Below are 235103 nucleotides of genomic sequence, written 5' to 3' on the forward strand. Positions count from 1 at the left end.
CTTTAAATTGTGAATGTGGGAATTTCAGCATGTTATAGGTAATGCGGGATCTTAAAGGCTAAAGCAATGAATTGTGTTTCCATAGGAGGCGAAAAAAAATCTAGAAATGTTTTGCTCCTATAATTATTTTCTCTGGCTGTATATTTATCATCACATACATTGTGTGCACATGCTTTTTTACGGATATAGATTCCACCATATAAAACTTTGTTCTCCTGTTCCCCTGAATAATGTGACAACACCAAGAAAGGTATTATTTTGTGTGTCAAATTGCTTTTTCCAACAATTGTTTACTCTTGAATTGCCCATTATAACAGAATGCAACATATTCAAACTATGTGCACACTTCCAAATGGGTGAAAAAATTGTTGATCAATGTTAGTCACTAGTGTGCTAAGGTACAATATAATGGGGCATCAATAAACAACATAACTAAAACAATGTGAGAAGATATGCTTTGTAATTATTTATTTATGGGTTATTTTAGTTATTTTGTCAAATGGTTTCTCACTATAATATATCAAATACCCTTGAGGGATATGACTCATACAGCCATGATTTATTTTTTCCATTTAGTGAAATTTCTGCATTGTCTGGTTTGTAGATATGATGGGGGTGGTTCCGTGTCTTTGTTATTCAAAATGTATTCACAGTAATGTCACAATGAAGAAAGAATTCAAAAGGAAGCAAGAAGAGTTTAGATATTGTGATATTCTGGTGGACACAGACACTTAACAGTATGGAACAAAACTGGACAAAGACATGATGCAAAATAACAACAGCCAAAAAGAGAAGGCAAAAAACAGACACTTCATTTTATTTTTTCTGTTACATTTGAGGGAATGTTGGAGGAAGCAAAGGGAAGGCAAAAGCACAAATATGATGAACATTAGAGTGATCATAAACAGAAGATAGGCTCAGTTAGGAGAGCAAAGGCAGGTTGTTTGGATGGGAAACAGATTCAGATGTGCAGTGGGCATGAATCCTTTCAGTTTAAGGCATTTTTTTTGCTCATTCTAGTCACCAGGCACCACAGACTGCAATACATGGCTGGAACTGTCAAATTCAGCAAATTTTATCTGTGAAAAATGTTGTGCATATGCTGCGTCATGCTTTTTACTGTTCCGTCAGGCACTAATAATTGGTCCACATCCTCACTTACTCTCAAACTCACAATGTTAAATGCCCTCCCCAGTTTCTTTTCAGATATATTTTCAACCAAGCTTTCCAGGAGCCCTACTTTCAATGATTGTACTGTAACCGTCATTTCAATCTGGCATTAGTTACGTGTGCACTTATAAATGGGAAATATTATTATTTAGTGTTTAATATCTTTCCAGATGTGTTACTGCCAAAGAAAACGTCTTTTTAGTGTATTGTTTGACAGTAGCTGGAAGGAAGTTGAATGTTTGATTTGTGGCTCTAAGCATCAGAGATGCTGACACTTTTCACTCCTTTCAGTGGTACATGTGGAATTTTCCACATTTTGATGCAAAACGAATATATTAAACAGTTCCACATGTGGTTATTCATCAAACACAACAAGTCTAATTGGTCTTTTAAAGGGCAGTCACAGTAGGAACATGGAGATCAGGTCTTGATTGCTGCAATTTGGTAATTACACAAAGGCAAAACGCACACATTGTAGAGCACCCATTTAAATTGCATTAAAATGGAATTCAATCACACTCCACAATCAATGTGCACACCATTTCCATACAATCAAAAACAATTACAGCTGCGTACCTGTGATACCTTTGATTGATTGTGATTCTGCGCAGTGAGCTTAGTCTTAAATTCACAAGGCCCCAAATTATGTTCTTAAACAAAACGTAATTTCACAAGAAGGATAAAGAACATATTCCACCGTAGTCTGAAAACACACCTCAACACTGCACATCCTCTTCTCCCTTGAATCATATTTTCTCCCCTCTACTGATTCTAATTGCTCTCTCAAAATATCCCTTCTGTCTCTCTGTCCAGTACTTATTCTATTTCTTTTCCGATCATTTCAAGCCAACAGGATCATTTTATGCTCAGACAGTTATTGTAAGAACCATAAGGGCCTAACCTTTGCACTCCTTAAGTTTGTTTGCTTGGTTTTATTTATGTATCTGGGAATTGAAGCTATTATTTCACTCTAAATTACCCTGGATGAAAATATAATCTTAATAACAAACATATATACTGCAAATGTAAGGCTAAAAATCTCAAATCTCAAATAATGTCTTTGCATTACAATTTCCCTTGTAATAAACAGATATACAGTTACAAACAGGCGTTTATGTACAAAACCATATGAGGAGAACAGAGTAAATGGGTCTGCTTTTCACATTTCATGCTAGTATAGCAAAATAAATGTGTATACAGCTCAGACGATACTTGCTGTGTATACTTAAGGTTGTTTGGCGTCCAACACAAAAACATGAATCTAAAGCAGTTTTAGAAGACTACCTGTTTTTGGCTTGCTCCAGGGCACAAGTAGGTAAAAAAATGTTTGAAATCCTATAGATGTGCAATAATATCCACTACTCCCTCATAAAATAGAAAAAAAAGAAAAATGCACATAACAAGATTACAGAATGTTGGTCTCTTTTGGCCATTTCACCAGAACATGTTCAGCTGCCACCTGTTGGATTTCAGGCACAGATGATCTCTCTTCGCAAAATGTCCAAGTTTTAGATTCTATTTGCCTTATTTTACTTAAACATAATCTGCCAATATTTGTTCTCGTTTTTAAAAGGAAATACTTAGATAAACTCAACAAGCTTGTGTTGTGTGAGTACAGTACATTATATGTGTTATGTATCTGATGCTACATCAGGGAAAGTGATCCCTCTCCTCTAATCAAATCAATTATACATCTGCTCTGCAACATCTAAAAATCCCACTTGAGCAAACATTTGGTATCTTATAGCTCATTTCATTACAATGTTAATACCTTAAATAACATTAGATGAATAAAAGCGCTTCACACAGCAAATAGGCCCCTAATTAGTTGAAGAATCCATACTGTAGATAATACTAAAGTCTCATATGTGTCTAATTCCATTTAGATACATATTTATTATATCTTTACCCAGCATCTGACTGCACAAATAAAACGTTCTGACCTGGGTCTTGTACCTCATATTCTATTCTGTCAGAGATAAAGGAAATTCATTAAACCTGTGATCACATTAATATTTTTTAGATAGAAGTAGTGAGTCATGTAACCCACCAGCTCTACCTACCTATTTTCAGCTCTATTCAGTGCTTAGCTTCAGTTTCAAGCAAAGGACGAAATGGGCAAAAATCTTCAAAAGAAAAATTCATTGCCACTTTTTTTCCTTACACCACAATGAGTTTTTAGCAGCTAACAATACATGATAGGATGCTTTTCTGGCATTCTATTGCTCTTTTTTCTTGCCCACTTCTCAAACAGGAAAACTGAATACCAGATGAAGTTGTCCCTTTGAATAGGCAAAAAAGAAATTTGTGTGCAATAGCCCTGGGGTGAGTGGTCAAAATCATACAGTTCACTAGCAAAAAAGATAAAAAGAAAGAAAAAAGCCCTCCGTGTTCTCGCATAGATAATGAAAGTGGATGGATATTTTGTTCTTTGATAGCTTTATCAGAATAGTCATAACTTGCCCGACTACCATATTAACCTACTTTTTGACCACCTTACCTTCATTACATGATGCTTTTTTCTTTAAACGCTTTTTACACTTTCAATTTCATCTAATAAAAAGTCTAGTAAGCAATGATATCAATGATAATAAAATAAACTGATGCAGTATCACACCACATATCTTACTGAAGGCAAAGGAATATATTTTTATGGTGTCATTTAATTGAGCTATTGATTACTTTCTGTCACCCCTTCCTGAGAATGCACAGTAGCTGACTCACAATGAAGATCAGTAACAGCAGATAAGAAATGGCAAGCTCAGGCACAATATAGTGATTTGATGGCATGTAAGGGTGACGTGCCATCAGGATGTCTTTGAACTATCACTTGAAACAGGAAGTCCTTGAGCCTCAGGTACATCACTGACCTACAGGGAATGTAGCAAGCTGCTTTGACAGACATGTACGCTTCACCTTGGGAGTAACACAAAGTGTTGTAGGACTTGCTAAGCTTCTTAGCATGATACTTGTTGTGCCTCAGCCTTTCACCGTGCTCTGCAAAAAGTAATGCTAGCTCAAAAAACAGACATTGACATGAATCCACAGGCAGTATTTTAAGGGAATTCAAATGGACGAGTTTCACCTCAGCAGGGACGCTTTTTTGATGATATGGGTAACTTGGAACAAAAAAACAAAAAAGAACTCATCCTTACAACTAATGCATAAATTGCCCATCTTTATAGTCTGTGTAGTTCTGGCTTTAAGGTGCTATTTAAGCATAGCAACACTTTAGTCAGTGTAGGTAAATCTGGTATTTCACAGTGTGATTAGCCTCGGCTGTCATGAATACCAGATTATGATGTGGACTGTCAGAAAACCTCTCACTCAATAACCCCAGAACATTTTTAATACCACCAGCACATTTCTAAGTCTCTCCTACACACTTACAATCAAACACCATTTTTCCTCTCAAAAAAAGGTGTTCAACTCATTTTTTTTCTCCTCCGTGGAGTGAATCAAAAAGCTAGCGTTTGCTTATTCTCTCCTCCTCTCTCTCAATCAGCAATTTTTCCCTTTGATCTTTTATTCATATGATTAAGTCTGTGTATCACCAGACTGTTCATTCTACATTTCAATATATGATGAGACCATCTTTGAAGTTGGGTATGCTGCAGTGGAGACACTTTGGCGAACAACTAGATTTTTCTGTCAGTATTTTTTACCAATTATCGTTGGAATGGAAACACTTTCCATCATGTTAATTATCCCCTTTAAATGGTCTGACCTTGAGTGTAAACACAGACACAAACAGTCCCCTGTGTTCTTTGTGGAGCATCACTGAAATATTTTCAATCTTAGATGAACATACTGGCACACTTTAAAGCATTGTGGCACATATACTCTGAGGCTTGTGTCACCTAGTATATGTTATCTCTTTCATAAACACATTTGTTTGGTGTATCCACTTAGATTCACTATTCATTACATTTTCCTTGCTGCTCTGGCTCATGCGCTCCTCAAATCTATTTTTTCGCCTGCTTATTATAACGCTTTACCCTTGCATCCTCCATCTCCTCTCTCCCTATTTTTTTTCAGAGCCAACAACCTCAATTCATCCTCACTCTGCCCTCTTTTTTTCCCAGTTTGTCCTTCTCTGTCTTTCTCTCTCTCTCTTCAACTCACATCTGTTTTCTATCTCTTACCTTTATGTTTGCCACCAAGCCTCAATCAATACCTTTAACCCTTATTTTTCCTCACCTCCTTGTTCTCCCACCCCCTTTCCCTTTTTCTTTTCCCTGCTCTCCAGTATTTCATATTTACCCTCAGATGATCAAAGGTTTAAACATGTTTAGTTTCAGATATGTGAACAAAACGCACAGGCAAAGCTCAGTCAGAAGGGATCTAATTGAAATCTATATAGAATGAGAAAAAGACATCAGAATGTGGTAAACTCACATGTAGTAATCAAGTAACGGTGGTGAGATTAAAAAAGGGTGTGAGATGAAACAAAGTCTATTTATTCATGTTTAAACAATAGGTCATGTAGGGGAAAGACAAAATATTGTGTAATTCATTTTTTATGAAGCTTTTCTTCGACTAAAAATGGATCAAAAGTGGTTTTGATGTTTTTGATGTCACTTTTTATTCATATTTATTCTGACTGAACCATTTGCTGTGACTCATAGCTGAGAGTGTTGCCCTCAGCTAAAGTGCTAGCATCACGCTGACGTTGATCTTGCCAGGCATGTCAGTGAAACTGTCAATGCATGTTTTTGTCAATACGCCACTGTGTAACCTGCTACAGGAGAAGGCGTGAACATGTGCTTTTGCGCAATCGTAGGATCCACCTTACATTACACCCTGCACAATTTATTTTGCAGTCAGAGGCAAACCCACCTTTATATTTTTCTTTCTCTGTTTCAGGCATTATTCGGTGAGGGGTCATCAACCGTGAGCACTAAAATGGACCAAAGATTATCCACACTGGCATGGTGGCTGCAATTAGTAAAACATAAAATAGCATGCTTAATAGTGCTCACATGTATACACAAGCATGAAGAAAACCATACAGTAGTAAATATACATTTGATTCTGTATTTGAAACAACATCCTTAACATCCTTAACACCATTCATCACACACTGACTCCATTCCCAACCCCCTCTACCCTCTTACCCACGTACACAGATATCTACCCTCTAGCCCTTTCACCTGCACATACCTTCCCAGTGCCCCTTGGGGGCTGTAGGTAGCAGACCCAGAGCAATGGAGCAACACAACCCAGCAGTGGATTAGCAGAAGTATGTGAGAGGCCAGATCCAGACACATTTCTCTGGGGAAGTTAAGCCTCCTAAGCCGACCCCGGTGCTTACTCTATCAACCCCCTACCAGCTGCACTTTGCCCCATCACACAAACAGACATACCCACAAACAAAATACTACCCAGGCATGAAGATTTCAACTTATATGTATGCCAAATCGCATAGCGTCAAAGCACATGTACATGCAAACAGGCATGCATGCACACTTTAGAATACATCCCCATAGGGCACATGTGTAATGTACACAAAAATACTCTGACACTTTTATTCACACATGTGCAGGCACTTGTGTGTACCATACACATGTACAGTACACACACAGACACACAGATAAACACACACCTGTCTAAGCCCCCCACAAGGCCCCCTCTGGGAAGACAGGAGACCTTTGGCCCCCTGTGTGACACAGAAACCTTCCCATGCGTTAGTCATCATACTCGGCTGCTACTAATCAGAACATGCTGCCCATATTCACAAGTACAACAGCCTGAGTCCCCGAGGGGAAAACACAGTCAATGTAGCAGTTTGAGTGGCTGTTCAGTTGGCTTGCTGATTATCTGGCTGGTTGGCTGACTGGTCCTGTTCTTCCTGATGTAGTGGCCAACACATAAAAGTACATTCAACACATGACTTCCCTTTCAAGATGAACTTAAGCGCACAAATGTTTACACTAACATGCCTTGATACACATAGAACGTTCAACCGTGCTTGCATCTGTGAGAGAATATAGGTGCCATTTGGCATGTAGGAACTGTTGATACATAGACGTGGACACACACACACACGCACACACACACACACACACACACACACACACACACACTCACACACACACTCACACACACACACACACACACACACACACACACACACACACACACACTGAGATGCACACAAAAACAACAGGAGGATCAGGCAGGAGGCAGTCTGATTGCTCATCAAGAAGCAAGCGAGAACTGGCGAGAGGCATCAATATGACTGAAGCCTTCTCTCCTGGGCCCACCTGTCGATTACAGTGGTAAAGACAAGCTGCCTGGTGCCTCATTCCCAGCAGCCTCCACTGGGCCTGTAGACACCTGAAGAATTCTGATGCCAGGAGGGAGTAAGGGACCTTCCACTTCACACTGGCAGATACGCAGTAGTAGTTTTGCTACATAAACCATTGAGATAAACAACTCTACAGAGAAATGGAGCGAGGATACAAATCTATCGCTCATGGGGTAGTGATTCAGTCTGTATGGGTGGAACGAGATAGATTAATATCAAACTGTCTACACAAACATGTAAAATGAGATTTTCACAAAGCACAACAATGCATTCCAATGAATTGGCAAATACACAATAGATAGACAGTAACATGTAATTCACAGAACACAAAGCCCATAAAGCGCTGCGGCTATTTACAGCTCAAAAATTCCAAATAGCGTTACAATTAAACTGTGATATTTATCTCCATTTGCCCTCTAGAGTTGAATTATATTTTTTGGATATTTGGCCAAAGGACAACAATCCCATTGTACTGTGTTGCCTTATAATTAGACTAGATTAGAGCAAGATCAGGTAGTTTTTCAATTTATTCTCTGAAGGGTGGGAGGTTTACCCTGTCTGGCTAACTTTACCTTGGACGCAGTACATAAATACGCAAAAATCATGACGATATATGCACTGTTCTTTCTTTCTTTCTTCCTTCCTTCCTTTCTTTCTTTCTTTCTTTCTTTCTTTCTTTCTTTCTTTCTTTCTTTCTTTCTTTCTTTCTTTCCTTTTAACCCAACCAATCCCTCAACTCCAGAGTAAAATACCATATATTTATTAATATATTACACACTCTTATGTGCAGTTTTTTTTTAAAGCGATGAAAGATGAAAGCATAAAGCCCCGATCAGACAGAGCGCTTTTTGCAGTTTGCTAAACGCGGAGCGCTCACCAACAAAAAGTAGCGAGCAAAACGCTTCACTCTCATTGAAAACAACTACAAAAAGCCGCCTCAGGCTGCTAAAAAAGCGCTCTCTCTGATCGGGGCCTAAGCGCAAAAGTGGCCACACTTAAAAGTAGACGCGCTGCTTTAAAAGTTTCAGCACCATGGACAGCTCGCACTCTGAGTAGTGCTACTGAGCGCCTTTTTTGATTTTTCCTCAAACGGTCACTGAGTTAATTTTTAAGGTGTCCTCATGAACTCACCCTGCTGACTTCACGGGAATAAATCTCGACAGTACTCACAGGGCCACGGGATATTGATTTCTATGGAGGTCATTGCTCCTGCTACTATTAATTAGGCAATTTTTTCAAACCTCAAGCTATATGCACATAGGTGATTCAAACCTTGCCTGATATTCAAGCTCCACTAAAAGCTGCTGATCTCAGACCCGTGAAACTTTAATTTGGCCTATAATAATACAGAGACTGTGTTGGTGCGTAGGGTACACGGAGCCACACGCATTATAATCAATAGCTCATGAAGAAACCCCATCTCAATGTGTTATAGACCAAATGATGTCCATTCTATGTGCAATGACGGCCTCTCACTCCACTGCTGCCTTTGCTTCTCCGTTTGAAAGTAGAGGTCGGTGACTCTTCCGAAGCTAGATGGCAGAAGAGCCCCACTGCAGCTGAGCTGCGCTTTGCGCCGTCATCATCCCATCTTTGCATTGCAAATTGCCCAGCCCCATCACTCCCTATAACGGCCCTTCTCGATCTCCAAAATGAAAATCAGAGTTATGGTGGGATTGCCTACCAGGCGAATTTCTTTCATCAGCTTTCGGGACGGGATGCTGCCTGGCTGAGTCTCACCTAAAAGCCCCCTCCTTCCCTCACACGCACACACACACACACACACATAAACCACATGCTGTCATTAACAGAGTTCATTTCTTTCCCAGGATTTACATTCTTCCCATAAAGACATGCCTCCTCCTCCCTTGCCACCCACACCTCAGCGTTCCCACTTCATGATTTGTTACCCACACATCAGCCACATCATAGTTGCACAGGACTCTCTCTCTCTCTCTCTCTCTCTCTCTCTCTCTCTCTCTCTCTCTCTCTCTCTCTCTCTCTCTCTCTCTCTCTCTCTCTGTACATCCCCCTCCCCACCTTCGCCAACGCCACCCTCTCTCTCTCTCTCTCTCTCTCTCTCTCTCTCTCTCTCTCTCTCTCTCTCTCTCTCTCTCTCTCTCTCTCTCTCTCTCTCTCTCTCTCTCTCTCTGTGCTCTGTGCTTGGTTCAATTGCCGATCGATAAAGGCAGCATTCAAATTGTAGGTTAGACTCCTCTCAGTTCTCCGCCGGTTTACAGGGGTTAAAAAGGAAAGATGTTAAACAGCAAACGCAAGAGCGCACCGCCAGAGATCCTCACACTTGATGCCCCTCTCAGCAGAGATGGTTGAGCCCTCATCCAGGTTGCTGTGGTCCTATCCTAAAATCCAGTCTTGCTCACTTCTCTCCTATCAGCTGACACAGCGCGGCGGGCGGCTTTGCCTGTTTCTCCTCTGAGAAGGGAAAGGGGATCCACTTAAACCCGATAGAGAAATAAATAGTCCATAGGTTACATGTGTTAGTTGTGAACATGAAGGGAATTTACAGAGACGGATACTACGACGGATCTATTGAACTACGGGACGTTTTCAACAGGAGATGCGTTAAATGTGGCCGAGGGGACTTTGTTCAAGCCAAAACGATGAGGATTAGGACGGGAATTGTTTTTTGGAATCTCATCTTTTCACTGATGTTCACTTGTGTGAAAGGTACGAAGCACTGCAGCAATTTTCTGTTTTTTTCTGATGCGCTTGCTTGCCCCCGTGTGTGTGTGCGTGTGTGTGTGTGCGCGCATGTGTGTGCGTGCCAGAAATCAAAAGCTTTAACGGTACAGACGTGCGCAAAATAGGCTACCGCGGTTTACTGGATGGAGTTTTAAGGGACGCATTTCACTGGTGTAGCGCTCAATGCAGGCTTTGACTGAGCCGCTCAATAGATATTCTTGCAGTAGCCCACGCTTCTTCTAATAGCCTACGTGAGCTGCTTTTCTTAGTAGGCTAACTAGTGAATTGTTGAGGCGCAAGTGCATGCACTGCAGATTTCCTATAGGATGTTCACAGATTCTAATTTATGTAGGTTAAAGTCGTCCACATTTCCCTTTTTCCGGGCCGACTTTTCAAGTATTTCCGTGGGATTTGCGTCAGAAGGATTTCTTACTAGAAATGTTAACAGGAACCATTTATGGGGCCGAGGCAATTAATACTGTGGAACCAATTTGTCGACTGGGGTTTATCGAACTTACCAGTGCAGGCAGGTGTAAGGTGGGCTTGTTAGTATTCCAGTGGCTCCTTCTCAGTATCTGCCCATTTGAATTCTCGCTGTAGATGATGAGGCAACCTCTGGATCCATGTTTTTCCCCCTAAATTTATTCAGTCTAATGAAAATTTTAGCACGACTGAGCTGCCACTTTTTCTAATAGTTTTTTTTTCTTTAAAGAGCTAGTCCTATTACTTTTTGGAAATCTGAAGCAACAAATTCCTTGACTTTGCACTTAACTATCTGCCCCCGTTTTTATTCCTCATGTTTACCACAGTGATTTGATTCATTCTTCACATACTACTGTCCTGTAGAAATCAGTCAAAGCAATTGTTGCTCATTTGTCACATTGAAATTACCATGTGTTCATCCATTGTTCACTGACATTTAAATATTTACAGAGACAAACAAATCAAAAACAATTTCTTGCTTCCTTGTGAAGTCAGTTACATGTTGATTGTAACGTGTATCTGTATGTGCATGCTGTGTGTGTGTATGTGTGTGTGTGTGTGTGTGTGTGTGTGTGTGTGTGTGTGTGTGTGTGTGTGTGTGTGTGTGTGTGTGTGTGTGTGTGAACTATATATTAAATTTGGCACTTGGTCTGTGAAATTCTCATTTCCGACCAAAATCAAAGCCAAAGAAAAACAGCCTAATCAAATTCCAACCCTCAAAATGTTTTTCTTCTCAGTCTGTTTGTGTTTATTCGGGCATGTGTGTGTATGTGTGTTGATGCACATCCGGTGTGTGAGTGTGCGGCTGTTTATCTGTTGAATGCATGTATGTGTGCCTTAGTATGGGCACTCACAGATATCAATTTACATGCAGATTGTTCAGCCTGTGAGTAATTTTCATGTCTGTCTATTGGGGGTGGATGAAATGTGCAGAATGCATAGCAGCGCCCACCACGAATGAGGCAAGTCAAGTCAAGCAGAGTCGAGCACACTGCTGTTTCATCACCACCCACATTGTGGCAATGTCAGACCTTGAGGCCACTGCCAATCCTCGTAGTTCTGTTACTTATTAGCGAGCCAGCCAGTCAGGAATTGGGGAGGAAGGGGGGAAAGGAGGAGGAGGCCTAGGTCCTCTCTTGGAAAAGAGCAAAGGAAATTGTGACATAGAGCAAGGCAAAGAGGAAGAACCATGGAAAAGCTGTTGTTCCTTTGCTCTGACAGTTGATACAATGTTAGCAGAAGTAAAAAGATAGAGATCCGGCCCATGACTCACACCTCCTGCTAAGATAATGATGCTTAAAAAAGAGGGGGAAAAAACAACCTCTAGCAAAGTTTGTACAACACCAATTTGCTAGAGGTGCTTTTTTCACTGACTTCAAATTAGATTATATTTAGCCAGGTGTGTGGATGGTGTACAGTTATGAGTCTCTGTCCACTCTGAATCTTGGCACTCTAAATTCAATACACTGCCCAGTGGTATTTGAATGCAGAATAATGTTTCTTTATTACAGCAGTCCACTATCAAACAACTTAGGACAAACACTGCAACTATGTCACCTGATCCTGGGGGAATTTATAAAACTACTTGACACAGACACAAATTTAGGAAGCTAAATTTTTTTAAAAACGGCAAAAGACATGGGGCAAATACAAATTGAATTCCTCTACACTGACAGTGAACACATTAGTCTTTCTTATTTTCAGTGCTAGAGCTGCATCTGCCCCTTTGTCTTTTGACAGTCACACTGCATCCATCAGTGCAATGATGAACAATCAAGTTCACAATACAAGAAACCGTGACAGAGCTGAGAGCGTCCCATATTTATGAGATATCCCATGTATAAGCATTAGATAAGGTGATGTGAGAGAGTGGCAATATGCTCAAACTGTAAGCAAAGAGGATCCAGTGTGTAGTTAGGGGGTTTAGCTTCCTGGAACAACCCTTCATATTGCATATGGTTCATATGAAACTGATATAGTACTTAGATACTTTGCAGTTTACAATCTTCTGAAATATTCAGTGTCTGTCTGTTGGGACTTCCTCATTCTGGACAGTTGCAGCAATGACCTGGTATAGAAAAGCAGGAGTGGACATCAATGTGATGGGAAACCACAGGAGAGGACAAACAGAACCAACAGGCACTGGCCTGTTTACCGCACAGACATTAGCATATTGAATGACAGTGAACGATTAATGATAGCGAGCAGATTGTTGAAAATTGTCCATCTGTTGCATCCTGCCCCTTCGGCTTCTTTTAATTACACTGTTTTTTGTTAAATTTCCCTCTAGCCTACACATTTTGACAAAATGTAGTGTTTTTTAAACTCTGTACCTTAACTTTACTTACCTAAAGCCTGTGACCCCACTTGGGCATAGGTTGCCAACAAATGCTCTCCCGGCATCCCAGTCCTGGGTGAATTTTTCCAGGTGTCCAAATGTATGGTCAGTCAATCAAACTCTATACTAGGCAGTTACTAATTGCTGGTAATCAGGTGGGTTCTGCACAGACAGTAATCTGGCCACCGAGCCCTTGATGAAGACTTTCTCTCAATGTGATTATGTAAACAGGCTGGAAAGGGCTGCTGGGGCTAATCAGGATTACAATTTGTCTGTGTAATTATACACTATCTACAGGGAATGCAGGGCATTATCCCACTGCCCCTCAGGTTTTTGATCTGCACAACAGTAGATGAAGAAGAGAGGTACAAGAAAACGGTGGACACTTGTCAGAACTGGAAAGAACAATATACTGTTTTCCAGGACACAGGAAGTGGGAACAGTAAACATTTTACTCTCTAGAGTCGTGATGCCTCTGTTAGTTCTGACATCTCACTGGATAGTCCTGGTGGTGCACCAAAATACTGCTTTGCTCACCTACTGGCCCTCTCTCCTGGGCCAGGCTCTTAGATGTTGCTGACAAGTCCTGCAAAGGCTGGATATAGTTTGCTCGTTCTGATTAAGTCAGTTCTTCTCAAGTATCAGCTTTAATATAAGCAGTACTCTTGGGGGAGAGAGATTGGCAATATCTTGTCTTCAGGAAGAAAAGCTCACTATTTGTTGAGATTAAATGTAAAAGGTTGAGGTGAGGCTGTTTCTAGAGCCAAGGCTGCAGATTCAAGGTGGACTGTCTTCTATACTTCAGGTGCCATTTTCAGAGGGGATTAAACTCTGTCAACTGTCTACAGGCACATGGGCTGTATATATGCATTTATTTGGCTTTATCCATGCTGTGGTTAAAATCTAGAAACCTGACCTGACAAATTGTGATATTTGCTATCTACATTGAGGTTGGGATTTATTTATGCAGTGATGAGTTGACTAATGTCAGTAAAAGGGAGTGTAAATGCCACAAATCAATAATTTTAAGTGACATGTAACTTATGACCCACTAACAGTATTTCCTTTGTGTCATAAGAAGCAAAATATTATTCATACAATTGGATTTTTTAAAGCATGGTTAAGAAATGTATTCACATTATATCATACTCACAGTATTATTCTTTATAAGTACTATACTTCATAACCTTTGACCATGACATACCCACGTACCCTCACAAATCCTCCTCTGCAGTGAGCATTGCTGCTCTTGTTTGTGTCTGTGGCTGTCGACTGGATTTTTGATATGTGACAGGTGAGGAGGCAGGTACGAAACATGGTCTGGGAAACAGAGTGTGGTGATGTGAAGGTAACTGAAGAGGTAGACTGCTTAGTGGAAGTTGCTGTGATTCCACGGCATATTTTTAAAGAAATTAAAATGAAAGGTGAGGATACCATGAAAAATACTGTTCAGACTCTCAACTCGCTATCAGTTTTGAGGAGACAACACAAGGGACTGCATATTTTCCACAGCAGGGAAAATACAGCAGATCTAGACAGGTCAACCATGCAATGTAATTTCAATTGTCTATGAGATGCTTTCATATCAGGTATATTGGAAGTTAAAAAAGTGGAAAAAATGTAATCTCTCTCATACTGCAAAATATCATTGATTAACTAATCATCTTATTTTCGGGTCCCTTGCAGTGTACAATGGCCTTTCACTCTTCTCTGTGGAGCTGCATGTATTAAAGCAAGTATTCATTGATCTTTGTCTATTCTCAGTTAAAACCAGGTCTACTTTTGGTCAACAGCATTAACAAGGACACACATTGTCACTGAAAGAAAGAAGCTGAGCCTAGGCCCAGTCAATATCACTGAATTGCAGTGCCAGCAGTTCAGACCTTCAGTTCCAGTCCAACCTGTAGCATCTGAAGGCAATGAAAGTAACAGAAGCACGCAAGGTTAGATCAGCAGATACAGACATCTACAGGCATGGAAACATCTTACACTCCTATGCAAAAAGGCAATAAGTGTCCCAAATGTTTTGTTTGGGAGGTGTTTTTTTTTAAAGTAAAATTTCTAATACCTGCTCGGTGTGGGTTGGTGTGTACAGATGAAGTGACTTGTCTGATGGACAAAAACCTTATAAATCCTAATGTTAAGCCTGATCCACAAGTATGTAGAAAGGAAAATGAATGCAAAACAAAAACCATCAAATAAAAATGGAACACAACAAGCTGAGGGTCAAATGGTAAATGTTAAAAGTGTCAAATGGTAAATGTTAAAAACACTCCAAGATGCAAGGAAAACAAAAGGTTTTAAAAAACTGCAGCTGCACTACCTGCAGGTGGTGCAAATTTTCAAAATGCAGAAAACTGCTACTTTCTTTGCCTGTAGATAGCATATTCAACATGTCTAATCTGCAGGTCTAAACTCCTGCTGCCTTTACTTTTCTCTCCTACAGTGAAACAGGTTGTGACATGTAGGATGGCAAAAGAGCTAATGAAGTGGTGTATACATTTGTGACTACTTGTGAAATGAGTTTCCTTTGAGTTTCATGAGATGCTTTGCATTTAAAATCACTATGTGAATGGACTGTTAACGGGAAAATGTTTACTGGGAGTGTGAAAAACTCTGCTGTTGTCTTTAGAAGATTGATTTTTGTTGTCTGCTTCTCTCCTTTACCTTTTTTTGGTGGAAATGGAGTTTGAATTGTTTGTTTGGATGATCCATTATGATTTTGTTGTCCTGTTCAAGGCTGCATTCTGTAATTTGTGCTCTATTCTGTATGCACAGCATCTATTGCACGTCTGTCCATCCTGGGGGAGGGATCCCTCCTGTGTTCCTCTTTCTGAGGTTTCTTTCATTTTTTAGAGAGTTTTTCTTTATTCAAATTGAGGGTCTAAGGACAGATGATGTTGTATTGCTGTGCAGACTGTAAAGCCCCTGAAGCACATTTGTGATTTGTGATACTGGGCTATATAAAATATATATAGTACAAATAAATCTGACTTGAAATTGATAAGATCAGAGACTAGAGAGACAGCTGTCCTATATTAGATGTGTTGTTGGATCACGGTTTTGTGTTGTACAGCAGCTCTCACCATGGTGGCCTGGCATCAGGTGCAATATGGCTCAGTAGCACTTTGAGGAGGTATTGGTGTCTAGCCATAAAATACTGTATCTGCTGGGAAGTAGCTAAAGCACCAGCAGCACTCTGACATTAGGAGACTGTTATTATTCTTGGCCAAGCAGACACAAAACCTCTGTTATTTCCTTATGCCATTGTGGGCACATTTGTGCATGTGCCAGCTGTGTTTCAGTATGGCAGTGTATTTGATTTTAGTATTTTTCACCTCACTGGTTGGCAATTTAAAACCACCAAATGGAATATTCAGAGCCTTTTCCCAAATTGCAGTGACACACTCACGAGGTAATAGTAATTCTCTAGAAAACCTCTTTTCTGTTTCTGTTGTATGGAGCCCATTTCCCTTTCATCAAGCATGCAGACAAGCATGGTGAGGGACTGCGATAATGCACATCCTATCCTAGTATGAATTGTGAAGGTGCAGCACAGCCTTGCAGATAAAATCCTTCTCTATGGGGACATCAATTTAAGATTTCTGTCTACTAAGGTTGGTTTCTTGGTCCTAGCAGTCATCATTGTTGTGTTCCTGCTTGTGTTAATGATATATTATGTTTTCTTCCACCCACATATTATGTATTTGGCTCAGAGTACAGCTTGTCATATATCTGGGAGAAGAGTGAGATCAGATTTCCAAAAACAAAATTATCTCTAAATATAACTCTTAAGTGCTGCAGTAGCTCTGACTTGATATGGTGCAGACCCTGAAGATTCATGATCTAAAGGTATGACAACAGACCAGCAACAAAGGGGTTTTGTTTCTCTCCCTTCTGCTTTTCCATTAAGTTCAAAGGAAGCATAATTTAGACTTTTAATTCTCTTTTATTTTTTACTGTTCTGGAGGTTTCAGTCTTACACAGATCACTTTATTAACCATGACAGTGCATCTGAAAAGTATTTCCCACAGCAGCACTCATCTGTCTTCAGAAAACTGGACTTGATAAAACCAAAAAGGAGTATCTATGTATAACAGTACAGTTTCTCTTTGCAGTGTTTTACAGCAAGACAGGAAGTGTGCCGCAAATGAAGCCTGCCAGGATGTTTGTTGACCTTTGTTTTGCTTGGTAAGGGATCTTTCTGCTCCATGCTCTGTAGCCAAGCCTCGCTGATGGATATCTCTATATTGGCTGACTCACCTTTAAGGTCAGGTGCAAATCAATGCAGGTTTTTTTGTACTTTAACTTTGATTGCTAGGAGTGATGCAGTTGCCTCCCTCCTCTGTTTGTGATAGCCCATCGTTATGAACAATGAAGAAATACTATCCGGCGGAAGAGGTGTCCTTGGCTACACATACACTACAGTCAGTCGTGGGGAAACTGAGTATCAAGCAGGGAGAGAAAATAATAGCATGCCAAAAATAAGTCAAGTAGAGGAGCTTGAAAGCGCATAGCTCAGTAGGCTTGTGGATATTGGGCTTAGGATTTGTTTGAAGAAAGATACTGTGATGTATGAAGGGTGAAAGCAAAACACTATTCATGTATAGATCGACTGGTGACCCAAGTGGTGTTTAAAGCAAGACTCATTTCTTTTTAAAAAGCCTGCAATTTAGCATTTTAGTATTATTTAGTTTTTTGTCTAATCAAATATTAATTTTAACCACATGGCTGTGAGCATTTATGCACTGCATGCATGCAGAGTATTTGCAATTAGGTCATAAAGTCCATATTTTGAGATTTTATTTGTAATGATTGGTTAGGCATATGATGACACTTGACATTTATCACTAGTAGTTGGTCATACAGAATATTTATGTTAAAAATGGTGAGAGAATCTTACAAATCACTTATTACATGTCTGTTAACTTTCAATACTCTTAAGCTAAAGACACCACTTCACATATATATATATATATATATATATATAAAACACAACCATTTGTATTTGCTATTTAAACATCAGGCCCTGGTTAAACTGATAAAGAATGATAAATTGACTTAAACATTCATTCATTTTCTTTACTGCTTATCCTCTAGACTCTAGAGGGTCATGGGGGAGCTGGAGCCAATCTCAGCTGACATTGGGCAGGTCGCCAGTCAATCACAGGGCTGACATATATAGACAGACAACCATTCACACCTAAGGGCAATTTAGAGTCACCACTTAAGCTAACCTGAATTTTTGTCTGTGGGAGGAAGCCGGAGTGCCTGGAGAGAAACCCTGCAGGCAGGGGGAGAACATGCAAACTACATACAGAGAGGCACTAGCAAGCCTGTGGGTTTGAACCCAGAACCCTCTTTTTGTGAAGTAACAGTGCTAAACATTGCACCACCATACTGCCCGGAGCTTTAGCACAGCAGTGATAATACATAATATGGTATCTTAAAGAATTCTATCTCTGTGCAGTAGAAAAGCTCAGCTTTCTAAAGAGAGGAACTGTAATTGGACTTGAAACATTAAAGTCTCATGAGTACAGTCTCAGAGAAAGGAACTAGTTTGCTTTTACCTTTGTTGGTCCCTATAGGCTCAGTGCATGACACATGGATGACACTGGCTGCAATAAAGTCAGCAGTTGGGTGCCATTACACAGCTGTAGCTAAGGTGGTGAGGCAAGTTTGCTTTTATGATAGTTGGTGGTTCAGTCCCTGGCTCCTGTTTTCTACTTTTTTAAAATTTCTTGATACAAGAGAGACTAAATCCCCTTGTCAGGCATGTTTACCCAGTTTGCCTTACATGAACATCTGCTCCTACTGCCTCTGATTGCCTCCGACCCAGATATTTTTACCCTAACCCTAACGATCTCAGTACCCAAACCTAACCAATCGGCCCTTGGGTATCTTCATGGGATCACAAGGAAGCATGCCTGACAAGGGCATTTAGTCTTTGCCATCCTTATACACTTTGACATTGTTGATGCAGTATGTTTGTTTGGATGCTGTAGAAAGTGTAGTCCTTTCACAGGGTCCAAAGACAAATATCAAATCATCAAATATTCTTACACAGACGACTCACATCTCATGCTCTCCTGCTGTTTATTTGACCACTCATCAAAATGATCTTTAGACATGTAACTAATGAACAAACTCAAAACAAGCACTATTTTATATCTAATGAATCATCACTGTTGATTTCCAGATGGTCAATGCACACAAGTCTCTTTGAAATCTTTAGTTCACAACCGAAATGCTACTTTGAGGAAAATATGTGTTGTAGCTTCTTTAAGAGCAGTTACATGTTTACACTGACTGGTGCCAAATGGGGGTGCTACACTTTTCAATTGTCTGTAGACTGAATGTCTCAAATATACTGAATATCTTAAATACTCCACAAAGGGATTGTTATAAGCCACAGGATTTGGTTAGATTAGATAAACTTTATTATCCAATTGGAAAAAAATGCTTTGGACATGCAGGTTGCCTCATAAACTGAGAGAAAATAGACAGCTGATAAAAGACAAATACATTGCATTAGACAGCAGATAAATTCAATACCCTTAAAGGACAATATAACAAATGGAACACAATAAATTTGCCAAACTAAGTGCTGCAATCTTTCATCACAATTCAACAGTTTCACTGCTGGTGGAAGAGAAGAGTTTGTCTAGCTGTGAAATCTGCCCTGTGGGATCCTGAAGCAACTAAGTGAAGAGAACAGGTCAAACTGTGAATAGTTATTTTCTGAGCCTATTTAATGATGGTTTGTTCAGAAATAGTCGATTGGGATGAGCGATCCCTCATACCCACCAGCAATCATCCATTACCCAATGGTTTGTCACTTGTAATAATTTGGATGCCTGTAATCGACTCATCCTCCCCTATCTTTGCCGCGCATAATAATTTCTCTTTATTGCCCAACTACAAATCTACATCATTGGTGGAGGACAACAAATTTATTGGATATATAAGGGGCATCTGTGCCTTAGTCCATGCTGTAGAGAGTTCTCTGTTTATTGTCCAGTTTTATAAAGTCCAACTGAAATGCTGCCTCTCATTTTGTTCCATACTTAAAGTAAACAGCAAACTATTAAAATAACCTATTTAGCTGGCAACAAATTTGTTTAGGCCCTGAAAGTAATGGGATACCCTCTGTGATGCATTATGTATTTTGTTTACAAAATCAATGTTATTTTTCACCCATAAAAGGTACAGTACTGTGGTTCATTATCTGGTTCATTCTGCTCCCTAATCTCTATTCACTGGACATAGAAAATAGAATCACATTCTTGTCTTGCCCTTTTGCATTAGTGAGGAGCTCTACAAGGCCAAGGACTCATATAAATATGCATGTACACACACACACACACAAACACACACACACACACACACACACACAAACGTATAATTCCGACTGACAAACACTGTCTCATCTGGATGGGAGACAACTGCCATTTTCCCGTCTGAATTTCGCTCAGCAAATATAACAATCAGTTACGAGCATCAGAGGTATGGTGTGGTGGAAATGTGGTATCTGTGTGTATATCCAAAAGGCCAGAGGTAAATGTAACTATCTGAGGAACAGCTGGGACCGTTCGAGGGCTGTCTGTCAGCTGGCTTTTGCTGCCTGCTGAGGCCCCTGTTTCTACCACTTGTGCGTTATGATACTGATTCATATTTCTGAACCCCATTTTCCCCACTGTGCATTCACAACATGTTGTAAATTTAATTTCTCATCACAATTTATGGCCGATGTTGCAGTGTGGCGCTAACATGGGGTCGATGAAAACCCCAAGGAGTGTGTTTTACAATTGAAGTGATGATGGAGGTCAGAAAAGGTAGCTAAGCAGTGACAGTGTAAGAGACGCCATAGTGTAGGTCAAAGTGCTAAATGGATTTAATGCATGTCCCCTCTCCTGTACAAGCAAGCACATGTTGTTGCTGCATTTTTCTTTGAAGTAACAAGATTGATGTTTACATGTTCTTTTTATAGATACAGCTTTTATGGAGAGGACCGTGCTTAACATATTACAAGCTTGTATGATTCACAGCATTGAAAAGGAGGATTTTAATTCATAATAGATAGCTTATAGAAAAAAACAAGGAGGGCAATAGATAGAAAATGAGAGGAAGAGTTGCAGAGCAGGGAGGGAGAGGGGTATAAAGACGAGAGCCAGGGAACAATTGGCTCAAGAGGCAGGGGATGAAAAAGGTGAGTGAGACAGAGCGAAGGTGAGAAAGAAAGAGGTTGAGGGGGGATACTAAGAGGAAGAAAAACACAGATGGTGTGAGTGAGTTACGGGGATAATGAGGGATGAAAGGAATACACAGATCTGAGAAGCAGAATGAGGGAGAGAGAGGCAGAAAGTGAGAAAGAGATATCTTGGCAATGAGCATCTGTTCTGTCATCCCCAGGACATCAGAACAATCAGCCACACAAACACTGCTAAGCAGTTCACACAAACAGCATTACTCGGAATAGTTCACAACATTAGTCATCTAATGCTTGACAAACACAGAAATATATCAGGGACTAATAGAGGGTGCTATGTTTGCTGTAGTTATTAACTTTGGGTGAAAGAAGAGAGCCTCAAACAAAATTGACGTTGCTTGACTCTTGCCTTCTGAAATTGTAGTGGTCTAATTTGGTGTAAATCTGCTTCTGAGCCTGCTACTGTGCTCTGTTGGTTTTCCTCAAACAGGGTTGCTTCAGGTTTATTTTGTCCTAAAATGGCTCTCACACTGAAGAGGGCCTTCGTACTCAGCCATGTAATTTAATAAAAAAAAGACATTTCTGAGACATCTTTCAGAGTGTGAAACATTTTTCTGACTTTTGGTGCAGTTACAAACCTGTGTGATATCATTACCACATCTTATGTCTAGTTTACTTGACTTGCACTCATGGTAATGTAGCAGCAATCGAAACTGCATGTCTATGGCTTCATATATTTTTAATTTGGCTGTTTTAGCTGCTTCTCTCTAACACACTTCAATCAAGTATTACTAATGGTCATTGTGTTGCAAGATTGAAATCGAGTTCCCCAGCAATTTAGTGTTGCTCTTCAATATAGTTGGAGGACTCACAAGAGACTGAATTTTTTTTAAAAGAAAAAGAAAAAGAATAATGGTCAAAATTAAAGCCGCAGAAGCCAAGAGATCACCTGACATTTTAAACACTGGGTTCTACATTTCCCATAATGCAGCTGAATAGCATCTTTGACTAGTCCCCTCTATGTCCTTCATGTTCATCATACCACACCTCTAGTTTGTAACACAGGCTTTTATATTTCAGACTTCATAAAGCTCTCCAGGACCATAAAAGGTACAACAAAAAGACATGACATTTCACAGACTCAGTAGTGACAATTAAACTGAACTTTATGTGTAAAATCTGTGCCCCTTTGACAAAAACTGCTGAAATGTAAAATAAACAAATAATAAAGTTTGTACTTTGCCTCTAAATAATCATACATCTTAGACAAATTTAAGATAATGTTGTGTTGATATATAATATATTTGTTGCTCCTACCATTATTGTTGGATTTGTTGTGCAACTGAATTATCTTGGTGTCAGTATTCATATTGTGTAATGTTATGCATTGTGCATACACACTGTCAAATTAGTTAAAAACACAAGCAAATTATAGCCTCAAGAAAAATATTTTTGGGTAAAGCTTTGTAATGAGCAAAGAGGATATGGATCACACATTTAATAAGTAGGCCCAATGTCACTTCATGGATTTGTGACAACTTAAGGTAAATAATCAGAAACATGTAACAATATACTATGAAAAAAACATCAAGTAATAACAAACATCACATTTTTGCATGGCTGCTACATTGTAGTTTCTCATCTCTCAAAAATACCCACAATACTTTTTTTAGCCATTCTCAAGATGTGGTTGCATTGCTAAAGAGGGCTGTCCTGCTAATTACGATATTCCCAAGAGCGCTTGAAAGCAGCAATAATGCACCATGGCACAGGTTGGATCATGTTGACCCTGTAGGCAGTATATCAGTGCTGCAAATTCACCATGATTACCCTGTTTGCTCTATGGTAGCGGAAATAATTGCATCTTAGACATGCAACAAACCTTGGCGAGAATTTATACCCACAGCTTTTACAGCAGCAGCAGCCAGCAGCTGCTCATCACCAGACACAACATCATAAACCTGTATGCGTATGATATATATTGTATCTACAACTGTATCTATAAGGAGGTCAGGCCACTTGATCTCCAGATCCAGGAGGGGTGAATTGGTCAGGAGGGGGCGGTACAGTTATTAGGACAATATACTGCACAGTCAGGGACTCCTGTGGGTATGATATCCTGAGGATTATCATGTTTTTTGATAACAGTTATTTTTTGTGAAATAAGAGCTGCTGTCAGGCATTGTTCAAAAATAATACAATGAAAGAGCTTGATGAGGGGAAATTAATTGTCAGTTTGTCTCACAGTTTAACATTTTTGGCTGTTGCTTACATCAATTTATAAGGAGGTGTATAATAGGGAAAAATGTTGTCTTTCTATGGAGTTGCATAGCTGCCAAGTGATCCATGTGTTTTGCCTTTGTCCCATACTACAGTTTGTATGTATGGGCAACACTATGCAAAACATCCTTTACCTACAGAGTGTGAAACGTTAATTACACTAGGAGTAAATTGTGAGAGGTAAACCATGCATCTTAATTAAGTTTCCATTTCATTAGACAAAATGCAAGATAGCCTTAAATAAAGCGGTGCTCTTTTTTTTTCTTGGTGCTGTGACACAGTGTGTATGGGCGCATGTCCATGCATTGTGTGTGAAAGTGTGAAAGAATAGGTGTGATTGTGTGAAAAAAGGGGTACATATCTGTGCATGATTAAATATTATGTTTATATATTTGTTCTAGAGTCCCTTAACTGTGGCACATTTGCTCATTTACATAACACCAATCCAAACAATCAGATCACTGTAGTTCGACAATGATGGTACAATGCTTAACCTAATAAGTCAAGGGTATTGATTTTCAGCAAGCCTGTGGAATGAGGTGAAACGATATACAGCATCTTGTGTGGGCTGTGAAACTGAGTGTTAAGGTCTTGTGGCATCAAATTGGAAGCCCTTGCTTGGTGGTTGTCTCTAGGGCTTTCTGACCATCTGGAAAAATTGGGCAGTAATGATGTAACACAAGTGCTTTGTTCGATGTAATACTGAAACCCATCACTGTGGCCCTCAATTATGTATTTCTTTTCCATTATTACAGCAGTAGGTGTTGCAGTGTATTCTATTTTTAATTTGAAGGGGAACTGAAAACATAAACTCAAAACTTGGCTCTTAGTGTGGTTGCCAGATTTCCCTCAAACCTCCTGCCAGCTCAGAACAATGTGGATTTTCCAAACAATTTGTCCTCAGTTGAAGAATTATTGCACCTGGAGTTTACAGGATGCATGCAGTTGTTACAATAAAAATCTTACCTGCAATAGCATGTGTACGGCCTTATTTAAACATTTAAAGGCGTTCAGGTTATGTATTGCTGCTTGGATGCTTCCACCAAGCAAAATGAAGTGCATTTTCTGTATGGAGGCTTACAATTTATTCCATCTGTTACTTGCATTGAGGATTGAGGACGTTTGAGTGATTTTTGCATATCCACAAATGAGAAAGTCACACTTACTCACTGTATGCATTTGGTAATAGCTGGATGTTTTTGCTTTTCTCTCCTTCCAGGTTTTATCCATACTTGCGGAGGCACTTTAAAAGGGAGGAATGGGACGATAGAAAGCCCTGGGTTTCCATATGGATATCCCAATGGAGCGAACTGTACCTGGGTGATTGTTGCTGAGGAGGGAAACAGGATTCATATAGTTTTTCAATCTTTCGCTGTGGAGGAGGAATATGACTTTTTATCTTTGTATGATGGGCATCCACACCCGGCTAACTTCAGGACAAGGTAAGAAAGCTCCTTGTAGCCATACACTTTGAAAGCTCTGTTTGAAGGCCGGCAGGCAGGGACAGAGATATGTGAGGAGGGAAGCCTTCAATGATAACTCCTGACAGAAAGTTAATCTTTAATGTACACATGACAAAGGCTGCTTATACTTTTGATGGAGTTGTCCAGTCAGCAGTAGTATGTGAGGATTGTAGTGTGTCTCTGACTTGGGATTGTGCAGGACTGAACTGCACATATAAAAATGTAGAAAATTCTCATTTGAATTTGCTCTGTTTTCAAAATGAACCAACTTGCAAAGATGGTTCTTTAACATCAAGCGTAAATGGACTTTAAATTAAACATATCTACAAAAAAATCTCATGTCATGTGTAGATGCTAAAGAGAACAAACACATCAACGGAAAAGCACACACACACAAACACACACACACACACACACACACACACACACACACACACACACACACACACACACACACACACACACACACACACACACACACACACACACACACACACACACACACACACACACACACTAATGACTTTAATAGAATTATCTTAAGAGATTATTGTCCCACCTTGTGTTTTCTTTTACAATAGATTCACATACAGTCAAGCAATGTTCAATAATTGCATATATATAGAAAATGAATACTTATATTGAGATGACATTGTATGATTTTGAAATATTGTAGGCTAATGCTGGCATTTTCTCAGAGCACATCATTCTTGAGGGTGTTTGAGGGACTTACACCGTTTAAGATGTTTTTTAAACTTAACATACTATCACCAACATGAGATCAATCAAACATTACAAAATGGTTTAACTGTGAAGGCTCTAAGCCAATCATCACTGACTTTCTCTTGAAAGAAAAGCAAAAAATTCTAAATATTCTTTTATTTGGCCATAAAAAGAATATTAAGAGAGTACCCAAAAGTGCCTCATTCTTAGTGCTCTATTTCCTGCTTTCACAAATGAACCACGCTTTGAAATAACATAATGTGTTTGGATTTCAAAGGAAAAAGCCACAACGGTTTCACATTTTCCTTGTCAAACCAAATTGCTCAAAATAAACCCACTCTTTATAGATGAGTGTGCTGTGTATTATGAGAAGATTATCTCTCGTCTGAGCTGATAGAGGAGTGTGGATACACACATCAGCTTTTGGACCTGTCAAAAGCACTTTTAAAAAAAAAAGATATCTTAGTGTCTGATTATCCACTTGTATTCACAAGCATGCTCCATCAGAGGTGAAAGTGAGGTACAGCATTTCTCTGTGAAACACTCAAAAATACAGTGACAAAATGATTTCTCTTAGCCCATTTCTGTGACTCAGCTTCATTGAAAGAGGGTTGAGGTCACATGCCAATACAGTGGAGGATGTATACCAAAGAGTGGCAATGAAGGAGAATAATTCAAGAGCTGAATCATTGTTGATACTTTAGCTACTGAATCACTAGATATTTAAAAGCCTGTTGTTGCATAATGTTGTTTTCATGATTCTGCTTTTGAAAGGTCTGTCACTGGTTGAGACTGTCACATATTGATTTCACTGGTACCAGAACTCTTGCGCTTAAAAAAGCTTCAAAATAATTTAGCAGATTCAAGCTTGTGGCCAATTAAATAGCAAATTTATGACATTTTTATGACTTTGTACTTTCCAGACGCTTGAAGCCTTGGCAGTCTTATCTTTTTCTCTGTTGTTATACTAGTGAAATCACTCCTGGACAATTAAGGTGAAACAAGCCCAAACCCTCAGTTTATGCACAACATATGGGCTCACCCTGTGGTGGTATAAACAGAGGGCATTTTAATGCCAGTAATTTGAGTTTGAGTCAAACAAAATGGCACAACATCAGTAAGTTATCGCAGACATCACATGCTGTCAATCTTGCTCTATATGCTGAAATAGTTATTGGTTGTTAAATATAACAGTTTGTTGTTACAGTGCCAGACTTTTTACATCAGTGCCATGTAATAACTTTACAATTCAGTAACACTATCAAACTCAGTACAATTGAGATAAATCAGCTCATCTTTAATTTGTGAAACAGAATCTCATTTTACAGCCTAATTATTTTCAGCCTCAGAATTGATCTACAGTTTTACAAATGTTGGAAAATGATAGGCATGTGTGGTAAGACAACCCACCCTTTTAATAAACTATTTACCTCATTCACTCCCCCCATATAATGAAATATGAATGAATGAATAAAAGCCAAAATTCCTATTATATTGGAATCCACACTTGAACAAACATGCAAATTCTCATCAGTGAAAGAGCAATGACACATCCAAGATGACACCAGGTGTGAAAGAGTAGAGCTTAGTCCTCCAGTTTTACCTGTATGGATAACTTTAGTAAGTAAGCTTGTTTAATCATTTCCTACATGTTGCTCATGAGTCTTCAATTAGCATACACTATTTAAAAGTATTATGCTAATGTGCTCTTAGTAACAGGTCTGGTTGAATTTGAAAAGCTGAGTGCAATATTATATTATCCATAGCAACATGAATCACAGCATAGCAGCAATAAAGTGGAAACTTTGAGTTGGCCTTTAAATGTATTTTTAATGATGCTTGCACTCCATCAAGGTATCTAATTCAGCACCCGTCTTTATAAGTTCAGGGCCTCATGTGTTTTTCATGCTAAATGGTACAGAAACAACATTAATGTTATTGCGTAGACACCTGTGCTTTTCCTGCCGGATGAATCAAGATAATCTGCTGTGAAAAGTTTGGTTCCTGTTGAGACTTTGTCAAATAGGAGATGCATTGAGGATTACTTGTTTGATTTGTTTGACTCATTAATATAGTTTTATTATTCCATGTCTGTTGCCAGTCTTAATTGTGCAAACACATGAACACATATGCAGTTAATTGTACGATATACTCAGTATTCGTATTTGTGCATTAAACAGTGTCAACAAATGCTAGCCTCGTAGAGGTATTAATTGTACAGCTATTGTATCTGGATTGAAAAGACAGTAATTATGTTGTTTTGATGTTCCGTATTTGTTGGCAGAAATACAACAGTGTTGGTCATACTGTCAGTCGTGAAGTCAGAAGTGTGCTCTTCCTCTAATTATCTCAGTAAAGCAACCTCAATTCAGTCCTTGCAGTAAAGTGACAATTGGATGTTTAGTCTAAATTGCAGCTGTGGTAAAATATATAATTGATTCCATTATTTTAATCTCAGAATAAGTAGTAAAATGTAAAGTAATAATTAACTGCAGCTACAATGGTGTTTGGGCATTTTGAGATTTTCAGACGTATACCATCATTTTGTCTTTTAGTTAATTTAAGGAGCAATGCATATTGATGTATCCCTGGTCACCCCTTGTCAATGCCATCTATCAACTGCTCTTATGCCTCTAACCAACCCAAGTCTGTTTTATTTATTTAATTATTTTTTATCTCTAATTGGTGTTTGTCTATGGTTTCACATTTATTTTCAATGTTTTTGTTACTAAACTTTGATGTTCTACTTTGATTCTGCCCATTAGAACATTACACTTTGGAAATTAAAAGGTTTTTCTTGGGATCCATGTTCAGTTGTGATGGTATAAAAATGGAGAGAGCTTTCGGAGGCTTATATCAAATTCATACAGCGAGATTCGAATTGGATTTCCAAGTGTCAGATTTGCCCCTGATTCCATCTTTGTACTGTATTACAGAAAAGATGGATTAGTAAATGACTGTGTTAGACCTGCTAATTCTTGCTCTCTAGTATTATTGTGCCAGATGTTTGAGAATATGAGTGGCTGTTGTGTAATCACAGACACATCTCTCCCATAATCCTAGTAAGACACAAAAAAAGGCATTGCTTACCTTGATTTGGAGTGTTGGGGTTTGACATTCACCCAAACTGCAAGAAGCGCTTGCAGCTAAACATCTATCCTGTTCTTTATGCGAAACTGATCCACTGTCAAAGCATATGAGACATATGCAACTCAAAGGCTGAACTAGACTCTGCATGCCAAAACTTGACTCACATCTACATTAAATAACATGACTTCACCCCAAAGCAGCTTATTGAAACTAGAACATTAATTTAGACATTTTCTCTAAATGAAACAATATTTTATAAGATCCTGTTGGAATGTTTTACATAAACTTCGATTATTTCGTTTTGATATTTAAATTGATCACAGTTGGGTGATGTTCAAAGAGTCCATATCACAGTATTAATAGGAATATTTTTCTGATAAACCATGGCACGGAAAAAGTGTGAAAAATCACATATATAAAAAATCAATTCACTGAATTGTCTTCCACTGCTATGCATTAAAATAGTAAATGGACTGCATTTATATAGTGCCCAGGGGCGGACTGGCAATCTTGACATTCTGGAAAGATCCACCGAACGGCCAACGGCCTGCCTGGTTCATCAACCAAAAAGTCAGATAAAGCCACACTAACAGCCAACAGCAGGGGGCGCTAATACGACATTGGCCAAGTGTTAAAAAAAAAAACATACAAAGAAGAGTGAATCATTAGTTGCAGTAATAATGGCAAGCAGAAAACGTAAGGGGGAAGGTGGATGGGAAAAGTTAAAAGAAAAGAAAAGAAAGCTAAGTCTCACGAGACTGATGCATCAAAATGTAAAAAGCAAGTTTTAAAGTTTTTTGGCAGCAGCAGCAGTAATGTAGTCCTAGACGTCGGCCATAACACTGAATCGCCAAGCAAGTGGAAGTTGAACCTGATGAGCATCCACAGGTTGGTCATGATGAGGGACAGGCAACAGAGGTACTGCTAAGTAACAGGCACACAGGGACACAACACAGTAGACTACATTTATTCAGGTTGCCCCCTTTCTCAGGCAAAGACACAGTCAGCTTTTATCAACTGGGTTTGCATAATATGATGATGAAATATACCATGCCGTTTAGTGCTGTCAAAATTAAGCTGTTAAACCTAGCTGTCAAGCTAATATGAAAAAATAAATGAACGCGTTAAAAATGAATCGCAGGGTGTCTGCGCTTTCATCTCCTTGTTAAAGCCAGCTCACTTTCTGCAGGTAAATAGAAGACCGTGGTGTTGAATGAAACTGGAAAACCTAAAGCATATTGGTAGCCTGTTAATCTTGACATGCTAGCGAGTGGGGAAAGGGGCTAAATAAAGCTCCACGTTTAACCAAAAGTTTGGTGCGTTCAAATCTCACTGTCTTCCATCTGAGTGCTATTTGTTTCTCTGTCATTAGTCACTGGATAGTAATTAATCACAGCAGAATTGTACAAGTAATTAGTTAATTGTTTTATCATTTGACACATTTAATATGAAACAAAAGTGTAATATGGAATTAAATGATTAAATAAGATAAACCATGCTAATTCTTTTACACAAAGTAACACATATATTGTGGATAGGATCAATAATATAGCCTAATATAACTAATCTTTTCATTCATTTGTTTATTTTATAATATTGTGAGGAGATATCAGGACAACCCTGTAAGTGACTGTTAGTACAGGGCCATGTGGTGGGCCTAGGGAGAAAGTCCAGGGCCGTTTTTTAGTCCATGTCCATCCCTGATAGCGCCTTCCTAGTCTTACAACCACTCAAAGCGCTTTTACATGCCACAGCCACCCATTCACACACATTCATACGCTGATGGCAGGCTGCCATGCAAGGTGTCTGCTCATCAGAAGGAGCTAATCTTTCACACACCGATGGCACAGCCTTTGGGAGCAATTTAGAGTTCAGTATCTTGCGCAAGTCAACTTCGACTTATGGACTGGAGGAGGTGGGAATGAAACCCACTCTACCTCCTAAACCACAGTAGTAGTAGAGGGTGGAGCATTTCAACTTAGATACAAATACAATTATTAATTTGGACAATATAATTATGTGAAGTAATAATAGTTTGTTTGTATCATAACAATATGATTTCAGTGAATGGAAAGAAATAACAACGTTTAACCATATCTATATATTATTATGTGGTAAGGCGTTGGCATATCTTACTTTGGCCTAATGTGTATGGGTGTCATGTTTAGTAACCATGTAAAAGATTTTTTTTCTGCTGTCCCGGTTAAAATCAATAGTAGATGTGGTAAGCTACTGCCAGTGACCATCAATAAAAGCAATATAATGTATATAAAGTGTAACCTCAGACTAATAGCACATTTCATTTGTTTCAGCATCTTAGTATTGCCTAGTCTCCATGTTTTTTCCTTACCTGCCCTAAAGAAACTGATTGAGATGTGCAAAGAAAGCCCTGTGGTAGTACAGTGTGTAATACTGTGTTAACTATATATATATTTTTTTCTGTTAAATGTTTCTTTTATGTAAAGCACATTGAGTTGCCACTGTGTATGAAATGCGCTATATAAATAAAACTGCCTTGCCTTGCCTATATACAGTATATATTTCAGTCAGTAGGACTGTATGCAATGTGGGGCTTTGGCTAAAATAAAGTATACGTAAAGTATGCATTTTTTCTTATTCAATTCAGTAAGGATCAACAGAGACTGACTTTCCACTCACATCACATTGAGGTGGTTGTTTACAAAGATGTTGGTTCAAGCATCTGCGATAGTTCAAAGCTGCAGTATTATGTAATGAGAGAAAACACAACAAAGCTGATGTGAGGGAGGTGGCTCTGCAGAGTCAATGATTTGTAGTCTATGATCATTACATATTAACTAATTTTTTATAGTCAATGTAGGGAAATGCATGTAAACGTTCATGTTCATTCTCATAGGAACTGTTCAATGTAATAAAATCCTTGAAGCCACTTTCAATTTAAACACTGCATATGCAATAGGCAATTGCTTCACTGAATTAAAAGTAATGGAGCTGTTTAGTGTTCAGTCATCTTCACCAAATGTGCAAATTCATATGTATTAGTCCTAAGGTCTTTGACTATCCAGTCAGTAGCAGTAAAACTGACATGTTTCATGTATGTGGTAACTTGTGATTGTAAATTATATGTTTTAGTTGAAAAGTGTTGAAATATAATAGTTTATGTGGATGTAAATCTCTGAAATCATTACGTAGTTTCCCAGACATTTTACATCTTCTAAGGTTTTACATCTATTGTACATCTGTTGAATCAGGTTTAAATGTTCTCTGGTTTGTAGTTCTTGAGATTTATTGCTCTTATCAGTATTGGAGGGTGCTAGACCGCATAAATATTAGGGATTTGAGTCATATTTACTGTTTTTAAACAAATGTATAGGAGTTGTGAACACATTACCCTCTAATAGCTGCTGCAAATCAGCTTGTGTCAAATATAGTGTTAAAAATTTGCAGAGCAAGAAAGCAGAGATGATATTTTGCTTTTTGAATGCACATGGAAGTAATCCTGCCATTCAGAGAGAAGGAAGAAAAGCACCACTAATTCTGGCTACGAGACAAAAGAAAATGGCTCAAATGTTGATGGGTTTTTCCTGATCCAGCCCAAACCTCTAAATAGCAACATTGTTCTTTGTGTTTTTGTCACACTTTTGTTTTTCCAAGTGGTGGATTTCTTCACAATGTGGGACTATGTTGTGCGGTGCCAGAAAATAATAATTCCATGACAGATTCCTAACCTTGCCTCTAGGGCCCAAAAATGTACGGAAGTACATAGAGCGCCTGCTCTTACACAAGTAATTCTCTCCAAAACAAAAAAGTCACTAAGAAGAAGGTAAAAACAAGCCTTCGCACCTTGTGTTGTCTTTTAAACTTTTTGTTTAACTTTGTCAAGACAGATGCAGCACAAACTTTCCAACCCCTCTACCCAAGCAGCTTGTTCTGCTCATTTCCATATGGCAACACCTGTAGTTGTTTCATTTTCTGTTTTTCCCTGTTTTTCCTTCCTCCCTCTGAATATAGTTTCACTCGCTCAGGTGTAACTTCAGCAGGAATAAATATGAGGCTGAACATCATGACAGACAATCCTTTTCTCTGCTTTTCTTTCCCTCTTCCAGGGTAATTATAAATAGAAAACTTTGATAGAGATTAAAGAGGCCTTTCATTTATTAATGCTATTAATTAATTAAGACAGAAATTCAAAAGGGAACACGACAAAAGCGACAATGAATTTTTAACATGAAAAAGAATCGACATCCCCGTGATGGACCTGATTAGTGTGTCTCCCCATTGATCTATGTATTCTCTTTGCTCTGTGAAGTCAGTGCTGCACTTATATTACATTCAATCCCTCGTGCCTGAGAATGTCTGATTGGAGCACTCATTATTGTACTGAAATTATATGCTGAGGATAGTAGAAGAGAGGAGGAGAGTTAGGTTAATAAAGCCTTTTATTCCGGTATTGCCACGCACAAGTAATGACCTCATTTAGGTGATCTTTTTTCTGCTGTGATTAAACAATTACTATGACAAGCACATACTGAATGCTGCGTTGATAACAGCTTAGTTTTTGATTTGTTGCTTGGCCATAGAGTCACGTTTTCCTGCTGCAGCTTATGGATAAGCCCTTCCTCTCTTGAGACCCTCAACTAAAACTTCCACAGTCCTAAGACTAAAGTGACAGCTGTAACAGTACTTCTACAAAGTGTTTTCAACTGTAAAATAAATTATAATAAGTTATTGGTTACCTAACATTTGCAAGTACTTGAAGCGTGAAGTGTATTCTGAAATTTAATGTGCTAGGAATTAAAATGTTAGTTTTTGTAATTCTCATGTAAGTTCATCTGTGGTTGCTTTACTTTGCAACTATGGCCCTTAACACTTGCCAACTGGCCAACTAGATAGTGTGTGTCCTTGGTAAACATTAGCATAAAATAATATAATAGTTCCAGTGTGGCTTAGCTCTGTAGAGAAAGAAACTCTTTGTTTGAATGTAATACTTGTACTGTATAGTGTTGGTCACTTCCCATAATCAAAAGAGGCCAGAGTGTCAGGTAACCCGGAAATTGTAAAGGTCTCCCCACTATACATAACATTAAGTGTTAATGTCGGTAGAACTTTAAAAAAAAATGTGCCTGGAGGCAAAACTGTAATTTAAAATGTCTACGTGTGCAATTAAAATCTTAACATGACATGTTTGCCTTGCTGTTCTGAGCTGAATAGAATGAAACATATCTGTTCAGCTCAATCCAATTTTTTCTAATAGTTGTCTGTAATTAGTTGGTGGCTATAAAACTCATCATTCTTGGTCAAAGACTTCCCAAGTGTGAATAACAGAATCCTGTAGGGAGATTACCAAGAAACATAATGTCGAGGTCAGATGGAGGTGGGTGTATTGCAGAGGTCTACATCCAGTGGGTGGGATTTTGTTTATCTGGTTTCTTCTTGAAAGACTTCAGTTACGGAGGCCAACTTGTGATGAATATTGAAAGCTTGACAACAGCTGAAACAAAATGGTTGGGGAAACACAAAGCTGAATGCAGCAGCACTCTATTAAGAGTTGTATTGTCAGAACAAAGGTTTTACAGTCATGTAACATCTCATGTTGCCTCTTGTCTTTGTTTCTGTTTCAGTTGACAAAACCATTCTTATCCTATAGGTATATTGTAAGTTTGTTAATGGTGAGACTGGTGGAAATGTGCCAATTCCCACTTGCTTCCAGTCTTACATGTTCTGCATGAAGTTCACAATTCTGACAGTTTTTAGCTTTTATCCTCTTAACTATCAAAAATATGAAATTCTTTGTTCCTGTCTATTTGTGAGGCTGTTACTGTGTGATACACAGAGTTTCAGGTGGTAGAGCGTAAATCTGTGACTCCTAAAATCTGTGTTTTTGTGTATTGCCTCTCTCTTGTTCCTGGAACTTGAACAGTCCACGTCATACAACAAGTGGTGCCAGTGGTGTCGAGTAGCTGCAGTATGTCTACAATGTCTATTCTTTCACAGAGGACACAGTGCATAGGCCATCAAATCCCATATTACAGAAATATATTTGTTGCATAGAATTTGCCACAAGTAATCCAAGTAGAGTGGCTTCTTTTGTTAGAGGTGTAAAGGATAAGAATTACATAATACAGCATTTTGCATCTAATAGAATTAAAAATTGCAACCTGTCATTTTGTTACCACCAGTCTTCAGTCTATGTAGTTGTGAGGGAAGTCTTACATTTTGCTAACTATCAGACTCATTATGACTCATATATGTGATTTAAAAAAACTAAAATCACTTTCCAAAATAACAAAGTAGCACAAGATATTTGTTAAATAAAAACTGGATTCATGGGTGTGCAAGGCTTTGCCTGTCCTCTCCACTTCACCCAAATGTACCAGAACCACAATGCAGATGGCATAAATGGTGGAGAAGAGGAGGATTAATGACCCTTTTGTCTTCACATCTGTGAACAGATTAGTTTAGTCGAAATGATCCCAGTTTTGTTGTCTGCATTTGACACCCTGCCTATTATCAACTTGCAGAGGCATGATATTGCAGAAAACCACAATGTGATACTGTTTAAAGCTAAATATTAGTATAAGATATTACATTTCCATTTGCATTTCAAGAAATGACGTCTGTTTCATTCTTCACTCTTATTAGACTGAGAAGAACTAAGAATGAATTAATTGATCGGATGATTTGACCTTTATTACTGCAGTTATTAAAACGAAATGTCGGTGTCTGGGGCTGCTGTAATAAGTAAGGACACGTCAGTGCAAAATAAGTCTATTAATCATTCCTTGCTGTTTTTCCCTTTCTGTTGAGGAGAGGGCCCGCAGGAAGGCTGTTATTTGCCTCAGTAAGTAACAGGCTTTATTTTACTCTGCTTCAAACTGGAAACTAAAGGAAAGTGATTCACTAATTGTTGCTCACTAGGTAAGATCAGGATAACACTTAAATTCTATTCCCTCTCTCTGTCTGTTTTTGTTCTTCCTTCTTTTCTCCCAAGAGACACTAAGAGGTTAAGAGCAGTTCAGCAACAAGGAGAGGTGGGCAGAGACAAACAAAGAAATACAAAGAGGCAAAGCGAACGATGAACCAGCAAGACAGAAAAAGGAATAGTATGAATAACAGAAACCTTTTGCAATGAGAAAGAGAGAAAAATGAAACAGAGCTAGTGCGACACAGAGGGAAAGACAGATGGAGGCAGAGAGACAGTGAGTCAGACAAATAGAGGTACATCATCCCCGTCTCTCTCTCCTCTCCCTCTTCGGCACGCCGCTACTGTGACACACTAATCAGATGGTGGGAATGTCTGACAGCTACCTTCAGGGCTGATGTAGTGTGTTCAGGTGGAAGGAAAGGCTGCATCTGTCCAGGCAATCATCAGTACACTGTGCCTAGGCACGCGCAGTCATTTTGATCCATAAAGGGGGGGCACCATTGCTGTCCAGACACCCGGCATCTCTAGGCCCATTGTGACATTTTTGGTTGACCAGGTGAGGTCCAAAACAGATGCAAGACAACTGGTTTCTATTTGACTCACATTTCTGTAATTCCCATGCGCATGGCTGCACAAGTTTAATTTAGTGGAGTTTTTTTGTAAAGCACTGACCAAATCTACAAAAGTTCCCGTTTCACTCGTGACTTAAGGACATCATAATTACTGTTTGCTCTGGAATTAACTATGAATTAAATGCGAGTGTTTGTCAGATTGCCAGATGTTTTAATACTCAAGCATCTTTGAAAGGTTAAAAATGTGATATGTACATATCCTTATATTAAAGTTCTCTGTCCTGTTGCATGCTCATCTTGACTGTAATGCCTGAAATGCTGTACTTTTACTTTCCTCAGTTAAAATGAAAGTTCCCTAGTGAGCTTGGCCTACCTCCCAAAGATTAGGGGGTTAATCCGCTATTTAAAGTGGCTTCTTTGTGGAATTTCAAATGTATGTGTGATTTAGTTTGCAGACTTACAACTGGTAACTGAGTCACAGGCTTCTTGTGTCTAAGGAGATAGCAGCCCCATAGTGTTTATTTGTTAATGACATTTTCCAACCATTCACCTGATGCTCCCGTTGCCAAAGCAACAGGCAGCAGTGAACGCCAGATGATGAGGATCTTTTTGTCTGCTTTGTTAGAGACATACCTAGGACACAATATGCTTCATTTGTTTTAGATAAACACAAATAATTCCAATGCCATTAATGTCAATCTGCTCTTTTTTTGTATAAAAGATGAATGTCCTTATCTTTCCAAATGCCTTAGTCAACCTGAGAGAACATACAAGATTATTTCAGAATGAGTATTTCCCTGGCAGTCTCACATTTTCATGCCTATGTAAAACATGGTTCTTGTTCAGGATTTGTTTTCAGATGTAAAGTACTCCTACATAACCTTGACCATTTATGACCTGTCTGAATCAGAAAAGGGGCCTGGAGTAGAGAATTTTGACCAACTCTGCCTGGATCATCACCTCTTAATCCTTCTCACTGACAGCCTCAGAAAGGATGTCTTCTCCTTATGTACACTAACCCCATGACATCCTCATTCCCTTGCTGTTTTGTGCCATGATGACAACAACAGTGTAATCTAAGAAGGGATTTAGTCTGTTAGACTTGGAATGTGGTTCTGAGGTTCAGTTTGTCAGGGCTAAGCTTTTTCTACAGTATTTTATCCACCTTGCTTGTTGTCATGGGAAAATTGCCTTTTTATTCCGCATAACTAGATGGAAGAATGAGAATAAAGAAAATATAAAGGCTTTAGCTCATCAGGCCTATACAGTATCTTCATATTATGCTGTATATGCTGCCATAACACTGCTTCTGTTTTCTCTACTGTCCTTGTCTCCCTGTATCACATGTTGCCATAGCAGCACATCTCTTCCCCTTTTTCGTTTATTCTGTCATGATAGTCAATGCTGCAACATAATATAAAAAGATAGCCTAACTTTTTGGTTTAAAAGATCAAATAATTCAGTGTTCATTTGCCCCACTTCTTTAACCACTGTAAGACAGGGCTTTTTAGTTTCATTGTGTAATTGCATTGCACTCATCCTGGTGGGTGCTATCAACCTCTGTCCGAACATGTACTTTGCAGCCACTGATTGCTCTGTTCCTTTCTGTTCTGCTCAGCCAATGATTAGTTGCCCTATGGATCCCCAGATTTGGGGTAAGGAGGGCAATTCTAAAGACTGCTCAGCTTGATATCAAACTGTGATTCATTGAAAATGTATAACTCCCGCATAGACATAGCATTGCAGACCTCTAACCCTTTTTCTCCTGTCGGAATGGCGTTTTTCCTGTGATGAACAAGCCCGTTTCCACTTATTAATTTTACTAAAATAGCTTGCAAATTAAGTAGAATGCTTGTGCGTGATAAAACTTCTAACAAGGCCAAATTATAGGATCTTTCCTCATATATGTATCCAAAACTGCACCATGTGGTAATTGACTTTTAGCTGTTTCTTCGCATGCTGTGCACTACCTGCGACAAGGGGTAATTATTTACTGCAAGGACTCGCACAGTTCACAGTGCTGTAATTGGAAACTCTATTGAAGCTGTAAATACAGCATCCTTTTCTCTGCTGTCACAGGGGGAAGTTCTGTTTCTCTACATTTGGCCTACTACAGTCTACAGACATTATCCCCCTTATTGTCAAGCAGAGGTTCAGTCACACAAAGAGAGCACAAAAGTAGCAATAGAAAATAATAAGAGAAAACAAAATGGCAATAGAGAAGGAGACATTATGTTTCGTGCACAAGCTCTGTTTGATGCTACACAGCCTGGCTTACAGCAGTGGAAGGTCGATAGAACATCAGCAAATGCCGCAGAGGAATGGTCAGCAACACATCTTGTTTACGACGTCGTGAAAGTAAATGGATTTGTTTGGATCTACACCTAATTTGAAATGCTGTAATGAAGCAGTCTGTTACTATGCAGCTGCCAGCCCTCAAACACCATCCTACAATAGGGGAGGTTCTCACTTGGGTTTTGATTGTATTGTACCCAGTATATTATTGGTGGACAAATTGCATCACAATTCTCAGAGCAGTTCGGTTTTATTAGACACAAAATGCTACAGCGCACAATTCTACCGATGGGTTGAGGTCTTTGAACAGTCATTATTTAAAATGATAGTTCATGGGTGTACGATTCTAGTGCATTGTTGCATTTTAGTGCACACATCTTTCAACCAGAATTTGTAAATTTATGGTCAGCCACTTCGTCTGGTGGCCTATCTAATTTCAGTATTAAAAAAAAGACAGATGTTAAACAGACCCAGGTACAGTAGTGTTGTGCTTTCTGCCTCACAGGTTTGCTACAGTTTTGGGTAGAAAAACCTAAATGGTGGTAAAGGGAACAATGACATCTGATGCTTGAAGATGACTGCTTTTGAACTTCTGTCATGTGGAAGCTAAAGAGTACAAATGTAATAACCTAGTATTTATGACTGTCATGACATAGCTAATTTAAACATTTCCTTTCATGTAAGCTGACACTAGGACATCACAGTGTACTTTTTATTGTTTTTACTATATAAAATGTGAAGATATAAATGAAATCTTCCATTCTGTACTGAGGTCTTCTTTTCTTTTCTGCAGGTTAACAGGATTTACCATCCCTCCGCCTGTTACCAGTTCTGGCTCCATTTTTTCACTGAGGCTTACCAGTGACTTTGCAGTAAGCGCTCATGGATTTAAGGCAGCTTATGAAGGTAAGGAAAAACATTCATTTTTTTGCTCATTATCTTCTTTTGTTATTAGAAGTGGCCACTTGTATTACATATAAAACTAGGGTGGTATTCATGGCTATGGTGAGGACAGCTCTTTAGAAACTGGGTCAACATTTAGAAAAACAACATGTCAGCCAGGGGAAGTAGATTTGCTGTTGTTCTTAAGAGAGGAGTGTATGATCACGTTTACGCCACCTGATTTCCTGTAGGACCTCCACTGTTGAGTTATGGAAACGTTAGGTACCTCGATTAGGCAAATTAATCTCATATTTTCCAAATCAACATCCCTCCCCCCAAAGTCCTGAACCTTTTCTGCGACTCCAAAGGTGCATCTGAAATTGCATGGCAGATGGCGATGGGAATTAGTTTAACTAATGGATGTTCTGAGTTGTCAGTGTTGAAGCAGAGCTGAATGCAGCAGGGAGCTATCTAAACATGAACTATCCTTTTGTGACCATCTCACTCACCCCTCACCTCATCTGCTCCTTCATCTGAACCATATCACTCATTCATCTCTACCTCTCTTTCTTTTTCCAGTTATTTCAGTATATTGTCTGTGTTCTGTCTTAAGCCTTCCTTTCCTTTCCTATTAATTTAATTTCCCCTCCATTCTCCCTCCTACCCATGTGCTTCTTTGGCTTGTCTCCTCCTCTCCTCCTCTCTGCTCCCAATATCCTTCGGGTTATTTCTTCACTGTATGCTCTGTTCCCTGACCTTCTCCTGCACTAACAGGTTGACCCCATCTTCTTGCCTCACTCCTCCTCACTCCCAAGATGCCCTTTTCCATCCAGTTTTACCCCCTCCTCATCTCCCCACCTGCCCTAGACCCGGCCAGTCCAGGACCTCTCCCCTCTCCATCTGCCCATATCTCCATCTCTCTCTCTCTCTCTCTCTCTCTCTCTCTCTCTCTCTCTCTCTCTCTCTCTCTCTCTCTCTCGCTCTCTCTCTCGCTCTCTCTCTCTCTCTCTCTCTTTCTCGCTCTCTCTTTCTCTCGCTCCTGTCTCAGTCTACCTCTCCCTCACTCTTCAGTGGGTGGCTTGGTTGAATTAGATCCCGTTCTTCTGCCTCCATATTTTGCCTGCGTAATCTTCAACAGAATTTCATGCTGATTTGGTTGTTAATCACATTTGTTACATGAGGCACATATATTTTCCATTACTCAACACTGAAGGATAATAAGGACAGTTGAAAATATTTTGCCCAATGGGGACAATAGGGGATATTATATCAGGGAAATATGTAAAGAGGGAGAAAACTGAAAGTTTCCTTTTGGGGCCAATCAGTTAGGTTGTTGTCCTATAACTTTAAAAAGTGTGGGAGTTGTATATATTACGGAATGCAGCCAAATACTGTGTGTGGTAGTCTAATACTGAGACGTAGCATAACCCGCTGCTCGGTTTCTCATGACTATCATTCATTCTTTAATGGCCTAGTGTTACAGCACAGTAAACAGAACACATAAATATTTAAACATCTAATATTATCTAATAGTGTGATTACTTACTCAAACCTCTACAGGCAGCTCCCCTGAAATCCTTGTTATGATGGTGCTATCAATTTAAAAATGGTACTATGGTACTACCAACATATTTTTGTGTGTTGTAAACAATGTGAGTTTATCATTTATTTTTGGATAGTGCAATTCAATAAGAGAAGCTATGTGCTATACTGACCTTGATATCGGACCTACTGTGGTTTAACTGTAACACTGCAATCACCATAATCATAAACATCATCATTATCACAATCATCATGACCTGAATTTACAGTAAAGCTCAATGACATGACTGCCATCATACATTACCATTTTTTCCCACTGATTCAGAGGCCCTTGTGACTGATGCATATAAGACATAAACATTCAGTGTACTCATTCATAATGTATTTATTTACAAACCGTAGTAACTCACTGTCACTGCTGTACAACTTCCTTGTTGTGCTGATATGCTTAACATGAATATGTATGTGCTGCTCACTCTTATGACAAAAAATATGTGATGCTCGTAGACTGTCTGAGATGATTGAATCACGACTGCAATTAACTGGATTTGAATCTGTGTGCATACGGAGGACACAGTGAAGGACACAGCCAGAGGGAATCTAATTTCTTTACGGCCTGTCAATCTTTCATTGAATATGTTGCAATGCAAACCAGCCCAGTCTTTCTGTGAATTTGACCACTGATTGGTGCTTTCTTTCCTGTAGTCTAAGCATTCTGTCAGTGTAATACTGCAACTTAAACACTTATGCATGTCCAGAAAGGGTCAAGTTGTATTTATAAAAGAGGGTAGATATGGGAGCTTTTCCACAGCATAGCCAAACAATGTCCAGTACTGAAGCTTGAAGGGACAGAGATAGGCTGCAGTCATTCACTGCACATGTACCAAGCTGGGAATAATGCTATCTGCTTGCCCTTTGTTGAAGGTTGCATATTTTCAACTAAAACATTGCCGTGACTATCTAAAACCTGCCTCTATGCCATTTCAACCTGCCCTTTATGTGGAAAAGTATTTTAAAGACAGCTGACCCATAAAGCATATTTTCTCCCCAAATCATTTCATTTGTCCATCTGTGGCACTGCAAAGTGTCCACTGAGTTGGAAAAGTATGTGTGCATGCGTGCATGTATGAGCATGTTGTTTACCAGCTGATTTGCCTTGTGATCCTACATGGGTTGAGTCAATTCTCCTTGCATGAAAATCCAGCTCAGTAGCCAGCCAAGCAGCCAGCTAGGAAGCCAGACAGGCAGTCTGCACAGGCGGCTCCTGTGGGGAAAGTGTGCTGCTTGTATGCTCACAAACACTGCCACTCAAACCTCCATCTTCTTCAAAGGGATACACAGTCATTAGATATACAGGCGAAATAAATAGCTCAGCCCCTGAGAAATCTCGCACCCAACTACCTCATTTACTAGTTTACATAACGCACTCGTTACCAGTGCAATGAGGAGTAATGCAAGTCTGCCTGACATCCACTCTCTGTGAGTATGAACTGGAAGTAAAAATGGTAGGGGACTGGTTGTTATGATGACAAAATCCCATTACTATTTTCCTTTCACTTTTCACCTTCTTTATAATCAAATGTTGGATTACCAGGCCTTAGTTTATAGATTTTTGCTCTTTTAGTGTCTTTAACATATATTTGTCAAGTTATAAAACAGCATTAGAGAGATTTCATTGGCTTAAAAGAACTCTGCTGCATCATATTAATGTTGTAGTTTTTGGTTGTCTCTGGCATCACAAAAATCATCACTGTGCATTATGATGTTAAGCATCATATGCACTGTATGACTGGGTAATGCATTGTGAGGTTAAATTATTATTAGCATTGTTTGCATTCATTTTGCCACCTTAAAGTGAAGTGTATCCAGGTTTAACACCAGCATCAGCCCCTGGTATTTAGGAGCAGCTGTTTTCCCAAGGTTCAGTTACATCAACAGTTTATTTTGGGTCCTCCCAATAGTTACACTTGTTAGCTGAGGGCTAACGCTGTATCTAAAACACTTGATATCTTTAGTGGGTTCTTCAAACCCTTTAAAAGTCAAGCTCCTGATTCAATGGTAAGTGTGGGCTGTTATTTAAAGTAATTCTTTGTTTCACTGTTTCACATTCAGATATGCAGCTAGTCTGCAATTTAGGCTCATAGTTTTATACTGCCTGCAATGAGAGGCCTTATCCAAATCAACTCCTTCAAATATCTGCAACACATCCTGCAAATTAATTCAAGGGCCACGTCTGCCTGAGACATTAGTTATGACTTTCCATACACCAAAGGGCATTGAGTCAGTGCTGGTATAATTACAGTAGGGATGCATTACTTTTTAATTAGTGACCTGGGGTAAGTTTCTCAAAACATTTGCTTGCGAGAGCAAGTCTTTTGTTTCCCTATATGGTCCTCTCATGAACCATGATTATAGCAATAAATGGCTGATAGTTAGCGTGAGTCTTTTAAAATCTAATGGTGTGCTTTTTTCTCTCTTGGAGAAGATGGAGGTCACACCAGTGAATCTATTAATACATCATATATATGTGCATTCACTTAAAATCTGTACAATATGCTGCACAATTTGTATTGTGATGGGAAGGAAACTTTAGTTTTTGGAGCATGAGCCTTCAATGCATCTTACCTTTGCTTAAAAAATCTGTGGTATGGTGTCATCCTGGAAAATGATTTATGTCATCACATTTTTATTTGCCTGAGTACAATCTGTCCGATGTCCCAGCAACATCTGGCAGCTGATATTAGATCAGGGGCAAGCGAAGGTTCACAGAGTACAGGTTGCTTTTTTGGGTATGATGTGTAACACTTAACAGTCTAAAAAACTTCTATCTTTTGAATTTACCCCTTAGTCACATCTAAGTCACAGCAGGCTATCAAACACACTTGTGAGCAGAAGCATGTTTCGGGTAGAAAAAATGACAGAGAATGAATTGTGTATGGAAAAACAATTCAAAATGCATAAATTCAGTTATTCTTGCAAACATTAACTGAAGAGATGTTAACATTGGTTTTACAAACCACTTAATAGAAACAATGTTATCTATCTGTCAATTTTGTATTTTTAACAATTACACAGTGAAAAGTCTTGCACTACACTTCTGTGTCACATTTGTGCCACGGCAGCACAGGAAAAAGGCAGTAATCTTGGCAAATAAGAGTGTTCACTCATGTACACTTTGCAATCTTCTGCTGGGTTTTCAACTGCAAGGTCTCATATTCAACATACTGTTTATTTTCCTTTTTTGGTTCCCTGCAGCATTATAAACAAGAACTTATGGCCATTGGCCTCTGCAGTAACTGGATTTCAACAATAAGCTCATCTACACATTATTTTGGTTGCATGGCCCACAATTGACTATTTTTGTCCAGTTTGTCTTCATCAGCATGATTTTCTGCTGCAGCAGGCAGATGTAGCAAAAACGTTCTTATAAACCGACTGTACACTACCTGCACAGCACCAATCAGCACACATGGTTAGCAACTGGCTGATGAACACAGAGGAGACATTTTTTCCCAAAAGGTGTTGTAGTGCAAAACTAAACTAAAAAAACTATAACTAAAAGGAGAGTGAATACAAAAATGTGTACATTGACTAGGTGGCCAGAAATGTAACTGCAAACGTATGGTAATGTGAGGAAAACTACAAAAATATGACTTTAACGTTGGCTATCTTTCAGTTACTATCACAAGGAATGAGTACAGGATTGATGTTGGTGGTCAAACATGTAAATCTTCCAGATGTTCATTATAAATATCACAGAGTTTAAGTTATCAGCTTCTCTCAAGCTAGGCTAATGAACAGGTGTGTGAATCCAGTTTCTGAATGATCTACAGTGGAGAGGATACAGCTGCAGTTACCATAAGTGAAGCAAGAATGACAGAGAGTGAGTGCAGAGTTTGGGAATGACCACTGGATTTAATGAGAATGAGTCCAGTGTATGTGGCCTTTCCACTAACCCTGTGATAAATGAAAATTACACCTGTAACTGTGAGAGCTAAACTCAAAAAAGATGGTGACAGATGTGATTTTAAAATGCTCCATGAGACATGGAAATTAAAAATTCATGACAGAAATGAAACATTTAACTGATGAAAAGTGAAATTTCCTCAGTTAAAAAACGTTTTCATTAGACTAAGATAAAAATGAAATCAGAAACAGGTGCTAAAATGAACATTGGATAATGTAATGTGTGATAATGTGTGTTTCTGCTGCCCCCGAAGTGACCAAAAATGGAGATGTTCTAATCAATTTATTTCCTAAAATCAATTCATATTTTTATATTCCTATAATAGCTGAAATTGGACGGTTAGCTTTAAGTAGGCCAACAGAAACATTTTTAAACACTTGTAATTGTCCTTGTTTTGTAACCTAAGAGATTGATACATCAAATATATAAGAGATGAGTGGTACATTAGCTGCAATCTGTCCAAATGGCATGGGCAGTACAGTATGTTATGTATTAGTTCTGCAATACCTGACCTTTTCCATCACATCACTGGCATAGTCCTCTACCTACAAGTCATCCAAGAACTGCTTGGCAGCCTGGTTTAGCAGCTGATCAAGATTTTCCTTTTCCACTTAGCTGCTGAGTGTTAAATAGCTAAAGCACACTGTGCCTTTGGTATTTTCCAATTACCATCACCATCCTTGTATACTTAACATCCAATCAAAGACTGTTGGTGTGATGGAAGGATTTGGGAGACACAGTTTTTAGTCGTGGGGTGTTCTGAATCACATCTGTTTGCACACAGCACTGCCCCTGGACAGATGATTTTGGGTCTTCTACAGATATTTTTTGATGCAAATGTTTTTAACTCAGCAGTATGCTAAATTATAATCTAACGGTCTCTGCATCAAACTGTAGGGTTGTTGTGGCGAGTTTGTTGATATTTAGATTGCCTTTGATGTGCTTAGTCACACTTTGTTGAACTCCCCGAATTTGATTTTTCAAACAAATACATTTAAATTTCGCAGCCTCTCTTTAACTCCCATGGAGATACATTTGATGTTTTTTGCCAGGGATCATGCTGTGCCATGTAGAGATGCATACATTTGTTGCAGCCCGCAGTAGCTGTACTGTATAAGCACAGTGAAGCATGGCTTTAAAAAATATCATAAAACATTCATGGACCTTTGGTTATTTTTTCATGTATGTAAAGATATTTTTTTTTTAATTGTTTTTAACCAGAGATTTATAGGGACTAAAATGGTTGTGAATAGAATATTAAACCTTTCATTGGCTTCATAGAATAAAGTGATCTTAAACAATGTGGCATAGATAATTTGTCCATAAGCTCAGACATGTCACATAAATGTCTGCTATGGTTACACTTCACCACACATAAGTAATTGTTAACCCGTTTGCCAATGAAAAATTATATATTAATGCAATGTTAAGAAGACTGCTGCTCCATCTCATCCCTGACCACTGTATTGAACAGATGTAAATTGTGGCAGGCATCAGTAGGTGCCTGGCATTGTCTTCATCATCCCATCATTGGCACCTCTCTCACGAAACATCAGTCAAATAGGTTAGTCTTTTTTTTTTGGGGGGGGGGGCTTTGTTTTAATATAGTTTTATTATAGCAAAAAAGAACCTCAGCCACTATCATCCTAATCGTCATCATCCTAATCCTACCTGTAGGATTAGTGTGCAATCAAGTTTATATTGTTCTTTGTTATCTAATATTATATTTGTGGTTAGATTCAAATGTTAGGTTAATATGGTCACTATATGCAGTATTATGTTTGTTTAGGTTGTCTTAATTGCACCTGTGTTAGTCAACACTTTCTGTAATTGATTAAAAAAGAAATTGCACATGCTCTGAGGCCGCCTTTCCTCCCGCTTTATTCCCAAAGCAGTCTGTTGGCATTTAATTTTACTCATAAACATAAACAGCTGGCTGTTGATGCTGATTATTTATATTGCATTCATCAGAGATCATACATATGAGGAATTTGTATGTGAGCATCTGTAGTGTGAAGTGGATTAGTAATTGGATTTCAAAAAATGATTCCTAGAAATTAACATTTGAAAACACGACTTCAGAGATGTGTCTGTCAATTAAATCTCTCTCTCTCTCTCTCTCTCTCTCTCTCTCTCTCTCTCTCTCTCTCTCTCTCTCTCTCTCTCTCTCTCTTCGTATCTGTCAATCCGTTAATCCATAGATCCATCTAACACATCTAACACTCAGTTTATGTTAGTTGTAAAATAGCTTCTTGTTTCCTAGCTTGGAATAATTAGTCAAAAACAGATGGCACATATTAAAAACAATCATTTAACTTGACTGCATGATCAGTCACAAGCTGTAGGACGGAAGGAAGTTTTACATTTCCTATCAGCAGGACAAGTCTGGATATGATCAGACTAATTGGTTTCTATTGATCATTACCCACAAATCCAGTTATGCAGTATTTATTATTATAAAGCTTACTCAAGTGTGTCTTGAAAAATGTAAATATGTTTTTACTGCTGAAATTAAGAGAGTGTGTCTATCTGTGATGATTTATGTTGTTTTGAGTCAAGTGTGGATTTTTTGTTTTTACTGGAATTGACTGGATGACGGATCATGACGATGCACTATTTTAGGAGAATCGTTGGTGAAATGCTACCACTTTGTTTCTAAATTATGCATCATTAATACAACTTAAGACAAACATTTACTGTACATTTAAAAAAACTAAATATAATCTCTTTAGAAAGACTATTTGCTGGACAAATAAGAGGTTTTACAAGTCAAACTCCCTTGTTCAGGTTGCTTGCATGTTCTAAATCCTCAGGGCAATGATGGGAAAGGTCTGATTTGCTTAAGTGTTTTGATGTAGCTTCTATCGTAAATAGCCAAAGGACCTGAGACCATTAGTCTGCATTGTTACTTACATAGGTGTTTAGACCCGGTTTATGTTTAGTAACATAAACTGGGTCAGACTAAATTCTACCTTCAAGCTGAATAGTCAGCACTTACATTTAAGTGCAGATGCAAAAGAAATGGATGATGTATTATTGTCCTGTACTGTAGCTTGATATAAAAACCTTGCTGTTACATCTTGGGCAGGATCATTTTGATTGAAATTGAGTTATGATGGTGAAATGGAGGAAATAAATATACTGGAAGATGTGATGAATGTGTTCAGCCAAAATAATGCTGGATTGAACAGCCCTGCTGGCCTGTTTACTTCAATTTACAGTAGATCTTAATGAAAAACTCCTTCAATACTTTGCCAAGGAGTACATTGATCATAAGCGCTTAAAGGGAACCTATTATGCTTTTCCTTATTTTCCATCATATATATAATGTTACAATGTTGGATATTAATATTAAACATGGCCAAAGTTTCAAATAATGACATACATGTAAATGTATGTAGAAGTAATCCCTGTTACCAAGAAGCACCAGCTTCAAACTGCTCTGAACACTCAGTTTTTAACAGTTTTTTCTACTGTAATCTGCTCCTCACATTGCGCCGCAGTTCACTGCTCCGCTCCACTAACATTATGGCATTTTTCCATTGTTTTGGGGGTAGTCATGCTGAGCCCTGACTTGAGTTGAGCTGGCATACTGTGATTGTTTTTCCATTACACAGAATGGCAAAGTAAAATAAGTTCAATCAGGACAGACAAGTGAATGAAACAAAAAGAGTTATATATTATACAGATGATATTGTTGATTAGGTATTGTCAAAAGTCTTTGGTGCTTGGACTCTACAGGGAGATTTTGAATCAAGTGACTTGAGCAGTCCTGAGCAGCAGTAAGATAGACCACCCCCATGGAGTCCAGACACTAGTGATAATGGTGGCTGATGACTTCTGCTGAGACTGATTGGGCTGATGAAGTTGATGAAGAGATGCACTGATGAATCTGCAAAGAGTGGGCAGTGATGGGGAGGTGGTGGGTCGTTCAAAACAGCTTCAAGAAAGCACTAAAGCAGAGACGGGGAAAAAAATATTTAAGAAGACAGCTGCAATATGATAGGCTAACAATGAAGGTGTGTCACTGTGCTATTGTTTAGATGTGACCAGGTGATGTGAACAGCTGATGTCTTAATTAATGCCCCCAGAAATGACAGCAAGGAAATTAAGAGTGAGCTGTGTGATCAGAATGACAGAGGGTTGAGAAATACATCTACAGGCGAGAGGATGCAAAAAGATTAGTTTACCTGTTGGAGGTATGTTGGTCATTGGCAGCTCTCTCATCACTGTGGTTGTTACTGCTTATAATCTCCCATTAGTTCTAACTGATCTGCTGAACAGCTCTAAATATCCATATCTGGTTGTGTTGAACAGTTTTTAATTGAATAATATTGAAAATAAACAAGGCTACTTGGTTAACACAGTTCATTTCTTATAAATTCTTCACAATAAAAGTATCTCATTAAAATGATGATGAAATGATGGGTTTTCATCAGTAGTAACTTAACCTGACTTTGATACAGCTGCCCCTCATTATGCCCCTCCTGAAGCTAACCAGTCAGAACTGAGTGGGGTCACTGGGAAGGGGGCCTTAAAGATTCAGGAGCTAAAATGAATCTTGTTTTAGTGAGAAGCTGAACTGAGAGGCTGCATAGAGGACCACTATGAGATAAATAAGGATCTTGAAGACCCAGAATAAAAATATAAAGCTAGAAATGAGCATAATATGTCCATTTTCAATTAATCGATCTATCAATTTTTATTTATATAGCGCCAGATCACATCAAAAGTTATTTCAAGGCACTGTTTAAGCTCTGTCAGAGCATCAATGCAGTAGAATTGGTGCTAGTAATTTCATGGGGATTGCTTTCTTGTGAAATATCTACAATATGTATTCTCCAAAAATATGTCTGCCTAGGGATTTAGAATAATAATTTCTTGCAGTTCTGTTACTTTTTATTGTTACTGTAGTTCTCTCACAGTCCTTGACTCTTTCTAATATCTGCCTGAATGATCATCAGCAGTAAATGATAGATAGAGAACAGGCTCTGTGAGGCTGTACTTGGACAATAGTGGTGGTATGAACTGAATGGTAAGATCAGCATTCTAACATACAGTGATAAAACGTGCATGTTTATGTTAAACAGCTATAACATTAGCAAATTAGCGTTGAATAAAAAAGTACAGCTGATGTTAATGGATATGTAATTAGTTTTGCAGGTATGATGTCAGACATCAAAGTGTTGGACACATTGACATTTTAACCCAATGGATGGTGCTTGATGAAAAGTCAAGTGACAACCAAAGTTATTACCATTCATCCCAACACTATCATCCTATACATCCTATGACCATATATGCTTCTACCAAATTCCATGGCAGTACAACCAATAGTGGAGATATATTTCAATAACAACTAAAATTGTCAATCTTCTGAGTGGTCAACCTGCTAGGAGTAAAGGACATGAGACCAAAGTCATTAGAATTCATTGTCTGGGAACCAGTGGCTCTTTAAAATTTCATAGCAATCCATCCAGCAGTTGTTGAGGTATTTCAGTCTGGACCAACACTGCCATCTCTAGAGCCATGCTGCTAGAATGGCTTAAAATGTTCCTGTCATGCTGGTAACATACCTAATTACCAGCATGACTTAATCTCCCCATAATGTCACCTTTTTCCAAAGTAATATGGTGTGTCGCAAAAATGCTTGATTGGTAAATGTACAAAAATACAAAAAATGCAACAAAAAAAAATCAATAAGTAATATATGGAACACAAAAGATCCATATCAGCAGAGGTCTTTTCACAATGTCTCACTGATAATAAGTGGTCTTCAAAAGTCTAATGTACAATCAGTTCTATGATGTTTTTTGTAATGAGGATCTTTACACCCTTTATATGAGTTCTACTTTTGCTGTTAAGCAAAGCAGCCATTCAAGAACACACAGCAAAATGATTATAGTCTGCAGCGGTAGCTCCTTTCTCTTGTCTTCTATCATCTTTTTCTTCCTTGGTTTTTATTTTCTTGTACGCTGTGCTAATGTGCTTTTTTATGCCTCTCATTACGGATGCAACTTTAGATTTATGTTATTTAGTGGTCTTTTAATGTAAAGTATTACATTAATATAACACCCGTTCCTCACTTCAGCACAGCCAGTGCATTTTATCATCTTCCTATATCCATTTAAGGTCATAAGCATCTACTCAAGGTTGTAATGGCATAAAATTCAGACTTGCGCAGAGCTAGCAATGTAATCTTTATTTCTAACAATGGCAAACATAACAGAAATCTTTTATGTAGCCAGAATTAAACTTGAGTTGTAAAATTTGCTTTAATCATTTTTTATTCTTATGGATCTAAGTAACAGGACTGCAGCAGGCCAGCCCTATAAATGTGAAAGTCTGTCCCTGACTGACTGAGTCTAAATCTTGTAATGTAACATCATTGGTTGGCTGTATGTCACCACTTCCTGTATCCATCGTTTTAATTTAAAAACCCACTTGTGTTTAACACATAGTTCAGCCATATACAAGGTTTTGACCTAGTCTTGTTAACATTGGTGTATTTTCTTCCCATTTTTCAGAGCTCAGAAGCAGTTCATGTGGAAATCCAGGAGTTCCATCAAAAGGCATACTGAATGGAACTCAGTTCAACGTAGGTGACAAGATCCGTTATCGGTGCGTCACTGGTTATGTCCTGGACGGACATTCACTCCTCACCTGTGTCACCAATTCAGCTGGTGTGTCACTGTGGGACTTCCCTGTGCCAATCTGCAGAGGTGAGGAAGTTTTATCACTGAACATAATCATTATTAACTGTGATATCTGTTTTGAGCCAACTTGTCCTTATGGATGTACAATATCTGCCAGTAGGGTGTCATAGGGAGTACTTGATGTTATCTTCATACTTCTGGGTTACTCCAAGACATTTCAAATGAGGAGTTGATTGGTTTGCTTTGTCCTCTTGCCATTTGATTAGCATGAATTGCTTAGAGTTAATTGCTTTTTAATGACTGACAGTTTGATGGCTGGTGTGTAGATATATATATATATATATATATATATATATATATATATATATATACCCATCATATATATATATATATATATATATATATATATATATATATATATATATATATATATATATATGGTGGGTGTTGGAATCAATTTAATAATGCTGAAGAAGTTGATTTGAACCTCTGTGGCTTAGGTTGATTAAATATTTATTCCTGTAGAACAAGAATCTTATCTTAATGTTGTACAGTAAGCAGCAGTGGTACATGTACTACATTTTTGCAGTTTCATTGGAGCTGTACGTAGACTCCTATGGAATAGGAGATTTGGAATGTGTTTTTCTGATCCAGTTTTAACAAAGTATGATCTACTTTTTAATTTGATGACCTGATTTCTATTACTGGCGTACGGTCACCTCTCTTCTTCCACTTCATGGGTACCAACACCAGGTCACATGAGCAGGACTTAAGGCATTATTTTTTAATCTAAATATGCACACAGTAAATATTTAAATACAACATCAGTTTTTGGTAATTTGTGGTTTCTCACATACACCAAAATCATTGTCTGTGAGATAGAAAAGCAACAGCTTGAAAATAAGGTTACAATATTGTAACCTTAGCTCTATAAACGCAGGCGGTACCCTCTTCTGGACTCAATGTGTAATACCCTCCTCCAATCACACACATACAATTGCCCACTGAAATCTGCATGCTGGCCAATCAGGATGTGCCTACCGATTCCGTGTGTGTCACACAGTATAAAAGGCAACCAATTGCGCTACTTTATAATCCAAGCCGCTTAAGTGGAGCAGTAGATGGCCCAACACAGCCCACTTAACATCAACATTTACTGGGTGAAACCATTGCTTAACCTCTCAGCAGTCACAGGTCATACAACAGATACCCTACACACTCCAGTCCCGGGAGAATGCAGTGTTCATACAGTAATTCCCCCGGGGGGCAGTTAGTTTTGTCAAGGAATAGTTCGCTACCTAACGGAACTCCTTATAATCTTTGGAACAAAGGAGGGGTTTGGTCTGAGAGTAGCGCCACTGTGGTCACCAAGCAGCAAACAGCTTGGGTGAAACGACAGGGCACACAATTCACTCACTGTCTTAACTGAGATCAGTGCAAGAAGAAAAGCTCTTGAATGAAACACCTTCAGAGAGGAGCGCTATAGAAGCTCATAGGGATCACTTACCAGGACCTGGGCATTTCCCACTGGGGGGTATAGACATTCATCACCAGCCGTTATGTCCCCCTGTAAAAAATGTTTTACAAGAGGGTGGGCGAAGACAGGTCTGTTGCCAAAGCCCTCGTGACAGGAGGAAATCTGCTGCTGCATACACTTTGACAGTGGCATGGGACAGTTCCTCTTCCACCAGATACTGTAAAGAACTTCTCTCACTGCACATGAAAGGGGGTCTAATCTCCTTTCCCCACAACCACTCTGCTTTCAAGCAAGCAATGGTGGATCCTGCTCTGTCCCTCTCAGGATTGAAGCCTGGAGAGGGTAGTCCAATGTGGGTAATGTGCCTATTGAGCCCACTTTTTGGAACAGAGTCTACCACACTTGGGGAACGGACCATGGCTGGGTCGCCAACATCCACATCATCTCTGAGTACCACAGCACTTAATGGAAGTCCTGGGCTATCAGGATGACTAACATTTGCTCTTGTCCTAACCTTTCCAGCAGAGGAGGAATGAGATAAAGAGGAGGAAAGGTGTAAAGCACCATCCTACCTGTTGATGTGGGCAACCTGAACCAGAGTCAGGAAGTGTTGGAGAACTAAGAGCATGGCCTGAAATTTGAGGAGGTTGATGTATTTTCCCCTGAATGCCACACACCGCTTATCACTCTCCCCAGAGAGGTGCCCCCCCACCATGTCATGGACGCATCTGTGCTATGCAGGAGGTCACCCAACCCAGCGGTATTCCTGTGCCTTTTGGGATCCAAGTGTGGGCTGGCGAATCACCAATACTGGCCGTGCATGTGCAGGAGCCCTAGTGGAATGACTGGTTAGCACACTGCCATGAGCCCAGTTGACCTAGTAGTGCAAGACTGCAGATACTCCATCTGCTCTCTTAGGTAGGGGTGGGGGTACTCTTTTTCCAGTTGATGGAAAAACTGAAATGCATTAGATGCAGCACCAACCTAGCTGTGTGCAGACATTCTCTGGACTTGGTCATGACAATGAGGTTGTCTAAGTAAAAGATGGCCCCCACGCCCTGGTCATGTAGCAGCTGCAGTACCGCATCCACGCACTCCACAGGGAGCCAAGGGATAGCCTAATGGTAGCCTATAATTGTAGGCAGGTGGTCAGGTGGAGGGCAGCGGCCACGAAGCTGTGATGTTCCGATTTGGCCCTCTCCACCACCAAACCTTCCATAAACAGAAAATTGGCCCATGGCTGGTTGGTATCAAAATGGCTGAGCCAACGGAGTGGTCCCTGAACGCATAACTGTACATGCCAATTTCAGTGGATGATTGCATGCATGTGTTTGGAGGAGAGTATCACCCATAAAGTCCAGCAGAGGGCGGAGCCTGTGTGCGATAGAACTGTAACTATTTAATTTTCATCAACCACAGGACAATATCATGTAAATGTTGTGTACTCGTTGCAGTTCAGAGTACTAGTCTATTCACATACTGAAAAATATAATTACATAACATACTGTATATGAACCTAAAGCAAAAGCATTGCTTGAGGTGTAATACATTTAATTGTCTGACACTTTGATAGTGTCAGAATGGTTTATGCTCCATTCAAAAATACTGTGTTGTCCAGGACTTGAACCCTTAAAGATGCTGTATACAAGCAATTTGTCTCAGCAAGCTCTTTTGCTCAACCATAAAGATCACAGAGAGCAAAGAAGATGCTAAAATATAATAATGGTTTCTTTCTGACATCTGATTGATGAATGACAGACTACTATAGTGCTCTTCATACCATGCTGTTTATGCATGCCTTGCTGTGTTAAGATGAGAGCTGTCCTCACATTGATACGTACTGATATGTATGTGCACAGCAGGTATGGATTCAAAGAAAGCTGAATGTAGAACTAATTAATCAGTATTGTTCCAGTTACTTTACTCGAGGTTCAGAACTGAGTGTGAAAATGTGTCATGATGGATACACGATTAGAAATGTGTCTTCCAGATAAGTTCTCATGTAAAAATAACTGTCAAGGGAAAACCATGACAGTTACTTTTGTTATTTAGACTGTCACCACACACCGCATGGACAAATAAACATTATCATAATCATTAGCTAAAAGCTCTTAAGGAGAGGGATTGAAAGCCATACCTAGACAGACCATTTCCTTCCAGTCAAACAGAATAGACTTCTCTTACTGCTATATAATGAAATAGCCTTATCAAACTTGATGAACTGACCTAACAATGATTTATTAATCAAAATTTTTTTTTTTTTTTAGTACAGTATGAAAATCTTTGGAGTAGGTATTGATGCTGGTAGACTCCTTGTTCTACAACGTGCAAAGTCATCTAAACAGAAGCAAGGATATACTGAAGGGAGTCAAAGATCTCTCCTTCCCATTTTAATATACAATCCTAAGCAATCCCAAAGCAAGCAGAGCAAATTTGCTCATGCCAACTCATTCTACAGTGCAAACCACAGAAAAAAGAAAACGGTTCAGCATATGTTTGAGAAATGGAAAGCTTGGAGGAAACAAAAAGCTGCAGATGGAGGGTTGCTTTCCATTTAAGGATGGTGTTAGCCTCTATTGCCACGGGCCAGAAACATCACTCCTTTTCAGGCCTGGGCACTGCTTGAGCCACTCTCTCCCTCCTCTAAATCCGGCCCGGCTCCTGTATGTGGGCAGATGGTCCTTTGATCTCATTTCCTCAGAGATCCTGCCCTTTCTGCTCATCACCAATTGTTTCACAGTGAACACACAGCAACACAAAATCTCTCCACAATCCACCGTCAACCCCCACATCGTCTCCCAACACCTCAGTCCCTCAACCAGTCACCTCCTTTTGTTACTCCCTTACTCTCTTTCATCTTTGTCCCAATTCTCTTCACCATCCTCTTCCAACTTACAAAGTCCACTGTGTTTGTCAACTATTTGTGTGTGAGGGAGAGAGACAGTAAAAGAAAAATGTGCAGGGAGACAGACATTACCAATTTCCCATACAAACCATGTGTTCAGAGCAGGATAAAGAAGCACTTTTCAACCCGGTTTGAGCGGTATTATCAGATTTAATATAAGTATATTTTTCTGGACAGAGCTGTCAACTTTCATTTAATTAAAAAATGTCACTGCAGTATTTACCCTGGAGGGACAACATGGAAGAGCATAAAGTCAAAGTGTCAGTAGTTAATAATTATAGTCAATTGTATAGTATTTTTTTTCTTTAGCTGGTCTCTCATTATTTTAATATTGAGAAAAGGACGGTTTATGTCTGCTTTTATGTCTACTATATCAATGGTTCTAGTAATTCTACACAAAGTCTGTAATAAACCTATAGTTACTGTAAAGCCATATTAGTGTCAGCTTATCCCGCATTTATCCTGTGTCACTGCCTCTTCAAATGGTGACAATAAAACCTGAAAGGTTCAGATAGATAGACAGAGTCCAAGCAGAAAAGTCGTGAAATGGAGAATGAATGACTATTCTAATCAGGAGTTGTTATTGCCCCTCCCAGGAACCCAAGTCGATTCTTTCCATCTAAATAGTCTCTGGACATTCATTAAAGCAGGAAGCGAGACAGAAAACAGGGACAGTGTGGTAACATGAGAATTTGTTCTATTGATACACTGTCATTCTTGTTGCCAGCCACTATCCAACAGAATAAGAAAATTAGGGCACAGTAAAACGTTGCTCCTTTAAAACATTTCAATGTCAGTGACAGGAGTAAACACATAATTTCCTCTGCAGTGCCTTTTCAGCTCTCTACTACAGAAATAAAGAATTCAAATATGAAAATGTGACTTTCCTACTTGCCCTTTGAAAAGTTTTTTCTGTCCAAGTAAGTGCAAAGTTGTCCTCTCCAGTTGGAACAGATATGAAAATAGCTCTTCACCAAGCTACTGCCATACATCCTTACATTAAATTCATAAGTGTGAAAACAGGCACCATTTTAATAGCTTTTGGATGAAGAATTACATCTCCAATATGGGCCCCCGCTTTCATTATTCATTGATTTCAGAAGACTCATATGGTGATGTGAGGATTATTACATGTTATAAAAAACTAAAATGGCCAAATCCCTTACTCTTGTGTAGCATTATGATTGGTGCTCTGGTGCCATATTGCTCACTAAATCAACCTCTACTGATAATTCATTTAAAACCTGAAATTATGGAAAGATGGTCACTATAATGAAATGACCTCCAGAAATATGCATGATGCAATATGTATTGCATCTCTGCACCAATTTCAGATTGCATTACTATCCCTCCACCCTATCAATGTTTAACATGACTTGCAGCTGAGCAAATGAGGGACTTACTGTAGACATAGTCACTGCCTATGCATTAACATGAGGATTATTACAAAGGAAAAACCTGAGGTACTGTAGAAAATTATACATAAGTTCATTCTCTTCTATCCTTGGGGGTGAATATTTTTAAGTAGAAAGACAAGTGTTGTATATCTGATCAAAGTCAGGGGGAGAGAGGCTTAATCCCTCCTCAAGTAGCATTAGATTGCTGATGCTCGGGATGTAAATGAGCTCAGCTAAAGCAGTCCTAATCCTCACCACCATCTTTTTTTCTACGCTACCACCGTTTTTAAAGAGACAGATCCTTCGTCATCTTTAAATCCAGAGCATGCTCTAATGATTTTCTAAGGAACACATTGCCCAGCATTCAGTGCCTCTTTTATGTCACTAAACCTTGTTGGCAAACTGTGCCTCAAATGCTGCCATGCATCCTAGTGAAACATTGTGCAGCATTTGCTTGAATATATGGAACCTGTAAGGTATTATCCAGTTGAAGCCATTTAAAATTCCCAAGCTGTGAAACATTTTTTGAGCCTCACAAAGCAGTTTGCCAGTTCGTGATTTACAGTATCATGCATGGATGCTTCTAAAAGAAACTGTTAAGAAACCTGTTTCGCTATGTCTGTATGATAATGAATGACTCCCAAGCATCTACCTCCTTTTCTCATGTGATTTAATTGGCTACAACTCCAGACACATTAATGAGTAATAAGTGAGGTTACTATAATTAAATGTGGTTCTAGAATCCTCTCCTTTGCCTTCGAGGAAGCCCTCTGCTGAAATATTGGTGATTAATCCATAGCACAACCAGAGAGTCCCTTGCAGCTTTTTTACTTTACATTTTTACTTTCTACTACTCTTTAAAGTTGCTTGCAGACAGCAGGCAGTTACCACAGCTTCATCCACCATTTTCAGTCAGTATTTTTGTACCTGTCACTCACACATTTACACATGGTTTCTTGCTGCCACCACCTCAGTTTAATGATGTTCAACTATGATCAGACTATAAATGTTATCATGGAAACCACTTTAGAGAAAACCCTAAAGGAGATATATTTTTTTAATTTCTTCCTGAATTCTGTTCCGGTGTACAAAGATCGGAAGAACAAAAAAGAGCTTTCATTTTTGTTTACAGTTTGTTGGAGCCTGTGTGTCTGTATTTTGCTTTATTTTTCTATGATAATGTCAGTGGCATCATTTGCCACGGTGGCAACGGTATGTGCTCTGTGCCTTCCAGTTGAAGCCTAATGTAAACAGCACTGCATGACAGCCTGCGGTTTCTTTTCTCTATCTGCACGCACCTCAAGGCCTACCTTAATTTAGTCTTATCTACAGCGCTAAGTCTTACCGCTGTGTGTTGATTTATGATTGATGTAGGTATCAAGTTTCATTATATGATGCCCCTAGGCCCTAGCAGATGCCCTGCAGATTCCTGGATAATTATGCTAGATACATAACTTCCAATGTAACAATATGAAAATGTGGACAGTCTCAGTAAATATGCAGTTCAGATACCACTTCCAAAATGTCCAGTGCGCACTGAAAGAAAATGGGAAGAGGCACTTAGAGTTAAAAGGCAGATGCACTTTAACACTATATTTTTCTCCTCACTATTGCAAATTGAACTTGCATAATATGCTTATTTAGTTATAATGAATTTTCTAGTATTCACTGCCAGCTGTTGAAAACTCTGTTGCTTCAATTGTAATCCATTTGCTGTCCGCTTTTTCTGCCAGACCTTAAATTGAATTAAATGAATTTGCAAAATTTCAGGTTGTCTGTGTGTGTGTGTGTGTGTGTGTGTGTGTGTGTGTGTGTGTGTGTGTGTGTGTGTGTGTGTGTGTGTGTGTGTGTGAGTGTGAGTGTGAGTGTGAGAGTGAAAATGCCCAAAGTCCTTGCAGGGATCAATAAAGTTCAGTCACATCCTTAAGATGGAATACTCACGGTGATGACAATGTGTGACATAATGCATCATAAATACCTATAGTCAACTCTGCTGGGTTTCAAAATTAGTTATTTGCGGTGGCACTGTTTGAGAAATCAATTTCACAGTGTTTGTAATGAGTTTATAAAAATGCTGGCCACATATATTTAGGAGTGTGGGATTAAAACTGAGTTTAGTTTGTGGTTTTATGTTTATGTTCAGGTTAACATATCATTACATAACCTTCTCAGACTCTCACACTTTGTATGTGGCTGCTAATCATTTTCAGCCCACTAATTTATCATTACAGTTTCAGTCATCAGACAGATGTCAAAGCTGCTTCATTGGAATCTGTCCTGTGATACTTCTTTTGTATTCATTAAGTGTTTTGTTTTGTTGGTGCTGTGGTTACCGGTGGTCACATTGACTATGTTTTCATTATTCATTGTCTTTAACTTGTCTGAAATGATTCATTCATTCACTATTTCATGAAGGTGAAACTCTGCTAGAGTATTATGATTCTCACTAGAGATTTTGACAATACCTCATCATAGCCGACACACTATATAAAATACTTTTTAGTTCGTGAAGAAGCAGCTTAGATTTCCTTTTGAAACAAATCGTCAGGTTTAAAAATCAGTCTGAATTGTAGCAGCGTTCTTAACCAGTGTGGAAGTGTTTTACTGTGTTTAGATGATAATCCAGCTGTAGATTAAGTAATTAAGCTTTTGAAAAAGATCATGTTCTTTCTTCACTTCAGCTTCACTATCCCAAATACCTAGCTGGATTAAAGACAGGTGGATTCTTTAATAAAACATTTAATGCATTGCTGCTCAGTTTTTGTGTAAAATGAAAAACTTAAGATTTCATTTAAAAATGGAGCTGTAACATACAGTGCCATCCAAATCAGCAACTTTAAATTTACAAGTCTTGTTTTGTGCTGTGTATTGTTGCCAGGAAGCAAGGCAACCACAAAATTAGTAAATTCAGAAGTGCTTTGGGAAATTGTTTAAGAAAATGGCGCTGGTCACGAGCGGTCTCATACAGTATGTGTTTGAAAACACTTATTTCAAACATTTATATCTCACGGCATCAAATTACAGTTAACTAATACTGTGTAATGAGAAGTTTTATATAAACATGTTTGGTTAGTTTTTGTGTGTAATAAAGGAATTGAATCACAGCTAGTAAAAAGTAATTTTACTACCAAACAGGTACTGTAAGATGGTTACCAGTTTTTTAGATACACCTTACTAAAACAAACAACTCTAAATTAAATCCTACCTTCATTAAGCCTGTAATTTCAGTTTCATGTCTTAGGGTTTATTGTAGAGCTGTTGCATTAGACATTATTGGTTATTAGTGTATCTAATAAACTGGCAACAGTTGTTTTGAGTTTGTCAGTATGAATATTTAATAATCCTTTATGTCAGCCAAAATTCTCTTTAAACAACATGATCTCAGTTTTTTTAAATAATGTGAAAATCAGCTTCATTCTGATTTGTTGTGTGATGGTGACAAAGATGGTTGTTGTGTGTCACTGTGCTGCTTCTGACTATCAAATCCCAACTGATTAAGTAAACATTTTTACCAGCACCTTTGTAAAAAAAAAAAGAAAAAGAAAAAAAGATGTACCCAAAATATCTTTATTTTTAGGGCCAAATCCACTTTGACAGACATTTTTGATGCCTTTGTCAAAAAAACTACTACACTGATAACCAGTGGAAGGAGGGAAGTATGCTGTAACACTCACCAATATTTAATTACTCATTTATTTCTATTTTAAATCATTTCATTAAATAACAAATGCTTTAAAACACACACACACACACACACACACACACACACACACACACACACACACACACACACACACACACACACACCCACACACACACACGTAATTCATAGTTGTGACAATCAAAAAGGTTATCTGCGAGCTGTAATTCTGTTTCAGGATATGTATACTTTGTGCAGTTGTAAAAATATGAGTTATATTTTTGCTATTATGATGGTATCATGACTGACTATAGGAGAGGGATAACATGTGCCATTTTAGGAAAGCTGAAAATAAGGTAGATCATAGACTTTTGACTGAGTTGTATGATAGTGTCTACCTACCTATCTAACTGAGTTAGATAGGTAGGTAGACACTGGACTGGTGTTGATGTTGAGGCCCTCCTGCAGAATTTGACATTTGATTTGTTCTTTTCTACTCCCATCTCTTTTATCTCTCTTACATCTCTCTTTGTCTCATTCTCTTTGTACCCCTTTGTCTTTTTTTCCTCTCATTCTTGATTTGCTCACCACTCATGTCATTCCTTTCTACTTATCATTTTGTCTTTTCTTATCATCTCTTTTACACTTCCCGCTCTCATTGTCTAACAATTTTCCACCACTTCTTTCTATCTCCCTTTTCCTCGATGGCCCCGAGGACCCTTTACACTGCCCTCCTGTCTCTCGTCAAGGTTAAAAAAGTGATATGGCTCCTTTTGCTCCTTTTGACTCTTCAGCACTTTAATTTCAGTTAAAGTTTTATCCTGTCGCCAATTACTCTCACAAATCTGCTGGCCATCTTATGCATATTGAGAGGATACTATTTGTCACTCAGGATGAGATTTGTGAGATGGAGGAAATGATGATTTACACCAGAAACAAACCGTGACTCCACATATTTTTGTTGTGACAAAGCTGGGGGCATTCAACAAATGAAAGCTTGCCATCGATGTAGCCTTCAAGTGAGAGTATACCCTTGATATGAATCATATATGTGTGGGTATCATTGATGTCTCACACTGTATCAATTTGCCATCTCTGCCCTTCCTATAAAGACTTTGATCTGTTGCTATGCTTTCGCTAAATGTGTCAAAGGACATGGATCAGTCTAAATAGCAGCCTCTCCTCTCCCCTCTTCTCCCCTTTTTTCTTTATCTTCTTTTGAATTTCATACATCCACTTCCTTGTTCCTTGACCAATCGTGTAATGCAGCATACAGGAATGTTCCAAAGCTGGCAGCTCTGACAGCCTTGAGTGGAGCGCTGAGCCATCAAAGGTTTCAGCTGGCACAGCTGAGTGTCACATATTAGTCTTAAGTGATGTGAAAACTGTGAAAGCCCTGCCATCATTAGAATTCTTTAGGGAGAAAAAAACGGATACAAGGATAGAGAGGAGGGTGGCGAATAATAGTAGAAAGATCTGAGAGGGGTTCGGAGGAGAGGAATGGAGAGAGATGGAGAGATATGAGAAAGGGGGGAGGGGGGAAGAGAGAGAAGTGAAAAGGGATGTGGAGTGAAAGAGAGCAAGCCACTGTTATGGTAGAGTGCATTAACATTCAACTGACGTGCCGTGTTCCTCACATTGGGGAAAAAATATACAATTTCACAGCATTATAAGCCCTGTTTATCACCATTTGTTTGTTTTCTGAAACATGAGGGTGCTCCGTGAACACAATGATGAATTACTGGCTCTTGGATGGAGGGAAGAGAAAAGATGGAGGCGAGGCTGGGACACACACACACACACACACACACACACACACACACACACACACACACACACACACACACACACACACACACACACACACACACACACACACACACACACACACACACACACACACACACACACAAAAGAGAGAGTTAGGACATTTCCTCTGACATGAAAATCGACGGAAGGAAACTGTGACAGAATTAGCACACAATTAATTGGTAAATAGTTCTGGCCATTGTAACTTGTCTGAATGTGTCATGGTTTTCGCCCCTGTGAGGAAAACATAAGCAACCTTTTAATCATACTTTTATGATAGTTAGCAATTCTATAATTGCACTGGAATTAACTGTAGCTGGACTTGACAACCTGTGGCTGTGTGTGAAAAACAGATACAATTATGTGTTTAAATGGCCTGTGCAGCTCTAGCATCACGCCCCGCAACTACTGCATCAGTCTTTTTTCTGGTTTGCATTTATCTGAAGGGACAGGTACAGATGTTTTATGCCTGCAGTCACTTTTTTTCCCCCATGTTGAACTTTGTGTAACAGCTCTGAAATAACCCAGAGTGTGCTCTCACCTCACCCTTCCCCACCCTGCTTTTCTCTTTTGGTGACTGACAGCGGAGGACACATGCGGTGGCACTCTGAGGGGCTCGAGCGGGCTCATCTCCAGCTTTGATATCCCCAGCGGTGACTCCCCTGGCACCGGTGGAGGTGGAGGTGCTGGCGGCCTGGGCAGCAGCGGGGAGTGTAAATGGACCATCCTCGCTGATCCGGGGGACACCATCTCTCTGGTGTTCACCGAGTTCCAGATGGAGGAGAAGTCGGATTATCTGGAAGTAGAGGGATCTGAACCGCCAACCATCTGGTGAGTCTAGTTGTGAGGAAAAAATAGGCTGGGGGGGGGGGGTTGCTGGGTGTTTGTGATTGATGTTAGATGGGGTTGTAATAGCAAAGAAGAAGGTTTGGTTACCACAAGTGTTTGTGACTCATATATGATTTTACAGCATGGCCTATATTCTGTTAGAAAACAGTGCTGCCAAATCAGAATGTAGGCTGGAAAGTAAGTTGTGAAATCCCCAGACTTATCACAATTAAAGGGATTTGAAAGCATGAAATTAGTTTTAATTGACATGGAAAAGTGAGTTTGATGTTCACTACGCGAGTTTATGGAAGTAATCAAGTTATTTGTGTTGCTCAGTATCTACAGCTGCAACAGTTTTGAAACCCAGCCCAAGATCTCAAAGAATACTAGAAAAAAAACAACTTTACATACCATATCGTTTAAGAAAAAAATGGGGGACAAAAAAATGCAAATGGATGGGAGTGCAGTAGTAATTGTGGGTTAGAAAAGGGAAATTACCAAAGATGAATAAGGAAACTGAAATAGTTTGCAGAACAAAATACAACAATGTAAATTATAATCAAACGAGAAGACTAGATTATTTTCAATAATGTAACTAATCACAGAATTGTGTTATGGATACTCATAGCACAGAGAGAATAAATAAATTCTAGAGTCTAGATTTAGAGATCACAAGAGAGTCGGCTACTGTATCGGCAGTTGTGAGTTTTTTCTCCAAAGAAGAGGCTTGGGAAGACAAGGCTGTATTGCCTGAGGATTTTGTCTTAGTTCTTGGTATAACGAGAAAGCCTGCCTACTGAGATCTTAGAGCTTGCAAAGGAATAAAGGTTCGGGTACACAGGGTTGAACATGCCTGTGTAATATTTTATACATTGGGAGCTGCAAATTAGAATTAGCTGCATGTACTAGAAACTAAAGGAAAAGAGAAGCCAAAGATAGAATGTACTGACTGGCATGCAAATCTACCTCTAATTAATTTGTTCTTGGGCAAATGTGTGAAGAAAACAGTCTTTTAAATGTGCCTTGTGGTTATGGTTATTTCATTGAGAAGGCACATGATTCTCTTTTGCACAATTAAAATTGTTGTGCACATGGATTAGATAGCTTCAAAATGGTTTTGTTTAATACACGAACACACAAAGCCATTAGACACTTTGGTTTATGACTTTCTGCTTGATGTAGAAATCACTCCAGAAATGGATTTGACCCCCATCCTTGAGGCTATGGTTATCCATCTCCTCTGCGTCATGTGTGAATGGGAGCATCCGCCAGGTTTATGTGATCCTGCTGGGTATCAATTATAATTAGCTGAAAGAATCTCTAATCAATCACCGAGCTACAAGCTTTGTTGTCCCTTAGAGTTGTCATGTGGAGTCTGAGAGAGAGACAGAGAGAGACAGAGAGAGAGAGAGAGAGAGAGAGAGAGAGAGAGAGAGAGAGAGAGAGAGAGAGAGAGAGAGAGAGAGAGAGAGAGAGAGAGAGAGAGAGAGAGAGAGAGAGAGAGAGAGAGGCAGACAGTGTGTCAGTGAGAGAAGGAGGGATTCAAAACGAGAGGTGCTGAGTGTGGCCATGACTGCTAAGTACTGTATGTTGACGTAGCTAAAGAGAGTGTGACAGGGAGCTGATATGGGATGACACTGATGTGTTTTGACAGACCGTCAGGTAAGCTCTTTCTCTTAGCTTTAAAAACTCCATAATTAACTCCTTATTGACTGAAATGTCTCTCAATTTTAATGCCTCAGAGCCCCAGTGGCAAATGTTTAATGTCATCTTCTTATCATCTTATTTTTAAGATTAAAGAAAAATAATTCCTGTACATTTTGTTGCTATTTATTTTTATTTACTTGATCCTCTGATCATAAAACATTTAGATATACTATAGTGGAAGTTTTTTTAATAATTAATAATGACTACAGTGGATGTTGTACAAAGTAAACATTTTACTGGTTGATGTGTTGCAGTTTTACCAGAGAAGAAAGAAAACAAATGGACTTCTGCACCCAACATCTCACATTCACATATCATGAAAGCAAGGGATGAAAATCAAATGATACGAAGTTTTAAAATATTTATGATCATCTATAAATGTAACTCAAAAATGTTGTATTTCTTTTTAACACTGATCATTAGCTGATGTTTTACAAATTATTGTACGCATTAATAGTAAATATGTGACTAGTTTAAAAAACATTTTTTAAATCAAATGTTTTAAACAACTGTTGAATAACAGATAAAAATCAGAAATTATTTACATTCAATTAAAATAAGTCATTACTGTGAGGTAGGAAATGCAATAGAAACACAAATGTTGAGTCACTGGAGAATTATCTCTATCTTATATGCAATACATATTGTATCCATTCAGAGAATACTTTATAATATCCATCCCAAACAGATCCATGGCATTGTTTCTGTCCATTATCTTATCTAAACATCCCAGCCATCAGAAAACTATCAGGTGAATCTGAAAAATACCTTTGTATTCAATTTTCAACAGCATGGGGTATGTCAGTGTTCAGAATTGCCCATTAGTTTGTTTGTTATGAAGTTCATAGAGTCGAGTCCTGAACCGTGTGTTAAAAAGTGTTACAAATTTGAACTAAAAAACTTCAGCTAGATTTTCTTTCTTTGTGTGTCCGAGGAAATCTTGACTCCTGCTGTATTTATTCATCAGGTGAAAGCAGCACACGATGAGTTTGTGAGTTAAATTGTGTGGTAAGCTGTCATCAAGCATCACTTGGATGCGTTGAAACTCCAAGAAGATGCTATTGGATACCACAAAATGCCAGAAGCTGTCAGGCAGAGTTCTCATTTTAAGCACTACAATCCAGGTCGGACCCTGTAAGCATGAGTTCAGTAGGGGCCAGAATTTTTTGAGAGATGGATTCAACCCATCCAGGTAAACATACGGACAAGCAAACAAACACGATTCAGGGCAAGCTATTCTCCCACGTCTGTAACATTCATTGCTCTTGCTCCCTCTCTTTTTACGAGTTTCTCGGAATATGTACAAGGCCGTTGGACAGCTAAACTTTCCAGCATCCTAACATATAACACCAGCTGCAGGCAGAGACAAGCAAACTGTCAATTTACCCTTGAGGTTTAGAACTACTTAACGATGATTGACAGCCCAAGAACCTTAAAGTCAGTTAGATTTAACATCTCTTAGCATGAAGCTAAGATGAGTTTTTTTCAGGCACATAGACATAAAGTGTGATCCAATTTTACTTGTTATCCTTTCTCAAACTATGGTGTCAAAGATTGTTTTAAGTGATATATCAAATTGAAAATGCAAATGAAGAAACCTTGATCCCTAACAGAGCAATTAAATTCAGTGCTGCAAAACAAGAATTGCGGTGAGTAATTCCCAAGTCTGCACAGTTTAAAGCAATAGATCAGTAACATAACTGATATTGAGATCAACACATACATGTATTACTGAAGTTGTATAAATATTTAATTAAATCTGATTCATGTGATGCTTGTAAAATGGAACAATAAGTAATATGTTCGTCGCCAGCCAATTATCTGAATGTGGATGCTGATAGGATTTTTAATGATTGAAACAAATACCTGATAGTTTAACACGTAGGACTACAGGGCAAGAAATATGTTTTGCTGACACCTCTTAGCAGCTTTTGCCTTTTATCAATTGAAGATTTCTATCTGATCTCTGCAAATGAGTTTATTGATTCCATCATCGTCATGCTGGGGAAGGTTGATGTGAGGCTACACATCAATCATCGGTGAAAATAGACAAAAAATGAAATAAAAAAAAACTCAGTTTCCTTTGACAAAAGTAGCCTGGCTAGACCAAAGTAAGCAGTTCTTTGTTATTCTTCTGACCTTTAATATGACTGTACAGCCCTGTTCACAAAGGGCAAAAACAACACGCTGTAGATTACACGTCACTCATTATTTCAAATATGGACATAACATAAGGCCTGAATGGCCTCTCACATATTAGATACAGTTTCTTGCTTTTATTCCATGAAATTTGATCAAAAATCTATCCTGTCTTATTTTTTCACGCTTTCTCTATCTTTCCATCTCTATTATCTGGTTTGTAAATGTTTCTAATTATCTACTCTAAACACTTCTGGATGTAGTAAGCATTCTGAGAATGCTGTGAGTTTAGATTAGTCCTCCTTCACCATGCGATCTGGCATTATTTTGCTTGCTTGACTGAATATGAACAATCCTATTCCAACAGAGTGGCTAAACGGTTTTCAGAGGAAGATTACAATATTCAGAGCAGGTTGAGAACAAGAGATGCCCTGCAGATAGATTACCAATTTTGGTTAAATTACCATGTGTATTAGATTCAATTTGTTCTTTCTGGGATTTATTATTGATGTTCACCAGCAAAATATAACCTATAAATATAAAAATGTCTCCAAAAGCTATCATCAACTCTGGTTAGAGAAGTATGCAATGTTTCTTTGAAGGAATGTGAATTGACAATTGACCCAGGTATTCCACCAGGACAATTAATACAAGAAACTATTGGGTATACAGCAACTGGCTCACTGCTTCTCAGAAGCCCATTTACTGGCAGAAAGGCCCATCTGTATAAGTACTCCTCCAGGGAGTTACTTGAGGAGGGATCGAAATCAATAGAATAAAATATTCTTTAAGACAATTACTCTCTATTGTCAGATTTATAGAATATGTGAGGGTGGAAAATACCAAATCTGCTGTTGCTATCTTTTCTGACAAATTTGAATTGATCGCTCATTATCTGGGGGTGCACCTACTGTACATATAACCTGTCTCTCTGTAGTAGAGACGGCAGAGATTTCAACTTATCGCTCTGGCCTTGAGGCCACATTATGCCACAGTATCTGCGCACTGGGACTCATTACGTTGGTATTTTGATGAGATTGCCATGCTCCCTTCAACCCCTCATCCTATCAAATCAGGCACATTTTACTCAAAGAACTATATAGGAAATCTCTAATGTGCCTAGCAAACTCATGTCAGAATCTACCATTAGTCCATGAGACATCTCAAATGGATGATATGAATCAAGCGCATAAAAAACATTGCGTTCACGCCAAGAAGTAATCTCCGGAAAGCCATATTGCATATCTATGAGGGAACAAATAGAAAGCCTGAGTGACTCTGCAGAGACAGAAAAGCAGTGCATTATGTGAAGGATCTATTTTTCCAATTGGACTTTCTCATCTTTTATCACTCAATATGCACTGAAGGAGATACAATAAGAAACAGTAGACAGCACTCACTTGTTCTTATCTTTATTAAGGAGACTGGGCAGCCCACTTTCCACAAGTTATTTATTTATTTTCATGACAGTTACATTGACGAGAACAAGTAACACGCATAGAATTAGCCATGAATTATTTTGTGCATCCATTTGGCTGCTGCTCAAAATTTGATCACAATCTGCACATTCAAGGACAACTTGAGAAACAAAATGATACCAAAAAAAATTATATAACCCTGGTCATTTTCTGTTATCAGTAATAGTACATATTCCCTGATGTAACACGCCTTATCACCTTAGTGCTCAGACATTTAATATCACCAAACAAAGCATGAGAACATTTTGGCCCACGAGTCATCAATTCTTCAGGTCATATCAAATCATGTCCTTCTTCTCTCACCATCTTCCAGCTTGTGAGCAGATTTGTATTTATCTGTCCTCACTGGGAGCACAGCAGCTGAGAATCAAACCCTGACGTTGCAGTAGTTTCATAGTTCGTCACACTGTTCTTACATTGTGCTGTTACGCTTGTTGCTATATTGTTATGTGTACCGGGGAGGTATTTGCCGACTGTTATCATATAAATGAATAGAATGGGTTACTGCACATTGAAACAAATAAACCCATCACAGTATGTCCTCTGTAAGGTTCAATTAGACCTTTATTTACTATTGATGGCAGATCATGTTTCACCTCCTCTGCCATACTTCGCACTTGTGACAACACTATATTCCCCTCCGCTGGTCTTAAATTTGTAACATCACTCCTGCGCTGCCTAGAGGATCCGTGCAACTTCTGGATGAGTACAGTTTTATTGTCGCTATCCATTTTCTTTTAGACTCCTAGGAGAAATCTTTTGATAATTTTCAACTTGCACTACAAGAAACATTGAGGCAGTTTATTCTAAATAGTTCAGCTACCTGAAAGCTGCTCTTCTTCATTTTGATCGTATATTGGCTTCATTAGCATTTTATCAATGACACATTGGGGTTTTTTTTTAACCACTAAGCCAATTTGGGAGCACAGGGCTCAACTGCACCATACTCTTTTTTCAGCCTGTCCCAAGCCTCTGTTTAATAGCTAGAATGGCATTGTGCACTATTGACTGTGGACAGGGCGCGGTGCAGGAATTGCAAGGCAATAGAAAAAAAGCCAGAGCTGGTTAGCCAGACAAATGAGAAGGCCCCGGGCAGCTTTAAATCTCCACGATTATAGAGCGTCCCTGATGCTGCGGCCACACGCTGAATAAAATGCATGATCTAAAACACAGATACAGACAGAAAAGACAGATGTAGTCAGAACACAGAGACTTCGAGGCACACAAACACGACCACACATTTGAATGCACATCTGCACATTTTTACATATGCAAGCAGAAACACACACACACACACACACACACACACACACACACACACACACACACACACACACACACACACACACACACACACACACACACACACACTGTACTTGTGTGTGTGTATGATAGCTTTTTTTCTAGGGTTTGAGGGACATGATTGTTTTCATTTTAAGGGCCTCATTTTCTTTCCAGACATGGCACACCCTGTAGAAATGGAGGAATGCATTCTGTATCGAGTCTACCTCTCTAGCTGCTGTATTTGCTCCTCTATACCTCTTAGAATCTTGATATTTTTCCTCAAGGTTGTCTTTTATAGTTCAAGTTATTGGTTCTCAAACTTACAAAAAAAAGCATCTTTTCACATCAAGGATCCCTGAACTGACACAAATTAGACCATGACCCCCACTTGCTAAGATGTTGTCCTAGGTTCCCCCATATGATAAGATTTGTGCTTTTGGATGTTTTGTTACAGAAAGTGTATGAATTCAATGACCCAAAATAGTCACCAATTCTATCATTGTGTTGCTTATATTGAATTATGGTGAAAATAAATTATTCCCTTTCTTGGTGGGGACATCCTGAAACCCCCTCAAGCAACCCTGTGGGTCCCCGGACCCTACTGTGAGAACCACTGGTTTAATTAAAGTGAAAACAGATGACATGTGTTTTCTTTCGTGTGGCTCTTCACATTTAGGCTAACTGGAATGAATATTCCAGCACCCATCATCAGCAACAAAAACTGGCTACGGCTGCATTTTGTGACAGAGAGCAACCACCGCCACAAAGGCTTCAGGGCTCAGTATCAAGGTAAGGCATGATTCATTTGCACATTGTAATAAAGGGGCCCCTACTTGAATGAAAAGGGATCATCGTAGGAAAAACACACTGTAATTACAAAACATGTTTTTGATCTTTGTTAACTGAATATTAAACAGTTTGATTAATACCCCCTCTGTATAGGGCATGAAGGCTTTTTCTGCTCCAAACCATTGACTTCAAAGGGCTTTGTTAATCAAATATTTGAGCGATACATACTGTGTATACTTGCCCCTTATAAAACTCAGCTCAGGCAGCTCAATAATCCATTACCCTGACATTGTTCTCTGGTATGACTTTAAAGTCAGTGTATGAGCTGCATATACAGATGAAGCCACTAGAAATTTCCCCTGTTTCCGTGATGGCTCCTTGACCGCCCCTTGATAGGTCCTTGACTGGCCGATAATGGAAGCAGGGGGGAAATGCGATGACGTATCAATGAGGCCCCGACTGGAAACGCCCCTAAACTGCCTGAGTGAAAACCAGTTGCAATGCTTCATTTGTCCACGGGGAGGCGCAGGTATTAGTGCAGGAGACCCGAGTTAGTTTTACACACTAATATAACTTGTATTTACTTCTATTCTTCTTCATAAAGTAGCCTTATACTATATGTTGTTGTTATTGTCACTGTATCGTCACTATGTGTCTGTGTAATGCTGCTGCTACACTATAATTTCCCAGCTTGGGATCAATAACGTATATCTATCTATCTATCTATCTATCTATCTATCTATCTATCTATCTATCTATCTATCTATCTATCTATCTATCTATCTATCTATCTATCTATCTATCTATCTATCTATCTATCTATCTATCTATCTATCTAATGAAGGGTGCAATATAGTTCAATCCATTAGAAGGATGCAATTGAAGCTGCTGTGCGCCGGTAAAACACAACAAAGCCGATCAATTAACAAAACGCACTATGATTAAAAAGTGCAAGCTTGTTATTCTGAGTCATGCCTGTGTAGTATGCAGTACTAGATACTAGTGTAAAAAAGACTCTAGTAAAAGCAGACTTCCTGATTCAACTCTTTACTCCAGTAAAAGTAAGACTTAGTTTAATGACTTAGAAGTCGCCAAATGACTTACTTTAACGAATTTCGTTAGTTTATATAATGCAGATTTGTAAAATATTACTTTTATGAAGGTAGCAGTCACTGACAATAAACTTAGCATTTCATAATTGTGGTAGCAGCGGTGCAGCAGATGTAATGAAGTCCACGCAGCACGCTGGATGCAAACTAATATTAAGCCTTTAGCCTTTTCATTATAATGTCCATGGACATAAACTGAGTTAATTCATTAGAAGGATGCAATTGAAGATACCGTACATTTTACAGGACCTCTGACAAATCATTGTCACTGTCAAACCAAGAAATAGCCCATGTGACATACTGTACCCCGTCTAGTGATTCAAAACAGGACGCGCTATTTACTGTAATACATAGTATTTCAATGGACGGTGTAAATAATGTAAATAATGTCACGACTATTTTACTACATATTTCTTACTATTATTGTTCTTATAGTTTTTTGTTTGTTCGTTTGTTTTTTTGGATTTATTATTTATTGTTCTTTATTCTTTTCTTATTGCTGCTATTATATTCTGATACACTGATACTGGGTTTCCGTTATCCGGTAATTACAAAGTCAAAAGTCAAAATGAAATGAAATGAAATGAAATGAAATGAAATGAATGACGTTGGCGCACAACGGGTTATGAATGGAGGGGGATCTCCCACTCGAGGCACCCCCCAAAACGTCACTTTCTCGTAGCCAATCGTAAGCCCTGTTGAGACCGACTGGTTTACACAATCCTTCTCCTGTCGGATAACCTCCGAAATCATCATCCAGCGTGTCATTGTCAAAAGAAAGTAAAATAGATAAAACTTTGAACTCGCTTGAGAAAACACGTCTCTGTCCGTGCAGCTAACATTAACCTCAGCTCCAGTGAGTCTGTTCAGTACTTTTATTTTATTGGCAATATGTTATAAAACATAATTGTCAAAATAATTTGATCATAATGAGAGCAGGCGTAATAGAGCCGTGGGAGGAAAAATTCAAAGGATTCACAGTTTGCCAGGAGACATGCACAGGTGTGGGGGGAGGGGGCATTCGCTTTGAAAGACAATGGAACAGGCTCCCAACCATCCCCCCAAACCCATCATCACCCCGCCAAATCTGCACCCCTTCTCAGAAAGTACTGTAGTTGCAACGGCCATGAACACTCTTGCGTGATTTGTGTGGCAATGGAACCAAATAGCCCATTAAGCCCAAACAAAAAGTTAAGCAATGATAATGCTAATAAAGTGGATGGGCTTACCTGACTTACAGCATGCACTGAATAGACCGGGGTTGGCTTGCACATTTTTCAACAATTCTACAATTCACAAATTAGCAGACGCTGAACTACTCATTCTCAGTTTTAGCACTCTGGCATAATTTGTGTGAGAATATTCAAACCAGCATCAAATGAAAGGTTAATCATCCTGTAAATTCCTTGTTTTTACGTTTGTTTCTAATTTCTCACTGTCAAATGTTTATTTTCATATAAATAAAGCTGCGTTGCCTTGTCTTGCCCTGCCTAAAATCAAATACAGTCGTTTACGTTTTTCCATTTCGTATAATTGATCTGAGCCTAAAATTGAAATATGAAAAGCAATTTGTCTTTCTTTTTTGTGTTTGATTCAAAACAAATAACAAAATAATCAGTCAGTAGGCTATTTAATTTTTTGATTTGAAAATGTGTTCCGATTTTTTGCAGTATGAACTCTTGCCAAATCCTGTCACGCACACTTTGTTTCTCTTTCTAGCACAAACATCCCATTCATTTTCCTTTCTTCACTGCTAAACAATAAAAACACTCTTAAAATACTCTACAGGCAAACACACTTCCTGTTAACCAAAAGAACATCATTAAACACATATTAAACTCATGGCACATAGCAGAGAACCATAGTATTATCGGTCAAGATTTGATTTCCATCATTTAACAACCTGAAGGTTGTAAAGTCAGTTATTTTCGGGTTGTATGCATTTACTTAACAAAGTTATGAAAATGCAGCAGAGTTTTTCCGCTGAAAACATTGTCAATAAGTAACTGCTACTGCAAAGACTCGAACCCAGGACTCCCGCACTAAAGACGGACACGCTGCCCGTAACGCCACCGCTCCGGTCCTACGTTACAATGTGTCTAACTGAGAAACTTACGCTTGTATGCATTCACTGAGGAAAGATTATGAAAATATAATACAACTTTCCCGCCAGAAATGTCTTTAGAACAAACATAAGATATGAAACCTTTCTAAATTCGCCCTTTTCTGTTGGCGTGGAAGATGAATACCCGCCATGTTTTCACGTTGTTATAGGGTTACGTCTAGGGTGCAAATAGACACTCCGCATTTTTTATTCAAGATAGTCATGTATCTGTGTCTGCAAATTGTTTGCTCAGTCATGGTCTTCCTTGAAATTTAAAATATTTTTTCTAAGTTGTGGTGCGTGCATATAAAAAGTCAGTGGGTTACGTTAGGTAGTAAGTAAGTTTACTGGTTCGGATGACCAGTAAAAATTCATAGAATATGTGGGCTATTCTGTGACAGAAGCGCCATCACCTGGTCATACCCTGTGTTACAATGAATAGGTGGGTTTACAGGAAAAGATAGACACGCCCAGGAGAAGGAGGGGGTTGCTGAGTCGGCTGGCAGCCGGCTGGGAGTCAGCTGCCATTCAGCTGGCTTTCAGCTTGAACGGGAACTTTCAAGGGGCTTCATCTGTAGTCTATACCATAGAGCCTGGCCCCAAGCCAGATATGAAACCTGCAACTTCACCATAAATACCTCCATCAAAACTTTCAGTTACATGCATGTGGGGCAACTCATTGTAAAGAAGCCATATCAGTCACTGTTGCACCACATGGCTGTGCAGTGATCAAGCAATTGTTACATTTGTTTGTTATTTATTATGTAAAGGCAGATATTTGCTAAGCAAAGAAATGTACTGGAAGGTTTTTAATATTAAAATCCTCACCTGTTCACTTAAGGGATACACCTAATTGTGTTTGTAGCAGCTTGAATTAACAAGTTGACTCACCACATAGTTCAGAGACAGGCCCAGTGTTTTCAGACTCAGATGGCCCTATTTTGCTTGATACATCATTCGTCGCTTTTGGCTAGCCTGCTGATACTTCAAAATTATGACAGCCGCTTGCATCACCTGGCTTTTGTTTGAAATCCGGCCCCTGCTGTGTTTAGTCTCACCTAATTTAGCACTGCAGTCATTTTTGGCTCTTTGATTCTATGTGGTATTCCCCTCATATAAACTGCAACCATTAAATCTTTTTCTTCCAATCAATTTACATCCACTGTTTAATATGTCTGAGTAACACAGTACGAACTGACAAACATGAAAACCTAATTAAGATTTTATAGAATCGCTATTGCAACTCTTATGAATGCATCAGAGCCACTGGATTCATTTCCCTTTGAAAAAGGACGCACACCAGTAGCAATTACATTTTGATGTTCTTTATAAAACCAAGTATTATCCAGAGAAAGAAACACTTGTACTGTATCTTCTCACATCTAATACTGTAACTTCTTTTATCTAATGAACTCTTTCTATTGCTCTCGACCAGTGAAAAGCTCTGGAGAGCTTAAATCCAGAGGGGTAAAATTATTACCAGGAAAGGACAACACTAACAAACTGTCTTTGAGTAAGTCTTTTATTTTTTATTATGCAACTATTTTCATTGTTTGGGTTTTTTTGTTTATGTAGGGCTTGCGTTCTGGGTCTTTGTTTCTTTCTTGTCTCTTTTTTTGCTGCATCATTTGGTGAAGGAATTAAGCTACAGTACTAGATTTTGCAGAAGTGCAGTCTCTTTTTCTTTCTGATGACCTATTTACCCCGCTGTCCTTGGACTCCCTGTCCTGACAGAAATGAACTCAGCTAGATCAGACATACTCATGTATATTGCAGTAGAATGCTAAATTTGATCAGTTTCAGCCGGCCAGCACTTCTGCTGTCTCATTCTGTTTATTATTTAAGTAGCACATCAGACTGACTTATGTTCATGCACTGTGTGATCTACACACACAGCCGTAGTCAAGGTTGATTGACCACTCACTTGTCAGATGATTTGTGTACACTTCAGACTGAAGTGAATGCATTCTAATTGCTTGCGGAGCTCTGTCATTAACATCAATCTGGAACACAATTCCCTTTAACTCCACAGTGTGCTAAACACTTCAATGATAACTGGTTGTAATCTTTATTGCCTTATGTGTCATAGATTCAGCATTGCATGAAGACATGAATAATGCAGAGGGTTGTAATCTTAGCTACAAGACAATACTGTATATCATTTAAAATACTATGAAGAGATGTTTCATATGCCTTGTGATTTTGTTGCATATAATTGAACCCATAACTGTATTATAAACCCTAACAATTAACTTCAAAGCTAATGAATTTCCTGCAAAAAGCCAAGGAACAACACATGCCAGTAGAGCTCCTCATGTTCAAACAGAAGTGTCTTTGTGTGTGTGTGTGTGTGTGTGTGTGTGTGTGTGTGTGTGTGTGTGTGTGTGTGTGTGTGTGTGTGTGTGTGTGTGTGTGTGGGTGGGGGGGTGATGCCTTATTGCAAATTTTACAACAAACCTTAGAGATAATTATGATACTACATATTTCATGAATTTCATTTCCAGTGCATGCTGTTTTTGATTCACAGATCATAATATGAGGGGGAGATGAGCTTTTTGTAGTCAGAACACAAAAAACCGAACTATGTTACTGCTTCCAAGCCACCGCTTTACTTTTCTACCAAAGTAAAAACCCTATCGACAAAGCTTTATCTAATGTACTTAAACTATTATTATGTATGGAGAGTCCCACTGAGTGATTATTGTAGCACCTGCAGTTGATAGCTGAAGGTTGTTTAATCCTCTTAATCCCTGTTGGGCACAGATATGTTTCCCTCTATTTTGTCTAGCTCAGGTAAGAGAGTTGCTTTCACCCTTGGCACTCACTCTTATATCACAAAATATGAGTGTCACAGTTTAAAATATGTGATATTGAAAGATGGGGTCAATTTGTTTATGTGATTCCCAGAACCAAATTCAGTCACCAGACATAACGAGGATACTTTCAAACAGGCTGTGTAATCTACTTTTCAAGAGCTTTTCACTGCAGCAGGTTTTTTCTAGAAGTAAAAAGTTTGACAATTAAAGTGTCTCTCTCTTAGTCTTCTTGGTCCTTGTCTTTCTCACTTAGTGAATGAAGGAGGAATCAAACAGGTGTCTAATTACTGCCCTGATCCAGGAGAGCCGGAGAATGGCAAACGGGTCGGCTCAGACTTCAGGTGTGTTGGCGCCGCTGCAGCTGAAGTGAAGGAGAGCGTTAAGGAGTGGAACAACATCCTCTCCATGCATTTTTAGTATAATGACTTGCAGCATATTCCAAGTACCACTGTTCCATTCTACTAATTCAACAAGACTGAGAGCACATAATCCCACTTCTTACCTACTTCTGGCAACCTGCAGCTGTTTTTTAAACTTTGTTATATCACTTCATATATTGTTTTATCTATTTGCCAGAGTCAGTGAGAATTTTCTTGTTAATATTGTGCAGTGTACTCTACTGTATCTCATTTTTCATGAACAAAACTCATTCAGCAAACACAAACTATATCATTATTTCGGTAGAGGAAAATAAAAAATGTTCTCTTTCAGACAATATACTTTGACATATCAGACTTTTATTAGATTATTTTCTCATGCCCTGTACAGAATACTGCACAGTGAACTCGTACAGCTTTAGAAACCCTTTGTAGTTTAAAAAAAATGAGCCTGTCGGATGCAGAGATTTAGTTACTTTTCATAGTTAAGTCCACTCTCTGGTCTCTGCACAGCTGAGTGCATGTTCCTTTGTCGATGTATATGTATACTCTCTATGGCCTAGATAGCCCTCTGCTTTACTCTATTAGCTTTAATTTGCAAAACATTAATTTCAAGTATCAACATAGCCAAGATGCTTTCTCAGTCCATATGCAAAAAAAATGCTCCATGCATTAAAGGGAATTATTGTCTCTCATTTTTAACTGAGACATTTGTAAGTTGTGATGTATAGAGAATGATGACATTTAAGGAATAAATTGACTAATTTATCTACTGAATGTTATATATGGATGCACAATGCAATGTAAATGCATAATGAATGGTATGAAATAAATAATGAATGTGATATTTCATCAGGAGTCATTTTTGAGAAATTGATTGCTTTTCCAGGCGTTAATGGTGTTTGTTATCTTCTCAGCATCGGAGCAACTGCTCAATTTACCTGTGATGAAGACCATGTGCTGCAGGGTTCCAAAGTGATTACCTGCCAGCGTGTAGCCGAAGTCTTTGCCGCTTGGAGCGACCACAGACCCGTCTGCAAGGGTGAGCGAGGTTTCTGAAGAGCTAATAAAACAGTTTCATTAAGGCAGTGCCTCTGGATAGAGGATCTATGCAGATACAGGAAAGTTCATTTCTGTTAATTATGTATGAAAGCCTCTGCTGCAGCACTCTACTTTTCCATTCCAAAATGCTCTGCCTGTTTTTCTGTGTTTCATAATACCTGGAGCACCTTTTAGAATTTGATTAATGGAAATATGGCTAATAGACCCTCTCTCTACTTGTGCAAACAATATATTACCTTTCTGTCATATTACAATGCAGGAGTTATTACCCTGCCTTCTGAGCACCTTTTTCATCAATATTTATTGTGAATTTACCATTTCTTGGACTGACTTTTAGGTGTAGTTGTAGTGATGATTTATAATGTATATTATTATTATTATTTATTTTTTTAAGGGTTTGGGATATTTTAAAATCTGTCTTTTAAATGAATGTGTTTATCTTATGTGTCTTTATGTTTCTGCTGTGCTATTGCAGTGAAAACATGTGGGTCAAATCTACAGGGACCATCAGGCACTTTTACATCCCCTAACTTCCCCATACAGTATGAGAGTAACTCCCAGTGCGTGTGGATCATCACTGCCAGTGACCCAAACAAGGTAGTGGAATAGAATAAGCGTTTTCCAGCTATGGATGCATCTCTGAATATGTATTACTGTTACATTTTGATCAAATCTCATGAAAACACACAGCTACTTTTGTGATGTGATTTCTCACCAATAACAGTTCTTTGGACTCTAACACATTAGTATCATTATCACATGTATTTTACCTGGTTTACATGAGAGTGTTAATCATCATTACCTGATATCCTTTGAATGTAGTAATTTGCAGACCACTATCACCACTAGCAAAAATATACCTCAATATAGTCTCTAAGTCTCTCCACAGCATTGCAGATATGTTATTCTTAAAGATTAAGATCATTTCTTGAATAATTTACTTTAAAATATCATGAACAATTTGAGGAAGGCTATAAGTAATGCAGTGCATCTCTTTTTATAAACAAGTGTCACAGTCCCTCATTAGTTATAAAATAATCACAAATGAGCAATTGTTTCCTGTTCCCCAGTGAGTGAACCCTCACCTTTTAACACGAGAAAAACCCTCCTTCCCTGTAGTGTACAGCATCTGTCCAGGCTTCCCCTTGCTGGATAAATATTTATGCACGCATCTATTTTCCCCGGGTTTCCCGGGGTGAGAAAAGGTTACATGGAATATGCATATATTTTGACTTAAGTTCATTGCAACTGTCCCTCATTAATGTACATAGCTGCAGTGAGTGGATTGCATTACAGTTCTCACTGGACTCACAGTTTGACCATGGCAGTTGGCAGTTGAGCAATTCTCCTCATTTATCTGGAGCAACAGAAAATGAGAGAAATAATGATTGAATGGGACCAGTTTCTCCCCAAAGTGAAGAGGTCAAAGCTGTTTTTCTAATGGTCATTACTGCTCTCCTACTTAAATCGGGCTGTCTATTGGTATTCTGTCCAGTGAGTCATACACACAGGGGTGTCAGTTCAAATCTGTCATGCTAATAAACAATAACTAACCAACTAACTCTCATTCAGAGCTCACTAGGACTGGCAAGTGCTTTAGCTTTGTGCCACCGTGCATTCTCCAAGGCAAACAAGTCATTCACTTGGCACTGAAAGTTGGTCCATTAGTGTTATTATGGCGATTCCGCTTATGCGTGCATTGTAATGAGGCTGTTCTAAATGGATATTGTGAGGCATTGCCCTCCCCATAGCTAGAGAAATGGATGCTAAGGATGAGCAAGCGGCCATCATATTATTGTCATTAACGGATTTGATACTCATGTCACTACAGCATCCTTTCTTTCAGCACAAATCCATGTAGGCAAAGTGTAGGCTGAGATAATGTGGCTTTATTGTGTAATGCCTCTGAAGTACACTCAATTTTTCATGATTATTATATGCAGCTGTTGCTTGTTTGATCAGGATGTTATATATATTTATTAAAGGAAAAAGTTACACAAGTGACAGCTGGCAAAGCTATGTAGAAGGTAAATGTAGACAGGCAAATCATAATTTTGAGCACTTAAATCTGACTGACCATGATTGGTCTGTAATATCTGAGTTGTGCTCTAAAGTAATGTGAAAAGATACTGCTGTCAGCTTCTATATTGCTTTGTAGGATGTTTGTGCCGTCCTTTGTTCACGTGGGTGTGCAGCATGGAAACGCACTATTTGTCAAAGCCTTGTACAATACACAGTCAAGAATTTGATGTGACTTGAGTTTTGTGTTTGCCTTTAATTTTCTCTTGATGCTACTGCCACATGTTTCATAAAAGTACCAGAATATAGCTTATATCATGCAGCTGTCTGAATTGTGAGATAGGAGAAATTCTTAGGTTTTTACAGCATTGTTTGATCAAACATGTGGCTGTCTGCTTGCAAAAATGTGTAAGACATTACAATCGGTAGACTTTCTCTACTTCCACTTGTCTTTCTCACACTTAAGCTATCTCCAGAAACCCTCTTTCTAAAAGCAGTGTATGGAAATGAACAACGATGAGTTTCATATAAATGAGATGGTGGCTGATTAGATAATAAAACTTAAACATTTGGAATCACTGCTCATCTAACTTAGAAGGTTTGGCTTATATAAATGAATGTCATGAATAAGGTCAACCCTCATTAAAGCAGTATCAGCTGGTAGAGCTGCATGTTAACTCTTATAAAAAGGCAGACTCTATTTAAATTTCTACTTTATTACAGGTTATTCAGATCAACTTCGAGGAGTTTGACTTGGAGATCGGGTACGATTCACTTACGATTGGAGATGGAGGGGAAGTAGGTGATTCTAAAACAATAATACAAGTGTAAGTACTACATTAAATACTACATCAGATATATATATTGTAATGTGTACCATTTTACTACTCTTTGATGTTCAATTTTTAGCAGACAAATATGTATATAGCTGCAAAATGTACATACCCTAAATAAATATTAGGCAACAATATATACAGACATCATATAATACACATCATCATTTGGTTGAATGCATTTTTACTCTGTTTAATGACATGTTGTTTGAAAAGATGATTATGATACCACAGTGATGTTTTTGTTGCTCTGTCTGCAGACTGACTGGGAGCTTTGTCCCAGACCTGATTGTCAGCATGTCCCATCAGATGTGGCTTCATCTCCAGTCTGATGAGAGCGTAGGCTCGATTGGCTTCAAGATCAACTATAAAGGTACACATACTTAAGGGCTGATACCATTGCTCACTGTCTGTATTTGCGTCTGTGTCTGTAACTGTCTCCATCAGTAAAGCAGTGAGTCCTTTTTCCTGTCTGCCTTTCTGTCCTTCTGTCTGTCTGGCTAGCTGGCTATCTTTCACTGTCCTACTGAAAAACTGAAAAACTCTGAGTCCTCACCTGGCCCTTTACAGATAATGGTTAAGAAAGATAGCAAATGTACCTCACAGTACTGTACTTGGCTTGAATTAATCCTCTACTTTTCCCATTTCCCTCCTCTCCCATCTTCATCCCTGCCTCTTCTCCTCCTCTCCCCTCACCCACAGAAATTGACAAAGAGAGTTGTGGTGACCCCGGTACACCTCTGTACGGCTACCAAGAGGGTAGTGGCTTCTTAAACGGAAATGTCCTGCGATTTGAATGCCAGTTTGGATTCGAGCTCATCGGGGAGAGGATGATAACCTGCCAGAACAACAATCAGTGGTCTGCTAATATCCCCATCTGCATATGTGAGTCCAATACATTTTGTTTTATATGACAGCAAATGAAGCAATTACTTATGTGCTTGGAAAGTTCACAATGACACTAAGCTATTGGAGGATTAATTACAGTGTTGTTAAATGACCATACAGTGCATTGTGTGTAAACAATAACACACATAATGTAAAATGGGAAATTGATAGCTTATGGTTGCCTTGTTATGCTGGGGTTAATTTGAAAGAATAAAAAAGAAGGTAGGGTATATACAGATACACTATACATATACTCTGGAGAAGGGAAATCTGCATTATACTGTGCTCTGTCCTTTCTTAAGACAGCTCAAATCCCTGCTGTGAGTTTCACTATACTGTAAGTACAGCGCTAACAGGAAGCGTGGAGATAAGTCTGGCTATGTGAGACTATACTATGCATAACTCATATCCATAACAAAAATCCAGTCCTCTCTTTCTCAAAGTTAACTGTGTCCCTTGGGACAGTGTGCAGAAATCCTGTGTGCCCATATTGCTGAATGACTGTGTTTTTGTACACTAACTCCTTTGTTCCATCCTCCTTGCAATCTCGTGTTTCTCCAACTACTCAGCACCCATAGGAGCATTGCTGTCTCCTTAGTTAGATGGCTAGTTATACAGTGCTGACATTGGTCAATACTGATTTGATATTGTCATGACAGAATATACAATACACTGTAGATTGCCATGTAACCACAGAGAGTTGCTGTAAAGCAAATTGCCTCACTTGGGATATTTTGTTTTTTAATTAGTATTATTCTATGCCTCCCCTCTCTCACACAGTCCCCTGCTTTTCCAACTTCACTGCTCCCATGGGGACGGTGTTGTCCCCCGACTACCCAGAAGGCTATGGGAACAACCTCAACTGTGTATGGTTGATTATCTCAGAGCCTGGCTCCAGAATCCACCTGGCCTTCAATGACTTTGACCTGGAGCCGCCCTATGACTTCCTCACTATCAAAGATGGGGACCAGTCAGGAGCCACCATTCTAGGACGCTTCTCTGGGGCTGAAGTTCCTTCCCACCTGACGTCCAATAGTAACGTCCTGCAGCTGGAGTTTCAAGCTGATCACTCTATGTCTGGGCGAGGGTTCAACATCACCTATAGCAGTAAGACAGTTTGCTGACTGTTTTATTGATTTGATTCACTCATTCATATCATAGTTAAGCATATATTTGCCAGTAGATAAAGGTACACATAAAGGCCGCTTGGCAAATATCAAGAATGACTAAGCTCTTAAATGAATTCACTTTTTATATCTCATAAACAATTAACCAAAGATGTAGCTAGCATCTTTTGAGGTATCACTAAAAGTGCACATTCAGCAATATGCAGATGAATCAAGGGCTTCTAAGGTCAGGAGCAGCACATATCAGATGCAAAGAGACTGAAGCACACTGACTGATTTGCAGCCTTTCACTATGACATTGTAGTGTCTGTTTTCACTGCATATCAATCAGTGTGCTCCGCTCTTTTCTCGTGGAACTACATCTTATGTTTTATTAATAACAAAGGAGGCTATGAAGTTCAACAGCACATGTAATTGCGTGTGAATGTGCATGTTCTCAGTCACAAACCATACTTGTCTTTTTTGTTCTTTTTGAAAACGATTGCCCAAGCTTTTAGCTAAAAGCTGTTTCTTCTGCCTCATTGCCCAATACAATCCCACGTAATTCTTTTTTCTCCTGGCAAAGGCACAACAAGCTGTAAAGACACAGGCTATTGTCACCCTCAGGTGTACAGAGCAGACCTCTGTTAGTATTTTACACCTCCTGCAGACAGCTACATCTATTTCCCTTATCTCCCTACTCCTCAAAGACCCCATTTCTCATTCACACAAGAGGGTTTGTCACTAGATCTTGTTCTCTTTCTTCTCATTACAAGCTTTCGGGCATAATGAGTGCCCTGACCCTGGCATACCGTTGAATGCCAGGCGCTTTGGGGACAATTTCCAACTAGGAAGCTCCATGTCTGTGCTTTGTGAGGAGGGCTTCATCAAGACACAAGGGGCTAACACCATCACATGCCATCTGGAAGAAGGCAAGGTGATGTGGAGCGGACTCATTCCAAAATGTGAAGGTAAACTGAAATGAAATAGCAAATACATGTGTGGATATTGGGAGGGTAGATCAACTACTGAGTTAGGAAGTGAAAGAAAGAGAGAGAATTTTCATCTTTAAAAAATGGTTAGATTTTGTGGCGTGAAGTAGGTTGTTTGGAACACACAGTCCACCCAAACTGAGCTACATTTATCTGCAGTATCATTTCAAGGTTTTTGTGTAACTTTTGCGCTTTGGTGACTCATTTGGTTTTTCATGTCGGAACAAGAAGATTACTGAGCTGTATCACCTGTAAAACGACAACTTTACGTCTGTATCTATTTTCCTTCTCTCTTATCTCATCTCCCTATTTTTGCTCTTTCTACTATCCCCTACTCTTCAGTCCATTAATATCTTTAATGTATATATATTTATTCCACCCATCCCTCCCACTGTTCTCCCACCTCTCTGCTCGTCTAGCTCCTTGTGGGGGCCACTACTCAGGGCCGTCTGGTGTCATCCTCTCCCCGGGGTGGCCAGGCTACTACAAAGACTCCCTGAGTTGTGAGTGGGTCATTGAGGCCGAGCTGGGACGCTCCATCAAGATCAGCTTTGACAGGTCTGTATGACAGTGCTGCAACAACTCAGCCGTGGAAACAAAGACACACACACGCACACACACACGCACACACACACACAAAGACAAAAATGAAAACTGGGAGAGCACACAATCCCTTATGTATACATAACCACATACTGTATTGCATGTGAATATATATATATATATATATATACCACACATACACACACACACACACACACACACACACACACACACACGCACGCACAAAAACAGAAGGCTTACCCTTACCTTTAGCTCTCACATCCTCTCAGTTAGAAATAGACTGTCAGTGGAGGTGAAAGGCACACATGGACCTAGTTTCCAAAAATGTTGAAAGCGTCAAGTAATTCTTTGTTTCTCTTGCTAGCTCTTGCTCACTTCGCCAGAGAACTGCAATAAAAAAAGTCTTGCTTTAAGATTGCTTCTGTATTTCATAACATTAAAAAGTGAAACCGATGTTCATATTTTATAGTCGTTGCTTTCTTAGTGCTTTGACATACTCCTTTGTAAAGAAACAAAGACCTTCTTTCTTCATCCCTCTTTGTTAAATGAGCCCAAATCTTTTCCCTCTTCTTTTACTTTAAATGCGCAGGTATTCATATGCGTAATTTATGCAGTTTTCCGTGGTCTTACACCAGAGGTAATGTGCTCCATTTTTAAGCTCTTTGCATTTGTAACATTGAGATGCCTGAAATTTCTCTTGTTGAAAATGTTTGAAGGTACTTTTTTCCAACAGTACTTATAGTGATATTGGAAGTCTGTGCCAATGTGATTTGTCTAATGATGTAGAGACATGAGGGTGACCACAAATCCATACCATGTCAGATTTGAAAGAACCTCATTGATCTTATACTATTGCAATGATTGGAATTCTTCTATTTCTTCTCATTTATCTCCTCCTAAATTAGAACATTTTCTCTGTGGACAGAACAGACTAAATGGTTTCAAACTGTCTAATCTGTCACACTACTAGTATTGTTGTGAATACAAATAATTGTCGACTGTCATTCCCTCTTTCTTCTTTCTTTTTTTAAGGTTTCAAACTGAGCTGAGTTATGACTACCTGGAAGTGCATGATGGCCCCAATGTGCTCTCTCCTCTGATTGGCTCGTTCAATGGAACCCTAGTTCCTCAGTTCCTGTTTAGTAGCAGCAACACCCTATATTTGCTTTTCACCACCGATAACAGTAGATCGAACAGTGGCTTCAAGATCTTCTATGAAGGTGAGAGTACCTGTATGCTACTATTGCCTGCATGGACTGCAAAACATTAAAGTGGATGAATTATGAGTGTAAAATATTTTTTGAATGATACACAAACATTCACAAAAATAATTTACATGAATTTTACAAGAAAATACATTAATTCTGCCTACGTGCTTAGATTTATTTTAGAAGGAGACCAAGGTCAACAGTGCTGCTATGAATCTTCTGTTACCACTTATGTTAACTTTTAAGTATCTATTTCACTCAATTATTTAAGGTTAAGCAGTACTTTTAAAACCTCATTGTTTGCAAGGCCTTTTGTGTGAGAGGTTAGTGAATGACGCCTAGTAGAATATGAGTAAATCCTTGGGACAAAATCGGTTGTACGTTTTAATCAATGTTGCTTATTGAGTGTCTAAATATTTGTAGACAATGTAGACAAACACTGAAAGTAAAAGACAGAGCGTTCAGTGGGAATCTTTTGACTGGAGCTGTCATCCCAGATGCCATTGTGTTTAATGTTCTCTGTGCTTATTACTGAGATATGGACTCTCCCCAAATCCCAGTTCCCTGATTCATTGTTTGACTTGCCAAATGTGTTCTTGCACTTTAGTGCCCCTTGAGGTGCAACAGTTGCCCTGAGTTTAAAAAATGCAAGCTTGTGGACGGAGGCGTGCTTCGAGTGCACAGACTGCCTGAGAAAATCTTAGAAGTACATAATTGAATACCCTGAGTAACTACAGTCTGGGTAAAATCTTCCCGCTCTCAGGACCTTATGTTTGACACTCTTCTTTCCACATCATTATGCATGGAGTAGTAGTATTTGAAAAATCATATAGAAAAATACATTGGACATAGTGTGATCTATTTTCACCATTGTTTGCACTAGCACCATTACCCTTGTCACTCAGATCTGACTCATAAGACAGAGTGTGTTATTATGTCTGTATTATTGACTGAAAGCAGACCACAAGTGCCTTTGTCTTATTATGTTTCACTCTCAAGTGCATTTCTCTTTTGTTGATGAGGCTATCGAAAAGCAATAACAGTTATAACACATTATCTTCTTCATTGCAATTTTGGACATATTTTATTGCTGAAATGCTTTGGGGAAACCCAGCCTGGTTCATTTGTGAAATTTACGAAATGGGGCTGTAGTGAATTATACTGTGAATAAAGTGAGGCACAGAAACACATTATCCTCTTTGTACTTAATAGGTACATTTGATCTATTCAGTTGGAAGAAATAAATCAAAATGTTAGCAAATCATATGTTCAAGTATTTCTGGTTTAAAATTGGGATTGGCAAAGGATTGGGGATGGATTGAAATATTGTTTCTATATTACTCCTGCACCCTAGAGGGCAGCACCAAAAGTGATAAATAATATGTGTGAGCCTACAGAGGCTTAGTAGTACTAAGGAAGAACCCTGGTATCACACATGAATTATCCTTCATCCTGGACAGTGAAAGAGGTCAGATGTGGATGATAATAACTGGTATCATAGCTCACAAACCACATTGCAAAACTCAGGCTTTTACTGTCTTTTGCTGTTAAGTATATCCTTTCAAGTCAACTTTGGCACACCGAAAGTAACTTCTGCAGGCCCAGCAGTATTCCTACAATCCTGCTAATGTACTAGACTTTACGTACTTTTTCAAATCTGACTACTTTTGTTTGACTTGCTGAGAGTGCGTATCCGATTCTCTTCGTGCTGCGATGGGTGCTATTTTACAGAAATTTCACATGGTGCACTGTACGTTTTAAATGCACTTCATGCTGGATGAACAGTCACTGATGCCAGACAGACATCCCACAATGAACAGGATACTATATGCTGACATATCTTAATCCTTTGACTCAGTCAGTCACCTGAAACTACTGCAGCACCAGAAATTGGACTCTACCCAGGACATCTTAGAAAGAGAACAAACGGTGATGGCTAGTTGCACATACAGCCTGCTTAAACTGTGAATCAGCATTTATTTTTAAATGTATAAATACAAAAAATGTATATGGTGGTCATAGTGTGATTCAAGCAGTTCAAGAAATTCCTTGAGTGTGTTATTGATCAGGTGCACTTCTATTCAAAGATCTGTTTTTTATGATTCCTGTCTGACTATGTTTATGGATCCTCTGGGGGCGGCTGTGGCTCAGTAGGTAGAACGGGTCGTCCACTAACCGGAAGATCAGTTTGAACCTGAGCTTCTCCAGTGTGCATGCAGAAGTGTCCTTGGGCAAGATACTATACCCCAAATTGCTCCCTAAGGCTGTTGTGTGAATGGGTGAATGTGGCACCTAGAGTAAAGCGCTTTGAGTGGTCGGTGGACTAGAAAAAGGCGCTATATAAATGCCGTCCGTTTTCCATCCTTATATATCATTTTCCATTTTCTCTAACATGATGGAAGGATGAATGGATGGGTAAACTACAGACACACCCCAGTAATCCAAAAACTATTTCAAATGATTACAGTCATAAGATGAATTATCATATGTTGTGAAATGACACAATTAAGCGATTAAAATGCACAATCTGTATTATTAAGATTCTGCATTAGAGTAGCTCCCTCATCAATGACTGCTTACATAACTGTTGGCAGTCAATGCCTAAAATCAGCATATTTTTAGCACATCAAAAGCAAATCTACTTGGATGATATCCAAATAGCAGCCCTGGAAATCACCAGGAAAAACGGAGGAATCTGTTTCCAGCTTGTATCATTGAAGAATAAGAGTGAGTTGGCACCACTATACAAGCAGCTTATTCTACTAGCACAACAGGACACAAAATATGTTGTTTTAAAGAATAGTAGTGCAACACATGCACAGAAAAGAAGGAAGTACAGTTTCACTGTGGTCATATTCCCAATTCTCTCTCCCTGTGAAACTGCTCTGTCCTCCTCTCACCACCTAGAACATCTAGTGTTTGACCCTTTAGTGTGTGACTTGCTTAAATTTCACAAAAAATAGATAACATGAAGATGAACCCTTGTTTTCCTTACCATCAAACAAACCAACAACTTTATAAAGGTTACTAAGAAAGAAATTGTCAAATATCACAGCAGTCAAACTTTGAACTAAAAACTTCCTTTATGAGCAGTGCAACAGTGCACTTTACTTCAAAGCCACAACTGTATCACATTATAAAACAGCTTTTGCTACTGTCTGAAATGTGTCTTTGTGTCTTCTGTTCATCATGTAATATGTTTTTTTTCTTCCCATTTTTATGTAAGCAAGGGGAAGAATGTATTTTTAAAGATAAAAGGTAAAAGTAAATGTCTTACTTTTGAAAACTCTGCTTGTTTTCTCGGTTATGTACATAACCTTAGACTTACCTTTGTTGTGTTGATTGCAATAACTTCAAAGGTTCTGTCACAATGGTTTTTTGATGAGTGTGGCCTAGAAATCTTATTGATTGCAAAAAATAGAATTGCCATTTTATGTTACATGAGTGCTTTATGACTTTAATATACCTCTGCAGCTCATCAATCATGTTATATTTACATTCTTTAATGTAAAAATAGTTGAAGAGAATCTGAAATGCTGTGTGACAGAATAAGAAGACATATGTCACAATGCCATTTTACCCCCAAAAAAAAAATCCCTTATAGATCAAGCTTAGTCATCATTATAATACTCATTGTAATTGCAAACAGCATTAGCAATGAAGACTTTGCTATAAAAATCAAATCCAATATTTGATCAATTTAAATGTAAGTGCAAAAAAAGTACAGTGCACTCATATTCAACAAATATGCTTATAACATTTTGACATATTTTTCTAGTTGTCACATTGGATACATACTCCTGCATGGATCCTGGTATCCCAGTGAATGGTGGGCGGCTTAGCCACGACTTATCCATCGGATCTACGGTGACCTTCCAGTGTGATCCAGGATACAGGCTGAGCCACGAGGAACCACTACTTTGTGAGAAAAACCACTTCTGGAGCCACCCTCTGCCTACTTGTGATGGTACGTATACACAACTGTTGAATGATACATTGTGCACTTTAGGTACAGTAAAGAAAATACTGTTAACTTGTCCTCTACAATGTTGCTTACTTAACTGTGTGGTTGGGCTATCCAGTTCCAGTCATCGATTTGGGTCATTAGCTGTGCACTCAGCTTGGTGTTTCTGTTCATTCATGTTACCATGTGTACACAGAAACTAAAACCAAAACATTTCAGGGATGAGGGCTACTATTCATTGTCCATCATGGTCTCGATAAAACAATTGTGCGTATCTACCTTGCTTCCCTGGTATCTGGCGTCTTACAGGCTGATTTTAGATAAGTCCTGCCTTCTTGGAGTGTGGCAACCAGTGACCTATGACCGGGACAGTTAGCATAGTTTTGTAGTCACAAATACTAAAAGGATTATGCCACAAGTTACTGGCAAGAAGTGCCTAAATTTTGCTTGAGGAAACTGGGTTCTCAGGGCAGCTGCCTCCATTGCTGTATTCATTCTCAAACCTTAAAATTAACATGGCCTTGTTGGCAAGAGGTAGCGGCACAAGAATAAGTGGGTAGCCCATAGCAGGTCTGAGTGTGGAGCAGAGACTCATAATCAAACGGACGCTTATCATAATGCTTTTTATTCAACAAAATAGACCAATCCTTGTTCCCGGTAGTTTTGATATCCCACATAATCTCTCTCTTTGTGCTGTGTTTGTACAGTTTTGCTTTTTTGTTTGTAGGCACACTGAAGGACAACATGGTGTTTATTGTTGCAGTGTACAAACCGTAAATGATGTTCCTTAGTCACGGACCACTCAGTTGAAAGAATGTAACAAATAAGATACATGCAAGGATTGGCAGAAAGCACAATATCGTGCATATGATACAGTGCCTTGTAATACAGCATCATCTCAAAGGCTGTCCTGAAAATTCCTTTTATATCTTGGAGCGTTTGCCAGACTGGTGCCAAATGCCTTGGCTTGCTGCCTATTGAGCCTCTAAAGTAGATCCTTTGCCAAGCGTACTCATCAACTTTTAATGACTTTATGTAATTTTGGCTCATTAATAAAATATTTGATATAATTTTGTTGGTGGGTAAGGATTCAGGCCTTGATGTGTTGAGCTTGCTGGAGGGCCCAAGGGTGGAAGGAGTGAGGAAAAAGGGGAGGGGGGGATGGGGGTGGGGTACAGTTGTGAAGCCTCAGGCATCTCACTGATCTTCCGAAACATCATCTGACATTCACTACTTTGAAGATATGTACATGCATAAGAGTTCTACTTCTAATATTTGTCAGCGATCGCTTTTTTGAGGAATGTGTCCAGACATTTCGCGGTAATGCCACAGTAAGGAGTTAAAAAAACAAAGCTTGTCAAATTTCATGAATGCTACATTTAAAAAGGAGTGCCCTTTATGTGAAGTGACCTTTTAGTTGAAATACAATGACAGCATGAGAAAATGGTTGCAGGTTTTAACAACATCCAGTTAGACCAGTTAACCTTCACGTGGATCAAGCATTAACCCCCCCAGGTCCTCAGCAGCCAATGAGGATAGAGATTTATCTCATTAACTGCTTTTGATGAGATAAGGAGCTCCCTGGCAGTAAATTATATGTCAATAGTCAACATGCATGAGAGTCATATTACTGAGGTGACAATGAACGCTGCTCCTTTAGACAACAGTCCCTATCAGCTCATCTATAAACACTCTACACGGTGGGCTGCAACTGGATTATCCTCCCAACCTGGCTGAAAAGGGAGTAGGATGCTGCACTAGGATGATTGTTTCTATTTGGAAGAAATTGAGAATCATTTTAAAGTATTAATCGGACTAAACCCAAATGCTTTAATCTGCTAAATATGCTTGTGTCAGTTATTGTGTATTTTAAGTAAATTTAATGGATTATCATGTTTTCCGACAACGTCTTTTAATTTTAAGATACCATATGAGAGAATAATATTTGGATGGGTTTGTAAATAATTCATCGTCCTGGTATAGGCAGAAGGTTGGTTTGGAGAGAGGGGAGAAAAAAAAACATTGTGTTGGCAGAATTACAGGTACTCATAAAAATAGCAGGACAGGATGTGATATGACTCAAATGTATTATTCATTGAAACCGCTCCTCTGTCTTCAGGTGAAGGATTTATTGGTTCATTTACAGTTTTCTTATTTCTTTCTTTTTTTCTTTTTTTAAGCAACACTTATCATTCATTATCCTCTCTTTCTATTCAGCGTCATGCGGTGGGGATATCAGAGGACCTGGAGGGATCATCCTTTCACCTGGCTTCCCAGAGCTGTACCCCAACTCCCTGAACTGTACATGGACTGTAGAGGTCAGCCATGGAAAAGGTAGGAATTTTGGTAGAAAACCATGCACATAAAAGTACACATATAATGCATTATAAAATACATTTGTTGTTTTAGTCTTATGGCTGATATATTGTAGCTTGGAAACCCATTGAATTATAGATATATGTTGAAGAAACATGTTTTTTTTTAACTTGCATATATCTTTTAAATACTACCCATCACTTATGTCTAGTTTATTTTTATAGTCCTGTCCTCGGTGACATGCTCAATAGTCTTAACAATGGGCAAATTATGAAACTATAAATTAAAAGGACACCCTCTCCACAGGTTCCAAGAACATTAAAGGGATTTATTATTATAAAGCGAGAAGTGCATGAAGCATATATTTTACGTGGAGAAAGACAATTCTAATTCCCTGATCCTTTTATTTCCACCTTTAAGACCAGTGCAGAATATATATATAGGGATAATTATACACTCTTTGTTGTTCACTTATTGAAAATGAACTGTTACTCCTTTTTTGAAAGCATGCTCCAGTATCTGAGAATTTACTTTAATTTGTTGCTCCTCTTTATCAGCAGTTCTTCCAATTAATTCATTTATTTAAGCAAATGTTTAGCAATAGGTTGCTTTTATACATACCTCAACCAGATTGCATGTTATACTTTCTCATTCAGCTCATTTCATGAACAGCTGTGACATTTAGTTGTTCACCAGGTAAGGGAATCATGCTATCTCAGTTTTATTCATGTATTATTCCTTATTGTATTAGTTTAATTCCATTATTACAGCACTCACTGTCAGTTATATGATCAGTAACCAGTTCTCCAAGACGCTCTTATTCATTATCATTTGAAAAGCACACTGAGCTTATCTCACTGCTAGACCCTTAACTTTATTATCCCCATATTTTACCATCATTTTTCTTGTTGTCCTCTACCTTCTACTGCCCATTGAAATGGCATATTGTACTTTTTGTACATCACCAATTGAAATAGTTATCAAAATCTAGAACTTCCTCTTAGGAGTTATATGCACCTACACATGTTAGGTGTCCAATTTGTGTCTAATTAATAATACAGTGCAAAACCGGGAGGACTTCTACATGTGATGTATCATAAATGTGATAAATTATAAATAATAAAGGATAAAAGTGAGCTTTTAAATATTCATTTTTTTAATAATCCATGAACGTCTCCACAACTTGACATTAGCAGAGTCCACCTGTGACAAACTCAGTTGACTGGATATGATTTAGGATGTAGGGTCTCAAAATTCATAGAGTAAGTCCGAGCAGAAGCCAACTCATGAAATCCAGGGATTACTGTATACTTTGAGACAGAATTGTGTTTAGAGTTACATCTGAAATAGGGTTTAAAATGATTGCTAAAGCATCAATGTTCCAAGAAGCACAGCGGTGTCAATGACTGGAAAATGGAAAAAGTTTTTAACCACTAAGATTTCCTTCAGACATATCCTTCTCGCAATACTTATACAATTACTGATTAGAGAGGTAACCAAAATTATGCTATAGGCTACGTATGTACTATAGTTCGTGTCTGACATGGTGTATATTTTCCTTACATGGATCTCACCATATTGACTTCTTAAAATTTCTTTCAAAATGACCTGAAACACAGGTGAAGCTTCCTGTCAGGTTTCTCAGTCCTTACATGAACTAAGTTCTTGCTTTATGTCTTATTAATGTTTAATTTTGGCACTGATTTACGGGATTTATTTTTAACCTGTGGCTACTGACTGGAAGACAAATTCATCAGTAGGGATATTTGTTATGTAAGTATTCCACTCAGCAATTGCGAACATCCCATACCTACTGTATTAAAATATGGGTATGTCCCCTCAAGGTGATGGTTCTTGATTAATTGATCATTTGCCTTTGCTCTCTGTAATATAATTGCCATTTTACAGAGCACAATCCATCATTTCATTTTGTTATTTACTTTATAGCCATCGAGGACTTTCTTTATCAAGTGAGCCAAACATTGTGAAGGACATTAAAGAGTCATATTAGAGGAAATTCAACAGATGGCATTAAAATGACAGTGCTTATTGTACCAAAAAGCAGCCAATGAAGATGATATTGTGACTGGGCTAGAGTTACAGTGTGATTATAAAAGCACAGTTTGTAGAGTTAGATCTTGTTTTCCTGCTTAACCATTACTGCCATATCTTGTTGATTAAAACTTAATCATTTTAACCAACAAAGACCTAATTAATAGTCCTTTTACATTATCTTCTCTCTTTTAATGTGAATTTATATCATTACCTATCATTACATCAGGTGTGGATTTCAGAGTGAGTTTAAAGTATAGCGTTGTGTGTAGATGCTTCAGTGTGAGAAATACTGACTCTGCTCATGCACTGATGAAAAGACCATGCTCCTGCAATTACATAGTTTTAAGAGAGAAAATTAAAAAGCAATAGAACAAAAGGCAGCTGTCAATTTACACTTTCATATTCACTTTGCATTTTCCTTTTTCCATTGTGATTTTAGTATAATTTGCTTTAGTGTGATCATTCCAAGTGCTCAAAAGATTAAAGCCCTTACTAATTAATTAGTTAATTAATTAATTAATTAGAATTAATTAGAAATACACTACAGGGATAGATGTCTCAGAGAGCTAAACCTAAATTAATAAAAAGTGATTTTTAATTGTGATGTTGACATTTGAAATTGTAACTAAATTTTAATTCAATAATAGTCACATTCACTTTGAGGTCATTACATTTAGTTTCACTCTGTTCCCAAAAAGTAGTTAATAACCCATTTCATCAATATTATTTCCAAACCTCATGGGACATGGATGACAATGTTAAATTGATGCATTATATTCTATTTAAAGCTTTGTATATAGTGATTTATATATATACTGACATATACTGCTGGAAACCTCTAATCCTGAGCTTTCTTATTTTCTCCTCCAAGGTGTCCAATTCACTTTTCACTCCTTCCACCTGGAGGATCATCATGACTACCTTCTGATAACAGAAAACGGCAGTTTTGCCCAGCCACTGGCTCGGCTCACCGGCTCAGAGAAGCCTGCAGCAGTTAACGCCGGTCTGTATGGGAACTTCAAGGCCCAGCTACGCTTCATTTCTGACTTCTCCATATCGCTGCAGGGATTCAACATCTCCTTCTCTGGTATGAAGGCCTGTGAGGATTCTGTCAGTAGGAGGCAGGGAGGGGGTAGAGACAGTATGAGTGGAGAACGTTTTAAAAGAGGAATGAGGGAGGAATTGTGTGGGGGAGGCTGGAGGGAGGAGTGAGGACACTGAAAATGTGGTGGGTGGAGTAAAGTAGAAAGCAAAAGTGAAAGACAGTGACAGTCAGAGAGAGATAGACAGCTCATTCAATGATGAGATCAAAAGTGCTAAGCCTCTATCTAAAGCGTGCACAAAGTAACGTGAGGAGTGATTTGTCGGTCAGAATGGGAGCAGGATTAAGGAAGATCGTGCCTCAGGCTGCACCGATCAGAGCACTGATAATTAAGAGACAACGAGGTCATGCAGGTAGAGGGTGCCTGACCGTGATGGGAATGATCATCAAAGTAAGCCATGTGGGTCAGTATCCTCAGGTCTGAGGAGCCAGAGGAAGAGGAGGGGGAGTCTACAGAAATAATGGGCCTCCCATGCAGAAACCAAGGAGCGGAGAAACAGAGAGAGGTCGAGATGCGAGACTACCGTGTGGGGTATAGAGAGAGGAGATGAGACAGATGGTGATGCTGAGTGAGCAGGGTTGATGAAGAGGACGGGGGGAGGGAGAGAGAGAAAAAGTGAGAGACATAGAGAGATAGCAAAGTATAAAAAAGTGAGGGAGAGAAAGGGTCTGCTTCGTGAGAATTCTGACTAAATGTTTGCCTGCTGTTGGTTGAAGTGAAGCATAACTTATGCAGCTATGAATATTCATGAAATTGAGTTTGGGAGAGTGTGTGTATGTGTGTGTTTGTGTGTGTGTGTCCTTGCACGCTCTGTAATTAGCATCTATAGATTCCCTGATTAGAATTCATTTTTTTTAACATTTCATGACCTTTGTTGACAATTTGCCAATGTTGTCAGGCCATCATCCTACAGTAGGGTGGTGGTGTAACATTTTGCTGTGCTAAAATCAATATGCCTACATAGTTGCGCATGCTGCCAAATACCGATCGTGAGAAGAATGCTGCAGTGAATATGACCTTCCTGTTGCATCTACACCTTAAATGATAAGACCATCGACTTCACATGTATTATAATATTTGCACGCAGGGTGGCCCAGTTTTTAGAGAGCCCATCCTTCTTCCTGACATCCTAGGTTCAAGCTTTTGGCATGCATCCCAACCTGATGAAGTGTCCTTGAGCAAGACAGTTAAATCCTCATAAGCTACAGTATTTCTTTTCTATACGTTGTCTGTTCTGTTGCTCTCTTCCCATAATGGGAAGAGAGCAACAGAACAGACAACGTTTTCCTATGCGTAGTTTATTAATATCAAGCATAAGTAACAAATCATAACAAGAGATTTTTTTGGTTTCCAGAGTATGATCTGGAGCCCTGCCAGGACCCTGGAACGCCCCCTTTCGGCTGGCACACAGGCTCCAGGTTTGGAATCGGTGACTCGCTGTCGTTCTACTGCAATACCGGCTATCGTCTACAGGGGGCAAGGGAGATCGTATGCTTGGGAGGTGGCCGCCGCATGTGGAGTGCCCCTCTGCCAAGGTGTGTGGGTACGTTGTCAGCAGCTTTTTTCTTCTGTTTTCTCTCCTGCTTGTGTATTTATTATTATATATTATATTGCAAGATTACATGATTAGCCAGTGTCAGGCCAGAGAGAGGAGTTTGCAATGATTTCCCCCCCCCTAGAGAAGCTCAATTAAATTACATATACCAATTAGCTAACTCTAGAGATACTGTGCTGTCTTTTCATAGTAAAGGCATTGTGTCATTTAAACTGGTCTCATCACACCCTGTAATGAAGTGTTAAACATGTTGCAAAACCCTGTCTCTGGCTCACCAGTTTAGCTCTGAGTTAGAAAAGAACTGCTATGATGATATAAATGTTGCATGTTATAAGTGCTGGAAACAATAGCAACAATGTTTATGTAATGTGGAGCTTGTAGCGACTCATTTTTAATTGGTATTGACTTTTAAAGCGTGCATGCTCGTCTTTTAAAGGAGAACAAATAAAGATTTTATCATGCGTTGTTTGGTTTACAGATAGCATGCAAGGAACTGCCAGTATACATTATATTGCTATCCCTGCCATTTTCAAGTCTTTTATTTGTTTTTGACTTGTTGATTCAGAACAGTTTTGTTTGGAAAGCAATTGTCTACCCAGTTGTCTTGTCATGGTGCATGAATGCCAGTGTCATAAATCTTAGAAATGAAGACAGTAAAGTTTTTACACCGAACGTTTAATAGTGTGCTCAACGTGTTGGTGCCAGCTCATAATGATTATTATGATACTAAAGCAATAAGAGAGATGGACACTTGAATCGCTGATTATTATCATCCAAATCAGCTATTTCAATTGTCCCTTCATCTTGTTTGGTGGTAATGTAGCAGTTACATAAAATCTGTTCATTTTAGTGTATTTATTCAGTAGATGCAGTTTTCGCAGTGCCTGTTGTTGTGTAACTGATTATGTGTATTGTCTGTGTGTTTGTTTTCTCGCAGCTGAGTGTGGATCAACAGTCGCCAACAATGAAGGAGTTCTTTTGTCACCAAACTATCCGATGAACTATGACAACAGCCACGAGTGCGTGTACAGCATTCAGGTCCAAACAGGCAAAGGCATCAACATCACTGCCAGCAACTTTCAACTCACACCAGGTGACATCCTCAAGGTAAAGACGCAACACAAATGCTCCTCTTTGTTGAATAGATAACCGACAAATAAACAGAGGACTTGTGATAGGAACAAAATCAAATCAATTTGTGTCTTTTGAAGACAAAAGACATGTTTAAATATATTAGGCACCCGGGCCCCTGGGGCTTTTCATTGTGCACAACATAGAAAAACAGAAAAGGGATTTTGTGGAAAGCACCAGGCAGGATGCAGAATTGTTTTGGTTGAGAAGTCAGAGCAAAGGTCAAACAGCAGCAGCACCACAATCATTCCTTTGGGAAGGAAGGGATTCATTTCTTTGCTCAAGGGCATTTTAACAATTCTGGTAATCATCACAGATGTGATGCAAATGACTATGTAGTCCCCACTTCACAGCTGGAGCGCACTCTTTCTGGGATGCAGATGTCTTGTCGAATGCTCTAATTAGCATAGCATTGTACCCTACTATCTGTGCTTCTAGTAATGGCGTTATGTAGACAGTAATCTGTTATATTTAGTCGTTTTGTGAACATCTGAAATGTGGGAAGAAATGTTTAGAGATGTAAACTGACTGGAATAAAATGAAAAACAGAACAACACAGCAAGTGTCCAAGTAGTATTTCAAAGGAAGAGCTTGTTATTTCATACATGTCAATCAGGAAAGATTAGGAGCACTGCTGGAAATTCTTATTTGCAAATTTAAAAGGGTGCTGTTTCAACAAATATTTTCCATTAGGAGTGTGGAAAAAAAAAAAAAAAAAAAAAAAAACAACAAGTAAAGATTAAAAAATAGTTTATAATTTATGTGTTGCAAACATCAACAAAACAATGCGCAACTGCTTTTAAACTCTAATTGCACGTTAGTGCTGTAATACTGAAGAACATTAACTAATAAGTTAATAATTGCTGTTCGCTCTTAACATTTGATTAAATAAAAAGAATATCATAAATTAGGAAGAACATTAACCCTCCACATCTCCAAAACAGCCTTTATTATAAATCCCACCATCTGCCTTGTTAATTCACCACTACACATATACAGTATCCAATCAATGGGAAGAATTATAGTCATTCAATCCAATTTTCCTCTCATTCTCATTTAGGACATTGGTTTTTCAATAAAGGTACCACATAAAACAAATGATATATAGTATCAATGGCTTCTTTTTAATTATGTCTCTCATTGTTCAGTATTAATATTTAATTTTTAATATTATCATTCTGCTTTGATTGGGGTAGTTCATCCTCAATAAGCAGCAAAACTCCCCTCACAATGTTCTTTCTGTCTCTCTGATCAGGTGTATGATGGTAAAGATGGTACAGCCCCGCTCCTTAGCTCGTACACAGGCACATCAATGCAAGGTCTGTCCCTTACGAGCACGTCCAACTATCTGTGGCTTGAATTCTACTCTGACCAGGAGGGGACGGCAGCAGGGTTCCGGCTCATATACCATAGTAAGTCACATTTCATTTCTCTGAGGGAGGAGGGCCCTAAAGCTTTTCCAAATGAGTGAATTTAGCCTCATTTCAAGAGCCAGGCTTTTCAAGTAGCAGAATTTTAAAGACATTTTTAATTGACCCTCACCCTGCTTCACTGTCTTTCACTGTCAGGGTATCCATTAAGCACAGCATGGTGTTCCTGCTCCATTCCTGCAGGAAAATGAGCTTGGGTTTTTTTCTCTCTTTTTTTTCACCCTCTGCCTCTCTCTGTGTGAATTCCTTTTTCTTCTTTTCCTACTTTTACTTCGTGCTCCAATCCTGCAATTAGCATCCATGCCTGCCTAACTGTACCTTGTTAAAACAGGTGAATTACAGTTGGGATTGTTTGAAATTGCTGTGCGTTTGCAATGTGTTTGTGCACGTACTGTATATAGTGTGTGCCTCTACATACAGTATGTGTGCACATGTGTGTGTGTGTATTGAAAGTTTGGGTCATTGCTGTAAGTAGGCCAGTAATAGATGGGTTTTGTTTCTCCTCCTAATTGGCTTGCTGACTGTGTATTGTTGCTAACTGTTCCTAATGTATTATTGTGTATTTTTTCTAGGGTTGTGCACAGGGTAAATTGCAGAATGCAACCTAGCACCCTTTATCCATCTCAAAGTGTTGTCTTTACTTGGTATTTTCAACCAGAATGAATAGCCCTTTTCACCAGAGAGTATTGACTGATGTGTGAATAGCAAGAGGGCAAGAGGAAAGAGGGATATGGGCAACTTAAATCTTATCTGAACATGAAATCTGATCATGTTTTCATGACTCTTATAACAAAAGTGCTGAGGTAATTTTCTAAGTGTGAGCGGTAACTGCTGGAGATTTATGCTGGGCATGACACTTGTAATACTACCATAACATCTGGTGTGGGCATGGCCCTTGCTGTGAGAAGAGACTGTAAATCAGCACTGCTGGGTTTATGTGCGGCCACTGTTGTTGCACAGCAGAACACTTACATTTAGTACCTAAAAGAGAGGAATGTATATAAAGGCCATGGTCAAGTTCAGACATGGTAAGACTTATTGCAGCATTTTCTTGTTTGTGCCTTGTTTATTTTATTTACTTTGTAATACCCCAACATGTTACGAGTGGCTGGGCCATTTCTCAATCGTGGTAAATGTCCACACTCAATTGAACATTTAATTGTGAACATCTAATTGTGCTCTCTGTCCAAAAGGAATCTTTTACTGCCAAGTGATATAATGGGACTGTAAGCCTGGCCCTCATCTGTACTCAACCGGAAATTAATTCTCAAACCTCAATCAATACCACTTTAGAAATACAAATAAATGGGAATATGGTGCTGGTTTACAGAATGGCTGCTATCCAGTGGACTTAAATGCTGAGTTTCTGTGTGCTCATGGTCTCAATAATATGTTATTCTTCAATCCATATTCTTCATTTATACCCTCTCCGTCTTCTCCTGTGCCTCTCAATTTTACTCATCCAGGTTTTGAGCTGTCCCACTGTGATGATCCAGGTGTGCCGCAGTTTGGCTTCAAAGTCAGTGACCAGGGTCACTTTGCTGGGAGTGCCATCACGTACGACTGCGACCAAGGTTACACCCTGCACGGCAGTGGCATACTCAAGTGCATGACTGGGGAGAGAAGGGCTTGGGACAACCACCTCCCGTCATGTATAGGTAATTCTTTCTCCCTGTGTCTATCTACAGTCTCATTTTTTGGTCCTAGCAATTCTGTCTTCCAGTCTCTGTCTGTCTCTCTGTCCACCTCTCTATCTCCTTCTGTAGGAGCTTATATTATTATTCAGGCCAGGCACATTGTCAACATTGCTCAGCTAGGTGTTAATCCTAAGGATTTATCCCTACATGATTTCTGCTTAATTGAACTATGTTGAAAGAAAATACGCTGCTTGTTATTTTGTAAGAGAATACAAACAGCTCTGATGTTTTATTGTGAATCATCGATCTCTCAGTGTGTTCTTGATGTAAAATTAGCTGCATAGTGAAGCAATTTGAATCGCCGTTGAGCTTTCACTGTGTTGCTCTGATTCTGTTTCATTCATGGGCTGTGTAATTTAGATGCCTTAATCCTCAAGCCATTGATCAGCTTTTTTCAAGAAGTAAAGGCTTGATTATCCGAATATTCATATCAAATTAAGTCTTGGACATGATGTACAGTCTAAGCTGTACTTACATATTCAGAACATGCTGAGACAGAGAGACAGGGAAATGATAAAGCTATTACCTGCATACTGCTGGTGTCTGGAAAGTGTTGTGGAGCAGTGTCTGTTTCCTGACACCTAGCAGTGATGGATTAGGGTAAAAAATGATTTACAAATTCCAGACGTGTGCAGAATTGCACTTTAAATGTCACTGCCTTCTTCAATGAAACACGAATTTGTTCCTTTTTTCAGTTAAAGGGCTTTGGTCTGGCATTGTGGCATGTTTAACATGATCAGAAAAACAAAAAACAAAACAAAATCTAATCAGTCAGTCTATTGATTAACTTTTTATTGGTGTTGCATCACTGAATGGCTTGTATGAGCTTTGTATCTGTTAGTTGGCTCCTGTCAAGGACTTTTACGTTTGCCTGGTGTTATGATAATGATTATAGCATACCACTGTGGCAATCTAATGCAATTTTCTTATTAATTAAATGCCGTTTGTTCTGTAATATAGGTAGCAATATGATAACCAGGGGAGAGACAACATCGATGGGATGATATGATATTCCTTCAGTCATTAACATTTGTAGCAGTGTCCTCCCTGTAGTGCAAGGCTCAGCCTATACTGCGTATTCTCTGGACACAGTCTTTTTACAGTTAATTAATGGCATCATTAGCAGACATACAAAACACGTTTTGCATCCCTGAGTATCTCTGGCCAGGCAGGAAGTCTTTGTTGCAGTCCCATTACCTGTTAGCAGAAAAAGAAATATGTACATTTTCAGCAGTGCTTAAACTGTTGCTCATTAGTCCTCATTGTAGACTCTGAGCTCCGGTGAACTTGGACCCTGACAGCCTTTCTTCTGTATTTGCTTTCATGCAGATTTCATTGTATGGCATGTGTCCGCATTTCTTATTATTATTTTTGAGGTTTTCATGAATTTTTTGTTCATTTGTGTGTGTGTGTGTGTGTGTGTATGCAGCTGAGTGTGGTGGCAGTTTCAAGGGTGAATCTACAGGACGTATCCTTTCTCCTGGGTATCCCTTCCCCTACGACAACAACCTGAGGTGCACCTGGACAATTGAAGTCAACTCTGGCAACATAGTCAGGTAACTCCAGTTGACAATGCATGATCATACAATATATGCATATTTATGCAAATATGTTATATTCAGTATGAAAAATTGTACACTATTGTCTTTGTATATCTCTAAGCCATTTATACAATTTTAAAGTATCATTATAATTTTCAATATCATAATTAAAATGTGTAATCATTTATCAAAATATGCAAATTGTATTGAGTATCATTACTCATGAACTATGGTGTAGAGGAAAAAGCACAGTCTTTAAATTATTAACTCTATAAAGAAACTAATATAAAAGAAATAACTTAAAATGAACAAAGGCAAGTATGATACCCAATGGATAAGCATGATAATAGTAAAGGGAATTTGATTGACGTTATCTAGAGACTAGTTTATACACAAGGAAATTGCCCAGAACTGAACTTATAGGAGTTGATTTAAATGTATCTGAAATTCCTCATTACTTGACCTGACTTCAGAAGACTGAAAAATAAAAACATCCTAAAGATGTTCTTATGGCATGTTATAAAGTTCAGTTTCAATTCCAAGCATAAAAATTCCTCCTATCAAGAGAAACAGCCTGCAGCAGCTCCATTAACAATGATTGGGAGAAAGAACTTTGTAGACACTGTGACAGCACTCAGGGGAATTTTCTCGGGACATGGAAACATTTTCTTTTTGTTTGAGAGCTCCGAGTATTATTGTGAAATAAAACCCATTTGGGCTTAGCCGTCGAAGTAAACATGGAATGATTTTATAAAGTCAGCCACGCATTCTTTGTTAAAAGAGCTGCTCGAGGCCTTGATGAAATTGCAGATAAGTCCTTGCCCTTGCATTTATAACTTTGGTAGAAACTGATTAATGACACCAAATCTGAACTGAATTACCCAAAAGTACGGGGACACTGTTTCTAGATACATTTCTCAGGCCTTCTCAGGAACGTTTGTTTGAGTTGTATACGGGATGCAAAATTATGCAATTGAACAAAACCATTGTTGATTATCTCACTAAACATGAATGATTAAACTGCCATTGAAGCTGAATACATCTCACTCTCTTTGATCATATGTTAATGAATTGTTTTGACTTGAACTGACTGAACTGAACGAAAGCCAAAGTAACAGTCTTGCGTGCTTACCCCTCCCAGTCTCCAGTTTCTTGCATTCGACACAGAAGCGTCCCATGACATCCTGAAGGTGTGGGACGGGCCTCCTGAGAACGAAATGTCACTGAAGGAGGTTAGCGGCTCGCTGCTGCCTGAGGGAATCCACTCCACTCTCAACATAGTCACCATTCAGTTTGAGACTGACTTTTACATCACCAAGTCTGGCTTTGCCATCGACTTCTCCAGTGAGTATTTTCTGAACTATTCTTTCAATAAGAATTGTTAACAGATTGTTTACTGTCTGTTAATTGAATGTGTCGCAAAAAATATGGCAAACCATTCTTTTATTAATTAAATATCATATAAAGTTATCTAACTGCCTCTTAATGTGGTGTAGATTGTCAATCTTTGAACGTGTGTGTGTCTATAAGAAATATATAGATATATATAGCATATACCATTTTGACTTCAATTTCAGCATCTCTTCAGGTCATGTGGATCTCTCAGTATTTTCTGCAATCATTAACCATGTTTTGATGAGCAGTGAAAGTCGAAGGTATTTCACAGTCCACTGCTGACAGTTTCCTGTGCAACGTGTGCTGGAGACTGCAGTCTACATTGTTCTACTGATGAATAGTTTTAAAATGAAGCACCTGAGTACAGCAGTACCACATAACACATCATGGAATGCCATGTATGAGGACTTTGTAAACATTTCCATTCTCTTTAGTACAATGGCATGACACTCTAATGTAAAAATCAATTACATGGGATATTCCCTGGATGTGTTTGAAGTGGGAATCAATTTTGGAGTTGCATACTACTCTAAAAAATCATCTTTGCCTCAGGCTAGTGGTTTTCACAACCAAAATAATAATTCACATATTTTCTCTTCTCTATGTGATGGATGACGTATAATGGCAGAAGTCGTCTTGCAGGACTTCCCCATATCAATTAAATTAAAAAAACACCACTGAAAAATATAGTTATATTGGTAGTTTTGACTGGTTGTGATTGAGGAAGTGTCTTCCATAGATGCAAAATAGAAGAGCCAAATGTTGAATGTGGGCGTGTCAAGTGATACTTCTGCAGACCTTCTTCACTGATAATAAGTGTATGTTAAGTGTCTCTTTGTTACCATGTGGATTATTTTAATGGATTGTCAGAAATATGAAATCTTAATGACAGATTTTTTTTTTTTTTTTTTACCATACAAATGTTATCATATCACGTCATATGCAATATAATCAACATTCTTTATTGATGTATGTTTGCTGGATGGATTTTGATTTCGTAAAAGCAACAATAGCACAAAACTGCAATAAAAGTAACTGTGTTAAGTCTGTCAATAAAGTCTGGCAAGATGGGAATAATTCAAGAATCTGATTTTACCAGATCATTCTTGTAGCTTAGGGCTGCTGCACAGCTGTGGTTTAGGAAAACAGATTTCAGCTGATATCAGTAAACAATCTTGTCTGCTGTGTAACAGTTTGAGCTACAGTTTCTGCTTGACAGCTGTGTACCATATAATATGAAACTCTTGGTGTGTGTTTGTATGTTCTCTCCTGCCCTCATTTGATTTACCGCACATTTACTATGTATGTGTATTTTCGTGTGTGTGTGTGTGTGTGTGTGTGTGTGTGTGTGTGTGTGTGTGTGTGTGTGTGTGCCCTTCAGGTTCTCTTGCGACAGCCTGCAGAGATCCAGGTATTCCCATGAATGGCAGTCGTAACGGGGAAGGGCGGGAGCCTGGTGACTCTGTGACCTTCTCTTGTGATCCGGGATATGAATTGCAGGGGGAGAGCAGAATCACCTGCATCCAAGTGGAAAATAGATACTACTGGCAACCAAGCCCTCCAAGCTGCATTGGTGAGAGAGAGAGATAGATAGTGTGAATTAGAGAGAGAAGGTAGGATGTGTGGAAGAGATAAAGAGAGGTATATGGATTGAGGGAGAGAGGGAAAGAACGAGGGAAGTGTAGGGGATCAGAGTGAAAGAGAGATGGTGAGAGGAGGAGGGAGCAAGGGAGTTTTTCTATTAACTGGCTGCAGCAGAGACTATAATTCTCTCTCACTGATGTCTTAAAAATGTGTAGGATAAACAAGACTCTTCAGATATGTTTGAGTTGTTGCCAGCTCTTATGTGGACAAATCCACTTCTGTAGCTAGTCAAAGACTGAGCACTTTACAGCCTCCTAACACATTGTCTTATTAGAGCTTAACAGCTAATTACTTAACAATGCAATTAGAAATAATTACACTAAGTAGGTCCAAAGAAACGTAGATTTTCTTGAGTAGCTGCCAACTGGTCTAAGGTTTTTTTATTTTTTTCCTGGCCAGGAAAGAGCAAGGCATTAGTAGGTCTAACAATGACATTACAGGATCACACAACTCAGCATAATTTAATGTTACATGAAAACCTAATGAAAATGTCAGCTGTCCTTATACTCTTATAACACTTATAAGTGTTACCACACCAAGTACAGGCAATCAGCATGTTTCTAACACTTCTTCAAAGTGAAACCGCTGCTAGTTTATCAAACTCAGATGACAAGTAAAAACTTTTTGTGAGGCTATAGGATTTATGCAAAAAATGAGTCCCTTGACATGCTCAGTCACTAAGAAAATGTCATTAAAAAATCACAGAAATATAAGCTGCTTCATGTCTGCTTCATCTTTGTAGTCCCAATGAGATCTCTAGGAGTCAAGTAGCAATAATAGTGGAAAACATTATTAAGGTAATGTCATAACGGAGGGATGCATTTCACCAAGATTTCCACCAACTGTGGAATTTTGGGGTGTTTAAATAATAACTGGATAAACGGAAATCCATTTTGAGAAGCAGAGATTCATATTTTTGCTTGAATAATTTATAGTTGGAAAGTTTATTCTCAAATATTGAATTTTATGCCTACCTGAAATAACTGCACATGTATAACTACACATTATTATACATATTTGTGTGTGTGTGTGTGTGTGTGTGTGTGTGTGTGTGTGTGTGTGTGTGTGTGTGTGTGTGTGTTTAGCTGACCCAGTGAACACTTTAAAATACTTAAACACACTAACCACAGGCAAATGTCTGAAAAACAGCAGTTATTACAGTTGTAATGTTATAGTCCTTCTCATGTCCATGCTTTTAACCTGATGTCACTATTGTACCTCAGTACCTGATTGTTGCTGCTGATAGAGATTGACAAAGGTTATTGATTCTTTGCACATTTGTCTTTAAGGAAATTCAGCTCAGCTAAATGTTATGTTTAGGTAGGTCAGGGACATTGAAAGTCTTTCATTGTGCATCTTTCTCACCTATCTCTTTCTTTTTTCTATCTTTATTCTCAAGCTCCTTGTGGGGGGAATGTGACTGGATCTTCAGGATTCATCCTCTCTCCCAACTACCCACACCCTTACCCACACAGCAAAGACTGTGACTGGCTTATTGCTGTTCACTCTGACTATGTAATTTCCTTGGCTTTCATCAGGTAATGTGAGCTGCTGTAACATACGCTTTACTTAAAAAGCATAGATTTGGGTAGGAATGGGACATGTCCCTATCAATAGTTTTACCAACTAGAACCATCTTGCCAATTTAACTCCACATAATGTTAACACCAAGACCTCTGCAGAATTGCCAGGTTGGTGTGTTCTCTATAAAAAAGTGTATTCATGATAAAGAGTGAAAAGACAGATAAGGATACTCGATTACCTGGCAACCCTCAGTTTCAAACTGTGATACGCACTGTCAACTACAGTAGCTGCAGCCCAACAGCAGTAGCAGCAGTAGTGAAGACGGTGATCGAGGAGAATCTGATGCGACAGGTATTTACAGTTTCAACCTCACAGAATTGAAAATGATTTCATTGGACAAAAACCAACATCAGTCGGTTGATATTATATTTAAATTTCAGGCGTTTGGTGCCAATTTGTGATCGTCGCTCAGACATGTCATTTAATTAAACAACTCAATTACTGTGGGTGAAAATGCCGCTCAAAGCAAATTCAGTTCTTTCTTTAAAGAGGGAGTGCCACTGACAGCTGAGCTTAACTACTGACGCTCTATATTAAATCCAAACATTAATCTGGTTTTAAATTATTGGGAGGGATATTAACTATTTAATTTCTCCCTTTTCAAAGAGTGGATCAGTTATTATTGCAGAGTTATTATTGCAGATGTGTCATTAAGACATGAATATTATTCATAAGGTAAATTGGCCACCGTTTATACAATTGATTGTGACTGTCAGGCATCATTTTATTATGAAAATCCGATTAGCAGCAGCCTGAACAGCGCAGGGACACACAGACAGGTGAAGTTCTGCCTCTCAGGTGAGCTGTGGTGTCACAGAGACAGACAGACAGACAGACAGGCAAGTGCACATACCCAACTGTAAAAAAAAAGTCCTTTCCAAAGTTAAAACCATTTTCTATGCCTTTGCTTTGTTTTGTTGCTTTTGCTGAGTACATAAAGCAAAAATAAATTCATGAATGTGTGGTAACAGTAGATTTCCCATTTCTTTAATTTGGTTGGTGGCATACTTTGCATTTTAATTTGCAGGATTATAAAACACTCTTTATATGTGTGGATGAAAGTTATTAAAAAATAACTAATAGAAAAGAAAATCCATGAATTTAAGGTTTCTGAAGTTGGCTCAGAATTTCTTTTACAACAGGAGCCATTGAAAAAACAGTGCTGTCCCTTAAGTGCATGGTCCAGTAGCTTACAAGATGAAGCTTTTCCTCAACCTGCAGTATGTTTGTAACTTAGCTGCAACAGAATGGAGTCAGTTCTCATTGGATGCACTGTGGCTCAGGTTGTGTCATGGCATTGCTTGCTTTCTGTGGTGGAACCAGCTATAACATCATAGTATTGAGCAAAGTTGGCCATTTGTGTTAAGCATAGGACCAAAGTTTGAGTCCTGCTGTGTTGGGAGATAGTGAAAAAGCTGCAGTATTTCTACAAATGCCTTGCCACTTTGCTGAACTGTGGTGAAATAAGATTTCTGTATGAATACTGTACATTGCAGGAAGAGTTGATATGAGTGCAGCTCATTTCCTATGCTGAATGATATTCAGACTGTTAGCTTTACATTATTAATTGCAGTTCAAGCATGTAGCAGCATGACTGGCAAAGCAATAAGGGCCTGAGGGCAGTCTTGATTGTTGAGTGTTTTTCCAGCTGTTTCAAGAAGGGTTAAAGAAGGAGCACTTACTCTTTCTGCACTCCCACCCACTTTGTCGTTTCTCGAGGTGAAGGAGAGGAATTCACCATGTTTTTTTTTTTCAACTTTGTCCTTCAAAACAAACATCTAATAGAGTTAGCACAATGCCGCTTTCTCTCCTGGGATTGCCAAATGAAAGGATGGAGTTATGATTTTAAATTGGAGTTGCCTTGATCCAACTCAAATGCAATTATCTCCAAGCTATTTACATTTTTGTCATAAACCACGCTCATTATTTTGAAAACAAATGCTCTTCTCTCTCTCACTGCGGCATGTGATTTGATATACAGCGCTACGATATGAAACGATCTTTTCACACTGCATTGCCATTGCCGTCTGGGAAGATTTTGTGCCACCGCAGTGTCACAACAATTTAATCTCTTTTCACCTCTTGGGGGAGATATCTTTTTTTATCTTTTTGTCTGGAGATGCAAAACAAATCACTTGGCATGACTCACTTCTAGCACTGCGGTGCACACTCATTTTGAAACCCTAATGCATTCTAAATCTCTCATACAATCTGTAAAATCTGGTGGTTAAGACTTGGCAAAATAATAACTGTTTTATCCCTCATTTTTCTGTTTCTTTCACTTGCCACAGCTTCAGCATTGAGCCCAACTATGATTTCTTGTACATCTATGATGGGCCAGACAGCAGCACTCATCTGATTGGCAGTTTTCAAGACAGTAAACTTCCTGAGAAGATTGAGAGCACTTCCAACTTCATGTACTTGGCATTTCGAAGCGACGGCTCTGTAAGCTACACAGGCTTTCATTTGGAATACAAAGGTAATCTAAATGCCTGTGCATGTGGGATTCTTTTAACATTTTCACTGAATATGTTTATGTAATACAGCAAGGGATTTAGTTATATATACTGTATATATAAGTGAATTAAATTATAACCTCTTTGAAGTATGCTTGGTACACATCTACTCTTCTAAGTTGATGCTAGCTGTGAAAATAGCCTCCAATTCACCCTTGTCCATTTCTACCATGTTTTACTCTGCTGATAAGACTTTTTGATAACACAGTTTTGTTAAATAAAAAGACCCAAGCAGCCAGTCAATATTTACATCTCAATCTGTTCAATTTTGAAAACCCCTTATTTTGACAGTTGTCACAGTTCTAAAATCTTTGTTCTTTGATTGACAGCAAAACTGCGGGAGGCGTGTTTTGATCCTGGGAATGTGATGAACGGCACTAGAATGGGAGCTGACTACAAGCTGGGATCTATGGTGACATTTCATTGTGAGGCTGGATACCTGCTGCAGGGTTACTCCACTCTGACATGTGTCATGGGCAACAGCAAGAGACCAGAGTGGGACAGAGCTAAACCAAGCTGTCAAGGTAAGAGTCAACATTTCTGTAATAACAGAAGGCCTGAGTTGTAAAGAATAGCACTCCAGCTGTTGCATTCGATACGATGTGATACCAGGGCTGTGCTGTGTAAAAATTTGTTGAACTGTGTGAACTCTTGCAGAATGCAAGGAAGGCGAACTCAGAGGAGAGAATTCTGTGTTATCAATGCACAACACTTAAATCACTAAGTCATCCATTGTCAGTTTTCAGGTGTATTTACTGTGACTGCAAATAAAATGAAAAACCTGCGTAGCGAACAGTAGTTCAGCACAAATGAAACAGCTATGAGTTATGTCAGAAATGTCACTGTGTGATGTATTAGAACCATTTAATGTATCTAACTTGGTGGGGCCGTTATAAAAAAAAGAACAGAAAGTATGTCAGGATGAAATACCATCAAAACGACAGCTACACTATGTCTTGAATGGATGTCCATTTCCTCTTTGCTTTTTGACATCATGTTAATAACATAAGTTCATACACATTTGAGAAGCTTACCTTTTCTTCATGCATCTTTAAACCTCTAGATATATATTTTTTTTTACATGTGCTTTATTTTCCTGACCTTTGCCATTATTATGTCTTCATATCACTAGCCCACTGTTGGGTTTGTCTCAAGACGAGTAATCTGATAACGCCTTGTTGTAGTGTTACTAAGATGTGTCTAAATTACAACCTTCAGTTCCTTTTCATCTCAACAGTGTAATATTAACTGAAAACAAATGGTTGGAGAAGAAAACGATATGCAACCTTTATGGTAGGGCAAAATAAAATAACTTAATTAACTGAGATGTAAAGGCTTCAGTATTTGATTATATAGGCTCTACCTGGTAAATCAGTTTATTAATTGAGACAACCTGAAAAATTGTAATTTTCATACTTGTTAGTTGTTATTTTTACAGTTTTACAATTAAATAGAATATTTGCAAAGACAATAAGACCCCAATAATGAATTGTTTGTTATTCTACAGTGTAGGCATTTCACACAGCTTTGCAGTGTCACAGTGATCAAAGCGTCAAAGACAGAAGTGAGAAACAATGTGAGAAGATTCAAGATAACCAGGGCTCCTCCCTTCAGTAGCATGGGACCATTTTAAATGCTCCTCAAAGTATTTAATCTGTCATAGCTGAATTAAAATTCAGCTCTCCTTTTCAGCAGTGGGGAATAGGTGCACCCTCTCCCACTTCAGGGACCAGTTCATTACTTTTACAGTTGGCACCTGTCTTAACTTCACTGAACAGCCCTGAGGTTATATGCTTTACTAAAAGGCCCATCAGCAACTATCCATTTAGTATTTTCACTTTGAGACCAAATTTGAACTGATGCCTTAACAGTCTAAAGGCTAAATCTACCTGCTTAAGCTGCTCCAATATACAGCTTGCTTCTGGTCTTTTACATTATTATTTAGCAATTGATGATATATCCCAAACAAGCAAAATCACACTTCAACAAAAAAAAAGCAAAACTAATTATATGTGTAATAAATAAATATAATATTTAAAAAAAGAAAAGAAAAATATTAAATTAAATAAATATAATATACTGAATATACGAAAGAGGTGCATTTCAGAGTAAGGACAAATTACTGGAGTCAGAGCAATTTATTACAACAATACATCACATTACAAATTATCTTGTCAAAGAAATATCATAAAAAATATCATCAGATATATCTTTAATATTTGTTCTGTCTGATAGTGCATCAAGCTCAAAATCCCAGTAGTGGTGAGGCTTTAATCATAACTGTGATCAGTCAGTTTTTCTTTTTTTTCACCTTTCCACTGAATCCATTGAATCCACTCTGTCTACATTTTAGCATCTCAAACATTGACCCCTTTAGTACATTACATGTGTACTATTGTGCTGTGATGGTTCCATTAGCTCCTGTGATTTTCTAAAGGAAGTGGACTGCAGGGCAGGTTCAATATCATTCAAATGTAATCCATTTAACATCTAAAAAAACATTGTTATTATGTTATTTGCAGCTGCCTTTATGTTTGTAATGATGCAGCATTCTCAGGTGTCTAAGGGCACATATCTTGTATGACCATTTTGTTTGGTGTTTGGATTTGGAAGATAATCTGAGCTGTATTGAAATTAATACAATGACATGTTCAATAGAAAACTGTTCACTTATACCTCCATTTTTTTTCTTTTTATTCCTACCCATCAGTCTATTACAGTTCATAAAATGATGGTTTTTCATTGTGCCAACTTCTCCTTAGCTCTATACTCACCTGTCAGCATGGATCCATTAAAGCTTATCTTGAGAATCCCTTTCTTTCCTTAGAGCTGTTCTCACCTACTCAAGATTGACAGTACAGTGTGCCATTCCTCCCGCTAACAATATTCTCAAATTCTTCAACCACCACAGCACTATGTCTCCCATTCTGTATGACAAATCAGCTTGAATCAGAGTCCCTGTTGCTGTCGTCACATATATCTGATTATATCCCTCTTGCTACTCCAACAACAAAACACGGATAAATTGCTGATCCATCTTTCTACATTAGTGCCTCCGCTCGCTTTTGTTCATCTTCTACTGTGCACAGCAGTGACATGTGCAGGGGGTTCAGAGCAGCTGGTAACAGCATCCCTGCGACAAATGAGTGTGTGTTTGTTTACAGTTGAGGCTCCCACACCTGATGGCTTGTCCGTAAGGTCTGATGCGACTGCATTAGAGGACCTCTCGGCAAATTAGGTACATCATTAACAGCTTAAAGGCAGAATGAGTAGGATTTGTCAGTAGTGGTTTGTAAACACAACATTTAAAGTCGGCCCTGTCCTCCAAGGGTCAACACATGCCAGCAATGCTACATTGCAGTGCAGCGCTATGTCCCTATGTTTTTATAAAGTCCTGACCTCACACACTGCGTGCCGTTATTGGTTGGGGGCTACACATCCGCTGCCCAAAAGGTTGCAGCCCAGACACATCCAGAACACAGCAAAATAAGAAAATACAGGCAGAGAGCGGGGTCTCTGCAGATACATACACCCCTACACATTTCAGTTGGGTTATAAGTGATGATTTAGATGGATTATTTTTGTATGAGTCCATATACTGTCACTTATTCTTACTTTTAGCTAAGACTCAATGCAGGTGCAGGATGGACCACAGTTTATATTAATGAACCAGCTGCCGATTGAACCTCTGCCAACATTATGGAAATGGTGCAAGTCAAAGTTTGTGAGATTCAAATATGCAAGGATATGATTTTTGTTTGAAGGTAATAGTTTTGGAGGACAGCTGTTGGATTCCTCCTGGAGTCTTCCTGGATGGTGCCTGTACACCTCACTGTTCATTTAGCAGCACAAACCCCATGGCTTGAACTTTTTTTTTTGTTATCAAAATTACAACAATTTCATCCACTTTTTAAAATAAGAATCTAGCCACTTTATAATGAGAGAAACTGGACTTCCTGACTGAAAGCCTTCTGCAGCTGAAGTTGCTTGTGAGTCTTTCAAAACACGCTGCTGGGCGATATGGCCTGATTAAAGTTGCAGGTGTGTGGAACTTTTATGATTGTGTGTTTTATTGATTGATGGTGTTTTTATATATTTTGAAGGCCAAAAATACTTTTTCCTTGCTAGTTGTTTCCCTATTGGGTTTTAACAGCGTAAAACAAGTCAGGCTTCCTTTTCTTTCTGTTTACAGGTTACTTTCCCTTTAGAAATGTCCCCAAAGTGTCTCTCAAATGTCAAATGATTTTGGTGAGCTGGCCAAAATTATATTTGTCAGCAGCTGAAAGTTCAAAGGTGGCTTTTCATCTCATTTTGTGATATGAACTGCTTACCAGTGCACAAGTAGAATGAATTCGCTGATTGTATCTTATTACCTCATTTCCCCAGGTACTGTAAGCTGGTTGTTTCACATTTGTAAATTGTGCTTCTCTATTTCTTTCCTTCTTATCCCCACAGCTCCCTGCGGAGGTCACTTCACAGGTTCAGAGGGAACTGTGCTGTCCCCAAACTACCCACATAATTACACCAAAAGTCAGAGCTGTGTCTATGACATCTTTGTCCCGGGTGACTTTGGTAAGCATTTCAAACATTATTTCCAGTGAGTTGCAGAAAAATCTTTTCAATTCTTGCTTATATTTAGGGTAGGTTTCCAGGAATATTTTTTACTTCAAATGTATAGCAGGAGGAGGCTGGTTTCTGCATAAGTTAATGGTAAAGATAGAGAATAGTGTGTAGGTGTAAGTGAAGGGCTTACTCTCAAAGCTGGTCATAGGTAACAGAATACTATACTCACGTACATAAATTTGTGTTTCATGCATTTCAGTGTTTTGTAGTATGTTTGATGGTTGCAGCCATTGAAACTCAGCTTACTGTAAATACACATACGTGTGCTGCTGGATTGATATTCAATCTACACACACATTCATATCTGACAACTGAATCAGCCAGTGGTTACACAAGTGAACTTAGTGAAGGCTACTGTTATGATTTAGGTTTTCTATACCAACACTGCTGCACCTTTTTCTGGCTGCTCCCCACTCTGATGTGTGAGTTGAAACACTATTTGAAGAAATGCCAGTGTTTTGGGCTCTAGCAAGAGGCATGAAAGCAGAATAGGTTTGGGCTGAAGTAAAATTGATTGTGTTGAAATGAAAAATTCTCTGTATTGTAGGTAAAGGAGAGGAAGGTCAAGCTTGGGAGTGCCGTGGGAAGTAGATAGAGCTAGCAAATTCACAGGTCTCAGTTTATCCAAGCGCCTCTGTATATACATAATTCAGCAAAGATCGCTCCAAGACCTTGATGCGCCTCTTCTCAATATTCGATGTTGGTCATAAAGAGCTGCTGAAATCGTAGGCAGAGGTTTTTTATTCAGCAAAGCCCCTTGCTTATGAAACACAGATTAATCCCCTGTGTGATGATCCAGCCCGACAGTTTACATCCTCTGTTGCCATCTCCCACTGCTCATAGAGTCCAGGAATCTGCAGGGTTTTTTTTCTATAAATATTGCATAAAAATGCTGCCTTTGCTTAAACTGTCTGCAAAAGCTTAATGGACTGTGGAAGTCTCCAAGCAACATTCCCACCTGGGCCTGCGGATTTATTCCAGGGAGTGCAGACACAGAGGCTATTGAAAAGTCCCACTGATGATGAACAAGATTGCTTTGGTGTGGCTTGAGGGTAATTTATTCCGAGTAGTAGTCTAACAAAGCAACTGGGATTCACAGCTTGGGGAGAGCAAATTGAAAATGTTGGAACTACAACACTCTAGCTATTATGTAACAAGAAATCCTAAATTTCCTAAATAAATAAACCATGTGCCTTTCTTTTTACTAATAATATTTGAATCTTTCATATGGAGGCTCAAGCCAGAACAGTAAATGTCCTTAAACCAATATGACATCCTTAGTAGTGTAAAACAAGCTGTCTACAGTTTTTTAATATAAGGACAATCAACAAAACTGATCTCATTTGCATATGTAGGGTTTTAGCAGACCAAACACTGGCTCATAATACAGTATACGCTGCAATTGAGTTACCATGCTTACATCATTTATTGTGTGTTTATTTTAACTTAACTTTAAAAATATGGCCAAGCATTATTGACTGTATTAAATCCAGAATTTTTGTCTTCAATCTTTAAACGTCTTAATCTTCTGATTAAACTGTATATTGAGAAATTATTTTCCCCCGATGAGGCTTGGCAGCTGAGTCTAGCCTATAAGCAGTGTGATAGCAGAGATCACATTTCAGTGTATAGTATACAGGTAATTGAAATTTGTAAGCACCTGGGGTACAGTTTCAAACGTGTGTCTTAGTGTGTTCCAAGTATGACTGATAGCGTTCCATAAAGCCTTCGAGACATCATGTCAGCCTGGTTGAACCTGCAGGAAAAGGTCAGTTGGAAATATCATCTCTTGACTCTGGCCCAATGACCTGAGAGTTTTACACCTGGGGGAGAGGGTTTGCAGTATTATGTGGATGTATGTCTTTTGCTGTCAAGGTGTAGTTGTAGGGGTTTAGACAGACCTTGGTATATATGTATGTATTGTAAAATGGCTCTGAATAATTGAAGTATGTTATAAGCACACTGTGTTACATCTCGGAAAAGAATTGGAAGCAGTACATTTAGAATTAATTAAACCATGTGCTCTTCATAATTATTATGAGGATATTATAATAAACTTAGTGCCAGTACAGTGCCTGAGATTATGTTTGACTAATGCTTGCCAGATTGGCAAGCAGCCATCAGCTGTTGAATCCCAGAATGAACACTATGTTTGAATGGTTCAGAATCTTAAAATGGTTTTCAATAAAGGTGAGCGACTCAGCGTCACTGATAATGCAAAGTAAAAATTTAGTCATAGATAGATGTTTCTCAAATTTGATTGCATATTTACAAGGCAGTCTCATGAATTATTGGGGTACATTACGATACATGAAATCATTATGTCCTATACAGTAAGACTGAGAAGATCTGTACTCTAGTAGTCTAGTCTTTGACAGATGACAGCTATATCTGACCTGAAAATGGTGGAAACACGGCAAGAATGGAAAGTGTTGGACAGATTTGAAGAAATAATGAACACTTTTGAGAATGTTTTCCAGGATAAGCTGATTTCATATCACAGTGTACAATGTCATGTTCCCAGATCGTGGCGGTTAACTCTTGGAGTATTATTGTAGGTTGTGAGAAAAGAGGAATCTACCATCAATTTCAGCTTTGCCATTTGTGATAGAGTGTCAGTTAGGAAGTCATTTAGTTTTGGTTATTTTTACATTTGGTTCTGTTGGAGCTTGTGCACATGACTCAAGCAGTGATGGTACCACAGTGGAAGGGGTAAAGAAATTTGACAGCAGTACAAGCTTTTTCTTGGATAGAAGATTCAATGCACATAGTTGACAGGGCAACTTGACAGCTGGTACGTGCAGTGCAAATCATCACCATATGCAAGACTTAGATTTTTTTTTAATAACAAGATTTTTACATACATACATACAGTATAGTAACAATGCTGATGTCATGATTAGCCACATTTCATTTTCTTTGTCTTGTCTTCTGCTGCTGGTTTGCCAAAAAGCACAGGTTTTCACAGTGTGTTTGGAGATTCTTTGACAGGTTGAAAGGTAGCTTAAAAAGCATGGGGCATGTTTATACATGTGTTGAATGTTGGCAGATATTTTGTTTACTGGTATCATAGTACAGTTTGTATAGATTTACTGTATTCTTCCCAAGCTGTCATGGTTTCTGTCTGGAAACGAAACAAATACTGTAGATATGTACATACCCCCCTGTGTGTGTTTTCATTTGGACCTTTGCCATGCTTCCTTTTGCACTTGATGCTTATATAATGCATGCACATGATATACATGCATCAATAACATTAAAATGCACCACATTGCAATAAAGTACAATTCTGCCTGAAGCATCACCTCAATCATACAACTCATTATTTGTCTTTTTAAAAGTCCTACATGACATACAGTATATTTAAAATGTGCTTGCCTGGTTTTTTATTATCCTTATAGATTTAGATGTGCATACATGTTAGCATATTCATTTCCAGTTGTTGACCATAAACATGATAATAAAGAAAGATCTGGCAGCAGACACCAGTGCTTAAAACACAATGTGAGCAAAGTCAGTAAAAATGTTTTACATTCATTTGTGAGCCATCATTTCTAGGTACCTCAGTAGTCATTCAGCTCTGTGCAAAGCTTATTTTACTTCTCACCATTCAGATGTCATTAAGGTACAATGTGCATCTGTCTTGCCCTTTAATGTTTAATTATTCTGTCAGAAATAATGGTTGTAGTCATATTTCAAACAATCTCTGCTTCTTCTTTAAAGAGATGAATTATTCATGGCACTCAACCTTTGCCTTGGGCGCTGCTTGTAAACATACAGACATACACTGCCCCACAGGAATTCACTCTTGTTTACACAAGTTCAGTGGCTGGTGTATAACTTATTTTGGTTGTATACTTCCAGCAGGTAATGGTATATGTAAGAACAAGGAAATTAACGTGCAGGATATTTTGCCAAAATTAAAAACCGACATGTCCAGGGCATACAAGAAAAATAAAATAAATAAAACAACTGGATTTATACCCTGATAAACATTCAGAACTATTCTTCAAGGTAAATTGATTTTTTAGTTTTTAGAGTTTGTATTTAGCCTCGAGGATATGTTTGCTCCGTTTGTGAATGTGATTTTTTTTTTTTTTTTTTTTTAGTAAAGCAAAATGTGCTCTTTTTTTGGTTTGGTTTTACTTGGATAATGGATGAACTATTCCCATTGAGATGTACAAACCCACATCTAGATTCATTTCAAAGATCATTTACTTTATAGAGATCTTTTGTAAATAAACTCTGCATCTGAAGATCTTTTTAAAAGCCAGATGATTGTCAGATTACATATACATGTCTGAAGTTGAAAATTGAGGCTTTCTGCTTATGCGTTCTTGTAACTTATAGCATTAGTATTATACCCATATACCTCTAACTCCATAATGTGGTTAACTTTGCAAAAGTTGTATTTCATCCTACGGTAGTCTCTCAGTGGAAGGATGCTCATAATGAGTCATTGGTGAATTCGATTTCATAGACACAACATTCACTCACCTCTGCCCGAGGCTTTTTATAGCTCCAGTGTATGTGTCTATATAATACTAACAACATATGCATAATGGGTGCCATGGAATGTGTCAGGAGGCGAGACAGGAGCACTGACAGATTGCAGTAATAAATTTGGACTGTAACAAGATGGACAGAGAATGAGCGCAAGAGACCGTGGAGAGCGCGAGAGGTAAAGGGAGTGAGTCTAACTATGAGAAAGAGGCAGATAGATCTTGACTCAGTGTGAAAGTCTCAGAGAGCAGAAGTTCGATGGAAAGAGTGATAATGAGTGAGAGAAGTATAATGAGTGAGACAGGCAATGAGAAAGAAGGAGAAAGAGCGGAGGGCTGCTGAGAACGATTATAAAAACGTTCACCCTGGGGGCTGATTGTTGACTCATCAGTGATGCTCGCTGGAGAGTAAGATTATGCCTGGGGCCACCTTAGTACACGACTTGCTACATCCCACACAAAAACCATTACCTTGTCTGTCTGCTTCAGCTTACAATATATACACGAGACTCAGTGTGATTAACCCAATATGAACTGTGCACTGTTCTATTGACTTTGTTGCATTTTTCCTATAAGGCTCCACAGGTACACATGTGGATGTGTAATTAGAGACACTGCCTCTGTCAAATTTGAGTGTGTCAGCACACAGTTGACTGCATTGACTGGATTTGACAACCTGTGGTTTTCAAGTTGATGAGATTCTGGGTACCCATTGTGTCAGTGCAGTGACTTGAGCTAGTTGTCAGATACACTCCCTGATGAGTTCTCTATGATGTTCCTAGAGTCAACAAGTAACAGGGATGATAAAGATCCCAGCAAAACAAAACAAAACAAAAAAGAAAAGTGGGGAAAGAGTGCAGCTAAAACTGGAAATAAAAGAAGCCAGTTATATGTCCTTCTCTTCTTCCCATTTCTTCTCTCCTGAAGTGACCAATACTTTCAATCCACAGAGGGAGTTTGTACCCAAGATAGAAGCTTAATGGACTGTATGCAGCTTGTGCCAAGGTGCAGCCACATACACACTGCCAAAAGGGCTGATGCAATTTCACTGTGATAATGGGTCATTAAAAATATATGTGTCTGTGCTGTCATACAATCCCTCTGGTTTCTGTAAATGAGGCTTGTGTATGCTGTCAGAGCCCAGAATCCCAGAAGGCCTGTGCTGCCACAAAGCTGAGACGACAGGTACCTCCTTCATAATTCATAGCCAGAAGGACAAACATATGCTGCCATTTTCCTTACCACTCGCTGTTGCCTTTGCTGCAAGTGTCTTTAACACCTTATCTGGGCTTTGTGCATATTTTGCCTTAAGGCAAATGTAGCTAAAATGGGGTTGCATTCCATTTGCTACAATAGTGGTATCCTGAGAAAATGGTTTTCACTGCATGGAGTAATGATCATTTACCTGAGTGGGTGTGTAGCAGTAGAAACTAGTGTTATCTACCCATTTAAATGTCTGCAATCATGCCCATGTAGCTTTGCTAAACCAAAAAGTTTTTGTTAAATGTAACTCTTCAGTTGCAAACAGATTGTAGTGTTGAGGAAAGTGGCTATTTGCACAGTAGCAGTTTACTAACAAAACATATGAAGAAAAAAGGATATCAGTGTGATGACAGCTATTAGACCATCAGTGGTCACATATTACAGACAATAAGTTTGAATCCACCTGTTACCAGTGCACATTTTGAATTTGCAAAAATAAAAAAATAAAAAACAACAATGCAAAATGTTTTTGTCTGATATAATAAGGCAGGACTTGAATCCCATTGCAGACTCCCTCAAGTTATATAATGAATAGCTACTGATAGTGGGCCAGGTATAAAAACGGCATTAGGCAATAAAAAAAGAAGAAAGAGGAAGAAATCAACAGGATACAACGCACCCTTTTAATCATGCTGGTGTACTAAAGCCATCAGTGCTTTACTCACACTTCTGCTACTTATGTTCATAAAGCACTTCAAAACCCCCTTACCTCCACCCCAGCATCCACCTAGGCTGTGAGGCCATAGATTCCCCTAGGGAGGAAGTTAGCATCATCGCTCCCTGCTGTGCTGAGCTTGATGTTTCCTTGTGAGGAGCATCGAGGTCAAAGCTGAGATGCCAAACATTAATGCTGTACATATTCTACATTTACATAATAATCTATTTCATGTGAGTTGGCTGACTGTAGCCACTTCACCTTGAATTTTTCATCTAAAATCCTACATTTCTGACACAGCTGAAATGCTGAATTTTTACATTACATACAACTTACGTATACCTACAGTATTTTCCTTAACTGAACCATTTCAGACAAGCATTCATGTTTTTGTTTGATGCAATGTTTTCTTGGTTTGGTAGCAGTAACCCCAGCTGGAAACCAATCCAAGAGGTTAGTCTGTCAAGTTGACCTTTTTTTTAACAACAATTTAAGCATTTGAAAGACGCAGGTGTCATTGACGGTGTGTAATGTGAGTGTATAACAAAACTCTTCCATAGAGTAAGAGTATGCAGGAGTTTGTGATTAACTGTTATAGTAACAAGAGTTACTTAATATAGCTCTCACGATGCAGATGTATTGCATGCATGTGTTTTTTAAACCAATAGACTGTAGAGTAGCTTTTCTCTCTCCATCCATTTTTCTACATGCACTTTGTTTTTGCTTGTAATGCTGTAATGGTGATTTATTTTTAGTAGGATTTAATGGCTTGGCACTTCAATCCTCCACTTGTTTTTACACAATGTGCTACATGAATGTATTTGACCACAAAGTCTTAAGTCATGCTGAGTTATTAGTCCACAGACAGCATGAAGAAATCATACAAATCTTGTTTTGAGGCAACAGTGATAATCTTTGTGCCCCTACCTGTGACAAAAAGTAGAACTACTGATAAAGAAAACCCAAAGACAATTTAGGAGCAGGCTCTTTTGTTCATATTAATCAGCAACAATGAAAAGAAAACGCTACAGGCATTGCAGACATCTGCAGTTCACCAAGGACCCCTGAAGAACACAGTCTCTGCAACACACTGTGTTTAGTTTTGGCATTTACCTGTGTGTTTATCTCTGCAGCAACTCAACATCATTGTAAATGAGGGCAACCTCAGTGATTCTTCGAGTTTAAATAAAGGTCTGACTGTAGATGCATAGATACTGGTGAGCATTATACCAGTATGCAGCATGAATATTTTTGTACTACAAGAGTCTTTGTGTTCAACAACTCCTCAGGAATATAAGATATAACTGAACAGTATTTTCTGAACAGTATTTCTCTGTTGCAACACAAACAGTATGAGCAAGATAATACACTGGAGAGGTTCTCAAACTTGCATTATGGAATTGCGTGCTTTGCTAGCATACATGAGTTTTAGGATAATCCATCAACTACATACACAGACGTTTGAAAACACTCAACCCACAAATGATCCAGTGGGTGATGCTCGTTCATTCTGTAGGAGAAAGATCAAATAGCAGAGGGGGGAGAGACAGAGACGGAAAAAGACTTTCTAAGATTATGACATTTCTCTTCCCTGCTGTATTGTAATGATCCTATCTCCAGTACATGCCCTTGTTTTTGACAGGGAAAGAACTCCATCCCAAAATCCGAAATGATGAAAAATCCAGATGAAAAGTGAAAAGTGCAGCCAAAGTTTATAGCAAAGGGGAAAAAACTAAAGCCAATCAGATATGTTATCTATTCTCCTGCCTCTTCTGCTCGCTGCTGCTTGTTTTCTCTGTATACAGGAAACCTTATGTTTTTTTTTTTCTCTGGGACTATCCCAACCTTTAACAGCTTTTACACAGTACAGTTACAGATGTCAATGTCAAAGTCTGGTGTGTATAATTCTGATAAAATAGAGTCGGCCTCAAAACACTCATCTTATCTGATCTCTGTAACAAGTCGGATAAAAATGTTGACAAAATTGTGGCCACGATATTGAATTCATAGTCAAAGTCAATCATTTCCTACATTCCTGTTGATGTGCCATTACATAAAGGTATACAGTGTAGAAATCTGGAGGAAAAACAAGCCAAATGGTTGTTCATTATCAGTCCAAACTTGGTTGATGAAACAGTTCTGGATTCACAATACTGTCTCCGTGGAACTAAGAATCTCTGTGGGCCAGATTTACTCAGTTCTTTGCGCCAATCTTTCAGGCCTCAAAAACATGCTTTATTTATATGTACTGTGTATGTATAAACATAGGCACCCCTGTGGAGCTGCAGTTTGCGTGTCACATGTATGGGTTTTTATGTATTCAGCTGAATTTACTCATGTCACTTTCTTTTCCACAAGAAAAGCTGTGATAGGAAAAAGAATATGCATCAAATTTAAGCTTATATATAACAAAGAAATGATTATTTCAAACAAAAATGAAACAATTAACACAATGTACTGACAAATACTGGACAAGGACGTGCGTGTGTGTGTGTGTGTGTGTGTGTGTTTTTCTCTATATGTGTCGGACACATTTAAAATTGACCCTCTACGGGCTGAAACTAATCATACTGTTCTTTTCTAAAAGATATTTAAGAGTGTGTTTAGTTTTGGCATTTACCTCAGTATTAACATCCAACCATCTCCACCTCCATCTGCTCTACTCTGAACTGCTGTACCTGCCGCTCCTTCTCTCTCTCTCTCTCTCCTTCACTGACTGTGGTGGCTTGTCTTTATTTTGAGCATCTTTGATATGTCTTATTATATCACTTAATATAGTTTTTTCCCTCTTGAATATGTTTATTACCTCTAAATGTATTATTAATTAGAAATATGCCACATGCTTTTACAGTGTAGGTCAGCTGAGTATATATGCTGTAATATAGCAACAGTAAGACAGTCTCATTAACAATAAAATAAGAAAGATATTTGAACTTTTCTGTTTTGCATACACAGTTAATTTATTATGTGTTAGATCTATTTGATTTTTGCAAATAAAATCTGAAATCTCGAGGAACAGATTTTTTAGTGTTCAGTATTCAAAGAATTGAGAAACAAGGTTAAAAATGTTAGGCAAAGACGTTGGAGTAACCGGTATAAATGGTGGATTCCTCTTGCCTGGTAGATATGGTGCAGCTTGGTAGTTATGGTGAAATGGTGTTTTGATGTAATGGAATAATTTCTTGGCACACATTACTCCCCTTAATAGTATCAGAGCACACCATTCAGGCACCATAACAACATTGTTAGTGACCAGGTGCATCCATTCAGTGCCACACTCTATACTTTTTCAAATGGATACTTCCAGCAGGATAACAAGCCTTGTCACAAAGCACTCATCATCCCAGAATAGTTCCAGGAACATGACAGTGATTTTAATTTACTTCACTTCCCTGCACTTTCTCCAGATCCGAGCCCAATAGAGGACCTATGAGATGTGATGGCAAGGGATTTTCACAGTGTGAACGTGCTAGAAAATATCTGCAGGAACTATGTGTATTGAGTCAGAATGAACCAAGAAGTAAGAAACATCATGTTGTTGAAGCTGTTGTCTCAAAGTATTTAGTCTGCTTTAAATACATAATACTGGCTAGGTTTATCTTATCAAGTGAATATTATGCGTTTACTGTATATGAAAGTAGTCTTCTTATAATTCCTCACTTTCTGTAAATTACTCTAATGTATGACCACCCATCTGTACTTGATTGCTTTAATCACATGATTAATTTATACGGCCCCCTGAATCCATTAATCTCTGGCAGAAACCACCAAGCATGGTAGACACTATCACAACCTCTCGTCACATTTTTCAAAATGACTGCCTTCAAAATGAGGAAAATTAGATTACCATCACATAAAAATAAGACCAACCTGCCGTTGTACATTTTTGCATTATTTAAGCCCAGCAGCCAGAGTGATATGAGATACAAGCATGCACTAATATCAGGATCTAATACCCAAAGAGAGAGGGATTAAACTGCTTTGGAGTGATTCAAGGTAAACATTCAGGCATGAAAATGTTGTCCATTGTCCAAGTGCATTGTGTTATACTACCATGACTAGACCTAGAGGACAAAAGATTCATCATAGTCCTGCATAAATTAGGTTACAAGTTTACAATGATTTATTGACTTAATATGTGGACGTGATTACAGCAAAGGAGCAGATTGGAGTCATGCTTGGCTGGCTTTAGATTAGAGGCAGAAATGAGCGACACTGTACTTGTGTGAGTGTGTATATGTGCGTTCGTGTCTGAGTTTGTGTGTGTGTGTCAGTGTTACGTAGTGTAGCCTATTCAATAAGCACAGTGTAGGTATGCTAATACCACAGCAGTGAGCTGTCCCTAAGGGTAAAATCATCTCTTATTTAGACTGGTTCAGCCATAGGCATCCTCACTTCTCTACAGATAAAGAAACAGGGCTGTGTGTGCTGCTCTGTGTGACAGCACCTTTATGCGTGTACATGTGTGCTTGTGGATTTGTTTCTTTTTTTCCCCCTCCTTTGCTTTTTTGAGCTTTGAGTTTCTTTCTCCTCTTTCTTTGGCTGCTGCATGTGTTCAGTCTGTCATGTCTCTTAGTACAAACAGTAATACACCCATACAAATAAAAATTGTTACACCTTCCTCCGCACTCCCTCCTTCCTGCTTGCTGCATGTCTTCAGCACAGTTTTTTTGGTCAGCTTGTTAGAGGTCAGTCTAAACCATCGTCTCTTGGGACATAAAGGGCAGCATAGCGTACGGCGACTGTCAGGGGGCAGTTTCTTACTCTGCTTGTCATTCTTTCTCTGTATGTGTCTGTCTTACATAGTTATATGGCAGGTATAATGGTTTCACAGTGCTGCACTATAAGGCAACATACTAGAGGAAATCTGTACCGCTACAAAGTGAAGATGACAGGACGCTGTTCCATAATTCATAGCCAGAAGGACAAGCATATGCTGCCATTTTTTACCCTTAGCAATTGCCTCTGTTACCAGTATTTTTTTATCTTTTTTTTTTTTTTTTTTTTTTTTTTTTTTTTACACCTTTTCAGCTGGGACTTGTGTGTATTTTGCCAGAAGGCATGTGGATGTAGCTAACACATTAGTGAAAGCTATTACTGGGCAAAAACAGGCTGTACTTGCTTTCATTTATCAGTATGCCATTTGAAGTCTGCTCTTCACAACATGGCCCAATTATAGTTAACCTGTGTGTCTGTGTTCCAGTTACAGAAGAAACTTTCATTAGTTTTAAACTTGACTTTCTTTTGATTACAGGTTAAACTCTGCAAACATCTACAATGTTATTTATTTATTTATTTTTACAGCTAAAATACAAGAATATGGAATATCGGTTTTCTCAAACAGGTTTACTGTTATTTATTCTTTCTACTTACAGAAGTGATAAAGATAAATACCTTATGAAGCCACATATACTGTACGAAAAGTTATTGCAATTTCTCACGGATTAAACACTTTTCAAAAACACAATCATATTTCATACTAATATTCTCTCTTTCCTAGAGCTAGAGCTATGACAACTATTTTTAACTATCCTTCTTTTAAATTACCATTTTTTAAAATCTCCATCCTACACACTGAATCCTTGAAAGTGAGTGAGACAGTATTCATTTTCATGGGAGGGTAAACATACATGTTTTTAAATGTATTTTTGAAGAATGTGTAGCTTTCACAAGATGCCTGTGCAGTGGATTTGCACTCAGTCATGCACAACTGCTCAAACACACAGCATATCACAGAAGTAGTGATCCATTAGGCCATGTCTATTAATTTGGTTAGAGAAAGATCTGATTATTTTCAAGGGTTTGTAAACATTGATAATATCAGGAAAGCTTAATTGGAAATATTCATGCAGGAAATTATATAAATTCTGTCTTCATTATCATAAGTTCTTAGTAGTTTCTAATTATTTTTTTTTTTTTACTGAGGATAAGATTTAATTATTACTTTTATAATAAACAACAATGTTCTTATGTGACATTGCATTAGATATAGGCTGTTTAATTGAATTCAAGGTAAAACTACATTGTCCAGATGCCTTCTCTATGCAGTTCACAGGGCATGACACTGTATCAGCTCCACAGTAGTCTGTATTCATTCTTTATTATGTTGTATTTGCCATCAAAAGTATAACATAGGTCTTAACTCTGGAGTGCCACTACTGAGAGAGTGGAGTGGAGAAAATAGTACAGTAGTACAAGTATAACAAACAGTATTGTGTGAAAGCTGTTTTCCACTTGTAAAATGCCATGGCAGAGAGAGAGAGAGAGAGAGAGAGAGAGAGAGAGAGAGAGAGAGAGAGAGAGAGAGAGAGAGAGAGAGAGAGAGAGAGATTTCAAAGGGATACCAAATTATTGGTTGCAAAGAAAAAGTCACATAAGGGGTTGCAGCAGGTGAGCAGATATTAATTTGCTTGAGGAAATTGCAACCTATAAAAGCTAAAGACCAGGAAGAATATTGCACCAAAAGTCAGTATTTATATTGGATTTGTCAATGATTTACTTCAGATTTGTATTATGTCATAACAATGGAGTCTGTGTGCTTCTGTATGTGTGTGTGTGTGTGTGTGTGTGTGTGTGTGTGTGTGTGTGTGTGTGTGTGTGTGTGTGTGTGTGTGTGTGTGTGTGTGTGTGTGTGTGTGTCTACATTAAGTCTATTGGTCATTTCCACCTCAATACAGCAAAATGATAGATCATTTAGATTAACACTGTTTAAATATGAACCAACCTATACAAACATCATTTAATTTAACATTTTTGTTTAGCATTTCACATTATAATTATTATTATATTATTATTTAATATTATTCTTAATAATATTTTAAGCAACAAATAATTCAAGTACAATTTCAGCATCAAAATAATGAGGTTCTGACTATGTGGCTGTATGGCACTTTGATATTCCACAAAGTACTGTCATGAGTCATGACCAGCTGTAGTATTGTAAAACGTGCCTAGTTTTGCATTGGAATTATCTGATTATAAATATTTGCTGTTTTCTTTGGCCCTAGGAGGTATCACATACTATAGATACTGATGTTTTGATTGAGTAAAAGTAGGCCGTGTGTGTTTATTGAAAGAGTTGCAGTGCATCACAGTGTGTCTAAAAAAACGAATTGTGATGGGGAAAAGTATTCCCTCAGCATGGAAAAACTGGTTTAGTAGGGGTGATTGCAGGCTGCTCAACACAGCATTCTCACACAACGTCCACCCAGCGTCCCTGTGTGAATAAATGTGGCACCATTATATAGCAGCAGTGCTTTCCAGTAATAGTCTTATTAGATCCAAATATACTTCAGAAAAGTATAAAAAACCATGCAAAATATATTTAAAAAGTGTTACGAGCAATTGTTTGTATAGAAATTTGTCCATGCTGTTTATGTGGAGAGACACTTGCAAATTAGATTGGATGCATAACCCTTCTAGGCACAGAGCGTACACTAGTCAAAACAACATTGTGTGACTGGTTCAGGGTTTCAGCTCTCAGACTCTTTATGAATTAAAAAGATGTATAATTTTTAATTCTCACCAGCTGAACTGATAATAACTTCCCAAGGACAATGACAATTTCCACTGAACTGGGCTGCCTGCTGATATATCATTTTTGATTTTCTACAAAAATCACCTTTTGATGTGCTGTACAGTATTTTCACCTGCTGTTTTTCTCTCACACATCCTTGCTTTGCAGTGCTCTTTGGTCAGTTTGTTGTATTCCAGACCTTGACCAGTGATGTGGTTGAGATCTATGATGGATCCTCCACAGATTCAGCCCTTCTCTCATCAATCTATGGATCACACTCAGGTAAAAACATAACTTGAAATCTTGAAATCTTGAAATCTAGCATCTTGTTTTATGTATGCTACCAGCTCATAGGTATGAGTAGTCCTATCAAGCACAGCATTTTGCAGCACAGGCAAGACAGCACATCCATCTCAGTTTGATTCATAATCAAATACTCTTTTTCTTAGACTAATTAAAAGTCTGAAATTCTAGCAGCTTCATACTTCCAATTATAGATTTATTCATTTTTTACATTTCTCCATGAAACAGTGATACTTAAAACATTTTGATTACAACTGAATAAACTCCTGAGTCCCAATTAAAAGAACTAAAGAAAACAAGTCATTGTAAATTGTTGTCACCACATTACTTGATTAGACAGTTACACAAAGTAAACACAAACTAATTCTTTCTCCAGCATTTAACACAGAGGACATACTGTATATTAGATTAAACTGTAAATTTAACCAACATAGAAAGTTGCATATAAATCACAATTGTCACATACAGTAAAACTTAATTAACATTTATCCTTTTTAGTCCAAATCAATGTACATGATAATATGAAAGAGTTTCATCTCAAAGAGTTTTAAAAGAGAGCATCTCATTTGCTTTTACATTTCAGGCGAGACACTCCCTTTAAGTTCAGGAAACAAGATAACACTCAAGTTTACCACAAATGGAACAGACACAGCCAAAGGATTTCATTTTGTTTATCAAGGTAAGGCCTGCTTTTTCTGATACATTTCCAGAATTTTGATGTGGACTCCCTTATTTTATTTATTGTGGGGTTTTTTTTAAAGATACTTTATCTTTGCACACATCACATAAAGGGTTGTTCAATAGAGTGTCATTGGCTGCAGGATCCGGCAGCAGGGCAGCATGATGTGGAGTTAAGTAGCCTATCCTGACAAGAGTGACTAATGATGTGAGGGAGATTCACAAGGGCTTAACCATTTCTCTCTGCCTCCTTAATCTTTCCATCTCTCCGTCTTCTGTTTTTTTTTTTGGCTGCCACACCCATACACAACTATTTGTCTTTCTCTTCCTCTTTTCTCTTCCTACAGCTGTCCCCCGGACAAGTGCCTCTCAGTGCAGCTCGGTCCCTGAGCCCCGGTTTGGGAAGCGGATAGGGAACGACTTTGGCACGGGTATGGTGGTACTGTTTGAGTGCAATCCAGGCTACACGCTGCACGGCTCCAACGCCATCAGGTGTGAGGCCGTGCCCAGTACCCTGGCCCAGTGGAACGGCACTGTGCCCACATGTGTTGGTAAGCGTCCTCATCCTCCAACCCTCGACTCACCCCCCGTTTGCACTTACACACACACACACTCACTGAGACCCACAAAGATGGAGCAGGTGCATAAAAACGGTCGGCGTCTGTTTTTCCAAGGCATTACTTATCCTAATGTCTGTCACCCACTGTAAAGCATCTGCCTATCTCTGGTTTTCATACTTCAGACAGGAAAAAAGAGGCGAGGACAAATAGATTGACAAAGTGCCATACATTTTCTCCCAGAGTAAAGAATTTAGGTTCAAATGCCTTTCCAGACTAATTGTAAAATAAATAGCTGTGTGAAGAGAACCGGTCCAACAGCAACACCCTCCTTTTTTCGATCTTTGGGTAACTTTTTTATGCATGTATACTGCATTATATATACTCAGCTCATATAATCTATATAATCAGTTTATTATCCAATCCAGTTCAGTTCAACAATAAATGTAAAGGGTGTACATTTACACATTTGTAAATTCAATGCAATAGATACTCTCTATTAATGTCAGTTTTGCTTGACACTGTATCAGAGAAGTTGTGATTGAGTTCTAATTTCTGATCCTACATTTATTGATGTAATGTTGTACTGCATTTTATTTTCTAGTTGTTACTAGTACTAATACTAGTTAGTTTCTATTAACTTGCTGTCCCCATGTAAATAAAGGTGGGCAAAACATAACACACACCTTTAAGCCTTATGAACTTATCAAGTACACATGCACAACCTAATAATACATTGAGTACATTACAATACCTGCAATCAAGCCTGAGGCTAATGTGATAACCAAAACTTCAAGTATCCAAATCACTATTAACTATTTCTGTATGCACCGTAATAATATTAAATGCCTACTTATGTACTTAAGTACATAAGTGTATATTATAAGGCCATAAACATGTTTAATTTAGCTTTGAAGGCACAATAGTGGAAAAAAAAAAAGTAAATTCATAAATAAATGCTCCTGTTGCAAATATTTTCTCAGTATATTTTGTATGTATTCTAACACATAAAGCACAACACATACATCAACTTAATAATACAATAACTACTTGTTAAGATGTTGTGGTAAGTGAAGATAACATTTATGCTATATTAGGCGTGTGATATTTGTCATGTCATTGTTACATATAAAAGAATATAAAGTTGAAACGACAGGTGAACCGTACAAAGAAACAAGCACACATAAATATCCTCACATAAATATTCATAGACATAAACACTCCACATTCATGATTTACATGCCGTGTCTGCACTGCTACCCAAAGACACACATGCAGAAGGAGAAATCTATTTATGTCAGGCCTTGTGCCAGCCAACTAATAGTCCCAGTCGTTAAGTGCGGGAGATTTCAAGTCAGGGTTCGTTCGAGTTCACTGCCAAGTGGTAAGGCAATAGCAGTGACACACGCAGTTCCATTCTAAACACAGTAGATTTGTATCTAGAGATTGAATCTGGCTGCAGCATCTCCCCCAGAGGCAGTGTACTCATCCAGAATAATGGATATGGTTTCATGGAAGCTTCAACAAAAACACTATGCTCAATTACTCAAGCCTTCTTTATGGGATATGATGGCACTCTCGTGTGAGGTACCTGTGTTTTAGAAGTTGCATTTCCAGCTCTTTGTCCAGCTGTAATCGACCTGACTCGTCATGCAAGCCTTGTCTTGTCTTTCAATTTCATGAATACAAAGCTGCTAAAACTTTGCTGTTATGCTAGCGTGTTTTCCTATTGTGATTTAATTAGCCTCGCCTGGATGGATGAATAATATTTGGACTGCCCGTGCTGAATTTTATGGAGAATAGTTCAATTGAATAAATAGATGTTTGTTTGTTTCCAGATAGAGTTTGACTTAACAAAATACTTTATAATTCACCCTTAAAAATTAAAGCAATCTAAATGATCTCTTTCACTATCTTATGTAAATGATGGAAATATTTATTACCTTCCCAGAGATATTATTTACCATCACTTTAAATATCTGCTCATGTCAACCACTAGATCGTGGAAAATAACAAGGGGATTTTACTGGTAAAAATAACAGTAAGGTAATAATAAATATTTATAGATGAGCACAATTTTATGTTGCCCCCCCCAGCTGAGGCAGCTAAACTCACACACATACTAAATCATTTGTCATTGTTGGAAATCATCCTGCCTACATAAACTCAGAGACCGCCATGATTCATACTCAGTGTGCCCACACATGGAATTCACTGTTGGTTTAAAAGGTGTGAAGAAGTACTGAGCTTGTTTTTAAACAGTGGATTCTTGTTTTGAAATTGCATCTCAAGGCCAATTAAAGTATGTCAGTCTGGGGGTGTGTGGTAAGGCCAGACCAGAGGGCCTTTCTTGAGGTCATAGTACTTTTGGGAGTTTACTTAAGTTTTGTTATTATACGTGGAAATTACTGCCACTGTGACTGACAGTGAATTGCAACTGAAAATTCAAGTGCAACAGATTTAATTGGAGTGTGTTTTTGAACAATTCCAGCACTCACCCCTCCAAAACCTCTGGACAACATTAAAAAACGGTTTGGATTTTGTTAACAGTTTTTGTCATTATACAGTGATAATGATCCATTTTGCTGACTGTATTATCTAAAATGACTTTGACCCACTGGCCGATACTGGTCATTTCTGTCTGTCTATAATTTTGCCCTTAAAATGGGAGCAAGAACCATTTCTCGATATTCAGTTTCAATTAAATGATCTTACACAGTTTTGAGAGAGCTGAGTTTGCCTTCACAGTCCTTCTTAAAGCAAGCTAACCTTGAAAAGTTGGCAGGTTGTAACAGTGATTTTTCATTCTGCAAAAGCTTTATGCTTGCCTTTATATTATATTTAAACTCCAAGGTTTATAATTAATAAAAAGACAGGATAACAGAGACATTATAAGATATTACATGTTGTCTTATTGCATTTGCGAAAATGCACAAGGTCAAGTCATGTAAGATTTTATAATTAAAACCAACAAACACATACTTGAAATATTGCATTTACTTAAGTAGTGCATATAATGTGAAATACCTATGTGGTGCACACATAGTGTTTTTGGTGTATGGATTAAAACGCTTCTAATTAAAAGTTTGTGTGAATTCCCGGCATATCAGATGGTGCATCGGGTGTCTCATAATGTGTGTAGTCCCCACGCTTGTCTACCTACGGTAACTCTGACATATGAGCCTGCCACAGATTGAGATGGGTGGGGAGCACTCACGCTTTTATGAGTGTCATGATTTCTAATCTTGCTCGACGAATTGCATTAACTGACAGCTCACAGGACTCAGAGGAGCTGTTAAATTACACTGAAATACTGGAACTCTCGCTGAAATGTGTCTGTTGCTTGTTGTCAAGATGGTGGTCTCAAGTTAAAGGGATTGACCTTCTATAAACCTAAAACTGACATTTCTCTGTGCTAAAAGCTAATGTGACAACTACATGTTTATTGTTGAAATGCAAATAACAGGCCTGTGTTTTGTTATTCCTTAAATAGCTTTGATTATTTCTCAGGTCTTTGTTTTATAATTGAAGGTGATTAGAAGTGATATTTGTCTGATTGTGCTAAAATGATTATTTGTTATGTATTTTAAAAGAGGATTTTTTTTGGAGAAAGATAGGGTTAGGGTTAAAACCAGTTCATAGGTAATTGGAGCCTGGTCACTCAGTCAGGCTGGAGCAGTCACATTTGACAGTGTGATATTCTCTGTATAGATCCCCTTCATATTTTCAAGGAACCTTCACTGTTCACAGTAAATGACATTCTGACAACGGTACTTTAGATTTCATAGGCATTGACCTTCATTTTTCATTTGCAGAGCAGAATTCAAAACAATTAAACAAGCTGTTCCTATTCAGTTGTGATGCCAGAGGTAATCGATTTCAATACTGAACACCCGACATGCGACATGCGTTAGCTGAAGATGATATTACAATATCCGTGATTATATGAACGTGTGATTGCTCCGCTGTTTGATTGCTCTGACGTAGAATATAGAAGTCATTTCTCCAGTGCGTGACTTGGAATGAAAGGAAGAGCGTAGTCACTCTCCAAGCCTGTGTAGGAGGGTGTAACCTGTAAAATAATGATGAGGCTGAAAAAGTGGCAAGCTGACAGCTGAAAAAAGTTTTTTTTTCTTTTTTTATCTATGTTCTATTGTTTCCTGTGTCTCCTCTGGTTTTTCTTGTCTTTCAAATTGAACCTGCCAGTAGCTGATGGATATCGAAACAGTGATTATCTTTGACCTATACAGGGGTAAACCTTTGTTCTTGACAAATAGCATTTGGTTCATTGTGAGAACACACTGTACTACACTGCCAACGATCTGAAGGACTTTCTCTCCGCTGAGTGACAGATTGCTTGTGGTTCAATAGGAAAACTGTTTTATACAAATGCTAGGTAAATTTGAATATCAGAGGACTGCTAAAGTAATTACTTGGTTGGATGTAAAAGAAGATAGAAGGTTAATTGTCTTTAGAAAATCGAAGAAACACTTATTTTTGCATGAGTGAAGCGAGAAAAGGTATAAAGAAGTGTCTTTGAGTCACTGGGCTTGGACATAGACTTTATTGATGCTTCTTTTTTATAGTATACACTATCTATCATGAATACTGAAGTACATGCAATGGTTTAACAGATTTCTGACAAAGATATTCCAGCTGGTGACAGAATAACAGTGGATCTCAACAGAGTAAAGCAGCAATGAAAAAGCAAACACTTTGTGCATTATACTTGTGTTCTTGTGACAGTATAAAATATTTAGCTGGCTCCAAGCTAAATCTCATTAAAAGCCCAATAGGTCATTTCTTGCTTCTGTATTAGCCTGCGGAACTACATTTCAATAGAAAGGGATTGCATTTTGTTCTGTGTTTTGTTGTGTGTAATAATCCAAAGGATTCTGGGTCTGCAAGGCTGGGTTACCACAATCCTTAATGGACAAAAAGTGCAGCCAAACACTGTGGAACGTAGCTGACTGGATACAAAGCCAATTGGCACCCGTCTGAAAAGCAATAAAAAAAAATTGTAGCTGCCATTTTTGCCCTTTTTTCATTTTGTTGTTGTTGTTTTTTTGTTTTTTTTTACCCCTGCTCAAATATATCGCATTGCCTGACAATGTAAGCACACTAACCAGTGACTCCAATTCAACGTTCATCTGAGAGCTGAGAGGCTTGATAAATATGCTGTTTGTGGCGCTGGTAGAAACAATGTGCATTAAGAGAGTAATAGCATTGACAATTGAAAGATGTGATTTGTGTGTCCTGTGAGAGACAAAATTACATTTCAGGGTTGAACTGTTTACGTTTGCATAGAGCAAGAGACAAGCATGTGCCGCCATGTAAAGCTTCACTGAGTATTAAATGACAATGAAATCATGTAGACAAGGACACAAGACTTGAAACTGTCATAAAATAAAGCACATTTTTGCGATGTAAGTAGAAGCTGTCATTTATTGTCAATTCAGGCATGATCATGAAACACTGAAGGTGCCCTTTGAGTCCATAAAAGAATATGAAGTGTTTTTTAAAGATGCTCATTTACAATCCATGTATTAGTGGTGGTTTATAGTAGGTGAGGTGAGGCTTCTTCCCTACTGTGACCCATGCTCTCTCCTGACTCCTGCAGGTGTGTGTAGAATTCACATCACTCAAGCTAGACTTGGCTGTGACAGACTCCCTCTCCTTTTCTGTTTTGTTCTCTTTCTCTGTCTCCCTCTCTCTCAATCTGTTATCCTTGGTCTAGTTCCCTGTGGGGGAGTGTTAACTGACCGCAGAGGCACTATCCTCTCTCCTGGATACCCAGAGCCGTACGCCAACTATCTCAACTGTGCATGGAAAATCTCTGTTCCTGAGGGAGCTGGCATCCAAGTGAGAGGACACAGATACAAATCTTAGTAGTGTCATGTTTGATGAGAGATTAAAATATTTGTCAGGTGGATTCGTTTTCTTTGTATAAATAGTCTAATGATGAAACAGCTTGCCGTTCTTTTCCTTGTGAATATAAATAAATACAATTTTTTTGCACTTTTTCTTTATTTGTGGCATTTTTTTCTCTCTCTCTCTTTTATGTCTAATTTTTATTAAGGCATCTTTCTCTTTCAGATTCAAGTTGTGACCTTCGCCACAGAACACAACTGGGATTCTCTTGATTTTTTTGACGGGGTTGATGGCAATGCTCCAAGGCTTGGTAGCTACTCAGGTAAAACTGATACAACTGAATTTTAGTTGGCAGCTCCCACTTGAATTTCTGTCAGACGTCACGGGGCCCCAGCAGCAGACAGATGTGGTGATGGAGCTGATGACATTTGGCATGTCCTTTGAGAATGCTGTCTAAAAACCAGTTACGGAAGTCAAAGTAAAGATATTCCTCCTCCTTCACACAATGTGCCTTTCTCTGCAGTTGAGATCTTCATTATCTTAGTCCCTGTTTCAGTCTGGAATTTGACAAATGTAGTGCTGCCTTAGGGCTCATGCTGATGAAAATGGTGCTCTTGCCACATGTTAAACCACTAAAAACAGGTCATCACATCATTTTCGATGGGGAATCCTTATATAAGAGGGACTGGTGCAATGTAATGACTTCTGTCTCTATAGTAGCATCAGTATTATGAGACTAGGTGTCAAATTTCTCAAGTGGTAGATATCTCATTTGGAAACTCTTTACATATTGTAATAGCTCCATGGTATATCTATCCGTTGGATTATTTTGGTTCAGACTGACTAAATGTACACAGGAAGTGTGTTGAATGTGATTTGCAACTATGACAGAGACAGCATGTGATCTGTATTGCTGAATGTTTATTGTACCTGATTTTTTAAGATAAATAATTCAGTTACTGTGGATTTCATAGCAGTATCTATTGCCTTTTAAATGTGTTTTATTTGATTTGATTTATTGATGTGATTACCTGTGATCCACTGCATTATGTGAGGCACTTTGTATTTTAGTTTTGCACTATCATTCCATTTGTAACTTTTTTTATACCCAGCAAATCTCATTAAGCAAGGTTATGGAGGTGAAGTGGCTGCTGCTGAAAGCCACAATGACTCTTAACTCTTATAAAAATGTGGCTCTGGTTAAAACAAAGTGGATTTAAGAGAATTATTTAAGAGAATGAATGAACAAAATGGACAAAACAATGTGTCCATGTGTGCACATGTTTTTGGTGGGCTTGAATGAACTGTATGGACTACACACAGTCTTAGCTGTCTACTTTATATTCTTTATTACAGGTACAACAATTCCACAACTGCTGAACAGCACGTCCAATAACCTGTACCTGACCTTCCAGTCTGACATCAGTGTATCCGCCGCTGGCTTCCACTTGGAGTACACAGGTATGAGGAGAGACGGCCTGTCTGCCTGCTTGTCACTTTGTCTGTTGTCAGTTTGTTTCTATGTGTCCATCTGCCACCAGCCTCCAGCTGCTGCACAGGGGTTTAAGGAATAAGAGGGACAGCTGGTCTGGGTGGCACAGTTGGACACAGAAACAAATAGTTTGAGGAAGTGAGTAAGTGGGCAAGTTTTTGCTTCCTCCGTGTCTCTAATTTTCAGTCTTTGTATCTGCTCCTCTGGTGTTCTGGTACAGTATTCCCCAGTGATGTGTGTTTTTTAAATCCTTCTGCAGCTTAAAGTTACTGGACCCCCATTTCATTTGGGGACTAAATTTGCTCATCTCTCAGTAGGGTATTCACTTGGGGGCATATTATCCAAGGAGCATGCTAAACATTTAATGTGCACTAAAATTTAAGGAGTGTATGTAGCTAGCCCCAGTGGAGAGGCTGATTTACTCAGCGCTCCTACTGAAAAATTGTGGAAATGTAAAAAGTAGTGAGGATCTACAGGTGATGCATGGCTATGCTTTAGCCTTACTGCAGACATTTAATAAGACAGTGCTTTGTGACCAATTTCCTCACTGTTATTTACGTCAGGCACTTTCCCTTTAATGTCAGGGGGAAAAAAAAGGTTAGACAGATTTTCAGTTGATTTCTCTGTCTCCTCCCTACATTTGTCTTCCTGCTTAGTGTGCTACTTACCATTCACCAACACTTTTTTTTTTTTTAATTTCCGAGTGTGGCTATGAGAACCCAATTCTCATCCATATCCTGTGAACTTCACAGAGGGTTGTAAAAAAGTACAACTGTGTGGAAAATTAGAGCGGATTGAATATGAAGCAAAGGAGAGCCATGACATTAGAGTAACACTACTTTTAGAAATTAAACTTTGCACTCTTTGATACAGGCACCACCTCCCTTAGGAGGAAATAAATACAGTTAAACTAATCAGCCTCATAACCCTCAGTTCTTTTTGATAGATACATTGACCTCTGTCTCCTGCTCCCACAGAACACAAACAACTTATTACATATAAATGCAGATTTATTCATTTATAGTTAAGCATCTAAAGAGTACATGGTGAAGAAAATAATCAAGCAAATGAGACCACTTCAGCTGAATCAGGAATTGTAACAGTGTTGAGTTACCAGCGAGGTTCAGACCAGTCTGCCTGCAGGGTCATGCCATAAAAGAGCCTTCGCTGCTGGCTACGCTACCAGGCGACTCCAAATGTTTCGCTTACTGGTTTAAGGTCCGGTCCAGTCGAAAACTCTAGAAAAACCCTTACCTCTCTCTTGGAATGAAAGAAAGGTTGTGTTCAGAAAAGTTCAAAAACAAACAAGACCATTATCCTACAATGATAAGAACTCTGCTTACATAACCAACTTTGAGACCACAAACACAACATGGCTAAAGAAAAACACGTTTCTTAGTAAAAAATCAATTCCTACACAAACTAACTGTCAGTTCTTCCAAATGTGTTGCAAAACAAAGGAAGCATAAAAAACCTCTGCTGTCACTGAATCTGTCCTTGTTGTCGTGTCAGTCTGCATGCGTCATACGACTGAGAGTGACTTCACAGTCATGTCTCTCACAGTCATCGCTCCGTTTCCACAACACCCTCTTCTTGCCTCCCCTACCACTACCTACTGCTGAGAATCACTTCACTGCCATGTCTCACAGTCAGCTCTTTTCCTCTTTGTCTGTCTGACACTTTGCCACTGATGCCCTGATAAAGTGCATTCCCTTCTGCTTTTCCTTCTCCATTTATATTTTCTAGCATGCCTGCCATATGGCTCTGCTGCCTGCCTATTGGCAAACATTTGTGTATGTTTGATTAAGCCATGTTGCTTCTCTATGGAATCACTAATTTATTTCTGTGTTCATAGTGTGACTGTTCCCATCTCTTGATGTTCTTGTCTACTGCCTATTGTATATTTCTTATTTATTTTAGCAAAAATACAGAAATGTTCTCCAAATAGTCTCTATTGTATCCTCTGATTGGTTGTATTTTGTGTCTTATTTCCAGGCTGTGGTTGGCTTGAAGGGCCCATTTATTCTTTACACACTCCAGTTTTTAGCTTCAAATTAATGCTCTGAATGCTCAGTACAGTGGGAAGAAAAAGGCATCAGGGATTGGCACAGGCCCATCCAGCCAACCATCTGTTTTAAAATGTTTCCTTTGGGTGATTGTTGTAGTCCATTGAGACTCATACAAAGTCATAAAAATGCTGTGTACCACCCGTCACTACAACTTCTTAAGAGCCAAGCGCTTTAATCAGCTCTCCTAAGGCTGACAACATACTATAGCTGAAGACAAAATTGGCGTGTTCTCACAGGCAGTATGGTGGTTTGTATACTAAATACAGTTCCTCGTTGTTTTTCAATCACAGAGTCTGCAGAGACCTTTATTATTTAAAGATAAGCTACATGGACAGACTGTGACAACTAAATGAATTAATTACTGACAAACTGGGAAAAAATACATCCCTTGGGTCTTCCCCAAAATCCATCAATACTGTTGTTTTTTCACAAAATTTCTAATATATTTCACATCACCCCTATTATACATTACAATACTATTTTCTATAAATGCTAAGCATACTATAGATATAATCTTCCTGTAATTACTTGTACCTCTTAAGTAAAATTATTATCATATATATTGGCCCAATTTATCATGGCTGCACCTTTACATCTATATTGTCTGCTTAAGGAAATAAGTACTTACAATCAAGTTTAGCATAATCTCATCATACTTCCTTCTCATACATATATGACTACATGACTACATATGCTGTGGTCTTTGTATTATGTGTGTTAGTATGTTCAGTAGTCCAGTCTCTGTGCTAATTAAATCTTGACACTTTTATCTGCACTGACGCCATATTGTCATTTCCAGGCTCCAAACAAACCAGTTTACGCCAAGGAGTAGCAAAATTATTGTGCTTATGCATGTCAGGAGAAAGAACACAATTTTGGTCTGCATTTTGTCATTAAATTGCACTCCCATTTCTGCTTGCTCAGACCACATTTTTTTCTCAAAGGCAAGCAAAACAGCAGTTTTTGTGGTTGTGGTTGGCAGAAGTGCACACACAGACCTCTCTTTTTCTCTATACAGATGGAAATGCACAACATACAACCATATTATTTGTGTTAATGCATTAAAGGAAGACTGCTCTGCTAAATTAATATGTCATTCTTACTGATGATGTCAACCACGAATGAAGAATGTAAAGTCCTTCCAATTCAGTTTATTAAATACTTGTAGATATGAGTAACAGGGGGAAAAAGTATTATGTGTGCCTCTTATCACAAAAGTTTTAAAAAAATGATCTACTTACACATGTGCACTTTGTGCCAAGTTTCAGGAATTTGATTAATAATATAAATGTCATGATGGTATAATCAAGGATATTAAGATTAAGATGATCCTATACTCTCAGATAAATGTGCAGATCACCTGGTTGCAAAACTGATTAGAGTGGTTGTTTTATAGAGGTAGTAAAATTGTAGTTGATGATTAAGGAATGGAATGATCAACATGAGGAAGATGACAAATGATCTTAATGTGATAATAATCATCACAGTTTATATTTTGATAAGTAATATAATAACAATGATGTTGATCTAAGAATAAAATAACATTAGCTATTATCAAGTTTGGCCTGAATGTTTCTGCATAGATAATCTTATTTTTGCAACTTACCTCCCACCATCTTTTTGAACACTAAATTTAATAATTTAAATAATAATTTTCATAAGTTAAAACTGAAAATAGGAGCAGATACATTCTAGTAACATACACTACTGCAAGGCATCCTGTTGAAAACATGAAGCGTGTTTGATAAGGACTGGACTCCTTCCAGATACGGTTGCATACTCAGAAACAGCGGGCGTTGACCCTCTCACAGCAGGATGACAACAGTCCCAGCCATAATGTGTATTCTGACAGTTTGACTGGAACCCATCTGGAGTGTAACAGGAACCAGTGCCGTCTGTTCATGGGCACCGACTCTTAACCTGACCAGAGCGCAAATTTCTGTTTGTGCCCAGTTAGGATCTGGTATACAGCCTCTTACAGCCTCTGGTATACAGCTTCAGCTTCAGCATGCTCAAGTGTTTTACTTAACTTGGATTTTGTTAAAGGCAAACTGATAATCTACGACAGTGTTGTATAACCTACTGAACGTATTTCTGTTATGCTGCATGTGATGTGAATACATGGTTACACACACACACTATTTTGTCCTTGTGTATATTGGAAGCAGTACATTGTATGACATTGTGAGTTTCCACACAAAGTTACTATCTTAGCAGCCTTGACAAATATGATGTAATGATAGCTATCCAATATCACAATGAGAGTGTCGAAGAAAGAAATAGCTATCATAGCAACTTGAAATCATGATCCTGTAAAAAAGCACAATATCCAATTTATTTAGCAAGTTCTTTGTTACCAGTGCAAAATGATCAGAGTATTCTGTATTACAATATTTCACCAATCCTATGTTATTTCCCTGGGGTACTTTTTTACTATTTGAAACACATTTGAAGTAAATCAGAATGCACAGCTTTATAAAACTAGTTTTATAAAGCTAGTTTCACAGAGCAGTGCGATACGAAAGCTGATTACACTTTGATGTCAAACTTACCTTGTGGCAGCATTACACACTAGCAGCAAGCACTGCTCTTATGACTAGTGTTACCAAATCTCCTTAAAATCAATAATAAAAAAAAAAAGATTGAGTCATTTGAACTTGTCAAAGTAGTACTTTTATTTAAACCCACGTATGATAAAACTTCACAGCCATGGAATCCTCCCACTCCCCTTGTAGCCTTTCTTTAGTTGTATCTCTGGCTACTCTTATATTGCTTTTTGCTCTGTGCCTCTTAGGCTACTTTCAGTGGATGCTTCTCCACTCTACATACACTGACCACTCAGAGTTGCCTAATAATTGTTCTGAATGTTTTGTGGCCATTCCTGCTCCTGCATGTTTACATTCATCCACCCACCTTCTTGTTTGGGCCTAATAACTCTTGGAGTGGGCCTCTGTGTGAGTGTTTGCACATTTATGTGTATTTTTTTTTTGAGTGGTTTGTGTACTCTGTGCCTACTCATTGGTGGGGATACATTGGTATTTTTTGTGTTGCTGTTTGAATATCCTCCTTCCCTCTTCCTTTCACCTTACTACCTGCTTACTAATTATGCATCAAGGAGAAAACGTCTGTCTCTATATGTATGAGCTTTTCATGGTTATTGCAAAGGTCTCATTTCTTTCATTTCTCATTTATTACCCCTGAGCAGGACAGTGACATATTTTATGCGTCCAAATCAGCATTCAAACAGCCTACTGACAGATGACTTAAGTCAGTTAAAAAGTTACAGAATAAGTTCCTTTCAATGCTACTTTTCACTGAAGAACAGCATAATGGCATCATCTGTCTTTTCTTTGCCTGCAGATCTGAAATTTTGTATATTCGACAAATACAAATTGAACTTGACTAAATTTATATATATACATTTTTTCTACAAAAGTGATTGTAGCTTACATTTACCTCAAATCCCTTACATAAACATAGCCCAAAGTCCGGATTACCATTGCTTCCAAACCATTAAAAGACAATACCATGCCTCTCAGTACCTGGCAAGTGGCGTTGTAATCACTTTGTTCCAATAGAGCTCAATGCTTCTATCAAGTAATACTTCGGGGATTGCTTTGTAATTTCACAGTGATTGCTTCAGATCACAGTCGGAAGGATTTTGCGATTACAGCCACCAGTGGAATAGCTTTGTGACTTGTCCCAGTTTCTAAACCTTGTGATGAGGGGAAGGAAAAGGGGGGAGAAAAAAATGACTTAATTATTACGCAATTACAAGCACATTAAAAATGAGTAACTGTGTAATTACATGTTAAAACGTTTGGTTTTAATTTAATTATACCCTTTTCTCCATAGGTATTGTGTGATTAAATGTAAATGTTGCCATTGAATACACAATGGATGTTCAATCATGAAACAATGTATCAAACCGCTGAGCAGTCGCAGGTGTCTCCACTGTGGCCATGATGTGCAGAAGAATGATCGCTGTCTACACTTGTGTGTTGTGACTCTGTCCTAAGCAATAGGTTTGGATTCGTGCCCAGAGCCGCTGCCCCCCAGTAATGGACAAAAAGTGGGCGACCGATACACTGTGGGTGACATGGTGTCCTTCCAGTGCGATCAAGGCTTCTCCCTACAGGTAGGTGAAAGCATACAGTGCCAGTAAAGCAGAAATCCAGCTCTCTTATGGGTGTGATAAGTGAATCATATCTACCTGCCTGGAGTGACAATTTCAAGGGAATACCCCAAAGGATGAATCTGTCAAGGCAGCGTTACTAAGTAGTTTTTCTATGACATTTGTGCGTGTGTGTGTGTGTGTGTCAGGCAGAGGGAGAGAGAGAGGGAGAGAGAGGGGAGAAAAAAAAGTGTATTTGTGAATGCACAAGTGTGTTTGGAGTAGACCGTTCATGTATTTATGCTTGCGTGTTTATTTGTAAGTGTGTGTACTTGGCTTGTGCGCTGGTCCGCCTGGATGTACATGTCTGTTGTGTTGGTGTGCATGTGTGTTACAAAGCAGATTTAACTTCTTCCAATCCTCCCCGAGTAGATTCTGTAGCTGTGGAGTTTTGAGCTGTAGAACCTTCCAAGGCCATGGGCAATGGATTGTGTTAACAGTTGCCTCACTAATCCCTCACCAATTTTTCTTCCCAGCTCAGGCATTCTCTGCCTTTCACATTCTCTCTGGACCAACCAGCAACGTCCAACATTCAGGCTGAGCGTATGAGCACTAGAAATAGACTAGAGACCATTGTACTGTAGAATCATAAGCAAGTGTATATATTTATATATAGTATTTTTGAGTTGAGGTATGTGTGTGCGTGGGTGTATATGTTTGTTTATCCGTCCATGCTTTGTCTTCAGGTTGTATGTTTGCAGGTTTGGCATTAATGTATGTGCTGGCTGAAGAATATACATGTATATATGTGCGTCTTTTACAAGCATCTTGGCAGCAGAAAACTTCCAGACTGTACAAAAATTTGATTGCATTAAAACAACAACAGCATTATGAATATTTTACAGAGTATTAATCTTTCATATTCATCACTTTTAGATTATTTTTTCTTTATTTACCAGGATGTTTGTCTTTTCTTGTTCTCCCAGGCTGTAACACATCGCTCTGTAGTCAAACCTCAGGCTGTACTTTTAAAACCCAACTAGCAGCAAGAGTTACTCCTACTCTTGATACCAAAAATAAAAAGATTTACAAATATTTACACAAGATCTCGAGAAAAAGATTTTGATAAATACAAGATTATGAATGTTAAGTAATTCTAAGGATCCACAGGACAGATTAAATCAGTTACACGCATCTGTCATTTTGATCTCTTAGCGTTTCTTTTCACTGTTTATTTGTCAGTATTTTGGTGGTGGTGAATATTTTTTTTTTGTTTGTTCTCCTGAACAGGGCAATGCATATATTACTTGCATGCCTGGTCCTGTCAGAAGGTGGAATTACCCCGTGCCTCTGTGTTTAGGTAATGTATTATTTTATACAGTCTGACAGTCTGACTTTTTCCATCCTTATCTTTTCTTCTCCATATTTTATATTTCTCCCATATCAATATTTTATTCACACACAGCCACACAATAGATCTATTGCCCCACAGGGGACTTGTTATTATATTTGGTAAAGCAACAATTTCATTGTAAGATCAGGGGAGGGGATGATGGGTGGGAATGCAGGGCTTCGGGACAGGGTGGCTGGGGGGATTTGAAGATTACAAATGTTCTGCTTTCTCCTTTAGTTGAAAAATCAATAAGGTATTGCACCATCTTAGCATGTTGTTTGATTTCTGATACCCCTGGTGAGCTTCCCCAGACACCTCCTCTGATGTTGATTGCCACAGTGATAGATTCCAGAAATTACCAAGAAAGGGCTCCACTTTTTCTTTTGACACCTCTTTCTTCTGTTGCCCCCATATTACGCATGTACATTAACACACACACACAAACACACGCACACACACACATCAGACCATGGTCACTTTTGGGAACAATACATAGACTTACATTCATTTCTTTAACCACTGACCCATAAATCAGCTTTCTCCTAATTGTGGAATTTGTCCTCAATTGAAAAAGCCATCCCCAATTAACTGGTCCCAAGTCTGAAATGTTTCCCCAAAAGTAGCCTATGACAGACCACACACACACACACACGCACACACACACACACACTCACATAAACACACAGGCAGAAATGCATGCTTGCACACGCAAACCACGCACACACCACGCTCTTGATGTAAATGTGTTGTCCCTGTGGTTTTCACGGTTCACTGCAGCCATAAATCCCAGCTATACTGTTGACAGGCCTGCTCTTGGATGTGTGTATTCGCTCGTTAGCTCAACTCGTTTACAGTACACACACTCACCCCAACACCCTGGGATCTGTATTCACTTGGTCCCTGATAAACTCACATCAAAGTGGTTGCATGCCCCTGCACAAGTACTGTAACATCCTCATAAGTACTTCTCCTCTCCTCTTGTCTTTCATTTGATACACAAACGGGTCAAGCAGGTTTCCCCCCCACCGGTGGTGCAATTAAATCCCCGTATAGTTTTTGTCTCATTCTGGCCTCGGTTGACAGTCCCTAAAGAAATGTCAGCAATACCCCTTGTGTTTCCAACCATTTGCTACTTAAATGAGCCTTGGTTTGGTTGGAAAAGGAAAAGGGGAATTATTTAACTTGAAGTTTACATTGATTCCTCCTGTGGATGTAATTACATTACACCTGGGTGTTTATGTAAGAGCAGGGTATGTGCCACGAGAGAGAGGGGGGGGATGAGTATAACCTTCACAGCAGGCTGAAGTGTTCTCTGAAGTGTCAAAGAAGAGAGGGGAGGGTGGAGAAATCAACACCACTGCTGAGCAAAACTGTGGCGCTGTATTGTATATCGACTCCCTCATTTATTTTAATTTAAAGCACCACCAGACAAGGAAAGTATCTGAGTCTGTTATCTCTACACAGATGCCCTTATGGAGCATTATCCACACAGTCAAGCAGATATGTGCAAGCACAAGTCACAGACATGTTGGAAACCAAGAGAAAAAAGCTAACCCCTCCTCCCCCACCAGCCCCCAATCACAGACTCATAAAGGACAGTCAGCACCTTTTTTTTTTTTGCAGCACATAAAACACAAGCTTATGAGTGCAGGTGGCAAATGCACACATAAACAGCACCATCATTCTTTCTCTTTTTATTTCATTTTTTATACACGTACCACACACACAGACACAATGATCTTTGCTTACCTCCATATTCTACCCCCCTGCCCCCCCCCCCCCCCCCCCCCCCCAGTCATTGTTTTTCTTTATTTTCCCATTGAGCTGTTTTGCGGTGACATGTTCTTTCTCCTTGGTTGGTCTCCCTCAGCTCAATGTGGCGGCTCTATGACAGACTTCAGCGGCGTCATCCTCAGCCCAGGCTTCCCGGGGAATTACCAGAGCAGCCTGGACTGCAGCTGGAGAGTTCAACTTACCATTGGCTTCGGTCTGTCATACCCCCCCACCCCCACATACACACACACACCCTCTGTCTTTCCTTTCTTCTTATCCTCCTCTCCTCTCTTTTTTTTCATGGTAGCTCAAATGTCTTCTGTGCTGCATTCTTCTGCATTGTTCAGACCTCCTCTCTCCTCTGCTCTGCTCTGCTCTCCTCTCCTCATTGTGTTAGGAAAGAGCCTTCTAGCCTTATGCATGCTTTCAAACATTTAATTTTCCAGTAATTACTGGATTTAAATGTAATTACAGTACTTGAAAGAAAAACATACATTCAGTAATTGTGACTTCATTCATATGTTTTTAGTATGTCTCCTCCATTAACCCTTGCTTCTTTTTTTCCCAGGAATCCATTTGCAGTTTCTGAACTTCTCCACCGAGCCTGTTCATGACTATCTAGAGGTGCGCAGTGGGAGCCTTGAGACAGGAACAGTGATTGATCGGTTCAGTGGCTCCATGGTGCCCAACTCTCTCTTTAGCACCACCCATGAGACCACTCTCTTCTTCCACAGCGACTATTCCCAGAACAAGCCAGGCTTCCACATTGTCTACCAAGGTGATTGGCAAAGATTGGCCCTTGTGGTAAAGTAAAAATAGGTTGTTATCATAGCTGCAGTTGCAAAGTGAAAGAGGATTGAATAGTTTGCCAATAGAACTCTTAAAAAACCATCAGTCAGGTTAGATAGAGACCAGGGACACAGATTAGTCCAGCAAAACAGACACTTTCACTGTGGTTGTGCAATTATAAAAGGTTAAAGAATACATAAATAAAATCAATGCTGACCTCCGCTGAGACTTTCAGTAGCACATATCCTTGAATAGTAATGGTGTTGGTTATGTCAGTGGGGGATTTCTTTGTATTAAAGAGAGTGTGGAAAAATAGTTTAAGTAAAGTACACACAATATGAAATGACTATTGTTGCACAAACACAATGGATTTAAAAAATGTTAACTTTTCTTCAGGAAGAAAGAAAAGTTTCTCCATGTTTAGAAAGGGCTCTAACCACCATACATATCCACACGAAGTAGGGATGCTATAGGGGTGCTGCAGTACACCAACCACAAGGTGCAGTGGCCCCACCATCCAGGTGACTAGCAACTATAGGCCCATTTGTGTCGTTCCAAAAATTAATTTTTTTCTTAGTGGGGAAAAGAAGCAGACGTGCCCGACAGTTGTAGCACATTGCAGCTGTTTACTGTGGACATTAGGCTCCACCTCCACCAGTCCCTGCAGGCTATATTGCTTTTTAAATTATGTCGAGCAGCGCATGCTTTCCCGGTGATTTCTTTATTCTGTGTTGTATTAATGTATGACTGTTTTCATTAATGATTTACGTTAGAGAAAACTCTTCAGGGGAAACAAAATTAAACTTTTTGCTTCAGATATAAATTATTTTAGACAGCTTTGATGGAGCTCCGCTTATTTATCAGGAGGAAGGCTGCTTTACTCTAAATCATTTCACTGTATGAACATGAACGTGTTGACCTTTTGAATGTGTAGAAGAACGCTGAATATTTATTACCATTAGAGCCTGTTATTTACTATTTAAATAACCAGTAAAGTTACACTGTTTTGCATTGAGCGTAAATGCGCACAGTCTCTCTGTGGGCAGATGTTTAATAAACTAAATAAGGTTTACGACAACTGAAATCATCAGTATTGTAGTTCTGAAGGTATTGCCAATATGGTCATTAGATACCAGAGATGAAAATAAGTAGCTCTTAGCAGCTCATAAACCAGGCATTGTTTATTTGAGATCAGCTTAGACTATATTATCTGTCTGGAGTCTATATTTCATAAACACCCCCTGCTGTCCATCTGTGCTTTTACAGCATATGAGCTACAGAGGTGTCCAGATCCACGACCGTTTCGGAATGGTATAGTAATTGGTCAGGACTACAGTGTGGGCATGACCATTTCTTTTGAATGCCTGTCTGGCTACACCCTACTTGGAGAGCCTTCTCTCACATGTCTACATGGAATCAGCAGAAACTGGAATCACCCCATACCTCGCTGTGAAGGTGACTGGCTTGCATCTTTTATAAACACAACAATGTTCATGTGTAGATTTATCTGAAGAAATGTGAAAAAGAAGCACTTAACCTCTCTTACTATTGCCTTATCTTATTAAAACCTAACTGTTTGCTCATGACATGTTTTTCTTTCATTTTCTCTCACCATTTTCCCAAACCCAGTGCAAAAACTCATTTCAATGTGTGCTAACAAATCTTGGGATAGTCATACAACTCTGTGAAAAGCTGAAAGTAAAGAAAGAGGTGCTTTTTTATTATCACACCTCACTAAAAATAGGGTCTTTGAAGTTATTTTGAATAGAAAAAATATACTGTAGGCTCTTTAGTTTGCTTGTATTCTCATCCTATATTGTTGCACACCAAAGCATCTGACTCACTTTAAACACCAACATAGTGTCACTACACTGAGCTATAAACTGATACAACCCATTATGATGATATATGGAGCATTTGCAAGTCTTTATTATGAAGCTGATTAAGCCTGTCTCTGGTGTAAATTTCAAGGAGACTCCTGAGATGTTGTTCAGGTATGATAAATTATGGCTTCCCTCTCATCAGTTAAGGGACATATTAACATACAAGTAACTTTTCAAGTCCACAACAGAGCTTGGTAAGAGATTGGTGGGTAGTTTTGTTTTGCTCCATAGACTCTGTATTGTCCTTGTCAAGTTTACTGTCCATATTTGATCTCGAGGGCTAGAGCTTTGGCTTTGACTCCCAGTTCAAAGTCAAATTTTAACACATTCCCTCTGAAGGGGTTTGACTGGGGAGTATCAGAACAACTCAGGGTGATCAAGTTCATAGCAACCAGCAACCATCCCCTTCTGTTGTGTCTAACAGATGCATTACCCAAGCCCAATATCGGTGATAACCCAATAACATGCAGTTATGGTTTGTTTTATCCACAGTTAGCAGTGATACAGCCATAAAAGTTTTATGACTTGAGGTAAATCAGAGAGTGGCTTTCTATTTTTATCAAGCCTCCCTTTCTCCTCTCCCTCTAGCTCTCTGTGGTGGGAATATAACATCCATGAATGGCACAATTTACTCTCCCGGACACCCAGCCGAGTATCCACACTTCCAGGACTGCATGTGGACTGTCAGAGTACCTCCTGGGTATGGCATCTACATCAATTTCTCTGTTATCAATACAGAGCCAATCTACGACTACATCACGGTGTGGTAAGTTCTAATTTCTCTCTCAGTATGGCATTTTTTCCCTCTCATTCATCAGCTTATGGCACACATCAAATTAACACTGTTTTCTGTATACAAAGCTGCATTAAAAAGTCTGTTGACAACGGTTGGGAAGCAGTCTGTCTGAATTAATACGTTATGTTTGTTATAGCTTTACAAACCAGTAACACGTGTTTTTTTTCTCCAAATAACACTAAGCCATGAGCCACAAAATATACCCTTGTTAAAGCTTTATTCATATACTCAAGGACAAACTGGAGAGTATATAAGATTTTCAGGATAACTTTCTGTATTGGGTTGAATATTTCCCTTATTCATTGCTAAAGCAACCTCAAAAACTGCACACAATGGATTTAACAGTTGACAAAATGTTATGGCAAAAGAACAGTTGGCCAACTTTTGCACACAGCTTTAGATGTGACACCCTGCATTAGATGAGCCAACAGACATCCAAATACTGTATATTGACCTTTGCCTGGACATCTGTGAATTCATCTTTTTTTCCTGTCAACTTCCCTTACAGTCCCTTGCTGGAACAGAATAGATTTTGGTACGTGATAAAATAAGAAAAACTGAAGTAAAGTCTGAGTCACTGTCTGTCCCTCTACTGCTACTCACTAAACTTATAGTAGATGTTTATCTGCAGTTGCCCTGTCAGTGTTACATAAAAAAAAATCATATCAGCATGGAAACAACAGCTCTGAATGACTGGATTTTCAGTATGTAGAAACAGTAAAACCTTTAGCTCTTGACAGATGAATACAGCAATATGCTATACTATGCTGTCTGTAATCTGTCTCTCTTTATCTAACTGCAGTCTCTCTGTAGCATAGTTAGCCTCAGGCAATCATGGAGCTGTCCTCATGGGTGATTGAGGAGGGAAATGCCTTCCAACATCTAAGGATTGTCATTCATAGTATAGGAGCAGGGGCAGATCTCGCAAGGGGGCAAGAGATGCAGCTACAGCTTGCCCCCAGTTGCCCCCCCTAGTTTGCTAGCTCTTTAAACTGTAATTATGAAGTAAATGTATATTTCAGTCAACACTAGGTTCTTAAGGTGACCAAAGCACTGAAATAAGCAAGAAATAGAAAGGAGATCCATAATTCATAATGCTCACTTTCGTCCTGTCAACTGTCGGTATGGCACTGCATCAAACGTGCACAGATACAGAGTCACAGTAGGTCAGAGCAGCACAACATACGGGTCAACTGAGAGCTGCAGCTGCGTCCCAGAGACACAGCAATAACTGCAGGCATTAATTTTGGTTTAATTTACTTGTAAAGGGATCATGTCAAATATTAAACATACATGTTGCCATTTGATGTATTGTACCAGAGTTGACTTAAAGCTAATTTACACCTGCAGTCCCTTGGCAGGTCACAAGTATGAATACAAATATGTAGAGATAAGGTTGAAATTCTGCAGAAAAACAGAATTAATCACAAGATGTCACCCTTTATCATCCTGAGCCTCAATTTTAGTAGATAGATGTTTGAGTCCACCATGTTTCGGGAATGGGTTGTTGGGACTAGCATGATAACTGCATGTCAGTGCCAGGAGACCTATTATTTTTGTTTAATTAGAAAATATATAACTGCCCTTCAACAGCACAGAGTCTACACATAAACAGGCTGCTGTCTTCTTGACTGTCAGACTGAATATATTAGCCATCAGGGGATTAATTAGTCTAAATATCACTCAGTGTTAAATCTGATTAATTTGATTGTTTTATTGTAATTTATTAACCACATACTCCTACAGTGTAATGTGATAGATGGCCTTTAACCAAAAGATCCTTTCACATCTTGACTACTGTAGGTCAGAGTAGTTGGACTGGCTGCAGTACAGACCAAAAATGAAAAGGAAGGGCAAAAGCGGTGATTTTTCCAGCTTTTTCAGCAAGAAAAGTGTTGATTTTATACATGTTAGTGAACATTTTGCTGAACAGAATATCAACTGTCACCTTAAGCTGTATTACTGGTCAATATGACATGCAGTAAGAGCTACACCGTTTTTTGTATGAATGCTGGTATCTTGTTCCTGTCCATTATCAGGAATGTGTGTATCAAAATAACTTAAAGTAAGAATAAATCTAAAATACATCTGTGTATTTTTTGTTAAACCTACAGAAGAAGAATTGTATTTTTATATGGGGGTCCCCACATACCCCACCCTTCCATGCCATCCTGCCAAAACGTCTTGCCACCACTTTACCACCCTGTGTAAATTTTTTACATCCAACACTTTGTGGGAGGAGGGAGCCACTGGCACTCGTGTTTTCAAATAAAATAGCACATAAACAATCTGTCCCCTGATGGCAACGTTTCATTTCCCTGCCTGACTGCCACCTTCCATTTTGCTGATCACTCTGAAATGAAACTGCAATAAGTCTTTTTTAATATATAAGATATTAAAGGTGCATACACTTACAAAGAAAGCCTTTAGTGTACGTCATTCAGGTGAATATGCCTGGAGCTACCTGAACTACAGTTCTCTTGCACAGAAATAGCATTTATATATATAATAGAAAAGTACTGTCTTCTCCCATGAGTCTGTCCTTTAATCCCCTGAGAAAAGTAGAAACTTGCTGTCCCCACATGCTACACCTAAAAAATGTTAACTATGCAGCTTATTCCAGTTAATTCTCCTCTGCATTCATTAACAGAGGTGCTTCTGTGTTTTGCCACTGCAGTAATGCAGGCTTCACAAGTAGCTTCAACGCTAATGACAAGTATTATCACCCCATAGCCATTCACCCATTCATCTTGGGGTGGAGGATATGGAAGAAATGTTGAGAGTTAATGTAGTTTTATGTTGCATTAGCGATACATTATCATATATAGATTTCCTGAAAATTTCAATTTGGAAGCCACTGAGGCAAAATCCTATGAATCCAATACTGCCATAAATTAGTTCTTCTCATTGAATTGTAATATTGCTCTCAATACACCCAACAAGAGCTAGAAATAACAATAGGTTCAGTTACCTCAGTACAAACAATATGGAAAACACCAATCTTAAAGGTTGCTCTTTCACCAGTTACACAGTATATTGACATATTGCACAACCCTAAATCTTCCAATCTTTCAATCCATTTTCAGCTATTTCCCTCCATCTTTACCTGGGGGATCCTGAGATCCTCCCCGGCCAGCTGGAATACATAAAGCTGTTCTGGTTTTGCCCCTGGGGTCTCCTCCCAGTTGGAGTCGAAGTAGCTCCACAGGGAGGTATCCTGGGGGCTTCTTAATTAGATGTCTGAGCCACCTTAGCTGGTTCTTTTGAGGAGGAGCAGTGGTGCAGCAGGTTTCCTCTGAGCTCCTCTTAAATATCTGGCTACTTACTCTTTGACCCCAACCTGCACAGGCAGTTTATTTCAGCTATTTGTAACTTCACCTTCAGGCTTATCTCCTTTTCTTGACATAATATTTCAGTACTATGCCACTAGTAGTAGTTTACTTCATATTTTTCTACTTCCTTGTACCCTCATTTGGGAACAAGATAGATACTTCAATTCTTTTACTTGGGGCTGCAGCCCCAACTGCTGGATGTGGATGCTGTCCAAAACATGACTCAGACCTGACAGCCTGACAACATTCAGGACCTCTCATCTCTGGGTTAATCTCATCAACCCCTGGCATTGTGCCAATAACTATGCCAGTGACTGACTGCCCTTGCCTCATATCTTTGTATCTGTTTTGTAATTTGTAGTTGCCTGAAGGAGTTGGTAGGCTGGTTTCCATTACTTTAAACATATTATCGTTGTCACATGTTTGCCACAATGTATTGAGCTACAACTTTAAGTGAAAAACGAGTTTGATTGTCAGAGTATTCAAATGTCATTAGAACTAGAAATAAATTGCCATATGCTGTAGCAACAGTAATGTATGGATCTGGGTTTAAACTCACATGGACAGATCAACACTTCAGAGATAGCAGCTAGGGTGAAAATCTAAAAGGTCATTATGATTTAATTAAGTTTTGATTCCCAGGGCTACAGTTCCTTGTACATCGTGGTATTCTGTTTCATGGTATTCAGTTAAGGGCTTTATGATTTTGTGATAACCATCCATTCATCCATTTCCTAAACGCACTGATCCGCTCAGGGTTGTGGGGGTTGAAGCCGAGTTATAACCGTACATCCTAATTATATACATACATGTACAGAATATTAACAGTCTCGGCTAACATTAAAAACTGACGTCAGAAATAGACGTCACAAAAGTTGTTTTGGAGTTTTTGTCATTGATTTTTTTCCCTTCTAAACTTTATTCCCCATCAATATGTAACATTACTGGAGGGGGAAAAGTTTCAGTACCATACCGGCTCATCAGTTAGCATATAATCCACTTCTACTTTGACACTGTTGATTAATGTGAAACTTTTTTCTTGGATTGCCAGAATAACTTCTGGGACTGCAAGACTGCTTGGGGATAACTAGACCTGCTCTTTGATCCTAGCAACTTATTAATAGTGTTTATTCATAAATCATTTGCTCTCACTTTCTCATTTCCTTCCCTTTAATACCCATCACTTTCTCTACCTCTCTCTATCTCTTAAACTCATTGTGCAGGGATGGACCCGACCAGGCCTCGCCTCAAATTGGTCAGTTCAGTGGCAACTCTGTACAGGAGGGCGTGTCCACCACTGCCAATCAGATCCTCATCAAGTTCCACAGCGACTTCAGCACCAGCGGCTTCTTTGTGCTGCATTATTACGGTACCCTCCTCTTTGATACCAGCTAAGTAAAGACCTTGTTCCACACTGCTGTAATGATCCTTATTCATTTGATCTTCAGTTCTCCACATTGCAGGGGCCTCGCTGTTGTAATAAAGATCACAAAAGAACAGTAGGAGATTGTCCCTGTGTTTATATATTGTAACGCCTTTAATATTCCCTCCCCTATTTTTTGGAGTCATTATTTGGCCTTTCTCATTTTGCTACATAGTATTGCTTCCAGTTTTGTATAATGATAAATGATGAATGCCTTCCTATGCCTATTTTACATCTGCAATATTAAAACGCCCCCTTGAAAAGACGTTGATTAATAATAAAATGTCCCTCATCTCAGCTAAATTAGTGATTGGTTTTTGATGATCATGAACAATGATAGGTGGCAATTTATGATATAATCAAGTTTCAGTATGATTGGAGAGTAAAAAAAAAAGGACTGCAGTTATACAGAAAAACACACACACTCAGTTTCTATGTCCCTCGCTGTCTTTCTTGAGTGTATGCATGCACGCACTCTGTTGCAGTGTTCAGTGTTTGTCCTCTCCCCAACAGCATACCAGCTGAGAACATGTCAGCCACCCCCTCCTGTCGCCAACGCCACTGTTCTAACCGATGATGACGAGTTTGAAATAGGTATGTCTAATTTTATTTTTGCTTGTTTACTGGCCAAGGACAATGTGTAATAAAATGAATTTGCGCCAAACATAGCTGGTAATTTACTTGGACAGCACTAGATAGAGGAAAAAAATATTGGAAGGGATTTATTAAATAATTTTAGTCATTAATTAATTAATTAATTCCCCTGTTAAGTTGAACCATCTGTTTGTTCATTGAAACCATTGTTTGTGTTTACATCTATGTTGTTGGCCTTTATTTGTTTTACCTTCAATTGTCAATTCATCTCTAGATCTATGCATTTTACAAACTAGTCCAGTGCCTGTTCAGTACATGCCTGCTTGGAACGTGCCGATTGCTTGGCCTCCAGCTGCTACTTCAACCTATAAAAAAAAATTAACACAGCTGATATGAGGTGTGAATGAGTATATACAACATGAAAGAAACTAACATTCTATGACATATGTTAAAAATAGTAAGTATTCTAATAGTAAATAAATGTTCTTTCTCATTCCAATGCATTTAAATATTAAATCATTTGAAAAGTGGATATAGGGCTCCTAGATTCCTATTTTCTATGCCTCCAGTTCACATTTGAGTAAGTATGTTTGCTCCAAAGATGTGTGCTTTGTCTGTAGTGGTACTCCATTATTGCCATGGTCTCACAACTTATGAGACAAACTGGTTTTGAATTGCCCGTGGATAGTATTTCCTTTGTTTTACAAGCATAACTGCAGTCATTATGTATTGGGCTCTGAGCACTTACAAAACACATGTAACCTATGCTCAACTATGTACCTGAACACCTCCTGTCTAGGTACTCACTGCTGATGATTTGCTAAATGTGCTGCTAACGTTACGCTTTCTGTCTAGACGCGGGGTCAGATTGTCCATTCTTCATTAAAAGCTTTATCTTCTACTTTCCTCTCTTTAGAGCACTTTTCTCTGAGTCATGTCACGCCTCGTCTCTGGTCTCTCCCTCACATGCAAGAGTCAGTCAGCAGAGCCCTAAAGCTCTGCCCTTGCCCCTGCACAGAGCGTAGCAGCTCACTGATCGCTGGTTTATTAAAAGTTTATTAATATTAAATGCATTGCGTGTCCAAAATTTGACACTGCACGTCCTTGGGTCCCCAGCCCTACACACACCAAGTGTGGAGTCAATCAGATGAACAGCTCAACATACATCCATTCATACATAAAACTGGTTTGACTGTGGTGTTGTTAAATTTAACATTCTCCTGTTATACCTCAGCTGAATAGATATTTTTGTTTCAGTCATTCCACCTGCCATATGCTCTTTGTCTCTCTCCCACCCTTTCCTTTTTGTTCTTTGTTCTTTCCTCCTTGCATTTCCTTCCTTCTTTTAAAATTGTTCAACTCTTCATGCAATAAAATATTAGTTTGAGGGCAGAGATAATTAGCTCTTCATATAAGCTGTTTGTATTTTCAGTGTTCAGAAGTGATTAGGAAAGTGAATTAGAAATCATATGGCTAGTGGCTGCCTCACTATTCTGATTTTATATGTGTGTGCAAGTGTGCTGTTCTGTAATGTAATGAAGTGCCTACAGTACTCCAGCTAGCTAAGGGGATGTCAATCTTCATTAGAAAATGTGTTGTTGATTACTACTTCAAGTGTTTGTAATGAGGAAGCTCTTACTAACATATAGCTCTGTGGGGGATGTGTGTGTGTGTGTGTGTGTGTGTGTGTGTGTGTGTGTGTGTGTGTGTGTGTGTGTGTGTGTGTGTGTGTGTGTGTGTGTGTGTGTGTGTGTGTGTGTGTGTGTGTGTGTGTGTGTGGTTGGGTGGGCGGATGAATGGATGGATGTGTTTTTTTCTTGTCCACCTGCGGCTTGTGTGTTTGTGTCTGTGTGTCTATTTGATTGTTGGGGTAAATGACCTCACAGGGGACATTATTCGGTACTCGTGCCTGCCAGGCTTCACTTTGGTGGGCAGTGAGATTTTGACCTGTCGACTTGGAGAGAGGCTACAGATGGATGGACCCCCACCAGTCTGTCAAGGTTGGTTTTATTCAATATGTGCATGGGTCTATGGGTAGGTTTTTATTGTGTGTTGTTGTACAGTATTCCCTTGTTTTCATGTGTTTGGATTCTTTTGTCTGTGTTTAAATGTTTGGGTTTTCACATGCAGCCACACTTATGTGTATGCATATCCACTATCAGTAATGTGCACCTCTACGTGTGTGCTTGGCACCTGCCAGCCCGGGTTGATAGCAGTCTGCAGCACCCACCGTTGATGCATCAATTAAGAGACTGCCAGCAGGTGCCTTCTAGGAGACTTCTGGTTGCAAACAGCATCTCTATTCTAATCAAGACTTAAAGAGGAGGCATACTACTGACCCAAGATCATAGACTCGCACTCTGCTAGAACACTTGACTGTGGACGGTCGGTGTGAAAGAGATTACACATCAGCAGGTTTCATCAATGAATAGTTTTTGCAATATAACAAGGTAAATGGTGGCTAGGTTTTATTTTTTCACCGTGTTTTGGGTAGAAAGAGAGGCAAGCTTATATTTTACCCCTTTAATCCCTGTACAAATGGCCCCATGGGCTTCATTGATGTAGAATGTGTTCCTACCCATGTTTCTTCAGAAGATGGATTTTCAAAGAAGAAGCAAAGGAAACAAAATGTCTGTTGTCTGCATCAGAGATTTTGTTTAGACCAAAAAACAAATGCCATCAGCCTGCCTGTCGCGCCAATACATCTCTGCTGATGACAACAGAGCACTCTCAAACCTTCTATTCCCTCTGGAAAGGCATCTTTTGAAGTGCCCTGGAGTCCTTTGTCTACAAGTCTTGGGTTGATGAGCATTTTTGTCTTTTTATTTCTAGAAATTGAGTAATCACATTGGACTTGTGATCATGGCATGACAGATTATCAACACACTCAGAGCCTGCATTCATAAAGCATCTTAGAATAGGACTGGTGATTTGAAACCTATTTGTACATCCCTAACTGTTATTATTTGATGTTTGACATGACATCATGGTTCTCCACCTGTAGCAGTTTTTCAGATGACATTGTTTAGCTCTTACTCGTAAGAATTTGACTGATTCCATTTCAGTACATGGACTGTGCCGCACAGCAAAAAAGAAAGAAAAAGAAAAGTCATCACAAAGCTGAAGACAAGTGACCTGACCAATGATCCAGCATCTATATCTACTCATATTCTTATACTTTATTTATAAAGGCTACATGCAGCACTGTCAGTGAATAGCTCTATTAGTTTATGCACTGACATAGGTCAGAGGAGACGAAAAGCATGATAATTTAATGAAATTTGCATTGATGTAAAGTAGATGCATGTTCCAGAGTCAGAACAAGCCCACTTTTACTTGTGCTGCATTTGGCCTAACTAGCATTTTTCAGAATAAATTATTTATATAAGTACAGGGGGGTATGAAGTCCTGCTGCATTTTATTAGCTTGTTAGACGGTGTGGAATGAACAGAGATAGGAAACAGAGGAGAGAAAGGCACCATTAATACTGCATCATACCGGTCTGGCTTACAGTATCACATTAAGCCTGACATGTATTACAGAGATGTGCTTTCCAGTGCTTTATTTCACTGTTTGCTCGAAAGTGACCAAATTAGCAGATCAGCAACAATAGGAATAATTTAGAATCATTTTGTCTGTTTATTTTGTGCCAAGCTAAGGCAGTCAATCACTTGAGAGTCCTGGAAGAGATTTCCAGCACTTGTTGGTCTTGCCAGCTCACCTCCTCATGTGTTACTGACTATATAGCTCTGCCAAGACGATCAGCTAAAACTCACATAATGTACTTGAAATCATTTCAGAGGCTCTAATTTGAGAAACTAAATTAACCTGCCAAACCCAGATGGACAAATCATGTTGAATTGTTCTGATAGAACATTTATTTTCAGTTGATTTCACTGTGGGGGACAATCAATCATATACCAGATGTCTTAAACTATTTTGATGTTGGACGATACAGACGGTCATACATCTTAGTAAACTGAGTTGTGCACTGCCAAGACAATGGGTCCTCTTAGTCAGGTTACCCTAAATGGATATCTAGGCACATGAGATGTTACATGCCAAACATTTGCAAGTGCTTTGGCAAAATTCAATAAAATGCACAGTGAAACAAGCAGTGTATGTGATAGGCATACTTTAAGAGTACAACAAAATCCGCCACATGATTAGTCGTCATACATATCTCTATCGGACTGCTCCATATCACCTGTATTGAGCATAGTTAGGACTATTTTAGGACGTCTGAGGTAGTAATTCATTGTTTGACATTTTCATGGATCACCTCATTATTGTAGTCGAGAATTTGAGTTGGATATGTTATGCCCTTGTGCCACCTCTAGCATGAAACTAATTGCTCTCCTTGGGACATGTAAAGTTGAACTTAATTTGAGTTGACCTGCTATTCACATCCAAGAGACTGCTACAGTAAGCTTATAAAGGGGCCTTTTGCTACCGGCAGCTTGCCGATAGGGCAGGAAAAATAATTCTCCTGTGTTCACAGATTCCGCTTTTGTTTGCTGTCAACCCCTCTGTTAATTGTCAATTTATGCTTATAAGATAACACTGAAATGTCCTTGCATGGCTATGCAATTTCACCCCCAAATAGCCCTGGTTTTTAAGATATTTCCCCAGGCTCTGTCTTTATGAAAGCCTATGAGGAAGGTTATGCAGTAGCTTTGATCAAGGATAGAGCCACAATTGAGTTGACTGCTGTGTTTGCTTGGTAAACCATCTGCCGCACTGAGCTTGAATCTAACACATTACATTTTGACTTATTGCTCCCTATCTTCACATTCCCATTGATTTCACATCTTCTGTCAGAAAATCTAATGAAAGACAATTTCAATCCCCTAACCTCATCTTCACTACACTTATGTAACCTTTATTGTGTAATGTCTATATAGCGACAGTATGTTGCAGCCATTGTCGTGATATTGTCATTCCATATTCAGTGTGCTGAGTGAAAGAATAAACAACCAATGGTTTGCACAAGGCTTTTCTAAGACACTTGCAGTATTTACAAAATTTAACAAATGCCAGTGCCAGTTCTTTTTAAACAAATCAAGTTGGCTTGCATATCATTCTAGCAAATAACAGATAACAAAAATGTACATTCTTGAGACACAGTATCTTTTGCATAGTATGAGTAGTTGCGGTAATTACTTGTATGTAACAGTTCCAGGGGGACATGGATGGCCAGTTAATATATTCCACCGTTTAACACTGATAAACTTGAGATTAGATGCCGATCCTATTTAACAGATAAAACAGAATTTAAATGCTCTTGTTTGTCATGCTTACTGTATTTAAACAATTGCATTTATAGTTGTACTGCTTTCCATTGCTGTACACTAAGGCACAGAGGTCTCCATTTGTAGTATAGCCAAACCAACATATATACACATCTTAAGTTTCAGTCTGCTCTCAGGGTAGCTGTAGCTTCCAATCCTTGTCATGGTAACATGGATTGTAAAACCCATCCTAAAGAGTAACAGCACTGAGGTGTCTCAAACTGTTTAAAGCCTCCCATGATTCATTTTTTTAATCCCTGCACCTAAAATTTCAGGCAAAGCAGTTTAAGCCATAGCTGTGCTTAGTGGATAGACTTGTGTTTGTTGCCTGGCAACGTTAGCTTATTAAACAAGTACTGGGGGTTCAATTATTTCAATGACAAACTCTTTCCAGATAGATGGCTCTACAGTATGTTCAGTGCATTAGATCTTGTGAAGTGAGCCAGTTTCATGTACATCTTAAAGCAATACAATATGGTAAAGTGCTGCAGGGGAAGATGAACCTGTGTAATGTGTGAAATACATGAAGTTTTTCAGGTTGACAGCCCCAGTTTATTCATGTGAGAGAAAATGATATAACATTGAAATGAAAAAATGCTAGTAGCAATGGATTACAAATTTCACACTTTTTTCTTTTGAATCTATGCTGGTTGTATGATAAACATATCCACGGGCATCAGTAGGAGCAGAGGCTCCTGCTGACGCAAGAACTGAATCTAAAGCATTACACTGAAGCACTCATGTGAACTGATGTAAATGCGTTAACCGAAGACCCCATTCTGAACTCCATCATATCACCAGTGAGAGCCATAATTCTCCTGCCTAGGATGAGTGCCACGCTGAACTGTGGTTTTCATCATGAATGCAAAAGCAAGTCTCTAATGGTCTTATAGTGTCTCTCAACACACTTAAGTTTCTTTTTCTTGTCAGCAAAGTGTGGACATGATGTCTTGACACGCAGTACAAACAGCTAAACATTGATGGCACAAACACAGTAAATTATTATTTTTTTAATTTGTAAATTAAATTGGCTATAAAATGGCTGACTGAGTACTGAGCTGACTCACTATCACCCAGTACTCTGAATTGTACTAAAGCAAGTCAGGGAATTCCCTTAATGCGATGCAGTGTTTATGTGAAAAGAAACTGCTTTTTAAAGGCTTGGCACAAAACTCCCACTTTTTTCTTTGTATATCTGCTATTGTGGTATATAAAGTGTATATTTTCATATATTTCCTTCTCAAACTCATCATTTCCATGGGACTAAAAGTGTAAACTCAGCCTACACAGATGCTATTTAGTATTGATCTTTTAGCATTGACTCATGTACAGTTGGGAGCAGGTCTATAGCTCCTTTTTTAAATTGTCCACAGCATATGCCCATTGCGGAGCACACGATAGAAGACGAGAGCACAGTGATTGAAATTAAATGCAAATGTACGACCGCTTTGAAAAGGGAAAAAACAAAAACAAGCTAAATTGTCAGACAAATATGAGAAGGAAAGTACTGATCGTGCTTCTCAAACTGTCAAGCAATGGCAGTGATGTTGATGAAATATTGCTGTATTGATACTGAATTGCTAATTTAGTTTTGGCAGTCGATATTTTTTGCCTTCATAATGAATACAGTACAGTGTTGCTATAAATGTTGATTTTCTGCCAATGTTGTTATTCTGTTTATATTTACATATTTATTTTTTCTTTGATTCACCTATGTTTTTTTTATGTTGAGAAAAGGTAATAGGAGATTTTCTTGACCTCAGGGCCCCCACAAAGAGCTTTTGGTGTATTGTGTGACTTTAGAAGTGCATTGTTATTTAGAAAATCACTGACTTTGACTTTTTGTAGATCGTATCTGACTGTTATCAGCCGGAGAGGCTGTTCTAGGTCAGCCACGTTAAACTTTTGCAGTCACTCGCCAGCAGGAATATTCACACTGCTTTGTGTTACATTTCTTTTTCTTTTTCTTGATGTATGTCCGATTGTTTCTACTGACCTTTTTATTTGGAACAGTTGTTCGCATTAACCTTTTATATGAGTCATGTTTCTTCACTAGTGGCCCTGAAGTCAAAGTGTCTGTTAGCACTAGAGAAGAAAAGAAAGAAAAATGACTGTATTCCAGAAATGCCAGGATACAGGAAATGAAGGGAATCCTCTGAGTTGATACACATGAAGTCACACACGAACATGCACAGACTATCACACACACACATACACACACAATTTTTCCATACAAAATTAGCTGTCTCAACTACTGAGTATTATTATTTGATAGATTGATATCAGGGGAGCTCGGTGACACCAGCAGACTCACCTGTTCAGCCTGTAGGTGCAATATCAGTCTCACTGAAATGTAATTTTTTTCAGGACTAGTTTTTTTTGCCAATGTAATTTCTACTGTCAAAGTTGAACATTCCCTCCTTCCTTTCCCTCTTCTCGCTTCTTCTCTAATTCTGCCTCCCTTTCCCTTCTGTACCTCTATTTCCCCAATTTTCCACCTCCACTGGGCTTTCATCTACTCTTTCACCTCTTCCCTCAACTACCCTCTCTCCCCTCTCCTCTTTTCACTTTCTCTGTTGTGCCACTTCCTTCTCTTTGTCTTCCGCTTACACCGCCTTGCTCTTATCCTGTTTATCTCCTCCCAGTCCAATGTCCAGCCCACGAGGTGCGTTTTGACTCAACGGGGGTAATCTTGAGTCCTGGCTACCCTGAACATTACCCTAACCTCCAGATGTGCTCATGGCTGATAAATGTGGAGAAGGGTTACAACATCACTCTACACTTTCAACTCTTCCAGACAGAAAAGGAGTTTGACATCTTGGAAATATTTGATGGTGGGTTCACTTGTTTTTTTGTGTTTGTATTCTCTTGTAAAAAAAATTAGTAAGCAAGATACAGAAACGTTTTTTAATTAACTGATATTGACGTGTTAGTCTTGCGTTATGAAGTGCCTCTCAGCAAATCATTCTTTCCTTCTTATTTTTGTGTTTTCAGCACAACATTTCAGCATTTGCTCATATTCTGAATGTGGTATTTTAGAGCTGAAAGCTTAACTTTTACTTCCATTTTTTTGGATAACTATATAACCATAACCATATGATGCCATAATTAGATAGCATTTAACATATAGTTAATTCATTATATGTTTTCCAACAAATGAAATATGCATAGGTGTGTCTGTGGATGCTAGTTTTTCATGCGAATCTTGTGTGTATGTTGTGTTTAGGCCCCAATATCTACAGTCAGAACCTGGCATCACTCAGTGGTGACATTGACACACCCTTCAGCCTGACCACCACGGGCCACCAGCTCCTGCTGCGCTGGTCCTCTGACCATGGCACCAACCGACGAGGCTTCCACATCAGATATGTGGGTGAGTATCAAAGTATGTATCCAGTTTATAATCATTTTCTCTTTTTATTAGTGCTATTTGAATAGATATAGCCTCTTAAACTACTACTACTACTAGGGTGATAAAAGTCATGGGTTTACAATATATGTGTTTATATTTCAGGCAACATATAGAGACACTTTAATTGAACAAATAATAACCTTCTCTGCTGCAGCTACTGGGTATTGCTGTGAATATAATGTGACCCCATGAATTTTTATCACAGTGGGCTCCAATTGTTTGGGGTTCTCAATTATCGAGTTTTTAATATCTGTTAATTTACAAAATGACTTTGAATTTCCATGGAAATGATAATGGCTCACACTAGGAGATGTTCTCACACGTAAGAACCGTGAGGCAAGAAGAAAGTTACAGGAAGGCTTGCATGCTGTTTTGCACTCCTTAATTTCAAAAGGCTTTAAATTCTTAATTGGCTCTTTAATAAAGCAAGTGGTGCTAAGCAAGAGTAGCACAGGGAATCTTATTCCATTTGAAATGCATCAATAATAATGAAAAAGCACAAAAGATATTAATTTTTCATGTTGTGGCTCTCCATTATATTTAATACACGAGAGTGCTACTGTGAACGCAAGTTGGTGTAATGAATTTTGTAAAGAAAACTCCTCGTTGACTTGATTGACTTGAACGTGAACTGACTCAAACTCCAGTGTGTGTCTTTTCTTCTTAAATCCCTGCTATCTTGCAGTCATGCTGACTTGAAGGAGTGTTTGAAAGAATTCGTGAAGCACGCAGCCCTCCCCTGGATTTTCTGTCCCATTGGCTATTCAACGCTCATATTCTGGAAATCAAGTTGACCTTTTTTGTGTTCGATGGGCTGTAAGATGAGGGAAAAGAAGGCTATGGAACAAATAACTGCAGGACGCCCCTGAACTGCATGTGTTAAAAGCAAATTGAATATGTGTGTGCCCATAGGCCAGAGAGGAATAGTAATAATGTGATTTTGAGGACTTCCTTTGCTGTGTGGCACACAGCCTGAGTACTAAATAGATGTGACACTCCTCAGGCATTTTCTCTCATTATCTTTCTGCATTTAAAAGAGAGCCTTACTGGGACTAAAAATATTCACCTGGGCCTTTCTCTTGAGAAGTTCTGTTAATTCATCTTATCCTGTCCTTTTCTCTTTTTCATTTCCCCCTTTCACTGTTGATATCTACTTATCTGTTCTCTATCCCCTTTCTTTGAAATCATTCTCACCTTTTCTCCTGTTCCTCTTGCCCCCCCGTTCTTTTTTCCTGCCTATCTCTTTGCCCATCTATCGTAGCCATGTACTGCAGTACTCCAGACTCCCCGCAGCATGGCTTTGTAGTCAGCCAGACCGGGGGTCATCTTAACAGCATGGTGCGCTGGGCCTGCGACAGGGGGTACAAGTTGATTGGAAAGGGCACAGCTGTGTGCAAGAAGACCACCCATGGCTACTACGCCTGGGACGCACCAGTTCCCGCGTGTCAAGGTGAGCTCATCGGCCCTGGCAGCCCTTTATTTCCAACTGCAGCCTAGCTCTTTCCGTGTTCTTCTGGTCACTGCCTCTGCACCTCTCTGCTCAGAAGGCAGACTGGCAGACACTTAAGGCTCCCGAGTGTCTAAGCCCAAGACCTGTTCCTGTGTTGTTAGCAGCTGAACTGAATCCAGCCTGATTGAGAGCCAGTACTCTGTCAGGTGGAAAGGAAACAGAAATCAATCCTTCCTTCTTCTGTCAATGTCCACTTCTTCAAATTACTTTGGCTAACTCGCCATTAGCATGCAATGTCTGCTGCTGTTGGATTTCACGTAACTAATTGGGTTCTTTGATGTGCACATGTGAATGTGTGCATTTATATGTGCATGATTGCATGCACTAGCAAAGATACACACATGCACACACATACAAGCACTCACATGGCGGCAAATAGCAACAGATGGTGTGCTCAATTACATTTCATCATGATGCAGTGAAATCCAAATGTATGTCATGTACTTTAAAATGATTTAAAAACACTTCCCACCTGTGATTGATTCCATCAGTTTGGTAATTGCACACAGCTATTCCAAAGCATATAAACCCAACCATGGCTGCAAATAAGTTAATATATTCATACAGATGCTGTCCATCTGGTATCTGCTAGAGGGTCAAGATTACATTACAGAGTGTTCAGTTTTTCAGTCTCTCCAATTCATATTGTATGATATGTTGAGAATGTATAGTATATTAATGTACCAGTGTTGCTCATACATCGCAGAGAAAGAACACTAAGCTAAAATGATGTTTCAGGCTCATCGTCCTTCTAAACTTTAATATTCTTGAAGAATTTATGTTTTCAATGTTGAAACTTTCCATCTAGGTTGTAGAAATTTTTAGTGCTTGTGATTTAAATTGCAAGTTAGCAGTACTCACAAATGAATGTTGATGGATTCTCTCATGGGGTGGTGAAGGGCAATGTAATGGCTCCAGGCCATGTTGGCAGATTCATACCTTTGATGTTTCACAGTGTGCAGCTACCATTGCCGCTCACATTTTATGATGTGTGTGTGTTTGCATAACTGTTCCCATTTAGTGTAGCCCAGCAGATGTTGGTTTCCCTGCTCTGTTCACTCCCTCTGACTTGGCTCTGATGATAAACACCTTGAAACCTACTATCTGAAGGTTTCTGTCTGGTTTAAGCTCTGAGGCCACAGTAACCCATATTCATGCTGTGTAGGGGCAAGGACACAGTGCTGTTTGGGAGTTTCTCTATGTGTGAGTGCTTCATATTCTGAATGAAGGAGTGGATGCTGCTGAAATTATAGAGTTACATTATTGGTTGCACTTTGATCATCGTCATCACTAAAAGCAATCACCAATGTGTTTTTATGTTATGCACTGACAAATTGAAATGGTATAAAATCCAAAATATCAACTATCTCTGCAAGTGTCATGGACTTTGTTGAATAGCTGATTGCAAAATAACTCTCATGAAAACATTCTAAAACTTTGGCAGATTTATCGAAGACTTTAATTTTGATAACATACCTCTCTACGGTGTGTTAGACCTCCTCCACATTTGAGGTGGCTGGATTACTTTTTCCTCAAGGGACCAGCCCTACATATAATACTCCTATGGATTTCTCTAGCTAGTGAGATTTTTAAGACAGGAAAAATGTACACAGCAATTGACTTACGTATTGACATGATAGAAGCAATCCCACATTGTTATTATAAATGCATTAGGTGGGTGTAAATATCATTGTTTTCCTAAAATGTTGACTGTGGTAGTAGGCGTTCTGTTTTGCATTTTAGGAAATGTATCACTCTGCAGTGAGCCTGTAACAGACATTTTGACTTGTCATAGCAGGAAAAGCACAAGTCTTATTTTTTTAATGATTATTTTTGTTAATGATGGCTTAGCTCATTAAGTGTCCCAATAAGCCATTCCAGTCAGCAAGCATGCAAAATACCGGGGCTGTGGAACTTGCTCACCAATGCAATCATTATTAATGTCATTAATTACACTTGTGCTTTTCCTGCTGTAACATGTGGAAATATCTTCCATGAATAAGGTCTGCTTTCAGAAATCTAAAGGGTTGTTCAATGACAATGACAATTCAATGTAGCACAATTATTTCTTTTTTGGATTTTAACTATGATTAAAATCACTTAACAAGAAAATGAAGTAACAAATAGCTGCTTGCACGAATTGAAAAAAATAACATGACATATTCTTATGGACCATAAAAGATGTAGTATGAAGCACTTGTATACAAAAATTGTGACTATGTAGCTGCCTAGCATGCCTGTGTTTACCAGACGCCTCTCTGCAAATCTCTCTAGTATGTGTCTTGCACTGCGCTTAAACATGTGTGACGACAATCGTCCTCTTGCTGCCTGCAGCTGTGTCATGCGGTGTGCCCAGTGCGCCAGTGAACGGAGGTGTGCTCGCTGCTGATTACTCCGTCGGCACACGGGTGACCTACTTCTGCAACAGCGGCTACCGGCTCTCCTCCAAAGAGTTGACAACCACAGTGTGCCAGCCAGACGGCACCTGGAGCAACCACAACAAGATACCTAGATGCATAGGTGAGTAGAGAATGCTGAAAGAGGAGGTGGGACAGAAAAGGGGTAACGGCAAGAACCAATTGCATAGTGAGGAGAGCGCTATGGGGACAATACTGATTTTATAAACTTGACAGCTGTATTGCAAACAGAGAAAGTTTGAGAAATCCTCTGGAGACATCAGGGAGTATCAAGCACTTTTAACGAAACTCTCTCTGCGGTAACAGAGAGTGAAATACAGATTGCAGTCCCAACAAAACCACGAGATGTGATTACAGACTTTCTTTCATTACAAAAACTTGTTGGTAAGTGATGGTAAGACGGATGATAAAAGAGAGAATGATGTTAGAGGGAAAGTCTATTGCTGGTGCTGGGGTGAGTTTACATGGCAGAGCAACTTTTCCAAGTTTGAAAGTCGGCGAAAGGAGTGATTGACAACATTGTTTACTATGGAGACCAATGTTTATTCCCTGCTGTATATCTGTCTCACAGCAAAAAGGGGAAACTGAGTTTGTTTTGGAACTCATTTGGTTTTAGAGAGTAACAATTCATAAATACCTTTGTTGTGGTGGAACATGTTGTATAACTGTAGAAAAGTTGCTATTTACATTTTAACACATGGATTAGTTTATTCCACTGATCACATTTTTCCTTTGCAACTATTTGTATTTCCATTACACTGTTGGGTTGTTACACTACATACCGTATGTTTATGGGTTTTGACTTGGCTGTGTGTCTACAAGAAATAAGAGAAGAAATTGAAACAGAAGTCAATCCATTTGAATAATCCAAAACTAACAATGTCCACACCCCTCTGAATCCCCTCTTTTTTTCTCCTTTTTTCCCTTTTTGGCTCAGTTATGATGTGCCCCAGTCTTAGCTCCTTCTCTCTGGATCACGGGAAATGGAGGATAGTCAATGGTTCCCACTATGAGTATGGCACCAAAATAATCTTCACATGCAACCCTGGATACTACCGCGTTGGCCCTGCCCACATCCAGTGCCTGGCCAATGGGGCGTGGAGCTGGAGAAGTGAGAGGCCTCGATGTAGAAGTGAGTGACTTGTGCAACACAACAATTGTGGATCACACAAATTCATAATTGCAAATCACAGCAAAGTAGACTTTACAAAATTAAACTGAGCCAAAAGTATAATGGTTCTTAATAATTATATAAATTGAGTCCCTTCTCACACACACACTGTAAGTGTTTCATTAATTTCACAGAGGGGAATTGAATAGAAGAGAAATGAACATTGCTATCCACCCACATTGGGGGGAAAAAATCAATGTCCTGCCTTGTCTCAGGCACACTACATTAATAGATTGTAAGATTACTACTCTTCAAAAATGAATTTCTTATTCATAGCTCACTTAATCAACAGGTCAATGTTTTGTTTTTTTACTCTTCACTTATTTTTTTTAGGTTATATATTGTTTACTGTGAAAATGGGAAATAAAAGCTTTCTATGCTGCCATGGGAACTACTTTTTGAAAGGTAAACGAGCTAGAATAGTGTAATGGCAAAAGGAGATGCCAGCATCATGAAAGATGCTGGGACAAAGGAAAACACCATCATTATCTTCCCCATGAAATAGTACAGGTCACTCTTTTATCGCATTAAGGTCGGTAAGATGGGTGTAAATGACTGTGCTGTCCCATTGACTCTGAAGATGTAAGCCAACTTCTTTCTCCTCTTTCTCGCTCTCATGTTCCCTCTTACTGACTCTCCTGATGTCTTGTTCTTTCATTCCCTGCCTTTTCTGTCTCCTTCCTTTTCATCTTATTGCAGTCATTTCCTGTGGTGATCTGCCCACTCCTCCTAATGGGAAGAAAATTGGGACCCAAACTACCTTTGGAGCATCAGCCATTTTCAACTGTAACCCTGGCTATGTTTTAACTGGATCTATTGTTAGAGAGTGTCTCCTGTCCGGCCTTTGGAGTGGGATGGAGACTCAGTGCCTGGGTAAGCAAGGTCTAAATGATCTCTTTAAAAAAAGCCTTGACCTGGGTCAAACACTGCTGGCAATCTGTTTAGACAGGGTATGAGTTTTTGTGGCTAGGCCAACATGCCCTTCATAGAACCAGATGGGGAAGCAGAGGGTGGCTATAAGTGTTTATGGCTAATGACTGTAAAACATTTAGATAGGTGTACAATTTTTTGTATTGGTCCTGACCTTATGCTGGTACTCAACACTGCCACTTCATATTTTCCTTGGGGTCTGCTTGAGACCTCGTGGAGATCATGAGGTGAAAATTGTTGTGTAAATGTGCAATCACGTTTGGCAGCTGCCTTTTAGTTGACTTGAGCATGATGCTTTACAGTAAAGCCTCTGAGTCAGTGTAATTTGGTGTTTTCTAAAATGTTAAATGTGAGAGAGCAGCTCGAGAGCCACAGCTGGCCTTGAAACTATGAGGCACTTGCCAAGCTGCACCAGCTAAATTTCAGCATGTTGTTAACACACAGTATATAAACAAGAAAATATGCTACAGCTTAGCTTACCGCAGCTCATCACATCTCTGCACTGTCAAAGAAAATGAGACATATAGAATTACTTGAGCCGCATTCAAACCCACGCAGCAGCAAAATATGACTGGTTCCCTGGCAGATGTATTAGTCCGTTTATCAACCCTGTGGCACCAGAACTCCAGGCTCAGCTCAAGAATGGCTCAGTTCATTAAAGGAAGGGCACCTCTCTCTTGTTCAGTGATATGGCTGTCAGGGTTGACGTAGCCAGGGACCTCTCTGTATAGTAGCCTACTTCAGCACTATCTTCATAGAATCTGGCTGCTCTCAACTGGAGTGTGATAATGAAATGCTCGGCTGAGTTTCTGGGTGCAGGAGTGAATTAGGGAAATCAGACTCTCAGTCAGTGGCAATTTCCCAGGTTTTAAGTGGCAGTGGAAATCTCAGCAAGATTCCTCCTCTCTGAAAGGGATTTATTGTAGCTGAAAGTAATACGATTACGTGCATGAGCGTATTGCACAGATTTTGAGGAGTTCCACATGCGTCTGTCTGTCTACTGTAGATGAGAAGAGGCGAGTTATCACCACGAGTGAAGCTGAAGCCTGTATGAATTTAGAAGTAATAATTCAGAGATAATGAGCTGAAAAATGCTTTCCAAATCCAATATGTTTCATGAATACACTAACTAATTTTGTTTGCCAGCATTATAATTCCAAGACCTTTTAAATCATCAGTTTCCTCATTTCATTTTATAATACAGTTGTCAAAATGCAAAGTCATTCAAACGTGATAACACAATCAAAATTGTGTTTTTACCCTGCAATTACCGTCCATTAGTTCACTAGGTGCCACTGCAGGCTAACACTCCCAAATGTTATAAAGTTGGACCAAAATATTACACCACATGAATGATGGACTGCACTACCAAAGATCCAGGATGGACTGTCTTTGTCATTAATGAGTTTGAAAAGACAAAAGACACATGATTTTGTGAGAAAATAAAGATAAATGTAAATAAAGAAAGAAAACAATTTAACAGTACATTTTTTCCTTCCTCTGCATCATCCTACAGCTGGTCACTGCGGCATTCCAGAGCAGATCGTGAATGGGCAGGTGATCGGAGAAAACTTTGGTTACAGAGACACAGTGGTTTACCAGTGCAACCCTGGATTCAGACTCATTGGCTCCTCAGTGCGGATCTGCCAGCAAGACCACAACTGGTCCGGACAGCTTCCAGTTTGTATCTGTAAGTACTTAAGCAACCCCCCTCCTCCCCAGCTGATTGACTGCAATAGAGATCAGATGTGTTTTAGAGGGAAAAAGAGATAATTGCTGTGGTCATGTGTGATTGTTGACGCAGTACTGAGAGAAATGGTTACTGAATTGGTTGAAAGTAAGTTGGATGGAGTATGTGCCTGAGAAGAACCAATTGGTTATTTCTGAATTTCTCACTGGAGACGCTACTGCTCAGATGGAAAAAGAGCTGATTGGGACAATTTTGTTTTCCAGTTCTGGACTTTTATTTTTAAGTAACCTTTTGAATGTGTACATTTCTATTTACAAGAAACAAGCAGTTTGATTTGATCGCATTATTAAAATATATTAACTAAAAATCTGTTAAGCACTCTTTTTTTTTTTTAAAGTAACACTATTAAAAAGCAATTTCCAATTCCCATAAGTTGCTGTTCCTTTCCTTGAGAACTGCTGAAGTGGATATCTATCCTCATAATGTGATTCTCAATCTTCTATTCACTTATTGACACGCTGAAATCTGCCATTCCCCTTTCATCACGATCATGTCTTGATTCTTAATTCCCCTGCTGTCTTCTAAGGTTAATTATATGGTAATGATATACCTATGATAGGTGTCAATGTCCATCACTTAGATATCGATCACTTTTATTGAATTGTCTCTCTCTCCCTTAATCTCTTTCTCTCCCTCTTTCCACACTCTATCTTTTACACCCCGACTCCTCTTCTTTTTTTTTCCTTTTTTATATATACTCCTTTTTTTATTGCTGTTCATCTCCCATCCTCGTCTCTACCTCCTTCCTTTCACTCACGTCCCTGAATGGTGTCAACATCAGCTGTCACATGTGGCCACCCCGGCAGCCCTATCTATGGCCGCACCACAGGCGATGGCTTCAACTACAATGATGTGGTGCGCTTCTCCTGCAACAAAGGCTACACCCTGGAGGGGCCCTCCACAGCCCAGTGCCAGGCCAACCGCCAGTGGAGCCAGCAGCCACCAACATGCAGAGGTAGGGTCCAGCTGAGGAGCGACTCCTGCAGGGATGTATGATTGGCAGCTTGACTGACTCGAAGTATCAGGAAGAAGCAGATGTATTCTGTAGTTGAACCAAAACGCTGCTTGTCTCTGTCAGCGTGTGTAGGTGATGCTCAAACCTACATTATCTTAGTCGATACGGACATGAATCAAAAGTAATAAGTAGTATGAGAATTTGGAACCAGCATATGCATCATTTTACTCAATTATCAAGACCAAGTAACAATCTGTGGTGATTATTTTCGGAAGAAACTAGCTCTTTGTGTATTATTACAACCAAAGATATTTCAGTGTTTGATAACAGAAGCCTCTTCTATCTAATTATGCCTCTGTGAATTAGGCTAGCCATCAGTGGCAGGAGTAGGATCGAGTCAAGTGTTGAAACAGACTAAAATGGCATTTGTTGGTCATTTGTGATGGTTCAGAAAACCCAAGCTAAAATGACCACAAGAACTCAGCAGCCAGCAGATGTACTGTATCATGATCTGTCAGAAATCAACAGCCAGTGACCGCCAGCATGCAGAGGCAGAGACACAGAAGCAGAATGGATAGAAGTGCTGCTCACACATGTATTAATTTGGATGAGAAAAGTCACTGTGTTCTCTTGGTAGAGCATTAGGCAGCAACATCTGGAGCCCTGGCCTCAGAGCAAAAGCAGGAAAACGGCAATAACGAGCTTGCAGCAGAACGTATAGAAACAGGAGAGTAAATGGGGAATTGTTTTTTTACATTTTCTGCCAGTTTCTACCAAGAGGCTTGCTGCAGGGAGAGATTACTTTGAAGTCAAAAAAGCATACAGAGTGCATTTAATGGAAAACATCTTATTTGGAGTGTTAGATGGTGGCTGTTTGTTAGCGGTGTCCAATGTTAGTTTGCCCAGGTTAGGCTCATTAGGGATGTGTTTACAATCAGCAGCAATGCAGGCATTTCTGTGTGTCACCATAGCACAGAAATACTCATTTGTCTTCCCAAGATGTTTTTGACAGTTTGAATATTTTTTGTGAAAATATTTCCCATTCTTTACCTCTTAAAATGGAACAGATAAAGGTATTGTGGAGTATGATGGAAACTTTTTATCATTTTAATAATGCTTGGGGGGGTATTCATATTTGGATTCTCACTTGAGACACATATGTATTGCAGTGTAAAAATTGTTTTATATGGTTTTAACTTACTTTAAAATTCAATAAAAACATAGTAAAAGATCAGGAAGTGATCATGAATACATTAAATTAAAGAACTTAAGTTGAGTGATATATATTATGGCTTTAATTGGTTTGTTACAGTACCTCTGGATCTGGTGGGAAGTGAGATTTGCCAGATTTTGCCCATTTAAAAATATCTCTCCTTGGCACGAGTTTTGTCGGCTGTCGGATGTGAAGAGACACAGTTTTCATTACTGTAAATAGCACAGTAGAGACAGACCTGGTAAAAGATCAAAAGAGTAAAATTATATTAAACTGTCATGACTCCCTATGTCAAAAAAAGTCTGTTTGTTCTCTCTAAAAATGTCTCACAAACCAGCTTTGTCACACATTTACATTATTGATTTAATTTGATGTTGCCCTGAACTTGATTTCACCCTCATCTGCTTTCAGCTGTCTGAAAAAACCCGGTCAGCAGTGTGGTTTTGGAGACTTTAACTGGTCCTAAAATTGATGCTTGTGAATTTGTGAAAATAGCTTTTTGTTCTTTTGTTTTCAGGAGGAAGCAAAGTGTGTTATTATTATTGACAATGCTTAATATAGCCTTGACTCACTTGTCTCCCTGTTTGTAGAATAAACAGCAAAAGCCACTGATCCAGTCACATCAACACTTCTATTATTAACTCAGAATTGAACATGCTGACAGATAGAATTTATGCAAATGAGGCTTCAATCACAGAAAAAAAGACTACACAGCCTCCAGGAAAGAAAAGTCAGATCTTCAGTGATGATACTGGGTGGAGTTAATTAGGCACATTGCCATATGACAGTAATGCGTTGTCTGGTTTTTGTTTCAATGTTATTCTGGAGTAAAAGTGTTATTGGCAGATTACAACTTGTGCAGATACTGTTAACTTAATACATGCAGTATACATGACTAAAATAGGTATAATGTAGGCAAAGGTAATAATAGACATCACACAAATTATCAAAATATGATGATAAAACTTGCATCATTGTCCAATGGAGAATTCACTGCATGTTATATGTACCTTCTGCTGTACAGTTGTGTAATGTTCATTAAGAACATTTTAGTGTTCCATAACAACCTTACAGACAGAGATGATTGTACATATCACAAATGGCTTTTGGGAGACGCTGCCAGGAAGTGAATATTCATTTTGGCTCAAGTCAACATTAGTAGCCTGTAAGTCAATAATTCATTGACATTATCTCTGAAATCTACAATAGATGGATGTGTAGGAAAAGTTTCCAAGAGCAGTTCTGCAAACCATAATTAAAATATCACAGTATAATTATCATGAAAAGCATATAGCTAATATACTGAATTGATAATAGACATCATAAGACTACACTCAGTGGGGGGATGCTGGGAAAGGGCAAGAGACCTTTTTTAGTTCAACAAGTAATGATATGACTAACTGTAATTTGCTTGAAATTACAATGAAAATGTGTCTTGCCTGAAATATCCTTGCAGCTATAAAAATTAATTGGACTACTGTCAGTAGTCTGCTTTCTGTAGTCTCCCATTATGATTAAACTAATTGAATAATTCATGAGGGCATAAATGTATGCACAGTGTATGTGTACATATGTATTCTTTTTTTCCTTTTTTCTTCCTCATACAGTGGTGAACTGCACAGATCCTGGTATCCCTGCCAATTCTATCCGTGAGAGTAAGATCGAGCATGGTAACTTTACATTCGGCAGCGTGGTGTTCTATGACTGTAACCCAGGATATTACCTCTTCGGCTCGTCAGTGCTCACTTGTCAACCAGTCGGCCACTGGGACAAACCTCTACCAGAATGCATCGGTACGTCTATTTCCTGTGACTACTTTCTATTTGAACTGACTTTAACTTTAATTGGCAAATGTTGTTATTGTTTTTCAAGTCAGGTTGTTTATTTCTGTTTCTCCGCTGTTCGGTGCTTCAGTCTATCCACTTTCCTGCTGAACATAATCAGTGCATTTTGTACACATTATGGTGAGTGATGATGATTGATGAATAATTATACAGAGGCTAATTTAAAAAATCAAGAGAAAAGCTACACTCTCAATTGTCTGTCTACAACCTTGTTTGGGATCTCATTTGCTTTTAGAGTTTTAGTGGTGCAAGTTGTTAAATGCTACGACTGTGAGCATCTGCATAATGATGCCCCAGTGGCTTATGGCTATATTATACTGTGCCTAACTGAGAAATGGAGAAACTATCATAGGACCAGTTTTTCAGGCTATAGCTAAAGCCTCAAAACCAAATACTTCCATTAAAATAACAACATCTATGAACTGTAGGAGTTATCTGAGGTTGTAATGTTGCTTTCAGACACCTGGCTCATGCACTCTACTTTCATGTGAGTCTGCCAACGGTATTGACCTATTTCTGGTGAAATTATCTGAAGTAAACCTCCACATTCTGCACACAGGCTCAGAGAGCACTTCATTTCATGGTAGACAGGTGACGCGCGGCATTTATTTTATCAAACAGAATCGTAATGAAAGAGATGCACAAGAGTGTCTATCTTAACTCTTGTGTAGTCTTAACATTATGTATATTTTCCTTGTCCTAAGGGTCAAAAATGACCTGCCTTCACTAAACCCCTAAAATAAATTAGATGAATTTAATTTTAAACCCCCAAATTATTTTGCTGTTTTGTCATTCATCACAAATATAGTAAATCTGTCACATCAAGTACAATCTGCATCCTATGGTTCTTCTCCGGGCCTCCACTGGTCGGCTTCCCGGTGTAGACTTCCATCTTCCAGGTGTAGCTAGATTGTGCGTCACAGGCCACCCATATCTTGATGCCATACTTTTCAGGCTTACTGGGCATATATTTCTTGAAAGGAACGCAACTTTTTGACCAGAGAGATTACTATCAGTAATTTGTATCAGTGTCAGAAAACAAGCATATAAATCAATGATAATATAGCAATACATAATAAATTAACAGAGAACTTACATTACAGATATGAAAATAAAAATATACCTCCGAATGGAAACAATTACTTAAGGCCAAGGGTTGTAGAGGTATGGCAGGCACTCTAACCCACTTCTCACAGTCCTTTCTTATGGCCACCAGTTTCTCTCACTTGTCTCACAGGTCTCGACTCGCGCTTATCGAATCATAGCATTGGCTATGGCATTGTGGCAAGACAATCGCCCTTCCACTCTCTTTATCCCAGAGACTAGATGTAGCCTCGCCTCTGGATTTATACACACCTGCTAAGATTAGCAGCCCTGTGTAGGCACGCAGGTCAATCTCATCCAATCTTTTTTATCTGAAGATGTTGCATTGTGCTCTGGGTTGTATTCTTCCCCTTATTTTACTTCAGATACCTCCTCTCCTCCTCTTCTAAATCATTGTTCTCTTGTTCCTCCTGGATATCTGGAAAAAAAAAACGGATCTATGAACTGTTGGGCACTGAAATGTGCACTCATGTCTGCAGGGGAGATGCACACACATAAGCACAATTTCTCATTGTGTGTGAGTGTGTGTGTTTGTGGTGTGTAAATGACTGGCTCAAAAATGACCAAAAGCAATGTTTCACGTTTTCTAATGTTGGGGTCAGTCTAATGTGTGAAATGTCATTACATTTTAAGTTGAGAAAAAAGATAATTTGAGGGGTTTTCTCTGCAGTTAAATATAGGTAATTTTTCACCCATAAGACACCACTGCTCCAGGGGTCAGTGACTCTATATTAAGAATTTAGCTTTGCTTAGTCATAGCAACACTGCATTATGAGACTAAGCTAATTAAATGAGGGCTCCCACAAAAATTAAAGGTTAAAAGAATAATAGAGTAGCAGAAGAACTGATGTAACAAATTCGATTTTAGTCTTGAAAACAAAACTGAGAGCATTATTATAGGTGTGTACATAGTATTACATCAAATCACTGGTGTTGTTCCAAGCAAGCAAACATATTTCTGTTTATAGCATCCAGGGCACATTAATCTCCTAAAATTGTTCTCCCTTTCAACACAAGCATCTCTAATCTGCTTCCAGATTCAGTCAAAGTTTACAGAAGTGTAGATCAACATGTTTTTTTGGTGGTTTGCATGTTTTGACAGGGTATTTAGTATTTTACACTGAAACATTGTATGTGTCTTAACTATCTGGGCTAAGATTGTATGAAAAATAAAAATGCTAAAGTTTAATCCTCAATATTTTACTTCTAATTAAAAAGATATATTTTGTTTTTCCATCTGGCCATCTATTTAACAGTAGACAACAATATTGTGTCTCACTAGCACCATTGTTATCAAGTGTGCTAAGGCATATTATACTAGTTCCTCCACCCATTCACTCCTCCATCGATAATCTTATTTCCTCTCCTTTCTCTCATGCAGAGGTGGACTGCGGCCACCCAGGTGCACCTCCTCATGGAGTGATGATTGGAGAGAAGTTTACCTTTGGCGCCACGGTGCGCTACTCCTGCTCTGGAGACCGCCAGCTCATAGGAGACTCATCACTCACTTGTCAGCTCAATGGACACTGGACTGCCCCACTGCCCCACTGCTCAGGTACACACACACAAATGTAGTCCTACATGTACAAGCGTGCCTGCACACATCCACACCAATATAAATTAGTTTCTCTCTTTATCTTTTCCTCTATGACACTGATATTAATACCATATTAGGAACTGATAGTTGTGTTTAAAGGTTCAGTTCACCCAAATTACAAAGCATAAACAAGTCATATTTTCTTATCCATATCCTCTTGTGGTATCTAGCCACCCAGTTAATTTGGGTTTTATTTGCCCAGCCTTTGAGATTACTGCCATCACCCTGATACCACAGAGTTTAATAGAATTCCATGTGTGCTCACAGCATTAAAAAATTACTTTAAAAAAATTCAACAGCAACATCTCTTTTCACAAACAGTGTCCCAAATCCTCCACAGAGTACACGGTCAACAGTTTTCATAGGACTATTTCTTAGATTAACTCTGTATTAGAATACCACAAATATTAAAAAGATCTCAAAACCTGGGAAAGTGAAGTCAAAACTATTTGCATAGTTAGATAACACTAGAGGTAAGCGAGAACTGTCAGGAGAGTATTCAAATTACACCTACAACATGAACACCGCACTGCAATGGTGTAGTGCCTGGGAGTCCTGTTATTAAAAGGATATTTGGATAACACTGTGTGAAGTTCGGAAAACACAAAGCAGATATCAGCCTATTGAGCCAATTTCCTACCCTCAAATTACACCCCCTTCAAGCTCTTATGGAATGTTTAAATAGTACCTAGTTGCCAAAATATTAGATCATTATTGTCCACAAATTCTCCATTGACCTAAAGCAGGTCCAGCATTTCACATTTCAGAACAGGCACTCTTGTGGTTTTTCTGATGTGTCTGCATTTGGCTGATGAATGCTCGATGAGTACACTGATGGTGGAGCAGTGTCAAGTAACCCAAACAGTACCATTTAACCATCATTCCTCTTTGTTCAGTGATAGGGAGTTATGACACCATAATAGTCAATCAAGTGAGTGATCACTCTTGACAATACCTAAATGCAGACTCTGGCAAACAAAAGTTTGAATAGAACTGTTTGTGTCCTGCGTTCAAGACTTCTAGTTGCAGACACTCCTCTTGGTGCTTTTCTGAAAATCTCTAAAAAAAAAAAAAAAAAAAAAAAAATTGTCCTTAGTGTATGTACGTCTGTAGAACTACAAACTTCCCCTGTTAATACCCATCTGTGCTTTTCCCTCCCATCACACTTGAGCATTCCTGACCATTTAAGTGGATTCTCTTTACTGAATGTTCACTTGGTTTGTTCATCTCACTGATCCAGAAGTAATGTTTTTAAGCAGACTTGTATGACAGATTTTTCCCCCTTCTTCTTTAAATAGAAGAACTTTCTACTCACCTTCAATATTTTGTATTTACTCAGACGGTGGAAAAGTAGAGAGGCGGTGGGGAAGCCTCCCAGGATAGTAAGACGACACATATTGCAGAAGCTCAAATCTATATCACAGTCAGAGTTTACGAAGGGTTTTTTGCTCTTAGTTTTGCAAAATAGAGAGAGCGACACAGAGATATGTGGCAGGGTGCTTGTTTGTTTTCACTGTGTATAGCCTTATGTATAGTTGTTTTAGGCCTGAAACTATAGCAATAATCGAATAAAGCTTTTTATTCTAATTCTATTGGTTAGTATACCAAGCAGTGTATGTAAGGTACTGTATTTTTTTCTCCTTTATGAACTAGTCTTCAAAAGCAATTTTCCATCTGTTATTGAGAGGATTTGGTCAGCATTCTAATATAATAACAAATGAGCCCCTTGGAAAGTTGTGATTTGCAAATTTGCCTTATATTTCATTTTCATTGCCTGCTTTCAAGATTGTGTAACACCAACATGAGGTTTGCTGCCTGTGTTTGTCTGAAGACAATCTAGGCAATCTAATCTAATCTAGGCAAAACAAACATTTAATACCAAAATAGAATCAGCACTTTTAATTTAACTTGTCTAAAACCTAATCAGCATCAACTCATCACATGAGAAGTAAGATAAGTAAAGCCAACATGAATCTATTCCCATGTATTTAAATTGTCAAAGAGCAATTGCTGTTTAGAGAGTAAAACCCTGTGGAGGAATTTGTGGAGCAGAGTTGGAGTCCCGGGTCAGCGACTGGAGGATTTAATCATTATAAATGATGCTGTGACTTATTGAGCTAAAGAAAAATGATGTGATGAGGTGAGCTATAGCAGATTATATGAATTTTAAATCAGGTTAAAAATGCACCCTTAATTTGTTTTTATGATACAACACCAATCCCATGGCAGATACTAATAGAAAAATATGACATTGGATTTTTTAAAGACACTAAAGGAGGATTAAGGGCAGTTTTCTTATTTCATTTTTTAAAATGAAATACGAAATAAATTCATTTTATGACTCAGGAAATATTGATATTGATGTTGATTATAGAAGATGGTCATTAGTGTAAATGCAATGTCCTCACAGCCACACCAGATTGTACCGCATTAGTGCTTCTAATTAATAATGAAATCAGCAACTCGTAATGGAAAAAAGAAACCTTTTGTAGATCATTCGTTCATTGCTAAGAGGCTTGATGAATTCAGACCCATGGCAGCAACTATCTGTTACAGCTTCAGTAGAAATCAGAGGGAAATAAAGTTGTGAGGAAGCAAATGTCTGGAGAGTGTTAAATTAGTGCAAATGTACATTTTAGCACCTAGTTTCACAGACACATTGCAAAAACTTATGAAGTGATGCAATTAGTACTGCAGTGTTACCAAGATAAATGAGATATCCAGAAAGTGTTAATACATGTCTAGATGTTTTTTGAAACATTTCCTTTTTCATGTCCCATCACTTAGTCTAAGCCTCCCTTTGATGCTCTCCAAAAAAAGTTTATTTGCAGAACAGTTGCAGTATAGTCTTTAAACATGTTCATCTGCAGGTCTAGAAATTATTAAAATGGAACATTGCTATTTTCAGAGAGTGTAGACCACCAGTACCAGCAAAATAATCCCAGCTATGAATTCCTCAGAAGTCCGGACCAGCGTCACCAACAGTTCTCATCCTTGCGTCCATCCCTGCATCGATTGTATCTTTCCTCTCATCTGTCCTCCCCTGTTAATTAGTAAGAGCAGGCTTAAAACTGCTTGCCAAGACATAGATATTCCCCTTTTATGCTTGTCTGTTGCATGGCTGAGTTGAGGGCCTTATTATTTCCTTACAAAGGGAGCCTGGTGAATGGACATTAACTCAAATTCAAACCAAATGCACCACCATCCCAATTAGTGAGATTATAGCTGTCATAGTACATGCCTGGCCGAGCTGCCCCACCTAACCAAAGGAGACTAATGAAGTACCTACAGCTGCTGTGAGACATACACACACATGTAAGCTTACAGAAGTGAACATGCACACACCCAGGCAACAAATGAGCATGCATACTTACATGCACTCACAAAGACAAATGCATGCAAGAGGCACAAACACAAGCGTGCATCAAGTGCACTCACACATAAAGACACATGTAGTAAAATGGTAGACATGTATGCACACACACTCATTGCTAATTACTGCCACACACAATCAAATCATCTCCAGCTGTGAGCCTTTGACCTGACAAATCCAGTCCATGCATATGTGAACAGTTGGATGTACATAGAAGATATAAGCTTGATGTTTGTGCAGTAAGGCTTTGTCAACAAGTCCAGTATTAGTGCATCTGTTTGCTGCTCTGTAGACAGAGAGCTGCAGCTAATATGCAGAGAATGATGCACAGGGTGTGTTAACAGCTCAAGGAATAGGCTCTCAAAGCCAATAAAGCACTGACTTCCCACAAAGAGACAACATGTACTGAACCGTATAGACAAGCACAACAGATTAGATATCATACACACTAAATCTATCTATCTATCTATCTATCTATCTATCTATCTATCTATCTATCTATCTATCTATCTATCTATCTATCTATCTATCTATCTATCTATCTATCTATCTATCTATCTATCTATCTATCTATTTATCTATCTATCTATCTATCTATCTATCTATCTATCTGATTGTTCTGTTCTCTTTCCTCCATTTCATTTCTTTGAGAAAGCAGAAGCAGCAGTGATAGTGGTGGTTGGTGTTATGTGTTTTTTTTCCTTTGCACTGAAGATGTCCCTGGCGAATCCAAAACCAAAAACCTCCCCACCCCCTAGACTCCATTCTGACTCAGACACCACTCAGCTTGGCTTGCTGTTCATCACAACATGAAATGTTCAGTAGTCGCACCGCCCTGACTCCATACCTGTCATCTCTCTCTCATTTCTTATGTTTGAGAAAGAGAACATGTCCCCTTTTTTTTCTTTTTACCCACCGGAGACAACCCTAATGGGGACATGGGAGGAGAATTAATGAGAGATGCAGCATCTCTTCTTATCTGCCTTAATCCATAGATGTGCAAGACAGGTGGTGCAAGACACTGAAAGTGCTGTATGTTCTTTTACAGGACAAAAGACAGGAGAAATATTTCAGGATAATGAAAATGCATTTAGCTTCAGAGGTCAAACTGTATTCATCATTTCTCATAACCACAGCTGGTTGCCTTTTAATGCTGGTCCCACTGCTTTTATGGACGGAAAGTGCCTTGTGTCAAAGCAGTGAAAAGTATTGGTCCTTCAGGTTGTTGGCTTGGTGACAACTGCTCATTGGTGCATTGTGTGTTTTAGATGTACAAAAGCTGTACAGTTTGGGTCTAAGTCCTCTCTGTATTGTCTGTCTGCTTGACAAACAGTATGTTGCACTTCACTACCATACCAACTTAAAAGGTCCCATCTATGAGCACACAAATAGACACTTAAAGTTGATGGTATATTGCTCCTTGTCTGGTTATCTCCCACTGCAGGCGACTCGGCGGGCACCTGTGGGGATCCTGGCACACCTGCCCATGCCAGCAGGGAGGCAGGGAACTTCAAAGTGCGCAGCAAAGTACGCTTCACCTGCGCAGTGGGACATACACTATACGGCTCAGCAGAGAGGATCTGCTTCCCCAACGGGACCTGGTCGGGCAGACAGCCGTTCTGCAAACGTAAGAGAAAACTCTACAATGTCTCTATGATGTTGTGTATGAATCAGTAGGAGAGGAGAGCATAAGAGTCGTACAAAAAGGTGACACACACATTTCCTCACACACAGGTACACAAACATTTAAACTCAGTTACACAAAGAGATATTGGGTTATAGTAGAGCATATGAAAAACTCAATACCTTTTGTGTATTGACTGAAAAGAAGGTAATTTGCTGGTGGTAACTGCGCATGTAAATAATATGTTTGAAGGGCAGGTATTAACCAGCTGTGCACTGTGCACAGATGACTTCTGTTACTGTGGAGAGGAGGAGACGGAGGCACAATGACAGAATACGCAGAGAACGTATCTTTTCCACCCGTGTTAATATTTTTGGAGTGCAATATTTTTGTTATAGGTTTTTTTCTGGTTACATTTTTTTGCTATATCTCAATATGTTGGTTAGGCTCTTCCACTAGAATCTCTAATTCCGTGGCATCAAATTTAATTTGGCACTTGTGGGCTTTCTGCTCATCCAAACTCTCCATTTAAGCAAAACCCTCATTTAAATACTGCTGTCTGCACCTGTTGTCATTGTGCAGTTTTTCTTAGTAGATCACCTACAAAACGCATGCTTACCAAACTGCACACGCAATTTAGTACCCTTTATTTGGGGTCTTGGTAAATCAGGCCCAATGTGTCTTGTTTAGCCATGCTGTTGTTAATGTGTACTAAGTGATGTGACAGCTTCATCCACATATTATGTTAAATACCTGTAAACACTAGAGTGTTACATTGCTGCTCTTAATGCACCTCATTACTCTCAAATATCCAATAGTGATTCAGTCTGTAACCAGTTCATGAATGTTTGAAGGTGGTTAACGATCAAAAAAGGTTTCCAAAAGGCAGATCATTCTAATAGCAGTAACAAACACTAGTTGTTATACTAACCTTGTATTTAAAACTGTCCCAATTCATGGGCTGCATGCAAGTGTAATTGAGCACACTGTGTACACATGTACATAGTAGGCTCTCATAGGCATCCACACCTACACATACAAGTTATTGCAAAAGCTCAGTACCGCACCAGATGGATAAGTATCTCTCTTCTGCAGTCTGGTATTTTCTGCCAGCACATGGTGCTGTGACTAGCTTCCAGATTGCAACCAAAAAAATAATTAATTCTAGACACCTAAAGCCAAGTTCCTTTTGGATTGTGATAAATGAATCATTGTGGATTTTGAAGATATTAGTTCACAGAACGCCAGCTCTACATCTTGCATAAATTACCCCCAGGGGTCAACCGGATATTGAGGCAAATGTATGACTGCTTCTGCTCTCCATTACTTACTGTCCGCCAGCTTGGCACAGTTCCAGTTTCATTTTTACTATGATACTATAGGCCAATGCACCAGGCCCTCTGAACTACTCTCTGTACATCTGAATTTCCTTCAGTCTCACTTGTTTCTCTCTCTTTTTCTGTCTGTCTCCCTTTCTCTCCCCTTCATTTCCCCCCAATGTCAGCCTTGTTCTATCACTTCTCCCCTGATGTCTCTTTGTCTTAATCTCGTTGTCTGGCTGTCTCTCCATCCATGTCCACTTATCCATCTGTCCCTCCTCTGTCTCTCACGCTTTCTATTGCTCAGCCCCTTTCCTCCCTCCTCGGCCTTTACTATGCATCTTTCCTACCTTTTTATCTCCTCATCTCCCAGCTGCACTTCTGATTTAAAGATTGTTTTAGCTATCCCTTTCCCTTGAGAGGGAAGGGACAAGAATTCACTGGAGCTTGAATGCGTTTCGGTGCTGTCTGTCTGTGATCTAAAGCCCTGTCTACTGTTAAAGCTCATCCATCTTTTATCCACAACATTTTACAGTCTCTGGAAAACAGTCACTATGGATATTCAGCTTAATATCCATCTCAAATCACCATCAATGTTTGTCCTGTCTATGTGTCATTATGTTTGTCTTGAGTTATTAAGAAAGGCATGCATGTGCATTTACAGGACAGGAACGTGAGGATGATGGCACCTGGGGTGTTGGTGTATGTGCCAGAGTAATGTGTTTGCACCTCGATGAATGTGTGTGCTTATGTAAGCACATGTACTAATTGAGAAATTACCACTGCACCTACAACACGTTTGTCTCCTGCAAGAATCACTATTTCAGATTTTCCAGGCAATTAGGTGATTGAGAGAGCAAATCAGTTTCCTAATTAGACATGATTTGGAGCAGAAGAAAAACACATGAAACAAACTCTGTCCTTCCCTTTCTTCAGGAATACATTTTGTGATGTATATTGAAATTCAGGGAAGGATACAGCAAGGAGAAAATGAATTTACCCTACAGTCCACTACAGAAATGCCATTTTCCCCCCAGCAATCCCCAATGATTGTACAAGGAGTGATATTTCGTCATAATGTATCGATAAAATTATTCTATAACTGCTCCTTATATAATAAGATGTAGTAAGTAAAAGTTATGTTATCATTAAAGTTTGAAGCCTCAGTCTATAGACTGTCCTCAGACTATAATTGCAAATTACTCCATCTTGTTCTTGTTTTCAGATTGAATTAAGTGTCATTACCACAAATGTGCTGCTATGGGACTTGACAATATATAAACTGCACTTAATTTACTGATGAGTCATCAATAATATGATGGAGATTTGTGTACCACTGCACCAGCTCTGCTCATTAGTGTCTCTTAATGAAAGCTGTTATGCTGTATAGAGTATGGTTCTTTACTGGTTTTGGTCATAGCTTCTTTAAAAGAAAAACAATGCTTTCTTCCATCCCCTGATGTGAAGCGCACACATATAATGGGAAGCTGTGACACAAGCCAGTGATTTCTATTTGCTCATTTCAAACTGTTCCACCTCAGTACTAATCAGACAAAAAAGTCAAAAATCTACAAATATGCATCAGGTGAAAAGCACAACAGCAATTGTTTCATGAATAAATATTTTTATTCACATAATACGGGAGAAATATTTTTTTTCAAAGTCCTTTAATCACCTTGAGGCCTTCAGAAGTCATCTTGCAGCCACCATGGGGGCTCCCAACCCTCAGATTGTGAATCACTGATATGGAAAATAGAAAATCCATTACTATTTTACACCTCTGACCTTCACCTCCTCTTTTTTCTTCCTTGTAATGCAGCGGTACAATGTGGGAACCCAGGTACACCTGCTCATGGCCGTATTTCCCGCGTGGATGGAACAACCTTCTCCCACTCCATTGTGTATTCTTGTATGGAAGGCTATTTCCTAACTGGCTCGCCCACACGCCAGTGTCTGGCCAATGGCACATGGTCTGGCACGACTCCAAACTGCACAAGTGAGTATTATATGCACCGAAACATAAAGGGAGATTGGTGTCATGTTTCTTGGTCTTGTGGAATACACTAAAAAGCCTACTCTGTTGCACAATGTTCATGTTATGAAAGAGAAAGAAGAGCAATGCATTGTTTACTCACTGTGAAAGAAAATTCAGCCACAGTCCTAAATATACCAATGCTATGAACAGTGCAATTCAATGTTTCTTGGTTGAGCTTAATCACACATCTACATAGGCATTCACATAATTTGTTATCGTCACTTTCAGAAATAGAACAGGAAAATAAGTGAAAATAGGATTAGGGAGATTAGTCACCTCCATGGGTATTGTGGGTACACCCACAATGAATTAAGTGGCCTCCTGGTTGTGAGCCTCTGCTGACCAAGTACGCGTCCAGGCGTGTCACTCACACAGTATAGTTGACTGAATCAGTTATTGCTCTGTAGTCTGTGTGATGCTCCATGAACGATAAAATGGAACTGAAGATTATTACGCTCCCTATTTCGTCCAAAAGGAGGCGCTCCAAGTGATCAACAGTGGTGATAAATAATGGTATAAAATTTCAAACAGGACATAAATCTCTTTGAGCCTCCTCTCCCTGTGAAGCGTCAAAACTGTCAGGTGCTTTTTTATTGTCTGGATCTCAGCAAATGAACCTTGCAGTAATTAAGAAGTATGGCAATCTATATTCAATTTGCACCAGGATGACTATCAAACAAAATTACACATTGTTCTTCTCTCTGAAAATCACCACTTTCTCTCTTCCTCATTCTTTTTGCTTGTTATTGAATCACAAGAAAAGATAAATGGTATGGGCATAATTTTCAATTTTGGAATGAAATGAGTCTCTGGAGAGATAAACACAGGGAGGGAGAAGAAAAGAAAGATTGAAAATTGGATTGAATAATAATGATCATTCAGAAAAGAACAATAGCTTTCTTTCCTCTTTTCCCAAATTCTAGCTTGCTCATCACCAAACTTATTATAGTTATTCGTCTGTATGCCATCACTTCATATTATGTTTCAGTGGTCACTTCAGGAACATCAATACTTAATATGCCAAGATTGGCCCAGTGTGCCTTCATTAAGGAGGCAATCATTTTCACGGTTCATGGGTAATCGATCATGTAGGTTGCCAGATCAAAGTCACACAACATTCTCAAGGGGAAAGAAAAAAGTTCATCTTTTATTTTTTTTATTTTTTAGTCTCTTGGTGACTGATAAATGAAACTTATAAGGCACGTGGAGGAATTAGCAAATTAGCTGAAATGCACTGGGAAAGAGATTTGCTCAGTGAACTGTAAATTAAAGCCATAAAGCAGTTTTGTAAAATAAACAGTAAACCCTGATTATTCAGGGAGACTATTTGCTTTGTAACATGCCCTGATCTTGTTGATATATCTCTACTGTTTTTAATATTCTCCTCTGTCTTGCTTCTATTCCTTTTTTCCCTCCCCTAGCTTAAACACCAACGCTGATACTTTCTTAGTGACATGGGGTAAAGGAGTGTGGGGAGGGTTAGATTAAATATATACTTCAGGGCAACATGTCCTTCAGTGTATTTAGAAGCCACATTACAGTTTTTTTAATGGAAGCCTATTTTTTTTAAATGTCATGCAAATAAGCAATCTAGCTTCATTAAGCCTAGCAGTGATTTCTTGGGTCCAATATAAGTAAATCCAAAGACTAACTAACTGAAAATGAAATATATAAGACCAAATAAGTCACTTTGCATACGCAGGAAAATTGTGTACTCTCTCAATCCAGACCTGTCCTCTAGTTCTGCCAACTGTGGTCTAAAGCTATTACATAAAAAACAAAACACTTCCGAATGTAGGTCCACATATCACCAACACAGCTAAAATATGTCAACATGGTACTGTCAGACCTGATTCCAGGTCTGTTCCATGTAAATTCAGGTTTTAGAGTAAAAAGGTTATGGTGGTGCATGTTAAGTATTACTCTGATTTTCTGCACTGGAATGGTTTTCTCCCAGCAACCTGGTTTCTTGGGAGAAAGTAAATGTATTGAATGAAAAAAAGCTGCATTGTGAAGTTAAGTTGTTTTAGTCAACAACCTGCAGCCCTTCTGCATTGTGCTGTCAGCACAGTGCACTCCTACAGAATGACAGGCACATGTAAACATTTACATTCATGCACACACACACACTTTTCTCTTTGTCTCTCACTTTTTCTCCCACTTTCTTCCGCTTTTTCATATCCTTTTGAGATGCCCTAGTTGATACCAATTGAAATTTTCATCAGCTGTCTTTTATTCATGCCAGCTGCTTTAGAGAGATATGTCATGCTTAATTCAGTGTTTCAGTGTAATTTTAATGGCTAAATGTACAGAAGACCTACAATGTGCCATACACAAGCATTCTTATACAGGGACCCAAAAATGTTGATACCCATAAACTGCACATATACTCAGCTACAAAGAAAGCAGTTCAGTTGCATTTTTCCATTTATCATCATAATTTAAGATGTCCTAATTTAAAGTAAATGTAGTCAGTTTTTCAAAATCTCTTTTTTCTTGCTTTTTGGTCTCTCCGTGAGGTGTTATTTTTAGCACAGAATGCCATTCAATTGTTATTGCACCTTTATCTCCAAAATACAGCGTCTATAGCATTGTTCAAATTGTATCTAAGTCAGTCACAGTAGTTTTTAGATGGAGAGGAACATTTGATTTTAATTTGAATCCCATGCAGATATTTTCCAATACCTGTCTTTATTTAATTCTATAAGATTTAAATGTGGTAACTATCTATTGTGAATTGGTTGAACATGACGTTAAATGTCAGACCAGTCAGAGCATTATGGGTAGCATTTAAATGATAGTGATTTTTCACCACTACTCCATATGGTATACCAACTAGGTAGGAGAAAAAGAAGAAAAGAAGATATTTTACTCACAAATGTTAAACTCTAGAGGAAAAATCAGATAATCTGTAATCATGGTACATCCTCTTTGCACCATGGATATCTGTATCAAAGTATGAGCCAATCATAGATAACAGGATAAGTAAAAAGTCAGACCCACAAGTCTATAGATCACAAGGTCAATAGGTTTCTTCCTTTGGAGACCACGAATGTCTGTGCTAAACTGCTCAGCAATCCATCTAAAAGTTATTGAGATGTTTCATTCTGGACCAACCGACAGACACACTTACACTGTCATCCTCATAACCATGCCCCTAGCATCTCTGTAAATGGAGTCCTATCTGTCACTGTGTATCAAACATCAGATACATCAGTGTCAACTGAACTGCAATTTAATCATCTGACACAGATGATATGATACGGGGTTCAGGAACCTGTGAGGAGGACATAGTGCAGAGTTCCTCAGACAAACATCAGTGCTGAACAGTTAATTTAGAGTTTCACCTGATTTTCTGTCATGTTTTTTCTTACTTGTCAGTGTTGTAGTTTCGTGTTGGTTTTGAAAATAGATCTATCCACTGCAGGATTAGATTTATTATTGAAACAGATCAAATGTATTAGCAAAGTGAAGACCATACTTCTTCTTTGTGTTGAGAACTAACTGCTCTCATGCATATCCTGTCAGGATACAAAGTTAGTCTCATCCAATGATGATAAATATGTCCAAGTGTTGAAGTCCTTGGCAGCAACTGAAAATAAACAAACAAGAATTAATTCAAGGTAGGAGGCGTTAGCAGGGACAGCCATATGCATCAAACTGGCTTCTTACATTAAGGTGAACAAGTCAGGAAAGACTTGTATTAAGTAGGCACAAATTAGAGCTGTAAGATGAAACAAGGGCTATGAAAAAGCAATCAGATAGAGGCTGGCAATCCACAATTCCACCAGAGATAGCATAGGTCAAGACCTGACAATGTAGTTGGCCAACACTCAGCCATCTGTTTGCTTCGTAAAACTTGTGCCATAAGAAGGAGCCAAGATTAGGCGTATGAAAGGAAGAGATTAAAGGAATGAACAAAATGTATTAGTGGAAGGGGTCTTCGCAACGTTATTGCTATTTTAATTGGGCCCTCTCCTTGAATGAGATAAAAAGTATTCCACCCTCCCACTGTATCACAAAATAATAAGACCTCAATAGCAATTTTTTTAAAGGGAATATATAAGCAGAACATAGATAATACTACTATTTTTACATAGACAATGAGGGCCTCCCTCACACTTAAGTGGGGGGCATACCACAACAGATGCTAATGATTTGTAGGCTTGATATATCATTGTGTCGTTATTATAGGGCCCAGTTGGCTTTATGTGCAGACAGGTATTTATGTTGAATAGTGAGCCTGCTGCAATGAAGCACACAGCCATTATATATGCAGTCTGAGCCATTGTGTTTATATCGTCGCTGTCAGGTGAAACCCATGTATGTTTGATTTTCAGATAAACTGAATGAATAAACGCTCCTTTAAGAGTTAATAAAGTTCTGCGAATAAAAACAAATTGCATTGTCACAGAACTTAATCCAAGGATGTTGTTCTTGAAACTTGTTTTTTAATTGGAAAGCATTACTGTGTGGATCACTGTAATTGTCATGGCTGAAATGCACACTGCATATGAATACATAGTCATTATCAGAGGTTTTTCCTTTAAGAGTACTCTCATGTTTCAACACCATACAGATGTTGTCAAGTTTGCAGTCTCTCAAGTCTTAAGAGCTATTTAATGACTTTTAAAATACACAAAAGCAACACCCAGGGAGGAGCAGTACTCTATATGTGGAAATGTTCACATCTGTGATTGAACAAAACACAACTTTTCGGAATCATGTCAGTAAAAGATAACAGGGAGACAACTAACAGTACTACAACTGTACAACAATGGTATATTTTTATTGAAAACTGGATGGGAATAGGTAGATGCTTTGAGTCAGCGAATCATAACATAAAACATGAATACAAAAATCATTTACTGGTAAGGTTTGGAGAGCCTGCTTGTTGCTACATCGTTTGTATTAATAGTGAGACATTGAGCTGTTAAAACAAATACAGTACCAGTCGAAAAGTATGGACACACTTTCTCATTCAAAAGAATGGGGAGGTGTTTCCATACTTTTGACTACTGTATGTTATAGATGATGATCAGTCATCATATGCTCTGATTTAATCATACTTTACACTCTACCTTCCTTTTTTTTATAGTAAATTAATAAAACTTAAATATTGTGTATGTCCTCATGGCACAAGTGAACGGGCAGCCATATACCAACAATATATAGGAAAGAAAGACGTAAGAAAGAAATATTAAAGGAAAGGTTCAAATAGAAAAAAACATTGACGAAAAATCATACCCTCTTGTATGCTGTCAAATAAATTATGACTGTCCTTCCTGAAACAAAATGAAAATGAAATAAAAGTGATGAGTGGCACTCACTGTGATACCCATATCACATGTCATCCATGCATGTACTTTGAAAGGTAACTACACACACACACTTATATATATTTACGTTCATGTATTTGTAATCATGTATCACTCAGATTCCCTATGGCTTCAGTTAATATTGATCCAGAGTAATGGTCCATGTATATTATGCATGCATATCTCTGTAATGTGGACGTTAATGTTCTGTCTCATGATTTGGTAAGATATGAATTACATACCTGTTATGCATGCGCTTAAACTGCCCCACATATTTATATAATATAAGTGAGTTGTATATAAGGGAATCCACTGCTATTCATACATCCTTTTTTATTATCAATTATCTCACATATTGTACATATTTACACTTGCATACACTCAATTTTGCATTTAATTATAATCTTTATAGTTAACATGGTTGCAGTATTTAATCAATTTTCTCCATCTGTTATCAGCTATATGTCTTTGTAATTGTAAATGACATCCTTTCCACAGTATACACTTTATCGATCAGATCCCTTCATGTCCTTATTAGTGGCCTGTATGTTTGACACCAGTTGTATGTGATTGCTCTCAGTGCAGTACATCTAAAGATTCTTGCTAAGTATTTGTCTTCCACTACATGTAAAGGGCTCATACCAAGAAGGCCAAATTTGGTGTCTGGTGGGAAATTTACTTTCAATATCACCTGGACAACATTATGTATTGCTTCCCTAAATTAGTTTAAGGCTGGTCAAAATCATGATATATGAGAAAGGTTTGCAGTTTAGTCCCCACAGTTCCACAAGCACTTTGGAGAACTATTGTCATTTTATTTTGCCTGTGAGTTGCTATTATGAAGTAATGGAGTTGTATCTTCAACGAATATTCCCACCAAAAAAGTCAATTGATTTGTGAGTGTTGATTTTCATTCCCCTCCATTCATCTTGTGATATATCCATTTCTAATTCCATTTTTCTTTTGCCTTTGTTTTATCTTGTCTATTTGTATTAGTAAGATTTTTTTTTTTTTTTTTTTTAAAGGATATTTGATGGTTTATTTTATTCATACTTTGGTCTTTCAAATACGCTTAACTAGGGGATATAAACAAATACTAGTGTTATTCTGCATCTGACAGCTTCCTATCTTCTTACCTGAAGATAGCAGAGTAAAATGTGACTGTGGTAAATCATATTTTCTGGAGAGATTATCGAAAGAAACAACTCCATCATCATTGATAAACTGTCCAGCCCAAGGATGATAAGATTCACATAATACTGGACTATATACAAGCAGTGATGAAGCAAAGTTTGGCCTTCATCTAGGTGAGGTGAAACCTGCGGGGCTGTGATGGGGTGCCTGTAGTACGCAGCAGAGCTTTGGATAACCGTGAACAGCACCCGTAAATGCTTCTTAGACCTCGAGGCAGCAAAGGAATTGTAGCTGGAAGGACAAGCTACTTTTTTTCCTCCTCTCTCTCTTCGATGCTAGCTCTTCAGTCTACATTTGTCCAGCCAGACTTTGGGACAGTGTGCCATATCTCTTCTTATACCTTATCTCTTTCTCACTAACCCCACCTGCCTATAAGCTGACATCTTTATCCTTGGGGGAAGTATATATGGGCCAATATATTAACCACATATGCATGGGTGAGGTCCACTTTTATTTCCCTACTTTCAGGGAGATTTTCTTAATAGCTTTGGTGTCCCGTATAGGTAATGGCACCATATACTCCTTGAGGTACCAATTACTCTTATTTATATCGTCATCATTGGTTTGACGCGGTTTTCCTTTATTGTTACTACTGGACTGTGTATACAAACAGCTACTCACAAAAAATGGAAAAAAAGTCTATTCCTGGTGGAGAGTTGTTAGATGTTTTAACTACACACAGCAGTTCAAGATGAGGCTCAGACTCATTAGTAGTTGTTCTAGTAAGCGAGTTTGTTATAATGATGTTAGACCTTCAACCTGTTTCTCAGTTGTGGAGAGGCATCCAAGACGGGTTCTACCATATTTTCATCTCCAAGGTCAGATGTTACAGAGCTAATTGCCATACATTATGACATATGGCAGAAATAGATAACCAACCAAAAACTGTCTATACTAACTGGAATGTTCGAGGAGCTAACCATCCTGTAAATTGCAATGAGATCTTCTGACATCTTCAGAAACTGAAGTGGTATATTTACAAGAGACACTTGAATAGTAGTGACAATACAAGGCTTACAAAGGGGGGTTTAGTATTTCATTCTAGTTTAAATGTGCAAGGTCTAGCCTCTGCCATACTTATACATAGGAATGTCCAATTAATCAAATCTAAGGTAATATCTGATATAAAAGGGCAGAATTGTTATTGCGCAGGGGAAATTGTTCAATGTACCTGTTATTCTAGCAAAAGTTTATGCCCCAATTTGGGATAAAGTTGCTTTCTGTATGGAGCTCTTCTCTTGGCTCCCTGAGCTAAATCATCATGAATTAATCCTGGGCAGAGACTGTAACTGCATGTTACATGCCACTCTGGACAGCTCAGGACCCACCAGTAGAACCATGGCTTATTCAACATCACATCTTTTCTTCAGGCCTATGGTATAGTAGATCCCTGGAGACTAACAAACCCCAAATCCAGACAGTACACATTTTTTCTCCCCTGCACACCAATCCTACTTGAGGATATAATTCTTCCTACTGAATTAAAGGGTCCTGCCTAGAAAAATTGTAATTTCAGTCCATAGTGCAGTAGTATTGTCACTTTTTTTTCCCAGATAATGAATTTTCTAGGTGTATGTGGAGGATGAATCCCCTCATCTAATGAAAAGTTTGTTTCATTTTTATCCAGTCAAATAAATAACTTCTTAGAAACTAATGACACACCAGATACCAGTAAGGATAATTGATGGAAAGCCATGACAGCCTACCTTAGAGGGGAAATTATTTTATATACAGCAAACATGAACAGAGGGAAGGCACAGCACTTACAGGAACTATCTACCTTAATTAGCAAATGGATTGAAAACAGGCAACAACACTCTCAGCAAACCTGTATAAGGAAAGTGTGAGCACAATTGTATATCTAAGATTTATGATGTACTGCTGTCGGTGGCCGCACCTTTCTTGTATTTTTTTCTATCAAGATGGGAAGATGACTGAGAGGATCTTAGATCAACCATGGAAATTGTCCATTGCAATGATCCACATATATCTATATGTGTTAAGCATAGTCTGATCCAATTTAAAATATTTCACATACTTCATCTGTCCAAGAGTAGGCTTCCCCAACATTATCCAGAATTTGACCCAACCTGTCAACAGTGCAACCATGACCCAACAACTCTTTTTCACTCTTTTTGGGCTTGCCCAAGTATGAGACAATTTTGAGCCAAGGTCTTTAAAACATTCTCGTCCATATGTAATAAGGCCATAGATCCAAAGCCAAGTTTGGTGTCTTGGCATTGCTCATAGAAATCTCAGTCTTTCTCAAGCCCAGGCTCATGCTATTTCCTTCTCATCGATTTTAGCAAGATGTCTTCTTTTGTACAAATGGAAGTCTAGTCTTGAATACTTGATAAACTGTCCAAAAATTCAGGCCTTTCTACTTTTAGAGATAAATTGTTTTGTTGGATGTAAATTCTAGGTCTTGTTCTATGTCCCTGACAGCGAACAGGTCCTGATCAAGTTTTAATATAAATATTTTTCTCCAGATTTTTAAAACGGATTATTTACCCAGGTAGTCTCTGTCCTTTTTGTAACATTTTTTTGTTCCTAAAGTTATAGTTGTAGGTTGGTTTTCTATTGGATTTACCTCTATTGATCTCAAACTGGCAGGTGGATTTTCTTACATCCAAGTTCTAAGAGACTGTACTTGTGCTGCCAGATAAGTTTTTTAAAATCAGGAAAGACAAGTTCACCTTTTTCTTTGGAAAAGTTTGATCCTAACTTTTTTACTGTACCACAGATATCTTTTAAACATGATATCCAGTGTTTAAAAGTAACACTGTCCATTACTAGGGAGAAAATGAGGGAGCTCTGTATTGATATATTGATGTTTTTTTCCTCTTTACAATATAATATAATATATTTCATGTGGTGGTTCATTATTCTTTGATCAACACTCAGTAACACTATTGAGGATGATATCTGATGAAAGTTCCTTATGTTTGATCATTAATGACAGTGATCACCTGTGGCGACCCTGGAATTCCAGCAAATGGACTTAGATTTGGCGATGACATCACAGTGGGCCAGAATGTGACGTTCATGTGCCAGCCGGGGTATGTGATGATAGGAGGGGACAATCCTGTCACAAGGACGTGCACCAACAATGGCACATGGAGTGGCACCATGCCAGCATGCCAAGGTAAGTGCCGCCTATAAATGCACACACTCCCATACGCTGCATTGTACACATGCTGCATACACAGTCAACCTTGATAACCATCAGACCATGCTGTAACAACCTTGGCAAGCTAGCACACTGTCACATACAATATAAAGTACATGCTTACACCCTGAGATCTAATGATATTAGCAAGCAAGGTGACACAGAACTTCCTATGTGGTCAGATAGTGTCATAATGTTCACCTCAGTGTACTGATAACAGAAGTGCCAAAAGTGCATAAGGCTGAATGTCTGCCAACACACACACACACACACACACACACACACACACACACACACACACACACACACGCACACACCCCCTACATTTGCATAAGCAGGTGTATATTTATGTGTATGCTTACACAAGTATACACACACCCACATACACACTACAAGCAATTTTGATTCTGTGTTTTGAAATGATGTCAAGTGCATCCCTACATTGCAAAAGTAGTACCATATTTTAACAAGTTTCTAGAAAAGAGACAGCTGTGTTTCAGGCAAAAAGGAAAAAATGTAATAAACTTTTAAACCCCTTGATCTAGGACAAATTCATAAGCACCTGTATCTAGAGTTACACCTGTGTTGGCACAGAGCCAAGGCTGAAAGTTTCTCTGACACCTGATAATGGATGGTTAACAAGTGCTCTTCAACACAACAAGGATCCCTCTAATTGTACGCCAACAGTTAATCATTGGCTTCCTCTCTCTAAAGGTTTGTGCGCATTCTATGGGCTTGATTGTCATCAAAGTGAAAAAATTCAACAAGAGGACTTGCTTGTTGTTTGCCCATCAGCGCTACATCACTCCATGATTTATGACGCTTGAGTGGAGGCATAGATTAGCATGTGTGCTGTCGACACCCAAAAGTAAGCATTGCAGAGAAGATTAATTTGTGCAGCGAACATTTCAAAAGTACACTAGGAAAGGGAAGAGCCACAAGGCAAAATGGTGGCTTATTGTTGCTAAGGAACTGTTCCCAGGCTGCTGTCTCAGTTACAGAGAAGAGAGCTGGTGTAGTATTTGCCTCTTGAGAAATGGGAAAGGACAAATGAAATGTGAAAGAAAGAGAAGCAGAATGCACACAAACAAACACAACAGGTAGAAGATATCGACAGACAAGTTAAAGAAAGCCAGAGACAAATTCTGAGAGAGGAAATGAGTATCATGGAATGGAAAAACATAGAGCCTTATATATTCCTCTTGTGTAATGGCTGACATATAGATATAGATATAGACATAGATATATAGATATACTTATATATGTAAAATGTTGTTATGGACACAGATAGTAGTCTGTGTCACTGCAATTCCTTAGTTCAGCTTCTTACAAGGAGTTGTGGTTTTAGCCACACACTTCTTGCCCTCCTCGTGCTCCCTGTATGACCTGGCCTACAAGCTTACAACATTCAAACTGACAGTAATTTGTAATATTTCATGGGTGCGTTTCATTATTTACGTGCCCTGTTCCGTGGTATGTCGAAGCTGTTGGATGAATCGATGGTCACACAACTGTTACCCATGGCAGTTTTAATGGAGAGAGAGAAATAAAAAGACATGGAGCGGGGGGGGGGGGGGGGGGTATGTGTGCATGCATGTGTTTACAAAAGTGTGTGAAGCTCCTAACCTCCAAGCTTTAATCCTTGACAGCTACCGCAGCAGCTCAGGCACTCGGCCCCGATACTGCTCCGCTTGATGGGGTGGGGGTGGCACAGAGAAGAGAGGAGTGAAACCCAAGAGCTTAGCCTTCCTCGTCACACAGACACTCACACCACCATGCATGCATACAATCACAAGAGGGCATTCAATTTCACAACTGTCTCTGATGCATACATAGACACAGATACTTACACACCTTCATGTTGGCTCCCACCACCGCTGCTGCTACTTGAGTGCTGTCATCTTGTACTGACCTGTATGCATTAGTCACCGAGGCAGAGGGTGCCTCCTGCATCCTCTCACACTCTCAACCGCTCTCACTATTCCAATAGCACTTAGTTGTCTCATGGGGTAAATAAATAAAAGAAAGGCAAGACAGAGGAGTTTGATTACTAAGTAGACATTTTATATTAATTTTGCTATTTCTCAGTATGGATGGGGTGTTAAGAAGGGATACAGATATTTTCTGCTTTATTGTTTCCTTGTCACTGCTCTCTTCCTCTCCCTTGATCTCTTTTTAAGTCTATCTAGGACAAGCTCGCTGGTAATCACAGCTTTTTTATCTTCTTTCTCACTGACTTTGACGCAGCAAGAGGTCTTAAAAAAGGACTGAGAAATATGTATTTTCTTTTCTTGCATCTGAGACTCAAAACAGTGCCTCTTCAAATATGATCGGTTGCCTTTTTCTTTTGCATGATTGGGTTTAAGTTAAAGGTGCAGCGGTTCAGGCGGGGCAAGCTGTTTGAAATTGTCATGTCATCTGTTATCTTGTCATAGGTTTGGATGATGTGCCGCAGGGATATGAGCAGATATACCAGGAAGGGAGGGGTGAAGAAGGAGAAGGAAGCGAGAGGAGGAAGGGGGTGTAAATTTTAGACTGGAGACAAAGAGGTTTTGCTTGTGCATAATTTTGCACTTACTGTGTGCGCATCTGTGCTAGTCACACCACTTTGGGGGTGATGCGCATACACACACTGCTGATGACACATCCTAAGCCTCACCCAGCAAGGATTCAGTTTGAATCCCAGGTTTGGCGTGTTCAGCTAAGAGGCACTAATGCTGCTTAGAACTACTTAGGAAAATGGGGACACTCTCCGCTTCCCATTCAATTCTGCTTGCCACCCATGCCTTTTTTTATTTTTTCCATTTCTGATTGAGTGCTTATGAGATTAGTAGGCCTACTCCTTAAATCAGCGTAACTTGCCTACTTGCACACGTGCGCTAACACATTCTCCCTCCATCTGTCTCTCTCCCCCCCCCCCCCCATACACACACAAAGCAACTTTCTACTTTACAGCATCCAGCTGGGCATTTTATTGAGGTAATTCAGAATGAAGTGCGTTTTTTACAAGGGCTCCAGAGCAACAACGTGGAAATCCCAAGTTGAAGACACTCTTTACTAATTTATTAACATCAAAGAGAAACAATTTCAACTGAACTTGTTTCTCCTTGAAAACTTGAAAAACAAAATTACATTACCAAACAAAACATTAAAAACAGATTGCAACATCAGTGTGGTTTTGCTTTTGACTTTTATTCAAAATTCATCATGTCCTAAATATCCATCCAAATATAGCATACTTCTAAAGCACATATACGGTATACTGCTGCAACATGTCCATATGGTTCCACTTTTGGAGAGAATGTTTGAATATCCTACAGTGGCATGCTCCACATTTACCGTTATTCTTTGTGTCAAATTGAAAAAAATCTTAACTAACCTTCAAGAGGCAAGAAAATTGTCCATCATTTGCCTGTCATATATAAACACTGTCATAATTGTAATTTGCAGCCTGCTCTTTTTCAGGTTTTAACCATGGCATGGTGTAAAAATGGATTTGAACAACTAGCAAAAATGCTGCGTTTTCAAAATTCAGTGAAAGCGGTTGCCTACAATTTAACTTAGTTCATAGGAAAGCAGCTAGCACTTGCTGTAACAGAGTTTATTTTGCCAACTACTTTAGATTTAATTTTGAGCTGTAATGTCAAATGTATGTGCCCTTATTTATGTGATACCACTCACATAAAAAGTGGTTCCAAACATTTGACTGGTACTGTATTTAAATTAAACATGGTTATATTATATGTATTATGTATATATATATGTCCAATCAAATGAACTCACCTGTGTCACCTGTGGTCTGTATTAAAATCAGTATAATGACTTGTTGCAGGTTATATACCACATTGTTCAGATGTAGTGACTTAACTTGAAATTGGTGAAAGTAAAAAATAAGGTCATATTATAAGATTTGGGCCCACTGATGCACTGTTCACAGTCCTGCCCTAGAGATATCCATAGAGCCTGCTTTCACATGGCTGAATCTGTATATTATTGCCATGTACTTGGTAAGTAAATGTGACTATGTTGTTGTACTGCCAAAAGACTAAACCTTAACTTGATTGCGGTGTTAACTTGGCAGTTTAAGTGGATTTGTAAACTAAACATCTGATCTTGCCAGACAGTTGCGAGACTTCATAAAGCCTGATTTCAATTTGCAGATCTTTGCTCAAGTGTTTCGGGATGCTTGAGCATACCTAAAAGAAAACGAGACACAGGGAAATGATGGGCGTTGAGGGAGGATAGCAGCGGTATCAAACAACTGCTCTAATTTATTCACATCCCTTAAACCCCTATCCCACCTGCGTCCCCACGGGTTCATCTAAGTGTGTCAGAACAGACTGCGAGCATTATTATGCATTCATTTATACATTTGTTGAGCAGAAAGTTTATGGCTTACACAGACACAAGATGTCCCCTCATTTCACATAAAAAATATTCACTATACTCCAAACAGACAGGGCAGAAAAAGTCCTGAAATACAGACTAAAAAGCTAGTCTATACAATAGTGGAGTCATTGTAATTATCTCCAAGCATTCCATTGTCTTTGCTCCCGGAGTTCCGTCTCATGGCTGTTTTTGTTCCATTGTATGAAGATAAAAGAATGCACCAGTCAGATTTCAACACACCAAAAAAAAATTTAAATTGATGTGTGTATTTTTGTCTCATCTCTCCTTTATGCTTCTGTTCAGGGCTTCAGTATCACATATTCTGAAGACCATGAAAATGTTGTCATAAAGTTTCTTGCTTTAATTCATATTTTGAACCAAAGATGTATTATGCAATATACTTTTATCGTTTGGATGGGTCCTTCAAAGAGAAACATATATACAGCATCTGAAGTTCCACCTTCAACTCCAACTCCATCATCTTCTTCTCTGTAGATCACACACTGTTGCAATTAGGGATTAACACTACTGTAGACTACATGCTGAGTTGAAATACAAGAATGACTTTAGAATTTCCTTTTATAACTAATCTAAATCTGATTTCTGCATAATCTGTCCCTTCTGAACCTGATCTTGACTAACACTTGACTCAAACCATCTCATGAATTGAATGTCTGTGCCCTTACTGTACCCACAGTGGTGACATGTCGTACACCCACACCCATCCCTAACGGCCTCCTGGAGGGCTCAGTCTTGGAGTGGGGCACCAGTGTGAGCTACAGCTGTCTGCCTGGCTATGAGCTGTCCTTCCCTGCTGTGCTCACCTGCACAGGGAACGGAACATGGAGTGGAGACCTGCCTCAGTGCTTGCGTGAGTCACTTTTTCATACATTTATAATAACTGTAATGATAATTATAGAGGTCTCTAGAGGAAGGCTCCTTGTGTTTAGACTGAAATGGTCTTGGTGACACTTCTGTTGCAGTCTAAAACATGGTTATTTCCACTGTGATTTAATTTGGATCTTTTCTCTCAGTGTTTGCTTTTTTAAAACTCACAAGCATACTTAAAATTTGCCATCCTGCTTCATTTCCTCTTACCCATCTTTTGATCATGAATTGATGTTGTATCATTTGGCAGTCAAAATTAAAAATTTACCTCACGCCTCATGTAAAGTCATCACTGCAAAATTACTGAGTTCCCACTCAGCATGAAATTTGTAGAAAATGTGGAATAATGAGAGGTATAATAAACTACTCAGGCAATGTCATTACATTGTACACATTTCTTATACTGTTTTTTTTTTTTTTTTTAAATAACAGGTAATATTTCAAGAAGGTTTCATACCACATATATACCAGCATTTTTTCTATATATTATACATTATTTACATTGGTCCTTAAATTGTCTTCTCAGAGGTAAGCCTCTTCTGCCACTTTATTGCTGGCCACCTTTAGAGGTTATCTCAAGTTAATGAAATTAATGAAAGTCATGAGTAAGTGATGGAATTCTGTCATCAGGGCCAAGCAGAATCACAAACGAAATAGAGTAAGACAATCTAGCAAAGATGCAGAACAGTGATTATTAATGTCGCTTCTGATTACAATGTCAAGGTCTTTTTTGTTATTGTAAGCACTTGAAGTAATCCTAAAACCGTTAATGCCCTGAAAAATCAAGTACTGGAAAATCTTTAGCAAGAAAAGGATATTTTATGTTATATAAGATACAAATGAGCATTTCATCATTAGCAGAAGAATTGAACCTCCAATTTCCATTTTGGTTAAATGAGTAAATTGACCTCTAGCTCTAGAGCTACAATGTTGATGATGATGAAGATGATGATCTGAGTATAGCCACAAGTGTCTGATGCTCTTTACTACATTAAGACCTTCTCAGAATCATCTTTGCAAGTATAATAAAAACCCAGGGGAAGCACGACAGCTCAAGTGTGTCTAACTGTCATCAAATCATTCTTGCATCATGTCAGTCAGAAGAAAATTATGTATCAAGAACAGCAAAGTAATTATGTGTGCTTTTTTCTTCTTAATAGTTAGTCTGGAATAAGTGGACTATGCTGCCACTAAAGAATATTCATGCACACAACACTACAAATGCTGAAAGATGTGTTTCTGTTTTTTGTTTGTTTGTTTTGTTTTTTGACTTCTGTTGCACTAAAAGCATCTCCGCTTCAACATACAAATGCAGGCAGTCTTTTTTATTTTGAATCATGTAGTGCATTTTGCATCACAGTCAGTAATTATTGCAGCATTCTTGTGCAGGGAGTCTCTGATATCAGATGTAGGTTTATTAGCTGTGTGTATTAACTGTGCAAACAATAACTACACTGTGTTGATTGCAGACTTTAGGTAAGAGTTTATGAAATGGATGGAAATAAGATGACTTGCAGTATTTCAGTGTCACGTGTTGGATCAGAACAGAGACCCCTTGGTCCATTTAAAAATAATTACATTTTCTTTTAAGCTCTTTTAAAATTGATGCTTACGACAGGATTTGGTGCTTGTGGCGACAATCAGTCAGTCGAGTACAGTCCCATTTGGCTATTTAACATGTGATTTGTAGCTTACATACTGCTGACTATGTGACCATGGAGCTAGAAGCATGGTACCCTGTGCAGCCATTTGCTCTTCTAAATGGCCACATTGCAGTCATATATCTGTGCAGGCTGCAATCTGATTTATGTCCTGCTTAACCATAAAGGATTGTATCTGTGTGTCATAACCAGAAATCTGCTTTAGTACTGGTAAATGACCAACTGCTTATTTTATATTGAGGTACACTGGTATCCCTGCGTTCTGGTCCTGAGTTTTTGTGATGGCTGAAACATGTCATCTGGTCATAAAAACGGATAACGTTCAAGTTGGTAAATGTATCATGTCTACTTGCTGTCTACTGTAATTATGATGAACAGTGTCATCCCTCAATACGCTACAATCATTTTTCCACATCAGCACCCCCAAAACAGCTTCCTGCAGCTTTGTGAGCACCTAACCTTTATGTTCCATGATGTAGCGTCAGTGCCTAATATGTCTCAGCAGAGAATTGTTTTGGATGTAGTAATTACATTTAATAGCTCCATTACTAATGACCTAGAATGCAGGTTGTTATGCTTGTGCAACATTGACACAAATTGAGAGCCATACAGTATAAATGATCATTCAGTGTGATCAATAACTGACCTCTGTTAAGAACGTGATTCTCCTAAACATGTTTTTACAGCTAACCTCCTGCTACACTACTCTAAAGGGGAGGCGGGTCTGTGAGATTTACTAAGGCAAATAAATGAGATTGGAAAATGGGGACAATGGGGAAGAAAGTGCTGATCATATACGGTGTAGAAAAGCTATTATCTAGGCATTAAAATGTCAGCACAGCACTATCTACAACAGTCTCAGGTGTTACCCCCCATAAATACTGAAGTCCTTATTAAGTAAACACAGGTCAGTCTTTAAACCCTTCAGTCATCGATACTGAGGACAATCTCCTAGGTCTCATTGTTAAAACTGGGTGGAAACAAGTAGAGAGTTAGAAAAAAAAACCCTGCATTGCAGAACCAATCTAAAGTCTTTAGGGCAGCCCTTCATATTGGGATGGTGGCAGTTCAATACAGAGGAGAATGGGGGGAAAGCATTATTTCTGCTAAGGTGTGGCCTTGCAAGGGGTGTAGTTTTACTACGGGACTTTTTTGCTACCCTTCAAACAACTACTGTGCATTTACAAATCCCCAGACTTCTGTGGGTGGAGATTTTCCACCCACAGAAGTCTGATATTTTTTTGTCTGATATTGCCAGCAAGGCTATTATTAAGATGAAAACCCACTTTACTTAGTGTCAGTACTTACAATGTAAAGACAGTACTGACCACTACATACTTATTATTTTATAAATATATACATTTTTCATGAAGCAGGGAGAAAAGCACACAGGCTAGTAATGTTTCTGTAACTGCATGAGATGAAACTATAAAGATATACTCCAAGCATTAGTCAATATATCACATTATCTTGCCGACTGAGGATATTTTTTCGTTTACTAACAAAATTAGAAGCTTAGCAGAATGAGCTTCAGGATCATGCACATCTAATGCAAATTCAGTCTGATGAGTTTATTCATTTTAGTTTGGTGCATATTGATTTTGAAGCCTCCATCTTGCTGTTTATTAGACATATACTGTAGACGGTTTGCACTACTTAGAAATATATTTGAAATTCATACTCAGCACTTTGAGTTAAAATGCAGCTTGGCAGTAGTGCACATGATGCCATGACTAAGTATTGCTTAACTCTTAAATGAATCTGCACTTCTGTTTGCATGTGCAGCCAAACAGCCATGTTCACTGTCACCACACATGGGAAACAGAAAAAAGGCAGCAAAATTCTGTGTCTGAGAATGCTAGTTCATGCGTCTGCAGGGATGAGACTGTGATCCCAACTTTGAATCTGGCCTCTGCATACTGATTACTTCAAAGCATTGATAATTCATCAAGGAAAGGAAGAGGCTGTAAGAGAGAGAGAGAGAGAGGAAAAAAAAGTTTCTGTGGTCTCTCTCTCTTTCTCATTCTCGCTCATCCACCTACACACACACATACACACAGAGGCACATTAAAGATGCTGAGCTTGGTTTGGCCCAGGGCCATTTCTCTTATATATCCATAAAACAGTACATTATTTCCCTGCGGCTTGAAGCTTATGACTGATGTGCTTGCCACCTGTTTGGCCTGTATTGTCAAACCTCCAAAAAAAAAATGCCATCTGAATACTAAGGATTACAATGCCACTTGAGGAGTGACAAGAATCATTTTCAGATCTAGCCAGACATTTGCATCTTTATTTGTTATCATATCAAACAAGGTCAACTATTGGGTACTGTAGGGGGTTGAAGCTCACAAGGCATCATTTTCAGAAGAGACCTACAGCATAGACAAACATATTTTCTAGGAGAAGATATGTCTCTGCATACAAGGATTTGTTTCTGAGATAACAGTATTTGCAGTAATGGCTTTATTCAGCCATTCCTGCATGGGCTGGATTCTAATCTCCTCTTTTTCTAGATATCTATTATTTGAGGGGTTGGCTGTGGGAAGCCCCTGTTGGTTCCTGAATTCTAGGAAGAGAGCTAGTGAGAACTTATCTCTGTCTCCAGACCTCCACACAGCAGCACATGTCAGGTCTGGAGAAGAAGCCTGCCTTATTATTGGTTTGATCCCGCAGTGCTCTGACTGCGTGACTGAATGCTCTGACTCCCGTTCTCAGCTGTGCTCTCTAACACACTGAACATTTCAAAATCTCCTACAGCTAACAAGTAACATTCAGTGATCAGTATGGTTATAGTGGAGGAATGTATAGCAGTAAAGATAGAAAAATACATTAGCAGCCTGTAAAATGGCTGACTTCTCTCCCCATCAAAACCACTCAGGCTAAATTATTCCAGTCAATTTGATTAGATGTCTATAAGCAATAAATTGAAGGAGCAGCAGTGATAATCCAATGGGCTTCATCTTCTGAGGCTGTGGCTAGAGTCCCATTAAAATGGTGATATCACACAAGAAGCTTTGAGAGCAACAGTGGCAGCAGATGGCTCCAGTTGTGTTAACCTCAAGGCCCTGTCAAAGAAATTAATATTTCACTTGCTAATTATTTTGATCTAAAATTGAGTGCCATGACCTCACTCACTCCCTCTTTGCTGCCAAGATGAATATTCACATACCTACTGTAAGCACTCACCAGCAATGCTGATTATTGGAAATGAAAAATGATTAGACAGAGCAATTCATCCTGAGATGAGGACATCAATGCATCTGCCTACATGCAGTAAGAAATGGTAAAAGGAAATATGTGCAAAAAGCACAATGTCAGTGCAATTTGAATAATTCAGTCCATGAAGACTTTCCAAATCATATGGAAAGACAATTTCTTTATTGTCAGATAATCATGACATAATAAAAAGCCCATCGAAAACAGCAATGCTCACAGCAGCAGTGGGAAGCATTGCAGACACTCCTCATCACACTCTGATCTTGTATGGGTACAGCAGCAGCCCACACAGCTTATTATTTCTGAATTAGATGCTGAATACTCTAGTGAATGCCGCATTCAGATGACTAGCTGCTGCAGTATTAAGAGGGTGAAAATATGAATGTTAGAATTGTCAAAATGGGGCAGAGCTATAGGGCGAAAGCACTGAAATGAATCAGCGGGAAGATGCAACCCCACAGTGTTGCAGATGTTGCACGAATGCACAGGAAAATGCAAAACATCTGTGTTGGATTTATTGGCCATCAGCATTTCACTTTATCATTTTTGCCTTTGCAGCCAAGTTCTGTGGAGATCCTGGTATGCCTGCCAAAGGACGGAGAGAAGGGCGCAGTTTCATCTTCAAGTCAGAGGTGACATTTAGCTGCAGTGCCCCCTATGTGCTAGTGGGATCAACAACACGTATGTGCCAGGAGGACGGCACCTGGGTTGGATCTCAACCTCGGTGTATAGGTAATTAATATTAGCTTGAACCCTCTACCTTTATTCTGCAGAAAACAATGTGTCTGTTTCAGGCTTTGGTGGAAAGCTTGTGTTTCCAAATGGTACATTTAACTGTTTTGTGATTTGCCATGCAGTCATGTAATTTATCACAAATTATATTATCCCAGGATCTAAAGAATGTGTCTGAATATCAATTCAGTTTCATCAATGATTAAAACTGTTAGCTGTCCGTATTTACAAGACTTTTACAAGCCAAGGAATTTATATTGAAAGAGACGAGAGATGGCAAGGTAATTCTGCTCATGCTACCACGCCACCTCAGCAATTGTCCTCTGGTACATTGTACACCAAGGAGAAATTGCTTTGTCATTATCGATGATTGCCCCTCTGTCACATTCTCTCCTGCAATATCTCTGCTAATCTTCACAATGATTTCGTCTTATAGAGCCCATGAGGACAACCTGTGAAAATCCAGGGACACCTGAGCATGGCTTCATGAATTACACAACAGGCTTTAAGGTAAAATGCACAGAAACTGCCATGGATACATTTTTTAACATACTGTGTTATGTACTTTACTTACTTACTTTATTTCCAACAGGTTGGCAAACTCTAAGATGACTTGTAATGTTTGTATCATGTTCTGATTTCCATGAAGTGCATGTAGGCAACGTAATATTAGAGATACCTTTCGGTGCAATATAGTCCATTACAACACCAACACAAACTCTGCCTCAAACTTAAGCTTCACAAAGATGGGATTAATTTGATTCCAATAGAATGTGCAGGTAAACACATGCCTCTGTGTATTTAAAAGGCATGTAACATAAAAAGGATATATTCGGTAGTAAGCTAGCACAACATATATGATTTCATATGGGCTATACCATAATATACTACATGCTACATAGTACAGTATAATGTGCTATGCTTCACTAAACTTAATTCAGCTCAGCAGAACAGCCAATAACCCAGCACTCGATATTTAAGCAGTCTGAGCAGCTTGTACCCGGGAGAGGTAGATGAGTATGAACAAGAAGCACCAAATCAAAGCACCATTCAAAACTCACAGCTTTACTGTGTTACCGGTACTTAGCACTCTGTCAAATGGGCAGTTTCCAATGGATGTTCCAGGTAGTATCATCAGTTATTCCTTTGGATGATGTTATGAGAGTGCAAGGAGAAGACTGTGAAGCCTGTACATATCCCCTCCCAGGTGGTTGCACAGAAGAAAACCAAGTGGATTTCATCATGCCACTCCTGTCTGTTTAAAGGCATGGTCCACATCTAGATCTAAGATAATGTGGACTGTAAAACAAGCAACGCTAAAGTGCATCATAGTCACCGAAATTGATATCATGACCATTGGTGTGTGCTCAACAGCTCCCTTGAGATATTCCTAGCTGTTGTATTTCATTTTATTTCCCCTCTGATGCTTTTAGAGTGTCACTTACAAGTAAAGTGCAAACAATTTCTCCATAACATTCAGCTGAGTATCTGATATGAGATTTGTCCCAAATGAAAGCGAAAACAGCTTATTATTTGGATCACTGCTTGTAATGGCCGTAGTTTTGCATTTTTCTGCATAACTGAACAACTTCGCCAATGACTTGACACCAGCGAATGACAAAAATCCTGTGTCGATGGCTGTCTTTAAACAGTCGACTGGGATGATGGCTGAAAATGAAAGTAATTTATTAAGATAACAGAAAACATTTTGGCTCTATATTTTTTTCTCTCCCTTTCTAACGTCTGTGTATCAGTTGAGAACACAAACATGGGCCATCGCCTCTAGGAATACTCTCCATCTGCCTCCACACACCACAGATAATCATTAAAAAAAAAAAAAAACTTTAGTGTGTGCAGTATTTTTTCCAAGCTCTTCAGATTTGATGCAGGGAGCCTATTGGCATTTGCATCAGTGTATTGACTCTCTCCACTTTGTGTGCTGTCTTTTTGTGGCCAGGTGGGCAGCAGAGTAGACTTCCAGTGCCAACAGGGACACATACTGCAGGGCTCCACCACACGGCTCTGTTTGCCAGATCTGACCTGGACCGGCTTCCAGGCTACCTGTATCCGTGAGTTGTGGTTCTTCTTGCTTCCTCAGTATATCTATATTACGCAAAAGTGAAAGACAGGGCTCTTTTACTTTTGCTACCCCTTCTGGCATCTTTTCACCATTTATCCGCATTGCTGGCTATTCAACCCACCATCCTCCTTTGTCAATGCCTCCTACCAGTACTACTTCTCTCATTCACTCATACTTGCCATCTCAGTCATTCTGAGAGTGAGATGTTGACAGTGATTACTGTCATTCTTTTTGAACAACCTGGTCTGTTGATCAACACCAAACTAGGGCTGTGCAATTTAGCTCAGATGCTTTGCCAACCCTACTGATTTTCAAAGTTGTGATGTAATCCTGTATCTCACTGGAATACCGTTCAGCATTTTTTTTATTGAAAAATTCCCAACTCAAATCTTACTGTAGTCTGTATTTTACTATGCACAGCAAGTGTAAACACTTGAGCTGTGTGATGATAAGGGCTTCAAATATTATTTTGTAATCTTGATTTCAGATGAAACGCCCACTTGAATTCCCCTTTTTTGTGTGCTGAGGAAGCAGAAAGATTGTAATACCTACCCTTCAAGATTTCATCATCATCTCTGCAGCATGGCTTTGTGTGTGTGTGTGTGTGTGTGTGTGTGTGTGTGTGTGTGTGTGTGTGTGTGTGTGTGTGTGTGTGTGTGTGTGTGTGTGTGTGTGTGTGTGTGTGTGTGTGTGTGTGTGGAGGAGGGGAGTTTTTAGATGTGAATATGTGTTGTTATAATACAACAGCCATAAATCCTAGGGTCCCAGGGTTTTTATAAAGGGTATAATTCTTTGTTGAAAATGTTTTCTAGAGGTGTTGCTTCAACTTAATGGTCAATCTGGAAGCTTGAGTTTGATGTGCTATTGAATTATCTTTGACTCTTTGATTCTTTCTTTGATTTTGAGATTTAACATACAGTAGTTTACTGTAGATGTTTACACTTAAACCCAACATTTTCACAAAAGAACAAATAATTCACTATTGTCTCACCATCTCTGGCATGGTCTTATTCGCATTTATTATTTTCTACTTACTAAAACTGTTTTATGATGACAGCATAAAAGAATCCAAAAGCCACTGCTGTCTACACTTGTGTGAGCTGACAGCTCCTCAGCCTGTCCTTCTTCACCTGTATGTTCAGACTGTTGACCCTGTCGTCCGGCTCACTAATGAATGATTCAGGAGGTTGCACATCCCCTGGCTCCTTCATGACATTCATTGCCAGCATTGAGACAGGTTCCCTAAAATAAAATATCACTCAGTGTTTAAGTTTAAGTCAATATAATTGAATGTTAAAGCTCCATAAACTAGTGCTTAGATATTTCTTTGAAGCCACAGAATTGACATCCCCTGCTTGGGAAAAGTCTGACAGCGGTGGGGAAGAATATCTGCATGCACATGCATGACTGGTACAAAGCGGAACAGTGCATGTACAAGCCAGATTCTTTTAGAGGATTAACAGCATGGGCTTGTGAGAAAAAACACTTTGTGTAATACCTATTAAGGACAAAAAGGAAGTACCAATATACATGATTATTCAACAACAGTGGAAGATGCACCTCTAAACAAAACGATAAACCTCTCAGCTTTGAAATTAAATTTCCCTAAAGTCACTTTCATGTTGTTGAACACCCGTTCTCTTGATTCACCTCTGAGGACTCCTGATGCGTAGTAATGCAGTTTGCATTATTATGGAAATTCATGTGCAGAGTCTATAAGTGCTGTTTGGAAGGCTTTAATTTTTTACACTTTATCAGCAGCATCTTAACATGCTGCAATTGAGCAGTGGGCAACACAAGCTGAGGTCCATGAGTCCTCTAAACTAAAGAAATCCATTCAAAAAGCAATAAATGTTTACATAAACTGAACATGTATAAATATCAAGCCACCTTGTGAAAACTGTAGTGGATTCATCTAACTACTGTCAACAATGGCACATACTGTAAGGTCCCCAACATCTGTTTGAATATTATGTAGGACTTAAGTGCTGATTATATATTAAATTAAAACTATACTAAATTAAACTATTTTTTTCATGTATTAAATATTTTAGATTTAAAGATTAATTTAAAGAATTACATCAAGTGCACTTATTGTTTATGGCTGAAATGTGTGATTCCAGTTAAAACCGAACACTAAATATTATTATACTGTGGGTTACACTTGTACTTACATATTGTATTATTGTTGTCTTTACTTTTACTTTCTTTGTTCTTTTTAACTATGGCGGCAGCTGTCTCAGCACTCAGAGTCCAAGACAAATTTCCCTTCGGGGACAATGAAGTATATATCTATCTATCTATCTATTTATATTGACCCAAATTAAATGGTATTTGTAGGATTCTCTCTTTAACCTTTTTGTATCCACAAAACATCCCAACAACAAATTTACTGTTATAGTAGTAAATGTATTTTATACCCTTTTTTATGTAACCATGATGTATGTTGTAAAGCCACCAGCAGAAATGGCAGTCCAATGGCCTATCCAGATTTCATACTCAAGCAAAATGTTTTGAAGCTTTTACTGTAACTTTCCTGACTTGCTCTGTTCAGCAATGTGCACTTTCTTTGCCAGGTTTGCTGAGATTGCAGCGTTTCAGGAGCTGCTCTCTGGCTCTGGTCCATCGCCTTTGGTGGCTCGAAAATGTTATTGATTTTACTCTGCCCTCGTCTTGTCATTGTTACTGCTAAAATTAAAATGGAAAAATGTATCCCTGACAGTCACCAGATTCTACCAGCCCATACTTTTATGAATAATACATTCGAATTCTCAAATGTATTATATTGTCAACTTAAGAAATATTGACCTCAATGTTACTTGAACATTGCTGAAGTGAAGCTAAATAAACATAGTTGAATGTTTGTAATTCTCATATGCTTAACGAAGTGAAGTTAACCTACCAATTTATGTGCTTGCTGGAAACATCCAGTAGATGTTATACATTCATATCCCACTGCAGACTCTATTTTTGTTATCGCTAACTTTACATTAGCAGGTCTGGTTTTTCAATATATCATTATTTGTGCACAATGAAACCTCATTTGCAGGTCTGCACATAAACCATGTCACATTATGTTATTTTGTTAATATGTATGACTCATCTTGGCAATAGGTATTAGCAGCAAAGCTGATCACTTTGCAAAGCTACAGTGCATTACATTGCGCTTTCATACAACTGCATTATTATAACTTTTTACTTTATTACGAGGTAATTTAGAATATAGTTACTGCATTATTTTAGATCCAGGAATATAATCCAATTCATTTTCACATTTATAACATTTTTATTCATTTTACACACAACCAGCCCATAAGGGGGACATACAGACCCAATGGGCTTTAAAACATTGGGAGACATTGTGGTTATATATATATATATTTGAGTATGAGTGCTTTTGTGTGGCTGTGACACTCTGTTTTGACCCCTTGGTCAAAACAGGGTCATAAATCCTTTAAAATACCTTTCTCTATGATTAAATGGTCTTCTGTTACTGTGAAGCCACTTAAATGGATTTAAAAACAATCTTATACTGCTGGCTAAAGCAAAAGACTTGGAGGGATTATCAACACAATAGATGTAATCAATGCAATGGACATAAGTCAGAGTTTAATATCACTGGATTGTAATCATGTTAACTTTCTATCAGATTAATGTTTTAGTTTAAATGTACACACCCCAAACGTCTCTCCAGCTCACTTTAATCAATAGTAGAATTTGTAGATTTGAGGGTGCCACTGAACATTATAAATGGTAAATGGGCTGCATTAATTATTGCGCCTTTCTAGTCTTCCAACCACTCAAAATGCTTTTACACAACAAGCCACATTCACCTATTTGCACACATTCATAAGGTGATGGCAGGAGCTGCCTTGCAAGGTGCCAACCTGCCAATCAGAAGGATCTTTTATCTCATACACACACTCAAACAGCATTGGCACAGCCATCAGGAGAAATTTGGGGTTCAGCATCTTGCCCAAGGACACTTTGACATGGTGACTGGAGGAGCCAGGAATCGAACCACCAATCTTCCAGTTAGTGGCTCTACCTCCTGAGCCTTTTTACATTAGCCTTAAAGTACAGACCTGTCGTTTTCTCACAGCAGACACTCATCACCTCACTGCCTATATGCAGAAAAGCAACCAAACTAAACATTTCAATATTAAAACAAGTCAAGTCCATTTTATTTGTAAAACACAATATCTCAAACCACAAATTTGCCTCAGGGAGCTTTACAATCTGTTCAACAATACAACATCCTATATCCATACACCCTCAATTCAAATAAGGAAAACTGCCTAAAAATCCTGTTTAACTGGGGGAAAAAGGAAGCGAGTTCAAGAAGAGAAATAGAGGAGTCTCTCCCAGGATGCATTGAGGTTCAATATATGTGTGTAAAAAATAGAAAGCAAATTACAGAAAACCTGCATGCCGGCCTGCCCCTGCTGACTATTAAGACATTCTTCATTTTATAGAGTGAGGAATACTAACAGTACTGCCTGGACAAAAAAGAGCTACAAGGAAAATATTGTAACAATTCAAAACTTAACTTTGTCTTCTTGACCGTGGTTTGCTATTACAGTTTGTGGTTGGCTTACCTTTTTGGCTCACACAAAAATCCATCAGCAGGGCTGTCTCTGCACGTCTGCTTTTATCTGTCTATGTTCCCAACTAATGCACTCCATCTCTATTAGAGATTCCAACTTTGAACTAAGAACATTACAAGTTGTTGTGTGACAGAAAAGTGAAAGTGTCTTTTGAGGCCTTGTGTAATCTCAGGAGTAAATCCCACTGTGGTGCTTGAAGTGTGAACAAACATGGCACTGTCAACAGAACTTGATGAGGGATATGACATGTCTTTGATACAACAATTCATCTGTCTTGTAAGTGTCTTCAATGTTCATGGTCTACAAACTCTACAACCACCCTGGACATGTGCTGACAGGTTGTCATTTTAAATGGGTTACACAGACTTGTGCTCAGACAGCGCAAGGGGACTATTTATTTATTTAGGTCTAAAGACTCTTCTTCTACAACTTATAAGGAGTTTTTCATCTGTCTTGCAGTATTGTGCAATATGATATTAAATTACACAAGCTCTGGCTGAAGATGTATACCATAAATATCCTGTTAAATTTCAACATGCCTTTCACCTGTTTTACTCTTTAAGGATTTGCATTTGCACATACATTATTACGACCCCAAACACCAACAAGAGTAATTTACCGCAGTCTCGTCTCATCATTCATGGAGCCCAGAAACTGGGTTTCATCCTGGCATCCCTTTTACACCCTATTGCCACTAATGTCATTAAGACGCCATGAAGGACCGATTTTGTACAGTGACTCACTTGCAGCTGTCTCCCATTTGACAGCTGGCAGCATATTCTTTCACTCACAAGCGGCAAAATTATTTCGCTATTTCCACATTATTGTTGATGCCCCACAGCCTGAATGTTCAAGCCCTCAGTGTTTCTGTGGTGCAGGGTGATTTGCATACATTTTTGTTATGTAGAGTTTGTTGATGTGAAAAATGTAACTAAGTATACCCAACCCACTCATGAGAAAATGGAAATATTTAATATGGTCTATAAGAGGCTGGTGGTTTGGCAACAGTAAGAACAGTAATAGCTTGTGTCCCTAGTTTCTGATTCAGCTAGGTCTTGAAAGCTAAGCTTTTTCAGTGCTGTCTTATTTAAAAAAAAAAAGAAAAAAAAAAAGGTTAAGCTACTCATTAGCTTGTTTTGCAACAGAATATTATATTATGTAAATATGTAGATTGTATATATTGAATAGTCACACGTAATGGTCAAAATAGTCAAAAGTCAAAACTAAATCTGAACCTCTAGCTCCATCAAGATACCTGCAGCACTTATACTTCAGTAATTGTTTGTTGGTTTCAAGTGAGGCACACACTGTTTCTACTAGTCTGACTTCCAGGACATATGAGCCTCTTATTGGCTAATCATCTCTATCAGCCCTTTGCTTCCTTCTACTGTTCATGTGTCTGTAATCTCAGAACCTATAATCACATCCTCATGAGGAGAAACATCTCCTTAGATTTACTGTAACATTCAATCCAGCGCTGTTATGCAACAACACTGGTGATCTTGTTTGGTTCCACCCTTGAAAATTGTAATTTCTTCTATCAAAACATGAAATAATTGCAATTTATTTAAAACTATAGCTAAATGATAATGAATTCAGCCAGACCTATATGTTGCACTGGCAATGCATAGATGAAATTCCCAGGGTTTGCAATCCAAGGCTATGGTTAAGGCTGTGGATTTTCTTTTTCTTTTCTTTTTTTTGAGTTAAAAGAGTATCTTGCAATTCACAAGTGCCCATGTTCATATCAGAAAATAAATTAGACATATTAAAGTATCAATATGCTCCCTAATAGCTCCCTGGACTCAATTAAATAGTAAAATGTGTGTGCTTCTTTTTTATCAATTTTTTTCCAACCCTCCCCCAACTATCTCATGCTGTCTCTAAACTGAATGCCTAATTATCTTCCTGTGTATGTGTGCATCTCTGTGTGTGTACATTGTGTACATTTGTATGTGTGTGTGCGTGTGGGTAAAGATGTGTGTGCACTAATGTGTCTGCCCTCTGCCTGCTCTCCAGCTCATTCCTGCAAGCAACCGCGGAGCCCGGCCAACGCTGACGTTGTGGGTCTGGACCTGCCCTCCTACGGTTACACCCTGGTGTACACCTGTCAGCCACGTTATTTCCTTTCCGGGGGTTCAGAGCACCGTGTCTGCCGCTCTGATGGCAGCTGGACTGGCAAGGTGCCAGTGTGCAGAGGTACGTGGTCAGCAGAGGTCCCTGAGGGCAGATGATGGGGAAAATGGAGGGGAGGAGGGAGAAGGAGTAGTTAAAATGCTGCAGGGAATGTTTTGCAGTTGCATGTAGGTGTGGAGTGGAGTGTATACATGTGTATACACAAAGTATGTAAAAATCAGTCCTATTTGACATTTCCACTACTGCTCACTGTTAAGTCAACATAACTACCAATCAAATATAATGAGGCATTGTGGTTTCTTTTATATTTTCTTTGTATACACTATGTCACCTCACTGTCAGCTATTTGCTGTTTGCTTATATAGATATTAGATATTAGGTAGATATTCTTTTCAACTTAAAGTTTTAGCAATGTATTGGTTTGTAAATGTGTCTGCTAGAAGTGAGCCATCAGGGATTGGTTTAAAGTTTGTAAATGCAGAAAACATGTTACAGTTGAGCAGTGTTTACTTTTCCAGCATCCTCTGGATGTTATGCCTTGCGCATCACTACATCTTCATGACATATATATTTATGTTATTTTGCAGCCGGCTCCAAATCGCATGAGAAAACTGTCAAACCCATACAAGGGACACCAAGCCCTAAAATAAATGGTGAGTTGAATTCCACAAGCTGTTCAACTTTTAGCCAGAAGAGTCATCAGTCATGTGTCTGTATTTTTGGCACCAGCATCAGCAATGGGAAATACTTGTTTGTCCTGGATAAAACGAAATCAGTGTGTCCTCTATTAGTGCAAAACTTCAGTCTCACACTGATTGGTAATCTTTCATCGCATGCACTCTGCTCAGTGTTGGAACTGCACCTCTGTACCTGTAGAGTAGGATTAGTGGCTAGATGGAGTGACTAAATCTGTGTATCTAACTCAAAACCATACGAAGACACTTTTTGCAATGCAATAAAGAAAAGTTAAAATGTAGTAGTTCAGTATATTTTTATAGGAAGTAACAAGCTATTACATTTAATTAGTGCTGTATATATGGTGGTAGTATTATACATGAAACTGACCCATAGAATGAAATGAGTATTTTTTGTTCTTAACCTTAACAAACCAATGTCTTTGCTAAAACCACCATGTATCCTATATTGTATGGTCCATAAAACAGCCTCAGACTGTAATCCAGGTAAACCATTCAAATCAATATCAGAATGTGAAACTGGACCTTAAAAGGAAATAGTGGAAATATAAAGTGGATTTACTTTTTACTGTATCAGTAGCAGTGAGTAAATAAGACATTAGCAACATCAGTCAGTTGCACAATGATTATGATGATGTTATCTTGTACACAAGTCCGTCTTTGACCTCCTAAATCTTAACTTGTTGTACCATGATTACTGAAAATGATCCAGTAAATACAAGATAATTATGGGACTGTTATTGGGTTTGTTTCCTGTTAATAGTGACAAGCAATCATACTCGCGCTAATAATCAACTCATCACTTCTTAGCAGATAATAATTACTTGCAGATAATGACTGCTCTGTAGAAGTGCTCCAAAAAGTTTTATCAGCGTGTCACTTTTAAAAAGTTCTGCGGGGTTCATCAAGTGAGTCCAGTTATCTCTTTCCCAATGCATTCAATTATCATTAACTGAGATTGTCAAAGCATACAGTATATGGAACATGATATTATTCAAATTGAATGAAAAGATTGTTATCAGCTGTTTGATATGTTGATTCAGTTGCATGCCTAATAACCATTTTCTGCGTGGGTGCTAGCATTCAGCTTACATAAAACATTCAGTTATTGATTTACTGTCACTTAATAAAGGATGCATGTTAGACAGAGCTAGTTAATGGGAATGATAGCTTTCAAATTGTCATACCAATGCACTGATTTCATTTTTTTCATGGCATTATTTTAATTGCATTATTTAATGAGCTGTCTTTTTTTTTTCTCCCTTTCTCTCTCTTTTTCTAAAGTTCCGGACGACATCTTTGCCCCTGATTTCATCTGGAAGGGTTCCTATGATTACAAGGGCCAGAAACAGCCAATGACTTTGACAGTCACAAGCTTTAATGCCACAACGGGAAAAGTCAATGTAACTTTAACCGACAGTAGCATGGAGTTTCTGCTCTCTGGTGAGTCATCTATAAATCATCTGTCTTCTACTTCCTCCCCTCCGTCTCCCCTCTCCTCCTCTCACTACCTCTGTATGTCACTTCCATTTATTTTGAGGGTGCCTCATGTCAATCAGTCAATCACCAAATGATCTCATGCATGGGAGTGGAAATTAACTATTGGCTCTAAAGACGGATGTATTAGTCTGCACCGACTGACTGACTAACTGCCCACTCAAGAGTAACTCGTCTCCTCCCCTCCTCCCTCAGCGCGTTTCTCATCTGTTCCCCGCCGCTCCCCTCTTCTCTTCTCCTCTCCTCTCTTCTCGCGCTTTTATTTGTATTCTCTCTGTTCTTCCTTTTTCGTTTCTTTAATAAGTCTCCCCCACCCTCATTGCTTCGTCTCTTTATTCACATCGTTTCTCTTCTTGCCTCTTGTCTTCCACCTTGTAGGAGTGTACAAGCGCCAGGAGGCACAGTTAATGCTCCTGCTGTACCACATGAGAGCACTGGCCCACAGCTCCTTGAGCAGGATTACTGATGAGACCTGGGCAATGGACGGATTTGTGAGTATACACAGAATTTGAAGCAGCTGGACAGCAGTGATCTTATAAAAATAACCAAGAGCTGTGACTGTCTTTTATTCTACATATTTATTTATTTATTTTGTTCCGTCGGAAAGACAAGTAGATTATTGCGAGCAATGGAGCTGTAAATACTTGAGCACCAAAAAGAAGCCTTCCATGGACTAAATCAAGCCAGTGTTTCCTCATTATTGAATTTTTCTCATCCTACTTACCGTGCCAACATAGCAAAAAATCACTGAAAGTGAGAGGAAACTGTGACAACAAAGGAAGCAGTCATTTCCCGGCTCATTGTCTGTTTTCTGTTTATACACTGTATATTTAAACCAGCTGTACATCAGTTGCACAAGGCGCTGTGTATGAAGCACTTGAGCATTCCCACATTGTCAATTTGCTGAATGAGCTCAGACACACACCTGACATCTAAGGGACCTGGAATGACTGCAGAACAATTTTTGTCGCTGGAATTGTGAGCAAGTACCTCTTCTGAAATAAACTTCAAGGTCCACTTAATAACAACGTGTGACAGGTGACTGCACACAGCCGAGCTATTGATAGCATGCTGCAAAGCTTCTGTCGCGGGCTTCAAAAAAGCAAGTGTTATTTTTGAATGTAGCATGACAGAGTGTGTTGACTGTCGTACTAAATACAGAATATGTAGTTTTTGATGTGGCGTGTGGAGGAGATACGACACTCTCTTAGGTGCCAAGAAAAATCACATTTTATTCATGCAGTTGAAACAAAACGTTCTATTTCTCAGGCTCTCTTAATTTTTTTTTCCTTCTAGGTTTCAGCTGAGCCTGAGGGTGGCAGCTATGTGTTCCAAGGCTTTATACAGGGTAAAGACTATGGACAGTTTGGACTACAAAGAATCGGTATGTATCTTTTTTTTTTTTAAAGTCCCACTGGCATTTATCGCTACTTCTCATCTTCCATTGTAAGCTTTACACAAAATAAAATAAAACAAAGATTTCCTTCAGCTTTTTCACTCACTTTGAGATACCTACTTATATAAATACATTTTACAAGACTGAAAATGTTTTATTTAAAAGTGTGCTTTCAAAAATACAAAATATATAAATGCATTTCTGTCTGGTGGTGCCTTCTATTGCACTGACAATAGTCTTATATTTGCTCTGTATTGAAAGCATGAATGCATACTGTATATAGCAAATTGCCCCTGATACCAGCTGTCAGCCACCTATTGCTACAGGCATGCAGCACAAAGTAGATTATCCCCCTTCACATCATCCTCCATCTATCATCCTTCATTTCATATTGCTCAACATTGCTGTTGTCATCATCTCATGATTGTCTTCAACAAGATTATCACAGTCACAGTGATCTTTATCAGTATGATCATTATGGTCGTCGTCTCCTACTTGGCTGCTGCGTCTTCTCTTTGTCATCATCCTGTTCATTTTCTTCTTCGTCATCATCGTCATCATTGCCATCATCATCATGATCATCACCATTATCACCAGCAGATGATACGTATCTTTCTACTGTTGCATTTCGTTCATTCACAGTGTTTATTGTGTTTTGTGCCTTTTTTGTTAATGTGAATATTGTTAATGTGCATCATTCACATTCAGTATACTTTGTATTGTGTATTCTAATTCCCTGAGTAAATATAATGTCTTTTTCTTCCAGGTTTGAGTGTGAAAGAGAATGTTACACTCACTGACCCTGAAACCAATGGCTCCACCAATAGCAGTTCTGTTGCTGTTGCTATCCTTGTGCCTTTCTTTGCCCTCATCTTTGCAGGCCTTGGGTTTTATCTCTACAAACAGCGGTATGTAGCCTATCCTGGAGTCTTACATACTAGGTTGGAACCTGAGTTATGTTGCTACCATAGTTTATATTTGATTCCCATATGAGTTTGTGTACTAGGCTAAGTTTGAAAGTTTCTGATCTGATATCGAAAAAGTTTTAGAAATCTAGATTCTTGTAGATATTTGTAAGAAAATGTACATGAAGATGTGGTAGATATTACACTGTGGCCCACTTCCACAGCCTGCTTTACTGCAGTATGGTTCTTCACTGGATACAGTCGCTTTCTGTGCAAGGCTTCAAAGCATGATGCAATATTAGTCAATATGTTGCAGTTCAAACCACATTACACAGCAGCATATGTCAGGTAGAACAATTTAAATGAAATATGTAGATTATCATATGTCCATATGTGTGTGCACTGTATGAATGTATGTACTGTGCATTGATGGATGGATTTTATTTTAATTTAAACAAACATATATGTACTGTTCTGAGTATACAAACGGAGGATCATGCAAATTTTGCACTAATTATGTTCGTTACTACTGTGCTGGCATAGGGTTCCTCTAAATGCTCTTATCAACAGTAATTACCATTCAGCCTCATTTACCTAGCAGCTGTCCACATCAACATAATGGAAACATGTTTATTGGTGTGGAACATTGGCTGGATATAAATATGGACGTTGAGGCAGCTCCCAAAAATTGAGGCCAAAATATCTCGATCAATCAAAGTACAGGTCAAATAAATATTTCCTGAAGATGAATTCTGTCACTGCTGAGGGGGCGTGTCCCGCAGGTTGTCATCCCGCAGCCCAGACTCTACTGCGCAGACTCTGGCTGCAAATGATGTCCCGCAAGCAAGATGGCAGGTCCAAGAAATGAAATACTTTGGCTTAACTTTTGCATAGCAGTACAAAGTGGAGACGCATCGTCCATCTTTATATACAGTCAGTGGTTTGTAAAGAGGGAAGATAATTGGGATACTGTTTCTCAACTAACATGCAACCTCCTTTTCTTCCCCCTAGGAAAACAGATAAAGCGCAGTACACAGGATGTTCTGTCCATGAGAATAACAATGGACAGGCCACTTTTGAGAATCCCATGTACAACACAAACACAAAAGCTGCTGAGGGGAAAGTCGTCCGCTTCGACCCCAATCTCAACACCATCTGCACCATGGTTTGATGTCTGCTGAGTATGAAAGATAGAAGGAGAAGGAGGGAATACAAATCCTCCTTGTTTGCTTAACATGAAAATATATAGACATATTTATACTTTATCTGTTTTCTGATGACATACAACAAAGACACAGAATTGCTCAGAAACACAAAGCACACTTTCAGCAACACTTAACGGCAGTTGCAATTGATCTTATAGAGAAGGTAAAAGATTAAACAGGGAGTAGGAGGAGGAGGTCTCACACCTTTCCAGATCTTCCCGTAGTTAGGTGAAGAGAAGTGTTCTTTACACTCTGTGAGTGTTGGCTTTATGAATAAAAGAGCCTCTGGCATATAGATAAAATAGAGTATTTTATGCTCTGTAGAATGAATATAGAGGGGTTACTTCACAATGCCAAATGGAAAAAAATGTAACTTTTTCATTTCAAGAAAACAGCCCAGACTTAGATTGTTTTTGTTTTTTTTGTCTTATTCTCACATTCATCGTGATGAGGGTTATTTTCTCGTATGAAGGTGAGGAGCCTCTCAACTGTGAGTTGATCAGTGTAATCCTTAGAGTCTATTTTGCAAGCAGTGGGGTAAGAGGAGATGAAGATGTACAAAAAAGCCACCTCTCCTTCAGTGCTGTAGTCCTTTCAGAGTTACAGTATATAGTCAATTATACCTCTTAATTGGATGGTACCTCCCACTGAGAAAAATATACAGCCAGGCATTTCATTGCTGAAGGGCAGCACACTTTTTCGAGTGCCATTGGGGATGCTAGGGCTTTTATTGTTACTGTGCAGGTTCTCTGGAAACAATTTACTTCACAAGAGATATAGTTATTATTAGGATTTATTATCAAGTTGTGTGCAATGACTTTGTTTTTGACAGAGATGTTCTTGTCTTTAAATATGAGAATTTAAATTTCTGGCTAGTCTACAAGTCTAGTCAAGTGATAATGTACCTTTCAGTGTATTTGTCATGTGGGGCTGTACTCAGTCATCCATTTATTTAACTGTCGTTAAGTTATTGAAATACTTTTAAAAAACAGATTTATCATAGGTGATTTTTTATTACGATTATTTTTTCAACTGTTTGTGTCCCAAATAAACCAAATTTGGAGTGAATTAACCCCTGCCTCGAGTCTGTATATGTCAAGCATCTCAAAGTAGGAGTTCCTTGCTTAATTATTTCAGGTTTTATCAAGTGATAAGTTGAGAAAACCTACAGTGCACAGTTCCTACAGCTGGCTGGGTTTCCCAGAAGTTTATTTAAGCCTGGAAATCAAAGTGCAAAGATGTGTAAAGTCAGTGGGCAGTATGAGGACGGATGAAGATTGTGGTCTTTATGTCTTTATGTTAATGAAAATTTTGTCCGCCTTATTTTAGAGTAATTCTGAGACAAAACAAGTGCAACTTCCACATCATCTCCAGTTTTTCATAATCTGAGCGTTGTGTGTTTGTTCTTTAATTCTTTTGGGAAACTGTGCCTTAGTCAGAAAATTCTTCAACACTCAACTCTCTCCTACTCTCACTCCTACTCTGAGACACTTGATGAATACAAGGCCTTGGCCTATTTTACTGATACCCACTGATACAAAGGATTATTTAATAGTCTTACTGAACCATCAGCTTCTGCCAACAAATGTACAGTATACATGAAAAAATTTGCACATTTAAACACAAGCCACCACCAGTATTGTACCATCATCTCGGCCATCCATCTATGTTTTAAAAATTAAAATTAAAAAAACAATTTGACCGTGCCATCACATTCCTACATCATTGCAGTGCCTTTAATACTGTATGGGCATATGTTTTTAAGGGAGACATAACATTAATTGCATTAGTGAACCTGTACATCAGTGTAATTTATCTGCACAGTTTGCAATGATTTAGCTGAGTGATGTCAGCTCTAATGGATTTATCTAAGAAGAGGTGTGTTTGAAAAGCAGTTCATAGTTTCATACCTGTGCATGGCAAAAAGTGATCCAGTATAGCAATTGCTGCTATAGTACTTTGTAACATTATGTTGATTCCTGTCATTACTGTTACATTTTGTACATTTATACAGTTTTGATACTTGATGGCATTCTTTGGCAAGATGTCTTGTGTTATCAATATGTAATATATTTTGCGAGCTCATATTTCTAATGGATGAGGATTGAAAATGCATCTGGTAAAAAAAACGTATACGGCAAGTCAGACTCCAGACTAGAGTAGAATGCTTTTAAATGTACCACACAATTGTTATCCCATTCAAAACCCATGTATATGAAATATGTACATATGACAAAACTTTTGTAAAGAGATTTATTTTTTATGCAAATAAAGCATTTGTAAGTTATTGAATATGTTGTGTAAAATTTCACATGTAAATGTCATGTAAGATCAAAAATGTTTTGTATTTTTTCTTTATCAGCAATGTATAAATCCTTAATTTATATATAAAATATGAAATAATGAACTTCAATGTCACTATTTTCTTTCATTGATTCAGATGTCTGCAGTGTACGATGTAAAGAGCAGAAATGTTTTATTATTCAGTCTGCTACCTCTCTCTGTTGCATCTCTACAGCTTTTCTTAATGAGATTTCCACTTGCTGAGCACTGCTTAGTTTAGCCAAAATAAGCACTGATATTATCTCTGTCCAAGGGACACTGTTGATCTTTAAAGAATACCTGTCGCAATCCACTTTAGCCAATAACTCTTGTTAACTGTAACACCTATTGTGAGCAGGAATTAAGTCTAAGTCTTTAAAATACAAACATTTTACTTCCCATCATGCACATCTCTACACATTCAAGAGCAGTCAAACTGCAGTATTAGCTATTCTGAGCCTACCTTGTCTCTGATGTGATATAAGTCTCAATTATTCTGCCTCTCTCTGACACCAACAGTGGTTACAAATAGCTGACATTTACTTTAAAAAAGGAGCTGTGGCACAAAATGGGCTGACATTTGAATGTACTTTACTTTGCATGTACATGTCAGGTACAACAAATACGTCAAAGAAATAAAACATGGCAATTATGATTTGTGACAAAGAGCCACATTTACCGTGACATATTATCTACAGTATCTGTAAATGAAAACTCTCAATTTTGAAAGCAGACATTACAGTCTGAGAAGAGTTTACAGAATTGATCTTATTCAAGGAAAGCTCAAACACATCAAACAAATTAGAAGAGGATCTGAAATTATAGAGAGGGATAAATCATAGGTCTCCTACCATCACTTTGTGACAGACTGTTAAAATAGGTGGGTACCTGTCAAAGACTCGGCAACAGAAGGAGGTGACAGTTTGTCAGGACGTTATGAAACGGACTAAGATTAAACTAATTGCAGCAATCACAGTAGAGATGATCAGCAAGGCAGTGGGACAGTAAGGACAGAACGCTCAATAATTAAAAAAAAAAAAAAAGTATGAACAAGCCCCATAAAAAAATCAAACAACAAGCACTTGACAGGCAGGAACTTGTTTGATTTAAGACTCAGGTTAAGCATATACTTTCAAGTCTAAGCCTGGGATTTGTATATGGATTAGAAATATTTGCCAGAAGGATTTTCCATTGAAGTTACTTCCAAGCTTCATCAAGCAGATTTTACCTAAAGGGTGATGATGTAATATAAGCTGGTGCTAGGCCGAGATGTCAAATATGCTTAGGCTGTTTGTTCTGCCCTGTGTAATGCAACTAATAGTACCGCCATCTAAACATTAACTTGACCCATTGTTTGTTCTTAGAGCAGCATAGCTTCATTAGGTCTCTGGTTTCTGTGTCAGAGAATCCCCCGAGGAACATGCATGGTGTTCTGCAGCAGGCTTCTGAAGCAGACTGCAGTGCACCATGTCATCCTACAAGTGCTCAACTGAGATCTGGTGACTGAGCAGGTTAGTGCAGTAAGCTGATTTCACTGTCCTGCTCATGGAAGCATTTGTGGTCTTGTGGCGTGGGTATGCCCCTGCTGGAGAAAATCAATTTGCAGAGGTGCATGTGCGGGTACAATGAAGGGATGTTCCTGGCTGCCTCTGATGTTCAGATACCCCATGGCGTTCCTCCACTTTCATCAAGGGGCTGAATGTGTACCATGAAATCACACCCAACAACATTGCCAGCCAGCAGTATTGACACATTGCATGATAGATAGAAGCAAGTGCAGTTTTGTACATACCACTAGCTTCCTCAGCAGCATAAAACAACAGGAACTTTTATTGATCTGAATGAGCATCTTTGATAGAATCCTCTAACAGGATGAGTTTTCCAACATAGCACAATTTCTTGTGTTTGCAGAGGGAAGCAAAATACAGTAAAGTTGTTGGTTTTCTTCCCTTGAACATGTCAAAGCATAATGAGTTGTGTGTGCTTTCATGGATCTTCTGGCTTTAATATGCTGGATTGTCAGTTGACTATCTAGCCTCTCTTTTACTGCATATTTCAGTCTTTCACTAATGGGCCATTTTCAACCACTCTGCTCTTATTGGCCAGATGTCCTCAGGGTGGTGGACTGTTCTTCATACAGATGGAAAGCTGCAGAGAAAGACAAACTCCAAGGAAATATCATTTACTTAGAAAATGACACCTTCCTAGGCATTCTCAGTTGTCCATAATAGCATGTGGACTGATGTCAAAGTGAAGGACCCAGGCCACATCTTCAGTGCAAATACAAAGGATGTGACGTTATTGCACGCTCCAGAATGCCTTGCCTCTCTCCCACTAACACTAACAAACAACAGTAGCATAACAAAACAACAATATACCAAAAACAGTGCTATCTGAGTACCACCCTGCAGATATTAGCTCTCCAGCTAATGAGACAGCTGACTGCATCTGTCGACCACAACACTTTTGTTTTTTGTTTTTTTTAATTACTCCAAGTATTGTCATCTAGGCATCTTTTTTTTTCTAAAGAAGTCCAAACTTGAAACATTTAAGAGCACAAGTTCCTAATGATTCGTGCACAAAGTAGCAGCATTTTCATTGCTCATAACAATGAAAATCATGTAAAGGTTATATCTTAGAAAATAGACTGGAACTTAATATGCTGTGAAACACTTTCCGAGAGCAGGACCAAGAAGAATTATATGGTTTAATATACTCTTTTTAATCTTTAAGTGAATGAATAATGTAAATTCCTCCATAACCATTTCAGCAAAATAAATTTTTAACCCACACTTAAGTCACACGGGCATTGGGAAATAGCCTTCAATAGATTGAGGAAGTCTGCAGTTGATATGAATTGAAGGATGTTAAACTGAGGTCAATGAGCACCATCAACACTGTCTATCGTGAGAGCAACTGAGGGGACAGAGGTGTGTGTGTGTGTGTGTGTGTGTGTGTGTGTGTCAGGGTTAGGGAAGCAGGATCACTGTCATTGATCCTTTGCACAGGGGGGATTTTGCAGATTCCTGCAAAATGATTAATTATCTGGTAGCTCTCATCGTAAATCATAAGCAGTATCAGTGTTCAGCCTCTTAGATTGCTCGGATATCATGCATAATTAGAATAATGTTAAAGTCTATAAAGGTGCATGGTTATGTGTTGCTAGAATTCTTTCTAACGTATTCCTCTGTGGAGTAGTTCAATATTTTGGAAAATAACAGCATTTGCTTTCTTGCTGACAGTTAGATGAGAAAATAATAATGCTCTTATATCTATTTTTTATTGTCACTGCGAGGTTGCCATGTAACAAGCGTAGACTCCAAGAAGTCACAGTGCCCAGGCAAGAAATAATAGAAATAATCCCCTGTAAAATCACAATTTTTACACTTAAGTTTGTATTTGTGCTTTGTATTGTTTGTTGGTGGGCTGATTTTTTTTTCCTTCAGAAAGAATGAGGTAAGCTGTTTTCCCCTGCCTTCAGTCCATATGCTTAGCTAAGCTGACCAGATGCTAGCTGTGACTTCATATTTAACAGACAGATAAGTGTAGCATGATCTTCTCATGTTTGTTGCGATATATATATATAGATAGATAGATAGATAGATAGATAGATAGATAGATAGATAGATAGATAGATAGATAGATAGATAGATAGATAGATAGATAGATAGATAGATAGATAGATAGATAGATAGATAGATAGATAGATAGATAGATAGATAGATATATAGATTTTTTTTCTATTATATATTCCCAGGTATTCAACGATATATTTATACTTTATTTGTATATGCACTTGTATAAATAAATACAAATAACTACATAAAAGGAAAATACATAAATACATACATACATACACAAAAGGGGATTAGATCTGTTAACTGGTTTAGTGGCTGAGGTAACCAATGAGGACAACCTGAGGCAGAGGTGATGTTCATCAAGTGTCTTTCATTATTTGTGGACCATCATGTTAACACACACCAACATCAACCATCATACACCAAATGAATCTCTTATAGCCTGGTTCCCACATAAAACTACCGGGCATGTTCCACATTAACATTAAACCTTTGCACACCCCACATAAATATACAATAAATCTTTAGATAAAACCATTATCAAATATCAATACATTATCAAGAAATATATACACACCCAATAATTTAAATAAATATTTAATAAAGAAACTAAAACTCCCCTCTGCACACTTCCCACTTGGTTCCTCCCTCACAGAACAACCAAAACTAACAAAAAGGTGTCTGAACCCCCGGGTTCATTGTGCCTTACATGTTTAACCCATTTTTAGGCCTTGTACCCACTTTTCGGGTAACACCCATGTGGAGCTTCATTTTACTCAGTTTTCAATCAGCCCGTCTCCCTGGCTCATTTTAGAAAGTTTCAGAACAATCAGCCACCCTTCATCATTTTGCCCATTTTTTGGTAACCTACATGTCTTATGCGTTTTAACCATTTTTGGACCTGTTAACTGGCTCGAGCAGCCTAGGCAACCATTGAGGAGAACGTCAGGCAAAGTACCCCATTAACATTAAACACTTGCACACCACACATAAATATACAATTAATATTTACATAAAACAAACATTGTGCATGTCACAACCCGCGCAATGTCAGTACACATAGCATTGTAATGGTTTGCAAACATCAACCATTGCAACTCAACATGCAGTAATCACCAACTCTTGCTATGTACATGTCCATTAGAAACAATAACTATTATGAATATATGTTTGGAAGTTGTTGTTTTTTATGGTGCTATGGAATCTCATGATTTCCACTTATGTATATATATTGATGATACACATGGTGTTCTGGCATAAATAATGTCTAAACATGGAGAGGTTCACAGCTCTAGGCTAAATGCTTGAGTAGACGATAACACATGCTAACAGTATGTTTCAAACAATAGCTTATGTAAGAGTCAGGCTGTGGACTACACTGTAAAAGCACTGGGTGGAAAAAATATAAATGCCACCAGCTCATAGCTTTTTATCCACTTCTTCTTTGACATGCAGATCAGAGAATATCAATGAGGGGAGATACAAAAGCCAGTCTTGAGCCAGATCCATCTGACCTTGATGTACTGTATCAACCCCTGGTGTGAACACGTAAGTTCTCCTTGACACGTGACAACTTCGATCTATTGCTCACAGGGTGTCCAACTTAATAGCCCCCCTGTCTTCAGCAATTAATTGTGGAAATCTTTTAAATTAGCCTCTAATGCCTTTTGACATTGAACAAAGATCATTCGACCTGATGTGAAATTAGCAGTTGCACACAACAGAGTGTTTCATGTTCTTTGAAAAAGATGCTTTTGACCAGCCAATGGCATCTGTCACATATGTCATCAAGAACAACAGAAAATTATTTCTCACACAAGGCAAATCCTTAAGACATCAAATTTAAGCTGGTAATGAACGCTGTTATATGGAGAATGAGCCATACGAAGGACATGAACGCGGTTTTAAAAACACACAGCGCATTATTGTAATTTCATCAGCTCTCAAAGCCTCAATCACAACAGTCATAAAAAAACTCCTACGCTGCCCAAAATTCCCCTCAGGAAAATCCAGACAAAAGAAACAGAACAGAGGAGCCTGCTTTTGATCAGTCCAGCTTGTGAGTGAGTAATTGGGCTTCATAATTGAAACAGCACATGTAATATTTTATTCAGGGGGACCAGAACAACTGAAGAGCATTTCTGTTCTCCCTTTGTTTTGTTCTCTCTCTCTGTGTCTGTCTTTTTTTTTCTTAATACAGTAGCAAACAAACCAAACACATGTCTCAATGGTTTTATGCACAACAGTTTTATTGGAACGCAGTTCAAATGGTAAACCAAGAAACACTGGGGAGATATTAATTTTTGTTTTGTGTGAAATATTTCTTGGAGCTTGGGATTTATAGCTGTGTCCAGTGCTATACTTATATAGAACATGCAGGGGGGGGGGTTTGTTTTGTTTTGTTTTGTTTTTATTGTTTTTTAGAAATGAGGAACATCTCAGCAAATGAAATGAAAATAGTCTTCACGTTTATTCAAACACGCCTACCTAATAGACTAAACCAGTGAGTCATTTGAGTGTTTTTTCTGTCTTGGTTGTTATATGAAAGAACACAGATGGTTCAGGAAATGGTCTTCTATCTTTAAATATTAGATGCCACCTACATAAAGTACCTGCGACATGAGGTCCCACTTGTTGGTGATGGTGCCTCTGCAGCCTGACCAGAATATTTATACTCCGACATTTTCAGGGAAAAAAGCTGCAGTTATGAAGCATGAATTAATATGTGACATTTCATCATGTCATTGAAATGTTTGGACATGATATACAACCTCTTGGTCCTCTGGGTTATAAATCACACGATGCTGATGTTTCGGATTTGTTATCATGCGTGCTCCGCAGGAAGTGGAACTCATTTCAGAATAAAAATGAAGGGGAGGGGAAGTGTGCCACATACGTATGATGCTATCTAAGCATATGATTTAGTACATTTGTCCTGTGAAGAATATTCACATGGTCCTCTGATGATGTTGCTGTGGCACAGCGGTGCCTGCAGTGCCTTCTCAAAGACGACAGCTGAAGTTGTCCGTTAAACACAGAGAGACTGTGTGCTGTGCATAGCAGGGATTTGTTTCAGCTTAGCGGCAGGTATAATCACAGTTTTATCTACATGTTTAGTTTCTTTGTTTGTTTCTTTTCTTTCATTAGTTCCATTCAGTGTTTGGTGACAAACTGTGAGGCTATCTGTGCTGCAGTGGAAGTAGAGGCACTTGAAGTGGTGTGTGAGTAGCTGTTTAAGGGTTGCAGTGCAATTTTGGTGTCAATGATCACTGAATGTGTGTGTTTTAAACCCCCTCATGCTCATATCCAGGACAAGCTGCATTCTGTAAAGACTCATGCTTACAATTTTTTTGGTGGATAATTTGATCCATAGGTATATGAATTCAAATCACTCAAACGGTAAAACTGAACTTAGAGCATTTTTCATTCTTGCAGTATGCTGTACTTAATGGCTGTGTATAACGTGGCTTGCAGGGAACAAATTGCATGAAGTGGGAAGTGTGGGGGCGGCTACGTTCTCTTCAGATGTCAGTTACTGTTTGATGAATGACCCAAACTGTCCCTACAGTCTGCTGCGACTTGTATTTGGCTCTTTGCTGAATTTTGTTTAATCTTCTCCTCGGACCAGAATAACATTGTAAGAACATGTGATCTCCTCCCAATCTAATTTAAATAAAGGTGCCAAGTATTGACTTATGACAGTCCTTTAAATCCTTCACAAGGACAATGGATTCTTCTTGGCTCCTACTTTTGTCTCTTTCTGCTCCAGACTCACAAAAGACACAAAAAGATCAGAGCACCATCGTAACTAATGGATTTAAAAGTACTAATGGTTTGATTGCCTATGACTGATCTTAGTCCTGTTTGTCCATTCCCTGCTTGTAATCATTTGGCACAAAACTAGCCACAACATTTCCCGGACTCAGTTCTCATTCCTGAACTTTGTACCACTGTCTCTGTGTTTTATCATTGTTGATTTGCATAATTGAAACTTTGTGATGTAAGGTTACTTTAGCATTTTAAAGTCACACATACTCAGTATTCACACAGCTCTTTTAGCTGCTAAGTTCTAATATAGTGAAACCTTTAGTTGATGCGTACAAATGGGATCACTGTACCTGCTGAGGACTTAATGAAATGAAAAGAGAGTTGCATAGTGCAGCATGTATGAAATGATATGATATATATTACAACATAGATAGAATTTATAGTAAAAGAATGCCTTTGTCAGCGCATATGTAAAGTTTTTGCTAAAAACACAATGAAAAAATGAAGAAACCAGGTGTGTATAAGAACTATACACTTTCCAGCATTCGCTTTACAGATGCAGACAAGAATGTGTTGACTTCAATATGTGTATTTTGTAGCTGTTCTCATACTATAACTAATAAGGGGCCATTTAATGTGCATCGTTTCATCCTCTGTATCACCCTGGAGGTAGGGTCTTGTACATAAAAGGAAATACATAATAGTTCCAAAAACAGAAATCTAAAATACCTGCCAGGATTTTTCACTAAGGCTCTGCAGGTGTTCTGCTTTTGTTCACTCACAGTTGGCACATAGCTGTTGGTAAAAAAAAAAGTTCTCTGCTCTGCTGCAGACCAGCATTGTCCTTTATCCTGCCTGTCTTCTCTGTCTTGTTGCTGCCCTTAAATCAAAACAAAAGTCATGGCTGCTCCACATGAAATCTAAAAAAGCCTGCTGTACATTAAAATACCTGAGGCTCCGTCCATCAGTTTTTAGGGTGCTGCAAAAACATATACAGCACTGCTTTTGTGAGACACATTACTTTCCTCAGGCAGTCAAGAGTAGTCGAAAGTCAAAATTCTGGATTAGAAGGAGAATTACAAGGAATAAGAAGTATTGCAGTGCTTCCAGCACTAGGTAAGGTTGGTCTGTTGTTCTCTTCATCTGGCCGCCTCTCTATTAGTCTGGCAACTGCTGGGCAGGTTGCCATGGAGTTAACTGTGGATATTCATTGTCTCAAGAGGATGATTTTCAGCCACCTAATATTTTTTCTGGTGCAGGGCTTTCAAAGTCTGAGGCTGCAGGCCCCCCCTCAGACAAAGCTTGGTCCTTTGTTTTCATTTACAGTCAGTGAGCCTCCCTTGAAACTGTTTGGAGCCCCCTTGGGGAGGCCCGCTTCCCACTGTGAAAACCTCGGGTATGGGGATACCATTCTAAATTCCCCTGATACTAACCATAACAACATTGTGGTCTATGGCACAGTGACTTAAAAACAGATTTCCATGAAAATTGCTTAACACTAATGTTCTTTTCATGACCCATTGACTGTTCCTCTATTGCCACCACCAGGATTACAGTGCCAACATTCAACACTGATATGTCACATTATGTTCTGCTCATTTTTATGTTGTAAAGAAAAATTATGTACATTTATTTCTAAACTGGACAAATATAAACAGTATATCTGGAACATTAAAGGGTTATTCTATGTTTAAGCTTCTCAGTCAGCTTTAATATGACATGATTTGAGTAGTTACTGGCAGTCAGGGTTAGATTCAGATTAGCAGAACTTTGAGTGCAGTGGCAAGGTGTAAAAATAAGTAAGGATGCTGCAATGTTTGGCATCATCACTTTGATCATAAGAAAATGTTGGCTCAAATTGAGCAATCGAGATAGTTTACTAGTGTGTTAGTAAGTGTTGTTTAAATGCAAAACGCAAAACTGGTCGAGGATTTTTCCTCTGCATCCCCGTATGAAATGAAATGAATAAATGATCTAACCTCCATATTTGAGATTATTAACCAAACAGACTGCATCACAAGCCAAGAAAGGAGCAGGCTGGCATTTGACCACTGGATGGTGGCAGCAGTGGTTCCTCCCATCAGAGCCGTAACAGCAGTGAAATGCCACTGTCAGTTATTGTTCTCTGGTTGTCATGGCTTATGTGAAATCCATTTTCTTTGTTTGAATACATTCTGTCAGGCTAGGAAAGACCCAAACTCAAATCTTTTCTGGCCAGTTTTTGACAGGAAGCATCTGACAGCAAGAGGCTGAACGGCCACTTCACAGATGAGACATCCATCTGTCTTTGGACTGCCTACTGTCTTTTACTACTGCTTCATTTTCTTTACAGTAGTTCACAGTGACTTTACTCCTGCTGTGTCTCTCTATCATCATACACGTCATCCTTACATTGATATGTCTTTTCATATGGTAGAAAACCTTTTTGTTCTGCTTCTATATAAATCATATCAGATTATATTTAAATGTGCAAACATTTGCAACTACATTGGCAACTTATCCTATGTTACGGAAAGTATTTTTCAGATTAATAGGAATTCCCTCAATCTTACACTTTTTTTAACTTGTTTTTGTGACTTGCTTGCCACAAAAATCTCAGCATTATAAGGCATATCTGCAGAAGGAACACATAAGGAGGAGGAGACTTTTCCATGATGACGCTCACTCTCAACCCTGAGGGATTTCGTACAGCTCCAGCCTATATTTGACCTGGCAGCATGTACCCAGCCTGTCAGACACTGCCATGGTTTGAAGAAACTTTTTCTCTATCTTTTTGTGGCTTCATGACACTCCGCTCGATTCTGAATCAGCCCCAACATCCCAAATTCAGTACCTTAGCATTGTTAGAAAAGTGAGCAGTCAGAACATGTTCAGATCCATCTGCGATGATCAGATCAGAATACTTTAGGACTAAGTAAATGGCTAAGCTTTCGTAGTGAAACGATATTGACCTTATTCTTGTTTAGGCAGAGAAACAAAGTCGGTACTGGCTTCTTTTTTTTTTAGCAAAACAGGATGTGTTATATAAATTCAGTTTGTTAACTCTGCTATTTTGAAGTCACATTCCCTCACTTTAACATACCTGTTTTTACAGCTAAACAAGTCATACATTATGGTTAAATAA

General features: G+C 38.7%; 1 protein-coding gene across 1 annotated transcript; it reads left to right on the plus strand.

Annotated features, from left to right (window-relative positions):
* The first annotated feature begins 9990 nt into the window (after positions 1-9990).
* On the plus strand, positions 9991-222277 carry LOC133984078 (CUB and sushi domain-containing protein 3-like). The gene is made up of 70 exons (XM_062423328.1): positions 9991-10168; positions 24713-24935; positions 39334-39446; positions 51459-51653; positions 63400-63646; positions 70928-71040; positions 75689-75766; positions 77323-77410; positions 78364-78488; positions 78984-79105; positions 81251-81354; positions 81621-81733; positions 82063-82245; positions 83029-83355; positions 84131-84325; positions 84766-84904; positions 85943-86130; positions 89897-90085; positions 92300-92416; positions 95325-95540; positions 96911-97099; positions 98049-98218; positions 99498-99654; positions 101139-101330; positions 102799-102925; positions 104052-104254; positions 105687-105878; positions 107349-107487; positions 109825-110012; positions 110379-110573; positions 114505-114621; positions 128777-128890; positions 129495-129590; positions 129937-130140; positions 135884-136008; positions 136243-136339; positions 137374-137478; positions 143598-143716; positions 144983-145052; positions 146956-147072; positions 147427-147636; positions 148914-149102; positions 150119-150296; positions 154882-155027; positions 155595-155675; positions 157562-157675; positions 163612-163800; positions 164193-164339; positions 165640-165828; positions 168223-168408; positions 169243-169437; positions 170176-170349; positions 171923-172096; positions 172938-173111; positions 175932-176117; positions 178654-178827; positions 183687-183869; positions 187005-187181; positions 196695-196877; positions 201988-202161; positions 207617-207790; positions 208227-208300; positions 209748-209859; positions 216497-216676; positions 217201-217266; positions 218593-218751; positions 219184-219296; positions 220102-220189; positions 220968-221109; positions 222118-222277. Exons 1-70 carry the CDS (start codon positions 9991-9993, stop codon positions 222275-222277), a joined length of 10860 nt encoding a protein of 3619 aa, XP_062279312.1.
* Positions 222278-235103: the final 12826 nt, after the last annotated feature.

Source organism: Scomber scombrus, chromosome 7, assembly GCF_963691925.1.
Source record: "Scomber scombrus chromosome 7, fScoSco1.1, whole genome shotgun sequence".
In the NCBI taxonomy this organism is placed as follows: domain Eukaryota; kingdom Metazoa; phylum Chordata; class Actinopteri; order Scombriformes; family Scombridae; genus Scomber; species Scomber scombrus.

Bases quoted from the DNA above. Each gene is read 5' to 3' on its own strand.
- LOC133984078 (XM_062423328.1), top strand. From the start codon at position 9,991: ATGAAGGGAATTTACAGAGACGGATACTACGACGGATCTATTGAACTA. The intron at 24,936-39,333 runs GTAAGAAAGCTC...TCTTTTCTGCAG, and splicing joins CCGGCTAACTTCAGGACAAG to GTTAACAGGATTTACCATCC. The intron at 168,409-169,242 runs GTGAGTAGAGAA...TTTTTGGCTCAG, and splicing joins CAAGATACCTAGATGCATAG to TTATGATGTGCCCCAGTCTT.